This window comes from Euprymna scolopes, chromosome 2 (genome assembly GCF_053919585.1).
Source record: "Euprymna scolopes isolate OS-2025 chromosome 2, ASM5391958v1, whole genome shotgun sequence".
Classification (NCBI taxonomy): domain Eukaryota; kingdom Metazoa; phylum Mollusca; class Cephalopoda; order Sepiida; family Sepiolidae; genus Euprymna; species Euprymna scolopes.
The window spans coordinates 149,367,331-149,626,895 of NC_136483.1; the positions used below are offsets into that span (position 1 = coordinate 149,367,331).

The 259,565-nt window shown below is 34.1% G+C and overlaps 1 protein-coding gene and 1 pseudogene across 3 annotated transcripts; one reads left to right on the forward strand and one right to left on the reverse strand.

Moving 5' to 3' along the window:
- Nucleotides 1-25,661: 25,661 nt before the first annotated feature.
- Nucleotides 25,662-25,798, forward strand: LOC145242418 (U2 spliceosomal RNA; annotated as a pseudogene).
- A 1,339-nt stretch (nt 25,799-27,137) lies between these two features.
- LOC145297559 (cytochrome P450 3A24-like) lies at nt 27,138-219,688 on the reverse strand. Of its 3 annotated transcripts, XM_080143568.1 has the most exons (14): nt 219,226-219,688; nt 167,278-167,377; nt 152,972-153,024; nt 146,396-146,492; nt 139,050-139,166; nt 132,911-133,002; nt 114,485-114,633; nt 109,848-109,978; nt 104,671-104,740; nt 95,545-95,702; nt 80,168-80,256; nt 76,659-76,796; nt 66,037-66,199; nt 27,138-27,303 (listed from the first exon to the last, which is right to left on the reverse strand). In XM_080143568.1, exons 1-14 carry the CDS (start codon nt 219,291-219,293, stop codon nt 27,229-27,231), a joined length of 1,500 nt encoding a protein of 499 aa, XP_079999694.1. In that variant the 5' UTR covers nt 219,294-219,688; the 3' UTR covers nt 27,138-27,228. The 3 variants fall into 3 exon arrangements, with proteins under 3 accessions (XP_079999694.1, XP_079999702.1, XP_079999711.1); XM_080143576.1 differs by lacking the exons at nt 167,278-167,377; nt 219,226-219,688 and adding an exon at nt 153,318-153,357; XM_080143585.1 differs by lacking the exon at nt 27,138-27,303 and having other exon boundaries at nt 66,062-66,199; nt 76,659-76,791; nt 219,226-219,616.
- Nucleotides 219,689-259,565: the final 39,877 nt, after the last annotated feature.

Consider the following 259,565-nt stretch of genomic DNA (forward strand, 5'->3'; position numbering starts at 1 on the left):
GGAGATCGGAGATGCGTTGCTGTACAATCCATGCTCTCTACCGATCCACGTTATGACAACAGGGACATTGCCAGCACCATCGAAATGCATCGCTGGATTGCCACGAATAACAGGGATGTGGCCAGGATAATGAATACAAAGTTTCTGGCCTTGTTTATGGTGTTTGGTGTGGTTTCAAGTGAAAACCACATCATGCCACCTCACATCTTTGAAGTTGGCTTGAAAGTCAACACCAAAGTGTACCTGAATTTGTTGAAGAGTGTGGTGATCTCCTGATGCAATCAGGTGGCCGCTGACAGACCATGGGTGTGGCAACAGGATTCTGCGCCAGCCCACAAGTCCAAAGAGAACCAGGCTTGGCTTCAGAAGCCCTCTCTCACTGGTCCCTCTCCTCCTTCGGCTTAACCCCCGTTAGACTACTTCGTTTGGTCATACGTCGAGAACACAAGAAATACAGCTGCGATGATTTTCTTTTCTTTAAGGCAACACTTTTATTGTTCCACCCTGTATTTTAAAACAGAAATAACTTCTAAATGCATTTTCTGATTAAAGTGTTTCAGTTATCAAGTCTGGGCGATTTTAAATTTCGTGTCTTCAACTCAAAGTTCGAGATTTGTTTTGAAATCGCGTGGAGTCCGGTTGCAAGCAAAATGGAGTTTCTTGTCTACAAAACGCAGTCGATTATATGATGTCGATAATTCAGCGGCGTAATCCGGAATTGTTCGCTCTTTTCCATACTCACCTTCTCTATTAATTCAGGAGAGGAGATTTCCCCCTACACACTAAGCCAAAATATCTCTCTCACTGCTGCCGTTTCTCGGGAGGCGGAGAGGCTCTCCTTCCTCGCTGTACCAATCATTACATTAACTATCTTATCTCTCTCTCTCTCTCTCTCTCTCTCTCTCTATATATATATATATATATATATATATATATATATATATATATATATATATATATATGTATGTGTGTGTGTGTGTGTCTCACACTCACACACATACATACACATACAACCACTGAAACGGAATTCTGGGAAAAAGTGTCAGTCATCGCCATCTTCTCACCTTAGGTGACCTATCCCTGTTGCAAAATTAGCCAGCTCGTTTTAGCAGCCAAATTTGCTATTCACATGATAAGGCGAAATAATTATTTTCTCTTCATTTTGCCTTTCATCAATTAAATTGCGAGTTACTTTTTTTTTTCTTTTAGAAAACCAATATTTCACATTAAGCCTTTTTTTTTTTGAGCTAATAATATTGTCAAATAATGTACAAAATGGTCAGATTCAGTATTAAATCACCCGCAAGGCGTTTATATGCCGTAAAACAAAACACCTAAACCAAACACCATGGATAAACGTTTGAAGATATAAGGAATCTGAAGCATAAAAAGTTTTTGCCAAAATGACTGAACCTAAAAAAAGGGTTGATATGCCGCAAAAACGAAACAACTAAGCCAAACACCATGAATAAATAGTAATTGTCTGTATTTTTAGTAAGTAAAAAAGTAACATTCAAAACAGAGAATCAGCAACTATGTCCCAATGCCTAGCTGGAGTCCGAACACGGTATCCCCGTAATAATAATAAAGGGTTGGGTTCGAGACTCCTAACAAACGGTTCCCCAGTTCGATACAAAACACCTGACGAAGGCCGGAGGGCAAAACGGCCGAAACGTTGTGACAATAACAACCAAGATGAGGAAGTCAGTCCGACAATCTCAACCATGAATAAATATCTGAAAATATAAAGAAGTCGAAATATAAAACTTTTACAAAAATAATATGTTGTTGAACAAAACAACCACATCAAGTATTATTAATAAATATTTAGAGATATAAAGATCTATAAATATTAAAAAAAAAACTTTTGCCAAAATAACTTAATTCGGCATTAAATAATCCGTAAAGATTGATATGCCGTAAGCAAAACAACCAAACTAACCCAACTTAAGACATGACGTCTCGTTCTGTACACTCGTTCTATCATACATTGTTGATTAATATGATGTATATTTGTATTTATTGTATTTCTATCATTTTCAAGTTATACGTAAATATGAATATAAGTCAAATATCGTATTTCCTTATCTCGTAGATCAGCGGTCACCCATTTTTTTTTTTTTTTTTTTTTTTTTTTTCTTACTGCGAGGCGGATAACTGAAAGAATGACGAACGCGGGCTGTATAATCATCATATTATATACTTGCAAGTCAGAACAGAAGCTCTGGGAAAAAAAGACGAAAAGCTAAGTTTAGCATTCCATGTTAATCATGGGTGGTGCTCGTGCAATGAACAAAAACCAAAAAACAAAAGCAACCAACATGTTTTTTACTATAGAAGTTATAAAAAAAATGACAACAGCAAAAAGATAGTTATATCAGACATAATGGGCACATATGTGAATCTTACAAACTAAACAGCAAAAAAGGGTTAGTAAGATTTACGAAACATTTTTAGTAGCCATAGTGAAGGGCGACCCCCACCCCCGAATCTGAAAATGAAAAGGACATTGAATTAGAAACGTAATCCAAATCCTGTTGAAACACAAGAAAAACAGAGGATTTGGTGGTCACTGATAAAGTTACGGCTCACCAAACGTAGGGGGGGGGGCTGGGAGCAATGAAATTTAAAGAACAAAGCAATCAGGTCTCCGGAAGCATCAAAATCTCCTAATATTCTAAACATAATATTCAAATTGAAATTTTATCACAAAGTTTTGTGTTCCATACGTTTTATCAAGCAAATTCGATTACCGTCGGAGAGCCGAATAAACTGACGTCGCGGGCCGTAGTTTGGTGACTCCTGACATAGAGGATGATGTTTATTCCATTTGATAAATATATTTATCCAATATATACTTATCCAAGTACCATGAGCTATGTAATTTCAGAAGATGAGATCAATCTCTAAAACTGTCGAAGGAGTTCATGAACAAAGAAACAAACAAATTATTATTATTATTATTATTATTATTATTATTATTATTATTATTATTATTATTATTATCATCATCATCATCATCATTATCATTATTATTATTATTATTATTATTATTATTATTATTATTAGCAATGATGATGATGATGATGATGATGATGATGATGATGATGATGATGATGATGATGATGATGAAGAAGAAGAAGAAGAAGAAGAAGAAGAACTAAAAAAAAACAGACAGGAACTGCAAGTTTATTTGTATAGATGTTGTCATTAATCCTGAGAAATCTTATGAAATATTTGTTTATGGCCTTTAATTCTTGTACTGGACGCGCGGCGGATTATGAAAGAAAGAAAGAAAGAAAGAAAGAAAGGGAAACAGAAAGAAAGAAAAAAGTTGAGAAAGAGTATGAAATAAAAGAATCAAATAAAAAAGAAAAAAATAAAGAGAGGGGAAAAGAAAGAAGATCAGAAAGAAGATAGAAAGAAAAAGGAAAAGAAATAAAGGATACAAGAAAGAAGTAGAAAATATGTAAAGAAACGAAAATATTTGTTTGCGACTTTTATTTTTACAGTGCACTCGTATCAGATTAAGAATAAAAGAAAGAAAGAAAAAGAAAGAAATGAGGAAAAGAAAGAAAGAAGAGAAAAGAAAAAATGGTTAGTTGGTTGGTTGGTTGTTTTTGTTTTACGGCATATCAACCTTTTCAGGTTATTTAATGCTGAATCCAATGATTTTGAAGAACATTTTAATAGAGTATATTTGTTTTTTGTTTTTTAAATCGGTTTCTATGTAGCCCACAGTTGGGACCCTAACAGTCCGTGTCAGAGTGGACCTAGGAGCAATGGCTAATTGCCAATTGTGGCTCCACACTCCCCAAGCCCGCAAGCTGGGGCCTCACCATTGGACATAGTTTTAGGTCATATCCAGGACCAGAAAATAAAGAAGAAAGAAGGGATGAGGAAAAACGAAGAAATAAGAGAGGAAAAGAAAGAAAGTATGAGATGGGAAAAGAAAGAAAGAAATGGGGAAAGGAATACAGAAAGAGAGGAAAAATAAAGAAGAATGAAAGAAAAGAGGGGGAGGGGCAAAGTAAAGATAGGAAAAAATTGTTTACGACATTTTATTCTTAAAATGAACTTGTAGCGGCTTAAGAAAGAAAGAAAGAAAGAAAAAAGAAAAAACGAAAAAAAAACAAAAAAAAGAGAAAGACAGTAAGTAAGAAAAGATGGAAAGAAAAAAGAAAAATAAGGAAGAAAAGAAACCCAACAAAAGAAAGAAGGAAAAAAAAAGAAAGGCAAGAAAAGAAAGAAAGCGGGGAAGTAAAGAATGGTTTTCCGGGCAAACATGTCGGTTGCTTATTATCAAATGACCTTTACAACGTGAAAGGTCAACTATTACGCAAGCGGGGTCCTTTATACAAGCAAATAGAATTGTCAGAGATCCTATCATGCCACGAGATGCGGATAAACAACACTGCTATTTCCATAGAATACGATTTTGATTCGAATCGTAGCTCCCTTGAAAACTGCCTCACTAAAACTGTGAAGCATTATAAATGGATAAAAAAAATGACATTTGATTGGCTAATCCAGTAAAACCTGTATTCTTAAAGGTGATAGCGTTGATATTTGTAAGATTCGTTTCATTGTCAATACAACGAGTAAATAGCTAAAAGGAAAGGCAGCAACCACATATTCTAATTGTGTTATGCACTACTTTCTATATATTTTATATATATTTATAATGAATCGGAATCGGAATCGGTACTTGTATTGGAATAGGGAAAATATTGAAATTTAAACACTCATGAAAATCCTTTTTAACCACCAAATTCAAACACGCTATATTCATAGAAAGTTCCATCCGATGTCTTGCTGGTTTGACAGGTCGAGGCATACTCAACGATAGGAGAGTGCCCGTAGAGCCAAGTGAATGTAACAGTAGACATCAGTGTGGCTTGTCATTAATAGACCGACCGACTTATCGATCCACTCGCCTCCATACTGGTCGGTTGGAACACAAATTCGTCGAGAAAACGAGCGTATTTTGATTGTTTGTGGTTTTCCGTTAGTACTGCTACTGGGCATTTTCCTTGTTATAAAAGAGAGGTTATTGTAAGTCCATCAGTCTAGACAAAGGAAACATGATACTGAATGCATAGCAGAAAGTTATTCATATACTAATTCATACACACTACCCTACTTTTTTTAAATAAACAATAACCGCTCCCTTATATTCCATTAAATTCCACTTTGCCTACTAATTATATTCGAAAGTAATGGGTTATAAAAACGTAACATTCGGCCGCAGCCGAGATTAAACTCACTACACGAGTTTGTGGTGTAATTCAAATCTTGTCCGTAATTGAATACTTGATGCTTCGCCAGGGCTATCAACCGTATTTTTTATCGTAACGCCATCACTAGATGGGTTGCCTACCACGGCTTATGAGAGACTCATCTACCCTCGAGAGAAGGATAGATCGCGTCAGTTTCCCAACCTCGCGATACAACCCAGCTGGTAGTCAGACTCAACGTTGCTTAACTTCGGTGATCTGGCGAGAACCGGTGTGTCAACGTGATTATGCCGTATTGGGTTTTAAGGATACTTCATTTTCAAGGCTGAACTATGAAATGGAACACGTACATCAAATCTGTTGCCAAGGTCGCTGGAGAAAATGGTGGGGCCCTTCTACTGCTCCATTAGATATCTCACTGCTGATGCGATGCAATTCTTTATCTATATAAAAGTCAGGTATGTCCAAGGATGGAGTAATGTTGCCACATCTGGGCAGGAGCTGCTAGAAAGATTTATCCTGCCTTGACAGAGTTCAAAATAGACTTCGTAGTCTAGTGGCAGATGCCCTTTTCTCTTTCCTGCAACCTCTTTTTCAAAGAAGAGACGTTGCAAGCCTGTCCTTGTTTATCGTAATTTTCATGGCAAGTGCTCGTCTGAGCTCTAATCTATGGTCCCCCTCGCCAAACTTTCACGAAAAACACTCGTCTAGCTGAAACCACTGTCAATAATGTCCTTTGCTCTTCATCTGTGCGTATACCTAAACGTAGGTTCCGTGAACAACGCTTCTTTCTTAGAACTGCACGTTTGTGGAACTCTCTTCCGCTTGCCTGTTTTCCAACTGACTACAATTTGGTAGTCTTCAAGTCCAGCGTAAACAAATTCTTTATGAACCGTCCCCTTAAGCAAACGAATTTCCCAAATTTCCACTACTAACGATTACTACGATATTATCCCATTTACTACTGTACACTCAATAACTCTTATCCACGAGTGGCCTCCAGACCTTGATAAGTGGTGATTCCTATGTAAAAAAAAGTCAGTACTATCAATCATTTTTCAGAATAGTACAATACATTACAGAACACGTAAGATCATATTCAACATGACGCCTTACAACGAATGAAACGCGTGATTTTGTTTCAAATTATTCTCATGATTTAAAAAAAAAACTAGATCGTAACAATTATCGCATTGTCTTTTTCACATTTCATATTTAAATGCAACAAAATTATATTATAATGTGTGTGTGTGTGTGTGTGTGTGTGTGTGTGTTAATAAAATCAATATAACTCCAGAAAACATTTACTTGTTAATTAAATGAGAGTATCATTGAATTAAGCACTGAGATGTATGGATGCTCAGTATTGCAATAAACACACTCATATCTTTTTAATTTGTTTAAATTATTACAAAAAACATTATTCTATATAAAATTATTGCAGTACACAGACACACCATATTTTTATTTTTTATTTTTTTTTTTCATTTTCTATTATGAAGCCATTCTTCTATATGCACTTAAAAAATACTGAACTAAAACATATTATTGAAATTATTGTCACTTGTGGATACCGATAGACAGTCTGTTTACTTCTGCATCGAAAAACCTATTTTACTAACTTGACTCCTCGACTATTCCTAAGTAAATGTTCTTTTTAATAAATACATTTCCGGTTTCATAAAGAAAATACAGATCATAAAAACATTAAAAGAAACGATGTACTAGTTCATTTCTTAAACTTATTTAGACCGAGGAACTTCCGCGTTCTGTGACGCACGAGGCAGCCAAAGTGTACTGTCGTTTTGTCTCTGAAGCCAGACTCACAGCGTCCCTTCTCTCAGTTGTTTGCTTCTATTTCAGTCTTGGTGTCCCTCTTCTTTTTTTATCAAGAGACCATTGGAGCACTCAATTGGCAATTCCCTCTGGGGTCAATCATGGAGTGTCCGAGTCAGCCTGGATACGGATACCACCCGTTGGTTGGTGCTGTCTCTGAACTCCTGATTGGTACTTCATTTGATCCATAGAATCTTTTTAAGGCACTTGGAATTAAACGCGTCCAATTTTCTCTCTTAGTATATTTTGAAATGCAAAGTTTTACTTCCATACAGTGCATGTATGCAGCGGCCCAGCTGTTATTTTTAATTTTTATTTATTTATTTTTAAGCCATGATAATCTCGGGAAGACAACTAAAGACGGTAGTTTTCTGTTGCTTTCCGTCTTGATTCGTGGGTGTATCTCCGCCTCCTCCTACGTGAGTTAAACGCGCCCCCAGATACCAAACTGGAAATTTCTACGACTCGGAGTGATACATACAGGGCCTAGCCTTCCCAAATGGTCACCCACCATTTCTACGACTCGGAGTGATACATACAGGGCCTAGCCTTCCCAAATGGTCACCCAACTGCTACTGACCAGGTTCATCGTTGCTAAACTTCGGTGATCTGGCGAGAACAGGTGTGTCAACGTGATTATGTCGTATAATACCGTGAACAAAGCATTGCTGTTAAAAATCTTGGGGTGACTTTATTTTGTTTTCAAATCTTATAAAACTGATTAAATGCTGCTGAGGAATTACCTCTCTGGTAGTCCATATTGCTTTCCTTGTTTATGGAACTTGCTGGTAGCTGTTGAAAAGCTGCACATAGAACAGCAATGAAAATGAAAAGTTTGAGCCTAGAAAATATATAAAAATTCAGGCTTAGATTTAAGAAGAAATCGAAATTCGAGAAATCATATACACCGATGCCTGATTCCTATGGATCAAATTCAACGTAAGTCTGATATATTTAAATCTTTAAATAAGTTGACTGTGCCCACGTTATGAACCATAAAATACTTTAAATTACTTAAAAGAAACTGAAATTGAAGATTAATTGCTATATAACCCTACGTAGACAGACTGTCTTAGTTCTGAAAAAAAAATATTGCGAACACAGCTGTAAATTGTTTTGAAAAGGGATCACGGGGTCAACATCAGAGATGCTCGAACAGTGCAAAGTACTTGTTGACACATGGCCTGGTTGTCGTCGGATTGTGATGTCACAGAAGCAGGGGCGTGAGAACAAGAGTTGGCGAGATTTGTGACGAGATTCACGTCCGAGAATGAGACTCGAAAGAGAGTAAGGCAGTCTTTTCTGGGGTGGTGACGAAAGCAGATCGGAGTTAGTTTCGCGAAAGCGACGAGATCGGACGGAATTTTCGTTCCGGGAACCGAGGAACAATTCGTGTGTTGAAATGTAGCTAGAATTCAAGACATCCTCTGTTTGCCTAAGATGTAAGGCCAGCGACGGTATTGATAACGTGCGTTCGACTCTATGGAATGCTAAACTAAACTCAATTTATCAACAAAAAAAAAAGCACACGTATTACGTATTATTGGTATTACGAAAGGCTTTTATTTATATGAACCTTACCATTCGTTTTCTTTAATGCAAGTCAAGAACACATTTGCCACACATAAACAAAAAAATACAGCCGTTAAAACTATAATAGTTTCACGTTTATATCAGTATATAAACACAATTCATTCGATTTCACTACACGGGTTCCTGGGATGTAGATTTTAATGTAATCTTCATCAAAACTCGTCCGATTTTGTTTCTATATATGCCAGGTTGGTGCAAAAGATTTTGTTGTTTAGAAAAAGTAATTTTTAAATCGTTTTAATTCATTTAACGCTTATTTTTATTACTTAAACATGTCATCATTTATTTATAACGTTTTCTTTCAGATTATTAGATCATTCATTCTCTTCATTGTGTGCAGAGAACCCATTTGCTATCCTGAACCCATTTTCCATTCAAACATGCACTAGAGGGGACTTCATCAGATGCAAAAAAGAAAGAAAGGAAAAAGAAAAAGAAAACTGACTCAATTCATCTCGGTTCAAATTTTAAAAAGTTCGGTTTGCTTTTTTATTTTTATTGCTTACAAATCAGAATCAACGCTAAACTGTTACATATATTCGAATAATATACTAAATCATTTGAAATTGTGACGTAACTTCCTGACTGAGCTATAATGCGGGAAAACCAGACAGGCAATCCCTCTTTTCTTTTATAAGTACTAGACACCACCCTCCATTCATCCGAAGACCCGCGGTTTAAACCCCAGACGGAAATGACCCAGACAGATAGTCCTACCCATTCCCCTGATACGGTATATCTCTCTCCTCACACACACACACACACACACACACACACACACACACACACACACACACACACACACTCTCTCTCTCTCTCTCTCTCTCTCTCTCTCTCTCTTCCCAAGTGTAAAAAGAAAGGAAGTAATTCCAATAAGGATGTTGAGGCGCGAAAAGAGGCTACGTGCTGCAGAAAACGTTAAAAAAAATCCTATCTATGTCAGCGTTTGAAACAGAAGGGAAGGAGGTACGTCTCGCTAATCAATTTATAATATAAATACACGCCGGATCAAATATGAAATCCGCCGTGCGCCCAAATCAACTCATATGGAGACGACAACAAAGGAAATAGCGAAGCCGCCTACAGATTTTCCTATGTAACAGAAAAGGACAGACATCTGGAAACTATGATTGGTTCAACCGGAAATACACATAAATGTATATGTATATATACGGCGAAGAATTACGAAATCGCCAGGACGAACTGGGATGCAAAGATGTTGCTATATTGCAAATGGATACAGAAAGATGTTGCTGCATTGCACAATGATGAAAAAAAAATGTTGCTACCTCGCACAGGGATGCAAAGATGCTACTGTATTTTGCAAGGATACAAAAGAACTGATTGTATTTTTTTTTTTTTTTTACATTTTCCCCCCAAACAAAGCACAGTGCCACTTTGACGTAGAGGCCTACTACCATGGACATAAATTGCAAGGATACTATGTAGGGAGTTGAGCAGTAAGATGTCTGTTCACATTACACTTAAACTTCTGCATGTCAGTACAGCTGGGGGAGAAGGAACCCGGAAGGGAGTTCCAAAGTCTAGCAGTTCTGGGGAAGAAACTATTAGAGGAGAAGGCTTTCTTACATCTAAGTATCTCTACTGTGTAGGGGTGGGACTTTGCTGCTTGTCGGGTTTGTCGGGGGTATTTACGTCGAGGGGGTAAAAGGGCTTGTATTTTGTGGGAGTATTTACCATTAAAATACTTGTAAAAAAGGCAGGGGGATGCAACATTTCGTCAATGGGACAGAGGTTAAAACTTAGATGACAGTTCATGACCTATCAGCTTGGCGACTCTTTGTAACCCTGTCCAGGAAGGAGAGATTAATAGTAGATGCACCAGCCCAAATGTGACAACAATACTCCATACCTGGGCGAATGGTGGCCTTGTAGAGGTACAGGATACTTTCAGGCCTAAGTAACGTTGTGCAGCGAGTTCTTGTAAACCGTTCGCAATTCTTTTGGACAATTATTTTATCTGAATACCGCATGTATCAACCAGCTAAGTACTTTATGTTTTTCTATCACCCCCCTCCCTTGCCTAATCCCGCCTCATCCCCGGGTGGGCGGCCAAATTAAGCTTGTATGATAGCGATGTTTAAATGTTCTTTTTATTTTGGAACTCGAGAAATCCTTTCTTATAATATTAACAAAGAGAAAAAAATAGATGCCCTTTTCTTGTGTTCACCGTCTCTCTTGAGTATCTTTAGGAAATCAAACCGTATATTCGGCCCTGTCGGTGGGGCATTAGAATACGCCGACTGCCCCCCCCCCCCCTGCAGAGGGTAAAAGTCCCTCAATGGGGGTCCTGGATATGACCTTAAACTATATCCAGTGGTGAGGCCCCAGCGTGTGGGCTTTGGGGAGTGTGGAGCCACCCTTTAATTACCATTGCTCCCAGGTCAACTCTGACCCAGAGTGGTAGTACCTGTTAGGGTCCCAACTATGGGTTAAATAGAAACCGACGTGAAAACAACAAATATATTCTATTTAAAAAAAAAAATCTTCAAAATCTTTGGATTCAGCATTAAATAACCAGAAAAGGGTTGATATGCCGTAAAATAAAAACAACCAACCAACGAACCGTATATTGTAATAAAAATATGCTTACATATAAATCAATGGTTGTCAATGGGTACGCACCATTCGGTTATTGCATGCGAAGGGCTGATCATGAAACAGAAAATGAGTCACAATGGGGCCGTAACTTTTTTTTTTCATTATTGATGAGTTGCGAGCAATGTAAAGAGGAATTGTTATGCCGTAGAGTCACGGTTTCTGAGAACTTTGCCTGTGCAAGGTTACTCTCGGCTCGTAACATAAATGGGGTAGTCATCCGGGAAAGTATAAAACATTATGAAAGTATAATGAAACATATAGTTTTATTGTTAAGTATATAAGAAGGTCGTAGCAATATAACCCTAACCCTAACCCTAACACAGGAATACTGAGGTATTTAAGTATGAACAAAAATAAACAAACGATTTTTCAAACCCAAACACATATATAAATCAGTAAATATGGACAATGTTTAACATAGCCCAGATGGCAAATGTCTTTGATAATTGCGAGAATAACGTCTCTTTTTCAAAAAGCGACAGAGAGAGAGTGGGAGAGAGAGAGATGAGAGAGAGGGAGAGAGAGATTTTATAGATAGAAAGATAGAAAACACATTTTTTGTCTGCTAGAACGTTTCCATTTTAAATTCTACACAATCATGCAGAATGTAGAAACTATGCATTAATAATTCAGCTTAATAGTGAAATGAAACCAATAATCTAATAAGAAACCATAAAAATCAATAAGTATTTTTTCAAAGGAATATGCAAATTAGTTAAGCTTCATGTAGTTGCTCACATATCCATGACTGAGTCCATTAATAAGTTCGTGTTTATAATTTTTAAGTGAAAAAGTAGGCTCTCTATATCACTATCAGAGCAAGAAAATGATTTTTACTATATATATATATATATATATATATATATATATATATATATATTAAAGTAGTAAATATGGTTATAAATATGATTTTATATATATATATATATATATATATATATATATATATATATATATATATATGGTTATAATATGATTGTGTGTATATATATATATATATATAAAATCATATTTATAACCATATGTACTATTTTAGTATATATATATGTGTGTGTGTGTGTGTGTGTGTGTGTGTGTGTGTGTGTGTGTGTGTGTGTGTGTGTGCGTGTGTGTGTGTGTGTGTTTTATTTTATACTAGTCTGAGTGCCCGAGTGTTTGGAGGTGTGTGTTGAGCAAAAAAAAAAAAAAAAGTTGTAGCAGGAAGGCAGGCTCGAACTCGTACCGCGAAGGAGGAAAAGAATGTGAAAAAAAAAATGTGATGTCTTTACTGTTGCATTCATCGCCAAACCGGAAGTGGCAAAGGTTTAAATTAAGACTAGTCAATCGAAAAGAGGGGATGACTTTCGAAAATATCGGCGAAAATAGCGACTCTTCGTTGTAGAAAAGTGCGCAGTCTAGGGTTAAGGAATTAATGTTTTTAGCCAATTTTTCGATATTTGTCGTCCGAAGGGTCGAGCTTCAAAACGATATCGTGTGAAAATCCATCGCCTCTGTCGAAAGTTTTAGGCAGACATACACATATACATACATTTAAACAGACAGGTGATATTTATATAATAGATAAGCAGTAATATGTTTCTATGCTCATGACTGTGTAGCAACATATTACTGCTTATGTAAAAAACAAATCAAAAGTATACTTTGCCTTACTTTGGTATTGAGCACTTCGTTAAACTTGATTGGTTACTTTACCTCTGGAAAATGATAATCTCAGATTAATGACATCTGGGAGAAACGCCAGATAAATCAGCTTGTTTCTATACTGAATATGCCAACTTACATTTATGAAAGTGGTGTTACGGGTTCACCGATTTGTCCGCTCGCGTCCACATCCAGTTCACTTCCGTGTCTGTAAGTATTTCTATGTGTATATAAACGTAGGGAAATAAATCAACATTTTATTCACCGCGCCTTCAAGTAGCGATTCAACGTTCTGTTTGTGTATTTTGTCAGGGAAGTAATGCAGTTAATTACAGTATCAAGAGGCATGGATTTATCAATGATAGATATTTCGACGAGGGACTAAATTCTGAACGGAAACCCCAAAGAAAGAAAGATAGGCTGAACATGTGGCACAGTTCATTGTAGTTGATCTATCATCAATCTGTGCCCTTATAAAACTCTGCGAGTCTTGTTTGTCACCGTGCACACTGAATGACATCATAAAATGGATTGAAGCTACTTCAAACAGAGGACATGGACACGTTGAATGCGTAGAGAAAATCCCGAAATGGTTATTGTAGTCGTGGATGTTGGTGTTTAAATTTATATTACAGGGTGACCCACTTAAAAGTAGCCCAGAAAATGTAGTCGAGAGGAGGAACATTCTTTTATTGTTTAAATTACCTGTAGTGTTATAAAAGATGTTGGAAGTGCTCCTCATTGACATCTGTGCAATTCTGAGCATGTTTAACAACGTTTGCATATATTGCCTGTAGATATTCTCTGGTGATTCTCCTGATAGCGTTGCCAATGTTTTCCTTTAGTTGGTCTAGATTCTGAGGATTATTTGCATAAACATTTTGTTTTAAAGTATTCCGAAGATAAAAAAAAAATCACATGATGACAGGCCGGGGAACGTGGTGGCCATAACCCTTTGTTTGTTCTTCTCTCCTTCGTAAACATGTCATGAACTCGTGTCAGTGATCTGTGAGACGTGTGGCATATAGCGCCATCTTGTTGGACATAGAATTGCATTTTGTCTTGTGGTGTCAGTTGGTCATAAGAAAAAGATTAGAGAGAGTGTGCTACTTTTAAGTGGGCCACCCTGTGTTAATTTGCATAACCAGAGATCAGCGGATTCCGTCAACATCTATTATTCACCAATTTTATTTGTTGCTTAACATTGACTAATCGAACAGATTAAATGCAATTGAATCAAGTTTACAAAATCCGAATACTAAAAATATTTTTTTATTACGGAGTCTCGAGTTTAAAAGTTGGGAGCAGAAGTTTCATGGATTTTTCGTTTTTCTTGGGCAACGCCGGGACGCTATGACTGCTAATATCGAATAAAATAAACCGAAAGAAAAGAAGATAAGCAGGGAGATATACCTTTTTTTATTATTATTATTTGTTTTCCAGTAAGGTAAAAAAAATTGTTAGCTTTTTTTTCTTTTTTTTTTCTTTGCAATTATGTCATTAGTGATTATCCGATATGGAGGTCAGCGATAACACAATATTCTAATCGTTCGTGTGTTTGCGTATTTGCAACTGCTGAATAATTAAAGGATAAAAGCAAACGACTCATGACCTATCATCAAAACATAAGCAATCTAATGTTCGATCTGTAGATCATGTTCGAATCATTTTTTTTTTAGATTTTAATTCACACCAAACAAGGCACACTGTCACTGAGATGTAATGGGTTACTGCGAATTTGGAGCCATATATATTTGGGCATTCTAAGTGAGATGTTTATTCAAATTGCATTTAAATTTCTGGGTTTTGCTACAATCAAGGAAACCGTGAGCGGGGATGGAATTCCAAAGGCCGAGGAAAAAAGGCTATAAGAGTAAAACGCCGTCCGACGTCTGCGAACTTCAACAGTGGAGAGGTGAAATTTGCCTGATTGTCTAGTTGGTTGGGAGTATTTACGCCAAGTTGGCACTAGGGAAACGAGTTTATCTGTTATGGTCCCGTAAGTTTTCGGAAGAAAGACAGAGCACGGTATTCAATAGAAACAAAATATATTATGCAGAACAGTAAATAGAACAAATAAAGAGGGCACTTCTGCATTTATTTACCAACATATCTGCGAAGTTGCCTCGGCATAGTCCGGAAGTTGATGTGAACCGCGGGAATATGCCTAGTGCTGGTCTCATTTAAAACTCTATATATAAAAAAAAAAAGTACATTTATAGTGTAGTAATTACAATCAGTGATCGGATTCAGCCGGTTCGCACCGGTTCATGCAAACCGGTGCTTACAATATTATGAGTTCGGCGAACCGCTTGTTAAAATTACGTGAATCCCCTATTCATAACTACATTATAGTAAATTCTTTATTCGTATTAACATTTTCTTAGAAAATTTGAATCCCACCGCTGATTACAATGAAGAAAAATGGAAATAAAAATAAAACCACAGTTTAATGAATAAATATATTTTTTTTTAATAAATGAAGACATTTTTTGCTAAAATTGAATTCTTTTATATAAGGGAAGTTTCTTTTATAAGATATCTGTGAGAAAAGTTTGTCTTTTTATTTCTGAAAATCAACAAATGAAAACATTTTTTTTTGTCAAAAATTGTTTTTGTAAGGAAATCTTTAGAAAAGATATGTTATATATTTTTTCATATTTCCGTTTGGAGTGGGAGTTGGGAAGTTGGAAGAGATGTTAAATGGAAAGGGCTGTCCCCTTCCTATGTAAATAATAAGAATACTAGATAAGTGAAAATGAGATTAGGATAAGCCTAGAATCCAACTATGTAGGCAAGGTTAAGAAATGGAATGTTAGAAATCAAGTCGATTGTTAATTCTTTTAGAAATCTGAATATTAAATATGTCAGTAAAAGAATGGACAATGCAAATTAAAAATATCTTGTTAAAAAATAGGTTAGAGTTATAATTGAGGATTCTTTTGTTTGCCAAAGGTGTGTTTGGACAAACATATGTAAAGCCACGTGAAAATTAGTCACGTTTGAAAACACACTTTTGACGTCATAGACAAAGGAGATTTATCGATATAGGAATCTGAGGGTTCGAATGTAGAGTCAATTGTCAGTTGATCAGTTGAGAGTTCAGAGTCAACAGTTGATGAGAGATATAGTCAGTCGGAATGGGAGCCCCTTAGAGGTGAAGGGTAGAACATTAGACCATGTAGATACAAGCTGAATTCCTGACGTCATCGACCGGCCGATCAGATGAATAAAGCAATCACCATTAATAATTTGTAAGTGTTTGTCTCGTGTCGTCATTCATCACAATCAGAAAAGCTAAATGTGTTTTATCATTATCTATAACGAACTTTGTGTAAACCCTTCCAAGAATTATGTGTCCCCCCCACCATCTTCATAAGTGAAGTATCCTCCTCTCTATATGTATATAAGAAATGTTGAACATTAATACCGACTGTGAGATATTGATTCAACATTTCTTATATACATATAGAGAGGAGGATACTTCACTTATGAAGATGGTGGGGAGGACACATAATTATAATAATATATATATATATATATATATATATATATATATATATATATATATATATATATATATATATATATATACTTCAGAATAGTTTTTATTTAACAATCAGTTGTTATGGAAACGTGAGATTGTAGGTTTACACAATATTACTGGCAGTAATATTCTATAAGTTATCCCATCTAAACAAAAATTGCTCGATATGCAAGATAGAGCAAATAAATTAAATTGTAATTCAATGAATTTCAAAAAACTCTCATTGAAATGAAATGAAGTGGTTGAGTTTCATATCAAAGATTTTTTATTATTCTAAGCAAGACAAAGAATGCTTGAGAAAATTGGACAAACATATGTAAAGGCACCTGAAAATAATTTTCTAAAGCATTCTTTGTCTTGCTTAGAATGATAAAAAAATTTTGATATGAAACTCAACCACTTCATTTCATTTCAATGAGAGTTTTTTTGAAATTCATTGAATTACAATTTAATATATATATATATATATATATATATATATATATATATATATATATATATATATATATATATATATATGTCTTCGCACGCAACTGAGAGAATATTTTTTGTTTCAAATTTCAATTTTTTTTTCTTTTACTGTTAGGAGACAGTTATTTCTTTAAGAAAAGCAGCTCATGTTTTCAGGACACATTTCCTTAAATATGTCCTGCAATTTACATTGGTTTCTATTAATTTTCACTCTTGACAAACTCTTACGGCGACTGCAACACATTTTGTAAGGTTGCTAAATTCATGCTGACGTCTTCATTTCTTTTTTACTGATAAAAACTATTTTTTTCTTCCAATTTAATTACTATCGTCTGCTGAAATTTTCATTGGCTAAAAGCCACAGCGTGTTTATTGGCTAAAAGCCACAGCGTGTTTGCTATCAATTTTTCATTGGTTAGACGTTTTTCGATTGATCGTCTATTCCGGACTATGGCAGAAATGTGGGTCAGTAAACGCAGAAATATTGCAAGTATATAGTTATACGTCAGTGCGACTGCCATGTGCGCATGACTTGTGCTAATCCTGAGAGACACATTCTCCTAGTCTTTATAAGTGGAAAAGTTCATAATTATCAGTAGGGTGGACACACCATAACACCCTTCCCAAACCTTAAACCTGCAGGGTTACTATAGTTTACTCTTAGGGATAAGGTCTGGAGTTGGAGTTGAGCCACGGACTACGTAGACCATATCTCAAATCCTTTATAATTAGATTTAAGGTCTGCGTTACTTTAGTAATATCATCTATTGATTTCTGAATGACATCCCAATTCCGTTTCACAAGTTCAGTTAATTTGACATTACTGTTTAGGCGTTTATACAAAGAAAGTGAAATGTTAGAAACTGGTTCAGTGGAACCAACTTCGTATTTGCCAATTCTACTTGTGGTTCGGTTTGATATTGGTTCCTGCCTTTTCATCAAAACTTCATCCTCTTGTTTGCGTTTCAAAATATGCTTCCCTGTTTGTAAGACTTTTATTTTCTGTTCACTTTTTAATTATTCTCGTCACAGCTGTGTTATTTCTCGACATCGTTTCGAATCATATGCTTTATTTTTTTCGGTGTCTTTTTTTATTTGCTGTATGCATTTTATTTGATAAGTCTTTAGTTGTTTTTTCATAGAAGACTTGATTTCAAAGGGATTTCGTATATTACTTTTTTCGTTTCTTGAACTTTCTTCAACTTACATATTTTCTGGCAATAAATATCGGCTGATAAATCCCAACATTGATCTGACGTATGCAGTCAATGCTAAATAAATCAGTAACACGAACATTTTCACTTTTTAGTAGTTCTTTTTCTCGTAACGTTGACGATAACTTCACCCTTAAATTTAATTTTCGTATCAACCACCGATCTGGCAATTTTGTTAGATTTTTAACACAGTTGGTTTATTCAACATTTCCAATGTATGCAAATTGATTATAGACAAATCAGACCCAGAATTTAGTTGTAATGTGTCAGTTTTATTCAGGATTTTAACTTATACATACTTTCGTATATTTGCATCGTCCTGTTTGTCCATTCTTGTGAATTTAACCAGAGTTTTATTTCCTTTATTAATTTTGCAATGTTAAATCTTATGTCCAACAAGTCACGCAGGTTTTAAAACGGTATGAGTAATCTCCAAATCAATGAAGGGTTCCACAACAAAAACAGGAACTTTGTGTATGTGTGTGTGAGTTCGTTTCCTATGAACTCGAAAACAGCTGGGTCGATTTTATGAAATTTTATACGAGGATATTTAATGTGCTTGACAATTCTTAGATAGGTTTTGTATCGGAATGTCTTCCATAAATAGCGATAATAGATAATCGAAACAATCCGGTGAAAGAAGGAATAGTCGATTTTAACCAAAATTAATACCTTACACATCTTAACATTACAAGTGCATTTGAGAAGTTTTATTAACACACAAGCCGAAATGGCCGGACAAATAAAATGAATATTAGGGTTTTTAATTTTTTTATCGTTGTTGCATGTTTTTGAAGGAGAGTAAAAAAAATCTTTCTTTTGATTTGTTTTTGACAGAGAGTTAAAATGTGCTTTCTAACATATCTTCCTTATGTGTGCAATGGCCAACTCTTCAATATTTTTAGAGATATGATTAATACTTATAAGTCTTTGACAGTCTTCAGTCACGTTTTCTTACGTTAGATTTGGTTTTACTCCCAACTTGGTTAGCATGCTTTGTATAATTTATGCGTCTCGCGCGGTTTCTAGTTCTTGTACGAATATTAAGCATTTAAAATTTTCCGCGTTAACTTAAGATAGTCATAGTGTTTATTGGCGATTGAGGCGAACGTCGGTAAATCATTGTTATTTTTCTGGTTAAGTTTAGACATTTCCATTTTTGTTGAACATGGCAATTGGTACTTGAAAATTTGTATATTCATATCTTATCAGTGGTCACGTCGTGTGATCGTCTAGTGGTCCAGTCTATTTGTTCATATGGCGTTGTGTGTGTGTGTGTGTGTGTGTGTGTGTGTGTGTGTGTGTGTGTGTGTGTGTGTGTGTGTGTGTGTGATACATGTATTTTTGAGACATACCTTCATACGTTGTCGATGTTGGTCCACCAGAATTCATCTCGTGTCTTGGAGGGAGACTGGTACCTGTTTTAGGACGAAGATCTATTCACTCCAAACGATGAATTGGTTTTATAGATTTTATTCACCTTCCAGATGTCGACCGCGGAAGGATGGAAGTGAATCTCTGGCTTGCGTGGTACACGTCAGCACTCCCCCCTCAGTGAAGGGGAGGGAACGACTGTTAAGCCGTCCGTTGGCTTCTATGTCTAAAACCAATCTCCAATCTCCCCGATTCAGCTAACCTGATCACGGGACTCACACGCATCTGATCAGCTGACCCTCACTTCCTGTCAACGTGTCTACAATATAATTCACACACCTCCCTCTCTTTCTCAATCCATTTTCTAACATTCTCACAATAATTAGTATTGCCTTCTTCATCTTGTCCTATAAGTTGTGAACTATGACTCACGTTTTCTCGCAAATTAGACATCGTATAGATTATCTTCATTTCACTGTTCTGTTGCCTTTCACAACGGCTTTGACGTTAGGTTTTTTTTATTTGCAGGATGCGGCTGTAATCTTCTTACATACAGCATCTGTTATTACCAAATAGTCATCCATTTAGTTCTGACCAGGTCCAATGTCGGCGATCTAACAGAAACAAGTGTGTCAATGTGATTTGACGCAATCGTTACTGATATGGTTAGAATATAATTCCCCGAGTCACTTGCGTTTCGAATTTCCTACATGCTGCATGTTTCTACAATTGTGCCAACATGCAGACATTTAAATGTAATGTGAAAAACATATTGCTAAGCAACTCCCAAACTAGAGTGCCTCTTAATCTGACAATTATCACAGTAGCCTCTTACGCTTCAGTAGTAATATGTCCTGTTTGGGGAGAAAAATATGTAATAAGAAAACTGAACTGACCGACGAATCTATTGTTGTCCATTTTTTTTTTTTTTACTAAATAGGTAGTCAGATATTTTTAGTCGACAACTAATTAACAGTTTTGTTATTCTTAGAAGTAATTCTTAATTAAAATTCTTCCAATTCTTATTACAATCTTCAAATGCTCCATTAAACTCTTCTAATATCTCATTAAACCCTGTAAATACATCATTGAAGTTTTTAAATAGCATATTACTATTTTCAAATATCCCAGTAAACTGATCAGATATTCTATTAAAGTCTTCAAATATCCCATTAAAGTCTTCAAATATCCCATTAAAATAATCAGATATCCCATTACAATAGCCAAACATCCCATTGTAATCTTCCAATATCCCATTACACATATAAAATATATACATTAAAACATTCCAGTATAAAATTAAAATTTCAAAATATCCCATAATAATTTTAAAATATCCACCTAAAATCATGATATATTCTATTAAAATCTTCAAATGTACCATTTTCAAATATCCCATATTGAAGATTGTAATGGAATATTTGAAAATTTTTATTTTCAAATATTCCATTACAATCCTCAATTATCATATTACCATTTTCATATAAAATCAGCAGTACTTCTTAGATAATCTACAAGACGCATTCAAAATGAATGTTTTTTAAAGCACAACTAAATCATGATACTTGATTTTTTTTTAATTTTAAACTTGTAGTGAACCTACTGTTGATTTTATAAAACTATTTTATGCATAATGGCTTGAATTAAAACCATTATGAATAGAATAGATTTATAAAATAAACAGTACGTTCACTACAGTGCAATGTAGACTACAGTATATTTTGGACAAAGTTACTGCGGAGAGGCACGTGAACCGACGTAACTAACGTAACTATTAGTTTTATTGTTGTTATAAGAGCTGCACTTTCTCAATGAACATTTGAACTTATAGATGACGTGATTTGAGGGCAGGGGAGGCATTGTTTTAGTAGTAGATTTTGGGTTTTAAATTTTTTATAGTATATAATAAGTCTAATCTTATTGTTGCCAATGGGAGAAACATATCTATGGATAATATTATGACTCAGCCTTGATCACATAACTGGGAACCTCTCTCTCACACTGAACACTTACAGCTCGAACGCATTCACCGCTGCTACTATACAAAAAAAAAAAGAAAACTCCCAGCCCTCCTCGCACGAATACTCACACGGCCCTCCTGAAGATGTCTTCTTTGAAAGACAAAAAGCAACATTACAGGCAACTTCGAACTACACATGGAACTTATATCAATTCTTTCAATCCACACACTAAAAAGATCATCAGAAAAACTAAAAAACTAAAAAAAAACGGGAGCTTTTTAAGAACGTTTGTTTATATATATATATATATATATATATATATATATATATATATATATATATATATATATATATATATAGGGTGGCCGAAAAGTCCCAGGACACTATACATGTATTTTTAATAAAACACAGTATTTTTTAATGAAACACACAGAAAACATATATATCCAACAAAAAAAGAGAACTTTATTAGAAACAAAGCAGAAAACAACTAGAGTAATTTAGTGGTCTAGGGGATCAGTATGTTGGCCCTCGTTGTTCTTGCACAATTCCATTCGCCTCCAGGTTCTTTGTGCCATATTTTTTAGAGAATTCCTTGATACGCTAGCAAAAGCTGCAATAATCGCATGCTTTAGCTGATCAATGGTTTCGTATCTAATACCAGAAACTTGACCTTTAATTAAACCCCATAATGAGTTGTCTGGACTTTTCGGCCAGTGTTCTGGGACTTTTCGGCCACCCTGTATATATATATATATATATATATATATATATATATATATATATATATATATAGAGAGAGAGAGAGAGAGAGAGAGAGAGAGAGAGAGAAGAAGAAGAAGAAGAAGAAGAAGAAGAAGAAGAAGAAGAAGAAGAAGAAGAAGAAGAAGAAGAAGAAGAAGAAGGGACATGTTTATAAAGGCATTTGAGGTGGGGAGTTATGCAGCGAGATGTTTTTTGTATTTTTCTTTTTTTTTACATTACATCTAAACTCATTCATGTTCATATAGTCAAAGAAACACAGAAGAGGGATTTTGATGACTAGCAGTTTGAAAAAAAGACGTCATTAGAATAAAAGCTTTCCGGCATCTGGGCATCTGTTCTACAATGAAGGGATGGGAGTTTGCATTAAAGTGTTAAAATAAACTCAGTTTAATTAGTATATACTTGCTTTGACTAACCAGCGTTGCTTGGGAGTTTTTGTACTCTATAGTGATACGCCGAGTCCAAAATTCTTCCCCATTCCCTATACGATTACCGATTCTGTTTTAAATTCCCGATTCCAATGCAATTACCGATTCCGATTCTTTTAAATCACTAACTATTTAGCGGTAGAGTTGTTGTTTTTTTCTTTAGATTACTGCAAAAACCCATGTGATATATTTTCGTGAACGTAAAACTGCACTTGTGTGTAGGTGATCTATAGATTTTAATATTGTTTGTAGCTTAAGACGAACGCACATTTACAATTTTATCTTTAGTAACGGTAATGGAAAATTAAGGTTTAAACAAAAACAAATCAAATAATAAATAATTACAAGAATCATTTCTAGCATCGAAAAAAACATGCACAATCTAGATTCCGATAACGATTTCGAAACCTGAAAAGTTCCGATTTTGTCGATTCTCGATTCAGAGACTTAAAAAACTACCGTAGAAACAACAAACGGCGAATTCTTTGCTCCAACAACAACATGGCAAAAAAAAAAAACGATATACTGAAGATGACAGTTTCCGTCGAAATGTATTTATGGACTTTAACATAAATTTATAACAAAATAAACATGTGTTTATTTTGTAACAATGCGTTGAGTCTGGCTTCAAACGTATATAATACGGATCTTATTTAATTCGAACTCAACCAGTGCTTCTAAGGAACAAAATCTTAACAAAGAAGCGGAGAGGTTAACCTTAATACGTAAACAGATAAACGATAAAAACTAAGCAGTAAATTGTCTATGGCATCAGAGCGTAATGGATTAGGGCACCGGGCTGAAATACATAAGGTCCGGGGTTCGAATCCTAACAACAGTCAAGCTACGCTGAAAAGGAGTAAGGCTCCAAAATATGCGTGTCCGTAGATTATCGATCTTTTTTAAATAACACACACACACACACACACACATATATATATATATATATATATATATATATATATATATATATATATATGACTACTTCATTTAATAACATAAATTAATATACGAAAGTATAGATTTATGCGTAAACTTTAATACTTACTTCAACAGTGCTCAATACGTAGGTAGAGCTAGGTAGTAAGTTATAAAATATATATGGCGATTAAGCTACACAGAATATTCCGCGTTTCATCCACGCTACGATCCTATACTTTAAAGAACCCCAACATCTATTTAACTGTAGGAGAGAAATAGCGAACAACTGTGTTCACAGGATAAACTTTACTCTAGGATAACGATACAAAATAATTTTAAAACTAACAATAACAATAGAAAATAAACATACATGTACATAAATTATCATATATGTATATACATATAAGTATATATATGTATGTATATATATAAGTATATATATGTATGTATATATATGCATATACATACATATATAAGTATATATATGTATGTATATATATGCATATGCATATATATATAAGTATATATATGTATGTATATATATAAGTATATATATGTATGTATATATATGCATATACATATATATAAGTATATATATGTATGTATATATATGCATATACATATATATATAAGTATATATATGTATGTATATATATATGCATAAGTATATATATGTATGTATATATATGCATATACATATATATATATAAGTATATATATGTATGTATATATATATGCATATACATATATATATATAAGTATATATATGTATGTATATATATATGCATATACATATATATATATAAGTATATATATGCATGTATATATATGCATATACATATATATATAAGTATATATATGTATGTATATATATATGCATATACATATATATATATAAGTATATATATATATATGTATATATATATGCATATACATATATATATGCATATACATACATATATATATATAAGTATATATATATATGTATATATATGCATATACATATATATATGCATATATATATATATATATATATATATATATATATATATATATATATATACTATACATAAAAAACATTTAACTTAGGTTTAAAATAGGTCAGGACGCTCCCTACTAAAATAGCACACACAAAGGAACCGGAGGTCAGCTGATGAATCCGAACGTGGATGAAACGTGGATGATTCTGTGTAGTTTAATCGCCATATATATTTTATAACACTATATATATATATATATATATATATATATATATATATATATATATATATATATATATATATATATGCTCAATGGGGGAGCAAATAAATACCAGCTTTTCTTGGCCTTTAGGGGGGTCTCACTAACAACCCAGTAGGATTTATTTTTTGTTTTTGATATGAACACTTTTAATTAGTTTTCCCCTCTCCACGAGCAATCCTTTTCTTAATTAAAAAACTTTTTTATTTACCAATGAAATTGAACTTTACTTTTTCACACATGCACACGCACACACACGCAAAATTAATATAAAAAATAAATGCATACATAAACACACAGACAACTGTTTTTTAAATTGTAAATATGGTTTTGATTCTTTAACGCTGGGGATTTATTAGTTAGTTTAAGATCCAGAGAGTGAATGAGGTATTTTGGTAAATGTTGCCAGTCAAGAGTAAGACTCCAAAGTCTACATTTATTACTTTTTAATCACTTTAGTCACAAAGACCCTGAACCTCCCCAATTTCTTGTAGGGCCTTGTGCCTAATTTTGTTGTTTGAAAATGTTTTGTTTTTTTTTACTTAATTATATTTACAAAATTTTAAAAGCAATAAAATTTATAAACAAGATTAAAGTGTAGTATCTGTTCCGGCAGATACTGCAAGCAAAGACCATATGTGGGGGCAGCCCCACATATAAGACCTTGGTCAATGTAGGAGCAACCCTTCATACCAATTGTCACTATCCAGCTCCCCTACTCCCCGGGGAGTTGGTCCCCATTTCCCCTTCACTCCTCACATTAAAAATCGGCCTTGTGCCTAATTTGCTCGGTGGGGGACCAAATAAATACCAGCTTTTCTTGGCCTTTTGGCCAAGATCAAAGTGTAGTATCTGTTCTTACTACATGCTGTACTTATGTTTGTAACTTTGTGATATAAAGTGGGGTATCACTTTTCTGTATTAATTTCGTGTAAAATGATCACCCACTTTATAACCAGTCAGTCTCAAAGCTATTCAAGTCATTCTCCAGATCATTCAAGTTGTTTTTGAAGGATTCCCGTTATTCTTTAAGCATTCAAGTCATTCAATTCATCCTTAAGTTCATTAAAATCATTCTAAGTCATTTACTTTTTATTTATTTAAGTCATTTCAGCCCATTTTTCGGTCATTTTAGTTTATCTTTAAGAATTTCATGTCAATCCTACATTCACGCATTCATTCATTACACGAGAGCACGCGACTAATGGTTATCGGCCTTGTTTCCATCATGTTCGCTGTTTTTGTTTTTGTTTTTGTTTTTGTTTTTCCGATTTTTTGAGAAGTTTAACATTTTTTTTTATTTTATAATATTTAAACAGGGTTATTACTTTGCTTTTGTTTTGATCTATCCCTCCCCCCACACGCACACCTCCAAACACCCGAGCAATGCCGGGCACCCCCGCTAGTTTAATTATAAAAGCATAAAATTATAGAGCGGTTTATAATCAAAACTACTGAAAACCTAGTCTGCTCTCCCATCTTGAAACTTAAGGTACCGTACTTTGGGGTAATTGTGCCAAGTCCGGTGTAATTGTGCCAACTAGTTAAAAGTGCTTTTTTTAGCAACTGTGCATATAAGGAGTACTTTTTTATTTTAATTGGCGCAATTCCCCCCGGATTTGGTGCAATTACACCAAAGTACGGTACCATGTTTAACTGAACTTCTTTAACAGTGTAGTGTAGTGTGTGTGTGTGTGTGTGTGTGTGTGTGTGTGTGTGTGTGTGTGTGTGTGTGTGTGTGTGTGGATTAAACATGGACTTACACAAATTTATTTCTTTATTTCTTTTTAAACGTAAGATATTAAGGTGCTTGGTGGGAAAATAACTTGCTTAAGTAAAATAATGCTCCTTTTTCTTTTCAATGTTTTTTGGGAGGGAGCAATCACCTCTTCTCAAGTCTTAAAGGCCACTCGAGGATAAGAATTAATGAGTGTCAGATGACCAGTGAAACATTACAGTGATGATCCATAATTCTGGAAATTGAGCAGGACTTGGTTCTTCAAGAGGATGGCTCAACAAGAACTTGTTTACATTGGACTTGAAACCTACCATGTCTCAGTCAGCTGGGAAGTTATAGGATATAAACTTTGTTCATGGAATTTTCGTTTAGTTTTATGCACAGATAAAGAGTAAGTGAAATCGTTAATAGTGGTTGTAGCTAGACAAGCGTTTGTTACGAAAGTCAAGTACGCATCATGTTTTTAACAAAAAGGTTTTTCTTTTTAAAGCTATGAAAAGATGAAACGCATTGTCATGCACCGAAAAGAAAAAAAGAACAAATACAAAAATTAAAAAAGGGTTTGTTTCTTTTAATAATTTTTTTCTTTGGGAAATTCAGATATTTCTTAAAGCTGATGCTGTCTAAACTGTTAGTTATTGTCACCGTTTCTCCACACTCAACCAAATTTCATTTGCAGGTGACAGTAGATAATTCTCCATCAGTTTTACTGGAATCTGAAAAATAATAAACACTTATTTGAGATTTGACGTCATAATTGAAGTATTATTGTCATCAGTTTATACTAGCTTGGGTGCTAGTCCATGACACGATTCTCCCATAAAAAAAAACATAACAAGTGAATCATGCAAGGTTCCCTGTTAATGCACAGTGAACAAGGTATAAAAAAAATGACTAAGTTCAGCATTTGCCACCCTCCCCCGATTAAGCCCCCCAAAATCCCCAGGGAACATCAAATCCTGGTGAAAATGAACAAACGGTGCAGTTTTAGGTCTTAACATATGTAAATTTGAGTTCTGCACCATGCAAAGAAAGAAATGATTAAGTCAATCATTTACCCCCCCCACACACACACACACCATTTAGCCTGAAAAGTCCCCAAGGCCTTAACATATTTAAATTTGAGTTCAGCACCATGCAAAACTGCTAAATAGACATACACAGAAAATTTTGGACAAATATGGTAAAATAGTCCCAAAAATGGAGTGTTTTTATTAGCCCTAAAAGTGTCCCTGGGGCACAGAGAAGAGTTATCGTGAAGTATAGACAAACAAACTTATATAGATATCAGTTACAACTTTTCAGAAAGGTTTATAAAAATCCAAAGCATTAATTTTTTTTTTTTTAATAAACAAAAAAGTGTCAATTTTAGCCATTTTAACTCGAAAGGCATCTCTAGGGGGTTCAACCGGAGTTTTCCCGGAAAATCCGTTCTGCTACTTTTTTACTCATATCATGTTTAATGTTTGTGCAAAATTTCAAAAAGTTCCAAGGCATAGTTATTGAGAAAAGTGCGGACAGACGAACTGGCAAAGGCGAATTTACAGGTCCACACTCCTTTTGTCGGGGGACCAAAAAGAAAAGAAAATCTTTATAATGTACATACTCGTGATGGAAAGGAAATATTGTAAACCAAAATTACATGAATTGATCAAATAGTTTTATTTTTAAATAAGAAAATCAACTTTTAACAGAATATCGGCTGTCTTGTCTGTCATTTTGAAAGCTATTTTTGCTGTAACGTTTACGGATTCGCATTAATTGCTTTAAAATGATTTTCTTTATAAAAATAAAACTGCTTGATCAATTTACGTGATTTTTTTGTAAGTGTCCTTACATCATACAGATTTTTCTTTAGTTTTTAATTTGTATTTTTTAAATATTGTGATATTCTGGACAATATCAATAAATCTTTATGATGCATCTACACTAAAAATCATGTAAACTAAACCAGTTGTTGCACTTTTTAAAAAAAAACTAGATTTTTCTATTCTTTAGCAATTAATGGTGTAGATATATATTTTTCAATTAGTTTTTGAAGTGCAACAAAATGCACGTAACATGGATTAAAATTCGTGATTTTTAGATTAAATTTCAATTCAATTTTTATATTTTATTTTGTATTTGTAAAGTGTATAAAAGGGCACTTTGAAAATCGATAAATTTCAAACTCAATTTTGTACCTTAATTTTTGAAGTTTTTAAAAAAATATTTTGTTTAGCCATTTTCATTTTTCTTTTTAGTTTAACCAAATTTGCATACAAGTTAACTTTACTAACTTGTATTAAATATAGCAGCAGTGCTGCTAAGCAGCACCCGTGATGAAGAAAGATGTTAACCACGTTGTCCCTTCCAAACTTTGTTTTCTTTTTTCTTTTCTTTTCTTTTCCTTTTTTTTTTTTTTTTTTTTTTGTATTATTTCGATTGTTCCCATCTTGGATGTTTTTCTCATAACGTTTCGCCCGATGTAACTTCCGACCGTCTTCAGGTGCATTCATACTTGATGTTATTAGTGAATGGTAAAAAGGTTTGTTCGTTTTTGTATTTTTAGAGGGGGGGGTCTAATGAACAAACGGAGTGCCAAGTATTTATATATATATATATATATATTCATTTTTTTTTTTTTTTTTACATGGTAATCACCACTTATCAAGGCCCGGAAGCCACTCGGGGATAAGGGTTGTTGCGTGTACAGTAATCAATGGGATAATAATCAATGGGATAATATCGTCAGTAATGGAGATTTGATAAAGTGTCTTACTTAAGGGGCGGTTTATCAGGAATTTGTTTATGTTGGACTTGAAGACATCCAAGTTGTAGTCAGAGTTCCACAGGCGTGCACTTACGGATTTGTTCCGTTTATTTATTTTTTTTTTTCTGACTATTGTTCCTATCTTGATTGTTTTTCTCACAACGTTCCGGCCGATGTAACTTCCGACCGCTTTCAGGTGCATTTATACTTGATGTTATTCGTGAATGGTGAAAAAATGTTTTTTATTTGTTTGTTTGTTTTTTTCCAATGAACAACGGAGTACCAAATTTTTTTTTTTTTTTTTAATAATAATAATAACGGTGATTATGCAAGCGCCCCGAGCGATCGTCTTTGTTTTGTTGGGACTGATAGTTAAGCTTTAGTCCCTGCATGCGTGCGTGAATTATCGTTGAGGTTTTGCGGGTTAAGTATGCGACGTCGCTGGCTGCACTGTGAGTGGAACAGCATATCTCGGGTGACAAGTGGTTTGACCTTTCTTTTTGACCTTCTATGCAGACAGACTCTCTCCCAGATAATTTGATGTTCCGGTAGCTTTGCCGAGAAGGCGGGGAAAATGGTATCCAAACAAGGTCGATGCATCTTAATCGTGATGCCACCGGATATTTTGAAAATATCTGATATGGTTGCATCGAACTGGATGCTGTCTTGCATATTGTGATGAAAGGACTAAAGGAGGTGGGGTGCTTGTGTAGTATAATGAAATTTCGAACAAATGCATTTCAGGTAAAAAAAAAAAAAACACTATTACTTACTAACGAATCATGTCGAAATTAGTATAAATTCACAAAATTACGAAAAATGATTTAATAGATGTGCTAGATCTATTTTTCACACAAAAAAAATCACAGACACTAGCGATCCGGCATTTTCTATTTTAGCAATGGCGGATTTCAAGGAAAGCAAGGGAGATAAGTCAGTTAGTCGCACAGCTCTTCCACATTAAAACTTACGAGAAAACTTGATAATTAAATAAATTCTATTTTTACTTCTAATTATTATTCTACTGGGGCATTTTTCGTAATCTTTAGGAATTATACTAATTTCGACATGACACGTAAGTACGTAATAAAGTTTGTTTGTTTGTTTGTTTTTTGTTGTTGTTTTTTTTTTGTTTTGTTTTTTAACCTGAAATGCATTTGTTTGAAAGTCTGCAATTTCGCACAAGAACCGGATGTTTCTGTTTTAATACGTGAAAGTTTTGGGTTTCACTCTTAAATGCAAATGCCAACAATTTGAGGATATACTGATACTGAAACATTTAATATATTTTTAACGATTTTTTTTTTTTTTTTACATGGGGGTCACCACTTATCAAGGCCGAAGGCCACTCAGGGATAAGGGTTATTGCGTGTACAGTAATCAATGAGATAGTATTGTAGTAATCATCAGTATTGGGGGTTTTGATAGAGTGTCTTACTTAAGGGGGCGGTTTGTCAGGAGTTTGTTTATGTTGGATTTGAAGATGTCCAAGTTGTAGTCAGGTGGGAGACAGGCAAGCGGCAGAGAATTCCACTGACGTGCAGTTCTAAGAAAGAAGCTTTGCTCATGGAATCTACGTTTGGATTTAGGCACAGATAAAGAGTGGGGAAAATTATTGACAGTAGTTTCAGCCAGACGGGTGTTTCTCATGAAAGATTGGCGAGGGGGGACGAAGGATTGGAGCTCAGACGAGCACCTGCCATGGAAATAACGATAAAACAAAGACAGGCTCGCAAGGTCTCTTCTGTGAGAGAGAGGTTGCAGGGAAGAGAAAAGGGCATCCCCCACTAAACCACGAAGTCTATTTTGTACTCTGTCAAGGCAGGATAGGCTGTTTTTAGCATTGTATACCAGTAGTATGCTTCTAAAATTCCTTGCCCTTAAAAACGGGCAAAAGTTATAGCCCGTTGACTTAAAATGAGTTCTTTATGCCAAAGTGATACTTTAATATGGTTAAATGTGTGCTTATTTTTGCATTAAATACCAATTCATATTAATCCTTATTAATCCCTTACTGTACATCGGAAGAATACCATAATACTTCATTTGTTGCACCTTGTCATAGTAAAAGCTCCTTGCAAAGTTTCGACTACATCCGCTCAGTTGTTTCCGAGAAAAAAATGGAACAAACAAACTAAAAGAAATATAATATAGATGGCCCAAATTTTCGATATTTTTTAATAAAGTATATTTTATAAATCGTGAAATGAAAATAATTCCGTGTAGTTTCGGTCGTATTACTAGGAAGGGCTGAGAAAAAAAATCTCATATTAAATTCTTTTTTTTTTTTTTAAATTTATTTTAAAATATTGAATTTGATAAATACATTTTTTCGCTAAAAAATTGAAAACGCGTCATATAATTCGTATTATTTGTATAATTCGAACTACTTATCTCATTAATTTTTATTTTTATTTCGGACTATTAGTCTCATCTTTATTAGTTGTTGTTTTTTTTTTTATCTTTTTTTATTGGTTCACAACGTTTCAGCCAACTTCCTCTGGCCTTCGTCAGGTGGTAACCGCGACGGAGAATGCAGTTAGGAGATTCGAAGTTCCTATCCGTCGCGGTTACCACCTGACGAAGGCCAGAGGAAGTTGGCCGAAACGTTGTGAACCAATAAAAAAAAGATAAAAAAAAAAACAACAACTAATAAAGATGAGACTAATAGTCCGAAACAAAAATAAAAATTAATATATAATGCTCATCTCAAAAAATGAATTCCAATTAAGGAATAATATATATATATATATATATATATATATATATATATACTTATCTCATCTTGAATAATATATATATACTTATCTCATCTTGAATATTATATATATATATACTTATCTCATCTTGAATAATATATATATATACTTATCTCATCTTGAATATTATATATATATATACTTATCTCATCTTGAATAATATATATATATATACTTATCTCATCTTGAATATTATATATATATACTTATCTCATCTTGAATAATATATATATATACTTATCTCATCTTGAATATTATATATATACTTATCTCATCTTGAATATTATATATATATACTTATCTCATCTTGAATATTATATATATACTTATCTCATCTTGAATATTATATATATATACTTATCTCATCTTGAATATTATATATATATATACTTATCTCATCTTGAATATTATATATATACTTATCTCATCTTGAATAATATATATATACTTATCTCATCTTGAATAATATATATATACTTATCTCATCTTGAATATTATATATATACACTTATCTCATCTTGAATAATATATATATATATACTTATCTCATCTTGAATAATATATATATATATATATACTTATCTCATCTTGAATATTATATATATACTTATCTCATCTTGAATATTATATATATACTTATCTCATCTTGAATATTATATATATATATATATACTTATCTCATCTTGAATATTATATATATATATACTTATCTCATCTTGAATATTATATATATATATACTTATCTCATCTTGAATATTATATATATACTTATCTCATCTTGAATATTATATATATATACTTATCTCATCTTGAATATTATATATATATACTTATCTCATCTTGAATATTATATATAAATACTTATCTCATCTTGAATAATATATATATATATACTTATCTCATCTTGAATAATATATATATATACTTATCTCATCTTGAATATTATATATATATACTTATCTCATCTTGAATATTATATATAAATACTTATCTCATCTTGAATAATATATATATATACTTATCTCATCTTGAATAATATATATATATATACTTATCTCATCTTGAATATTATATATATATACTTATCTCATCTTGAATAATATATATATATACTTATCTCATCTTGAATATTATATATATACTTATCTCATCTTGAATAATATATATATATATATACTTATCTCATCTTGAATATTATATATATATACTTATCTCATCTTGAATAATATATATATATACTTATCTCATCTTGAATATTATATATATACTTATCTCATCTTGAATATTATATATATACTTATCTCATCTTGAATATTATATATATACTTATCTCATCTTGAATAATATATATATATATACTTATCTCATCTTGAATAATATATATATATACTTATCTCATCTTGAATATTATATATATACTTATCTCATCTTGAATAATATATATATATACTTATCTCATCTTGAATATTATATATATATATACTTATCTCATCTTGAATATTATATATATATATATACTTATCTCATCTTGAATATTATATATATATATACTTATCTCATCTTGAACATTATATATATATATATACTTATCTCATCTTGAATATTATATATATATACTTATCTCATCTTGAATATTATATATATATACTTATCTCATCTTGAATATTATATATATATACTTATCTCATCTTGAATATTATATATAAATACTTATCTCATCTTGAATATTATATATATACTTATCTCATCTTGAATATTATATATATACTTATCTCATCTTGAATATTATATATATACTTATCTCATCTTGAATAATATATATATATATACTTATCTCATCTTGAATAATATATATATATATACTTATCTCATCTTGAATATTATATATATACTTATCTCATCTTGAATATTATATATAAATACTTATCTCATCTTGAATATTATATATATACTTATCTCATCTTGAATAATATATATATACTTATCTCATCTTGAATAATATATATATACTTATCTCATCTTGAATATTATATATATACACTTATCTCATCTTGAATAATATATATATATACTTATCTCATCTTGAATAATATATATATATACTTATCTCATCTTGAATAATATATATATATATACTTATCTCATCTTGAATATTATATATATACTTATCTCATCTTGAATAATATATATATATACTTATCTCATCTTGAATAATATATATATATATACTTATCTCATCTTGAATATTATATATATACTTATCTCATCTTGAATAATATATATATATATACTTATCTCATCTTGAATATTATATATATATACTTATCTCATCTTGAATATTATATATATACTTATCTCATCTTGAATATTATATATATATACTTATCTCATCTTGAATATTATATATATATACTTATCTCATCTTGAATATTATATATATATACTTATCTCATCTTGAATATTATATATATACTTATCTCATCTTGAATAATATATATATACTTATCTCATCTTGAATAATATATATATATACTTATCTCATCTTGAATATTATATATATACTTATCTCATCTTGAATAATATATATATATATACTTATCTCATCTTGAATAATATATATATATATACTTATCTCATCTTGAATATTATATATATACTTATCTCATCTTGAATAATATATATATATATACTTATCTCATCTTGAATATTATATATATATACTTATCTCATCTTGAATATTATTCTTACAATGTTTCTGCCGATGTAACTTCCCACCTTCTTTAGGTGCACCCTTTGGAACTAGTGAATATGCACCGAATTTTGAATGGAGCGCTTTATTCAATCCACGAGGGGAGCATATTCTCGTTCCGTCACCTACTACTGAGTAGAAGTCTTAAGTAATTCGCAGTTCTGAAGATTGATCCTTCAACCTCCAGAAGAGTGTCGCTTACAACTGGATGTTTGCTTAGTATTTTATCCGTTTTGTCCTTGTATGAATTTTGGAAGCCTAAAACTTATCTTGTTTTAAATGTCTGCAAGGAGCAATAGAGTAACAGATAAAGTGCTGAGTAATATATTCGCTTGTAAGAGACACCCTTCTGGGGGTTGAAGGTCCAATCCTTATTAGAAGCGATACTAAGAATTCGGTTACGAATTGCTTAAGATTTCTACCCGGTCATGGCCGACAAAACAAAAGCATGCAAGTTCAACAAGAAGAAAGTCGGAGGTTACATCAGCCGAAACGTTGTAAGAATAACACTCAAGCTACAAACAGAAGTCCAAATTATATAAATACAAATTATCATTCTCTATCTAAAAAAAGAAACAATCAAAAACGTGTCATAATGTCGACTTACGTAACTTTACATATTATAGAGATATTCGCCACATGCATGAGAACAAAATTTCGCCTCTTACCACGAGCCTGAACCAGTCTTTAAGCTGTATGCTAGTCTCAACCCTTTATATAGTTAGCTCATCTTCTTGGTGGTTATCGTGTTAATTTTTCTTGAATGAAATCTTCCAGTGGTTTATTTACAAAGCTGGAATCTGATCACCGGAAACGTGTACAAATCACGTGATTCTATTTTTTTGGAACAACATTATTGATGGATCTGTTAACATTAAGCTTCTTTTGATTTTTATATTCATTTTTTTTTTTAATTTTTAATATTTCGCAAGGTTACTCTAAGTATAGTACTTGAACATTTTATTTCAAAGACACTGAGCATCCATTCATGCTTTGCCAGTATAGTCCATGTTTCGGATATTTATCAATGCATTTTAAAGTCTTAATGTGATGCAACGATAAAGATCTATAAATGCCTGATCAGTGTTGATGACACGGGCTTTTATAAAAGGTTAAAATTCAGAACAATCTGTTGTAAGTTAAAAACAAAATACAGGGTGGGACAATGACAGTGTTGCCCTAAAGAAAACAGCATTACAGCTTTATTTTGAAATTGTTATTTAAAAAATCAATTTAGTTAACTTGATTATGTAGTAGAGCTGACATCTATTCAATATAGCCGCCTTCAGCCTCAATCCCTGCTTCGATACGGGTCCGGAACTGGAGCATACCTTTTCCATAAGCACCGGTAGGAGCTCGGCAAATACTCGGCGGATGACGGCGATCAGGCTGGCTTTGGTGTCCTGGAAGGACATGTTGGTGATGTTCTCGGCGTATGATCAAACAAAGTAGTCCAGCGGGTTCAGGCCATGGAAAAGGTGGGGGGGGGCAAGCCAAGCCTGGGTCTCTTTGTACTTGTGGGCCGGCGCCGAGTCCTGCTGCCACACTCAGGGTCTACCAGCAGCACCAGGGGATCACCACACTCTTGAGCATATTCAAGTACATTTTGGTGTTGACTTTCAAGTCGCTTCAAAGATGTGAGGTGGCATGATATAGATCTCACTTGAAACCACACCAAAAACCATAACCGTGACCGGAAACTTGGTTTTCATCACCCTGGGTACGTCCGTGTTATTCATGGTAATTCAGCGATGCATTTTGAGGATGCTGGCAATGGTCCTGTTATCATAATTTGGGTCAGTAGAGAGCATGAGTTGTACAGCGACGCATCTCTGATCTCGTTCGTTGATCATTGTGTCACTTTCAGACATGATACAAGGCTCCTATCGTGCTTGGGATTTGTACACAACTGGCCAACTAGTAGATGGTATGCAACAAGAAAAGGAAACTGGTTTTCTATCAAACGGAAATGGAATCATGTCGTCTTTTCTAGGTCGAAAATTTTATCGTTTCACCCTGTGTATATTCATGTATCTCTTCGCTTCTTTCTCTCTCCATCTTTCTTTCTCCCTTATTTTGTTTCTCTCCCTCTCTTTCTATTTCACTCTATCTCGTGTTTTTCGTCACGAAGAAATAGATTATTCATTTGAAATCGGGACACCGATTGCACCGGCGCCTTAACTCTCTCAGTTAGAATCCGATTATAGAGATAAACACAAAACTTGATACCAATACGCCGTTGCAATCAAGTCGCTAAACGTTGTAATCTCGAGTTCGTTGAAAACGGGTCTTCATTTTTTTTTTTTTTTTTTTTTTTCTTAGTCGTGAAGAGCTACTATTTGGAGCCAGATTTGCAGGGATACTATTGATACAGCGAGATGTCCGTTCACATTACGCTTGAACTTCTGCATGTCAGTACAGTCAGGGAAGCAGGTGGCCAGGAAGAAATTCCAAAGTGCAGTAGCACTGTACTCTCCTATTCGAGTAAAAGACTTTACGGCATCTAGGGATCTCTACAGTGTAGGGGTGGGATTTTGCTGCATGTCTGGTATGTCAAGGGTATTATTGTCATGGGGGGTACTAGTGCTCAGAGTTCGTCAGAGCACTTGCCATTGAAATACTTGTAAAACAGGCACAAGGATTTCACGTTTCAATGATGAGACAGAGGTTGGAGTTTAGTTGATAGTTCAGGGCCTATCAGGTTGGCGACTCTTTTTTTAATTTTGTCTAGGAGCAAGAGACTAGTGGCAGATGCATCAGCCCAGATGTAGTAACAATACTCCATGCATGGGCGAACCGTGGCCTTGTAGAGATACAGGATACTCTCAGGCGTGAGTAGCCTTTTAGCACGTTAGAGAGAACTCCCCTTCCTCGTAGTAGCCTTGGCAATTACTTCAATGTATTTGCTCCAATTCATGTTGTGTATGAATGTTAACACTAGAAGCTTGAGGGAAGTACTTTCAGACAGTGTATCATTAGCCATGGCAATCTGTGGTTGAGAAGGTTTCTTGAAATTATCAAAGGAAATAAGCTTAGTTTTGGAAGCATTGAATGTTACCAACTCTTTACGGCCCCATTCCACTACAGACTGAAGATCTTCCTCTAGAGTTTTTGCAATTTCCTTAGATATGTGCTTGTTAGTTTTACCTTCATGTCTGTTATAGAGCGTGATCTCTTCAGCAAATACCCCCATCTCAAAGAAAATTTTTCAGGGAGGTCATTTATGAATATCATGAATAATAAAGGTCCAAGGATCTAAAGGGAATATTGTTTTATTTTGGGGAACTGGTTGCTGTGCCCAGGACGTTTCTGCAACGGGTCTTTCAGAGTTACCTCCGACAAACCATATTGATAGCAGGCTTAGTGCAGACACCTGATCGCCTTAATTGAACGAAAACTAGGGTTCCTGAACTCAAACCGTCCACACGAACAGTCCCCCCCCCACCTAAGAAGCTGGATTATAAATTTACGTCCACATTCTCCTTTTCACTCCGGCTGCTTTAATTTTTTATCAACAAAGTGTCAGCTTGAGTTAAGTGATAAGTACGGCTATGACAGCAGCATATTCTTTTTCATTGTTTTGACTCTCGAGTATATATCCGATACAGTTAATCAACTGAGAACCACATCACTCTATATAAAAGCATATAAGATATCAAGGGATACACAATCGAGAGTCAAAACAATGAAAAGAATATGCTGTTGTCCTAGCCCTAGTGATAATTTGTTGTATTCATTATGTTTATGATGACACATGTTAAAATATACTTGTCGCCATTCGAGTACAAGGCAAGTCTGGTACAAGGCTCTCAAATTTGGGAAGCTGTTGCTCTCCCAAAAGAGCTCTTTATAACCGTGCTACCTCAGAGGTGTTGATATGTCTTTCTTTCCTTTCTTTCTTCATGACTTTTAATTTAGCTATCAAAATGCAGAAGTTGCAATTTCTATTATTTTCTTATTTTAGATAATGATCTTGGTAGCACTGTGCCAAGAAACAAAACCTTCAAAGGTTTTTGTTGTTTTTTTTTTAGTATGTTTTTTTTTTCTTTTTGTTTTTCGTAATGCATTCAGATTATTATTAGTTAGCTTTACTGGAGTGTAAAGCCTTCTACTCGAATAGCTTTTTCCCTCGGGCTACTGCACTTTGGAATTTCTTCCCGGGGCCCCTGCTTTGCCAAGTTTGCTGCTTCAAATACTTGAAACATTAATCTATGTATCTATAAAAGTGAGAATGTGTATGTATGTAAAAACAATTCTCAACCTATGTACTGAACGAATTTTTGATCTACAGACTTGAAATTTGGTATATAGGATATTCAGACATGTGGAAAGCCTTTTAATCAGTTTTCATCCAAAAAAATGGCTGCTAAAGAGTCGAAATTTAAAAATTGGTACGTGAAGGTCATCGGATTTTTATCTGTGTCAACTGTTTCACGAATCGTTCACATGACAGATTCCTTAAGTTAAGAATAAGTAGGTTTAAAAAAACTTTTTAAAGATTGTGTCAAGCTGGCCTAATGGTTATCATACTTGACTCATTTTCTAAGGTTTGGTTTCGATTTCAGCTCGAGTATTTTATTTTATTTTTTTAGGAAGTAAACTGCTTAGAAAAAAAAACATAATATTTGCATGCACATATCTCAGTTTCTGTATAAATTAAAATATAATATTTATGCATATTTTATGACCGAGCAATGCCGGACAGCCTGCTAGTTTAAAATGATTAGCATTTCATTCGGAACTTTGCTGCAAAAACGATACAAAATCTTTCTCTTTTATTCATATTTAGGTAATTTCGATACAAATTTATTTTTCAAATGTGACCGTAAAAAAAGGAAAAGAAGGAAAAATAGATGATGACATTTAGTGCTACTAAGACAAAGCGCCCATTCCTTTAATAATTAAAAGAAAAAAGTCTTTCTAACCATCAATAGCTATGGCTCACCCGAGAATCTAACATTAAAACTCCTCAACCTAACACCAACATGAACTGGAATAAATACATAGAAGATATTGCCAAGTTTGCTGCAAAGAAGGTAGACTCTCTCTACTGGCCGAAAAGACTGCAAGTATCCTATATCTCTACAAATCTGGAGCTGCTTGCCTTTTGGAATTCTTTTCCTGCTCTCTGTTTCCACTGCTGTAGCAACGTGCATAAATTTAAATGTAATGTGAACAAACATTTCACTGGGAAATTCCCAGCTTTGAATGGCCATTAATTAACAGAAGACCCTTGCGTCTCAGTGAGAGTCTGCCTTGTTTAAGATGAGTATAACAAAAAAAAATGTCTGTTAAATTACATTTTTAATTATAAGTTAGAAATAGATCACGACTTGTTGAAAATCAAGTCTGTCCATCTAAAAAAAAAAAAGAGATTTGAATGCAAATGCTAAATATTTGTACAGGAAATAAAACAATATTGTAAAATGGAATTATTTGTTATGTGGAAAGCAAAACCATTATTAAATTAAAACAAAAAATAATAACTAATTGTTAATTAATAAAATATCATTTATCAAAACCAATATGCAAATTAGTTAAAGATGCGACTGATATTGTATATGCATAAACAGTTTATATATATATATATATATATATATATATATATATATATATATATATATGTGTGTATATGTATAGTGAACGTGTCTGTGTGTGTGTGTGTGTGTGTGTGTGTGTGTGTGTGTACATTTCCCTACGCAATAACTCTGTCAATTTTCAGTCTACAGACTCAAAATTTGATATACATGATACTGAGACTTGGGAAAATCTTTGGAATCCGTTTTCAGCCAGAAATTTGGCTGTTAAGGGGTCAAAGTTCAACGATTTGACCTTTGAGAACTCTACAAAACTCCTTCGACAATTTTGGGTCTAAACAATTGTAATTTATTAGAATTGACAAAAAAAAAATCAGTAGAAACCATTGTTTTTTATCTGAAAGCTCCATTTATCGACTACAAAATCTCATCCCAATAATGTAGAAGCACCTCTAATTTCTTTGAATTTTTTGCTAAGAACAAAGTGTATTTTTTTTTTTACAAGTGAGTCATCATTATCAAGGCCGGAGAGTAACTCGAGGATAAAGGTTAATGAATGTACGGTGGCCATCGGGACAACATCGTAGTAAGTGTTAGTGGTGAATTTCGGGTATAATTCGATTATTTAAAAAATACGTCTCAACAAGAAATTGTTTACATTGGACTTCAAGACGACCATATTATAGTCAGCTGAAAAGCAGGCCAGTGGAACAGAATCCCATAAGCGAGCAGTTCTTTGTTCGTAGAATCTGTGTTAACATTTAGGCATAGATAGAGAGTGAGGGAAAAGTGTAGGTTTTTTTTGGCGGGGGTGGGAGTCGGTCACTGAAGGAGAAATCGCTATAGGAGAGCTGGATTCTTCCTTCACATTAAAAACCGACCTTGTGTTTAACTCTGCCTCCGTGGGGAGGCAAGTAAATAAGAATTGCACATGTACTTTTTGAAAAGCCTTAAGAACAGAAAAAAAAAATTAACGATTCAAGGGAAATAACTCTTATACTACTTAGTAAGAGTTATGACGCTTGTTTTGTGAGAGCAATAAAAATGTACTTTACACATTTGGTCTGCAGCGACATCAAACAAACATTTTGAAAGAAATGATAGAGAGCATAACATAGTATAATATATACTGGTTAGTATTAATAATTATAATGCGTGACTAAACCTTAACAGCGACATCAGCTCGAACATGTGAAATGAACAGGATGAAATAAACAGAACGGAATTTATTATTACTTCGTGTGGAAAATAAATATTTCCTTTTATTATTATTATTATTATTATTATTATTATTATTATTATTATTATTATTATTATTATTAAAAAATCTTATATTAAGGGAGATAACTTGCATCAAGCTGTTTTAGAAATATTTTGATTAGCTAGTTAAAAGAAAACAACTTTTAGGTAAAACCGCAGTTAAATGGCCTAAAAAAAATGCGATGAAAAATTGTTTACAGGTGATGAATATTGTTTTACTTTGTTTTGTTTTTTATTGTTATTTTTTTTGTGTGTGTGTGTGCATGAAAACACTTTTTAAATAAATACAAATATTTCCAATATGTCGGCAATCTGGCGATTATACTAGCGTATTTTACTCATTTAAAATGTGTTTTTCTTCGGATTGCATGCATAACACTAAATTTGTTTTAGCTCTAAAATGTTCACCATGTCATAATCTTTAAAAAAATAAAAACATAAATAATTGTTATTGTATTCTGCTCAGGTCATTAAACTGCATTGGAAGAAAGAAACAAAACAAAAACAGCATTAAAAATTCTGCGTGGTTTTATAGGGGTTCATGTATCGTTTAGTAAATACAAAAGTTAAGTCATGTTAAATTTTTTTTAAAAAACTTTCAAAGGGAAGAAATTCTGAAAGTTAGAAATATTACAATCTATTTTGATTTGAATTTTAAAAAGTAAAATATTTTAGAAATGGACTCGTGTATGGCAATAATAACATTAGTCTAACGGGGATATACATGTGATTGGGGACTGCTTGTGAATTTCATACTCCCACGAAACTTCGTCCTTCGGAAGAAGCTGGTGAAACCCTGGATAGGGTTGGTGCTGACTGCACACATAAGTAAGTGGTAAAAAAATTAGGCTACCTGCCTAAAAAGCTACAACAGGCCGAAAGTGAGAATCATCTTCTATAATATAAATCTCACCTGTCTGGTTAAATGTATATATGTATGTATGTTTGTATGTCTGCCTAAAACTTTCAACAAAGGTGGCGGATTTTCATGAGATCGGTATCGTTTTAAAGCTCAACCTTTCGGGCGACAAATATCGAAAAATTGGCTAAAAAACATTAATTCCTTCACCCTCAACTGAGAGCACTTTTCTACAAGTTTTTTTTTTTTTTTTTCGCCGATATTTTAGAAAGTCACCCCCTCTTTTCGATTGATTATAGCCTTAATTTAAACCTTTGCCACTTCTGGTTTGGCGAAGATGTCACTTTTTTTTTTTTTTTTTTTTCACATTCTTTTCCTCCTTCGTAGTATGGGTTCGAGCCCGCCTGTCTACTACGACTTTTTATTTATTTATTTATTTATTTTTTGCTCAGCGCACACCTCCAAACACCCGGGCAACGTTGGGCACCCATGCTAGTTTAAAATGAACGTATATACGAATCTAATCCCCCCACTCATAATATTTAGGTTCATGAAGGGTATCAATTGGACCGATTTAAGACCGTAAAATAAATATTTGCCTTATTTTCTCCAATACCCTCATTTTATATTTTATTTCTTGATTGTTTCTTGACATGAAAAAAATGTTTGTTAAAATAAAAACTAAGTTGAGAGAAATTATCTCCCTTGACATGACACGTTGCCACCCTAAAGTATAAAAGGCCAATTTTATGTAATCTGCCTTGCCAAAAATATGTATATATATTATAATGAATAAAACTAAAACCGTTTCCATCTTAACATATACACTCAAAATCTCTCGCTCCCCCTATATATATATATATATATATATATATATATATATATATATATATATATATATATAGCGCATAAGCCTGACAAATCCCCCTATATATATATATATATATATATATATATATATATATATATATATATATATATATATATGACAAATCCCCCTATATATATATATATATATATATATAGCGCATAAGCCTGACGCTCCCTCTACATATATATATATATATATATATATATATATATATATATATATATATATATATATATATATATATATATATATATAGCGCATAAGACTGACGAATCCTATAGTTGGATGAAACGCAGAATATTCAGTGTAGCTTAATCGCCATATATATTTTATAAATTACTATATATATATATATATATATATATATATATATATATATATATATATATATATATATATATATATATATATATATATATAGGGGGGCGAGAGAGAGAGAAGGAGAGAGAGAGAGAGAGCACTTATCTCGAGCTAGGGATCGAACCTACGACTAGTTGATAATCTACAGTTCTATACACCCATCATTGGGATTACATGTGTCCATATAGCTGTTATGAGGTGATATTAATATCCTATGTTTCGATTTTCAGCAATGCTCAATATATGAGTAAAATTAGATAATAAGTAGGGCTATGACAATAGAGTATTCTTATTGTTTTGACTCCCGAGTATATATTCGACGCAGTTAATCAATCGAGAACAATATAACTCTATATAAAAGGTCACATTGGTCAGCGAAGCTCTGTATCTTCGCAGCTTTTCTTTACTACAAGGTGTTAAGAAAAAATATAATAAAGAAAAGAAAACTAAGAAAAGAAACCAATCCTGATAGAGAGGTGCACACACACACACACACACACACACACACACACACACATTATATATGTGTGTGTGTGTGTGTGTGTGTGTGTGTGTGTGTGTGTGTGTGTGTGTGTGTGTGTGTGTGTGTGTGTATAAAAGGAACTCTGTCTGTGTGTATGAGTTCTGTCCTTATGGACTCGGAAAAGGCTGGGCCGATTTTTATGAAATTTCACAGCAAATTATAATATATATATATACAGGGTGGGCCAAACTAAGGGTCCTATCTTTAAATTTGAATAACTTCCACAAAATAAAAGTTAAACTCACCAAACTTTATGTGTGTGTAGACTGACCCTTCCGAGATTTTTTTGAAATAAACAAAACAAATTTTGCCCGAAAAACACTTCTTAAAACTTACATGAATTTATGAATTTTTAAAAATAGGACCCTTATTTTGGCCCACCCTGTATATATATATATATATATATATATATATATATATATATATATATATATATGTGTATGTATGTATGTGTGTGTGTGTGTGTGTGTGTGTGTGTGTGTGTGTGTGTGTGCTCCTGGATGTTATTACATAGGTTTTGCAGCAGAATGCATCTAATAAATATTGAAAATCGATAATCGAAATAATACGATTAAAGATGAAGTCTGATTTTGACCTAAGTTAACACTTTTATACAACCTAATACCACAAGTTCATTTGAAAAGTTTTATGACCACACAAGCAGAAAGACCCAGCCTATAAAATCAACTGTAGATTCTCTTATAAGACAGGGGCACTTTCGAAATGATTGTTTCTGTTTAGAAGCTTAATCATGATACATGACTTTTGCATTTTAAACTTTTAGTGAAGCACATTATTTACAGATAATTTTTTTTTAATCAACAGTAGATTCTCTACAGTGCAATGTAGACTACAATGTATTGTGTACTAAGTCACTACGGGAAAGTCTATGAAGCTTCCTCCCAGCACATCACGATGAGTCCTTAAATAGAGCAAACAATCTATCGATTTGATGGGTGGCATTTATGACAATAAAAGTATGAGAGGGTGGAGAATTTGTGATCCTTATTCAATTCCGGACAACGTCTGGTTTCTCTTCTAGAATATATATATATATATATATATATATATATATATATATATATATATATATATATATATATATATATATATATATATATTAGCGTTGGGATGATTAATCAGGATCGGGATTAGGAATTGGAACAATTGGAACCTTTGGAGGTATCAGAATTGGAAAAAATTGTGCCGATTTTCCAATGCCAAAAACGATTCTTTTAATTGTTATTTTTTTTTACTTGATTTTGTTTAAAGCAAAATCTTCCACTGCTGGTAGTAATGATAAAATAATAAATATTTATTGATTTTAAAATACCAGTAAAATTAAAATGTATAGATCATCCTCCACGAGTGTATTTTCACGCTTGCAAAAATATCTGCACATTTAACGTGTGTTTTTACTGTGGTCAAGAAAAAATAGCAATTGTATAGTTAAATATTTAGAGATTTATAAAGAATCAGAACCGGAATCGGGAATTTAGTATGGAATCGGTAATTATATCAGAATCGAGAAGAATATTGAAATTGTCTAGTGTTTAAAGTTGAACTAATTTGAAATAGATCGTTTAGAATTTATCGTTGGTGCTAGACATGAACCCAAATTTCGCTTTTATTCATTTAGGTAGTTGATGAAACCATTTTCTTTTTAACCTATGGTTTGGAGGGATATTGCGGCCTCATGCGTCTTCAAACAATCTAACTACGCATAAGATAATTACACCAAATCCGATATATACTGGTTAGTGTTAATAATTATAATGCGTGACTAAACCTTAACAGCGACATCAGCTCGAACATGTGAAATGAACAGGATGAAATCAATCAATAAACAGAACGGAATTTATTTATTACTTCGTGTGGAAAATAAATATTTCTTACGTCTATTTTACAATCTTTTTATTATGTAATGTAAAATCAAAATAAATCAAAAGTAAAATTCCAATTTACAAAACAATTTCCACATTGATCACAGCTAATTGCTTTCGGACATTTCCGGCGATCGCGACCGGAAAAATACCGCCAGAATTAGTGTCGCTTTTATTATACGAAAAACCCTAATCCATATGCGGCGAGCGAAAAATGTTGCATATTTATCTTTTCAAAGTCGGACAAATTAAATAGACAGGCGACCTCCGTTGTTAATTCGTAGATATTATGATTTACATGTGATATAAAAAGTTTGAAGAAGTTGTGAGCTGACCGACTGCTTCTCGGAAAAAAAACCTTTTACAAACATACACAAAAAGCGAACATACATACATACATACATACATACATACATACATTTTCGCTTTTATATTTATAGATTATTCAAGATGAATTCAAATATAGCGTTTCCAACGATTTGAAACTGGTAATATTATTTTATTTGTATATATCAACATTTTCAACCATTCATAAACTACATTTAACATCCCAATGAATGCATTGACGATGATACTTACGAGCTTTAAAGGCGGGCGATTAAAAGGCATATATATATATATATATATATATATATATATATATATATATATATATATATATATATATATATTGACGATATCCCCTCTTAACCTTACTTTTCCACCCGATTTTATTTTATCTTACTTTGTTTATCAACATCAAAATAAGTAACTGTTTTTCTTTATATTTTAAATATTTTCCAGATATATCTGCCTTACTTAAAAAATGCTAGTTTTATTTTTGGTGTCTTTAAACCCCCACCCACTCTTTTTGCTGATGAGGAGACTTTGTTTTATAAAATCAAATGATAAAATTATTGTCCAATACTTATTGTCTGTCTCAATAAAAACATCGTTTCCGGAACGATCGTACAATTTATTGATTTTGTTTGTTCTTCCTTGTGAAACCGATTTTTAACTTTTAATTTTAATTATAAATTATCAATCATTTTCCTCAATATATATATATATATATATATATATATATATATATATATATATATATATACAGTAGCGTCCAAAAGTTAAGGAACTGTTGCAATATTTTGAGATTAATGGGGTATGATTCCACACAGTCGGAAGATTCTATTTATAAACGATGCTGCTAAGAACTGACGAATCAAATTAATTCACGTTCTGCTACCAACCAATCAGAAACCAGAATTGCTTCATAAATATTAAACCTTTTCTGGAGCAATTTCACATGTTCTTTCCCGGGTTTCGACACGGTAAGAATATTTTGTTCTGTGGAACTGTCTACTACAAACAAGTCACCTCCCAGGACTTGTGTGTAACAGCGAACCATCTGAAACTGTTCTTAAAGTCAAAATGGCTTAAATTCCTAGAGGTTATGGGCCCAGGGTGCGTCTTTATTTCGATGGATCCGAATCAAAATTCGAATTGTGGCAAGTTAAATTTCTGGGATATCTACGAATCCAAAAGCTACACAAAGTACTACAAACACAACCTGAAAACAGAAACGACCCCGACTTCATTGAAAAGAACGCAACTGTCTTTGCGGAATTAATACAGTGTTTAGATGACCGAAGTCTATCACTGGTAATGAGAGAAGCCCTGGACGACGGCTGCAAAGCATTAAACATATTGAGAGAGCATTATTTATCGAAAGGAAAACGTAGAAAAGTATTCTTTACTGTAAATCTGAGAGCACCCCTTAGCAACAAATCTTGCTTTGTACTGTTCTACGCCTGATGCTGTACTCTTTTTTGTAAAGACCCATCTGGTAGAAATAACATGTTTATCTCTTGGGAGAGGCACTACCCTATAGGTATCATTTTCGGTTAAGGCATCTATTTCTTTTTTTATGGCAATTTTCCATTCATCACAATGTTCTGAATTAATTGCTTCGTTGAAGCTTTTTGGCGCATTTTCCATTGAATAGCAATAGTCGATTTGATAATCCTTTATATTGTCGACCACAAAAAAATCTGGTCGTCTTCTATCGATCATTTTTTTAATGGCTTCTAACTTTATCTATGAAAAAGAAAAAAATAATTTTTGGTGAATTTTCCAATGTTTAATAATGGTAGTTAAAGAAAAAAAAAATTTTAATTTTTGATTTTAATACATATTAGTTTTTTTTTTTTTTACATATAAATAAATTTAATTAAATTACAGGCGTCCAAAAGTTAAGGAACGAGGGAAATTCATTATGAAAAAATAAAGAATCCTTTCAGTATTTAGTGAAAAGCCCCTTGTTTTCAATCACACTATGGCATCTTTTGCTGCAAGTCAGAACCAATCGTTCACATGTTATAGGTGAAATATTATTCCAGGATGTTTTTATACATTCCCATAAATCATCAAGATTTTTGGGGGGATTTTCTGTGATCTTATCACCAATAATTTTCCAAACATTTTTAATTGGATTCAGGTTGGCATCTGAGCTGGCCAATCCATAACGCAAATATTGGATCTATTTAGCTCTTCTAAAACTATTTTTGCTTTATGGCACGGTACGTTGTCTTGCATAAAGATATCAGAATTAGAAAGATTAGGTACCACATGTTCTCTAATCAATTCTCTGTACATTCGGGCATTAACTTTTCCATGAATTCTCACAAGGGGGCCAGTTCCTTTTGAAGATATCATGCTCCATACCATTATACTGCCGCCTCCACATTTTACTGTACTTTTAACGCACTTAGGGGACAGTCTTTCTCCATTTTTTCTTCTGACATGTGATCTTTTGTCTTATCCGAAAAGATTAAATTTAGATCATCAGTAAAATGAACCTCTTCCCATTTTTTCTTCCCACTTGTATTTTTTGAATGGCTTCTAACTTTATCTATAAAAAAGGAAAAAACAATTTTGGGTGAATTTTCCAATGTTTAATAATGGTAGTTAAATAAAACATATTTTTTTATGTTTAATGATCTGACAGAATACGACAAAACTTGCCTTATGTTTTTATTTTTTTTAAGATTATGACATGATGAACATTTTAGAGCTAAAACCAATTTGGTGTTATGCATGCAGTCTGAAGAAAAACACATTTTAAATGAGTAAATACGCTAGTATAATCGCTAGATTGGCGACATATTGGAAATATTTGTATTTATTTAAAAAAGTGTTTTCATGCGCAAAAAAATAACAATAAAAAAAACAAGGTAAAACAATTGTCTGTAAACAATTTTTCATCGCATTTTTTTAGGCCATTTAACTGCGGTTTTACCTGAAAATTGTTTTCTTTTAACTAGCTAATCAAAATGTTTCTAAAACAGCTTGATGCAAGTTATCTCCCTTGATATGAGATTTTGCCACCCTATCAGCTAGATTAAGTATGTACTAGGTTTGGTTGTATTTGATTGGTAGATTGGTTACTGGGGTGTTATTGATTAATTGTGTGGTAGAGTTAGATTATGAAAAGGGATTTGTATGGTTGCTATTAACATAATTTGTATTTGGGGTTTGTGACACTGTGAAGCTATAAATCACATTATATATATATATATATATATATATATATATATATATATATATATATATATAAATCACATTATATATATATATATATATATATATATATATATATATATATATATATATGGCCTTTCACATCAATTTCGACGTATGAGGTTCGGTCAGAACAAGTAAATCCACACAGATTATTTGTTTATAGTGGTGAAGACTTTGTGTAGAACCAACATTTCTTTTTGGTGTTACTGCTAACTTATGTCGGTGCAAATGACTGTCACACGACAGAGCAGACAGTAGACCGCAGGTTTTTACATCAGAGTTTCCTTCTCCTCCTAGATGCATATCTTAACGAAGACTGGGGTTGCATCTCTCCCAGTGAATTAATGCCCCTCCAAATACAAATCTGAAAATTTATATGACTCGGTACGTTATATACAGCACAATCACGTTGACACGCCGGTTCTCACCAGATCACAGAAGTTAAGCAATGATGAGCCTGGCCAGTACCAGATGGGCGTGTCCATTTGGGAAGCATATATATATATATATATATATATATATATATATATATATATAATGACAGAATGCTTAACTATGTGTGGGTGCTTATTAGCTATCTACACTGAATGATATTTTTCAAAATAGCTGTCATTTGCTATAGCTATCAGTGAACATCTCTGCGTGTTTTGTGCGCGCACGTGCGTGTGTGTGTGTGTATAGAAAAGAGAAACTTTGTTATATAGACTGTGCGTGTATGTTGTCTGTTATGTGTGTGCGTGTGTGTTGTGTGTGTATGTTGTGTTGTGTGTGTTGTGGTGTATGTGTTGTGTGTGTGTGTGTGTGTGTGTGTGTGTGTGTGTGTGTGTGTGTGTGTGTGTGTGTGTGTGTGCGTGTGTGCTAAATGGATGATGATTTAGAAATGGCAGGTACTCTATACAGGAAGACACTCTGCTTATCCAAACGTTGTTTCCAATCAACCTGGACTTTTCTTTGTCACGGAAATCATGCACTGCTGTTTCAGGAAGGGTGTGTTTGGAGATTTCTACATAATCTTTTGCTTCACAATAGACCCCTCACGTTGACACCCTTACATAGGCTATCCATAGTTTCTTTAGACGAGAGGCCTCACAAGGGTGCGCATTCAGAGAATCAGCTGTATAGAAAAAAAGAAACTTGTTATATATTTGAAACCCTACGAGTGTGGCATTTTGACGAGGGTCACATTAATGCATGTCATAATAACCTGACTGCAAACAGAGCGTACCCAGAGACAGGTGACATGATTTGAAGTGGAGGAAAAAGGTCAGACTCCTTAGATAAAACATACAGTCGAACGATCATGATATGACACGTCACGATTGTGAGCGAGAGAAACAAATGGTTTCTAGTCAGTTTCTCTATGGAAGTCAAGTCACGGAACATGCAAATGATGTAGAGATAATCTAAGCTGAATGCTACCAATGCCTCTGTCTGACTGCCTCTCTCAATCCTCAGGTTATTAAACTAAGTTAAGATATATAATTAGTTAGTTATGTACTCTCTCTCCCTCTCTGTCTGTCTGTCTGTCTGTCTGTCTGTCTGTATCTCTCTCTCTCTCTCTCTCTCTCTCTCTCTCTCTCTCTCTCTCTCTCTCTCTCTCTCTCTCTCTCTCTCTCTCTCTCCATGAGTCAGTTCGTTCTCCAATGAAACCTCAAAAACTCAGCAAAGTCTACTTCTGTTTTCATGCGTGAATAGCCGATCAACAACCGAAGGACGAAACGATCATACATGAAATGGAAACTCATGAAACGACGCCGAGAAGAAATGACTATAAAAAGACGCCGTATGAACACCTCATGCATTTATGTATAAAAGATCATGATTTGATTAAATTGCTTGGCCGCTCAGAACGTAACATGTGCAATTCTCGCTTGATGAAAATATAACAACTTGGCCAGATGAAAGAAAACTGACTGCCATTTTGAAATTTAACAGTTTTAGTCTACATCAAATGATAATATCCTGGGTAAATGAGGTTGAATTATTAAAACGTTATTTTATTTATAAACGTTGAAAGCTCAAAGGTGAGCCTCGGGTGCGTCTGAAGGTCATAATGTTGAACAAACGTTCCGAATGATTGGAAATTGAAGTTATGTTTCTGATTTTTTTAGATGGAGATTGATTGTTTGTATTATTTAGAATATTTAACTACTGCTCTCATCTTAAGTGTTATAATTGCAAGTTTCGGTCGATGTAATCTCCGACCTTCTTTAAGTGTATCTTGTTAGACTCGGTGATCTTTCTGTAAAACTCGAGAATCTGTATGGAATTTCGAACGGAACTCTTTATTTAATTCACATAGGTAGCATACTCTTGTCTTGTCAGCTATAACTCGTGGCGCAACGGATAAAGTACTAAGTTAAATTCAGTTCTAAATGATATTCTTTTCTGAAAATTGGAGTTTCAATTCTCAGTGCAGGCGTTACTAAGAATACAATTTCGAATTGCTTAAAACTGATGGGCGAGAGCATGCTAGCCCTCTGCCATAAATTCAATAAATGTTTCATTCAAAGTTTTGTGTGGATTCTCGAGTTAACCAAAAAAAAAATTACTAAATTTGAAAAAATGCACATGAAGAGGCAGATTATTGTTGATTAGCTCACCAATCCAAAAAACTGTATTAGAGCCTTTGTTACGTGCGAGGCGTGATTAAGTGTTGATACCAGTACGAGAGTTAGTTAAAATGCGTGATGACAAAGATTCCCCCATTTCTTGATTTGATTTTTGTTCAATCGGTGAAAGGCGAGTCATTCATACGCCCACGCTTTAAACATTAGCGGAAGCGAGGCAAACAAGAAGCCCCTTCCAGACCCTTGTTACGTCACATATATCTTTATCCTTTTACTCTCTCCACACCCGTTCTTCCTTCCTAAAGGTAAAGAGAGAGAGAGAGAGGAAGAGGAGGAGGAGGGTAAGTAATGTAAAAAAAAAATAGAAAAAAAATGGAGTTGGTACGCAAATGAGACCACATGGAGAGAGAAAATATTTTTTAAAAAAAGCATTCTGAGTCCTTCAGATGCAGACGCAGAATAACAGAATATGTGGTGGAGAAATTATTAAATTCGCCACGCACCCTAATCAACTCGATGGAGATAAATGCACGAGGAAAGGGCAGATATGCCTATATATATTTCTCAACATAGCAGAAAAGGACAGGCATCCTGAAAAAAAAACACGCTTACCGCAAATTGAGAAATGGACGTGTTACCGCTTATCTCAAAGAACTATTAAAATTCCGGGAAGCTTGGAATTGGACGATGATTTCTCTTGAATATTTTGTTTCCGTTGGATCTTTCATTTTATTCAGATTATACCTTTTGTAAGAGATAAGTATTCTGTGATTATTAATCTCCGCCCCCCCCCTTTTATCCCGATTCTGTACATTTCCATGAATAGCCGAACTAAAATCTTCAGACAATTGTTTTTGTTTGACCATATATTATATAAGATAAAGAAAAGGAAGAAGAGAGAAAAGAAAGACATTGTTTACTTTGCTGACTTCCTTCATTCGCCCCATTTGCCCAGTTGGGACATTGCATTCTATGTTTTGTTTTGTGTTTATTAAATTTTATTGCACAACAAAATAGTTGATGTATATATAGATATATGTATATATAGATATATGTATATATAGATATATGTAAATATAGATATATGTATATATATAGATATATGCATATATAGATATATGTTAATATAGATATATGAATATATAGATATATGTAAATATAGATATATGTAAATATAGATATATGTAAATATAGATATATGTGTATATAGATATATGTAAATATAGATATATGTATATATAGATATATGTATATATAGATATATGTACATTTAGATATATATACATTTCTTCTTGTCTTGATGAATTGTGCTCTAAGTTATTTCATGACGGTACTGATCAAAGAACCTTGAATTACCTTGTCATTTGGGCCGTAACTTTCCACGACCGGCATATTACATTTTTTTCTTTTCTTAACACGATATGTATTCGGGAATAAATTCCAAGTTGAGTGACGCGTATCGTAATACTTATAAATTCGCTTCTAACTTGGAGTTTTTTTGTTACAAGGAAGTCACTACTTATTAAGGCCTAAAGACCATTCGAGGATAAGGGTTAATGAGTGTAAGTGGTCAGCGATACTACGGTATAGTGATCAGTAGTGGTAAAAATTGTGTAGAATTTGATTATTTAAGGTGACGACTCCACAAGAGCTTGTTTACATTGGACTTGAAGACGACCATGTAGGTGGAAAGCAGGTCCATTGTATAAGAGTTCCACAAGTTCTAGGAAAGAAAATTTGTTTTTTGGAATTAGCATTAAGACTTAGACACATATAGAGACTGGGGGAAATTGTTGACAGTAGGTGTAGGTAGACGAGTGTTTGTTGTGAATGTTTTGCAGAGGAGTCTTGTTGAAAGGTCTGATTGGATTGAATTGATATAATGTAAAAGTATTTTGGAATTCTACGGAGATTATGTTCAAAATGGTTCGCCAGCACAGACTATTAATGCGCATGCATCTTAAAATTGGAATGTATAACAGGTGCATACTGTTTATTCCTTGCGCAGATAAGCGAGGAAACCAGTGAATTGTCGCACAACTGATATTAGCTGTGTCCTCGAATCTAAATGTTCGTCCTTAGAGGGGCACTTGCTGCAGATAACGATAACAACACTCGACCTAATTGACGTGGCACACAAGCGGTTTGACCTCTTGGGGATTGCTATCGATTAAATCAACTTGGTACTTTCCTATTTACTCACTCAAGTGGCCATTGAGGTCGGGCGAAAGGTCAACAACTGTTATAGTAACAGTAGTTCTTCTATGTGTATATATATATATATATATATATATATATATATATATATATACATATGTGTGTGTTTGTGTGTGTGTTATGAAAATATATATGGCAATTAAGCTGCACAGAATATTCCGCGTTTCATCCTCGTGAGAATTAGTCAGCCTGATGAATTCTCACGAGGATGAAACGCAGAATATTCTGTGTAGCTTAATTGCCATGTATATTTTCATAACTTACTACCTAGCTCTATCTATGTATTGAGCACTGTTGAAGTAAATACTGAAAATTTACGCATAAAATTATATCTTTGTATATTAATTTATGTGATTAAATAAAGTAGTCGTGTGTGTGTGTGTGTGTGTGTGTGTGTGTGTGTGTGTGTGTGTGTGTGTGTGTGTGTGTGTGTGTGTGTGTGTGTGTGTGTGTGTGACACCTCAATTGTGAATTGCTCATTTCATGGAACGGGTAGCTTGGTGTATGAATCTTAGAAATGTATGCATAACTACTCGGCTCTTATAATTCTTTCCAAATTCTTTTCAGTATTCATGCAAGCTTTAGCCACGGATTAACATATAAAGAATTGTGCTTTCTTGTGGTCTGCTAAATATGAGCAGATGTTAATTACAGTCTTAAAGAAAGGAAACCCCAAAAAAGAGAAGATTACCAAACTTTTCAGATAATTTCTCTCAATGGAAAAGAAAAGGTTAAAAAGAACAATGGAAAATACATAGTAACTAAAGAATCGGTAAAAGAATATTATCCAGGAATCCCATTTGAATACTAGCCATGGTTGTGCGAAGAAAACTTATTTGAAGATTACTGAACTATATGGCAATATTCCACGATCAATTGTTTTACAATATATCCTCAAATCTGAATGGTGTGTTGAAAAATGCCACAGAAAGAAAACTGAAGAAAGAATTATTATCAAATCTCTGTTTGGAAATGATCTAAATGAAAGAGGCCAACTTGATTTAGTAGATATACGGCCTATGAGGGATGGAAGGTACCGCTTTATTATGCACTATATGAATTACCTAAGTAAATTTCACGTTATTCATCAACTGCAATCAAAGAGAGAATCAAAGGTTGCCTGTAATTCTTGGATATAGGTGCACACCATATTCTTCAGTCTTACGATGAATTCACATCTGCATTTATTAAAGAACTTGCCTCACTGTGACCTGAACTTGTTTTAGAGAATATGTGACCAAATCATCCCCAAGGCTAAGGATTGGTTAACAGAACTAATGAGGATATGAAACTAAAACTCATGTAATGTATTCGATAATTGTGCAAAGTGGAATGGTGGTGTCCGTTTCATCCAATGAGTTATTTACCGTTCATATCATAAAGCAATCAAAATGTCTCCTTACCAAGCACTTACCGGCAACAAGCCACAATGTAGTCTTAAGTCGCGTCTATCCTAAGAATTCATCGATAGAATTTCTTTTTGGTATTGAATTGACCCAAACTGATGATAACCTTATGACTTAACCCCCATCTGATAATGACCCAGTTACGCAAACATCAGCTGATGATTACCAAGTTAACCAACGCTCATCTGCTGATGAGGCAATGACCGACTTTTAGCTAAAAATTACACAGTTAACCAAAACCAAGCCCATGATGTCCCAATGGCCCAAACCCCATCTGGTTATGACCCAATGACTCAAACTCCGGCTGATTATTACCAAGTTAACCAAATCCAAGCTGAAAATGAAGCACAGCCAGTTGTAGACCCTCAAATGCACCCAGCAATAGGCACAAGAAAGAAAGCAAAGCTTGCTCTTCAACAACAAACAACACAAATGTTAGTACGAGTCACTAGATCACTGCGAGCAATTGGTTTTAGTGACAGTGTGTCAGTGCCTGTTTTGCAATTGAATTGTAGCAAAAGAGATCCCCTAAACTTGGTAGGCGTGGTATTATCAGTTGAGGATAACAAATATTTGATTGGAACTAAAAGAGGTATATTTATAAAAGGCAGACTGACATATATTATTGTTATTTTTTAATTCATCATGACTGCTCAACTCATGTACTGGACAACAATTATATTTGTTCATTTCATGAAATGAGCACACCACTTCATGAAACGGGGTGTAACACACACACACACACACACACACACACACACACACACACACACACATATATATATATATATATATATATATATATATATATATATATATAAAGAACTTAAAATATTGCAAATTACAATTTACAAAATTTATTTGTCACACAAAGGATACAAATTAAAGATAATTCATTACACATTGAACTTTTCCATCTGCATAAGATTTTCCTATAAATATTAGTATATCAAATTTTTCAAAAATTTTTAAATTACAAATCTATACTCCAAACTGTATTGTATATATATTATATATTATATTGTATATATATTATATATTATATATATATTATATATATTATGTATATAAATTATATACATATTATATATTATATATATTATATATTTTATATATATTATATCTATTTTATATATATTATATATATTATATATATATTATATGCATTATATATTATATATATTTTATATATATTATACATATACATTATATATATTATATATATATTATATTTATATATAATATATACATTATATATAATATATACGATATAATATAATATATATATACATACATACATACATACATACATATATATATATATATATATATATATGTATATATATATATATATAATTGTTGTGGGGTACAAACCACCCCTATTTGAGAACTAAGTAGAATCAACCAGTCCTATGAATACCACTGGTTTCAGAGACTAAATGGAGACATTGTACCATGTTTAACCGCATGCTACGAACACGTTCCTCTCATACCACTTTAGTGGCTCCTGTATTCTTTATGATAAATAGCATTATATTTTATACACTTTACACTACTTGTGGTTTCTTTCATTTGTGACCCATACCATGGGCCTACAACAACTGGCTGACGAGGATGATTCAAGAAATTCCCGGATCAATCTACACTAATTGCTTACAACAACTGAATGACGAATATTCGGGCAAGGACTCATTCTAAAAAAAAAAAACAGAAAACAACATTTGACGACTAAAAGGATTTAAGAAAAAAGAACACTCGCAAAAATTCGAAATAATATTTTCTTACGCTCTGGGGAAATTCGAAACTTCAAATGTATTTATTCTTCAAAAGTTCGGTGAAGGACGGGAAAAATTACTTGTCTATATTGGGAACAAAACCAACATTCGAGCGTAAAAATCCACAAACATGGGATAAAGGACACTTCGAAAAAAGACAACAATTGTTGCCGACAAAAGGATTTTACAAAGACGTCGTCAAAAGCCTTATCTTGCTTATCTTGCTAAAAGCGTAAACTACGAGTTGAAACAGAACTCAAGACAATTGCGAGACCAAATCATAAAATCATCTCTATAAAAACAAATAATGCTGAAAAAAGATTTTGTCGTTCTAAAAAGCATGGCTCGCTAATACGTCGTATAGTTAAAAGGCATTAGCGTTGGGAAAAGAAAAAAACTCCTGCAAAATAAATGACAGTATATTTTATTTTATTGGCTAAAGTGAGTATTCGCATAAATAAAAAAAGACGTCTGGTTTTAATCCGATTAAAATAAATTTTTCACTGGTCGACAGGACCACACTTCGAAGAAGAAAAAAAAACGATTTCGCTAAGCATGACAAATAAAGTGTTAACAAAAAAAGGACTTTCTTTTTCGCACAGAAATGGAAAAGAATTGCCAATATTAAATAAATGCTATAAACTCTCTTCCACAGATCAGTAAATAATTCTCTTTAAGGAAAAAAGAGGAAAAATGTGTAGAGTCAACAAGGAATTGAACCCTGTACCTATACGTTACGAAAATTGAAAATGACAAACGAAATCTATTGCTTTCTATATAAATGCAAACGCCGAGTTATTTTCTCATGAAAATTGCCACACGAAAGAAATATTCATTAAATAACCAGGTACGAATTTTGTAAAGTTTTCTTTTTCTATAGAGTTGGTACTATAGGAAAAGTAAATCAACGAATTGTGTTGTTTCTGAAAAAAAACTCATTTTGTCATATTAAGTAATTCCACACCGTCCCAAAAAGAAAAAAATGGACGATTTTGCAAAACAAATTATAGAAATGGTGAAATTCCACCAAAGTCAACAATTAGAACTTGAAAAAGGTTCCGAGAAGAGCGATTGGCAATAAAAGAGAAACAATTGTCAATACAGAAACAAAACGAAGAGCGAGAGTTAAATTTAAGAAAATATCTCTAGGAAAAACAGGGAAGAGAACAGAAACAAATGAACGAACAAATATTGAAAAAGCAGTTAGATTTAATGAAATACTTCGAGGAAAAACCGGAAATAGAAAATAAAGAAATGAACAAACAAATATTGGAATTGAAAAAATTATATTTAGAGCAACAAAACCAGTCAAATAAAAATGGATTTGATAACGCAAGGGTTAGTGAATAAGGACAGTGGAGAAGAAACCAGCACGGCTTTTTCACAAAATGCGATCTGGTCAGCTATTGATACATTTCACTATGCTCCTGAGGAAGATCTAACGTTTGAGGCATATTTCAGAAGATTTGAAGATCCTTTTGTGGATTGATTGCAGTGCATGGACGGATCAAAAGAAGGTTCGTTTATTGTTACGGAAGTTAGGTACATCCGAACATAACAAATTCGTGGACTATATTTTACCAAGAAAAACCAACGAATTGTCGTTTGACGAGGCATTCAAACTGTTAATGGAGTTATACTGTCCAAAAAGAAGCCTTTTTCATAAAAGATGGAAATGCATGAATCTTACACAAAAGGAGAGTCAGGACTATACGACTTTTGCGTCTATAGTTAATAAGCACTGTGATGATTCTGAATTTTCGTCATTAACGGCGGAAAACTTCAAATGCTTAATATTCATACAAGGTTTGATAGCCACAAAAGATGCCGATATAAGACGTCGTGCTCTAACCAAATTGGAATTAGAACCTGATTTGACACTTCACAAACTGGCTGAAGATTGTTAGCGGTTCGTGGCAATGAAGCAAGATTCCCGAAACATAGAGGAAGCAGGTATAGCTCACATAAAAAATACGCTTTAAAAATAAAGGACACTCGCCCGCCAGCAATTATCAACCAAGACGCAAAAAGAACCCTTCACAAAATTATCAGGAGAGACAACATCCTAGGACCCCTTGTAGCAAATGTGGAGGACCTCAGAGGTACAATGCATATCAGTACCAAAGGAAAATAACATGTGATCTATGCAAGCAAGCATGGCACAAGGTCTCATATTGCAGAGCGAAAGTAGCAAAAAAGAGCTGCGTAAAAACTGCAAAAATGGACCCTTTCTTTTTCGCACAGAAATGGAAAAGAATAACCAATATTAAATAAATGCTATAAACCAGAGAACATAAGGAAATATGTTACGATGAGAATTAGAAATAAAGAAGTGAAACTGTAGCTCGATTCAGAGTCGGATTTATCAGTTATAAATGTTCACGCGTGGAAGAGAATAGGAAAGCCCACGATGAAAAAGACGAATAAAATCGCAAGATCGGTAACTGGTGAAAAAAATAAATTTTGAGAGCGGGGTAGTTATTAATGTGTCACTAAAAAGAACGACAAAAAGCTCAACGTTTTCGTTCTAAGGAACGCAACGAACTTATTCGGGACCGATTAGATTCAGGAATTTGAATTATGGGACTCGCCAGACAGTGATTTTTGTCATAAAGTTGAAAACATAACGGCTGAAGCTGACAAACTCAAAAAAGATTTCAAAAAATCTTTCCCAAGTGTGTTCTCTGAAAAGCTTGGATGCTGCACAAAAATAAAGACGAGATTTGAATTGCTGGATTAAGCAAAACCAATATTCAAAAAGCCACGGAGCGTACCGTTCGCTTCGAGGGAAAAAATTAAAGAAGAATTGAAAAGACTAGTTAACACTGTGATTTTGACACCTATTAACTATAGTGAGTGAGCAGCCCCCACCGTATACGTGAAAAAAAATCTAAAGAGATTAGGGTATGCGCGGACTTCTCGACCGGATTGAATGCGGCGCTCAAGGACCATCACTACCCACTACCAAACCCAGACGAAATATTCGCTAAGTTAAATTACGGAAAAATTTTATCCAAAATAGACTTAAGCGAGGCGTACATACAAATACCACAAGTGTAAGATAGCTCGAAACTTTTGTGTATCTAAACACACAAAGGACTTTATAAATTCAATAGATTAACATTTGGTATAAAAGTAGCACCTACAATTTTCCAACAGGTAATCGATACTTTGCTAAGCTGTTTGGATTTTGCAATAGGCTATCTGGACGATATTCTTATGCGTATTCAAAATGTTGAACTGCATAAAGATCATGTATTTCAAGTGTTTGACAGAATAAAAGAATACGGCTTCACATTGAAAGAAGCAAAATGCGATATTTTTTTTAACGAATTAATACCTGGGTCATATCATGGATAAGGACGGGAGGAAACCCGATCCAGAGAGGTCCACAGCTATAAAAGACATGCCAGAACCTCATAATGTAATTATATTGCAGAGTTTTTTAGGGCTCGCGAACTATTATCAAACGTCCATTAAGAACATGTATGAACTGCGTGCGTCATTGAATGTACTATTAAAAAAGGACAAAAAATTGGACTGGACGTCTTTGTGCCAGGCAGCGTTTAAGAAATTAAAAGATGTATTAACGTCAGATTTATCCCTGACTCATTTCAATCTGAAACAGGAGATTATTGTCGAAACTGATGCAAGTTCTTATGGGATCGGGGCGTGCATTCTACAAAATATGCCTGATGGACCCACTAAACCGATCGCCCATGCGTCAAGAACTTTACTGCCTGCCGAGAAGAATTGCTCTCAAATCGAAAAGGAAACACTGGGGATCATATTCGGTGTTACAAAATTGACACGGTCGTAAATTTAAATTACAAACTGACCATAAGCCGCTTATAACCATCTTTGGCTCTAAAAAAAGTCTGCCAACTTACACAGCCAACATACTGTAAAGATGGGGAACTAGTCTACTGAATTACGATTTCAGTATGGAATTTCTTACATCTGCGAAATTAAGTCACGCAGACGGATTGTCGCGATTGATCCCAAAATCAAGGGAACGGCTGGAAGACACAGTAATAGCGTCACTACAAAGTGAAAATGACTATACACAAATACTATGTAATACGATCAAGGAACTACCAGTCACTTTGGAAGATATAATAAGGGAGGCTGAAGAAGATAGTTTAATCGAAGAAATGAAACAAAAATCCAATCGGATGAATCGGCAGTGGAAGCTTATTCTATGTGCAATGAGCTATTGTTGTATCGAGAAAGAGTAGTAATCCCAGCTACATTACAAAAGAAAATTCTAAATGATTTCCATACGGGGCACCCTGGGGCTACGCGAATGAAGAGCCTCATGAGGTCCTACGTTTACTGGAAGAGATGGACACTGATATAGAAGGTTAAGTCGTGTAAGGGATGCGAATTGGCTTCAAAAGCGCCCCCAATACAATTTAGCCCTTGGCCCAACGCGGACTACCCATGGCAAAAAATACACGTAGATTACGCATGCCCACTGGATAGAAACTTATTTAATAGTGGTAGACAGTTTTTCAAAATGGCCTGAGGTATTTCGATGAAAAGCCCAACGACTGATTTTACAATCAGTGTTCTTCACGAATTGTACGCTAGGTTTGGTGTGGTTGATTGCCTAGTGTCAATGGCACACAATTCACTTCAGCAAATTTTAAAAGCTTCTGCGAGGATTTCCAGCTTAACCGCATAACGACACCAATCTATCATCCCCAATCGAACGGTCAGGCAGAGAGGTTTGTAGACACGCTGAAACGAGTCCTGAAGAAGGCTAAAGGAACGCCCTTAGAAAAGACGCGACAGTAGTTTTTACAAGTTACCGATTTACGCATAATGAAAGCATTCCATCGAAGATGTCGGCAGCAGAGTTAATGTTCGCGAGGAAAATTAGGCCGGTCTTCGAGAAACTTTTGCCAAAACAGGTGAACCCACCAAATACTATAGTTCATAAAAAGATGTATTTACCTGATGAAAAGGTATTTTTCCAAGTACACAAAAATAATAGTACAATGTGGGAACTAGGAAATGTCCAGAAAAGCATCGAGCGGATGGTCTACATAATTGAAGGTTCAAGATTTACTCACAATAAGCATCTAAATCAAATTCGGAAACGTATCACCGATGACGAAAGACATCTGCTGAACAAGAAGAGATAATGGACCAGATATATGACACGTTCGACTTGGTAACACCCCAAGCAGCCAGACAACGTCGATCCTTCAGAAAAAGGTAAAACTACCCTCGAAATATCGAAAATGATAGGAAGGTACCATCAAACTGTGAAGAACTGTGAAGAAGGGACGCTACAAAGGTACGTAAGAGAGCTGATAAAGATAAATCTAGAGTTATTTCACGACGTTCTCTACTCCAAATTAAACGTGAAGTTGTTAAGAGCCCTGGGCAGACAAGTCGAGAAGTCTTTGACAAAGCTGGATCTCAAAAAGTACTCGATGTTGCATTCTGAAAGAAGTGGCAAAGTCTGTTAAAGCAACATCAGATACAAAACCGATTAAAATGAGCAGAGGACAACATGAAAACGGATTTTTCCAAAGTTTTGTTCATGTATGAAGTGCGTGTCACTCTTGATGGCCCAGATGGCTGGAGAAAGGGATGGGTCCTAGATGGACGACATCGTCATCAGCGTTTAAGGCGCCAACAAGGTGGTGGTGGGATAATTATTTGGGCTGGGGTTATTGGAGGTACTTTAGTTGGCCCATGGAGAGTCCCAGAAAGCGTAAAAATGATGTAGAATGCTTACATAGTTTTTCTGAAGGAGCACTTTGTATCATGGCTGAAGAAGCAAAGGTTGACGTTCAGAAGAACCATTATTTTTATGCAGGATAATGCTCCCTCGCATGCAGCAAACAAAAGCAAAGACTATTTGCAACAACTGGGGTTCTCTGGGCTACGGAAGATGGAGTGACCTGCCAATTCACCAGATTTGAACGCCTTTATCCAAGTGGACGCCAATTTAAGAGCAAAGATGAGTTGTGGGGTGCTCTCCAAGAGGTATCGCAAGGAATAACTTTTGACAAAATCACAAATTTGACTAATTCTCTGGACCAAAGTCTTTTACAAGTCATTCATAAAAAGGGATCACATATCCTCTACTAATTATGTCAACGTAGAAGTTGCTATGTAGTTATTGTGTTCTAAGCATTTTTCCTAGTTCATTTTATGTTTGAAAATTACTTCAATAAACAAGTTATGGGTATATTGTGTTTTTTTTCTCTCAACTTCGTTAATAACTTGACACACTGAAATCAACATATATTCCTATCGTCTGCCATAGTTTGGCTAATACTGCTTTAAATACTTTTATTTTCTGACTGGAGTACTTTCTCAAAGTTTCATGGATTTTAAAAAATGTCACCTCGTTAATAATTTGATACGCAGTGTATATATATATATACGCTTGTGAAAATGTACGATTTTGCGTATATTTTCTGTTCTTTATGTATGCAAACAACTCTTTTAAGTCAGAATCTCGATATTTGTTAAGATAACAACAGATCATAAATAGCTAAACATCTTGCTGGATTCCTAAATCCAAAAGTTTATTCATCTAATCGATCATTTTTGTTCAGAAGAAAAACTTCGGTAGATTTACAACCTGCTTCGTTCATGGTGGAGCAACCGGTATTTGTATGTCAATACTGGATGTTTCTTACGTAGACTCATTAGAAAAAAATCTCAAAGAGTAAAATGCATAGCAATGTAATAGGTAAAATTCAGAAGAAACCAAAACATCCCACATCGAATCCATTTCCAGTTTGGAATTTTTTTAGGCGTTTTTTTACTACAGGGTGACCCTAAAAAAACAAAAGCTAAATTGGAGGCCATCTAAAACATATGCTATAGAACGGAGAAAAAGAAAGGCCAATGACCCTAGTGTTTTGATGTGATGTTTTGAATATAATAAACTAGTTATGATCAAAGTTTCATTTCATTCGGACAAAACACTAAGAAACGGGGCCTAATTATAGTTGGGGCCCTTTTTTTTGGGGGGGGGGTCACTCTGTATGAACCGCAATCTTGTCTTATATTAGATGATGAATCCGCAGAGAAAATATTGATTGTTAAAATCAATAAAATCTTGGGCTTTGAAATCTAAAATAAAAGATGAAATGTTGTTTGATTATTTCATCAATAAATATTTTACGTAAATGTCTTTCTGCATAGTGTTCTACTGTGTGTGACAGAATTTCATGATATACTTCGAGGAAAGTCTTTTTTGTTAAATCATATATATATATACATATATATGTATATATGGTATATATATGTTAAATCATATATATATATATATATATATACATATATATATATACATATATACGTCTTTTTTGTTAAATCATATATATATATATATATATATATATATATATATATATATATATATATATATATATGAACAAATGATTAATAAAATATGTTAAAAGACATCTTGAAAAAGAGTTAAAAACATATTTAATTTTAAAATAGGAAGCACAAGATAAGTGGATAGTCCTTAATCCGCGGAGTTTCGAAGAAATACTCTCCTTCTCATCAGAGGGCAGGAATTAGCAAAATGCAGGATCGGATTTTGCATATAAAAGTATTTAATGAAACTACAAGTAAGTCAAAGATCTTACTTGGTTAAAAAAAAAAAGGGGGTGAGGTAAGGGGAATAGGAGGCAAAAGAAAAATGATAAAAAGATTTCACATGAATGGATAGTCCGGTGAAGGGTAAAAATCAAAAAATGGTAAAATCCAAAACGGTCGAATTTAAATATATATATATATATATATATATATATATATATATATATATATATATATATATATATATATATATACACACACACACGAATAATCAGTAAATAGAATAAAGTTATTTATTTTTTCGAAGTTGACTGTGAATTTGCATGTTAGGTACTTTTTATTATGTTATTATTTCATTTTTATAGTCAATATTCTTTATTTCTTATTTATTTATTTTTATTTCAAATAGTTTTGCATTGAATTTTATATATAGTACCTGTTATGGGCTGAGTTAGTATACCTATTTCAAGAGTAATGAACATACCCAAGGACTATAAATATAGTTACATCTAACACTTTATTGGGTAGCGGTTCGTGGCAGTTATGACCCCAGAATAATGACGTGTACTTCTGCAATATACTTTTGCGAATGCAATTTGTTGTTAATTATACCAATGTGTTTATCTTGGTTGTTACCGGCCTGCAATACTACAACAGTATTTTGATTTAACCTCCGGTTAAATATATTCTGTATAGGGAATATATTTAACCGTCCATAGATACGGCTGAAAAAGAAAAAGGGCTTAGTCAAGCAAAAAAAAAACATAAATAAAATAAACAATAGTCACGCACCTCTGTTCGCGTACTTGGAACGAGACGGTAATTTCGAAGGATTTCTACGATAGCCATCTTGATTTCCAACTGGGTAAATCGCGTCCCCATGCACATGCGAGGGCCTGCGCCGAACGGAAGATAAGAGTAGGGCGCGTGTTTAGCTGAGTTCTCCTTTGAAAATCTGAGAAGAAAAATAAAACATTAAAATCGTTATTATGCTAAGAATAGCAGCGGAAGTGAATGTTGTTTTACATATCGACTCTATTGCGACGGCGAAGGGTGTATACTCTTAGTATATATGATTTGAATAACTGGTTCAAACCATTACCTCTCGTTGATCTCATATGTGTCCACTTAAAAATTAACCGATTTCCTGTATTTTTTTTACATGGGGTTCACCACTTATCAAGGCCCGAAGGCCTCTCAGGGATAAGGGTTATTGCGTGTACAGTAATCAATGAGATAGTATTGTAGTAATCATTAGTATTGGGGGTTTTGATAGAGTGTCTTACTTAAGCGGGCGGTTTGTCAGGAGTTTGTTTATGTTGGACTTGAAGATGTCCAAGCTGTAGTCAGGTAGGAAACAGGCAAGCGACAGAGAGTTCCACTGGCGTGCAGTTCTAAGAAAGAAGCTTTGCTCATGGAATCTACGTTTGGATTTAGGCACAGATAAAGTGTGGGGAAAATTATTGATAGTGGTTTCAGTTAGACAGGTATTTCTCGTGAAAGATTGGCGAGGGGGGACGAGGGATTAGAGCTCAGACGAGCACCTGCCATGGAAATAACGATAAAACAAAGACAGGCTCGCAACGTCTCTTCTGTGGGAGAGAGGTTGCAGGGAAGAGAAAAGGGCATCCCCCACTAAACCACGAAATCTATTTTGTACTCTGTCAAGGCAGGATAGGCTGTTTTTAGCAGCTCCTGCCCAGATGTGGCAGCAGTACTCCATCATTGGATGTACTTGGCTTTTATATAGATAGAGAATTGCATCAGTAATGAGATATCTTCTGGAGCGGTAGAAGGATCCCACCATTTTCCCAGCGTCCCTTGCAACAGACTTGATGTACATGTTCCATTTCAGATCAGGAGTAAAGGTCAAAACCAGAAGCTTGTCAAAACATGGAGCCTCCCCAAGACGAGAGCCATCCATTTCAATTGATGCCAGATGGGGATCAGAGCGTTGATGATGTAAAGACAGAAGCTTGGTTTTGGATTCATTAAAAGTGACCAGCCACCTTTTCCCCCATTGTACCACGCGCTCAAGATCAGAGAAGAGATAATTAGAGAAAACTTTGTCATTCACGGCCTTTGATGTGTTGCCATAGATGGTCGTGTCATCAGCATAGATGTCAACGAATGATTTAAGTGTGTGTTTTGGGAGATCATTGATATATATCATGAAGAGAGTTGGGCCCAGGATGGACCCCTGGAGGACTCCAGCATTAATACTGTGGGCCTCTGATTTCTGCTCATCAACCACTACTCTTATGAACCTATCAGAGAGAAATGATTTCATCTCAATTGTATCCTCCCAGTCATGTCATATGAGATCACCTAATATCTCGCTTATTCCTATATGAAATTTATATTTCATCTTGTTTCTCGCGCTTTTTTACCATACGTATCAAAGTTTCATAAAAAAGTAAGGTGGTTAAAAGCATAAGTAATGAGTTAAGAAAAATTAATGTTTCTTACTAAACAAAATTTCAGTAATCTTCTATAACATAAATCTCACCTGTCTGTTTAAATATATGTATGTATTATGTATGTATATGTGTATGCATGCATGTGTGTATATGTATGTCTGCGTATTATGCCTTGTGTATGTATATATGTATGTATGTGTGTATGTTTATAGATATGTATGTGTGTATGTGTATATATGTATCCTTGCGTTTATGTATTTATATGTATCTATGCCAATGACTGTCTTGTGTATGTTTATGTATGTATATGTAAGTCTGGGTATGTGTATTATGTATTGTGTATGTATGTATATCTATCTGTGTGATATGTATGTGTGCATGTGTATGTATGTGTATATATGTATGTATGCGTGCATGTATGTATATGTATGTATACCAGTGACCGTCTTCAGTGTAATGTCTGCTTGAGCGTGTGAATTCGCAGGCAGGACTAAAGTCATTTACGGGCTCATGGACTTTCCGTGTCTGAGGGAGTGGCACTCGTCTGACAAGACGTTGCAATCATCATTATGTATGTATGTATGTATGTATGTATGTGGTGCTAGACTAGGAATAGTTGATTCGTTTGTCTACCTTAGTAGTTCTCTGTCGAGAGATTGCTGTCTCGACACTGAAATCCACAGGCGAATTCAGAAGGCATCTGTAGCTTTTGGAAGTTTGGAGAATAGAATGCAGTCTGATCGTGGCATCACAGACAGGACTAGGATCTGCGTTTACAAGACCTGTGTGCTAACCACACTGTTGTATTCATCGGAGACAAGGGCATTGCATCAAAGGTACATTAAATGGCTTGAACGATTTCACCAAAAATGCTCGAGACGTATCTTAAACATCAAGTGGCAAGCACAAGTACCCGATACTGAAGTCCTTGTGAGAGCATGTTGCTCTCGTGTTGAGACCCTTGTAATCAGATCTCACATGCGTTGGGTGGGCCACCTGGTTCGAATGAAAGATTGTAGGCTGCCAAAACAATTTTTTTACGGGGAGCTGGAAAATTGTAAGCGCCTTCAACACAAGCCCAGGAAGAGATTCAGGGACTCTACAAATAATAATTTGAAAGTCTTATAAATCGACATTTACACATGGGAAGAACTTACTTGGCAAAGGATGAAGTGGCGAAGGCTTGTACGTGAAAGTTGTAATGCTCTAGAGAAAAGAAAGCAGGCGCACAGCAATCTGACGCGAGCGCTTCGCAATTGTTTAATTGATGATCTTAAGCATGACACAAAGAGCTGGAAATGCGACACTTGCGAACGAGTGCTTTTGTCAAAAGCTGGCTACGTCAATTACCTTAAGTCGCACAAAACTCTTGTTCGGGTCAACTTTGCACCTATTAGTCCGATCCAAACGATCTGTTTAATATGCAGCAAAGTTTGCAAGTCTACTGATGGTTTGAGAAGACATGTGATTGTTCATAGGAATACCCTTCAACCTCCAGAGAAAGTCAACTCAGTGGAAATTGCTCAATTTGTATGTCACATCTGCTTCAAGATGTACAAATACGCGACGGGAATGCAGAGTCATCTGAGATGGCATGGACAACGAGATTGGGAGAACTCAATGTGACAGCGATCATCTGGAAAGATGCAGCAATCATCATGTATGTATGTATGTATGTATGTATGTATGTATGTCTAAAAATTTCGACAGAGGCAACGGATTTTCACGAGATCGATATCGTCCTGAACCTCGACCCTTCGTACAACAAATATCAAAGAATTGGCTAAAAACATTAATTCTTTCGTCCTCAACTGGGCACTTTTCTACATGAAGGGGTCACTTTTTTCGCCGATATTTTCGAAAGTCATCCTCTCTTTTCGATTGACTAGTCTTAATTCAAGCATTCGTCATTTCCGGTTTAGCGATAGACGCAACAGTAAACACGTCACTTTTTTTTCATGTTCTTTTCTTCACTCGCGGTACGGGTTCGAGCTTGTCTTCCTACTACCACTGTTTTTTTGCTCAATACACACCTCCAAACACCCGAGCAACGCCGGGCTACTCTATAATATAAATCTCACCTGTCTGTTTTAATATATGTATGTATGTATATATGTATGCATGTATGTCTGCCTAAAACTTTCCATATAGGCGACGGATTTTCACAGGATCGGTATCACTTGGAAGCTCGACATCTCGAACGACAAATATCGAAAAATTGGCCAAAAAGATTAATTCTTTCACCATCAACTAGGCAGTTTTCTACAAGGAGGGGTCGATTTCTTGCGAGCCATTTTTGCAAGTCATCGTATCGGTTGGATTGACTTTGTCTAATTTTAACGTTCCGAACTTCCGGTCGCGTCATGGAGTAACGGTAAGACGTAAGATTTTCTTTCACTTTCTTTTTCACGTCACGGGTTCGAACCTGCCTGCCTACTACCACTTTTGTTTTGCTCAACACACACCTCCAAACACCCGGGAAACGCCGGGCCCCCAGGCTAGTGCTAAATAAAGCCCATAATGGGTATTTAGTTTTCCTCACTGCAAGAACTGTGACACTAGTGTCGGAAAGTGCGATTGAAAAAGTCAGAGCCCTCTGAATCTGCAAAAAAAAAAAAAAAAAAAAGCAACCCCTTCTTAAAGAGAGAAAGCAAAGCCTTGGAGGGTGGACCTCCTAGAACTGCATAGAACTAGCATTACACTTCAATCAACAGGGATCATGTCATTACAGGAATTACCTAATCTCTGTTGACTTTGGAGGCCGAGAATAAAAATCCATACTGTTCATTTGTAATCCTCAATCAGGGAGTTCCATTCGGTTTAGAGTTAAATGTTAACAAAGACGTAATTACATCACGATGCCAAATGGCTCGGTGCCTTGACAGTTTCCCTTTTGAAACAACAAATCGTTGCGACTTTTCGACACTTTTACACTATCATCAGTAATTGAATCAGTAGCAAACTCTCGATATGTAACACCATCAGCGGAGGACCCCAAGCGATTGATATACATTGGTTTTCTTGAGATTTGTATTTTAACCGATTGTGGTTTAAACGAGCGAAGTTATTGGCTCCGCTACGCGGGACTTCGTCAAAAGCATTGGTTTGTTAATGACTCCCCACATCGGGGATCACCGTGAATTGCCACTGCTTTACTAGCACCTCTCTATTACCACTAATGACATGCAATAACGGAGATGATCATCAATTGGCCTGATTCTATGAGACCCTCTCCATGTTTACTATTCGAAGAACGCCTTGAGCCTGCTCCCAGCCTGCCAAGCTAGGGGGACATTTGATGAAGCTTCCTGATATTCAGAATTAGCAATAAATCCTGGACATGTAGCAACGTCAGCAGTAAACCACAATCAATCAAAATACGCCAGTCTTCTTGTATTCTAACCAACCACCGTGGAGACGAGTGGGTCGGTTGGCCCTGTCAAGCAGGATTCCTCACCCACCTAGCTCTATTAATTGATATGACTCACCAAAGATCATTATCAATTGACTTTAGCTCTATAAGTGCTTCTTTATCGCCATTATTCAAAGAAATATCTCTAGTCTACTCTCGGCCTATCAAACCTGAACATCTGATGAAACTTTCTAATGGCTTCTTTTTAATTTGGTGGTTAGAAAAAGATGTTTGTGAACTTTTTTACATTAAAAGTTAATAGTTATATTTTTGTAAAACTGTCGAATTATGTATTTATTTACTAAATCTAGCCACCAAACCACATCTATATTGCAATATTACCAAAACCAAAACTATATTGTGCATATCTTGTTGCATATACGAAATAAAATAAAACATCAACAGTAAAGCTTGCTTGTTCTCACAGAACCCTTTAGAACCTTTTCCGGAACCTTACGGTTTTGGAGAATTTTGTTTTTTGTTTAAAAAAAAAACATGTCCTGCACTCTTATTTTATTTTCATTGTATTTCTGCCAGTTTCTGAGGCCTCTTAAAAATATCATATTTTTAAGAGGCCTCAGAAACTGGCAGAAATAAGACCAAAAAGAACTTTTTTTGTCAGAGAGAGAGAGAGAGAGGGGGGTGCTGATAGCACGCACGCAGAGCGAATACAGTAGCACACACAACAGGTTGTATCATGCACCAAGGAACATTGCTTGACTCTCTCTTTTCCTCACTTTGCCCGCAATACGTCGTCTATTTCTTTTCCTCTCACACTTCCAAATTCCTTACTTTCTTCTTCCCTTCCTTTTTGTGCAGACTGCTGCATTTTGTGCACAAAAATAGTAATTTCTTTCCTTTTGACATAAATAAACAAACGTTTATTTTACGCTATTTTCTAGTGCATTTCTTTTTCATTTATGGTTCGGGAGAATTATACAAATCCCCAACACATGTGATTAGTATTAAATTGTATATTGCTTAAAAATAACGTAATTTTACATAGATGATATTTATATTTTATACTGAATAAAGTTCAGTTCCATTATTAATCGAATTGGGCTCCTTTCTTTTATTTTTTGACATGTTTTAATACTCTTTTTTTTAAATGCCGTCGCATAGTATCGACAGTAACAGTTCGACAAATCTTACCTACATTGCCTGCAGGCATTTTTTAGTTGACGGGCCTTCTATATCTAGGTGGCCATGGTAGCACACACAACAGGCTGTATAACACACACCAAGTAACATTGCTTGACTCTCTCTTTCTCTCATCTCACCCGCAACACGTCATCTATTTCTTTTCCTCTCACACTCCTAATTCTTTACTATCTTTCTCTCTTCCTTTTTGTGTAGACTGCCATATTTGTGCATAAAAAAGTAATTCCTTTCTTTTTAACGTATAAATAAATTATTATTTTACTTTACTTCGTAGTGTATTTCTTTTTCATTTATTGTTCAGGAGAATTATACAAATCCCCAACAAGTTCAAATTTCATAAATATTTCAACTCATTTAAAGAATGATTAGGGTTATCGTCATTATCCAGAAGCCCTGCGATAACGTGCGGATCCATTGTTGTTGAGTTTTTAGGAGTGAACTGCTACCGTGTCAACAGGAGCCGTAAAAACGATTAGGTTTATCGTCATAATCTAATAGTGTGATTTTAATTATCAAGGACCCACTTATCCTAAAAAAAAGTGGATAGAATCGTCATCCCTTCATTGATAAAAAAAAAATAAAATTAACTGTCGTTAGATTATGATTAACGCATAAACATTTACAAATTACAAAGTTCAAAAAAAAAAAACGAACAAAAATGTACCTACACTAATAATTACGTAGAGGTTATTTCGTTAAAACTGTTGAATAATTAAAAAACTGGGGCAACAAGAATTCTCTACCTTCCGCAGTATAAGTAGAGAGTAACGTCTTCAGTCAAACGACTTTCGGTTTCTGGTTTGCTCATACCTACATATGGCTTCGACCAGTCCGGGAACGGAGAAGAGCCTCAAAGCTCTCTTAAGCTAACAAATTGGGACCCTTACTGCGGATGAATTTCGGTGTCATACCAAAGACGGTTAGGGGTAGACAGAGCTTGATTGTAGTAGTAGAGTTTGGAAACAGTATTAGCATAAAAGGTGAAAAGGATTAGGAAATATAGATTTATGGGTTGTTGGGTGGGTTAATGATACATTGACCAATGAGATATATTTAATTCGGATTGGTAGTACCTGTTAGGGTCCCAACTATGAGTTAAATAGAAACCGACTTGAAAAAAAAAACAAATATATTCTCTTAAAATATTGTTAATTTTATTTTTTATTTTTTTTTTTTTTATATTTCGGACTATTAGTCTCATCTTTATTAGTTGTTGGTTTTTTTTTTTTCAATCTTTTTATTGGTTCACAACGTTTCGGCCAACTTCCTCTGGCCTTCGTCAGGTGGTTACAAAAAAAAAAAAAAAAAAAAAAAACAACTAATAAAGATGAGACTAATAGTCCGAAATAAAAAAAATAAAATTAACATAAAAAAAATGCTCATCTCAAAATAAAAAAAAATTCAAATTAAGGAATAATATATATAAAATATTGTTCTTCAAAATCACTGAATTCGGCATTAAATAACCTGAAAAAGGTTGATATGCCGTAAAACAAAATCAACCAACCAACCAAAGGGTTTTGTGGTTCTTTTCAGGCTATTTTTATTATTATTTTTTCACATTTTGTCTCTGGCTGTTGGTATTGACGATTTTATAGTGATAGGCGGATCATAACGAATGACTATAAGCTATCAACATCTTCTCAGTTTTCCAGCACTTTTCACAAGATTCTGACAGTTCCCAACAAGGCAGTTTCTGAAGTATTCCAGCATTGCAATGAATCCTAAGTTTCTCAATCCACTAGTCAAACCCTTTTTATCGCACACCCTAGGGATCCCATCACAACAGGTACAACTTTTGCCTTCTTCAACTTCCAAAATCTTTTTATCTTTATTTTCAATAGTCTTGGTACTTTTCGATATTCTTTTCTTTTTCAACCTCATTCACATCAGCTGGCACTATTAATGACTATTGCCTGTTGTTCCTTTTTTTTCTAACAAGACTAAATCTGCTCACCTTGCTTCAATCACATTATCACATTGGATATTCATATCCCACAATAATTTCACATTATTACTCTCCTCTGTTCCTTCTGGAACATGTTTGTACAATTTTTCACTGCATTTCTACCCTCTTTTCTTGCTTATATCTCAATAGATCTTCTTCGCAATCTTGTCATGACGCCTCTTGTACTCCTTTTGAGCTAACTTCTCACAACTATTTACGAGGTGCTGTACATTCTCACTTTTTTGCTCACACAGTCGACATAGGGAACTTCCAGCCGTTTTATCAATGTGATACTTTACATACAAGGTGGAACGATAAAATTGTCACCCTAAAAAAGACGACATGATTTCATTCCGTTTGATGAAAGTCACTTTTCTTTTTTTTTTTTTTTTTTGTTGCTGGCCATCTGCTAGTTGGCCAGTTGTGTACAAGTCCCAAGAGCGATAGGAGCCTTCTATCATGTCTGAAAGTGACATAATGTTCAACAAGCTCTCTATTGATCCAAGTTATGACAACAGGACCATTGCCAACACCCTCAAAATGCATCGCTGGATTGCCACGAATAACAGAGACGTGCCCAGGATGATGAAAACAAGTTTCCGACCACGGTTATGGTCTTTAGTGTGGTTTCAAGTGAGGGCCACATCATGCCACCCCACATCTTCAAAGTCGTCTTGAAAGTCAACACCAAAGTGTACCTAGATGTGCTGAAGAGTGTGGTGATCCCCTGGTACAATCAGGTGGCCGCTGGCGGACCTTGGATGTGGCAGTAGAACTCGACGCTGGCCTACAAGTCCAAAAAAAAACCAGGCTTGGTTTCAGAAGGAATGCTACGACTTTGTAACCTTCTCTTACTGCTCACCCCTCTTCCCCCCTGAACTCGCTGGACGACTTTCTTTGGTCATACGTCAAGAACATCACCAATATGACCTCCTACAATACCAAAACCAACCCGATCGCCGCCATTTGTCGAGTATTCCCTGAGCTCCCTCCAGTGCTTTTGGAAAAGAAATGCTCTCAGTTGGAGACTCGTATCGAGGCAGTGATTAATGCGAAGGCGGCTACATTGAATAGATGTCAGCTCTACTATATAATCAAGTTAACTGAATTGATTTTTTAAATAAAAATTTTAAAATAAAGATGAAGTGTTTCTATCTTTAGGGGCGACACTTTTATCGTTCCACCCTTTAATTTGTCCAGAGCATTTGCTCCTATGCAGCACATTTTAGGACTTCTGTCCCAACATTCAAGTCACAATTTGACTACCGTCGCACATTTTTTTTCTTGTCCACTGCCTCTGATAAGTCTCTACTGAATTGGACGCGTATGTTCTTTTCAATTCACCTATGTTTCGTTTTTTGTTCATTTATTGCTTTAAATTCCTTGCTTCTTACTAGTTCACCCTCTTGCAATTTTTCATCATCATCATCATCATCATCATCATCATCATCATCAATATTCACTCACTAGTTTTACACAGGTCGTCGTCCGTGATTTCTCACTGGCAATAATCTGTTGGTGTTCCCTGGAGTCTGAGTGACAACTCTTTTGTGATCGTTGCAAATAATTTTGCCTTATTTCAACAACAGTTTACCTTTTAATTCTTGCTGGCAACTACCGTTGGTCCTCACTGAAACTTGTGTATGAATGTGCATGCGTCTTTTTAAGTGGGGATAAGAGAATATAATCCCTGGGAGAGTGACATCCTGACGAACGAACATATACTTCACTAATAGGGGGAATACCTTAGGGGATGATTTAATGGCAACAGAACAGAATATTATGCTATTTCCTAAAGGAGGGAATAATGCCTGTCAGGATAGTATCATGATAATAGAACATATACTGAAACCCTATTAATTAGACATTGAAAGGTAGTATATTAGTCTGGAATAGTTCAAATGAATTCAGCAAAGGTAAAAGATAGCACAATAGTGCACTTCCTACTTATTTGCCTCCCCACGAGAGCAGAGTTAAACACAAGGTCGATTTTAAATGTAGGGGTAAATCCACCAAAACCCATAGCCTTGAGCTCCTGGAGGGGCATAGGCCATCTAAAACTTTGTAGATGCTCCTGTAGCGAGTGAGTTTTTTTTTTCGCCCAACCTTCCCAGAAGGTACATACAGCGTCTAGCCTTCCCAAATGGTCACCCATCTGGTACTGGTTAGGCTCAACGTTGCTTAACTTCAGTGATCTGGCGAGAACCAGTGTGTCAACATGATTGTGCCGTACAGGGGTAAATCCAGTTCCCCAAACAGGGGGAACCCTGGATAGAAACAAAAATAAAAATTGTCTCAGTCATGAATGGTTTCTCCCCCACTGAGCCAGGACAGAAAAGGTGAAGTGTAGCATCAAAGCAGATACTACACTGTGATCTTGGTCCAAAGGCCAAATAATTAATAGAAGTAAAAGTATAGTTTCGGCTTCAGACAGACTAATATCGAATCTCCACTAGTAATAGATAAGTTGTACCTTTCCGGATCGAATTTTTCTGGTTGTGGCCAAATATCTGGATCATGATGAATGCTGTAAATAGGAATGACCAAATTGACTTTCTTTGGAATTGTCCAGCCAAGGATTTCGATGTCTTCGGTTACAGTTCGATCTGTTCTGAATGAGAAACATTAAAAGAGAAAGGGGGAAAAAAGCATTACTGAAAAGCATAACACGAATGAATGCAATTTATAAGAAAACGATTGCTTATTTATAAACACTAATTGGAATAGTCCCAGGACAACTTAACAATGATTAATTATGAGTTTAAATTTAAAATTTATCAATAAAATGTTTTTAAAAAGACACTATAATAAAGAGCAATATATATATATATATACATATATACGCATATATATATGCATATATATATATGTGTGTGTGTGTGTGTGTGTGTGTGTGTGTTTGTGTGTTTGTGTGTGTGTGTGTGTATATATATATACAGTATAACCTCAGATACGGTTGCCCTAGGATACGATTTTTTCAGGTTACGATGTGGAATACGATGTTTTTCCGGACCCTTGTTATGGTATTTGCTCCGCCTTATGGTATTATGTATAATGTTATTTGATTATATACATACTAGCGGGGCTGCCCGGCGTTGCCCGGGTGTTTGGAAAAAAAAGTGATAATAGGCAGGTAGGCTTGAACCCACAGCTGGAAGGCGGAAAAGAAAGTGAAAGAAAAGCAGAGATCTTACCGCTGTGCGACGATGCGAGAGGAAGTGAAAAGCATTCAAATTTATCGATGTCAAATCAAAACGTTGACTTGCTAAGTGGATGAGTTCACACACAGGCGCAAAAATGAACATTGGCTGAAAGCCAGTTCAGCTTTCCGCCGTTTCATTTATTTGTTTCCCCACGATGTTGGGGAAACCAAGCTTCCCTGAATAAGAGGGAACTCTCAAATGAATAGGAACTGTCTGATATGAAGGCTTTTCCCAACATTGATCAAAGCTAATTGCTTTCAAGACGTCCCGGTATGAAAGGCCGCTGACGGCTTTACTTCGATGAGTTTCACGTTATTTATACGAAAAAGACGAATATGTGAAAGGACAGAATATAGAGGGAATTTTAAAAGTCTATCAAAATAAATGTAGAGGCGACGTCCGTTCACAAATCGTAGATATTATAATAATGGGAGTATATAAAAAGTTCTCGAAAATAGTAACCCTCTTGAGAACCCCCCCCCCCACCAAAAAAAAAACTTTCTTCGACATACAAAAATGCGCGCGCTACTTTTGCCGTTTATATATAGAGAGATGTATTATAAACTGTACCGCATTTTGTTACTAATTTTTAATGCTATATCCTAGGGTTCTAATATATACATATATATATATATATATATATATATATATATATATATATATATATATATATATATATATATATATATTAAAAATCATTTAATACCTACGGACACTAGTGTTTCATTAGTGCTCCATGCTTACGCAATCATCACTGTAGGAAATGAGAATTCCTACTTGTAAAGAGATTAAACCCCACGTATGAAGTCAACTTGGACTCTATTTGCTAAGAGGTTATCTCCGGGTCACCAACAATTTCCAAGGGAAATTTAAACACCTATAAATTCCAAATGTCGGCACAACAGTAAGCAGTCGAGTGGGTTCAAGAAATCGGAAGTCGTGAACATAGCATAACGCTTTCTTGAATGTTTTTGTTTTATTTCCCAGGCACTTCTCAACTTTAAGTACTCTTAAAGAAGCTAAATAATTATAAATAAATAGTCATCCACATACAGTACTGTTTATAAATAGTCATCCTCATACAGTACTGTTTCGTTGTATCACAACTCATCAGTGCAGCTAGACTAGCACCTCTCCCAAGCTGACGATTGAACCTAGAACCATCGCGCTGACAGTCAGCGGTTCTACCCATCGACCCACGGGAGCGACGCCCGTAAATAACCTTAACAAATATCCATTTAAAATAAACATTCGTTCACCACTAGTGTTCAAACCTCTTGTTTACAAACAAAAAGCGAGCCTCGCATTTTTCAACCAATTAAGTAGAAGGTAAAATTATTTACAACATTGCTCTATCCAAAGAGGTAGGGGGGCTTAATATATATATATATATATATATATATATATATATATATATATATATATATATATATATATATATATATATATATCGCTTTATCGAGTCAAGCACTTTTGTTAAGCAAGATCGTCTGCTATTCCTTAGCATAATGCAAAGCTCTTTGTAAATAAAAAAAATGGGCGTTGTAAAGTGCGGTCAGTATTTATATAAAACGACATTGTAGACATCATTTACGAGCGCTTCTCTAATGGTAAGAGATGTCAACTAGATGATTAAATGTTCGATCTCTCATTTGGGAGTGGTGCTACTCCAGCCATGCCCCCCCCCTTGCTGAGATAAACAAAATCAGAGTTTAAAAAACTGTGACTGAACACACTCATCTTATCGGTAAAAGAGAAGGACTTATCTCCCCCACCTCTTTCCTACGTGTCATTTCGAACTTCCACCCACGATTCAACTTCCTGGGACACGTATCTCCTTTTTTAGTCCCACTTCTGGTAGAATTTCCCATTCTCTTACAAAATTTTTAACTTGTGTGAAAAATCTGTTTGAAAAATGTCCAATCTCACACTTATTTTTATACGCCTGTATGACAACACATGTTATAATTTCTCATTAAGTACAATCATAACAAAATATTTGGTAATTAGAATTATACTTATTTAAAAATAAATAAATAAAGATAAATTTTTATGATGCACGTACTCGTCACAAAACGAAGAGGCCATATTCCAAGCAAAATTGATCAAGTAGTTTATTTTTAATCAAGAAAATCATATTTTACGATTTTTAGCGATTAATAATAAAATAGCTCGGTCCGTAAATCTCGGAAGTTGAATGGAGTTCTCGCCCTTTGAATTTAAACATATTTTAAAGCAATATGGCCGTTCCCGGCCTTTAATAAACATATTGCTTCTTTTTTCGTGTCTTGAATATCTGACTCCATTCCGTTCGGCTGCGTTACATAATAAACCGTATCCACTTCCGGTAGCTTGATTCTTTCCGAGCACCGAACTTGGACATTACCAAAAACAAACACTTAGAAAATTAATTTTATCTTTTTAAAACAACAGTAAATAAGTAAAAATATATATATTTTTTTTTAATATCATGGGGTGTGTAGTCCCCTTTAAAAAGCAATGTCTCCTTCAAGAACGGCCATAAAATATGTTTTTAATCGATATTTATTCAATAATGTACCAATTTTCCTACCTAGCAAAGATGGACGAGTTTTCCGCGGACGAGTTTTCTGGACATCTTGTCGCTAGTTGTTGTATCAATATTATTACCTTGTAAAGATTTCCAGTTCACTCAAATTCGTAATTCAGCGATAATGTTTTAACAGGCATTGGACAGTGGTCACGTTTGTGTCCATTGCTTTTTACACAGTAATTAATGTCGTTGAGAAGAAATACTTACCTTGGGGAAACTGGATAAATCCTTAACGTTTCTGATAAACACATGTCTAAATATTTTAACTGCTGAATATTTTCGAACGTGGCCGGCTCCTAAAAGAAGCGAACAATAACAACACAATATATAGAGATGAGAAACAATGAAATGGTGTTTCATTCTATATTAACAAACAAACTTTATTTGTTATCTTCGTTAGTAGAGTGTACAAGAGAGAAATGGGTTAGTAAGTTGAAATGTTCTTGTGTAAAGATAAAATTAATATATTGCCGGCTTGTTGAGGAGATAACAGCTGGGTTTACACGTTTTTATAGCTAGTAGTCGTTGAGACGGAGGAAGCCGATTAAAGGAGAAAGAAAGGGCAAAGTTTTCAGTGTGTTAATGTGTTATCGTGGGTGTGTGTCGGTGCATGTTCTTTAGCATGAAAAGGAATGTTCGTTTTGGTACCACACGTGGAAACAAATGGGAGTGTGAAAAGAGCCATTGTTAGCTTGTGGTTCCAGGCTAATGTGTGCTGCCAACTGAAGCCAGGAGAAAAAAAGATTGAGAGTTTCAGATTTCGATTTGACAAGCCAGGGAGAAAATGGATTTCAAATCTCGAGTCGCGAGAAGTAGCTCCTGTCTGTAGTTTATAGTGAGTGTCGGCTGCTACAAATCTGTTGCATTAATATGGGGTGTGTATACTTTTATGATGAAGTTACATATGAAATGTGTTTTCCTAAGTTGTAAATAAAATGTTGTTTTCCATTAGGTCACTACACATGCAATGGCTTTTTTGTTGTTGTTTTTTTTTGTTTTATTTTGTTTTGTTTTGTTTTTTTAGCAATTCTTTTATGAAAACCGCCGCTTTGTACAGTTCTGGGTGCTTATCAACAACAAGAAAAGCGGGGCGAATATTAAACCTTATTGAAACCAAAACGCTCTGTTGGATTTTGGGAACTACATTTCGCGACCTTGTCTTACAAAAAATCTACAGTTGTATTTTGTAGTGTGGGCCGTTCTGCTTGTCCGGTGATAAAACTTCTCAAATGCACTTGTGATGTTAGGTTGTATAAAAGTGTTAACTTTGGTATAAATCGGACTTCTATCTTTGACTGGATTTTTTTCGATTATCGATTTTCGATACTTATCGGATGCATTCCTATACAAATCCTACATGAGAACACTCCCAGACACATCAAGTACATTGGCGTGATATGGAAAAAAATCCGCCCAACCGTTTCCGAGTACTAGGGAATGACCTCACACATACGCACGTAAAGTTTCTTTAATATATATATATATATATATATATATATATATATATATATATATATATATATATATATATATATATATATACTAGCAGAAGTATCTGTCGTTGACTGGGTTCAAAAACAGCCTACAGAAAATGGACTGTGATTGATGAAAGTATGATAGGTTAGGAAAAGGAAGGGGTGTAAAGAGATAGGTTTTAATACTCAAAAATTTTACCTTCAGCAAAATATGATGAAAGTAAAGATAATTTTCGCGAAAATATATATTTTTATATCAACTTTGTTTCCAGTCGTAGCCAAGAGTGACCAACAAAATGATGTTTCCTTACAAAGAGAAAATGTTATATATATAATAATATAAATATACAAGAAATAAATGTTACCATAGTCAATAAAAGTTACTTTTATGGTAGAAAAGTTCATTGGTTTGTATTTTTAAGTAGTCTGCAAAAAAATGTTTTTAATTCACGAACCTGTTTAAAAAAAAAGCAAAATGGCAGCGACTTTGAAATGGAGAGCCACGTTTTCAATTATAAGGAGGGGAACCTGAGCATTCTGTGTTAACAATTTAAGAGAGTTTCGTCAACGTAAGGAATATTTATGAACATATTTTAATGTTTTCCGTTATTTTGTGCTTGAGGAATATTCGATTATGGCATGTGTAGTTTATATAAAAATTCATTTAAGTAGTTATCGCCTCAAATTTCGTTTTAATTTCGGTTCGCTGAAATTATTTCATGTAAAGAGCATTAAAAACTACTTCAAAACAAAAAAAACATGAACTGAACTTTTATTGACAATGGTAATATTTATTTCTTGTATATTTATTTTTTCGGGTAGTAGTTTGTTGGCTTTTCTGCTAAACATTCTTACTAAATAATATCGACAAAATATTGAAAAACAAAGAAAAAAAAACAGTTTTGAAAAATAATGAAGCTTTACTTACTTTAGTAAAATAATCCGAAACAGCAAAATGGGATATTAAAAAAGTAAACACGTAATTACTTTAGTTTTTTAAAGCAAAGAATCGATATAAATATGAATAAGAAGAAAATGGCGCCCTTTTCAAGCAGAAAAACTTCGTTTCAATTTTACAGTATTGAACAGTGTAGTATTGCGCCGTCGGATTCAGGGTTGTATTATTGTAATGTAAAGTACACGCAGAAATGGTTGTAATCATCTGAATTCCTTCTAGTACACTGACAAAAAAATCTTAAACAGATATATAAATAAAAATAAAAAGGTTATGTAAATATTTTTAAAAAGATACGTAATTACGTGAGCAAGATTTTTTCCTTCTTTTGACACGATAACAAGTAACGTTCTTATTTTTTATTATTTATGTTTTTATCTATTTTCAAAAAAGTGCCCCGTGCAAGTGGAGAAGGAAAAAACATAGTTATGCAAAATTTGTGTCGGGAATTGTCTAAAGTTCCAACTTTTTAGGGGGGGGGCTTTCACTTTAATAAGAACGTGAATTTATGAGGTGAATTTATTCGACACAATATGATTCAACTCAAAAAATAAAATAAAAGCTAACGTGAATTAAGATTAAAGTTAAGGTGCTATTGTGGTCTCTCACCCCTTTTAAAAAAACTTTGTTAAATTTTGTGACATATTTCCATTCTATGGAGGTCAGGCGCGAACGAAAACCCAATAATTTTATCATAGCATATTTCTTCAAACTGAAACATAATTATCAAAGTATACTTACGCAGATAGATATGAAAAGTCTTTATTAAAGTTTGTGCCTATTTCCATTCTATGGAGGCCATGCGCGAACGCAGACATAATTATAAAAGTATATTTACGCAAATAGATATGAAAAGTCTTCGTTCAGGTTTGTGCCATATTTCCATGGAGTACAGGCGCGAAGCAGACCCCACAATTTTATTATACCATCCCTATTTAAGTTGAAACATGCTTATCAAAGTATTCATATTTACATCTATATCAAAAACCCTTGCAAACGTTTTTTCTTTCATTTTTTATTTCCATACTTTTGGGGGCCAGGCGCGAACGCAGACCCCACAATTCTTATGAACCACCGTTCTGCCAGATCAAGCATAGCCATTCCTGATCCTCGATACATCTTCTATCATTATGTGTAATCAGTTTTTTAAAATAGTCAACCACATAGGAGCCTATTCGTGGCCACACACACACACACACATACACACACGTTCAGCTTTATATTATATATATATATATATATATATATATTATATATATATATATATATATGAACGTGTATATTTGCCTATGCAATCTCTGTCAATTTTTAGTCTACAGACTCCAAATTTGATATATAGGGTACTGAGATTTGGGAAAATATATGTGATCGGTTTTCGGACAGAAATTTAGCTGTTAAGGGGTCAAAGTTCAACGAGTTGACCTTTGAGAACTCTACCAAACTCCTCCGACAATTTTGAGTTTAAACACTTGAAATTTTAGATATAGGTTCCTTGGACATGGATCTAACTTAATAACTTGATTTGAGCCCAAAACAATACATGTTAAGGGGTCATAATAGGGGTCAAAGTTTAAAAAAAAATGACCTCTGCGGTCTCTACCAAATTACTCAGACAATTTCTGGTCTAAACATTTGAAATTTTACATGAAGGGTATTCAGAGATAGGGCAAGCTTTTTCATCGGTTTGGGTCGAAAATTTTTAGTTACCAATATATAAATGTATGTATGTATGTATGTATGTATGTATGTATGTATGTATGTCTGCCCAACACTTTCAACAAGGCGACGGATTTTCTCAAGATCAGTATCATTTTGATGTCGACCATTCAGACGACAAATATCGAAAAATTGGCTAAAAACATAAATATCTTCACCTTAAACTGGGCACTTTTCTACAAGGGGAGGGGGCGCTTTTTTCGCCGATATTTTCGAAAGTCATCCTCTTCTTTCGATTGTCTAGCCTTAATTTTAAAAAATGTCACTTCCGGTTTGGCGGTGGTCGTAACAGCATAGACGTCAGGATTTTTCCCCGTTCTTTCCCTCCTTTGCGGTACAGATTCGAGCCTGCCTTACTACTACCACATTTTTTTTTTTTTTGCTCAACATACACATCCAAACACCCGGGCTGAAATGCTAGTGTATATATATATATATATATATATATATATATATATATATATATATATATATATATATATATATATATGCATGTATATATATATGTATATATATATGTATATATATATATATATAATATATTTATTTATACAAACATTACTGGCTACACATGTGCATACATCTTTCCGCAGTGACTCTTTTCACGGAAATCACGTCATCAGGTCAACGTCTTCCTTAAGACTAAACTCAAGAATATCTATATTGCCATCATAACGGATTAGTGCTGTTTAACTTAATATAGGATCGTATTTTTGAAACTATCATTGAATAGAAGGAACCCTTAATATTCTTTATTTACATAATTATTTTGAAAAAGTTAATAATAAATTGATGCTTGGTTTCATTCTTTGAGATTGCAATACTTTTTGTCGATATAAGCAGGAGTCACTGAAAGGGATTTAATACGAAAGGCGTAAATGATTAAACTTTTCTGAAAATATTTGCAGATTAATTTTCAGGGGAGGTAATTTAAACTAAATTACGCATTTACAACGCCTCCCCACGGGACAGGGTCGTTTTTCTTTACGCGGAGGAAAGGAACAAAAATAAAAATTGTATCAATTGTAAAGGATTTCTCCTTCTCTGACAGAGAATAAGAAATTGAAGTGCTGCATCCGAAGAGCAGATACTACATTTTGATATATTAAATCTTTTATTCAGGCTAAAATCACAATGTAAACTCAAACTGATGAAAAAAACTTATGCACACGGCCAACTCAAAAGGGGGAAAGTTGGTAGTCGTTGGTCATCCTTGTCACTCCAGAACTAAACAATAGTTTCTCTTAAATAGTATCTTCTTTCACCATGATACCACATTCACCCTTTCGTACAGGGGGGGGGGTTCTACTTAGAGCCTAATTGTTTAAAACGTTTTTTATTTACGTGTAAAAATAAAAAAGATAACAATAATGGTACAATAGTTCATTTGTGTCGAGGGCGTGGAGAAAAAATACAAAAGTGGTTAGTGGGGCCCTCCAACCCCCGTCTAGTAGATAGACCGCCCGTTCTGCTCTGGTTTGTAAAGGAACCTGAGCTCCTGCGGGACAGTCTCTAAGGGGGGTGCCCTCTAGATGCGACGAAATGGAGAAAAGAAAAGTTCTTGGGTGAGGGGGGAGGGTATTAGTGATTATTTTCTTTCTTTCCAAGATGGGTGAAATTTTTTTTTTTTTTACATGGAGGTCACCACTTATCAAGGCCCGGAAGCCACTCGGGGATGAGGGTTATTGCGTGTACAGTAATCAATGGGATAGTATCGTAGTAATCGTTAGTATTGGAGATTTCATAAAGTGTCTTACTTAAGAGGGGGGGGCGTTTCATCAGGAATTTGTTTATGTTGGACCTGAAGACATCCAAGTTGTAGTCAGGTGGGAAACAGGCAAACAGAAGAGAGTTCCACAGTCGTGCACTTCTAAGAAAGAAGCTTTGTTCATGGAATTTACGCTTTGATTTAGGCACAGATAAAGAGTGGGGAAAATTAATGACAGTGGTTTCAGCTACATCAATTTAGAGTGAGGGTGAAAAGAAAAAATGCAGATAGGGGAGGGTGGGGATCTTGGAGGCTTTCTAGTTGGTGAGAGATGGAGCATTCACTCGGCTAGCTAAAAATTGATTACCCTTGACCGAACTGCGCGTTCCGCACCTAGGCGGGGAACACGTATTCCAATTTGGCTCATTTTCGTACACACAGACTTGCAACTTGTATCCATCTTCTGTCAAATGCCGAGCGATGCAGCCTTCTTCTATCACATCTGATCTTCACCCGTAGTCGTGTTTAAAGAAATCGATCAGATCCTGATCAGAAAAAAAGACAACACACCCCGGGCACCTTGCAGACGCGATGCCCAAATCACCGTTCTCGTCGCGGCCAGGATCGTAATGCAGACTATTTGTCTTTCCTGGTCCCACAGCGGCCTCAACGACATTGGATACGGTAATCGGGCGAGGATGCTCGGCATCGATGCGAGCCGTCACCTCGCTGACATACCAGTACCGGCGGAGTTCGCGGCAATCGAAGGATTACACTTTGATCTTGGCCCGAAGGAAATTAAAGTAACTAAAGAGAAAGGATGACTGATCGACATTTTTTTTATTTTATCAGCGATTATTCTTATCTTTCATTCAATAATAAATGATTTAATAAACAAATAACAGATAAACAAATTGAGAACAAATTAACCGCAAACACATTCGCATAAATAGTACAAGGGGCGTTGAAAAAGTAATGCCTTCTATGTTTATCCCGCTCGAATGGATCAGAAGGGAATAGAAAGTCCATTATTTTGATAAAAAAACTTATGCATACATGACCTAGAAGTTTCATCGATCTGTTGCAGATACTGATGGTGTGGGACTCTAAGAAAGTAACTCCTGTCATGCACGTGCGCCAGAGGCAGAGATGCGTCATTGAATTCCTGGCAAAAAAAATGCATCGATAATGATGATTACTATGTAGAAAAATAAATTATCGAGCACAAAAGGTAGCTCGTTTTAACAGTACCACTCTCGTCTTCGTAGCTGTTCAACTTTTTTAGATAAAAAAAAATAGAAGGCATTACTTTTGGAGCGACTCTCTTCCGTTAGCGACGCTATATTGTTTACAGAGATAGATAGGGAAAGAGAGAGAGAGAGAGAGAGAGAGAGAGAGAAGCGAAAGGGGTGGGACGAATTGATTTCCTTTTATTCTTTAAATTTCTGTGTGGTTTTATTTTAAAAATCAAAATTAAGGAAATATAAGTATCTGTTTATATAAACAAATTTATGAATGAATGAAATGTTAAATATTGAACATTTTGTTTTAAAGCATTTCAACAAACAAATCTGGCGAAGCGATAGTGAGCTGTGAAAGACAAATACTGTATATATATATATATATTAATATATATATATAGAGAGAGAGAGATATATATATATATATATATATATATATATATAGTTATACTGTATATATATATGCAGTATAACCGTATATATATATATACAGTATAACTATATATATATATACATATATATATATACATACAGTATAACTATATATATATATATATATATATATATATATATATATATATATACCGTATAACTATATATATATACAGTATATATATACAGTATATATATACACACACACACACACATATATATATATATATATATATATATATATATATATATATATATATATATATATATATATACACAGTATAACTCCTATAATTTGAACATCCGCTTCGTTCAAATTAGAGGCTGCTGTTCAAGTCTCGTGATAAAAAAAAATGTGCTGCAGTTAACTTTAATTTTGTAAGAATTAAGAAATAGTAAATGAAATTCATTGCTATATGATACTTCAAGTATATATTAAGTTGAGTTTACGATATATTGCGAGTAAGAATTGTTAAATATTATTACCAGGAACAAAAACATTGAAAATAAATTAAATCTACTCTTACTTGTTAGGTATTTATTACCTAAGTTATCATCTACAGAAATCATACATTTATGTAAAATACAGTTTTTTTAGTTATTCATTTAATGAGGCTCATTGCCGTTTCTATTTTCATCGATTGAGCTCTCGGGCGCTGCCATTGTATTCCGTAAACGATCACGAAAATCTACAATTTCTTGGTTCTGTAGCTTCTTTATGATTATATCTCTTCGGAGTGACATTGCTTGCAAAACATAGCTGTCACTAAAGTAAGGACTTTTTTCTAGAAATTTTATAACCGTCTCCATAGACTTTTCTGCATCATCCCATGATATTGCTTCATCAGAGTGTTCGTGGTTATTTACATTAGGATCAAGAGAATGGGAACTGTCGCTATTTTCATCACCATTACTGCCTTCAGGATATTGATCAGTAGTTCCCTCATCTTGTTGCACCCACATTTCAACATCATTTGCATTAAGTGATTTAAGAACAGCGTGGTTTGTCGGTAACTGTTTGATTTCAAGAATTTTCTAGACCAGATGTATTCTCTGATTCTTTCAGTTCAGAAGCCTTTGGCGCTGGGCATACTTTACCCCATGCTTTTGTTAATGTGCTTGCTCAAACTTGATCCCATGCACTTGTGAGAGAAAATATGGCATCTTTGATAGTAAAATGGCGCTGCAAATCGCTTATACTCACGGTACTATTTATCATATTCATCATGAAATCATTTCTGTAGAAACATTTTAAGTTCGAAATAATCCCTTGATCACATAGGTTGGATGATAGAAATCACATTAGGTGGTAAGTAGCACACAAAAATATTCCCTCAAGATGACACTAGTTCTGACTCAGGATAATGTGCTCTACAATTGTCCAACAGAAGCAAGCATTTTGAATCGGGTTTACCTAATTCAAGAAAACGCCCCTGGACAACTGACACAAATTCTTGCAAAAAAAACATTTTTTAAACAACTAAGTAAACACTTCATCAAATCTCCACGCTAACGTAATGTACTTGCAATAACCCTTATCCCTGAGTGGCTTCCGGGCCTTGATAAGTGGTGATCACTGTGTAAAAAAAAACTGTTGATTCATCCATCCATTTCGTGAAGAATAATGGGATACTGGCAAAGGCGACACCCCTTTCAATGCTCGGGGACACTTTGATTTTCCCGATGACAAGAAGCTTAAGTTTATGAGTTCCAGAAGTATTAGCGCATACCATCACTGTTAGTTTTTCTTTATTTAATTTGAATCTTTCTGCTCCTCGGATCCGGCTAATGTTTTTGTAGGCAAGCACTTCCAATTTACGCCACATGTATATATACGCACACACACACAGACACACACACAAACACACACACACACACACACATATATATGCGCGTGTGTGTGTGTGTGTGTGTGTGTGTGTGTGTGTGTGTGTGTGTGTGTGTGTGTGTGTGAAAATACAATTTAAGACTGTAAATTATAGTTTACATGAATTTGTTGTTCGACATGATACTCAAATAAAAAATATTAAAATTTCCTTATTCCCTTATTCGCGGAGTTTCAAAAAATGCGTTCCTCTCATCAAGAAAAAGATATGGGCAAACGAATATTATAGCGAAGCTATGAATTTGCTGATATTTGCATGAATTAAAATAGAATTATATGGAAACTAGTCATAAATGAAAAAAAAAGGTTTTAGCGCAAAGAATTCATGAAATACGGAAATGAAATGAAAAATAAAAAGATGAATTAAAAATCAAAGCTTATAAAATACAGATGAAAGGATACGAAGTGGTTAAGTATTTTCAATACGAAATGATCACTTTCAATTTTCACATAAGAAGAAATCTGATTTGTACTGTTGTCAAATTAAAAATTAAAAGTGTGTGCAATAATCCAAAATGTGTGTAACATAGGTCTGCAAAAAATCCGTTTGCCAGCACTCGAGAAATAAAGATTATTTCGAATCGTTAAAGTTTTTTCACTTACATATATTATATATATTATTTTTAATATATATATATATATATATATATATATATATATATATATATATATATATATATATATATATTAAAGATAATATATATACCGCTCTCAATTTAGGGGGTATCAAATTGGTCAAAGGGAAAATTATTTTAGGTAAAATGCACTTTCGTATAAATAATTGAATTGATTCAAAAAGTATCGCTAACAAAAACAAATAAAAACATCTATCGCTAACAAAAGCAAATAAACACACACACACATACACACACACGCACGCACACACGCATATATATATATATATATATATATATATATATATATATATATATATACTATCTGGCAGCCCGGCGTTGCCCGGTCGTACAATACACTTAAACATAATATTTTAATTTTGCAGATTGCGTATGTATTATTATAGGATGCATCCTATATTGATTATTACATATTACCAGTAATAATTTGCCTACTAGACTAATTCGCAAAAAAAAGATAAAATAATAATGATGATAATGTCATTCATCAAATTCTGCTGTGTTTGTTTATAATATCACGCCAGTTGATACTAAGGTTTTCGATGTAATGCCCTGGACAATGACTTCTGATTAATGTTTAGTTTTAGATTATGCAAACGAAGAAACGATTTGTGATGATTTTAAATGGTACCTCTTCTTGAACTCATTAATTAGAAAAAAATTTAATAAAATGGTGAGGCACATCCGGGGATAAACAGAAGATCATTCGATCTGTAGTCGAATGCTCTACCGCTACGTTATATCTCTAGATTATAATAGATTATAATAAATCTGTTTCTTTTAGAAGAAAAGATTTACTGATATTTTGATTGCAGAAATTTCTCTCTGGACCAAAGTATTGTAGGTTTGCAACAACAGATGCCACATACAAATTTAATCTGTTTAGACTATTAGCCACTATCTTATGTAGCTTTAGAACGTCATTTTAAACACATTTAGTCGTTATATTAGAATCTTTCATTTCATCCTAGAAGCAACATCATCACAATCGAGATTTCATCCTTCGAAACTGGATCATAAACTCATTAACATAACATAATCTTTCCCTTTTCTATTACAAAAATAATAAAATCACACCAGACTAATTCCGCTACTTCTGATTGGATGAGCTCTGGCCATTCCTATATTCCGGATTAACGGTATTCGTATGCTAAACGAACGCTAATGTACCATTCAAATATTTTGTCGTATGAGTAAATTGTTCACTCGCTCTCTTTGTATATTTGTTCCAGTTATTGGTTATATTTTTCTTTCAAACATTCTTGGGTACTTTATTTAAATATACTTTATTTTAACCTGCGCAATCTATTGCGATCGACGTCGATTTACAAATAAACGTTTTGGCATTATTATCTACTGGATTCTCTCGCTGGATATATTCTTTCAAACTCTCTCTCTCTCTCTCTCTCTCTCTCTCTCTCTCTCTCTCTCTCTCTCTCTTTCGCTCTCGCTCGCTTATAAATCAAAACAACAAACATTTATTTCCTCCTCTTGCTGACTCTCTTTGTACATTTGTTCTAGTAATTAATTATATTTTTTCAAACATAATTTATTGAAACCTGCGCAATCTATTACGCTCGTCGCCGCTTTTAAAAATAAACGTTTAGGCAATATCATCTACTGAATTCTCTCGCCGTATATATTCTTCCCATTTTATAACTGTTTACATTTTTTATAGTTAAATATATTTTATGTTTATTGTTTTCCAACACCCTTATAATAAAAACATATAAAAATACGTAAACTCTTTTATCACTCGATTTTTTATTTTTTTTATCGCATATCATAACATAAATTGCATTACATAGGGAATTGAATTCGGTGGAGTATTTTATTTAAATTTAGTTTCCGAACTGATTCTCCAGACTGCGCACAAGTCAACTGTTTAGGGAGGGTCAATTCGTACATTAGTTCTGCCTCCACAATTTTCTTTAGAATGACAACTTTTAAACATCTTCTACTATGCTGATTAAGAAAATCTCATTCAAATTTTGTGGAGACAAGTAGTTATAGAGAAATAAAGATCTGTATTATGTATTGTAATTCACTGGCTGCCAATTTTGTACGCACGGGCGATAAACAAATCTACTTCTCTCCTACAATTCCTCACTACCATCCCCTAATTTTGGTTAGCATTTGCGGGTGGGTATGCTGACAACGTTTATCACGGTTACATTTAGGGGAATAATTTTTTCACATCCTTCTCCCAAAATGTGGGTTGTCTGCTCCAAAAGCCGTTCTTTACATGGGAATGTTAGGGGTGTCTTTTCCGAACGTCTTTTCCAAAAATGGGGAGGTTGATAGTGCCTATTCCCAAAGCCGTTCTTAACATGGGGAGTTTGGAATATCGATTTCAAACGACGTTTTAAACATGACAATACTTAAAGAAGTTAAGTGAAAACAGTCGTAATCTTTTTGTTTCACACATTAGAAAAAAAAACGACATAAAACTGGAATTTAATTTAATACGATTGGTGGGCGAGTTGAAAAGAAGGGGAAGACTTGAAAAACAAACGGAAACGGTTAGATTTCGATCACTCTAAACAGTTCATATACAGTGAGAATCCCTAAAACTTATGTTTTTACTTTCAATTATTATTCTAGTAGACCATTTTCGTACTTTTATTAATTCATGCATTTCCTTAATTGCTTCTTCTTTTTTTTTTAATTTAAACAGTACTTGAATGTTATCGCCCCAAACTATCACTAATAGCCAGTGAAAGCCAAATTATTTCATTTCGGCCACGGCCACCAGTGTCCGCAATTGTTCAGAGACATTTTTGCGGGGGGGGGGGGCTTCCAACGGGGAACGCCTGTCAAGGGGTCCTGCCAGTATATATATATATATATATATATATATATATATATATATATATATATATATATATATATATATAACTGAATGTCTGTGTGTGTATGTGTGTGTGTCTGGTCACGAATAGGCTCCTATATGGTTGACTATTTTAAAAACCTGATTACCTATAATGATAAAAGATGTATCGAGAGACATGCATGGGTATGTTTCATCTGGCAGAACAGTGGTTCATTAAAATTATAGGGTCTGCGTACGCGCCTGTCCACAATGTATGGAAATAAAAAATTTAAAAAAAAAAAACGTTTACAAGTGTTTTTGATATAGATGCACATAATAATACTTTGATAAGTACGTTTTAACTTAAATAGGGATGGTATAATAAAATTGTGGGGTCTGCGGTCGCGCCTGGCATCCATAGAATGGAAATAGGCACAAACTTTAATAAAGACTTTTCATATCTATCTGCGTAAGTATACTTTGATAACTATGTTTCAGTTTGAAGAAATATTGTATAATAAAATTATGGGGTGTTCGTTCGCGCCTGACCTCCATAGAATGTAAATATGTCACAAAGTTTAAAAAGGTTTTTTTAATATAGATCCACAGAATATTGTGGTAAGTGTTTCAGTGTGAACAGGTATGATATAATAAATTATGGGGTTTATCTATTTTATTTTTACTTTCATCATATTTTGCTTTGGTTTTGATACCTTCAAATTCGAAGCTATCTCTTTACAACCCTTCTTTTTCATAGCCTATCATACTTTCATAAATCAGAGTCCATTTTATGTAGGCTGTTTTTGAACCCAGTCAACGACGGGTACTTTTGCTAGTGTATATATATATATATATATATATATATATATATATATATATATAATCTCTGAGTTAAAAAAAAACATAAAGCGGGAGACCAGTACCTGCATTAAGCTGGTCTGCAGTTTGACTTGTTGCTTGCTATCTTTCTCTTGCTTGTTGCTGGATGTCAACAGTTTGAACAGAGAGACAGAGATTTAGCTGTCGTACAAAGCTAAAACTCTGTAACACCGTCTTGTATAGATACTCCCTCAGGCATTTGTCTATAAAAAAATTGGTCCTATTGCAATGGAAAAGTTGTGACGCGTGTAGGTCTGAAATGCTGGAAGTATGTAATAATTGATCTGCCATCATTATATGTATGTATGTATGTTTATGTACATGTGTATGTATATGTGTGTATATCTATGTGTATAGATATGTATATATGTATGTGTATATATGTTTGTGTGTGTATGTATGTGTGGGCTTGTGTATATATGCGTGTGTATGTGTATTTATGCATGTATGCAAGTATGTAGATGTATGCATGTGTATGCATGTATATATGTGTGTATGTATGTATGTGTATGTATGTATATGTGCATGAGTGCATATTTATGTACGTGTATGTATATGTAGGTAAGTGTATGTATATATATGTGCATATGTGTACGTATGTGTATATGTATGTATATGTGTGTATGTATTTGTATATGCATGTGTACGTATGTATATCTGTATGTATGCATGTGTGTCTGTATACGTATGTATGTTTATTATTTATTGTGTATGTATATATGTATATATGTGTGTATGTTTACATATATGTATGTGTGTATATATGTATATTTGTGTTTATATATATGTATGTATACCAATGACCGTCTTGTGTATGTTTATGTATGTATGAGTATGTGTATGTGTGCGTATTATGTAATGTGTATGTATGTATGTATGCATATATGTGGGTTATATTCATTTGTGCATGTGTATGCATGTGTATATATGTGTGTATGTTTACATATATGTATGTGTGTATGTGTATATATGTATATTTGTGTTTATATATATATGTATGTATACCAATGACCGTCTTGTGTATGTTTATGTATGTATGAGTATGTGTATGTGTGCGTATTATGTAATTTGTATGTATGTATGCATATATGTGGGTTATATTTATTTGTGCATGTGTATGCATGTGTATATATGTATGTATACGTGCATGTATATATATATATTCATGCATGTATATATATTTATGTATACCAGTGACCGTCTTCAGTGTCATGTCTGCTTGTACGTGTGAATTTTGCCGGCAGGACTAAAGTCATTTTCGGCTCATGGATTTTCAGTGCCTGAGGGAGTGGCACTCGTCTGACAAGACATTGCAATCAATATATATATATATATATATATATATATATATATATATATATATTAGCAGGGCCCTTTGATATATATACTTGTAATTTTCAAGTGATTTTATGCGTTATATGTTGGATATTATAACCATTTAAACGTAATTACAAGAAGGAATTTAAGTTAATTGCTTTTGTTTTATTTTTACATCCTATTTTATTAATCCATTCCCATTCGTGTTTATTGTACGTTGTTCATTAAAGCAAAATGAAAACTAAAAATGAATTTAAAAAATAAATATTAATATAAATACCTCGGAGTTACGTCCTGACTGTTTATAATATAGCCGCCTTCAAGTCCAATGTAAACCAGTTCTTGTTGGGCCGTCATCTTAAATAATCTAATTCCGACCCATTTCTACCATTAACACTCATCACGGTGTTTTCTTGTCCACCACCCGACACTTATTAACCTTTATCCTCGAGTAACCTTTGTGTCTTGATAAAAATAAATGATTACTTTCTACTAAAGAGTACATCTTTATGCATATACAAAAGCTTACCTTTCCTATGACTGTCCGAATCTCTTCATACACTTTGTCCTGTGCGTCTTGGTGCAAAGCCAAATTATAAGACAGAAAAGCCAACGTATTGGCTGTGTTTTCGTAGGCGGCCAGAAGGAACATTGTTGATTGGGCTATTATCTGCTTGTCACTCAAAACTGCAAATAGAAGAAGAAAAGAATGACGTCAATTACTAATACTAGAATGGAGAATGAAAAATAAACTGTGTTTCAACAAAAACAAACCGGAATTTAACGTCAAGAATGAGCGTTACCTGCGCACAGTTCAAACATTTCAACATACAACCGCCAGATACAACGCGCGGCTCTATACAGACTTCTTTCTCCAAATTTACAACACGGCAAGGAAAAAGAAAAGGAAAAAAAAAAGGAAACAAAACAACAAACCGAAGATGGAGTCTACCTCCGAAATATATTTGTGATAAATTTCAAACAAGTAAAATATTTGTTTATTTTCCTAATATTACGTTGTGATTTGGTTTCAAGCGCACTTGATGCGTAATTTATTTTAAACCGGAATTTACTTTAATACGATTGGTGGACGAGTTGAAAAGAAGGGGAAGACTCGAACAATAACGATCTCTGTTCTCTATAACTGGATTGCACCTGTCAACGAGCTTATAAATGTTCTCACTGAAAAAATTCGTTAAGTTTGGGATGTGAAATAAGAATCTAAATCATATTCAATCTCCTCGCATTGTCTTCACCAAGGCTATCTAAATGATTTTGTAATCTTCGAAATAAGTGATACTCCGAGGGGGGGGCGCTAAGTCAATGGAATATGCAGGATTGGGCAATATTTCCGAACCAAATTTCCCATGAGATCTTTGGTTAGTAGCGTTGTACGGCACAATCACGTTGACACACCGGTTCTCGCAAGATCACCGAATTTAAGCAACGTTGAGCCTGGCCTGGATGACCATTTGGGAAAGCTAGGCGCTGTATTTATCTTCTGGGAAGGTTGGGCGTGGGGCCAGTACCTTCACTCCGAAAAAAAATTCCTCGCTGGAAAAACATATACAAAGTTGTGGATAGCCCATTCCCATCCAGGGGCTCAAGGCAATGGTATGATGTGGTGGCTGTGTGAGGTCGACTATTAATATGATGGAAAATTACTCCTTTTCTGTTGATTAAAGAAGGTCGTTTTCGGGTCAACATTAGTGAGAATATTGCAGAAAAATATGAATGATGCTTTAATAATATGAAAGAAAAAATTATATAAATTAATCATAGTGATATGTTTAAATTATAACAATATGCATTAAATAAACTACAGTGATTTAAAATGCCCCTTCTACAAATCGGCAAATACTTTTGCACTAAACTGATAGACTTATGCAAATTATATGGTATTATTTCTTATTTCTTTGTTCATTAACTTATTAATAATAATAGCTGAAGTAGACGTTAGCGCTTTCTTTTTCTAATCTTTCTATCCTGCACGTCAGTTTAAATGAACAATTAAAAAAAAAATACTTTAAATCACAATAATAAAAACATATATTATTGTTATGCATACCAAAAAACTAATAGAGTTATTTCCCTTGAATTGAATAATGTAGAATTATCGCCATTGCAGTTGGGCAAAGTCCGCCGTGATAGTTTGGGAAGTGACCAAGCCTTCGGGTCAAGATCAAAGTGTAGTATCTGCTCCGGCAGATGCTGCAAAGCTAAGACTAGCAAAGACCAGCTATGACTAGCAAATACCATATGTGGGGCCAACCCCACATATCTAAACTTGGTCACTGAAGGGGCAACTCTTCATACCAACCATTTTCTAATCCAGCTCCCATTTCCCACCTATCGGGAGCTGGTACCCCCTTTCCCTCCCCCCTTCCCTCCATCTCCACATTAAAAAACGGCCTTGTGCCTAATTTGCTACGTGGGGAAGCAAATAAATACAAAGATCAAAGTGTAGTATCTGTTCCGGCAGATGCTGCAAGCAGGGACCATATGTGGGGGCGACCCCACATATGGGACCTTGGCCAATGTGGGGGCAGCCCTTCATGCCAATTGTCACTGTCCGGCTCCCCTACTCCCCGGGGAGTTGGTCCCCATTTCCCCGTCACCCCTCACATTAAAAATCGGCCTTGTGCCTAATTTGCTCGGTGGGGGAGCAAATAAATACCATCTGTTCCGGCAGATGCTGCACTTAAGATGGTTTGTGCCAGTCAGTGGAGGGGAAGCCCTCTATACTGGGACAATTATTATTTTTGGTAACCAGAGTGCCCCCCTTTTTGCCTACTTTTAGGGGAGCTGGTTTTTACCTCACATTAAAAACGGCCGTGTGCCTAATTTGCTCAGTGGGGGAGCAAATAAATACCATCTGTTCCGGCAGATGCTGCACTTAAGATAATTTGTACCAGTCAATGGAGGGGAAACCCTCTATACTGGGACAATTATTATTTTTGGTAACCAGAGTGCCCCCTTTTTGCCTACTTTTAGGGGAGCTGGTTTTTACCTCACATTAAAAACGGCCTTGTGCCTAATTTGCTCAGTGGGGGAGCAAATAAATACTATCTGTTCCGGCAGATACTGCAAGCTATGACTAGCTAGAACTAGCTATGACTAGCAAAGACCAGATGTGGGGGCAACCCCACATGCCTGACCTTTAACCAGCTCCCATTTCCCACCTCTCGGGAGCTGGTCCTATTTTTCCCTTCCCCCTCCCTTCACTCCTCACATTAAAAATCGGCCTTGTGCCTAATTTGCTCGGTGGGGGAGCAAATAAATACCATCTGTTCCGGCAGATACTGCAAGCTATGACTAGCTATGACTAGCTATGACTAGCAAAGACCAGATGTGGGGGCAGCCCCACATGTCTGACCTTTAACCAGCTCCCATTTCCCACCTCTCGGGAGCTGGTCCCCTTTTTCCCTTCCCCCTCCCTTCACTCCTCACATTAAAAATCGGCCTTGTGCCTAATTTGCTCGGTGGGGGAGCAAATAAATACCATCTGTTCTTCAGATCTACACTTCAATTTCTTGTTCTCTGTCAGTGGATGAGAAATCCTTCACGACTGAGGCAATTTTTATTTTTGTTCCTTTTCTCCACATTAAAAAAAAAACGACCCTGGTGTCTAACTCTGTCCCGTGGGGAGGCATTGTAAATAGGAACATATCTCGCATCACAGACTTGAATCATGACGCATCCAGTGGCTTCTAGCTTAACATTTTGTTCTGTAAATTGTTGGATAATCTATTTATTTGTCCTCTGTTCATTTTTGAGATGATATTACACCGATAAAGTGTATCATCAGACGTGACAATTAATTAAGTTTATTATGATGATCAATATGAACTAAGAAATAACAGGAACTCTATAGCATAAGACATGTTTAGTCTAAGATTCTAATCCTGAAAGATGTTATGAAGTATTGTCAAATTTTAACTATGATTTGACTTAAATCAAATCTCGGGTTAGTTTTTTTTTTTTGGGGGGGGGTGCATCATTCAATCGTTAGAAATTATTTAATTAGAATAGGAACCTTTAAAATGACGAGACATTTGTGTCTAATGTTAGTTTTACGTACTTTGATGTTTAAGTTGAAACATTGGTTCAAAGCGTTATGACATCGATAAAGGATATCAGATCGAGGGTGATGATAACAAATCCGCTTAACTGTGATGCCGTGACATTATATATATATTATTTATTTATTATATATATATATATATTATTCATTTATTATATATATATATACTCCTATCTTTACATCATCAACGCTCTGATCCCCATCTGGCATCAATTGAAATGGATGGCTCTCGTCTAGGAGAAGCCTCGTGTTTTGACAAGCTTCTGGGTTTGTCCTTTACTCCTGATCTGAAATGGAACACGTACATCAAGTCTGTTGCCAAGGTCGCTGGAAAGATGGTGGGATCCTTCTACCGCTCCAGAAGATATCTCACTACTGATGCAATTCCCTATCTATATAAAAGCCAAGTACGTCCCAGGATGGAGTACTGCTGCCATATTTGGGCAGGAGGTGCTAAAAACAGCCTATCCTGCCTTGACAGAGTACAAAATAGACTTCGTGGTTTAGTGGCGGATGCCCTTTTCTCTACCCTGCAACCTCTCTCCCACAGAAGAGACGTTGCGAGCCTATCCTTGTTTTATCGTTATTCTCATGGCAGGTACTCGTCTGAACTCCAATATCTGGTCCCCCTCGCCAATCTTTCAAGAAAAACACCCGTCTAGCTGAATCCACTGTGAAAATTTCCCCCCACTCTTTATCTGTGCCTAAATCAAAACGTGGATACCATGAATAAAGCTTCTTTCTTAGAACTGCACGCCTGTGGAACTCTGTTCCGTCTGCCTGCTTCCCACCTGACTACAACTTGGATGTCTTCAAGTCCAACGTTAACAAATTCCTAATGAACCGCCCCCTTAAGTAAACACTTCATCAACTTTCCACACTAACGTACTGTACTTGAAATAACCCTTATCCCTGAGTGGCTACCGGGCCTTGATAAGTGGATACTACCGTGTAAAATATATATATATATATATATATATATATATATTATATTATATTATTTAGTTATTATATGTATGTATGTATGCATGTATGTATGTATGTATGTATGTATGCATGTATGTATGTATGTATGTATGTATGTATGTATGTATGCATTCCCTATTTCATTAAAGTCAGTTTTTCATGTTTTAATTTGCTGTTTTTCCTCATTTTTCTTAAGCAATTTTATTCGATCGTCTCTGAAGAGAAGCAAAGTGCGCTAAAGACAGTTTTGTTATTAGTTGCGAAAGACGCGTCAAACAGTAAAGAAGAAAAATAGTCATTCGTCCAAATAAAAAATGAATATATATATATATATATATATATATATATATATATATATATATATATATATATATATATATAACAACAGCCTATAGAAAATGGACTCTGATTTATTAAAGTATGATAGATTATGAAAAGGAAGGGTTGTAAAGAGATAGCTTCGAATTTGGGGGTATCAAAACCAAAGCAAAATATGATGAAAGTAAAATTAAAATAGATAAACCCCATAATTTATTATACCATAACTGTTCACACTGAAACACTTATCACAATATTCTGTGGATCTATATTAAAAAAAACCTTGTTAAACTTTGTGACATATTTACATTCTATGGAGGTCAGGCGCGAGCGAACACCCCATAATTTTATTATACCATATTTCTTCAAACTGAAACATAGTTATCAAAGTATACTTACGCAGATAGATATGAAAAGTCTTTATTAAAGTTTGTACCTATTTCCATTCTATGGAGGCCAGGCACGAACGCAGACATCACAATTTTATTATACCATCCCTATTTAAGTTAAAACATACTTATCAAAGTATTATTATGTACATCTATATCAAAAACACTTGTAAACGTTTTTTTTTGTTGTTGTTTTTTTTTTCATTTTTTATTTCCATACTTTGTGGACCAGGCGCGTACGCAGACCCCACAATTTTAATGAATCATCATTATGCCAGATCAAACATACCCATTCTTGTGTTTCGATACATCTTCTATCATTATATGTGATCAGTTTTCTACAATTGTCAACCATATAGGAGTCTATTCGTGACCAGACTCACACACCGAGATTCACTTTTATATTATATATATATATATATATATATATATATATATATATATATATATATATATATATATATATACAGAGAGAGAGGGAGAGAGAGAGAGATAGAGGTGAAGAGAGAGAATGGGTGGTGAATGATTGAGAGAGATATATAATACACTAGTTGTTCGCATCCAGTGTAAACGGAGAATTAATAAATTTCAAAATGTAAAAGAAATAAATCATGTCTTTATTTTAAAGTAAAAATATGAACTCTTTTTCTTAAATTTTGAGCGTTTTGTAATTATTAGTTAAATTCACTCCATTGTAATAATTTTACCCGCCGGTATAATTACTTTTTAGAACGAAACCGAATTTAGTTATATTTTAGTATAAAGACCCTGCTGCAAGGATTAACAAAAAAAAAATCAGATTCTGATTTGTCAGATGGATTGCTATGTCGTTATTATCTGTAGAATCCGATCAACTTAAAAGTATGCAGGATGGAACGATAAAATTGTCACACTAAAAAGACGGCATGATTTCATTTCCGTTTGATGAAAACCGATTTTCCTTTTTTGTTGCATACCACCTACTAAGTTGAACAGCTGTGTACTAAAACGAAGAGCGATAGGAGCCTCCTATCATGTTTTAAAGTGAGACAACGTTAAATGAGCGAGATCGGAGATGCGCCACTGTACAATTTATGCTCTCCAACGATCCAAGTTATGACAACAGGACGGTTGCCAGCACCATCAAAATGCATCGCTGGATTGATACGAATAGCAGGGACGTAGCCAAGGTGATGAAAACAAAGTTTCTGGCCACAGTTATGGTTTTTGGTGTGGTTTCAAGTGAGGGCCACATCATGCCACCTCACGACTTCGAAGTCGGCTCAGAAAATTAACGCTAAAGTGTACCCGGATATGCTGAAGAGTGTGGTGATCCCCTGGTAAAATCAGGTGGCCGCTGGCAAACCTTGGGAGTGGCATCAGGACTCAACGCCGACCCATAAGTACAAAAAAAAACTAATGTTGGCTTTAGAAGGAGTGCTACGACTTTGTAACCTTCTCTCCCTGTCCCTCTCCTCCACCGAACTAAACCCGCTGGACTACTTTGTTTTGTCATACGTCGAAAACATCACCAACATGACCTCCCATGACATCAAAGCCAGCCAGGTCGCTGCCATCACAGAGTATTTGCCGAGTATTCGCCGAGCTCCCGCCAGCGCTTGTGGAAAAGGAATGCTCCCAACTCCGGACCCGTATCGAGGCGGAGATTACTCTACAGCTCTACTACATAATCAGGTTATTTAAATTGATTTTTTCAATAAAAGTTTTAAAATGAAGCTTTAGTGTTGCTTTCTTTAGGGCGATAACTTTATCGTTCTACCCTGTATATAGATATTAAATGATAGAATTTACTTTATATTGGTTTTCAATACGGCAGATAAATCTGTGGATATTTGCGGAAAATAATTATACCGGTAACTAAAATTATTACAATGAAGATAATTTAAATATCACTTTTCTTATAATAACTAATTCGAGTGCATCTCGTTACAGTTAAGTAAACGTGCGATTAATACTATTTATGTGGTGAGTGTTTTGATTTTTGCAAATGACTTATTTTTTGTCAATCTATTTATCTGTTATGTGCTTGGATAAATGATTATTGAATGAGAGATAAGAATATTAAAAGAGTCAGCGTAGATTATAAACACTGATAAACCTACTCAAATGTACAATCGGTCCTAGATATGACCTTAAACTATATCCAGTGGTGAGGCCCCAGCTTGCGGGCTTTATGTAGTGAGGAGCCAACCTTTACTTGCCATTGCCCCCAGGTCCACTCTGACCCAGAGTGGTAGTATCTGTTAGGGTCCCAACTATGGGTTAAATAGAAACCGACTTGAAAACAACGAATATATTCTATTAAATTTTTTTCTTCAAAATCTTTGGATTCGGCATTAAATAACCTGAAAAGGGTTGATATGCCGTAAAACAAAATCAACCAACTAACCAATCAAATGTACAATAGAAATCAACGCTACGCTGAGCCCTTTGATATAGCAAAATGATGTATAATCTTTACGGCTCTAAAATTGAACGGTGTATGCTATGAGGATTGAAAATATTCACCATGGACAGAAAAAAACAAAACTGGGTTATATCGTAAGATATTATTTTAACTTTTTGCAGAATTCGTAAATAAAACATATATTTATTTACCGTACCGAAGCAGCAGTTAAATTAGACGGATTAAACCAACTTCCTTCCAAGGAGAAAGTTTCATAAGATTATCAAATTCACAAGCAGTTGCTTGTATCCTCTTCAGAGAAGATGGCGGCGTCAAGTTTTTGCAGTTCTTGCAGGGACGTATCGACGTTCCCAAATGGTTATCCATCCGTACTGACCAGGCTCAACGCTGCTTAACTTCGGTGATCTAACAGGAACTAGTGTGTCAACGTGATTATGCCATATTTTATATAATTATATTATAGATGCAAAGTTAGGTGTGGTTTTGAGAAGCCAACGCATCAAGCTAAGTGCACTCTAGCCTAAAAACGTGCATCGGCATTCACGTTAGTAGCGCTTCAAGCGATTAGCAATGCCTTAACATCTTCTTAGAGAGAAGGTGAAGCGTGCGATGATGGACTTCTTAGAACTGAACAGAACCCTGCATCAGCCCGAGAGTGACAAAGCCAATGTCGTACTGTTTGTCAAGGACGTATCTCTGACTTGTACGAACACATACCTAAGCTGTGCCACATAACGTGTACATTTTACAAAGAATAATATAAATAAAATGGTGTGCTAAAATGCATATACGTATAGATATATATGTGCATACGTACACACATATCTATTAGAAAACTCATATATATATATATATATATATATATATATATATATATATAAGGAAACTTAAAAGGAGTCCACGTACGCTTCTAAAGAAATATTTTTAGGGTTATATGTGATGTAAGAAGCAGGAAAACAATATTGTCAACAAATATAGTGCAATGAGTAAAAAAGAAAAAAAAAAGAAAAAGAACGTTTTACACATTTTGCTACATTTTTGACAAAGAGAAAAGGACGCTCGAAATATCAAAATTGATTAAAACAATTTAAAAACAGCAATATCGTTTTTATGCTGCTTACACTATTTATAACTATGAAAAAAATATAGAGAGGGGGAGATGAGGACTGTCTGTCCGTTAGTCAGTCGAAATTTTCTTCAGTCACAATTTCTTTTAATTTAATAAATAAACTCTGAAATTTGTCTCATTTCGAAATACCAGAGAGCTTAACTACTTTAGAAATTCAGAATATTGCGCTAATAATGAATGATAAATTTAGGATCAGCAATCGAAACCAAAATCGTGAGATCTTCAGTCTGAAGTTTTACTAATTGAACTATTTAAATGTTCTTGTGTAGAAAGCTTAAAATGCTGTAAAACCAAAAAAAAAAAAAATGATGGTTTATATTATTTCGGAATATATTGGAATTGACAAAAAAGAGAGTCCCTACTTTTCTCTTTGTTGGTGGTCTCACAATTCTTCTGTGCCTCAAGCATTGTCTGCAAGATATCTTTGGTCGGCTGCAAACAAATTTTTTAAAAAAGAATTTAATTTAAATCAAGGGGTTTTGTACAGTTTAATCAAGACATTAAAAAATGAAAATATCGAAAACAGTTATATTGTACGTATCTGTCATGGAATGAAGTTCTCCGAAAAAATATTCACTTAATTTGATCAAGTATTTTTTTTTTTTTGTTGTTTTTGTTTTTTGTTTGCGAAAAAAAAATTGTTATGATACCGATGAAAAGGTAGCTATGTTTCGATTTTCAATTAAAAAAAATCTAGTATTTAAGATGGGGAGGGGGTGCCGGCGCCTTAGACTAAGTTATGTCCCTGTGGCGTTTTCTAAAAGTCCAAACATAGCTACCTTCAGCGCTCCGTCATAAAAACGTATTTTTCCGCTGTAAAAAAAAAAAAAAAAAAAAAAAAAACTATTCGATCAAATTGAGTGAATTTTTTTCAGATAAATTCAGTCCAAAATAGATACGTACAATATAGCTTCTTCTTTTTTTTTTTCGACATTTTCATTTTTTTAATGTCTTGATTAAACTGTACAAGTACCAAACTAAATATTAACTCGATCTTATACAAGGTTAGCATTAGATGAATATATCGCAAGAAAACAACTCAGCAATGATGATTACTGGAATTAACTAGTCAGCCATTATTCTTAAACGAACGTTTCACATTTTAAGTTTCTATACCTTTTTTACTCCAAGATAAAAAAAAAGGTGGACATCAAATTTACAAAAAACAGTTATGAATCTTTAGATGAGCGCTGATGGTATATATTATTTTCAACGTTTCGGTCGGTTTGGCCTTCGACCGTCTTGTTGTCTTGGAAAAGACAGGAGAAAAATTACTGGCAGTAACTTTTCTCCTTTATTTTTCAAGAGAGCAATCAACATACCTGATACGGTCGAAGGCCAAACCAACCGAAACGTTGCACAAATAACACTCAAGATGAGTAATATAAATTTTTAAAAAGTTCATAAAATTTATAATTTACAAAATAATAAATTCTAAAGAGGCTTCCATTCAGTGTACGCGCTTAACGCTGTAAATGCTATTTCGTACTTAAGCGTTAAAGACCAATGAAAATTCTTAAAAAAAAAAAACGTAAACGTGACAGACGTTCAACGCAACATTTTTGTCTCCATAGTCAATAGTCTTCTTTCTGCTTCCTTCGTTGATAGTCAGCAATCGAAGCCATACAAAGCCTTGGGCTTCATTAGTCTCATGGATTTTGAGAGAGCTTTAGTTTATCACTGGTCCATTGATCTAAGAAAACTCCAGTAGAAGCATTTTTTTTTACATAGGAGTATCTAATTATAAGGGCCCAGAGGCCACTCGAGGATAGGAGTTACAGAGTGTATGGTAGTCAATGTGATAATATTGTAGTAATCGTTAGTAATGGAAATTTGGTAAATTGAATTACTTAAGGGGGTGGCTCATCAAGAATTTGTTTATGTTGGACTTGAAGACAACCAAGTTGTAGTCAGCTGGGAAGCAGACAAATGGAAAAGAGCTCCACAGGCGTGCAGTTCTAAGAAAGAAGCGTTGTTCATGGAATCTACATTTTGGTTTAGACACAGATAAAGAGTGGGGAAGATTATTGACAGTGGTTTCAACTACACAGGTGTTTTGTGACAGATTGGCGAGAGGGGACCAGAGATTGCAGCTCAGACGAGCACTTGCCATGGAAATAACGATAAAACAAAGACAGGCTCGCAATGACTCTTTTGTGGGAAAGGTTGCAGGGAAGAGTAAAGGGCAGTAATCTACGAAGTCTATTTTGAACGCTGTCAAGCTCTGAGCGGTAATTTCGCTTAGGATATTATATGTAACGTTGTCTGTGAACCAATACACGTTATGTGCCTTAGTCGCAAAGTGGACAAAGAATAGTAAAGAACTTCAGCTTATTTTTTTCTTTGTAACAACGACATTTATTTCCTCATTGTTACGGCCGTGGCGTCATCCACGTGATCTCGAACTTATCCCGAGCGGTATTTACGCTTCTCACGAGATTTCGAACGTTATTTCGTTCTGTTGTCCAAGTCTTTCGATCATTCTCTTTTTCCTTTTTATAGTATTTTTTTCTTTACAGGTGACGTCATTTCACAGGCATTTACATATAGTCGTCCGTACTATGTTATATATAGTCACTAATAATAGTCGAACAGAGATATTTGAAACCATTCGCACTGGGAATATACTGACCATCTGCCTGGATGCTCTCGTGCTAATCTTTATTAGTAGTTACGTATTCAGTCTTCTTAGATTTCGGTTTTGGAAGAGGCATATCGGTAGTTTTGATTTCTTCTTCTTCTTCTTCTTCTTCTTCTTCTTCTCCTCCTCCTCCTCTACGATGTCTTTCTCAAAGAAGTAATATTACTAGTCTCAGTGTTTTCTATAAATACTATTATGGTATGTGTTCTTCAGAATTGTCTTATCTATTCCCTGCTTTATTTGTTCGAGCTCGTTTAATTCACTGGTCTACTAGTCTTCTTCAATTCGTTGTTTTGATACCTCATTGTAATACAGACCCCTATTATATTTCTTTACGAGAACTGCAGGCTTGTGGAATTCTCTTTCTGCTGACTGCTTTTCTCCTCATGATAACCTTGGTCTTTTCGTGACTAAGGTCGATAGGCATATCTTGTCTTTGTGGTAATCATCCTTCGTTCTTGTTAACTATTTACATGAAGTGGCTTCACGCATTGTCTAGAGCGATTTCCATAAAATATATGTGTGCATTTGCTAGTATGCATTGATAACACGAAAGACACACTAAAATGTACTTTACTTCTGAGTTTGAGTTCCATCACAACTTGTGAATCTTCGAATGAGAACAAAGTAGTGGTTGTGATCCAACGTACAGTAACGTATATAATGGAATCAACGTAAATCCACCCGACAAACTCGACGAGCAACAAAATCCAAAGCCTACAATAGTAGAGGTACCGAAATACCGGAAAACTTCTTACTCTATCCTCGGACCGCTTGTCATCTGAATTCTCTCCCGAGTCTGTTACCCCGATTGTATTCACATGAAGAAATTTAAATGTGGACAAGCATCTTGTCGCACAAATCCCCACTTAAGATGTCTCCTATAAATTATATCCTAAATCACAATAGACCCCTTAAGTCTCAGTGGTAATACGCCTTGTTTACAGCAGTGGCGGCTCGTGCCTTAGATTAGTGGGGGTGCTGCTTCAAAAATTTTACGTATTTTTTTAATATCGTGTAAAGGAATTCGAATATATAAATAAATATTTAATCAAATAATAAACAAACATTCAAATAAATATTAAAATATATAACAAAGACAAATAATCAATCAGAAATGGATAATACGCAAAAACTTTTTTATTAAAAAGATTTTTTTAAATTATGTACACTTTACAGAATAAAAATTATATATTTATTCCTTTTCAGATTAAATAAAAGTTTGCGGGGTTTTTTGTTTTTTTTGCAAACAAACGAAAAACATTTTTAAAAATAACTTATTTTTTATAAAAACAAAAAAGAAAAACTTTGAAATTTATCTGCCTCCCTACGAGTGTTAATTTAGGAGTTTACTATTTGAAAATAGCGTTTTATTTAATAACAGTTTTATTTACAAAATTTATTTTTAAAGATGTATTTATAACAAAACGTATTTGTAAATAAAATGCAAAATAAAAAAGTTTACATTTTTATATAGTGAGCAAACAAACAAAAATATTTAAAGATACAAAATTTTATTTACAAATCTTTTAACAACTTGCTTTTTATATAAAAAGAACAAATTTGGCTATTTACTGACCTTCCCATGCCGGTAAAGATCGACATAAAGTGGAGAGTTATTATAAGAAAATAGGATGTCATATATAAGCATTATAAAACATTGAATTTTAATGTAGCTTTCTTCCCCAACAAAAAAAAAAAATTTAAATTGTCTCAGTCCAGAAGGATTTCTAATTACTTTTTTTAATGCGTATTATCTGACTCATCTACTAACAAATTCAATGTAAAGTTTAAAAATGCATAATTATTAAAAAAAAAACTGTGTTTTTTTTTTTTTACTTACAAACACATTTTAATTAAAAAAATCTTGTGTAAAAAATCCATTTTTCAAAGTGTAAAACTTCTAACATTGTTCTTGTCGGAGGCAAATAAATGCTAATTTTTTAATATCTAAAACATACACGCTAAAAAGATCTCTAACTAAAATATATTTTCAACATAAACTGTTTCTTCGCTTTTTTGCTTCTAGGAAAAAATGTAAATAGTTGTTTTTGTAAAGTTAAGTTGTTGCAAAATAAATAGCATTTAAAACTACTTTAAAGAAACAAACAAAAAGGCAGGTGGATGGAAAAGTAACTTTATTTTTATGGTAAAATTTATTTATTGTATATTTGGTTTTTACTCTTGGCCGCGTGTTAGCTTCACTGCTAAATTCCCGAATACTTTTAATAAATAAAAATAAACAGTTTCTGCATATTATATATTTCCGTCTGCTACCGACTTAAATCCCAACGCTTAAAGTGTGCGTATTTAAAAAAAAAATAGCACAATATTTTATGTACAAGAACACGTTATGTGCAGATTTTAATAATAATTTTAAAAAATATAAGTAAACCTCCTTTTTTTTTTTTTCAATAACAATGTTATCATATTTATACAGGCGCACACTCTAAGCAAACAACGAATTTCACGACACGGAACTGCGCCAAGCGACAGTTCTTCAAGCAGCTTTCATCGGCTGCCTAAAGCGTCTAATCCGCGCATGCGTACAAGAGAATTTCATTAAGAAAGTGTAACTGTGAATTTAACAGCTCCAAGCAAGTTTTATTTTTGTTATTATATGAATTTGGAGATACCGACATTAAAGTTAATGATTTTATAATGTACACATAGAAAAAATAAAATAATAATAATAATAATAATAATAATAATAATAATAATAATAATAATAAACAAACGTATTATTTTTAATTTTATCATTAATATTGTGTAGAAATAACTTGGGGGTGCTGCAGTCCCACAGTTCCATGCACGAGCCGCCACTGGTTTACAGTGAATAAATGTTGTTTTTTTCTTAAATCATTTTTTTTATTGGTAAATATGACGAAGTGAACTTACCACAATATCAGGATTCTGTCTACGATAGACGATAGTATCTGCGCAGATTTTGGCGAAGAAGTCTCGATGTTTCCGGGCGCCAGTGACAATGATATACGCTTTCACCCACGACCAAAGAAACGGGAAAACAACTATTAGCAAATCAAAATAATAGAAAGAGAAATGTATGAGCATTAGAGCAGTACAATATCACTATGGTTTTTGTTTTTTGGGGGGTTTTTTTCTTTAATAAAACATTTAAAAGTTCTATTTTAAAATCTCGTTTATCTATTTACGTGTATATCATCTTTATCGGAGATTATTTAGGAAAAAAAATAAAATCTTAATCTTGAATACACTAGTGGGGGGCAGCTTTGCCCGATCGTAAAATACGCTTAAATATGATATTTTAATTTATCCATATTTCGTATATATTATTATAGTCGTGATTTCAAAAGTAAAAAACTAAATATTTGGGTGGCATCGGCTAGAATCTAAACCGAAAGCAGAACTCTAGCATTCAAAGCTGGTGACGTTACCACTGCACCAACGTGACACGCATTTGAACTCAGTAAAAATTAACAATTAAAAATAAACTAAGATGAATGTATGCCGATTTTTCCAATATTGATCCATTTTGATCTCTTAAAATGTATTTTAACTAGCTTAAAGACCCATAAAAGAACGGTCCATAAAAACCCCAATCCTTTGCGGTCTCTATCGCCGCTCTTCGACTTTTAGTTTCAGAAAAGATAGAGTTTGAAAATATGGAGACATACATATCGCCTTTTATATATCTATTATATAAAAGAGAACATGTATGTTGGTTTATTTGTGCGCTTATGTGTGTGTCTGTGTGTGTTTATATGTCTGCCAAAAACTTTTGACAGACGCATCGATTCGTGACGAAATCAGTATCGTTAGAAAGATCGATCTCTTGGATGAAAAATATATAAAAAAATTGTCCAAACAGATTAATTCTATACTGGTCAACTGGGCCGTTTTTTGTAAGGAGAGGTTAGTTTTTGTGTCGACATATTTTGCGAGTCATACACCTACCGATCTCAATGTACGTTTATAAAACCTTCTTTCAAAGGCCCGTGACGTCATAAGTCGCCGTGGCGAGACAGCTAACGCGTTAGCTTTTTTTCACCTTCTTTTCCTTTTTCGCGTTACCAGTTCGATCCTGCCTACTGCGACTTTTTTTTTGCGCTTGATTCATTTTTTAGGGGGGGGGATTCCACCTCACGTGCTGCCGAAATATCTGGTGGGGAAGTTGTCATCTACTTCTTTGCTTCTTTTCTGGAGGTTGCTCAATATCCTTAATATAGCAGCTCTGTCCAAAGCGAACTTCATGTCCACTCGGGCAACGCCGAGTATCCATGCTAGTCTATTATATAAAAGGCAGTTGTCAGGGTATATTGATATGTGTGTTTTCATCTAATGTTGCATATTGGGGTTTTATTAAAAGAGAGTCTTAGAGAGAGAGAGCAAGAGTCTTATTACAGTGAGGGATGTTGAAAGACTCAGAGAGAGAGAGAAGTTCATTTTATTGTAAGAGACTTTTAGAGATTGTTCCTGTTATAAGAGATTCTGATATATTAAAATGTTCATTCCTTGTTGTGTAGAAGAAGAAGAAACTCTTGGAGTGAAGGGATAGTGTTCAGACAGTTCGGACATGATGATGTTGAGATGTGTATGTAAATACATATAACACAAATATATAATACAATTCCACTTTACCTTTTTGTAAGAATCATAAACACAAGACGAGCTTTACAAAAAACACTTGATGGTTTATTTCGTCACACGGCTGTGATTCCATCATCAAGAATTCAAAGTTTCACATTTTTTTCTTGAAGTGACGTCTCGCTCCTAAACGACTGAATCTCTCTGAGTTTTCTCACTGACTGACTTACTCTAAAGTTTTTCTCTATTCCTAGAACTTTCTATTTTCCGTGACGTCATACACATGTTAAAACATGTGCCTTCTTTCACGTGTTATGGACATACGTGTCCAAAACTTTTCCTATTTCTACAAAAGGAATTTTAACCTATATTCAATATGTTAAAAACATTATCTTATAAGCTGCATTCTTTCAATTTAAAATTTCATAACAAACTTGATAGTTAACATTCTTTCCTTGAAATATTCATCTATATTCTAAACAAATGTTTGTTTTACATTTTTAAATTCTCACACGTAATCTATTTCTAAACCAAATTACGAGGTTCGAATTTGTCTATTGCTATTTCATTTTCATTTTAAACTAAATTCTCCATTTTTATATATACATGAAAAGGGGACAGCCCTTATCATGTAACACTAAAAGTTAAAAAAGAAAACTACAAACAACACCCACAATGTTAGTATATTCTTGCTCGGCGTTGCTCTAGATAAATAATGTTTAAACAAATTTTTTAAATCATTCTTTGGCCCCAAATTAGCACAGATTTTGTCATGGTAGGTCGGTTTTTCAGCTAATTTAATACAATAAAGAGAAGTAACTCTGATTTTTTATCAATGAGTTATTTTCCTTATGCCGACTCCATGAACCTGTACAAACGAGAGTTGCTAATGTGTATATCCGGCGAGAGGGACGGGTTGACTGAAATGAGGGAAATGACGGAGAGGCAAAGAGAGCAGTACAGAGAGGTAAAGAGATCGAAGTTTTAATATAAATAGGTTACACTTTTTCCACGGGTAATGACAGGTAGCTCTGCTAGTCTCTATAAAATGTTTCGTATGCTTATTTATCTGTTTATATATTTGCACCTGCATGATTCATTCCTAAACTAATTAACCAATCATTTAGGAGACTAAGGCGAAGAATAGGAAATAACTCCAACTCGCTAGATTTAATTTGCAACAATATTTATTTCCTAAGTGCTACAGCTGTCATGTCACCCACGTGATCTAGAACGTTTTTCATGTCTCTCACGACGTCTCAAACGTTATCTCGCCTTTCACAAGATCTCGAATGTTATCTCATTTCTCTCGTGATCGTTCTCTTTCTCTTTTTTTATAGTCCTTTTTCCCCACCCGTGACGTCACTTCGCATGCATTTACATACGCGCATCCGCGTTATGTTACAAAAGTAGGTGTCGTGTTTTCTCATGATCGGTTCAGAACATTGTTTGCAACTGTTTCAACGCAACAAAAAAATGTGTTTTGGCGGCAATACGTGACAATGTATGAAATGTGGATTCACCACTTTTCTCTGGAATCAAATCGGCAGTCAGCTAAGTATACAGTAAAAACCGTTGAAAACGACCAAAGACACAAACATCAGCAGGTAAGGTTTGACTTATTGTTACCGTAAAACGTTCTGTCCTGTTTATTTATTTATTACTATTATTTAATTGTTTACTTTTCTTATCGTTTTCTTTTTACTGTTTCTTTTACGGGTACTTTTAAGTGTCCATGTTCTTATCAACGTTCTTACTTATATGGGTGTGTGTATGCTCTTATTCTTACCCCGCTTCTTGCCTTGGAAGGTCTCGACGTGTACGTGGAATAACATAATCGTACATACCTGCTTGCCTTGTCCAGCGGATATCTTCTTGGACGCTGGTCTGCCATCTCATGGGGAGTGGTCACTGCTGCAGACAGACGCACTGATAACACAAGATGGATTTGAAGCTTCAATTCTTTTATTAAAAGGCACGTCTATATCTGGAATCCATGGTTATCGGAGACCCAATATTTTCCGTCTGCATCATCTGCAGTCCAAAACCAACTCTCAGCCCATGTGTCCGTCAACCGGAAGCCTACGACCGCAATCTCCGTTACCCCTAATTTCCGGTGCACGTCACCCATAATTTCCGGTGCATCTAACCTAGGTCATTAAAGGTGACTGAATTTGATGGGTGTCAAATCTAACCTTTTCTGACCCTGCTAAATTACTGATGGGAGACCCAAAATACTTATATAACTTCTATTTCTAAAAACTACCTATATAGCATTTAAGCTGAGATTCCAAATACTACATTAGGTGCTTGGGGATTCAGAAGACATTGTGTTCAATCGATTACCTTCAGAAAGTAAGAACCATCAACAGCGAATAATATATAGCATTATTAGTGCGTGAATAAATCTAAAAATAAAACGACCACAAATTATTAAGACAAAACGCCATGTTATAAGTCGATCGCAGCGCTGGCAAACCTACATGAACTGCACTTCGTATTGCTTCCGCATCTACTCTTCTCCAAGCCTGACCTCCAGCGACTACTGGTTGTATACAGATCTCAAAATGTTCTAGGAAAAGGCGACGACTTCAATGATTGATATCCAAGTGATATTGGGAGCTGGGCTTATTTTGAGACCAAAGCAAAGCTGTTCTGCAACAAAAACATGAAATTGCTAGAAGGGGATTATGTGAGTGAATAAAGTAGAAACTTACATAAAAACTGCTTTGTTAGGTTTGAGACTTATTGGGTGTTTATCGGTTAAGTTTGTCCCATTAAACTGTATATTTTCAGTAGTTTTGTTTCAAGATTTCTCGACAAATTTCTGTTGCAACAGTCACTATCTGATTTATGAATCGAGACCTAGATACTTGTCCATATGTGTAGTCGCAATTTAGCGACGGGATGGCTTAAAAGTTGTTAAAAAAGAAAGAAAGAAATAAACAAAGAAGAAAGAAAATACTAACATGTAATGCCGATTAGATACTGCAAAACGCCACCTTTAAAAAGTCTTTTAGCGTGAACTGCAAAAGGGTGGTTGGGATTCTTCTGTGAATCAACTTCTATGCCAAAACCGGTGGCTGCAATTACATCCATCGTGTAACTGCTGAAATAACTAAAAGAAAAAAAAAAGAAAAGAATTTATCTTTGGACAGTACTGTATTACGTTTATAGGTACTTATGCACTTATTGAACCGTACTGAAATAATTACGTTGTTATTTAGAAAGCCACTCTTAACATGGTGGGAGGAGGGTGTTTTGTAAGTCTTCTATACTTTTTTACTTAATAATTTAATAAAAAAAATATCGTAAAACTTTAATTTAACTTGAAAATATTATTTTAAAGATAGCACGGTTCAATAAATGCATACGCACCCGTTTACATATACTTTTATGACGTTATACGGACGTATCCAAGTAATCTGTTATCGCATTATATAGTCGTTTATTTTATCGACTTACATAATCTCTACTATTATATTAACGAACTTTGTGAGTGTGTGTTTGCGTATGTGTGAGAGAGAGAGGGAGGGAGAAAGAGTTCCTTATGGACTCGAAAACGGGCAGGCCAATTTTTATTCAAACGAAGGTACTTTGTGTGCCGAGCAGTGTTCTTATGTTTTTTTTTATCGGAATGCCTTCGATAAGTATCGATAATCAATAATCGAAATTAACACCTTACACAACCTAACATCACAAGTGCATTTAATAAGTTTTAATCCCACACAAGCCGAAAGGCTCGGCATATGAAATCAACAGTAGGTTCTTTAATATGACATGGGCGCGTTCGAAATGAGTGTTTCTTTTTAGAGCACTTTAAACTTTAATTTAAGCCGTTATATATAATAAATAATAATTGTACAAAATCAACGGTACCTTCTCTACAGTGCAATGTGAACTACAATGTATTGAGGACTAAGTCACTTCTGTGAGGCATGTGGAGCTATTATATTTCAAGTATCTGCAGTGAATTTAAACATATTTGTTTTTTCTTTATTCATTTGTTTTTCTATTAGTTTGGTGAAAAATAATGGCATTTTTGACGTTCAAACGAACAATGGGCTAAAACTATTTTTTACCAACCTAATATTTCACATCAAATTCAATTTGAAATTTTTATTAAAATATGGTAATACTCCAGTTTTATATTAAAAAAAAAATAGTTCATACAATTTTATTCTACACATTCTTTACGAAACATAACCACGTAAATTGTCAAGTTTTTCTACTTAATAAAAATATACTTTGCAAAAAATTAGTGTCAAATTTGTATTTCTTTTATTTTCAGGGAGTAATTATTTTTAAGCAGTATTTTTCTTCTAAAATTATAGTTTTAAAATCAGATAACACATAAAGATTAATACGAGTAAATAAGGAAACTACTTTAAAAGTTTTCCTTATTTGTTCATCTATGTTATTGTGATAAAATAACTTTATTATTTAGAAAGTCATTCTTAACATGGGGAAGATAGGAAGTTTGTGTTGTAACTATTCTGTACTTTCACCTAAAAATTTAATAAAGAAAAATTTCATAAAAATTAAATTTAACTTGAAAATACTATTAAAAATAGCATGGAAACAGATGTACAAGCACTGGTTTTTCAAACTCTGAACACTCGTTTAAAATGGCACAGCTCCAGCAAGAATGAATCTCTTTATGAGTAAATTCATGTTATCGAAGGAGGAGCTAAAGTCTGCTAAAAACGTCTAAACTAAACACTACTATGCCTCTGATTTGGTTTTTTCCTCTTTCTTCAATACATCTAATGCAACTCTACAAAGTTTTTCATTATTTCTTATAACTAGCACTTTTTCTGCATATGAAACTGGAAGATAGCCTAAAATGGTTTCCTTCAGTTCATTTATTTATTTTACTTTTCAGATTAGAATGTCAGTAAAAGTGCAACGTTCAGTTTTAACTCATGGTTCACAAAATTTGCTATTTCGTGTAGGTCTTTTCTATGTCAAACCCCAACTATCATCACCATTGCCTCATCGGGGTTCCAAAATTGACCTTCCTTAATGAAACAGCACCTCCAACTTCACGGCAAGTCATCCAGTTTAGTTATTTCCTCGAAAACAGTCATCCTCACTTAAAAGATAGTGGGGTTTCTATGTTAATTGCTGAGGAATTAATTAGCATTTGGCAAGTAGTTAATCCACAATTTCCCTTGTTGGGGAACGTTATATAGGACAGAAGGTCAATATATTTTGCTATAAGAGGGCCAAACAGATTGACAGGAAATCTCTTGCAGCAACCAAAATGAAAAAAATGAAGGAACTGCAAGACAGATTGTTTGATATATTTTCTTGTAACTGTAAACTTCCTAACTTGAGTTATGATGAATTTGTAGTAAAGTGCAAGACAGGAAGTTGTCAAAAAGGCACATTGTCTGCACTTGTCCTGCTAACAAGGAGGTAAAATTAATTCTATAGATTCACCTGCAATTATGTTCCTTTTTTGTGGAAAATAAAATAATATATTGGTATTAATGTAATCTGGCTCTATTAATAAATATGCAAATTTTAGGTTCCACTAGAACTGCCATTTAGAGCAATTTTTAAATTAATTGATGGAACCAGAAAAAGCCGAACAACATTTACTGATCCTTTCGGAAACTTTGCATCAATAATTATCAAGATTCGCCTCCAGTAGAATTCTAAAAAAAATAGTGTCCCTCCCGGCCATCCTTATCTGAAGCAGAAGAAGCAAATAATTTAAGTGTGAAGACCAGAGTCTACTTTTTGAGAGTATGCTGTTGGCATTTCTCGAGAAGTTAAACTAAGATATGCAGCTTAGAAAATTGGACCCTTGAATTAAGCAAGATGGCTAACATAAGCCACAAGGTTAATGTGTTTATGGACCAGAGGTGTCTATCCTCAAACATATGATAAATTAAGCATTCTGGTCATATTTATCATCCAAGTGTATGCAGTTAGTTGGTTTGAGATCAAAACCGACAATAATATTTTTAACGAACAGTATATTTTAATATGATTCAGAGAACAAAACAGTTAACTGAAATGCAAATTACTGTTTTAAACAGTTCCAAATATAGTGCTTTTTCACTACTTCCGGAAAATATCATAATGTCGATGATAAACTTCCAATAAATTTTATTAGTTTTCTCCATTTAACCAAACAATAGTCAGTTTTATTCATATTTTATCACAAAAATATAAAAAAATAAGTGTTTTCAAATAATTGTTTTTGTGTTGTTTTTTTTTTTTCAGAAATAGTGAACAACTCCAAAAATAATGACTGATAAACATTACTGCTATCAATTTTGCAGCCAAACACTTGTCAAATTTGATTGATTTTTCTAAAAAAAGTTGTATATGAGCAGGAAGCAAGACACAGATACATTATTATAAAGTCATCGAGCCAGAAAATTAGACATTCATTTTTCTTGAAAAGAAATTATACAGAACAATTTAGTGCTATTATAACAGTTTATATTATTGTGTTTAATAAAAAAAAAATCAAAATACATGGTTCTGTAACTTGTATCAAGTTACAGAATTACAATATTGTGTAATACATCTCCACATACCTTTTTAGATTGTGAAATTTGAAAGACTTAGTTGCTAATTAGCTTTTTTACGATTTTTGTTTAATTAAATTGAGTTGAGATATTTTGCTAGTTGTGATTCATAATTAAAATCATAATTCATGTATTTATTTTTCTTTCAATGTATTTCATATAAATATATCAATTGAATATGTTATAAAAATAGTGTAATTTCAAAGTCAGTATTGTGTAAAATGCTATGAAAATGAAGGATTTCTCAGCATTTTTCTACACGATTTTTAAAATTAAATGCTCAATTTTCTGTTCAAGATAGGAATCTAATTTTTGGTATCTGTTCTTATCACATCAAATCCCAACTGTCATCACCAGTGCCATGTTGATTTTCTGAAAAAAGTTGTAAATCGACCTGCCCTACTCTGCACTAATGATTTCCGAAAGGATGAAACACTAGTGTCAGCAGGTATTTAATTATTATAGTAAATAATTATATATATATATATATATATATATATATATATATAAAATGAACTCTCCCGTATGAGGTCCACACAACAACTAATTATCCGAAATCTACATATCGTGGTGAAGACTTTGTGTAGAAACATCCACACAACTGCTAATCTCAATCTTTGTAATTGATTGCCATTGACAAGTTTTACATCGGAGTTTTCCTAGATGCGTTTCTTAACGAAGACATCTCTCCCAGTGTTTTTTCACGCGCCTCAGATACTAACCAGGAAATTTCCACACCCAGTGCGACACATACAGCGCCTAATATTTCTAAATGGTCGCCCATCTGGTACAAGCCAGGCTCATTGTTGTTCAACTTCCATGATCGACAAGAACCGGTGTGTCAACGTGATTATGCCGAATGTCTCACCGAATGGTGTCTCATCAAGCTCGCGAATCTGTTACGTGGTGTAATGGATAAATTGTGAGCTTGAAATTTCAGTTCCAACTGATATACTTCTAGAGGTTGTACGTTCAATCCTCGGTGATGACGATATTAAGAATACAATTACGAATTGCTTGACACTTCTACTGTTCCATAGTGTATATAAACAAGGTCTATTTAACGGTTGTCTCTTAAACTGTACATATATGTGTTTTAACATTTTGTGATACTCTAGTTTTTGAATGTGCGTCTTGATCGTCTTTAGTGCTCATGTGTGTAGATATTTTTATAACACTGTGTATAGCAATGACAGCTTATGCAGAGAGTTATTACGAAAGCGACGGATAATATTGTCGGTGTGGACACCAACAAAAGACACATATCTTTTCAAAGTTATTTTTGTGATTCCTGCAGCTAAAGATACCTTTCTTTCGAAAAGGGAAACGCCAAGAGATGAATTGTATTTGGATATAATCATTTATTTCCATGTTGGGTCCCTCCATCGGAGTTAAGGACACCTCGGATAAGTCTACATTTTGCTATTATTCGCCCGTTTGTATTCAACGTGTGTCAAGTCCAAATCATGGAACACAAGACCCCTGTCTGGTTACTAATGCGTTGAATACCAAACTAAACTCTACGTGTGGCCTATTTACTTGCCTCCTCAAGGGGGCAGAGTTAGACACAAGGTCGGTTTTTAATGTGGGGAAAATCCAGCTCTCCCAAAATGAGCATTCTGGATAGGAACAAGAATAAAAATTGCCTCATTCAGAAAGATTTCTTCTCCATTGACCGAGAACAGAAAAGGTGAAGTGTAGTATCAGAACAGATACTACGCTTGACTCCTTGTGTCTTTATACTATCTTTTCTTCTCTCTGACCACGTGACCAATAATCAATGTACGTCATAGAAAGAACAATCAACCTTGTTTTTCTTTTTTTTTTTTTACATTTTCACCCCAAACAAGGCACATTGCCACTTTGGTGTAGGGGGCTACTATCAGGTGCAGCAACTACTGGGGCACTATGTTGGGATTTGGGCAGCAAGATGTCGTTCACGTTACACTTGAACTTCTGCATGTCAGTACAGTTAGGGAAGCAGGGACCTGGAATGGAATTCCAGAGTCTAGCGGTTCTGGGGAAGAAACTACTGGAGTAGAAAGATCTTTTACATCTAATGACCTCTACTGTGTGGGGGTGGGATTTAGCTGCCTGTCGGGTTTGCCATACCCTTTAAAAAGTCTTAGATATATCTAGAGCTACCGCTCTGCCCTCCCCCGCTTTGTCCAGTGAATGGTATATACGTTCAGAGATTCCAGTGAGGATGTCTGCTGTGGAACGGGCTTGTCTAAATCCATATTGTTGGTCAGTCAGAAGTTTAACATCTGTAAGGTGCCGGACTAGAGCATGGTTAATTATGGTCTCAAATATTTTGGCGAAAAGTGGAAGGAGGCTAATGGGGCGATAATTTGATGGGTCAGTTCTTTCGCCAGAATTCTTGAATACTGGTAACACAGAAGCAGTTTTCCAACAGCCCGGAAAGCATGATTCATTAAGGCATTTGTTGTAGAGTTTGGAGAGAACTGGAGCTACTTCGGCTGAGTGCTTTTTTAATAGCACAGCTGGGATGAGATCAGGTCCACATGCTTTTGAAATGTCAAGGTTTTTTTGCTTTTATCACGTAATTTTTCTTTATGTTAGTTAATAACACCAACATTTCTTGTCATCAAGTTAACATTCCTGGTACATATTTTAACATATTTTATCTTTAAATAACTAATCTGCTTCGATAACATTCTTTCTGTTATTCAAACATTCCTTTTTGTTATCGAAATATTTCTACAAACCAAACACCGACAATCGCTCACGATCGCTTCCCGGCATTTTCCGGAACCAAGAACACAACACTACCCGGATATGGCTGACGGAACGGGTGCATACTGCCCTCATGGATTAAATAAAGGGTTATGTTCGAAATTCTATTCAGATTCCCGAGTTCGACCGAAAGATTTTCGAGTGCGACACGATACGTATGAAAAAGATCGGAGTTTACATCGGCTGAAAAGTTGTGGAAATAACACTCAAGATGAGAACGGTAGTCTGAGTAATACAAAGGCTCAATCCTTATCTCAAATGTTCAGAAACATTAAAACTAAACTATTGCTATATTTTGGGGAGATTATGTAATACAAGTATTTTATGAAACGAATAGAATATTACGCATTATCGTAATATAAATTAATACTGCAGATTAGTTCCGGCTTAATGGTTTTATGTCAAACAGAACGTATACATATTTCTGTGTGTGTGTGTGTGTGTGTGTGTGTGTGTGTGTGTGTGTGTGTGTGTGTGTGTGTGTGTGTGTGTGTATATATATATATATAACAAGCATTTCATCTTGCGAGTGTACGTATATTTAACAAGCACTCCCCCGTGGCATAAAAGAAAGAGCCGCCTGTCTAAACGTTCTTTAAATGGTGTTATAATTGCCTAAGCGCGCTCATTCCACCTTCTTTTTCTGGAAAATGTCAGGGCAACCTGACTTTGTTCCCAGTTTTTTTTTTTTTTTTTTGTCTTGTTTTTTACTCCATGCACGTGATCGACGTTATTTTTTTTTCTATTTTCTTTCTTTTTCACACTTTTTTTTTTAATGCCGTCTTTCTTCCTTTTTATGGTTTGCTTGGCGTAGCTAATAGTCTGCATGGAAGCACAAAGCGTCTGCTTGAATTTTACTCTTCAAATATAGATTTCAGTCTGCTAACCTACTGAGCTCATTTTGTGTTCTCTCTCCCTCTTCCCCGTCCCTCCCTCCGTGTCTTTCATGCACACACACACACAATTTTATCTCTCTCTCTTCCGCCTTGAACATTATCTGTTATATTACTTTACTACAAGTCTCTCTCTCTCTCTCCCTCAGTCTCTCCCCTCCGTCTCTCTCATACTGTCTCTCTGTCTCTCTTTCTGTCTCTCTCATTCTCTCTCTCTGTCTGTCTGTCTGTCTGTCTGTCTGTCTCTCTCTCTCTCTCTCTCTCTCTCTCTCTCTCTCTCTCTCTCTCTCTCTCTCTGTATATTTCCGATTTTTTTTTCTTTTCTCGCAGATATAAACAGAAGCGGATGAGAGCCTAAAAATAGTCGATTAACTATAGACCTTTTTGTTTGTATTCAAAACCGACGGTACCGATGTTGCTGTGATCTTCTTTAACACATGAATACCTTTTAGATTTTTCTTTAAATTTAGTCGGAGAAACCCCCAGCTGAGTATTCAATTATTAAGAAAAAATCCAAAAATAAATGCATAATATCTCTATGGCTTCTTATATATAAAAGGCACTTCGTGTGTGTGTCTGTGTGTGTTCATTCCTTATGGACTCAGAAACGGCTGGGCAGATTTTTTTTTTTTTAACTTCACATAAATGTATTTTACGTATCTGGGGTGTTTTTAAATAGGTTTTGTGTCGGAATGTTTCCAATAGGTATCGAAAATCGATAATTGAAAAAGTTCGATTAAAGAAGGACGAGTTCGATTTTAACCAAAGTTAACACCCTTATACAGACTAACATCACTAGTTCATTTGAGAAGTTGTATCACTACACATACAATAGTAGTTTTTTGGCAAGTCAGGGACACGTTCGAAATGAATGTTTCTGTTTAGAGTACATTTTTTTTACTCGCGTTCATGCCTAACAAGGCATATCGCAACTTCGATGTAAGCGGCCATGCCTAGGAAAGATTAAGATGTTGATTTACATTACATTTAAATTCCTGCATATCAGTGTAGTGAGGGAATCAGGTAGCAGGAAGGGAATTCCAAAGTTTAGCTGGCCGAGGGAAGAAACTATTAGAGTAGAAAGCTTAGGGACCTCAACAGTGAAGGGGTGAGATTTTATTGCTAAGCAGATTTGTCGGAAATATGTACGTCGAGGAGACACAAGTGCAACGAGTTCATCATTAAAATATTTTTAAAACGGACAGAGAGATGTAACATTGCGGCGATGGGACAGGAGTTGGAGCTTAGTTGAATAAGTGGAACCTATTAGATTAAAAACTCTTTTCTGGGTCCTCTCCAAGAGGGATAGGCTAGTGGTAGACGCAACAGCCCAGATGTGGCAACAATACTCCATGTATAGGGAAAATGATGGCCTTGTTGAGATACAGGATACTTTCAAGTGTAAGTAGTTTTTTATCTCGATACAGGGAACCCACTTTCTTTGCGGCAGCCTTCACAATGTCCTAACTTGAACCTGGATACTTGACTTTTGCGTTTTGAACTTTAATTAAAGCCATTAAATAAAAATGAATTTATAAAAGCAACTGTAGATTATCTACAGTGCCATGTAGACTACAATGTATTGTGGATTAACACTCTGAGGGAAGTCATGTGAAACTTCCTCCTAGTGTACCGCGATGGGTCTCCAACTAGAACAGGCAATAAATTGATTTGATTTAAAAATGGACGATTTCATCGATTTCGTCGACAATAAAAGTACTGGAAGTCTGGAACAACATTCATTGATCCTCATCCAATTCTGGGCAACATCGGGCTTCCTTTCTAGTTTATATATGTGTTACAGATGATGCCAAAATATCGGTTTCATCAGTTTCAAATGGAAACAAAGAGGAACTATAGTTTGTAGTTCATGTTGGACTTTCTTCAGCCTTTGTTTATATAATAAGCGATTAACTATATGTGTCTTTTGTTTGGATTTGAAACCGATAGTACTGATATTGCTATGATATTCTTAACACAGACACACACGCGCGAGCGAACACACACACACACACACACACAAACACACACACACACACACACACACACATATATATATATATATATATATATATATATATATAGGTATGTTGGACAATGTCAAAACATTGTTAATTCACTGTCCGCATAGCAGCAGTCGTATAGCGCAACGGTTAGAAGCTCCAGCTGTCGTTTGGGCGATCGTGTTTCGATCCCGTCTTGAGGTAGTTGCTTGTCTAGCCGCATTGAGGAGCTGTGAAACAGCGAAACAGTACTGTATGCGAATGACTATATATATAATATATATAATATATATGTGTGTGTGTGTTTGTGTGTGTGCACTTGCTTCCCAATTACACGCTCAACCATATATATATATATATATATATATATATATATATATATATATATATATATATATATATAGTAAGTTATAAAATATATATGGCAATTAAGCTAGACAGAATATTCCGCCTGGCGTGAAGCAAGGTTAATGCTCTTAATGTTCATTGCAAAGTATATTTGCTCTCCTCTTAAAATTAAAAATGGTCTTGTACCTTTTTAATTTTTTAATTTTCTTGCCTGATGAGATTTATTATCGAAACGGTCTGAACATTGTAGCAAGATATATATATATATATATATATATATATATATATATATATATATATATATATATATATATATATATATAATATATATATATATATATATATATATATTCATATATATTCTTCGTTATTCATCTATAAACAAACTTGTGTTGTCCTTTATAAACTCATCTCTAGAGATGCAAACAACTGACTTATCCTACTGACTATTCCGCTGGAGTACTGACTTTTTCTTTCTTCTACCTTCCGACCTTATGCCATACAATTTTTTGTCGGAAATATATAAATACTAGCGCTACTTCTCCTTTTTCAATACTCAATTTTATACGAGTAATCAGTGCGTTGGGCAACGATGCGCCTGTTCGGTACTAAAATGGCTGACCAGTTGGGAATTCCAGGTGTGCTCTTCACTTACTTCAGCATTTTTTCAAGTCGTACTGGACTTCTTCTTGCCCATGAACTCAAGTAGTGCCAATTTAGATGTACGATTGAGATTGTGCAACACTTGCTTCCCAATTACACGCTCAATCACTGTTTACAACGGGTATCCATTGTTTTTCGAGATTAAAAGGAGGCGTTGATTTTTTTAAAAAAATATATATATGGCAACTAGCAGGAAACCTTGTCGCTGCTCGGGATTGAACCAGGATCACTACTATGTACATTTTTCATAATGCTCATAACACGATATTACTTTATTGGTTTTTATTGTTCCTTTCTCCGTTTAGCTCCACCCCCTTATGTAGTCGGAAGAAGATGAAATTGGAAAATGCTCTGAATTAGTGTCTTGTGCGTACGATTTAAATTTCATTAAAATCGGATATAGTAATTTAAAGTTTTAAGAGAGTTTTGTCCACGTGGGTTACTTAGAGATGGAGAATAGATATTTAGCACATAGAACATAACACAGGCATTTGGGACCACTTCCATTGTCTTTATTAGTTACTTTGATACATAATATACATCTCATCTGTCTGTTTAAATGTATGTATGTATGTATGTATGTATCTATGTATGTATGTATGTATGTATGCCTAAAACTTGCGACACATGCCACGGATTTTCACGGGATTGGTATCGTTTTGAAGCGTGACCTTTCGGACGACAAATACCAAACAATTGGCTAAAAATATTAATTCCTCAACCCCTCAGCTAGGCACTTTTTTTGCAGGGAAGGGTCGCTTTTTTCGCCAATATTTTCGAAAGTCATCCCTCTTTTCGATTGACTAGCAATCGCCACTTCCGGTTTGGCGATGAACGCAAAAATAAAGACGTCACGTTTTTTTTCACGTTTTTTCTCCTTCGCGGTACAGGTTCGAGCCTACTTGCCTACTACCTTTTTTCTTTTTCCTTTTTTTTTTTTTTTTTTTTTTGCTCAACATACACCTCCAAACATCCGGGCAACGCCGGGCATCCAGGCTAGTATGATATAAAGTCCATCAAAATAGAATATACTATTCTCTCTCTCTCTCTCTCTCTCTCTCTCTCTCTCTCTCTCTCTCTATACTGGGTTCAAAAACAGTCTACAGAAAATGGACTGTGATTGATGAAAGTATGATAGGTTATGAGGGGGTTGTAAAGAGATAGGTTTTGATACTCAAAGATTTTACCTTAAGCAAAATATGATGAAAGTAAAGATAATTTTCGCAAAAATATATTTTTATATCAACTTTGTTTCCATTCGTAGCCAAGAGTGACCAACAAAATGATGTTTCCTTACAGAGAGAAAATGTTATATATATAATAATATAAATATACAAGAAATAAATGTTACCATAGTCAATAAAAGTAACTTTTATGGCAGAAAAGTTCATTGGTTTGTATTTTTAAGTAGTTTGTAAAAAAAAGTTTTTTTTTAATTCACGAACCGGTTTTTAAAAAAATCCAAATGGCAGCGACTTTGAAATAGAGAGCCTCGTTTTCAATTTGAAGGAGAGCCACCTGAGCATCCTGTGTTAACAATTTAAGAAAGTTCCGTCAACGTAAGGAATATTTATAAACATATTTTAATGTTTTCCGTTATTTTGTGATTGAGGAATATTCGATTATGGCATGTGTAGTTTATATAAAAATTCATTTAAGTAGTTATCGCCTCAAATTTCGTTTTAATTTCGGTTCGCTGATATTATTTCAAGTAAAGAGCATTAAAAAAACTATTTCAAAACAAAAAAAAACATGAACTGAACTTTTATTGACTATGGTAACATTTATTTCTTGTATATTTATTTTTTCGGGTAGTCGTTTGCTGGCTTTTCTGCTAAACATTCTTACTAAATAATATCGACGAAATATCGAAAAGCAAAGAAACAAAAACAGTTTTGAAAAATAATGAAGCTTTACTTACTTTAGTAAAATAATCCGAAACAGCAAAATGGGATATTAAAAAAGTAAACACGTAATTACTTTGGTTTTTTAAAACAAAGAATCGATATAAATATGAATAAGAAGAAAATGGCACCCTTTTCAAGCAGAACAGCTTCGTTTCAGTTTTATAGTATTGAACGGTGTAGTATTGCGCCGTCGGATTCAGGGTTGTACTATTGTAATGTAAAGAACACGCAGAAAGGGTTGTAATCAACTGAATTCCTTCTAGTACACTGACAAAAAAAGCTTAAACAGATATATAAATAAAAATAAAAAGGTCATGTAAATGTTTTTAAAAGGACACGTAATCACGTGAGCAGGATTTTTTCCTTCTTTTGACACGATAACAAATAACGTTCTTATTTTTTATTATTTATCTATTTTCGAGTGCCACGTGCAAGAGGAGAAGGAAAAAAGCAGAGTTATGCAAAATTTGTGTCGAGAATTGTCTAAAGTTACGATTTTTTTTTTTTTGCTTTCACGTTAATAAGAACGTGAATTTATGAGGCGAATTTATTCGACACAATATGATTCAACTCAAAATAATAAATAAAAGCTAACGTGAATTAAGACTGAAGTTAACGTGTTATTGTGGACCTTCACCCCTTTTAAAAAAACTTTGTTAAACTTTGTGACATATTTCCATTCTATGGAGGTCAGGCGCGAACGAACACCCAATAATTTTATTATACCATATTTCTTCAAACTGAAATATAATTATCAAAGTATACTTACGCAAATAGATATGAAAAGTCTTTGTTAAAGTTTGTGCCATATTTCCATGGAGTACAGGCGCGAACGCAGACCCCACAATTTTATTATACCATCCCTATTTAAGTTGAAACATACTTATCAAAGTATTCTTATGTATATCTATATCAAAAACCCTTGTAAACGGTTTTTTTTTTTCATTTTTTATTTCCATACTTTGGGGGCCAGGCGCGAAAGCAGACCCCACAATTTTAATGAACCACCGTTCTGCCAGATCAAACATACCCATTTCTGATCCTCGATACATCTTCTATCATTATATGTAATGAGTTTTTTTTTTAAATAGTCAACCATATAGGAGCCTATTCGTGACCAGACACACACACACACACACACACACACACGTTCAGCTAACATTATCTTCTCTTCTCTTCTTCTCTTCTTCTTCTTCTATCTATCTTCTCTTCTATCTATTCTTCTTCTATCTATCTATTCTTCTTCTATCTATATAAATAAAATGAACTCATTTTTCCCGTCTGATTTTGACATTAATAGGATTAAAAATCAAGATATTTCGTGCAAATATAATATGCACAAACGGCATAACAATATCTGAGGTGTGTTATAGGCTTATTATTTCTCAAATTCCTCGATAATATTAGATTTCTATACTTTTTCTGCTGAGAAGTCACGGCCAAAATCGGTTAGGATCAATGGAAGTGGTAAAATATTTTCTCTCTAATAAATTCCTCCTCCCCCTGCCACCACTTAACACCGTTTGGGGATCGTTCACAAGGAACAGTTGAGAAGAGAACACCGGTTTGGCTTCGTAGTTCTTTCATGTGAAGTTATTTAAAATCACTAAACTAAGCTGCAGTGCTCTGTGGCGTAGTGGTTAGCGTGCTGGACAATTCACATTATATTTTAACGTTCGCGCCGACCTACCGTAGTCGTTTTTTTTGTTTTGTTTTTTTCCTTAACAACTGGAATGGACTTTTCTTGGTGGCCGAACTGTTAACGTTGCAGATGTTTTTTTTTGTTTTTTTGTTTTTTTTCACACTTTATTTTCCTAGTTTTACTCATGACTCCGAGTTTGATCCTTCCTACTTACCTACCATAACATTTTTAAACCCCCCCACCCGTCCCGGAAACAAACACTCGGGCAACGCCGGGTACCCCCGCTAGTAGATATATATATCGTACCTTAACTACTATTTAAATAAATCTTCCCATAATTCTTTACCGAGACTAACAAAGACGATTGAAAAAAAGTTAAAACCCGCGGACACTTCGAGAAGAAAAATGCTTGAACCATGCATCCATGTGTTCAATGTATACACAAAAATGATAATACGAAAAATTAAAATAAAAAAAATAGGTATTACTAAAGAGAAGCTTTCTATTATTTTTAACAATGTCTGCCTGAATTAAAAATGATACCTAAATACACGCAATTCAATATATATATATATATATATATATATATATAAAGAGAGAGATAGAGAGACAGAGAGACAGACAGACAGACTGACAGACAGAGAGAGGGGGAGAGAGATAATAACTGTGGACCGGTAAAATTGTTTCATGGTTATACCAAAAATTGGGAGAGAAGTTGCAAAATATAACGTAATAAAAAATCAACGGTAATTCCAATTTTTCTCCCAATTTTCGAATTTTGCAATCATGTCCATACGCATTTTTTTTTTTTTTAATGAATCGATAAGTGCTTTTTCTCCTGAATATATTCATTGATTGATATGATAATTAAATTAATGATTTTGCGCTACGAAACGGGTGATGTAATAAATTGTAAGATGGACAACATCTTGAAATTTAGAATATAGGTTTTTGTCATTTATTTCTTATGTTTCCTGTAATTACATCAAGCTTCATAAATTAAAGGTTGCTTGGTTATTTTTGTTTTACGGCATATCAATTCTTTTCAGGTTATTTAACGCCCAATCCAGTGATTTTGAAGAAAAAAATTTTAGTAGAATATATTTTTTTCAGGTCGGTTTCTATTTAACCCATAGTGTGGACCCTAACAGGTACTACCACTCCAGGTCAGAGTGGACCTGGGAGCAATGGCAATTAAAGAGTGGATCAATACTCTCCAAAGCCTGCAAGCTGGGTCCTCACCATCGAATATAGTTTAAGGTCATATCCAGGACCCGTAAATTAAAGGATTGATATAAATAAAAGGTGAAATATAATTTAAAAAAAAAAACATATTTCCACATATGTGTGTGCGTGTGTGTGTGTGTGTGTGTGTGTGTGTGTGTGTGTGTGTGTGAGAGAGAGAGAGAGAGAGAGAGAGAGACGTTCCAAAAGTAAAGCCTCCTATTTTTAACTCAAAAACTTAAACGTTGAAGAGCTATGATGACGGGAGTGGTACCATTAAAGCTCATTTGCTCCAGAATTGATTTTTCTACATAATCAACTCAATGCACTTGCGATGAACGATCACACTTGCAAATCAATTTTTTTTTTTTTTTTTGCAACAGCTGTTTTTCACTGACTTCTTCGATTTCAATGGCCATTGGCTTTCTCTGGTAATCAGGGAACTTCTTTGTCTCCTCTCCATTATGTTTGACACAAGGCCAAGTGTGGCTTTGATAAAAGTGTTCCTCTGGAATAGACTGGATTCGAACTACGCACACTCATATTTTCAGTCTGTGTCGTTAACCATTTAGCCACCGTCACCCTCATGAATCCCACAGGATTCCAGTACCCTCCAGTTCGTATTATGCTGCTTTTGGTTTTCCTCCACCCTTCCACCCTATCGGTCCACAAACGGATATTTTCTCGGGTAGCACCTAAATTTCAATAGAAGGTCAAAGGTTGAAAACCATTTTAAATATCTATATCGGGATCTCGCCTTTCCACTCAAAGAGGAAACAGCACAAAAGTTCAGGAACTCAATTATCAACTGATACGGGTGCATGTGATCTTGCTGAGAATTGTGAGATAAATCTTGGTCATAAAGGAATTAATATCGAGAGTGATGGATGATATGAAGAAGTCTATAAGCCTCTATGCTGCTGATAGTACTACTACTACTACTACTACTACTATTATTATTACTACTACTAAGCTGTTTGCTATTCATTTCTTGTTGGTAGCAAGCATTGGTCTTCACTGGTATTTGCCACCTAAATCCCAGTGAAGACCAATGGTAGACGGCTATTGCGATAATGCTAACTAATTTGCACATGTTAATTGAAAGAGGTGGCGAGTACTGCAAATCTGGGGAACACTATTGTTTGTTTTCAAAGAGAATTATTTGATGATGACTTGTGTGATAGCTCCTAGTGAATAATAATAATAATAATAAGAAGAAGAAGAAGAAGAAGAAGAAGAAGAAGAAGAAGAATCTTCAGAAACAGGGGCGACTTGTCACTCAAACTTCTAGGAACATCAACGGTTATTATCAGATGGTAACCTCCAATAATAGCTGTGTGAAAACTTCTAGTAAGTACAAATAAAAAAATAATAATGAACCAGACTCCACTGAAAGAGAGCAAAGAATACTGAGACTTTTAAAAAGCATTTTGTTACTCGAATCCCAGAGAAGACCAATGATGATGACCTCTTAATCAATAATAATACTGATAAAAATACACATGAATTAGCCCTTACCCGCTAAACCTGTGTACTAAACGAAGCTTTTATAGACAAAGTTTATTCCCAATGATCTCCCATCTTTGGTATACAATGCCACGGTGTTATTTTCCAGCTGACTACAACGTAGTCGTTTTCAATTTTTTGTACAGTCGTCCATTAAATAATCATTTTCAATCCTCTAAAGGGTTTGTTAATCAACTACTAATAACCTCATCAAACCCTTACCCTCGAGTAATCTTTGGACCTTGATAACTGATGAAATTCTAATAGAAAAAAAACATACTAAGCAAACTACTACAGATTGACAACCATAATTAGCAAATATTAACAAATATCTGCAACTTCGGGCCACATATTTTTGCTATCATGACGAAGAAACATATACTACCATGCCCTTTCCAAAGAGGATATAATACCTGGGAGGATAATATCATGACAAATGAACAGATAATACACTATTCTCAAAAAGAGATGGTAATATCTGGGATAATCAAGTCATGACTACTATCAGCCCCCCAAAAAGAAGGGAAAATGTGCAATGATCAAAGAACATATACTGCCCCACCCCCATCCACCCACCCCCAAAAATAAGAAAAGAGGAGTAATGCCTGAGAGGATGGGCGATGACACGATAGATACTATAATACCCTATCCTTCCCAGAAACGGAGATAGTAATGCTTGGGGAGATAGTATCATGATATAAAAAAAAAACAGATTCTACACTAATCTCCACTCCTTGAATTGAACATTAAACGATAGTACATAAGTCTGGTCATCTCGATATTTCTGTCTATGTGTGCATCGTTGACCTTTATTGTGGACATGGAGAGAAAGATAAGATGCTTTCAGACGATCCGCAAAAAATTTCATACAGGAAAACACATTGCACACGAAGAAGTGAAGAACAGACCCAGACAGGCAGTCGGGCCATATGAAGGACTATTGACCACTTGTGAGGAAGAGGAAAATTAAACGATACGATCCGGTCATGTGAGACGATCACCAGATCTCTCAAAAACAAATGTCCTTTTCTCTTCCCTACCACCTCTTTCTCACAGAAGAGATGTTACGAGTTTGTCTCTGCTTTATCGTTATTTTCACGGCAAGTGCTCGACTGAGCTCCAATTTATGGTCCAAACATTCACGAGAAATACTCGTCTGGCTGAAAACACTATCAACAATTTCCCCCACTCTTTATCCGTGCCTAAACCTAACCGTAAATTCCATTAACAAAGCTTCTTTCTTAGACGTGCACGCCTATGGAGTTGTCTTCCGTTTTCTTGCTTTCCAGCTGACTACAATATGGTTGTTTTCAAGTCTAATTTAAACAAGTTTTTGATAAGCCGTTCCATATAAGTTAACAAATTTACCGAATTTTCATTACTAACGGTTACTTTATTGTCCAATCGTCTACTGTACACTCTTTAACCCTTATCTTCGAGTGGCCTCTTGGCTTTGATAAGTGGTGATGTCTATGTAATAAAAAAAACTGCAGAGAACTGTACAGGAGAGAGAAGGAGAGACAGACAAAGAAAGACGTTAGAAAACAAGATCCGAGAGTAGAGAACTGCAGAAAACCACGAAGGCTTTAAAAAACGCTTTGTCAGGTCATCTTTGGCACCTCAACAATCATCCAGACCACAGGTGGTGATGATCATGATGAAAATGATTATCATGATCACGATAATGATGATATTAGTCTTAAATACAATAATAAACTAAATAGAGCACTTAAAATAGTATAACAGTACGTTAATAGAAGTAATAGTTTCGGCTTCAAACAGACAAATACCATATCTCCACCAATAAATGTTTCATTCACTTTAATGGTGTTCTAGGCGAAGATAACAAGACGAAACAGACAATCAATCGACTAGATAGATAAGTATTCATGCTGTCAACTTACTGGTTCGCTGGAAAGTCTTTATTGGTGGTGGTTGCAATATTAGCCACATTATCCCGCAGTTGCTGGACGCAGCGATTGATGAGAACAGAATTCTGGAAAAACCAAAACAACAACAGCAATAATAATAATAATAATAATAATAATGATAATAATAACAACAACATCAACTAGAATAAAAAATTCCAGTCTCCTCTCATTCCTTAGAAGTATATTTTCTACGTTTATACCTTAACTCAATGTAATTTTAATATTGTGAAATATTCATTTGTTTTAATTTTAGCAGCATATCCACACACACACACACACACACACACACACACACACACACACATATATATATATATATATATATATATATATATATATATATATATATGTATATATGTATTTACGCAGGTATATATATATATATATATATATATATATATATATATATATATGTATATATATATATATATTATTATTATTATTATTATTATTATATTATTATTATTATTACTTCTACTACTATAATAATTCTTTTACTTACAGACACTAGTATTACTCCTTTCGGGATACATCAGTGCATGAATTCACGATTACAGCCGGTTGGGAGATTCGAACCCAGCTACGAAGCCATCTCTAACTACATTAGCAAGGAACAAACCTCACGGACATATAACTTATAAACTTTCAGTGACAAGTGATTATTCTTTTCAAACGTGACTTGGGAACTGACAAAATGGTTTTCTTGGGGGTTTTTTTGTTTGTTTGTTTTTTTTGTTTTTTTACAAGAGAATCACCACTTATCAAGGCCCAGAGGCCACTCGAGGATCAGGGTTAAAGTATGTACAGTGGTCAAAAGGACAATATAGTAATCGGTAGAAGTGTAAATTTGGTAAATTGGATTACTGAAGGGGAACGGCTCATCAAGAACGTGTTTACGTTGGACTTGAAGACGGCCATATAGTTGTCAGCTGAAAAGCAGGTAAACGGAAAAGATTCCATGGGTGCGCTGTTCTAGGAAAAGAAGCTTTGTTCATGGAATCTACATTTAGATTTAGGCACAGATAAAGAGTGGGGGAAATTATTGATAGTGTTTTCAGCAAGACGAGTGTTTCTCGTGAATATTTGACGAGGGGGGGGGGCATAAATTGGAGCTTAGACGAGTACTTGCCATTACTGTGTTACCGATTTTTACGTGCTTTTTTCCCCCTTTTTCAATGATTACAAAACATCAGTTTGAAAATGTGTTTGCAATATTGAAACGAGAAGATCTTGAAGCAATTGTTATTAAGATTAGCTTTTGTAGGAGCATCATTTTATCGTATGAATCTGGTTTCATTCAAACACTACTGTGTTTGAATATATGGTTAAGTGGCAGTTTTAGTCATTTAGAACTGCTTTAAAGCTTCACCGCTCACTCATTTTTCGACCAAATTTCAAACAATTATTACAGTGTATATATATATATATATATATATATATATATATATGTGTGTGTGTGTGTGTGTGTGTGTGTGTGTGTGTGTGTACACATATATATATATATATATATATATATTTCTTCACTTATTTTTTCTCTTCTTCTTCACTGACTTTTCTTAATTACTTTTTTGTCTCGGCAGCCGTGTCAAACGCATATCTTATTTTTCTTTTATTAATATTATTGGAATGTTTTCTCCTTTTTCTTGTACATATTTGTGAATTATTCCATGGATTTCGGCCTTTTGGATTATTTTTGACCATCTTCCAACTACGTGATTTCCTTGGTTTTTACTTGTGTGAATGGAAATTTATTTAACTTTCTTGGAGTTAGAATTTTGGATTTTACCGTCATTGGATAATTTACCTTTCACCAGACTATCAATTCATGTGAAATCACCTTTTTCTTCCCCATATTCCCTTTGCTTCACTTTTTGTTATCAAGTAAGATCTTTGACTTACTTGCAGTTTCATCAAATACTTTTGTATGCAAAATCCGATCCTGCATTTTGCTAAATCCTACCCTCTGATGAGAAGGAAAGTATTTCTTCGAAACTCCGCGGATTAAGGACTATCCACTTATTAAATGTTTCCTTTTCAGATTAAATATGTTTTTAACTCTTTTTTCAAAGTGTTTTTAACATGTTTTATTAACTATTTGCTCGTATTATAAGCTCTATCTCCTATTTGGTTTTATCGAGCTTTTACATCGGGGGGGGGAATACTTTATAAATATTAATTCTTTAATATTTATAATATACTTTAGTTTTACCATCTCGGATCAAATTTGGTAAATTTAATTGTAATTTTTATTTTTATTTTATATATATATATATATATATATATATATATATATATATATATATATATATATATACAGAGAGAGAGAGAGAGAGAGAGATGTAGGTATCAACTTTATGATTATTTACAGTTCCCATTAAATCTCAATTTTAACTGAATACCATATTTTCTCATTATTTCATTATCTATAATGCAAAATATTTATACTTTCAAACAATTTTAAATTAGACTTAATCAATTACTATATTAATACCTTTATTTTACTCCTTACTTATTATATACATTTAAATTTCTCCAATTTTAAATTTTAAGTGACTTTTTTTATTTAATTTTTACTAGCGGGACCTGTGGAAATTCCACGACGGACTCCTTCATATGTAATATATTGGTGTTGACATTCTGTGAATCTTCAGCATAAATGGAGACGTCCTGATATTATTGTAGCTCTTTCGTTAAAACTGCAAAAAGTATTTATCTAAGCAAGCAGGGACACCTGGCGTAAAAATACGCTTAAATATGATATTTTAATTCATGCAGAGTTCGTATATATTATTATAGTATCAATTTTCTATAGATTCTTATATATTATAAAGTTGTGATTTCAAGAATAAATAAATATATACATATGACTTGGGTGCATCAGCTTGAATCAAAACCGAAACTAAAACTTATGAAGAATATATATATATATATATATATATATATATATATATATATATATATATATATATATATATATACACACTTTTAGTTACTTCAGCTCCAATTCAAACCGAAACCAAAACTTATGAAGAATTCTTGGTAAATATTTTTTATAAAAAAATAGATGACTTGAATGCTATCAGCTACAATTCAAACCGAAACCAAAACTTATGAAGAATTCTTGGTAAATATTTTTTATAAAAAAATAGATGACTTGAATGCTATCAGCTACAATTTAAACCGAAACCAAAACTTATGAAGAATTCTTGGCAAATATTTTTTATAAAAAAACAGATGACTTGAATGCTATCAGCTACAATTTAAACCGAAACCAAAACTTATGAAGAATTCTTGGCAAATATTTTTTATAAAAAATAGATGACTTGAATGCTATCAGCTACAATTTAAACCGAAACCAAAACTTATGAAGAATTCTTGGTGAAAGTATTTATTACAAGAAACGAAAGGTCATAACAATTAAACGACAATAATTCGGAAGCAAAAATATGTAAGCGTGACATACACAAAAACACACGCTATCGTATTAATTAATATACAGATAAGGTAACTTGTAAAAAAAATCATGGATATTACATCTTATCTTGAATTATATGCAATAAAATCTGGTTTTTAACACTGAGAAAGCCAGACGATTATTAACTAATCCTTATCACGTCACAAAACGACCCCTCTTTCTCAATGCAGATTATCTGCCGCGTGCATGTCCTTAATTCAGCGATGTTCTGTTAACCAAATTTTCCCCGGACGGGCATTAAGATTGTCTGGTTGACTTTCTGCGAGGTTGCGTATGTAGTTCTTATTACTCTTTCATTTTCCTTCTCTCTCACCTTCTCCCTTACTCTCTCTCTCTCTCTCTCTCTCTCTCTCTCTCTCTTCATTTCTGCTTTTCCTCCCGTTCATGTTCCCCTTTTATTCCTCTTCGTTTTTTGTTTCTACGATTTATAAACACGTGACACTTATTTTTAATTGCAATATTTATGTAATTTGGTTATTCTATGGTAAAATCTTTCAGAGGAATGAACTTGAGTCACTTGATGACGTCATTCATTTCGGTTATTCTCCACTCAATGACCGAAACATTGTCATGTCTGTGTAATGAGCAGGTAAATGTTTATCTGAATATAAATAAAAGTATATATATATATATATATATATATATATATATATATATATATATATATATATATATATATATATATTAGAAGAGATTATTCCAAGGGTTTAATATATTTAAACTCAATTAACCAATGGTAAAAAAATAAGAATTTAAGCCATGTTAATTGACTCAAATATTAAGCAACATGATTAACATTTCGGTAATCGAACGTATATATATATATATATATATACTGGCACATATAGGTGCCATAGGGTTTATGAAGAAGAACCTGAAGTCCTACCTAACTAATACTCCTGGTGAACCAAGTGCAAAAGAGATCCAGAGAATTGCACTTATTGGAACAGCGAGGATACTAAAAAGAGCTCTCGGTTGGTTTCAATAAAAAGCAGGGCAATGTTGGCAGCTGGTTTGGCTGCCCCATACCCAGCATTACAATCTTCAAAGGAAGAAAATAAAAAAAATAAAAAAACAAAAACCAAAAACAAGAAAGAATAACTTCATATTTGTATTTATATGAAGTTATTGTATTTATATGAAGTTATTGTATTTATATGAAGTTATATATATATATATATATATATAGATAGATAGATAGTGTGTGTGTGTGTGTGTGTGTGTGTGTGTGTGTGTGTAATTAAATAATATTCATTCATTTAAACCTGCAGACAGTAGTGTTTCATGCTTATACAATATTTAGTGGAGGATAACAATTCCTGCCGGTCATGGGATTCGAACTTTTTTGCTCCATTTCCGGGCCACCAAACAATTGCCACGAGGATGAAGGGAATTAAGAACTCTTAAAAACCGAATTCGGGCGAGTACATCAGCCAATCTAGAGTATCCGCACGAGTCGTGAACATTGCATAGACGCTAGTTGTTTACCTTAGTAAAAACTGCACAGACAGTTCCCATCCTTAGGTATTCTTAAAGGGGCTTGATAATTATAATTAAATAATTATTCATTTTTACCTACAGGCAGTAGCGTTTCATGCTTACGCAATCATCAGTGTAGGGTAACAATTCCTACCGGTCATGCGATTCGGACCTAGCCACGAAGACTAGCAATTGTTGATTGGTGTCAAGGTTTGAAGGAAGAAGCAACCGTTGTTCTGCCTACTACTCTTTCCTTCTTTCTTTCTTTCTTTCTTTCTTTCGTTCCTTTCTCCATACTTCCTCTTGTCCATCCCGGAAATCGTGCCGGACACACGTACGTTCGCTTTTATTTCCTACATTATCCAAGAAATGAGTTTCTGATTAAGCTGTGGCCCGATTATAAAGTTAATCATGACAGACCGATAGAAATTGGAATTTCAAACTAAAGCATTTAAGTTTCGGAATTTTTTTTTAGATAAGGATTTGATTATTTGCATTATTTGAATTATTCAGACTACTGTTCTCACCGTGAGTGTTATTTTCACAACGTTTTAACCGCTGTAACCTTCGACCTTCCTCACGTGAATCTTGTGGAACTCGGGAATCTTTCTGTTGAACTCTGGAATCCTGAATTTCAAACGGCAACTTTTATTTAATCCACCGTCGTAGCATGCTCTTGTTCCGTCAGTCATGGTCAGGTAGATATTTTAAGTAATCCGCAATTGGACCTGTGGTGCAATGGATAAAGTATTAAATAAAATTCAGTTCTAATCGAAACTCCTCTGGTTATTCATGGTTCAATCTTTAGTGAGGGCGATGCTAAGAATTTAATTTCGAATTAAAACTGCTATCGGGTCATGGCCTGTGGAACCGTTTGAAATTCCGTACAGATTGCCGAGTTTCATAGAAAGATACTGGAGTTCGACAAGATACATCTGAAGAAGGTCGAAGGTTACTTCGGTTGGAAAGTAGTGGGAATAACATTCAAGATAAGAACAGTGGTCCGAATAATCCGATTAAGACGGACTATACCTTTCATTGAGGTGCTTGGTTGCATTTAAAAACGGGGATAGCCGCAGTTCGGCGACATTTTAACAGAGTTTTAAAAAAATATGGCAACAAAATTAAAAAGTAAGAAAAAAGATTTGTTATACTTACGTCTCTGAGTTTCTTGGTGCTAAATGCCGCCATCATTAACGTTCGTAGGAATTTCCATTTGTCATCTTTGGCGTTCATGAGGAAAAGTTCAGTGAAGTCATCTGTTGGCACAACAAACTGGGGAAAAGATGTATGCATGGTTTAGTCTTCACATTTTTAATAATTCCTAGATCATCCCCCAGGAATTATCTCCGCACATTAAAAAAAGCAAAATATAGTAATTTATATTATTTACTATTGGATTATGTCAATTAAAGTTTGAAGATGATAGAAATATTATTTAAAAATAAATGTTTAAATTTCAACAGTATTTCTCGCGGTTAACGGTGGCCGAATTTAGTTGGTCATTGCTAATGGAGTCAGAAATGGCTTCGTTGCCGGGTTGATCGTGACACCCTGCACTGATAATTCCTGAAAGGATGAAACACTAGTGCCTGTAGGTATTTTATTATTATAGTAATTAATTTATATATGTATATGTATATATATGTATGTGTGTGTGTGTGAGCCCCTTTAAAAATCTCGGTTTCTTACTGTTGAGCACTTTAACGTTGAAATAGAAAATTGGTCGCCTAAGCTCCCAGCGACGATCATGATGTTATAATCATTAAATCACTATGATCGGATGTTACGACATTTAAAAAGTAAATGTGAACATTTCAACGATATTTCTTGCGATTGACATTGGCCTTGAGGTTAGTTCCTTGTTAGTGGAGTCAGAGATAGCTTTGTGGACGGGTTCGAATCGAATCTCCCAACCGCTAATAATCGTTTCAACCTGCACTGATGATTCCCTAAAGGATGAAACACATGTAGGTCTGTAGGTATTAAAATTATTATTGGAAAAATTATATATATATATATATATATATATATATATATATATATATATATATATATATATATATATATATATATAGGAAAATGCCTAATTCGGATCATTACATTGTGATGTGGATTACTCAAAATACAGTTTGGATCATTTTACCACACTGCTTTCAAAGACATTTACTTCGGATTTTACCACGCAATTTGGATGTTAACTTTTATATCCTTTTCTTTACCTTCCCTTACTCTATGACTTTTAATTACTCAATCAATTTTTAATTGTGATTTTTCATGTCTCACTGACTTTAGCAAATAAGGTGTAAACCATTATAAACTATTTGCTAATATTTTCTCCTCTGAAGAGATGATAGACATCGAAATCCTATAGGATAAGGAGTTAAAATATTTCAAATGTATTCTTTGTCTTACATAGAATAATAAAAATCTTTGGATCTGACGCTCAAACATTTCACGTCATAAATTTTAAATTCATTGAATGACTAAAATTTATATATATATATATATATATATATATATATATATATATGCATATATATACACATATATATACACATATATATATACATATATATACATATATATACATATATATATACATACATATATATATATATATATATATATACATATATATATATATATATACAGCATGTGTGTGTTTCGTTGAACAGCAGTGATAATTTCTGTATGTTCTTTTGCGATCCGTCTTTTCCATTTGGCGGGACAATGTTTAAACGTTCTGTTCGAATGTAAACATAAATTAGCCATAGCAGCGAACGTTTTCAACTCCCATATGTCGGCTTCAGGCGTGTGATGAATTTAAAAATTGCGCTTAGTGAATTTATTGAAAAAGTCGATTAAAATCGTTTCTAAGCACTTAATGTACGCTTGATTGGTGATCGGTTACTTTATGCGAATGAATAGGCTTCTATGATGGGGAGGCGCAGGTTATAATGTGAGACGGCTAAACTGGCGGTTGTTTTTTATTAATATATGTCTAATTTCATTTTTGAGAGGTGTCATTCTGCTACTAAATGTTGGTCGATGGAGCAATTAGGGGATGACAGGTAACCGGTGAGAAATACTAGTCTTAGTCATGCCGATATATAGATTGTTTTCTGGATTATTTATATATTTTTTTAGAAGAGGAGAACGACGATTAAATTTTATATGCTTTTTAACAATTAAAAATTTTTTTTAGAAATGTTATCTTCATATCGTGATGTATTGTACGATACGTGATCATGTTTAATCGGTATGTAATACAGTATAACTCCTATAATTTGAACATCCTTTCGTTCAAATTAGAGAATGCTGTTCAAGTTTCGTGACAAAAAAATGTGCTGCAGTTAACTTTAATTTTCTAAGAATTAAGAAATAGTAAATGAAATTCATTGCTATATGATACTTCAAGTATATATTAAGTTGAGTTTACGATATATTGCGAGTAAGAATTGTTAAATATTATTACCAGGAACAAAAACATTGAAAATAAATTAAATCTACTCTTACTTGTTAGGTTAGGTATTTATTACCTAAGTTATCATTTTCAGAAATCATACATTTATGCAATATACAGTTTTTTTAGTTATTCATTTAATGAGTCTCATTACAGTTTCTATTTTCATCGATTGAGCTCTCGGGCGCTGCCATTGTATTCTGTAAGCGATCACGAAAATCTACAATTTCTTGGTTCTGTAGCTTCTTTATGATTATATCTCTTCGGTGTGACATTGCTTGCAAAACATAGTTGTCACTAAAGTAAGGACTTTTTTCTAGAAATTTCATAACCGTCTCCATAGACTTTTCGGCATCATCCCATGATATTGCTTCATCAGAGTGTTCTTGGTTATTTACATTAGGGTCAAGAGAATGGGAACTGTCGCTATTTTCATCACCATTACTGCCTTGAGGATATTGAGCAGTAGTTTCCTCATCTTTTTGCACCCACATTTCAACATCATTTGCATTAGGTGATTTAAGAACAGCGTGGTTGATCAGTGACCGTTTGGTTTCAAGAATTTTTCTAGACCAGATGTATTCTCTGATTCTTTTAGTTCAGAAGCCTTTGACGCTGGGCATAATTTACCCCATGCTTTTGTTAATGTGTTTGCTCCAACTTGATTCCATGCACTTGCGAGAGAAAATATGGCATCTTTGATAGTAAAATGGCGCTGAAAATCGCTTATACTCACGGTACTATTTATCATATTCATCATGAAATCATTTCTGTAGAAACATTTTAAGTTCCAAATAATCCCTTGATCCATAGGTTGGATGAGAGAAGTTACATTAGGTGGTAAGTAGCACACAAAAATATTCCTGCAAGATGACACTAGTTCTGATAGGAGGATGTGTTCTACAATTGTCCAACAGAAGCAAGCATTTGAATCAGGTTTACCTAATTCAAGAAAACGCTTCTGGGCAACTGGCAAAAATTCTTGCAAAAACCATTTTTTAAACAACTGTTGATTCATCCATTTCGTGAAGAATACAGGATACTGGCAAAGGCGAAACTCCTTTCAATGCTCGGGGACACTTTGATTTGCCGATGACAAGAAGCTTAAGTTTATGGGTTCCAGAAGCATTAGCGCATACCATCACTGTTAGTCTTTCTTTATTTAATTTGAATCCTTTTATTTTCTCTTCCTCGGACCCGGCTAATGTTTTTGTAGGTAAGCATTTCCAATTTACGCTACTTTCTTCAGCGTTGTAAACATCCCCTGGTGTTAAACCATAATCGGCAATTATCGTCTTGAATTTGTCACAATAATTTGATGCTGCGTGTGATCCTAAGCCAGCCTTCGCTGAATTTCATATCTTCTGCGATATTCAATTCTTCCTTAAGAGATTCTGCTTTAGCAATTAACATGGGCCCAGATATTGCTAGACCTTCATTCCGTTTTGCTACAAACCACTCATGCAATATTCGATCGAATTCAACTTGCTTTCGTCTGCAAAGAGTCCTTCTCTTGACATGTCTTTTATTTGAAGAGAAAGGAGCAGCCTTCAATATTTCCTCCTTTTTCGTTTTGATGTAAAACAGTGTACTTCTTCCAATCTTATAATCTCTCAATATAACGCTATTTTCAACTCAAGCATCTAATTTTTCTATAATTTGACGTTTTTCGAGTAAAGTCAGTGTCACTTGTTTTCTTTTAGAGTTGCAAGCCATTGTGATGGGTTGCTTTACACTATTTTAAATATAGCAATCTGAAAAAAAAAATTTACAGTTAGTGTAAATTAATTATCAATAACTAATCTACATTAATTACATAGTACTAATATTAACATTGTGATAGGTTAAAGATAAAAGGCAGCTTAAAAGATAAAGGGCCAGTGAAATGGCAGAGTTCCTGTGAGAACGGATCCTCGACTGATATGTCGCGGTCAGACATTTCTAAGCAATTGAAGCTGCAGAGAGATCGCTGATATTTATTTCTTTTCCATCGCAGGAAGATGTGACACAAGGTCTGATTGTCCAGAATAGATTCTAATGGAAAGGAGAAAATAACGAAAAAAAAATCAGGCAGGTTATTTCCGGAAAGCCGGCGGCTATCATTGCGACATCTAACTCTAACGAAATAATATATTGAAATAAAAAAAAGTTTCCTAACACTTAACACATACTCAAACACACAATAACCGTATGCAAGTATGTAGAAAAGTATTTTTCTTGCGTTTTGTAACAGTTACCAATATTTGTTTTTGTTTTGTTTTGTTTTTACACTGTTTTCTTGTAAATTATACTGCACAATCGGCAGTTTGTTTATCAACCAAACTCCAACCCCTGTCCCATCGCCTCGCTTTCTGTGTCTGTTTTATATGTATTTTAATGGACAACTAATTCGACTAACAGCAAAATCTCACCTCTTCACTGTTGCGGTTCCTAGATGCTGGAAAGCCTTATATTCTAATAGTTTTTTCCCCTTTGGGCTACTAGACTTTGGAATTATCTCCCTTTCTCCTGTTTCTCTTACTGTACTTACACGCAGAAATTTAAAGGCAATGTGAACAAACATCTCGCTGCTCAACTCCCAAAATAGTGTTCCTGTAGATATGATCCTAAATAATGGTCCATTATGTCCAAGTCGCAATATACCTTGCTTGGGTTGGTTGTTTTTGTTTTACGGCATATCAACCCTTTTCAGGTTATTTAATGCCGAATCCAGTTATTTTGAAGAAAATCTTTTTAATACAATATTTTTTTTTTCAAATCGGTTTCTATTTAACCCATATTTGGGACCCTAACAGGTATTACCACTCCGGGTTAGAGTGGACCTGGTAGTAATGGCAACTAAAGGGAGGATGCACACTTCCCAATGCCCGCAAGCTGGGGCCTCACCATCGGATATAGTTTAAGGTCATATCCAGGACCAGCCTTGTTTGGGGTGAATAAGATATATACATATACATGCATGCATATATATATATATATATATATATATATATATATATATACGAGGGGCGTGCAATAAATAATGCCCCTGACCAACTTCCCATAGAAGTAGAGCAACGAAACTTGGCACAGTTATTAGTCTTTCTCTACATAAGAACCACACAGAGTTATGCATTTCTCCCATCGTTAGATGCAGCTCTGGAGGCCGTTTTTGTAGAACGCGCCAGGTTGGTTCTCCAACCACGACGTGACTTCAGAAATCAAGGCTGCATCATCTGGGAAACGCTTTCCTTTCAAAAACAACTTCATGGCTGGGAAGAGGTGCAAGGTGCAAGGTCAGGAGAGGAGGGAGGATGGGGGAGGATGGAGTAGGATTCCATAATCACACGCCCATGCTTCTGATCTGACGACATGCGAGTTGTGGACCGGAGCGTTGTCCTTCAGGAGGAGGGTACCTTTGCTGATCTTGCCCTGCCTCTTGATTGTGATAGCTTCCCTTAATTTCCTCAAAAGTGAAGCATAATAGGCTCCTGTAATTGTGGTACCCTTTGCCAGGAAATCTGTCATCACTACTCCGTCCTGGTCCCAGAAGACTGTGAGCATGACCTTGCCAGCGGAGGGCTGCACCCTTGTCTTCTTTGGATGTGGTGGGTCCAAGTGTTTCCACTGCATTGACTGGGCTTTGGTCTTTCGATCATAGTGATGGACCCAGGTTTCATCCTGTGTAATCAGTCTTTTGAAAAACTTTGACTCATCTTCTTGGCACATCTCCAAATTCATCCTCGAACACTCGATACGTTCTCGCTTCTGGAATGGTGTGAGCAACCTGGGAATCCATCTGGCAGACACCTTATGCATATGCAAATGACAATGAATGATAGTTTCCACAAACCCTGTACTAATCTTGATATCTTGGACTATTTAGCGAATAGTAATGCGCCGATCTTCCAAAATGGCAGCCTCAACTTGATGGGCAGATGTCTCATCAATGGCAGAAGGGGGGGGGCGACTAGGTCTGGAAGCTGTTTCCACAGACTTCCGGCCATTTTTGAATTCATGATGCAAGCGTTTTACAAGGTCATATGATGGGGCATTATCACCATAAATTTCTTTCATTTCATCAAAAGTCTCCTGTGGTGTGCGTCCTTTCAAATACAAAAACCGGATCACTGTGCGACATTCAAAAGACTCCATTTAACACCTGACTCAGTTCAAACACCTGTAAAACAGAAACCACAATTAGTTTAGAGCTAGATCGGACAACTGGAAGTTGGTCAGGGGCATTACTTATTGCACGTCCCTCGTATATACATATATATACATACACACATATACATACCTACACACACACACACACACACACACACATATATATATATATATATATATATATATATATATATATATACACGACCGGTCGCCACAGTCGATTGAAAATTTCTTGCGACGACTAAAAGTCGATAAAATTTCTTTAAATAAAGAAACGGAAAAAACTCATTTATTTTACGACTCTCAAATATACGTTGACTTAGAATGACGTATCTCTCATCATTTGTGAATACTTTCATCTCTAACTGTGAGACCGTTGGAATATCGCATTGAAAAAAGAGTGGTCACGCTAAAGTCAACAAGAGGTCAAATTTACACATTCAGCGTGTAGTCAAAATGTCGCCATCATTTAGCTCTCTGATTTTGAAATTTATTTGGAAATAAATTCTTCGACACTACAACTACATACACTTCATGCTTACAAAAGTAAAGACGAACATTTGAAAGAGGAAAAAATGTATCGTTCTGTCAAACATCCGAAGAAATGATTCTTATTTCTATGGAACAATAATATGAATGAGGCTATATAAAGAAACTGGTGTTGTATTTTAACGTTTTGTTGAATATTTACTGAAATGTTTGTAGTAATAAAATAGTTGATTTACAAGAGTTAAACAAATATTTTCTTGTTAGATTATACACGCGTTAATTTCTTTTTTTCAATTCTCAAAGGCTGTATGCACACAGACATACATACATACATACATACATACATACATACATACATGTACATATATATATATACATATAAAGAAGGATGAATACTCACTGGACGATTCCGAAAATTAGCAAAGTTGGTTGACATAACATATTTCAGCATCTCTCTGTCCGCTACCATCAAATTTGGAGTTCGTCCGAAGTAATATCTAGAAATGGACAATGGCTGATTTAGTCTACGTTTGAGCATGTATTTCTGCTACAATTTATAAATAAAAACATTCTATTGTTTTTGGTTATACTAGAAGAACAGCTGTTCTATAACGTGCAAAATTGATCCCCTCCTCAAAACATAGTTCTGCATGATATTTATGCACCTTTAAAAAGATTAAAATTAAGATATAATTGATCAAATACAATGCAAATATAAACTTTTCGAATTTTCGAATGGAAGTTGGTTGTGTTGTAGTAGCGTGAACCGTAGCTTCGCTAAGGTATTGGGTTTTGTTGCGTCTTAGAAAGCTGCTAAGATGGGCGCTGACGATTACATTGTTAGTAAAAGTTTGACAAAAGTTAATAAAAAGAGAAAAACATGAATTTTTAATCAAAGAGAAAAAAAATCCCATGTAACAAACGAAATATATTTACATATATTTTACAGTTGGTTGAAAGTTATTTTATGCAATTGTTCATTTGATGAGTAGAGTTCTCATTCTAAAAAGTTAATTGTGAGAAAAGTTACAAGTGTTAGAGCTGAATGTGTGTATACGTTTGTTTCCTAGCAGTGTATGCATATGCACAACACTGTGAAAAAATCAGGCATTGTGTGTGTTGTTTTTGTCAGTGTGCTTATGCCTGTGGCAGTATGTGTGAGCTGAGAATTGTGATTAGCCGAATATAATGTTATATTGAAGCTATCTTGATTTTTCTTCTTCTTTTTTTTTATCAGCCCAAATTCGACAAAAAAATTTTTTTTTGCTCAGCCCAAATTCGACAAAAAAAATTTTTTTTTTGCTCAGCCCAAATTTGACAAAAATTTTTTTTTTTTTTTGCTCAGCCCAAATTCGACAAAAATTTTTTTTTTGCTCAGCCCAAATTCGACAAAAAATTTTTTTTTTTTTTGCTCAGCCCAAATTCGACAAAAATTAATTGTTTTTGTTTTGTTTTTTTGCTCAGCCCAAATTCGACAAAAATTTTTTTTTTTTTTTGCTCAGCCCAAATTCGACAAAATTCATTTTTTTTTTTTGCTCAGCCCAAATGCGACAAAAATTTATTTATTTATTTATTTTTCAGCCCAAACTCGAAAATATTTATTATTATTTTTTTTTTTTTTTTTTGCTCAGCCCAAATTCGACAAAAATGTTATAATTTTTTTTTTTTGCTCAGCCCAAATTCGACAAAAAATTTATTTATTTATTTTTCAGCACAAATTCGACGAAAATTTAATTTTTATTGCTCAGCCCAAATTCAACAAAAACTTTTGCCCTAAGAGATTAGTCATCACCTCGAAACAAGTGTTTTTGTTTTTATTTTTGAATGTCAAAAGATTCCGAACGTAACAGTTCATTTTAACATGCGGAAAACATGGTTGAGAACTAGATCACGTGATCACTATTTTTGCTGCTTTGTAAGTAAATAAGGAAATTTTACATTGTATAATTTTTATTTTGTTTAAATTTTATTTCGTTTAATTTTTATTTTGTTTAATTTTTATTACGTCTGGCGGATTCACTTCGTCGATTTTGAGATGGATTAAGGCAATAGAATATAACTTATTAACTTTCAGTGACAGGTGATCATTCTTTTCAAACGTGAATTGAGAACTGACAAAGTGTTTTTTTTGGGGGGGGTTACAAGGGAATCAAGGCCCAGAGGCCACTCGAGGATAAGGGTTAAAGAGTATACAGTGGTCTAAAGGACAATATAGTAATCGGTAGACGTGTAAATTTGGTGAATTGGATTACTTAAGGGGAACGGCTCATCAAGAACTTGTTTACGTTGGACTTGAAGACGACTATATTGTAGTCAGCTGGAAAGCAGGTAACCGAAAGAGATTCCATGGGTGTGCTGTTCTAGGAAAAGAAGTTTTGTTTATGGAATCTACGTTTAGATTTAGGCACAGATAAAAAGTGAGGCATGGCCTACTATAATAATACGGCCGTATATCTCACATTGAGAGGCAATTTTCTAAGAGACCATTGAAACTAAGACAGAGGGAGGTAACCCAGAAATTGTTTTCTATTCAAACATTATTTCAGATGTTAATGCCTAGATAATTAAATAATTATTTCAGGTTTTAATATTTGAAATAATGCTTAAATGAATTGTACTTACATATTTTACTGCTATCGTGTCCAAAGTAAAATGTTTCCATTAATTAGATGTATTGTTCCCTTTTATTTCTTTATAATACATTACAAAACAAAAACAAAGTCATTTTGAGTTGTCTCCCCTGACCTTTCCAATAATTTTGTTATTTATAAATATGAAAAAAAAACATTGCTTTGACTACAACAGGTTATTTGTTTTTTGAAGATTTTATTAGAATATCTTTTTTTTAAGAATATCAAAATATTTACAAAGCACATGAGTATAAAGATTGGAAAGGAAGTAAATTGTTTTTCACTCTGTTACAAAATTATCAAATCATTAACTGCCATCTTTCTTACAAGAGAAATTTTAAAGTATCTTTACAAAGCATAAGAAATTCAATAAAAATTGTAAATAAAGGTAAATGTTCAACAGTAAATTTCACTTTTATTTTGATCGTTGCCGCTTTTTAAAAAAATTTAGTAAATCTTTTCTAATTTCATCTGAAGAAAGTTTTTGCTTGTTGTTATAGAATATATTTATAACAATTTTTTTTGCAAATTTATGTACTTTTTCAATGTGTTTCTCACATGTAAATACATGCTTTGGCGAATAAGTTTTTTTAATTATTTCTGCAGACTTCCTAGTTGTAGACTGACCATGTTTTTCAATGAATTGAGAAGAAAAATCCAAAGTTGCAAAGCAAGAACAAATAAATTCAGCAATCTGAGTGGATGGAGTTGTCAAACCTCCTCGAGATAACAAATTACGATAATCGTTCTGAGTGATCTCTGTATCATTGCCAACCATAAAATTAGAACAAATATCACAGTTAAAACGCTTCAAAAGTTTGTTGGGTTGTTTTTGCAACATAACCAGTAATTGAATATGCTACTTCTTTGCTGTCAGGTGATAAACATAGTTCATTTATTTCTGACTCATGTTTGGACAAAATATCCAGAAGATTATTATAATTTTCATTCTTTGACAATGGATTGAGGTTTTCCTGACAAATGTTAATATTTTCTTTTAAAAGGGATCTACAGATTAAAATCTTTTCACTGCTATAAATCTCACGAAGACCAACAAAAATCTCCCTCCGCTTATTTGACAATACTGTGAAAATTGCTTTTCAAGAGGATCACTTTGAAATCTACGAGTGAGAATATATTCATACCCATCATTCAGCAGTTCTTTCATAAGCATTACTTGTGCTCTCAAAGTTGTAACAAATGATTTGCTAGTCTGTGCAGTGAGGCAAAAGTCAGAAATTTTTGACCAAAACTCGACCCAGTTAGAAAATATTTGGTAAAAGTTGATTTTATCATCACTTGCAATAACAGCATTATTAAAAAATTTAGGGGTAAATCTTTGATTAGAAATGGCTATAGTCCACCAGCACCATATCAAGTTAAGAAAATTTGCAATGTAGGTTCGTTCTGGAAAGTAGCTTTTACAAGCAGCAATTGTTGTCTCGTCGAATACAGCAATAGACAAATTGACACTTTGCTTATTGTCACCGGGATGTAATGCCTTGAAAGTTAGTTTTGGTGCTTTTCGTAATGTAGCATCCAAAACCCTGTCCTTGTCATATATTTTATGTATATCAGACCAAGATAAAACTCCTGATTGGGAACACAAATGAAGGTCCAAAATATTGAAATCGAAAGAAGGAAACACAAACTTGCTTTTGTTTAGTAAACTGTTTCGAATATTCTTCAACAAATGAACAGTGTCAAAAAGAAAACAATTTTGTTTGGAGACTCTGGATGAATAATAACATGTTTTTTATCTCCTTCAAATTTGTTTAATAAAATTTTAAAGGCATCTACATTTGCAGAATGGTTGTCTGCAACTACAGCCCTTATATTAAATCATGCATTTAAAAGCTGTACGATGCATGCAATTATCTCCTGAGAGAGCCAGTCACCAGTAACAGTCACTTCAGGACAGACTTTAACTACAGTTGGCACTGTCTCCTTCAACCCTGAAATCATAAATATCATGATACCTTTATCAGCACCAGCATACTTCCCACCATGAAACTGAGTTCCCTTTTGAAGGTACATTTCATCCAACATCAAAATACAATCATGAGAAAGTTTACCTTTTCGCAAGAGAGATTTTGCAGCAGTTATAGATTCTACATTACCTTTTTGTATTTTTTTCTAATGAAGACATTGAAGGAAATGGTAATTGCTCAACCAGTAGTTTATATGCTTGAGGAGAAGTATAGCGCAAAAAAATAAAGAGAATCTGATTAGTTCAACAGAAAATGAAGGGTGACCTTTAGGTTTAAAATGTTGAAATTTGTATAGTTCTTTTAGAATGGAATTTGAAGGTTCTGCTACAATGCTTTGAATATAAGAGGGGAAATTTTCCAACATGTAAGTTTTGCATTCTGACTCTTCACAAACCAATGTGGTAATGATATTGGATTTCCATATTACTGAAGTGAACGTGTAAATTGTTGTCAATCCGAATGCACTCTTTCAGTAATGGAAAATTTGTCTCAAAATTTATCCGGAAAATCCATACATATTTTTCATTTTTTTCTTTTTTTTTTAACTGAAACCAGTGGGGCAACACTTTGTTTCTTCCAAATCTTTGAAACTCATAATATCTGCAGAAAGAAAATTTGCTAGTTCATCATCTTGGTAATTTCGATCTTTTGGGGCTTTTCTCATTGTGTTTGATGTAGGTAGAAGAGATGGCTTAATATTCACTAACGGTGAATGAATTGTTAGTATTGGATGTCGGGACCAATTAAACTTATTTCTTTTCCCTTTTAAAATAAATATTTCCTCAAAATGTTTTATACATAAAACTGAATATTTTGTTGCAATCCAATCAGCACGATTTACAAATTTTGTTCATTTTTCAAACAGGTCGGGTTTGCCATGTGGAAAATGAAAAGTTGATAGATTTTCGTGGTTTTTATAACCAGTTTTGCAGCCAAATGCAACGCATTTGTTCACCATTTTGTTAAGCAAATTATAACAAAACTTAAACAATATTTTTAAAAAGATAATATATATTTTTTACAATATTTAAAACGGGTAGAAAAAATTCAACAAGTAGAGATCGCAAAAATGGTTGTAACCATAAAGATCGCTTACATTTTTGAAAAAAAAATCAAGGGAGGTTACTCTATTGTACTTTTGTTCTATAAATTAACATGAATAAAAGCGGTGAAAAACATTTTATATGGATAGAAACATGTATTTGAAGACTGAAATAATATAAAAATATTTAAATAAAAGTTTATTATTCATTATTTCAAGAGTTAATATAAACTACTTTTGAGTTACTTCCTTTTGAAACTTTCAACGTTGTATGCGGCTCAAGCTTACACAGTTTTCCATAATAAAAACAATGGCCTCTTAGAAACGTGGCCTCTCATGTAACATACGGGGCCGTATGTATAGTAGGCTATGAATGGAGGAAATTATTGATAGTGGTTTCAGCCAGACGAGTGTTTCTCGTGAATGTTTGACGAGGGGGGGACCATAGATTGGAGCTCAGACGAGCAATTTCCATTACTGTATTACCGATTTTTACGTTGTTTGTCTTTGTTTTTGTTTTCTTTTTTCAATGATTACAAAACATCAGTTTGAAAATGTGTTTGCAATATTGAAACGAGAAGATCTTGAAGCAATTGTTACTAAGATTAGCTTTTGTAGGAGCATCATTTTATCGTATGAATCTGGTTTCATTCAAACACCTCCGTGTTTGAATATATGGTTAAGTGGCAGTTTTAGTCATTTAGAACTGCTTTAAAGTTTCACCGCTCACTCATTTTTCGACCAAATTTCAAACAATTATTACAGTATACATATATATATATATATATATATATATATATATATATATATATATATATACATATATATATATATATTGAGGCATAGTTTGTGAATTTTTACACACACTGTTGTTCAATTAATATATCATTGGTATGGATGTTAATCCTATAGTGCCCGTGTTATGCTCGCAAAAAAAACCATTAAAATATTGTAAAGAAATTGAAATCTAAGTGTCTGGCACTAAAGAGAACACGTCTGAATTTAAGAAGACGTGCGAATGTTATCAATCCTTTTCTGTTTTTTTTTTTGTTTGTTTGTTTGTTTGTTTGTTTGTTTTGTTTTTTTTTTGTTTTGTTTTTTGTTTGTTTGTTTTTTTGTCATATTAAATTACAGATTATCCTCAGTTGAAGGGTAAACACGAAGAAACAAATATGGAGGAAGTCAAAATGGAAACTGCTAGAATTTGTTGATTCAAACGAAGTGTAGTTTGAGCTTATAGTAAACAGACTGACAAAGAATTAAAAATAGAATTTTTTTTTTTTTTTTTGTATCGATAAGATTATTGGACTTACCCAATGATCTTTCCATATTTCTGGTACCATTCTTGTTCGGCTAAAAACCGAGGCTAGAAAAAAAAAGGAACAAAGAAAAGAATAACAATAAAAGTAGAAGAATGAAAAATCATCGTAGTTAACCGTAGGTTTTCTTCAGCCAGGAAATAATATTTGTTTGTTATTTCTAAATAATGTAAAATATGTTTTAGTAATGATTAGGGCTAGGCCAACAGCATATTCTTTTCATTGCTTTGACTCTCGAGTGTGTATCCGTTGATATCTTATATGGTTTTGTATAGAGTGATGTGGTTATCGGTTGATTAACTGTGTCGGATATATACTTGTAGGGAAACGCGTTACTTACTTAACTAGCACGTGTGCATAGTTCAAAGTGTCGGTCGTGGAACGAAATGAAAGAGAAAGAAAGGAAAAACTAACATGGCGAGACAGTTTGTTTTGTGGTAAATAATCACGTGATTGTGAATGTTTATGAAAATGATACTGGTCTATAAAAGCGGACGTGAAGCGAGCATGAGGCGAGTTGAGAGAAGCCATGTTACGCAGACGTGTGGAAGTCAGCTGGAAAGATCGTTGTGTTTGGAAGTCGGAAGTTTTGACGACAATGTCGAATTTAGCCGAGAGATTGGTGATTTGAAGTGCAGAATAAATAGCACTTGAGTTATTTAATTATAATACTTGAGAGCCAAAGCAATGATAAGAATATTCTGTTGCCATAGCCCTAGTAATGACCCTAATGTGATCGTCGACGGAACCTCACTACATGCTATACAGTTCTCCAACAAAACCGTTTTCAATACTGATCTCTACAGCTTAATGATGTGAGCCCTTACAGTGCTAAAACGCTTTCTTTTGACTTTTATTAAGCTCCTGTTTTTGTGGATAGCAAAGTACACCGATCACACGTGGTCGATATCGTATATAAATATTTTCGTTCCAGCGTGTACTTGTTTCTCATCTCACCCTATGCTCTTTTATAGTGGTGATAATGTAAGTTAAAACTAGTTCTGCCATGCGATCAAGTTAGGGTTAGGGTCTTAGCTCATCACGCCTGTTACAGTTTTAGAACTAGTATTGATAATCGACTTGCTGATACAAAAAAAAACGTCAAAAATCGGTGTGAACGTATCCCAAAAAGCTGATGACCTCATCTCTAAAATTGGTGATCAAAATCCCATTGGGCTGCCGTACGTGGAATTATACCAAAACCATTATAATACGCACTTATTTACAAACCACATATATTTTTTATAGAAATCACTCCAGATAAGGCATGAAGCCACTTGATGTAAAGAGCTAAAAATAGCACTCCAAAGGTAAAATAAATAAAAAAACTAGCCAACGATAAGTTTTATATGGATAAATTCCGGCTCCAAAAATAGCAATTTTTCCCCTGTGTCAGAAATATCGCTTAGCGATAGTAAAAGACAAAATATGGGAAATGAGGCTCTCGAAAGTAAAACAAAGATCGACTTTCCACTCTCCTCAAGCTCTGCCAGCTTTTGAATTAAAACCTTCATACGTGCGAACTGTTAAAAACATAAAAACTAATTGAAAAATAAAAACAATATTTTTGTTGTTACGATGAACATACAATGACAATGTTGGGACTAATAAATAAAAGTACATTCCCAAACGGATGTTAATTCCAGAACTGTTAACTGCCAAATACAAAATGTTTACAAACGTCGATGCGTAGCCAGGCTCCGCGCATTCTTCCGGTCACAAAAAGAACAGTTTTAAAATTAATTCCTAGTTAATAAAAAGTTTCTGCATCCAAAATAATATGGATAGTAAAGTATTCTTTATTTGTTGTTGTTTTTCGAGCCTACGGGTCAATATAGAAACGCGAGCGTTATTTTTTTTAACTAAAAAAGAGAGAAGAAGAACAGAGAAAAACACAGAAATCTGCAAAGACAAAAATCCGCTCTCACAATAAGAACCGAATACACTTTTATTGAATTTACTGCCAAAAACCAGAATCTAAAATTTTATCTAAAAAATAAGTACATAAAACATTTGTTTTTTGGTTCCTTTTTCCTACATTCATTTCCTCAATCAACTATTCAATTTTTCACAGTCTCTTTAAAAGCTAATATTTTGTTTTATATGCGGTTTACTTTATACTTAGAATGCATTTGTCTGTTTGGCCTTCATCTACATGGAAGTTGACCGATTGTTTTAATATTAAACTAGCGGACTGCCTGGCGTTGCCCGGTCGCAAGATAAGCTTAAATATGATAGTATCATTCATGCAGATTACATATTTATTATTATAGAGACAATTCTCTATCGATTATTATATTGAACCTAATATATAGTAGTGAGATCAAAACTAAATATATATATATGACCTAGTGCCATCAGCTAGAATCGAAACCAAAACATACAACTCTCCACACTTATTATTTAGACTCTGAGCCATGTTTATACGCATATATATATATATATGTGTGTGTGTGTGTGTGTGTGTGTGTGTGTGTGTGTGTGTGTGTGTGTGTGTGGGTGTATGTGTGTCTTTCTCTCTCTTTCTCTCTCTCTCCATCTCTCTCTCTCTCTCTCTCTCTCTCTCTCTCTCTATATATATATATATATATATATATATATATATATATATATATATATATATATATATATATATATACTAAGTTTTTAACTTAGTAATAAGGATGATAAAACAAGGTGGGGATAAAAAATAAAATATTTAAACAGTTAAATAAAGCATTTGTTCGATATCCTGATGCTTTTGAATCGTTATAAGATTAACCAGACTATATTAATAAAGGAAATCCAAAACTATATTAGCAATGTATAAAATGTATTTATAATTACATACAATAAAATTATAATAATATTTTTAAAAAAATTGTATATATGTAAAATATTTTTAACCTTTATATATCTAATTTTAAATAAATAAAAATGTAAATATACTAAATACTAATCATAGTGAGGGTGATAAGTAGTTAAATGGATTAATCTGTAATCTTATAAATACAAGACTGAAAAATTAAAAATTAAAAAATATATCCATTTTAAATGTTGAAATTGATGAATCACACAGGTAAGAAATTCATTTTTTTAGTATGAAAAGGTTAGTAACTGCAATTAAGAATAGGCAATTGGATCAAATGTTTGTAACATATCTTCTTCCTAAGATTAAGGGTGGTTGTGTTTGATCAACACTGCTGGGGAGCCATGATGTAATATATTGTTTTGTTTTTAAATCCCCCGAAACAGTGTTTCATGGTAAACAACTGATGATCCCCTGAAAAAAAAATTATCGGTACTATAGTAAATTCGAGAGCGAGTTGATGCAGTGATTGCAGGTGATTAAATAACATACTGACTGGATAGTTTTCTAACGAATGATAAAAAATATTTTTTTGTATAGTTTTAAAGGTTGAAAACTTCAACAACTATATATATATATATATATATATATATATATATATATATATATATATATATATATATATATATAGTGGAGATAATAAGTACTCGATACATTTTTCATTTTTCTTAAAAAACGGAATTCAAAACAAAAATTTAACTGCATAAAGCTATGCATATTACTATTCGTATATCAAAACGAAAATTCTGAAATTGCTAATGTAAAAATTATTCGATACATAGCAACAACTGATCATTTAATACTTCGTTGCATTACCCTTGTTGCTTATCACTGCATGCAAACGTTTCCTACATTTCAATACAAGGTTGTGGCATGTATTTGGAGGAATTTTAGAACATTCCTCCTTACAAATTTGTTCCAATTGTTTCAGATTACTGGATTGACGTTTAATGACCCGTACGTTAAGCTCTCGCCACAAATTCTCGATCGGATTAAGGTTTATATTATGTTCAACAAACAATTTTTGTGTTAATTTTGCACAATGTTTTGGATCATTGTCCTGCTAGAATATCCAGTGTTTACCCAAGTTCAACATTTGAGCAGAGTCGAAAAATATTTTCCTCCAAAATATCCCGATAAATGGCACTGTTCATACGTTCTTTAATGATATGATTTTTTCCAGTGTCGCTGGAAGAAAAGCAGCCCAACACCATTATGTTTCCTCCACCGAATTTAACAGCTGGGGTGGTGTTCTTGGGCTTGAACTCTTCTCCCTTCTTTCGCCAAACGTTGGTGGCTATGATTGAATAAATCTATTTTGGTTTCATTAGACCAAATTACATTATCCCAGTAGCTTGAAGGTTTTGATAAAAAATTATTTTCAAATTCAAGTCTGGCTCTGATTTATCGTTTGGTTAGAAGAGGAGTTTTCCTTGCCGTATAGCACTGAAGTTCACGTTCTCACAATGCATTAGTCACTGTGCGTTTAGTAACATTAATCCCTACAGTTTCCAACTCATTTACCAATTCATTGCGGGTAACTTGAGGATTATCTGAAACAGTTCTGATCATCCTCTCCAATGTTCAATTCGAAAATTTCTTTGGGGCACCAGGCCGAGTAAGATTGACAGTGGCATGGTGCGTTTTCCATTTTCCTATTATTGAACCTACTGTTGAAGGATGCACGTTGAACCGTTTTCTAACCAATTTGTACCCTTCACCACACTTATGAGCATCAATAATCTTGTTTCGCAGATCAACACTGTTTTTTTTACATAGGCATAACCACTTATCAAGGCCCAGAGACCACTCGAGGATAAGGGTTAAGAGTGTACACTAGTCAATTGGACAATATAGTAATCGTTAGTAATGGAAATTCGGTAAATTTGTTAACTTAAGTGGAACGGCTCATCAAGAACTTGTTTACGTTGGACTTGAAGACAACTATATTGTGACTCGATGGGGGCCCGGATAATTCCGGTGGGACCTTGCTAGTTGATTAAGAAACAGCCTGTCGTCGGGGTGGTCCCATTGACAGGAATTCAGGAGAATTCGCACGATTGAATTCTAATGATGATGATGATGATGATCATGATCATGATGATGATGATGATCATGATGATGATGATGAAAAGAATAAATCTGTTTTCTTAATAGATAATCAAAATGATCTCCCCCTCCTCCATAAGAATCGATAGCCGAAAAGTATCTACGCCGGAATGAAAGTCATAAAAATAATTCCTTAGCAGGACAGCCGGACACTTATGTTGATCGACAGACCATCAAAAGTTAATCGTCGTCAAGTGGCTGAGCAAAGAATATGACAGCTAGGCTATAAAAGTCGCTGATCCACGGGGCCTGGTGTTTGGGCATGACCGAAATAATAATTATCTGTTGATAGAAGACCACCATGAAACCTGTCAAGGGGACCCGTTGAGTGGTAATTGACCGAGACAACCCGCCCTTCCTGGCGTGTGGATATTTATTGCCTTTACTGACGTGGTAATTTAGTCTGGGATCGTTGGCAGAAGTGGTAGACAACGGGGGTTAAAACCCTTTTCTCTTCAAATAATTGTAGAGGTCGTTTTGGGGGGGGGTATTATCATTTTCTTCTTTTTCTTTTTTCCCCTGCGACCGGGCGTTCAGAGTTCAGCGAGACATCACTGGACCCCCCGAAACAAAAGCGCGGCCGCTGATTGGTTGACCATCAATCGTGGGTGTATTAGGAGAGAAGGGGTTGCAACCAACCGATATTCATAAAGTATGAAGTAAAGATCGGAACACACACACTTTGCCACACGTCTTGGCGGCACTCACTTTTCCGATACACACGCCTCTGTGAACTTTTTTTTCCTCGTATACTGACGATAGAAAAGTGAAGTACTTTATTAAAAACCGCCAGCCCCTGTTTGTATAACTAAGCCAGTTGTGTATACGCTATTTGTAAAGTTGAAAGCAATAATTATTCTATGTTAAGAAAAGCCAGTTAAGCGTTGACTTCCTTTCTTTGTTTGGAAAAACCGTTGTTGAGTGCAGTCATTTTTCAGACGGCCCAATTGACAGTTTGGAAGCCGGATCAAAGGTGAAACCAGTGAGCGAACCACGGCGGCGGGGCCGAACTCGACCACTAGACGAGAACACAAGTAATGCCACAGGGATCGGCATCGGTTGCATCTCTCACCCAAGCCTGTGCATCTGAGCAGCCCTTTAGGGTTTACATATTGTAGTCGGCTGGAAAGCAGGAAAACGGAAGACAATTCCACAGGCGTGCACTTCTAAGAAAGAAGCTTTGTTCATGGAATCTACCTTTCGGTACCTTTCGGTACCTTTCGACTTTTTACATAAACTACCCGGAAATTTCGACGAGAGTACGATCCTTATGTTACGTAAGTACCAACATTTATTTACGAGGGTCGTTTCAAAAGTAAAGCCTCCTATTCTTTAACTCAAAAACTTAAACATGGAAGAGCTACGAAGACAGGAGCGGTACCATTAAAACAAGCCTCCCTCCAGAATTTATTTTTTTACATAGTCACCACCATTTTCAATACACTTTTGCTAGTCTCTTTTGATGTCTTCATTGTAAAAGTTCGTAGCCTGCTTTGTCACTCACATCTCTGTCGCCATTCATTTCCTGTGCTGACACCGTATACATTTATCAGGCGCCGGTGAATGTTGATCGGTTGAATGTTTTTTTCTTTCTTTTTTTTTTTTTTTTTGCATGGAGGAATTTAATGATGCATCTTTGCTTCCGCCGCCGGTCCATGACAGGGATGGAGTCTTACACTGTCAATATCGGCAACAGAGAGATGAAACTTTCATGTCATGAATGCATAAGTTTAATCATCATAACAATGGAATTTGCAATCCTTTTATGATCCATTCGGGCGAAATAAAAATAGGAGGCATTACTTTTTGAACCTTTCTCGTATTATGGACTCTGAAATCTTTTTTCTTCTTCAGACCCAAGGAATTATCCTCTATTACCAACATCCTACCCATCATTACATGTTTAACGAAGATGGACAATAAAGTTAATATAAAATGTTAGAATGTGGCTGTCTTTTATTCGACATATTTACGCATATTCCTTGTTAACTACCGTCTCATATCAACCATTAAAACTATCAAGCACAATAGTTAGACTATTCATATAATCGACGTCGTGATCTAGTGAGAGATTATCTATTCTTCTCCATACAACCATTTTTCTCACAGAAAAGATGTTGCTACTCTCTCTCTCTCTCTCTCTCTCTCTCTCTCTCTCTCTCTCTCTCTCTCTATCTATCTATCTATCTATTATTATTATTTTCATGGGAGGTGCTCAACTGGATCTTAATCACTGCCCTCCCCCTGTATCAAATCAGCAAATATTTTTTTTTCTTTCTTTCTCTGTATACCTAGGACTAAGCGGCATTTCCATGAACAAAGTTTCTTTCATTGAACTTCCTATCTCTGGAACAAAATACCACGGTGTTGCTTTCCAACAAAATACCACGGTGCTGCTTTCCAACATGTTCGTCTTTAACAAATACTTGCCGAGCCATACTCTTAAATAATCAAACACCGCCCATTTTATCCATCACCACATATGGTGCTGTTCATCTTTCAACAGGCTCTCTTTAATCCTTATCCTCGAGTAGTTTTCTGGCCTCGTTAAATAGTGGCATATTAATAAAAATATATAATAATAATATACAGATACAATTATATTACACTAGATGTCGCTATCCGGCGTTGTCCGGAATGTTGTGGAGTTATTTATCTCCATCACCACGCCGGGAAGATGTGCCACAAAGATCAGAAAGTGGGATTGAAAAGGAAAAGCACTCTGGCCTACAAAAATGCCTGGGCAGCCTTCGGCATTCCCGGTACGGGTGCCCCATGCTATCAACAGCAAACTGACCTCTTTCCAAAGAGAGAACCCAGGATGCAGTGAAGTGATTTTAGTTTGAATGTTTTATTTGTTAAATTTAAGGTAGAAAACTTCTATTATATTCTTCAATTTTACTGATTTTTATTGTCATTACTTTCCAATGATTATTTAAAAATGTTTTATTTTAACGGTCGTCAGGTTTTATTTGTAAGCTTAAATGCTATTTAAGTCTGACTTTAAAAATCTGACAGACTAACTGTATAAGTTTGGTATTTCATTAGATAGCTCCAAACATGCCGCCTTTCTGAATCAATTCTTAAAATATTCTGCACTATTATGATCCTTAATTTGTTCAAGCAACTTATTCCAAAAAATATATTACACTATTAGATAAACTGCTCTCATCCCGCGTCAAGATCAAAGTGTAGTATCTGTTCCGGCAGATGCTGCAATCAAAGATCATTGCCCTCGTGGCAATCTTCTGGTCCATGTAGGGGCGACCCTACATATCAGCTGGCAATCACTATCCAGCTCCCATTTCCCACTTCTCGGGAGATGGCCCCCTTTTCCCTTCCTCTCCCCCCCCCTCTCTCTCTCTCTCTCTCTCTCTCTCTCTCTCTCTCCATATTAATAAACGGCCTGGTACCTAATTTGCTCAGTGGGGAAACAAATAAATACAATCCCACGTATAATGTATATTTAGACGTCTCGTATCAGTTAATGTGAGTGCAATAAGTATCTAATACAAAGCAAAACGTTCATTTATTTTTATTACACGAAAACAAAACTAATAACAAAATGCTATTTTAATGTATTTTTGTATGACTTTTGATACGAAATTTGTATTTATCATACAAAACCACATTAGAATAGCATTTTGTTATTGTTTTGGTGTAATAAAAATACATCAACATTTTGCTTTGTATCGGATACTTATTGCAGCCTTGTATATTTTTCTTTCGATTTCTTCAGTGATGAATGAACTGACAACTTTTTTAAAGAAACTTAGTATATGTCATTCGTAATGGTTCGGGTTATGGGCCGCTTAAATAGTTATATGGAATTCAGGGCGGTTCAAATTATGGACTACCTCAATGGTTATATGTAATTCACAGTTGTGGACCGCTTAAATGGTCATATTGAATACGTAGTGGTTAAACTTATGGACTACTTCAATGGTATATATAATTCTCAGTAATTCAAATTATGGACCGCTTGAATGGTTATATTGAATTTGGGCGAGTTCGAATCATGAACCACCTCAATAGGTATATCTAATTAGCAGTAATTCAAATTATTGACCGCTTAATTGCACAAACATCCTTTATTTCTTTAAAGCATAAAAATGTTTACCAAAATGACCAGAATCGTGTTTAAATAACTTGAAGGGGGTTGGTACCCTGTAAAACATTTTTTTAAAAATTCAACCCAAACCAAAGCAACGTACCATCCTAGGTACCTAAAACCTCGTCCGTTCCGCTACAAAGACCCGAAATGAGCACCGGTCTTTCAAAACTCCAAGAGAGTCCCTACTTTAGCATTGCAAACACTAATGATGCATCATTGAACGCGATAATTACGAAGAAAAGTGGGTTAACATTGAAGTTACATGACGGATTTAGCATGTTAGCAGCAGTAGCGTACAACAGCAGACATATGCAAATGATCAAGCTGCTGCGCGATGTGACGTCACAGCAGAGACAAATCGACACACGTAGTGGTTAAACTTATGGACTACCATGTGTTGAACTTTAATAAATGGACGCAATGCTGAGACTCTCGTAACATGCAGTTAGATAAATAAATATTATATATTAATTGGGTATAAACAAAATTATATATATATATATATATATATATATATATATATATACATACTAGCAAAAGTACCCGTCGTTGACTGTGTTCAAAAACAGCCTACAGAAAATGGACTCTCATTTATGAAAGTATGATAGGTTATGAAAAGGAAGGGTTGTAAAGAGATAGCTTCGAATTTGGGGGTATCAAAACCAAAGCAAAAAATGATGAAAGTAAAAATAAAATAGATAGACCCCATAATTTATTATACCATACCTGTTCACACTGAAACACTTATCACAATATTCTGTGGATCTATATTAAAAAAAATCTTGTTAAACTTTGTGACATATTTCCATTCTATGGAGGTCAGGCGTGAACGAACACCCCATAATTTTATTATACCATATTTCTTCAAACTGAAGCATAATTATCAAAGTATACTTACACAGATAGATATGAAAAGTCTTTATTAAAGTTTGTGCCTATTTCCATTCTATGGAGGCAAGGCGCGAACGCAGACCCCACAATTTTATTATACCATCCCTGTTTAAGTTAAAACATATTTATAAAAGTATTATTATGTACATCTATATCAAAAACACTTGTAAACGGTTTTTTTTAATTTTAAAATATTTTATTTCCATAATTTGTGAACCAGGCGCGAACGCAGACCCCACAATTTTAATGAACCACCGTTCCCCCAGATCAAACATATCAATTCCTGTGTATAGATACATCTTCTATCATTATATGTAATCAGTTTTTTAAAATAGTCAACCATATAGGAGCCTATTCGTGACCAGACACACACACACACACACACACATTCATTTTTATATCATATATATATATATATATATATATATATATATATATAGGAGAGAACTTGCATATATGCATATATATGTATATATGTGTACATATATATACACACATATATATATACATATATATGTATATATATATACATATATATATATATATATATATATATATATATATATATATATATATATATATATATATATATATGAGAGAGAGAGAGAGAGAGAGAAAATTTGAATGCATACTAGACACTATCCCTCGAGTGTCTAAGGTCTCTCTGTACAGGCAAGAGAATGCTTTTCCCTAGAAGTAAACCTGGCTAAATATTCAAAATCACATATTATTCACTGCCCAAGTAAGATATCGCTTCTTGGCCTTCGGGACAAGATCAAAGTCCGACAGATACTGCAAGCTAAGACTAGCAAAGACCAGCTATGACTAGCAAAGACCATATGTGGGGGTAACCCCACATATCTGACCTTGGTCACTGAAGGGGCAACCCTTCATACCAACAGTTTCTAATCCAGCCCCCACTTCCCTCCTCTGGGGAGCTGGATCCCCTCTTTCCCTCCTCCTTCCCCCTATCTCCACATTAAAAACGGCCTCCTGCCTAATTTGCTCAGTGGGGAAGCAAATAAATATTCCCAGATACTGCAAGCAAAGACCATATGTGTGGGCAACCTCACATATAAGACCCTGGTCAATGTAGGGGCAACCCTTCATACCAATTGTCACTATCCAACTCCCCTACTCCCCGGGGAGTTGGTCCCCATTTCCCCTTCACTCCTCACATTAAAAATCGGCCTTGTGCCTAATTTGCTCGGTGGGGGAGCAAATAAATACCATCTGTTCTTTAGATGCTGCACTTCTATTTCTTGTTCTCTTTCGGTGGAGGAGAAATCCTTCGCGACTGAGACAATTTTTATTTTTGTACCTTTTCTCCACGTTAAAAAACGACCCTGGTGTCTAACTCTGTCCCGTGGGGAGGCATAGTAAATAGGTACATTAGCTTTTATGAGGAATGGTGCAACTTCTCCAAGTGATGTTACCTCAAGTAACTGCACGAAGCTGGATACTCCATCAGACTAGATAAATTCTTATCCTGGAAACCATTAAGACCAAGAAACCAAAATGAAAGCTATACTACAACATATGAAAATGGTTAGTTGGGGAGAGGAAAAATATGTTCTCAATTTCTTTACTAACTGAATGTTTCAGAGATAAAGAAGTTTAATGGAACATTCGAATATCTCTGTATCTCATATAGAGTTCAAGTGTTAGCCCCAGGTTGTGGACCCCTTGATTTCTGAGAACTTCGACTGAAGTAAAATAAAACAAAAAATGTTTTTGTTTGATGGCGCCAAGTAAATATTTATTTAAAAAAGATGATTCTATGTCCTTTTTTTTAAATTTTAACTAAATCAAAGTCCTCTTTCCACATAGTCATTTGCACGTGCATAGACCAGAAGAGGATCGGATCTAATTATCTCCCTTTTCGCCACAGTAGCGGGCGATAAGATCGGGAATATAAAATTTGAAACAAAGAGACTATCTCTCTCTTTTCTCATCATTGCCTCGCCCGAAGCACGAAGCACGAAGCAAAATCCAAAGTATGCGAGAAACTTTCCTTAAACTTTGCTACGTCCACCCTCACAAACTCTGTTCAGATGTTCTTGGACCTGTGTACGTATTTTTACGCACAGTTGATGGTATCATTTAATGCTACTAAGACTACAATTCTTTCCTTTAACGATGCAAAAACCTCGACCACCAATTACCATGAAAAATAACACTTTACCTGAGAATTCATCATTCAAACTGCTCGGCTTAACATTCACATGCAACATGAATTGGAACAAATACATTGAGAGAATTATCAAGGCTAATGCATAGAAGTAAGGCTCCCTTTACCGTGCTAGAAAATTACTCACTTCTAAGAATATCCTGTATCTCTACAAAGCTACTAGTCGCTCGTGCAAGGTGTATTGTTACCATATCTGGGCTGGTGTATCTGTTCCTCTATACAGGGTCCAAAAAAGAGTCTCATTGTGCCTGTTTTACAAGTACTTGAATAGATGTTCTCTGATGAACTCTGGGCGCTTGTGCTCCCCCCCCCTCAACGTACGTACTCACGACTAACATGACTAGCAGCAAAGCAAAATTCCATCCCTTCATTGCTGGAGTCCCTAACTGCCAGAAAACCTTCTATTCTAATAGTTTCTTCTCTCGGGTTGCTAGAGTTTAGAATTTCCTCCCTGTTCCTTGCTTTCCTGACTGTACTAACATGCAAAAGTTTAAATGTACTGTGCACAAGCATCTCGGTACTCAACTCCTCTCGATCCCCAGCTAGATACGATCCCAAATCGCAGCTCCTTACTCACAACTGACAATACACCTCGTTTGGCAAGACCTGCAAAAATATTACGTCATCATCTCCTCTGATAGGAATATACGTGCGACTACGGGCCGCTTGTGAATGCGATATTTCCTATATAGGTCCTCCTTGGAGGAAGCTTGTTCATCCCATCTTGGGTGAATGTCGCTGTTTTTAATCCAACCAGAATAAAAACCTTTTGGATTCGCATTAAATAAATGTTTTTTTTTTGTTTTTGTTTTTTTTTTACACAGGAATCACCACTTATTAAGGCCCAGAGGCCACTCGAGGATAAGGGTTAATGAGTATACATTAGTCAATGTGATTGTAGCGTAGTAAACATAAGTAGTGGGAATTTTGTAAATTCATCAAGAACTTGTTTACATTGGACTTGAAGACAATCAGATTGTAGTCAGCTGGAAAGCAGGTAATCGGAAGAGAGTTCCACAGGCGTGCAGTTATAAGAAAGAAGCTTTGCTTGTGGAATCTACATTTAGGTTTAGGCACAGACAAGGAGTGTGGGAAATTATTGATAGTGGTTTCGGCCAGATGAGTGTTTTTCGTGAAAGTTTGGTAAGAGTGGACCATAGATTGAAGCTCAGATGAGCACTTGCCATGAAAATAACGATAAAGCAGAGACAGGCTCGCAACGTCTCTTCTGTGGGAAAGAGGTTGCAGGGAAGAGAAAAAGGCACCCTCCACTAAGCTACGAAGTCTGTTTTGAACTCTGTCAAGGCAGGATAAGCTGCTTCTAGCAGCTCCTGCGCCGATGTGGCAGCAGTACTCCATCGTTGGCCGTGCCTGGCTTTTATATAGGTAGAGAATTGCATCAGGAGTGAGATATCTACTGGAACGGTAGAAGGAGCCCACCATTTTTCCAGCGACCTTGGAAATATGTTCCGTTTCAGGTCAGGAGTAAAGGTCAAGCCCAGAAGCTTGTCAATTCGAAAATATCACTTTCCTTATCTTTTGCTTTTTTTTTGGGGGGGGAGGGGTGTTTTGTTTTTTGTTTTGTTTTGTTTTTTGCAACAAAGTCACCACATATCAAGGCCCGGAAGCCACACGAGGATAAGGGTTAATGTGTGTATGGTAGTCATTGGGACAGTAGCGTAATAATAGTTTGTGGTGGAAATTTGGTATAATTAGATTATTTACGAGGACGGCCCAATAAGAACTTGTTTACGTTGGTCTTGAAGACGACAATATTGTAGTGAGCTTGAAAGCAGACCAACAGAACAGAGTTCTACAGGCGGGCAGTTCTAGAAAAGAAGCTTTGTTCATGGAATCTACGTTTATGTTTAAACACTGATCGAGAGTTGGGGAAATTATTGATAGTGATTTTGGGGGTTTTTGTGCAAGATTGGCGAGGAGGGACCATAGATTGGAGCTCAGTCGAACACTTGACATGAAACGTATAATATCATAATGGATCAACGCTGTCCAAATGTCCATAAACTCCACAGTGTAAGAAAAATGAAGTACAGCAATGTGAAACTATATTTTATTCACATTTCAATGTGCAATCATGTGCTTGTGCATGGCGATGGCATAAAGAGAATAAAAATAGAACTACTCACCTTTGAGAAAGAATCAAGATTCCCAAAGTACATGTGCGGTTTCGGGCCTGGAATTCCATAAGACGTGAATAAGTTAAAAGGTCGGCTACCATAATTGTAACTAGAAGGAAAGAAGAAACCAATAATTACTTTTTATGAAGGTTTTAATTAGCTTTAGGTAGAGTGGCAAATTACAAAGATCAGAGATATTCCTTAAGAGATGGGTTATTGTTGTATATATACATAGTACCGCTTCGCTGTTTCACAGCTCATCAGTGCGGCTAGACAAGCAACTACCTGAAGCCAGGATCGAAACCCGACCGCCCAAACGACAGTCAGAGCTTCTAACCGTTGCGCTATTCGGTTGCTGCTTTATGGGCAGGGAATTCATAATGTTTTGACATTGTCCAAATGCCTAAGCTCATATGTGTGTGTGTGTGTGTGTGTGTGTGTGTGTGTGTGTGTGTGTGTGTGTGTGTGTAAAAAGAAGTTTACAGGGTGGGCCAGAAGTCACTGACCAATTTTAATTTTAAATAACTCTTTTATTTCTAAGTATTTTTTTTAATTTCTTAATATTTTTTTATTTTTTCAGATCCTGAAAATTAATTATGGAAAAATTCAATATCGTCCAACCTACAAAAAGTTGTACAATTTTACTATCAAAATCAAGGCTCAATAATTCAACCCCAAAGAGCCTATCGAAGACATTTCGATGTGAGAGATGAACCTATTGTGGAGATATCTAAAGGAAAAGGTTTTTGTCAACAAACCCAAATCTTTAAAAAAAGCTAAAGGAAAACATCACTAGAGAAATAAGAGAAATAATGCCAGAAACTTTGGAAAACGTTGTGGCAGAAGTAATCAAAAGAACAAAAATTTCTGAAGCAGAAAATGGAAGGCATTTGCAGGATGTTATTTTTCACATTTAAAAATACAAGTTGTTCATGCTTACTAAAGTAAAACAAAGTTTATTGCCTTTATTTTATGACTAGTCTGGGTGCCCAGTATTGCCCGGGGGTTTGAAGGTGTGTGTTGAGCAAAAAGAAAAAAGTGGTAGTAAGCAGGCAGGCTCGAACCCGTATCGCAAAGGAGGAAAAGTACGTGAAAAAAACCTGAAATCTTAGCTGTTGCGCCCATCGCCAAACCGGAAGTGACGTAGGTTTAAATTAAGGCTAGACAATCGAAAAGAGGGGATGACTTTCGAAAATATCGGCGAAAAAAAGCGACCCCTCCCTGTAGAAAAGTGCCCAGTTGAGGGTGCAGGAATTAATATTTTGGCCAATTTTTCGATATTTGGTATCCGAAGGGTCAGCTTCAAAATGATACCGATCTCGTGAAAATCCGTCGCCTCTGTCGAAAGTTTTAGACAGATATACAAACATACATACATTTAAACAGATTTTTCCCCTTTATATTATAGATACTATAATTTCATGCATATAACTGTTAAAATAAAAAAAGTTATTTAAAATTAAAATGGGTCAGTGACTTTTGCCCCACCCTGTATATAATGAAGCTAGTAAAGAAAATATATTTGACAAAGCAAACTTATCAAGATAAAAAAAAAAGCCCAACACGGTTAAAAGGAGCAATTAAATATCTTATTTAAAATATGTGTATGCATGTGTGTGTGTGTGTGTGTGTACGTGTGTGGAGGGGGAGATCATATTATACGCTCTCCCCACTCCCACTGGGATTTTCGGTGTTTCCTGAGACGTGCAGATTTTGCATGACCGTCTCGTCCGTGAGCCTGACCAAAAAGTAAACCTGAAAATGCCTTTCCGGAAATTACATGATATTCTTAATTTCCGCTTATCCAGTGATATCATCTCTTGATCCTTGATCCGTGAATCATTTTCTCCATCAGAAATTTCGACCTGATATATAACTTATTGGCGGCATTATTTATTTGAATTTGGAATTCTACTTTCCTGTCTTTCAGGATATGATCAAACTGTTATATATGTTATGTCGCCAGTCAGAAGAGAAAAAAAAGCCTTCTTGGCTAAAGGAAATGTCCGCGTAATAGAATGCCTTTTTGGAGGAGCCGGATATCCTCCATATAAAAACCGACCTTCTGTCTAACTTTACGCTCCTGCGGAGGTAAATAAAAAAAGAACCAACATTTACCTCCGACCATCAACCTCGATCGGGGTACGTTCGAATGCGATTTTATTTTAGTTTGCTGCTCAAATCATGAATATTTTGTGCCATCAATTAATATAAATATTTTGTATTTATTTACTCATGTAGTAATTTCGATTTCTTTATCTGCTAAAGTTTTTTTTTTTTTTTTAATTTTTATTCAAATAAAACTTGGAATTAGTAAAAGAAAAAATTAACAATGATTTAAATAAAACAAAATGTTTTATAATTTCAGTAGATCTATCTATTATTATACTAAATCTAAATTAATCAACGTTTAATCTATTAAAACTACAGAATAGTTGACAGTTAAGAAATCGTAAACGGAACCCAACTCCACAGCAAATGTCCGATACCAAATACAGTAGAATTTTATTATCTACCAACCTGTATTTTTAACGTTGTGAAACTGTTTTCCGTTTTTTTTTTTTTTGTTTTTTTTTTGTTTGTTTGTTTGTTTTTGTTTTTTGTTTTTTCTAAATTTTATTTTTATATTGTATTTATGAGACACAAGGAAATTTTTATTTATGAAATAATAGTTTTGAAAAATGACTTACACTACCAGTAAACCTAAGTTCGAGAGAATTTTATTTATTATTGGGTTAGCGCACATAATTTTATTTATCATTTATAATTGAAGATATTTTCAAAATTTAAGCCAGTATGAATATTTTCAAAACTCGATTTATCGGACATATACGATTGGAGGATATATGCAAATTAATTATAAACATACGCACATGTTTGCACAAATTCAATAAACTGTTTTGTTGTATGAAAAATATATTTCTATAAACATTTACATTCAAATATAAAAAGGGCTCAATGTATAATATTTGAAATAAATATTTAATAGATTTTTACATGGAAGAAGATTCATTTTGTTGGCAGATAATTGTTCATGATGTCTAAGGCAGACGAATCGTCTGGAAAGATGGAAAATCATTGTTTTAATCTAGAGATTTACAATGGAATTCGTTCATTTAAAGAAAATAGGACGCGCAGACGATTTATCAAGACTACGAGGTGCTTTTAATAAGTTTCCAGACATTTTTGTATGGGCAGTTTCGTTGATAGTACACACACATGAAACTCTAGTCCCATTCAAAGTAATCTCCTCCGGCTGCAATGCACTTGTTGTACCGTTCCAACAACTTTTGGAAGGCCCCACGGAAGTCCTCTTGTGTAAACATGTTAATGGCCCTTGTCACAGTCTCTTTCGTCTCATCGATTGTCTCATAATGACAGCCTCTAAAGTTCCCCTTGATATTAGGAAGTAACTAAAAGTCACGGGGAGTAAGGTCTGGACTATAGATTGGGTGAGGAACTGTCTTGGTGACCATCTTAGTCAAATAATCTGTGATCTTCTTTGAACACTTTTGGGACAAACTTCACGCAAATCTTCCGCATATTCAGTTTCTCGCGAATAATTGTGTGTACAGTTCCCACACTGACATCAAACTGTGCATCTACTGTCTCTATAGACACACGACAGTCCTTGTCATGAAATTCTTTATTTGGCCAATTAACTCTGGTGTTCTGACTTCCTTAATCCTCCCACGCCTCTTAACATATCTCACAGACTCCCTGCCTTCCTTGAATCTCTTATGCCACTCAAAAAGTGACGCTCGATTCGTGCAAGATGGTCCAGAAACAGTCTGAAGCATTCTATACGTTTCTGTGGCAGTTTTTCCCAGTTTAATACAGAATCTTATTGCATATCGTTCTTCTAAAGTGTCTTCACGTCCAGATTGTAATTTTGAAATTCATCAGCTGTGACAATCAGGCTTTAGTAGGGGGAATTCCAATTCCTGCAGAAACTGTTCATTTGAACTTGTAATCATAAAAATTGGTCAGTAATCTCATAAAATGTATAGCAATAACATATTGAATGTTCATGAGTCTACGACAATTTTAAATGGCTGTACAAAAAACGTCTGGAAACTTATTTAAGACACCTCGTATTCCGGCAACTAAGTAAACCTCTATTATGGCACAACCCTATTTGGATTAAACTTGGGGGTGAGGGATATGACAGTTTTCTCAATCAAAATATAGTCATAACCGATTTAAAGAGCCCTTCATGGAATAGAAAGCCGTCAATCAGAACTTTTCTACTCTATTCGAAGATTTAGTCGTACCAAAATAACCTAAGCCATAATATCGGAAAGCTAAGCTAAGGTTCAACCCACATGCTGGCTAGCCAACTTGATGTGACGGCTGATCTCCAGGTGGTAGTGAGGGGGGGGTAAACACGGGTCACTTTCGTTCTTTTCTCTCTTTCACTTTTTTGTACTTCTTTGTGTCAAGAGGAAAAGAAAAAACCCTTTTCTTAAAATCGTCACGAAACAGACATGCTTTGATAGCGTCGACGATTTGGGAATTTTGTTGATTTGGAAAATGCAGTAAGAAAATAAATACGAATTTCATTTCTAAAAAAAAAAAAAAAAAAAAAAAAAAAAAAAAGCAGCAAAGAATTTAGTATTCTATTTTAATCTGCAACAATTCCTCGTTTCCGAAAAAAAGATGATTAAATATTGATCAATGCTTCATGCAACCGATTATTTTCAGTTTGGATACAGACAACTAACCAAAAAATTCTTGAGAAGTTTACATACAACGTGGGCTCAAGACAATGGTTAAACGCTGCCCCGAAAAGAAAACGTGACTATCTATGTCTAATATCTTGTGGGTTCGTGCTAGGATGATAAGATTTCGTCCCAGAGATATCTTCACGATGCAACCACACTAACATACACTCATTGTACAACGATAATACCACACCAGGCATTGTTAAATTCAGTGCGGAAATAAAAGTAAGATACTTTTTGATACGGTAAGGGGGTTACCAGTCGTTCTGAAAAAAACAATATTAAATTAGCTTTAAAACAAAATTTGATTAAATCATTACAAAAAAAAAACAGAAATCATGGACTGGAAAAATAAAAAGTTCCATCACAAAAACATATTTTCCTCTTGAGATTTACTTATTATTAGGGCTAGGACAACAGCATATTCTTTTCATTGTCTTGACTCTCGAGTATTATCCGTTGATATTTTATATGATTTTATATAGAGTGCAGTGGGTCTCAGTTGATTAACTATGTCTAACTGTGTCGGATATATACTCGAGGGTCAAAACAATGAAAATAATATTTTGTTATGATAGCCCTACTTATTATACGTGTGTATTGATACGAGCATCATAGAAAAATATTGAATAGTTTTAATAGGACACATCTTGGAATTACTAGAACAAATGACCTAATGACCTTATTAGTAGCTATAGTCACAGATCAAATGAAACTTTGTAGATGCTGTGAAATGGTCGAAAAAGCACCACCAGTAGTAATTAATCCGTATTCGAAAACGAAAACAAGACTACATTTTGACTGTGCAGAAACAATAAACGGGATTCATTACTGTTATGGGGACTCACCCGTTCAATCATAATAATCTATGCTAACCATTATATAAACGACGAAGTTAATACTCTCGTGGAGGGAAATATCGCGGCATAACGCGAGACTACAGACTGTTTAACTAACAGCGAAATATCGACACCTTTTTTTTTGTATTCACTTTCTTTGTACAATATATTCTTCCTACCTAATCCTGTTGTTCGCGTCTTTCTTCATGACCCTTTTCTAGAGTCACAACAATTATCTGTGCTTATGTATTTTTGTTACCGCGCTATTTTTAAATAGATTTTTCCGGTTAAATTCAAGTTTCACGATATCTTTTTTTTATTATCATTAAATTGTTAAGTGGAAGCACAGAACAGTTACAAAACACCCTCCCTTCCCCATGTTAAGAATGACTTACGAAATAACGCTATTATTTCAGCGCGGTAACAAAAATACATAAGTACCCAGTTATCTTATTGTGGCAGATAGTATCATCATTTTAAATATTACATTCCTTTCAGTGTCTGTGCACAGAGGCAATCACTAAGCCTTTCTCCCCTGCAAAACAAATCATCGCCACTGCGTACTTGCTAGAGGGGATGCTGTTTAACAATTAATATAATACTAACGTTTAAATGTTATTTATAAGCTTCATATTTATAGAACACTATAACTAATATTTATAGCTAAATAAACGATCGAGTTAAAATATTTCTTTAGTTTAGATGTTGGATCTTCAGTTTCCTGCACCCTTCGATTTTTTCGGACAATGCTATGCACATATATCGCTAGTATATATATATATATATATATATAAAATGAATATTTGTAATCTGAAAACTGTTTTAAAATTATTTGAATGATTAATAAATAAAAATGTTTTTAATTTTTGTGATGAGGATTGGTAATTCGTATTATGTTTTATTATTCGGATTACTGTTCTAATCTTGTGTGTTATTTTCACACCGTTTCGGCCGATATAGCATTCGATCTTCTTCAGGTGTATTTTTTTGGAACTCGGGAATCTTTCTGACACGTTCGGGAATCTATACAGAATTTCAAACAAAGGCCTTTATTTAGTCACCGGAAGTAGTATGTTCTTATTCCCTCGGCTATGACAAGGTAGTGCTCTTAAGCCAATCGCAATTGTATTCTTATTATCGCCCACGCTGAAGATCGAACCTTCTACTTTCAGAGCAGTGTCACTTAGAACTGAAATTTACTTAGTATTTTATCCGTTACCCCAAGGGTTCTGTACTTTGTGTAAAAAAAATACTAAAGATGAGAACAGTAGTCCGAATAATCCAAATACTCCAAAGTATCAATTCCCATCTTAAAAAAAAAAAAAAATCAGAAATATTTCATTCTGTTTGTTTCGGGTGGGGGGGTCGCTGCTGCTGCTGCTTTAATTATTATTTATGTTATATTGTGTTCCTTTCTTATTCATCATCAGCAAACGAATATGTTTTTCATTGAAATCTTAATACATATTTTTTATTTCAGCCAATCGAAAGCACAGGAAATATACACTTTCACATCTTTTAAATAATATACGTTGGAATATTGTCGCCATGAACTGGAGTTACCTAATTTATACTTAAATCAAACCTAAGAAATATTCTCGCCAGGAACAAATCCAGATTTTTTTTTAGTTACAGTTAATCTTGCCTTCTGCTTAAACAGCCTCTCCTTTTTCAGCTTATCAAGGTTTCCCTTTTGGCCCCAAAGTCACCAGGGTATAATGCTATTGTTGGGGTGACCTGTTCTCTGTTTGCTTAGATATGGTCCTGCGCAGTTCTAGTGGGTCCACTGTCCCAGAGTTTGAGGAAGATGTTAGTTTGCTGCTAATCGCCTGAGGCGCCTATACCAGGGAATGGACTTTTTTTTCTTTTTTTTTTACAGTCAGGAGTATTTTTTTCTCTGGGGAACTGGCTTTTAAAACCCCATTTTTACGACCTTGTGTCACATTTTGTAGACGTGGGAAGAAGATAATCATCGCAAAAACTCATTTCTTACCAGTGACTGGATATTCGCCTATCGCCTGTGAAATTTGATCTATTTTTATATGGATCGACTTTGTTATTTTTTTTGTTTCATAGATTGCCTTTCTCTGTTGTGTGCGAATTGTGATTGTCACAATTCTGTGTGTGAGATTCCAAAGTCACGGACTAAAAATACACATCTCGTAACGCTTGCGTCAGAACACGAATTATTTTCGATTTATTAAAGAATTTATTTTTGATATCCTCTCTGATGAACTCGCTGGTCAACCATTTATCAGTTAAATGATGACTAAACTAATTTTTTTAATTAATTGCACATCAAGCTTATATTTTTTTATATCGTTTGTCCAGATTATCATCAATCTTTTCTTGTTCGAATTATTTAAGTCTTGCGTTCGACAAATTGACCAGTTTTGTAAATTCACTATTCATACAATATATTTCGATTTGTGCGCAAAGTATAAACAGACGAAGTAACAATCTATCTGTATATTAAGCAGAGAAATAAAAGTAAAAATATTTTCAGTGCCTATATATTTTTTTTTTACATAGGCATCACCACATTATCAAGGCCAAGAGGCCACTCAAGGATAAGGGTTAAAGAGTGTACAGTAGAAATTGGACAATATAGTAATCATTAGTAATGAAAATTTGGTAAATTTGATGTGTGTGTGTGTGTGTGTGTCATGGTTGTATAGATTGGTTTCGTACATATAAATTCAATGAAACCCGCGCGATTGTTAAAGAGTGCTCAATGGAGGACAGAGCTGGTATATAGTTTGTTTAGTATACAAACATTATTGGTTACACATGTGCATACATGTTTCAGTGGAATCTCAATTCAAAGAGATCACTTCAAAAGACCAAAAAAAAAAAAGGAGCGATATTGAAACGAGAGTCAAGATTACATTCGTTTGTGGTGTATGCTCTGGAAGAAAGTGAGATGTATACTTTGTGAATGTGACCAGTAGGGGTTTTGGACGGAAGTGTGATGAAGGAAGAGAGTAGGGGTGGGGTGAAGAAAGAGAGGAAAGTACTATCCCATGTGGTCAAATGTAGCCAATAATGATTGTATAATAAACTCACTATATATATATATGTATATATATATATATATATATATATATATATATATATATATATATATATATATATATATATATAGGCGGCAAAAGGAAAGTCTGCAGTAGTATTTTTTTCAAAAACTGCAAATTTAAGTTAAATTTAATGTAACTGTTTAAACAAACTATACCTCAGTTGATTGGCCTTTTTATTCTTCTATAATGTGTCCTGCTCATATTTAACTTTTAATTGAAATATTCTAGTGTTCACGTCAATTAAAAAAAATAACTTCAAATTAAGGAGGCAAAAAGAAAGTCCGCATAATGGAAAATTGTTATTTAAATGCAACTTTAGGGCATTAATGCAACACAAATACAACAGAAACACAATTTGTTGCCTGTTGGTGGATATTTTAAACTGATTCAGGGGCGATAATTTAAGCTGGTTTTAAGCGAATTTGTTGCTGCGGACTTTCTTTTTGCCTCTTTAATTTGAAGTTATTTTTTTAAATTGACGTGAACACTAGAATATTTCAATTAAAAGTCAAATACGAACAGGTAAAATTCTAGAGGAATAAAAGGCGAATTAAATGAGGTATAGTTTGTTTAAACAGTTACATTAAATTTAGCTTAAATTCGCAGTTTTTGAAAAAATTTAAAGCGCGGACTTTCTTTTTGCCGGCACTATATATATATATATATATATACATATATATGTGTGTGTGTGTGATTGAAACGTCTTGTCATACGAGTGCCACTCTCTCAGACACTTAAAGTCCATGAGCCCAAAAATGACTTACGTCGCCACAGGACCATTTTAATAGACAAATGCCTGAGGGAGTATCTATACATAGATGATGTTACAGAGTCTAAGCTTTCTACGACAGCTAAGTCTCTCTCTCTCTCTCTCTCTCTCTCTCTCTCTCTCTCTCTCTCTCTCTCTCTCTCTCTCTCTCTCGATTCAAAATGTTGAGATCCAGCAACAAGCAAGAGCAAGATAGCCAGCAACAAGTTAAAAAAGAATATATATATATATATATATATATATATATATATATATATATATATATATATATATACAGTGTATCACAAAAGTGAGTACACCTCTCACATTTCTTCCAATATTGAAGTATATCTCTTCACTGAAAAAATGATTTTTTGACACAATGAAAAGTAGTTTGTCTGCAGCATATATAACAGAGTTAATTTATTTTCCTCTTAAAATAACTCAAAATATAGCCATTAAAAACTAAATCCCTGGCAACAAAAGTGAGCCGTCACACATGCTTAAGGCCATCAGAACCAAACAAATTAAATTTCGTCTCATCAGACCATAGGACATGGTTCCAGTAATCCATGGAATTGGTTGACATGTCTTTAACAAACTGTTTGCGGGCTTCTTGTGTATTGCTTTCAGAAGAGGCTTTTTCCTGGGGTGACAGCCATGCACACCAATTTGAGAAGTACAAAGAAAAGTGAGTCATGCCTACAGTCAAGCATGGTGGTGGGATTGTCATGGTCTGGGGCTGCATGAGTGCTGCAGGTATTGGAGTGTTACATTTCATTGAGGGAAACATGAACTCCAACATGTACCCTCAAATACTGTAGCAAAGCATGATTCCCTCCCTCCAGAAACTGGGTCACAGAGCAGTTTTCCAGCATGACAATGACCCAAAACACACATCCAAGACAACCACTGCTTTACTGAAGAGGCTGAGGATAAAGGTGACTGACTGGCCCAGCATGTCTCCAGACTTGAACCCAATAGAACATCTTCGGGGCATCCTCAAACAGAAGATGGATGTGCGCAAAGTCTCAAATATCCGCCAGCTCCGTGACGTCGTAATTGAAGAGTGGAAAAGCATTCTAATGGCTACATGTGAAACTCTGGTAAACTCCATGACCAGGATAATAAAGGCAGTTTTGAATAATGATGGTGGCCACACAAAATATTGAGAGTTAACATATTCTATGTTAATATTGACAACTTTTCGTAAGGGGTGTACTCACTTTTGTTGCCAGGGATTTAGCTTTTAATGGCTATATTTTGAAGGGAAAATGAATTAACTCTGTTATATATGCTCCAGACATACTACCTTTCATTGTGTGAAAAAAAAATCGTTTTTTTAGTGCTGTTCCATGAAGAGGTATACTTAAATATTTGAAGAAATGTGAGGGGTGTACTCACGTTTGTGAAACACTGTATATATATATATATATATATATATATATATATATATATATATATATATATATATATATATATATATATATATATATATATATCATGTATATATATATATATATCATGTATCATAGGTTAGTTAAAAAACAACAAAGTGTTCGATAGTATCTTCTACAAGAGAATATCTATCTATCTATCTGTATGAAAGGCACTTTGTTCCCTATAGACTCGGAAACGGCTGCGCAGATTTTTTTTTAATTTCACACAAAAGTACTTGATGTGTCTGGGAGTATTCTTAGATAGGTTTTGTATTGGAATGTATCTGATAAGTATCGAAAATTGATAATCGAAAAATTCCAATTAAAGATTGAAGTCCGAATTTTGTTCGAATAACCCAAATAATACAATTTACTCCTCATTTTGAAGAGGGGCTAGGTTTATTATTGCACAGCTGTGGGAAAAATACAGAATAGTTAACAATCGAAACCTAAAAAAAACAAAAACATATAATTTATAACAAACAAGATAGAACTAAATTTCCTACCGACCTGTATACATTTAAACGTATAGAAACTGTAAGTGTTTTTATTAGAGAATTTTTATCTCAGTTAACGACACATGAAAAGCAACATGGTGATCGATTTTATTGCTTAACCTTGCTAAAAAGCCGATTAAATGTGGTTTTACAAGTTTTTTTTTATTAGGGGGTAGTTTTACACTTGAACTTAGGGTTAATGGTAAGGAGAATAAACTTTTACAATCTTTTCAGCGTGAAATTAACCGAAGTTAGGCCATTACGTTACTCGCCAGTTTGGTTTTCGTGTGTCGAAATAAAAATCGAAATGAAATTCTGAAATATTAAAAAAAATCTCATAGTTTTCGACACGTTAAAACTATACGAGTCGATAACGAATTTATTTCTACTTCATTTTTGTTAGTTCTTGACTGTTAACTATTCTGGACTTTTATTGGTGTTAATACGGTTTCTGTTCTATACCTGAACACGCATTGTACTTCTATTTTATCTGTTTGCAATTGTTACATTTTTTTTTCTTTTGTTTTATTTTTGGTCATATCTTTGTTAAATGGTATTTGTTTGTTTATTCATTTCCGCTTCTTGGTCTTATTATTAAATCACCATAAATAGTCAAAAAAAAAAGTAGATTATCTGTCTTTCTTATCTTACAAATTATTTTTTTTATCTCTGAATCTTTTTTTTTTTTTAATTTCATTCATTTATTTTTATTTATATACTAGAAGATATACCCGGCGTTGCCCGGTCGTAAGATACGCATAAATATTATATTTTAATTAATGTATAATTTTTATTTATTAGAAACAGAAATACCGTAGGTATTAAACGTAACGTTAAATTCTTTTTAAAAAATGGAAAAAAAAAAAAAACGGACAGAAACTGAAACATGTGCATGCGAGTATCCTAATTTTTTTTCTAAAGAGTTCACTTCTTGTAAGTAAAAAAATACTCGAACTGAGATCGAACTCGAAACCTAAAGAGAGTACGCTAACCATTACACCAGCTTGACGTGACTTTCAAAGAGTGTTTTCAAGATATACCCGATGTTACCTGGTCGTAAAATACGTAAAAAATATTATATTTTAACTAGCAGGATCCGTTAACCGGCGTTACCCGGCGGAAGGCTGCACCACCACCCCTCGCAAAAAAGTAAACTACGGTTGTTGTTGATGGTGGCCACGACCGACGCTGAACAATTGCGGACACTGACGGCCGTGGCTGAAATGAAATAATCTGGCTTCAACTTGCAATTACTGCTGATTTGGAGCGATAACATACAGGTACTGTTTGAATAAAAAAAAAAAAAGCAATTAAGGGAATGCGTAAATCGGTATGAATTAATTAAATTACGAAAAATTGTCCATTAAAATAATAATGAAAAATAAAAACAGAAGTTTTAAAAGTTAGGGATTCTTACTGTATATGGACTGTTTAGAGTGATGGAAATCAGTGGTAGCAGTCCTAGCTGTTTCCGTTTGTTTTTCAAGTCTTCCTATTTTCAACTCTTTCACTAATAGTATTAAATTAAAATCCTGTTTTATGTCATTTTTTTTTTTACATGTAAAACAAAACAATTACATTTTTCACTCACTTCTTTGAATAGTGGCATGTTAAGAACGGCGTTTGAAATAGACATCACAAACTCCCCGTGCTAAGAACGGATTTTCAAGAGATACTACCAACCTTCCCGTCTTAAGAACAGTGTTCAGAATAGACACTCCCAACATCTCCGTGTAAAGAATAGCTTTCGGAGTAGACAACCTCTTTTTTAGGAGGGAGGAATAATTCCCCCGAATTTAACCGTGATAATCGTTGTCAGCATACCCACCCGCAAATGCTTTTTAAAAAATGGGGTATAGTAGTGCCGGTAGGAGAGAAGTAGATTTTTTTATCGTGCAGCATACAAACCTGGCAGCCAATGAATTACAGTGCATAATACAGGTTTTTATATCTCTATAAATACTTTTCTCCGCAAAATTTGAACGAGATTTCATATCAGCATAGTCGAAAGCCTATATAAGTTGTCATTCTAAAGAAAATTGTGGAGGTGGACCTAATGTACAAATTTACCCTCACCCCCCCCAAAAAAAAAAGTTAACGTGCGCGATCTCGAGAATCAGTCCGAAAAAAGAAAATTAAATAAAATACTTCAAAGAATTCAAAATTGGTGAAAACACAAGTATATAATAAATAATTGTTTCTCTATTTAATGAAATTTACGTTAAAACTGTAGTGTAAGTAAATTCGTTTCGCAACTACGGCAGTTGATTAACACACACGTCGAACTTCTAAAGCTTGAATTCGTTTCACAACTACGGCGGTTGATTAACACACACGTCGAACTTCTAAAGCTTGAATTCGTTTCACAACTACGGCGGTTGATTAACACACACGTCGAACTTCTAATCACACTGATGCAGTTGATACACACTGCCCTCGATCTTCTGAACATACTCCTTTTATTGTCCAAGCGTTCGTCATCAGCCAATTGGCGGCCAGAAAAACAGTCACGTGAGGACTGACGTCATCGCTCAATGATCTTACAAAAACCACAGCCGCCATTTTTAATTTCTGCCCTCCCTGTGATCTTCCCAGCAGGTAAGACAACACGCGCAGACACGTGGTCGCTTTCTTCCTTCATTTTGTTCGACTTTACAGTAAGTAATGGTTGTAAATCGGTAATTGCGCATAAAACAAGACCCTATCCTTCAAACACACCGGCAGGTCTGTCAATTGAGGTATGGTAGCACAAAATAGATAAAATACTTCCACCATACTTAAAAAATTGCATATATATTTGGGCAAAATCTTAAGATATTTTTTGTTAATATATTTTTTAAACATATTTACGTTTTGTTTCTTTTTGTTTTGTTTTTATTTTTCAAATATGGTTACGTTTTTCTATACTTTGTTTAAATATACTTTACTTACACCTCTGCAATCTATTACGTCGCCGATTTAAAAATATTTTGGCAATATCTAGATTCGTACTTATTATGTTGTTTGAATTTAATGTTTTTTTTTTTCAACATATGTGAAATATTTACATTTTTAAATTGTTAAAATATTGCACATTCACCTTTTTGAAACTGCTAAAACTGCAAAAAGTGTGGCGCATTCATTGTTTTCTTTTTATATTTCTTTAAATGAATATATTTTTAAAATATCTAAACAGCTTGACAAAATATATAACATATTAACTTAAATGAACATAGTGATTTGAAAAGATATACGATTAAAAAAATTAAAAAATCAATTGATATAAAATGTTTACGTATTTTTATATATATTTATTATAAGGAGATAGTGGAGAAAATTAACACAAACTATATTTAACTAGAAAAATAGTTTAACAGTTTTAAAATGTTAATATTTAACATATGTTAAAAACATTTTAATGCAAACATAATACGTAAGAAATACGTTTATAAGCCAAATTACAACACAATATTATATCAAATAAACAAATATTTATTTGTTTAAAACTGCATTTCGTCGATATACACCATCATCAGAATTTTATGTGTTTCACTTTTGGAACGACCATTGCATCTTCTAAGTAAAGTAAAAACCAGTTATAAGTGTTTAGTGTCTTGTATATATATATATATATATATATATATATATATATATATATATATATATATATATATATATATATATATATATAAATAATAAGAAAGCATTGACATCATTTGTAAAATGCAATCAGTTAGAAAAGTTATCTTTTGCAAGTCTGTCTTCTGAACTAAAATAGTATTATATATACATATATATATATATATATATATATATATATATATATATATATATATATATATATATTGATAATAATGCTTTATTTAATACCATAAAAATCCAATGCGGCATTATTGTAAGTAATTAATATTGACAGTTTAATGTGCTTTCGATATAAAGGTGGTTGGCATGTTAATTTATGTTTGCTTCAGAACAAAAAATATTCACAACAGAATAAAGTATATGACAAAAGACATTATAACACATCACAATTTTTCTTTTTAACAACATGCGCCAACGCTAAAGCGAAGGAAATGTCTATTTAGAATGAAATAGTAACATTTTAGAACGTATTTTATTTAAGCCTAACATGGAGAATCCAACTATTTCCTTTCTTTAAATTTACTCATTAGTAGTTTTCAAATGAGTCAGTATGAGTGAGCGTTCACTGGAAAGGACAGGCTGTGATCCCTGGAGTGCGGGTGACAATAAATCTCCTCTGATTTCCAGTGATCTCCGCTTCTTTCAACCTCGCTTGCAAATCACGTTACGTTATTACGACAGTCGTCTGTCATTAAGCTTATGCTGATAATGACTATTGGCTTTTTCTGAAATCTGACTGACAATAAGCTTTCTCATAATTCCAGTATTATTCATGCCATCCAAATGGAATTATAGCGGTTATATGACTATCATGGATTTTTATTTTTTGTAAGAACTTTTTTTCACACGCGCAGTGATTAATACATTAACCAATCATAACATTCTTTCGTCGGAAGCACTTCCGCTGGACCCTTTCACCCTTCTTCGCATTTTTGACAGTCAGTGATTTCACGTCGAGGTGACGGACGACTCGACCATGTTCCTGTTTCGTCCGAAGCCAAGACTGAGCATTCTAAACAAAGCACATATAAAAGAGGCAGATCGGTTATTTTCACTTCCGGTTACTTGCGCACGCACATTGAAATATTGACCCTGAAAAAAGATTCGCAAGAAAAATCGGCAAAGTGTGTACGATTTCGTTTGTTCATACTTTTTTTGTAAATACAATGATGTATTTGTTTATATATTTTTCTTGCCGTGTTTCATATTCATGTTTAATATTTGTTTTTTTTTATTTATTTTTTTTTGTTTTGTTTTGTTTTTTTTTAATAGGTATGAAAAATAAATAAAACATAAAGGTTTGAATTTAAAAAATAAAAAATAGTGCTGAAGGTTATACGCCTGATTATGAGTTCAATGTGCGTGCGCGCATAACCGGAAGTGAAAACAACCGGTGCTAATCCGAATCTGTCCCTTTCATATGTGCTTTGTTTTGAGGTGCGTGAAATTCATTTGATCCTACTTTTCTTTCGAAATGAATTAAACGCTTTATTTCAAGCTATAAGAAGAAAAAAATCGAACATTGCCGTCCGTGTCAGCTTCAAGAAACACGTTTTGAACTTTCGACGGACCGGATATGTCTAAACTATTTTTATTGGGAAACTAATATCTGTTTTTCACGCTTTTCTTTGTTCTAACACTTTGTTAGTAGCTTTTTTTTTTATCTTAAAAGGCAATGATACATCACCTTAGGTGCACCTGTCATTTTGCTTTTTTGTTTGTTTTTTGTTTTAGTTTTTATTATTGTTTCTTTTTTATTTTTTTGCTTTTGTTTTGTTTTTTTGCTATTGTTGTTATTATTGTTGTTATTGTTTTGGTTTTTTGTAATTTTCTTTTTGGTTTTGTTTTGCTTTGTTTTGATTTTGGTTTTGGTTTACTTAAGGGTTTTTGTTTTTATTATTTTTTTTTTTTGTTTTTGTTTTTTTGTTTTGTTTTGTTTTGTTTTGTTTTTTTTTGTTTTTTTACAACTCTTTTGTCCGTGAAGTCATGACCTAACATAATATGAGGGTTGTCGGTGGAGAGAAATTTTTCGATAAAAATAGCCCGTATGCTATATTAGTAATTTGATTTTAATAAGCAAACTCTACACTGTGTTGTCCGGGAGGGTAATCATCTTTTCATTCATTTATTTATTTATTTATTTATTTATTTATTTATTTTAGTGCAAGTAAACAATTTTTACCGAAAATTATATCCTGTCAGTATTTTTTCTAGCATAAAAATGAAAACTCGATTTTCATTGATGGTAAATCTTATTTTTAAAAAAAACTTATGACTACGTTTCACTGGTGATGTCATGGTTATAAGCTTAAAAATATAATTCCAAATAACTTAGTCTTTTAAAATTATTTTCAGGATCAAAAATTCGTTTTAGTTTTCGCTTATTTAATTTTTGATTTAAATAAATAATTCAGTGACAGTAAAGCCCCATCATTTAAAATAAATAAATTAAAAAAAAAAAAAATTTCAAACTTGACAAGAATTTTCATTTTTCCGAGTAAAAAAAAAAACAACAACAAAAAATTATCTTACAACTCTGTTTTGCTTGCTCGATTCTGTTGTTGGCATTAGGGGTTTTCTGGTTCTTTTTACAACGAATAGGCTACTTTACCGGTCACAGTAAAACAACCAAACTTGCTTTTTAAGCTTATTTTGCCGGTACCGGTGTTTCAATCTATAAAATCTGCAGATATTTGGATCCAGATGGCTAGAAAGCTGTGGAGAATGTGTATGGAGTCGAAAAATTGTAAGCGCAGTGGACCCTGTAGTGAGGATTAAAACAAGATGGAGTCTGTGGTCTGCAACTTTTGTTTTCAATGGGTGCACCTGAAATACATTTGTAAAAGAACCTTCCTCAGGGGTAAATTTTGGATTTGCAGAGACTGTTATGCCTGAATATTCTGATAAATGTTTTTTTTTTAATATTTTATTGTAAATAAATTGTTATACCGTTTCAATGTTTGGTGGTAGTGGTAGTAGTAGTAGTAGTAGTGGTAGTAGTAGTAGTAGTATGAAAAATTCAAAACTGCTGTAAAAATCTATACTACTAATAAAATTCTAAATGTTTATTTATGTGTGTGCCTATGTACCAATATCGAACGGATGCACCGAATTGAAAAAAATTCTTTTTTTTCCCTGAAAGGTGTGAGTCCCTAGATTGTCCTTATCTATATATCGTTTGTAACGAACAACGCCGAGTCACACAAAAAAAAAACGAAATAAAGGTTTTGGGGCAGTTTCGGCAATTGTCAACAGAATTTTGCACTATCTGTATTCAGTCGCGGTACCATCTTTCGACATACGGATAGAACTTGTGGCGCGATGAATAACGCGTCTGACTACGGATTAGAAGATTCCAGGTTCAAATCCTCGCAAGTTCGTAATATATTTTAACCATCATTGTATCCAACGTTTACTCATTATCCTTACCCTTAGTTAGGGTATTTTTGTTTTTTCAGTGATTTTGTTTTGTGCATATGCGAATTTCCCATACTCTAAGTTCACAAGGTAAGCGTTGATGGTAACACGATGTTGAGTGTACTCGATTTTGTGTTTGACTCATCGTTGTATGTGCCGACGCGGCACAGCCGCTAGTTATAAACATAATTAAACTTGTATTAAATCTGTTTTCTAAATCTGCCTTACTAGTATTAATAATGATAAATATTTACCACGAAATAATCTGGAACCTATTTTACCAGAACCGGTAAAACAAGCATAAAATAGATTTGTTTTCCCGGAACTGACAAAATTAACGTAAAATCATATTTGGTCATTTTACCGTAACCGCCAAAATAATATCTTCCTCTTAAAAAAAAACAAAAAAAAAAAAAAACATATACTACCAGGAAACACCACGTGAAGATTTCTAACATCTGCATTGTGGTTTTCAAGATCGCTGGGAAAATGGTTGAATCACTCTACCGCTCCAGTAGGTCTCTCACTGCCGATGTACTTCTCTAGCTGTATAAGAGCCAAGTGCGCCCGAAAATGGAATACTGTTACCACATGTGATTAGGAGCTACTTGGTGTCCCTATCCAGCCTTCATAGAGTTCAAAACCTCTTCAAAACCTAGTAGGGGGTATCCTTTTCTCTTCTCTGCAATTTCTTTTCCATTGAAGAGACATTACGAACTTATCGACCACCATCGAGAGAGAAGGCCTGCTAATTGAAAAAATTTGTCACGCATAGTAGGCAAAACAAGTGAGATCTGTCAAGCAGTCAGACTGTTTATAGTGGGTGACTTTATTTTAATATACTGAAAAAAAAGAAAAATAACGATCACGATTTATACTTAATTAAAAAAACGAAAAATAAGAATTTATTCAAAAAGAAAAGTTGTATGTCCATCCTCTAGATTGGAGTTCAGTGGAACATTTGCCACGAAAATAACGATAGAGTAGAGACAGGCCACGGCCATCTAGATAAAGATGTATTAAACGATCAAAATCGCGGTTTGTCAGGGATTCCAAGGACTAAAATTCGTCTATCATTTTTATCGTGAATAATTTGAAAATAATTTCCACATATTTATTTAAATAAAAACAAACAGAAAAAAAATCAAGTAATGCCAATTATATATGTATAGAGAGTATTTATATTGCTCGGGAAATATTTATTATTCACTTATATTTCCTTTTTATATATACCAATCCTTAGTTAAGAAGCTCAATGAAATTACAGAGCATATAATGAATGACAAAAGTCTATATTCCAAATTTCATGATGTTGACCATCTTACAATTTATTCCTTTAATTCAGCTGACGTAATGTAAGCAAATAATAAGGTAATTGCATCTTCTCTTCCAATTTTCGGATTTTTTAATCATGCCCAAACGGATTTTATTTCCTTTTGGTGGATTGATAGTTTCTATTTCTTCTGATGAGTTAAGGGAAAAATAAATTCATTGATTGATATAATAATTAAGTGAATGTTCTTGTGCTACGAAACAGATACTTTCAATAAGTGTAAATGTTAGCTGAATTAAAGGAATAAATTGCAATATGGTCAACATCATGAAATTTGGAATATAGACTTTTGTCATTAATTACATAGAGCATATATAATATATATATATATATATATGCATACATATAGTATGTATGTATGTATATATATATATACATACATATAATATATATATGCATACATATAGTATATATATGTATACATATTGTATATATATGTGTGTGTGTGTGTGTGTGTGTGTGCGCGCGCGCGTGCGTGTATACATATGCGTAAAAGAGGAGTATAGAGAAATTCTTCTACAATTAATTCCTGTTTTAATCGCGTAATTTCTTTACATTTAACGTATGATAGCACAAAAATAAACAAAAAAATATTTAAAATATTCTTTCTAACTGCATGTATCTACATAGATAATTGCTCTTTCTCTTTCGGAAAAAGAAAGTACGTGCATTTTTCGTCCGTTTTTATCGTCTCCATTGCATCTTGAAACAACGCAATGGAAACCAGTTTACATAAATCAACGAAACACGTGTACGCCAGTACGAGACTTGATAGATGTCTTCTGGTGGTGGATGCCTATTAGCTGCTTCCTATACGTGACGTCATCAACCGGTTATTTTGTCTCCTTATCTAGATGGCCGTTGCCTGCCTCTGCTCTATCGTTATTTTCATGAAGAATGTTCTACTGAACTCCAATCTCTGATTTCCGCTTGTCAAACTTTTCATGAAGAATGTTCTACTGAACTCCAATCTCTGATTTCCGCTTGTCAAACTTTCACAAAAAACACTCTATCTACAACCACTATATACGGTTCCCCCACTCTCTTACTGTGCCTAAATCTGAACGGAAATTCCATGAATAAAGCTTTTTTCTCAGAACAGCCCGTCTGCGGAACAACGTTCCGCTAGCCTGCTTCCTGATTATATACAACATGATAGCCTTCAAATACAATGTAAGCTAGTTCTTGTTGAGCCTCCCCCCCCTAAATAATCAAATTCTACACAATTTACACCATTAGCAATTATGACACTACAATCTTACATTCATTAACCTTTATCATCGAGTGGCCTTGGGGCCTTGGTAAGTGTAAGTAAAAATAAGATACAAATTGACTCAAACACGTCAATCTCAACTTTAAATACTACCACCTCCCCCCTAATTTTCAACACTTCTTAACTGCGGTAAGAGTGGTCACGTGACAATGTCAGAGCCATACATTAAATTTGGAAAAAACGTAAGTTTAAATTCCGTCAAAATTTTGACCTTGAACGAAAATTTTAAGACCAATGCCAAATATTAAGGTCAATGCCATATGCGACATGGGGAATTTATTGGCTACAATATAAACACAACTAACGAAATTCCTCGATAGATTGAACCGAACTTATCGTCAAAAGTGTGGCTTTTCACCTTTTCATTGAGCCTGACCTTTCTGCCCAGATATTCCAAAATGAAACCAGTTTTAAGTTAGTCTATGACAAATATTTTGACCAAGTTTGGTAACGATTTGTCGAGTGATGTGGACGCTAGGTTGTACACGAAAACGTACTGACAATTTCTACTTCAAAAATAACATCTGTCTGGCCGAATAACATGGGCCTAAGATTTGAGATTAATTTTAATACTAAAATAGTCATTTATTCTAGATGTTATTTTCGGCTTTAGAAATCCAATCACGTTCAATCAGTAATTATTTTCATCCAGCATTCACTAAATACAGCGACAGCTTATACACACAATACTAAAACTCACTCACAAGTCCACACACATACAAACAAAACAACTTTGAAATCTTCTTCACTCTTTACTTTGGAAGCTCTGTATGCAGTTCTTAGGAGGTCTGCTTTCCCAGGCTTTACCTTCTTGCTCTTTGAGAATGGTTTATTGCTAATCGGCTGATGTGCCCTTACTGAGAATGCTCATAATGCTACCCAAGCAATTTTTATTCGGCCAGAGTGCTCATTCTCTAGGGCGCTGGCTTTTCAAATCCCACTTTCTTGATCTTGTGTCTCATCTTCCGGCTGTGTGAGGGATATGAATGTAAACCCTTTACTTAATTATTCGGTCTATTGTTCTCATCTTGTTATTTTTACAATGTTTCAGCCGATGGCACCATCGACCTTCTTTGGGAATCTGCTCGGAATTTCGAACGGAAACCTTTCTTTAAACCACATGGTTAGCATGCTCTTTTTTCTGTCAGCCATGACCAGATAGAATTCCTAAGTAATTCGCAATTGTATTCTGAGTGTCGCTCGCACTGAGTGTTGAACCTTTAATCACCAGAAGAGAGCTATTTACAACTGAATTTTACTTAGTACTTTATCCGTTACGCAACGGGCTCAGAATGAAAGCATGCTACCAACGTGGATTGAATAAATAGTTCCGTTCGAAATTCCATGCAGATTTCCGATGTCGACAGAAAGATTTCTGGGTTAGACAGGACGCACCTGAATAAGGTCGGGGGTCGCATCGACCAAAATGTTGTGGAAATTACACTAAAGATGAGAGCAGAAGTCCGAATAATCAATACAAGTTATAAATCCTCATCTACAAAATTCAGATACTTTTAATTTTAGTTGCTTTATCGAGACGTAAAAATTGCTGCTATATTTATGTATAGATACACGTTCTCAGTGATGTTGATAATGTTTTATCGTTCACAAAAAATAATAAAGAAAATCCTACCTGTGACGTGCATAAAAGTTATTAATACCGAAAATCATGTAATCTATTCGGGTAGTATGACTTTTAAATGAGAAATTAGGTGCTTCTTTACTATAGCACTCTGATGTAAAAACAAACAAACTCTTACCTGTGACATACAGAAAAGTTAGCACAACAGAAAATCATGTAAATTATTTTAAGTTTTTTTTTTTTTACACGGTGGTCACCACTTATCAATGCCCAGAAGCCACTCAGGGATAAGGGTTATTGCAAGTACAGTACGTTAGTGTGGAGATTTAATGAAGTGTTTACTTAAGAGGGCGGTTCATTAGGAATTTGTTAACGTTGGATTTAAAGACATCCAAGTTGTAGTCAGGTGGGAAGCAAGCAGACGGGACAGAGTTCCACAGGCGTGCAGTTCTAAGAAAGAAGCTTTGTTCATGGAATCTACGTTTTGATTTAGGCACAGATAAAGAGTGGGGGAAATTTTCACAGTGGATTCAGCTAGACGAGTGTTTTTCGTGAAGGATTGGCGAGGGGGTACCAGAGATTGGAGTTCAGACGAGCACCTGCCATGGAAATAACGATAAAACAAGGACAGGCTCGCAACGTCTCTTCTGTGGGAGAGAGGTTGCAGGGTAGAGAAAAGGGCATCCCCCACTAAGCCATGAAGTCTATTTTGTTAAGGCAGGATAGGCTGTTTTTAGCAGCTCCTGCCCAGATATGGCAGCAGTATTCCATCCTTGGGCGTACTTGGCTTTTATATAGATAGAGAATTGCATCAGTAGTGAGATATCTTTTGGAGCGGTAGAAGGATCCCACTATCTTTCCAGCGACATTGGCAACAGACTTGATGTACGTGTTCCATTTCAGATCATGAATAAAGGACAACCCCAGAAGCTTGTTAAAACATGGGGCTTCTCCTAGACGAGAGCCATCCATTTCAATTGATGCCAGATGGGGATCAGAGCGTTGATGATGTAAAGATAGGAGTTAAGTATGTGTTATACATTACCCGCCCTAGGTAAGGAAATGTTTTTCCATATATGTGCTGTAAATTTCCTGTCCTAGGGAAAGTACAATTATTTCATATATATATATATATATATATATATATATATATATATATATATATATATATATATATATAATACCCATCCTAGGATAGGTAAAATATTCCTTTGTTCAAGATGGCAAATGATACATAGACATAAAAAAATCCTCTATCCTAAGAATAACAGGCATGTTCAAAATTTTTCTCATTGTCTTATACGGCCCCGAGCAACGCCAGAGGGCTTGCTAGTATTTAACAAAAGTACACTAAAGTGTAAAAGAATTGCACTAGGAATCGGTACTTATAACGGATCGGGAACTTGCCGATGTATCTACCATGGTTACTTATGCCTCTAGTACTTTCTTATCTATCTGAATCCATCTTTAGTGGTGATTATCAAGTGAAGAATATATCACTTACATATTCATAGGTATTTTCTCGGAAATCTCGTCATAGTTGCAGTATTAAAAGGTATTTAAAAACAAAATTCATAGATCATTCCCACAAGTATATTTTTCATGTTTGCGAAAATACATGCCCATATTGCATGTGTTCTTACGGTAATCCGACACCCCCCCCAAAAAAAAATATATACAACTCTGTATTTAGAAATTTAAAAGGAATCGGAATCGGTAATTGTATCGGAATCTGCAATCGTATCGGAAACGGGAAAATATTGGAATTGTTCCGATCACTAATATATATATATATATATATATATATATATATATATATATATATATATATATATATATATATATATATATATAATTCTTCGGAATTTGGAATGATGGCAGCCATGTTTTTTGTCGTTGTTTTTTTAAAATGTTGTGATATTCAGCTGGAGTCTGATAGGTGGACGGTTAGTCTTCGTGACAACGTGTTGGTAGTGTGTCTAATGTAGTAAGCAGTGTTGGAGATGCATTATTCTAGCGGGCAATTATATTGATAAATTACATTGCTTTTTTTGTCTTTTTAGCAAGTTATTTGTCTGCGAAGTGCTTTTGTTGATTACAAGTTGTAGTTTATTCTTTATATAATAGATGATAAACTTGACATATTTGTTTTTGTTCGGAGATACGCATCTGCGAATTATATTTTTGAGAACATTTTCATCGGTTTTTTAATTTTTTCATGTAGTTGGTTGCGGTAAAATATGTTAACAGGTTGAGGATTTTTTTCTTGTTTATTATTAGTAGCTTGATTTAAGTTGCTAATAGTTTAATTTGTTTATCGACAAGATGGTTTCGGAACTGGTTGCTGATTAGGACCTGTTTTATATTTTTTAGTTTGCTAAAGAATATTTTTTTTGTTTTAAATTTTTTGGAGATTTTTTTATTATTGCGATTTTGTAACGAAACGGACATTTGCTTTTGTAATTTAAGATGCAGGAATCAACGGATGTAGTTTTTTTTTTAAAACATAGGGGTGATGAATTCATCGTTACTGGAATAGATAAGAACGTCAAAAAACGATTTCGTTATTAGTATTTAGTTCCTAGGTAAAGGTAAGGACTGAATTAGTTTGGAATGTACTTTTTAAATCATCTATTTCTTTAATGTTATCAGCAAACATGAATATATCATCAACATACCTTACGTAAATGGAAGTTTGTTTTTTGTTGAATTGAATATTTTCTTTCCAAGATTGATCATGAAAAAGTTGCTAAATGTTAATCCTAGAACGGAACCCATAGCAACGCCATACCACTTCCGTGTAGATTTTGCCCAGGTGATGATAAAATGGGACCTTGGTTGTGCACATTAATAATAATTTTTTTAAAATTATTGAACCAATAACCACGAAGGAGGAAAAGAAAGTGAAAAAAAAGCTTAACGTCCATTTCATCTAACACTTCTCGTTTGCAAGTTTTTGACCTTAAAGTGGTATTTTTAACCACTTACATCAAGTAGCTTCATGCCTTGTCTAAAACGATTTCCATAAAATAAATACGTAAATGTAATTATCATGATATAAGATTCTGCTATCTTCAAAATTAATACTTTAGTTTACCAAGCAACAATAAATAGCACTGAACAATCCAACACAAAATATCGCGCGCAAACTTAAAAATCAGATTAGATAACAATACGCAAGCTTCACGAATATAAATTTATGTAACTGCATGTCTTTATCTATGTATTCCTGCAATTGAAAAGTTTTATTTTTTAATTCGCACCTGTTATGTTTCTGAATATTTGATATGAGCATTGTTAAATTGTTTTTTTTTTTTGGAGGGGGATATTTTTCAGAGTACATGGTGGAACGATAAAGTTGTCGCCCCAAAGAAAACAAATTTATTGGAAAAATCACTCCAAGTAATATCATTATGTAGTAGAGCTAACATCTATTCAATGTAGCTCATTTCAGCCTCAATGGCCGTCTCGATATATATCCGGAACTGGGAGCATGCCTTTTCCACAACCGTCGATACGAGCTCGATGAATAGTCAGCGGATGGCGGCGATCAGGCTGGCTTTGGTGTAGTGGGAGGTCATGTCGGTGATGTTCTCGACGTATGACCAAACGAAGTAGTTCAGCGGGTTCAGGTCGGTGGAGGAGAGGCAGTGAGAAAAGGGTACAAAGTCGTAGCATTCATTCTGAAGCCAAGCCTGGGTCTCTTTGGACGTGGGCTGGTATCCGGTCCTGCTGCCACACTTAGGGGCTGCCAGGGGCCACCTGATTGCACCAGGGGATCACCACATTCTTCAGCACATCCAGGTACATTTTGGTGTTGACTTTCAAGCCGACTTCGAAGATGTGGGGTGGCATAATGTGGGCCTCACTCGAAACCACACCAAAGACATAACCGTGGCCAGAAAACTTTGTTTTCATCACCCTGGGTATGTCCTTGTTATTCGTGGCAATCCAGCAATGCATTCTGAGGGTGCTGGCAATGGTCCTGTTGTCATAACTTTGATCGGTAGAGAGCATGAGTTGTACTGCGGCACATCTCCGATCTTGCTCGTTGAACATCGTGCCACTTTCAGAGATGAAAGAAGGCTCTTATCGCTCTTGGGATTTGTACACATCTGGCCAATTATTAGATGGTCTGCAACAAAAAAAGAAAACAAGTTTTCACCAAATGGAAATGGAATCATGTCGTCTTTTTTAGGGGGATAATTTTATCGTTCTACCCTGTATTGTTCTCATCTTGAATGTTATTTTCAAAACGTGTCGGCCTATGTGTAATCTAATGCATATGAGCAACAGCGAAGGATGGCTGGCTTACGAAGAGATTAGCAGTAGCAGCAATAGCCAAAAAAGGCACATATGCAAATTAAGAAGTGTGCGTGAGTTGGCGCCACAAGACAAAAAAAAAGAATAAGGACATCATTTGATCGGGAGAAAAAAGTCGACGTCTAAGGAAATGGGCGTGTAAAGTGGAGGGCGAGAATAGTCTGGCTGTGGCCGGCATGCGGTCGGAGGAAAGAGAAACGTGAACCAGGCTAGATGAACATGTTGCAGCGAGAGACTTTTTAACTGGTGTCGAGACGGGAGAGTAACATGCAATAAAAAAAATTTTTTAAAGAAAAAAAATGCCGACCTTGACTTATATTTATTTTTTTTTTTTTATTGTTTGTAGCTGCGAGACATCTAACCATCCGACCTTCTTCGGGTATCTATTGTCGAACTCGGAAACCTTTCTGTCGATCTCAGGAAACTATACGAAATTTCGAATGGAACCATTTATTTAATCAACGTCCCTTCATCCGTGACTGGGTGTAAGTCTTAAATAATTCGAAATTGTTAGTATAGCCTGCATTGGGAATTGAAATTTCGAAATTCAGACAGATTCCCGAGTTCGACAGAAAGAAGGCTGAGCATTACATCGGCCGAAATGCTATGAAACTAACACTCAAAATGAGAATAGTTGTCCAAATAATCCAAAATTGCAAAATGGAAGATATTTTTTAAAGCTAGTAATATTAAGTCCTTAAATAGGTCGCATTGTTTCAGTATTACTGAATAATTAAGTATATTAATGTTTCATTAAAAAATTCCAAATTGTTAAATAGTAGAAGGGGCATTATTTTAATTGTAAAAAAATATGAATATATTATTTCAGTTTTTACTTAAGTCTAGTATTTTTGATTGCATAAATTAGAAGAAATGGATACATTTACTGACTAGGACTTTTACAGATTTCAATTCGATCCCTTTATTTCCGCTTCGAGCACTTTTTCTTTCCCATCACCCTCATATATTTTAGATTGTTGCATAAGTTCCACCCGTTTTTTGTTTGTTTGTTTGTTTGTTTGTTTGTTTTGTTTTGTTTTTGTTTTTGTTTTTTTGTTGTTTTTTTTTTATAAAATCAAAGAATTTTAACAGCAAAAGTAAGTTCGTATGAAACCCAACCTCCAAGTTTTTGTGTGAATCCCATCGACTGAAGTTGGCGCTAAATTGTCGCAAAATCACACTACATCTTTTCACCTAATTCTCTACATGTCTGATGGCCATCTTCCTTTGAAAGGACCCTGAGTTAGTCTCCGTCTATCTTGATTAGTCTTTCAGAACGAGGGGCATCATTGAGGTCAACATTTCCGCGTTTGAATCTGGTAAACCAATCTCGAACAGTTCTATCAGCTATAGCATTTTCTCCATATATGGCATAAATATCCTTAATCACTTCACTCGCTTTTTGACCTGGATTAAAGGTGAAAAGAAGGTGTCGAAAATATGATTTTTTTATCTACTTGACAATCCATTTGACGGTTCTGAAAAACGAGAAAAAATTATGACCAAAAACCAATGATCATTATCTTGTAGAACAGAATACGTGCTTTCTAATAACATATCACACTTTGCCAAATAACATGTTGAAGAAAAAAAATATATGAAACGGCGGGAACTTATGCAACAACCTGATATATATATATATATATATATATATATATATATATATATATGTGTATATGTATATATATATATATGTATATGTATATATATATATATGCAACTTTGTCTCTGTGTGTGAGTTCGTTCCTTATAGCCTCCGAAACGACTGAACAGATTTTCTTTAAAATTTACAGAACTTTAGTGTATACGTCTGGGAATGACTTGGTTAATTTTTGTCTCAGAATACCTCGATAATTACCGATAATCTAAACCGTTTTAATTCATCTATCATCGGTAAAGCCATTTTTCCATGTCGTCACTTAGCAACGATGATAGAACAACGGGTCGTAAATATTCTACTAATAGCGTGTTTTTTTGTTTTGTTTTGTTTTTTTCTTTTTGTTTTGTTTTTGTTTTGTTTTTTGTTTTTTTTTGGGGGGGGGTTCGCATGACGTGATCTATAGATTCATCCTCCGCACGTAAATGTCTTAATTTAAAAAAAAAAAATTTTAATTTTTGCAAAAAATTTTATAAGACTTGAAAATTTACGTGTTTGTTTGTTTGTTTGTTTGGGGTTTTTTGTCTTTTTTTTTTTTTTTTGCATGACGTGGTGTGTAGGTTCAAACCCCACACGTAAATTTCTTAATGTTTTTTTTTTGTTTTGTTAAGTGGAAAAAAGTTGATTTATAAGATTGGAAAATTTACGTGTGTATTTTTTTAAATATCTATATTATTTTTGCAGTATAGAACTGGAATATTACGGTACTTTAATTAAGCTTTATAACTGACAAGCAATTGATCCTGAAGAAATTGCACAACAGTCAACACACATATTTAATGAAAATGTGATTCAGAGGTTTCTTATATGTCGGTCTAACAAAGCAACCAAACACAAGTAGTATGCCCGGCAACATAAGATAAGGAATTTTTTGCCATAATTGACCAATTATAGAACTTTACAGCGAAAACCACATAAATTTTTACAGCGAATCGATAGTCGATGTTAATCCTGTGGTTTCTTTCGCATACGGTGCAAGAAATCATGCCTCCCCCCAAATAAAAACCTCGCCAAAGTAGTTGGTTTTGAGTTGGAAGATTAACTGCTAAGGGGACAAATCAGGGAAATTGGATTGTTCCTGGCACGTTGCATCCATTTTGTGGGGGCTACGTTGGTCAGTAAGGTGTCAATATAACCGAAATTTACTAAAATAACTTTAGGATTACAAAAAGAAAAAAAAAGAAATATTGGAATTACCAAAGATACAGATCCAAATAAGCATAAAACGGGCATTAAGGCAACCCCGAGCAAGTCCGGGTAATATTGCTAGTATATATATATATATATATATATATATATATATATATATATATATATATATATATATATTCGGAATTTTTTTTTTTCAATTATATTTTACATTTTATCCATCCTAATCCTTAATTTATAAAGCTCAATGTAATTACAGAGCATATAACAAATAAATGACAAAAGTCTATATTCCAAATTTCATGATGTTTACCATCTTTCAATTTATTCCTGCGTTGACAATCACAATTCTTGACAGCACCTGTTTGTTTCGTAGCACGAAATCATTCATTTAATTTTTATATCAATCAGTGGATCTATTCTACCCTTAACTCTTCAGAAGAAATAGCATCTATCAATCCATTAAAAGAAAGTAAAATACATACGGGCACGATTACAAAATCCGAAAATTGGAAGAAAAGTTGCAATTGCCTTTTGTTTTGTTTTTTGTTTGTTTGTTTTTTTGGGGGGGGGTTCTTTTATTACGCCATGTTGAATTTACGTCTTGCTATTTCTTCTGAGAAGCGCTGGCGTCAAATATGTGCATGGTTTTAAAAAACCAAGACCAAAAAATGTAGACATAAATTGTCCGTCTGTTTAACGATATATGTTAAAAAAAAAAAAAAGGCTGCCTACATACATATTTAACCTACAAAATTCTGCAGCTCATCAAGATACCAACTCGTGCTATCAGAACGGGTTATGTGAAGCTACAGACTTGCTGACCTAAATGCACCAAACATTTATGTTATTATTTTTCTGTAAAGCCGAAACCAAAATAATATTTTTATTCTACAAAACAACTAAACCAAAGCAAACACTGAAAATAAGTATTTAAAGATATAAAAAAAAATGTTACCAGAATAACCGGATTCAGCATTAAATAATCCGAACTAAGTTTATATGCCGTAAAACCAAAGCAATTATACCAAACCAAACGCCATGAATAAATATTTATACTATATAAATAGTACCTTCAACAAGTTTCCAGACTTTTTCGTATAGGCACTCTTATTGGTAACACGCACATGAAACTAGCCCCCTTCTAAGTAATCTCCTCCGGCTGCAATGCACTTGTACGGTTCCAACAATTTCTGGAAAGCCCATGGAAGTCCTCTTGTGTGAGCGTGTAAATGACCCTTGTCATAGCCTCTTTCATCTCCTAAATTGTACCATAACGACAGCCTCTAATGTTTTCCTTGGGGTTAAGGATGTCATAGCCTCTTTCATCTTCTCAATTGTTTCATAACGACAACTTCTAAGGTTTTCCTTGTAGTTTAAGGATGTCACAGCCTCTTTCATCTCTTTAATTGTATCATAACGACAGCCTCTAAGGTTTTCCTTGAGTTTAAGGATGTCATAGCCTCTTTCATCTCCTAAATTGTATCATAACGACAGCCTCTAAGGTTTTCCTTGTAGTTTAAGGATGTCACAGCCTCTTTCATCTCTTTAATTGTATCATAACGACAGCCTCTAATGTTTTCCTTGGGGTTAATGATTTCATAGCCTCTTTCATCTTCTCAATTGTTTCATAACGACAGCCTCTAAGGTTTTCCTTGTAGTTTAAGGATGTCACAGCCTCTTTCATCTCTTTAATTGTATCATAACGACAGCCTCTAATGTTTTCCTTGGGGTTAAGGATGTCATAGCCTCTTTCATCTTCTCAATTGTTTCATAACGACAGCCTCTAAGGTTTTCCTTGTAGTTTAAGGATGTCACAGCCTCTTTCATCTCTTTAATTGTATCATAACGACAGCCTCTAAGGTTTTCCTTGGGGTTAAGGATGTCATAGCCTCTTTCATCTCCTAAATTGTATCATAACGACAGCCTCTAATGTTTTCCTTGTAGTTTAAGGATGTCACAGCCTCTTTCATCTCTTTAATTGTATCATAACGACAGCCTCTAATGTTTTCCTTGGGGTTAAGGATGTCATAGCCTCTTTCATCTTCTCAATTGTTTCATAACGACAGCCTCTAAGGTTTTCCTTGTAGTTTAAGGATGTCACAGCCTCTTTCATCTCTTTAATTGTATCATAACGACAGCCTCTAATGTTTTCCTTGGGGTTAAGGATGTCATAGCCTCTTTCATCTCCTAAATTGTATCATAACGACAGCCTCTAAGGTTTTCCTTGTAGTTTAAGGATGTCACAGCCTCTTTCATCTCTTTAATTGTATCATAACGACAGCCTCTAATGTTTTCCTTGGGGTTAAGGATGTCATAGCCTCTTTCATCTTCTCAATTGTTTCATAACGACAGCCTCTAAGGTTTTCCTTGTAGTTTAAGGATGTCACAGCCTCTTTCATCTCTTTAATTGTATCATAACGACAGCCTCTAATGTTTTCCTTGGGGTTAAGGATGTCATAGCCTCTTTCATCTCCTCAATTGTTTCATAACGACAGCCTCAAAGGTTTTCCTTGTAGTTTAAGGATGTCACAGCCTCTTTCATCTCTTTAATTGTATCATAACGACAGCCTCTAAGGTTTTCCTTGAGTTTAAGGATGTCATAGCCTCTTTCATCTCCTAAATTGTATCATAACGACAGCCTCTAAGGTTTTCCTTGTAGTTTAAGGATGTCACAGCCTCTTTCATCTCTTTAATTGTATCATAACGACAGCCTCTAAGGTTTTCCTTGGGGTTAATGATTTCATAGCCTCTTTCATCTTCTCAATTGTTTCATAACGACAGCCTCTAAGGTTTTCCTTGTAGTTTAAGGATGTCACAGCCTCTTTCATCTCTTTAATTGTATCATAACGACAGCCTCTAAGGTTTTCCTTGGGGTTAAGGATGTCATAGCCTCTTTCATCTCCTAAATTTTATCATAACGACAGCCTCTAAGGTTTTCCTTGTAGTTTAAGGATGTCACAGCCTCTTTCATCTCTTTAATTGTATCATAACGACAGCCTCTAATGTTTTCCTTGGGGTTAAGGATGTCATAGCCTCTTTCATCTTCTAAATTGTTTCATAACGACAGCCTCTAAGGTTTTCCTTGTAGTTTAAGGATGTCACAGCCTCTTTCATCTCTTTAATTGTATCATAACGACAGCCTCTAATGTTTTCCTTGGGGTTAAGGATGTCACAGCCTCTTTCATCTTCTCAATTGTTTCATAACGACAGCCTCTAAGGTTTTCCTTGTAGTTTAAGGATGTCACAGCCTCTTTCATCTTCTCAATTGTTTCATAACGACAGCCTCTAAGGTTTTCCTTGTAGTTTAAGGATGTCACAGCCTCTTTCATCTCTTTAATTGTATCATAACGACAGCCTCTAAGGTTTTCCTTGGGGTTAAGGATGTCATAGCCTCTTTCATCTCCTAAATTTTATCATAACGACAGCCTCTAAGGTTTTCCTTGTAGTTTAAGGATGTCACAGCCTCTTTCATCTCTTTAATTGTATCATAACGACAGCCTCTAATGTTTTCCTTGGGGTTAAGGATGTCATAGCCTCTTTCATCTTCTCAATTGTTTCATAACGACAGCCTCTAAGGTTTTCCTTGTAGTTTAAGGATGTCACAGCCTCTTTCATCTCTTTAATTGTATCATAACGACAGCCTCTAATGTTTTCCTTGGGGTTAAGGATGTCATAGCCTCTTTCATCTTCTCAATTGTTTCATAACGACAGCCTCTAAGGGTTTCCTTGTAGTTTAAGGATGTCACAGCCTCTTTCATCTCTTTAATTGTATCATAACGACAGCCTCTAAGGTTTTCCTTGGGGTTAAGGATGTCATAGCCTCTTTCATCTCCTAAATTGTATCATAACGACAGCCTCTAATGTTTTCCTTGTAGTTTAAGGATGTCACAGCCTCTTTCATCTCTTTAATTGTATCATAACGACAGCCTCTAATGTTTTCCTTGGGGTTAAGGATGTCACAGCCTCTTTCATCTCTTTAATTGTATCATAACGACAGCCTCTAAGGTTTTCCTTGGGGTTAAGGATGTCATAGCCTCTTTCATCTCCTAAATTGTATCATAACGACAGCCTCTAATGTTTTCCTTGTAGTTTAAGGATGTCACAGCCTCTTTCATCTCTTTAATTGTATCATAACGACAGCCTCTAATGTTTTCCTTGGGGTTAAGGATGTCACAGCCTCTTTCATCTTCTCAATTGTTTCATAACGACAGCCTCTAAGGTTTTCCTTGTAGTTTAAGGATGTCACAGCCTCTTTCATCTCTTTAATTGTATCATAACGACAGCCTCTAATGTTTTCCTTGGGGTTAAGGATGTCATAGCCTCTTTCATCTCCTAAATTGTATCATAACGACAGCCTCTAAGGTATTCCTTGTAGTTTAAGGATGTCACAGCCTCTTTCATCTCTTTAATTGTATCATAACGACAGCCTCTAATGTTTTCCTTGGGGTTAAGGATGTCATAGCCTCTTTCATCTTCTCAATTGTTTCATAACGACAGCCTCTAAGGTTTTCCTTGTAGTTTAAGGATGTCACAGCCTCTTTCATCTCTTTAATTGTATCATAACGACAGCCTCTAAGGTTTTCCTTGGGGTTAAGGATGTCATAGCCTCTTTCATCTCCTCAATTGTTTCATAACGACAGCCTCAAAGGTTTTCCTTGTAGTTTAAGGATGTCACAGCCTCTTTCATCTCTTTAATTGTATCATAACGACAGCTTCTAAGGTTTTCCTTGTAGTTTAAGGATGTCACAGCCTCTTTCATCTCTTTAATTGTATCATAACGACAGCCTCTAAGGTTTTCCTTGGGGTTAAGGATGTCATAGCCTCTTTCATCTCCTAAATTGTATCATAACGACAGCCTCTAAGGTTTTCCTTGTAGTTTAAGGATGTCACAGCCTCTTTCATCTCTTTAATTGTATCATAACGACAGCCTCTAATGTTTTCCTTGGGGTTAAGGATGTCATAGCCTCTTTCATCTCCTAAATTTTATCATAATGACAGCCTCTAAGGTTTTCCTTGTAGTTTAAGGATGTCACAGCCTCTTTCATCTCTTTAATTGTATCATAACGACAGCCTCTAATGTTTTCCATGGGGTTAATGATGTCATAGCCTCTTTCATCTTCTCAATTGTATCATAACGACAGCCTCTAAGGTTTTCCTTGTAGTTTAAGGATGTCACAGCCTCTTTCATCTCTTTAATTGTATCATAACGACAGCCTCTAAGGTTTTCCTTGGGGTTAAGGATGTCACAGCCTCTTTCATCTCTTTAATTGTATCATAACGACAGCCTCTAAGGTTTTCCTTGGGGTTAAGGATGTCATAGCCTCTTTCATCTCCTAAATTGTATCATAACGACAGCCTCTAAGGTTTTCCTTGTAGTTTAAGGATGTCACAGCCTCTTTCATCTCTTTAATTGTATCATAACGACAGCCTCTAAGGTTTTCCTTGGGGTTAAGGATGTCATAGCCTCTTTCATCTCCTAAATTTTATCATAACGACAGCCTCTAAGGTTTTCCTTGTAGTTTAAGGATGTCACAGCCTCTTTCATCTCTTTAATTGTATCATAACGACAGCCTCTAATGTTTTCCTTGGGGTTAAGGATGTCATAGCCTCTTTCATCTTCTAAATTGTTTCATAACGACAGCCTCTAAGGTTTTCCTTGTAGTTTAAGGATGTCACAGCCTCTTTCATCTCTTTAATTGTATCATAACGACAGCCTCTAAGGTTTTCCTTGGGGTTAAGGATGTCATAGCCTCTTTCATCTTCTCAATTGTTTCATAACGACAGCCTCTAAGGGTTTCCTTGTAGTTTAAGGATGTCACAGCCTCTTTCATCTCTTTAATTGTATCATAACGACAGCCTCTAAGGTTTTCCTTGGGGTTAAGGATGTCATAGCCTCTTTCATCTCCTAAATTGTATCATAACGACAGCCTCTAATGTTTTCCTTGTAGTTTAAGGATGTCACAGCCTCTTTCATCTCTTTAATTGTATCATAACGACAGCCTCTAATGTTTTCCTTGGGGTTAAGGATGTCACAGCCTCTTTCATCTCTTTAATTGTATCATAACGACAGCCTCTAAGGTTTTCCTTGGGGTTAAGGATGTCATAGCCTCTTTCATCTCCTAAATTGTATCATAACGACAGCCTCTAATGTTTTCCTTGTAGTTTAAGGATGTCACAGCCTCTTTCATCTCTTTAATTGTATCATAACGACAGCCTCTAATGTTTTCCTTGGGGTTAAGGATGTCACAGCCTCTTTCATCTTCTCAATTGTTTCATAACGACAGCCTCTAAGGTTTTCCTTGTAGTTTAAGGATGTCACAGCCTCTTTCATCTCTTTAATTGTATCATAACGACAGCCTCTAATGTTTTCCTTGGGGTTAAGGATGTCATAGCCTCTTTCATCTCCTAAATTGTATCATAACGACAGCCTCTAAGGTATTCCTTGTAGTTTAAGGATGTCACAGCCTCTTTCATCTCTTTAATTGTATCATAACGACAGCCTCTAATGTTTTCCTTGGGGTTAAGGATGTCATAGCCTCTTTCATCTTCTCAATTGTTTCATAACGACAGCCTCTAAGGTTTTCCTTGTAGTTTAAGGATGTCACAGCCTCTTTCATCTCTTTAATTGTATCATAACGACAGCCTCTAAGGTTTTCCTTGGGGTTAAGGATGTCATAGCCTCTTTCATCTCCTCAATTGTTTCATAACGACAGCCTCAAAGGTTTTCCTTGTAGTTTAAGGATGTCACAGCCTCTTTCATCTCTTTAATTGTATCATAACGACAGCTTCTAATGTTTTACTTGGGGTTAAGGATGTCATAGCCTCTTTCATCTTCTCAATTGTTTCATAACGACAGCCTCAAAGGTTTTCCTTGTAGTTTAAGGATGTCACAGCCTCTTTCATCTCTTTAATTGTATCATAACGACAGCCTCTAATGTTTTCCTTGGGGTTAAGGATGTCATAGCCTCTTTCATCTTCTCAATTGTTTCATAACGACAGCCTCTAAGGTTTTCCTTGTAGTTTAAGGATGTCACAGCCTCTTTCATCTCTTTAATTGTATCATAACGACAGCCTCTAAGGTTTTCCTTGGGGTTAAGGATGTCATAGCCTCTTTCATCTCCTCAATTGTTTCATAACGACAGCCTCAAAGGTTTTCCTTGTAGTTTAAGGATGTCACAGCCTCTTTCATCTCTTTAATTGTATCATAACGACAGCCTCTAAGGTTTTCCTTGGGGTTAAGGATGTCATAGCCTCTTTCATCTCCTAAATTGTATCATAACGACAGCCTCTAAGGTTTTCCTTGTAGTTTAAGGATGTCACAGCCTCTTTCATCTCTTTAATTGTATCATAACGACAGCCTCTAATGTTTTCCTTGGGGTTAAGGATGTCATAGCCTCTTTCATCTCCTAAATTTTATCATAACGACAGCCTCTAAGGTTTTCCTTGTAGTTTAAGGATGTCACAGCCTCTTTCATCTCTTTAATTGTATCATAACGACAGCCTCTAATGTTTTCCATGGGGTTAATGATGTCATAGCCTCTTTCATCTTCTCAATTGTATCATAACGACAGCCTCTAAGGTTTTCCTTGTAGTTTAAGGATGTCACAGCCTCTTTCATCTCTTTAATTGTATCATAACGACAGCCTCTAAGGTTTTCCTTGGGGTTAAGGATGTCACAGCCTCTTTCATCTCTTTAATTGTATCATAACGACAGCCTCTAAGGTTTTCCTTGGGGTTAAGGATGTCATAGCCTCTTTCATCTCCTAAATTGTATCATAACGACAGCCTCTAAGGTTTTCCTTGTAGTTTAAGGATGTCACAGCCTCTTTCATCTCTTTAATTGTATCATAACGACAGCCTCTAATGTTTTCCTTGGGGTTAATGATTTCATAGCCTCTTTCATCTTCTCAATTGTTTCATAACGACAGCCTCTAAGGTTTTCCTTGTAGTTTAAGGATGTCACAGCCTCTTTCATCTCTTTAATTGTATCATAACGACAGCCTCTAATGTTTTCCTTGGGGTTAAGGATGTCATAGCCTCTTTCATCTCCTAAATTGTATCATAACGACAGCCTCTAAGGTTTTCCTTGTAGTTTAAGGATGTCACAGCCTCTTTCATCTCTTTAATTGTATCATAACGACAGCCTCTAATGTTTTCCTTGGGGTTAAGGATGTCATAGCCTCTTTCATCTTCTAAATTGTTTCATAACGACAGCCTCTAAGGTTTTCCTTGTAGTTTAAGGATGTCACAGCCTCTTTCATCTCTTTAATTGTATCATAACGACAGCCTCTAATGTTTTCCTTGGGGTTAAGGATGTCATAGCCTCTTTCATCTTCTCAATTGTTTCATAACGACAGCCTCTAAGGTTTTCCTTGTAGTTTAAGGATGTCACAGCCTCTTTCATCTCTTTAATTGTATCATAACGACAGCCTCTAAGGTTTTCCTTGGGGTTAAGGATGTCATAGCCTCTTTCATCTCCTAAATTGTATCATAACGACAGCCTCTAATGTTTTCCTTGTAGTTTAAGGATGTCACAGCCTCTTTCATCTCTTTAATTGTATCATAACGACAGCCTCTAAGGTTTTCCTTGGGGTTAAGGATGTCATAGCCTCTTTCATCTCCTAAATTGTATCATAACGACAGCCTCTAATGTTTTCCTTGTAGTTTAAGGATGTCACAGCCTCTTTCATCTCTTTAATTGTATCATAACGACAGCCTCTAATGTTTTCCTTGGGGTTAAGGATGTCACAGCCTCTTTCATCTTCTCAATTGTTTCATAACGACAGCCTCTAAGGTTTTCCTTGTAGTTTAAGGATGTCACAGCCTCTTTCATCTCTTTAATTGTATCATAACGACAGCCTCTAATGTTTTCCTTGGGGTTAAGGATGTCATAGCCTCTTTCATCTCCTAAATTGTATCATAACGACAGCCTCTAAGGTATTCCTTGTAGTTTAAGGATGTCACAGCCTCTTTCATCTCTTTAATTGTATCATAACGACAGCCTCTAATGTTTTCCTTGGGGTTAAGGATGTCATAGCCTCTTTCATCTTCTCAATTGTTTCATAACGACAGCCTCTAAGGTTTTCCTTGTAGTTTAAGGATGTCACAGCCTCTTTCATCTCTTTAATTGTATCATAACGACAGCCTCTAAGGTTTTCCTTGGGGTTAAGGATGTCATAGCCTCTTTCATCTCCTCAATTGTTTCATAACGACAGCCTCAAAGGTTTTCCTTGTAGTTTAAGGATGTCACAGCCTCTTTCATCTCTTTAATTGTATCATAACGACAGCTTCTAATGTTTTACTTGGGGTTAAGGATGTCATAGCCTCTTTCATCTTCTCAATTGTTTCATAACGACAGCCTCAAAGGTTTTCCTTGTAGTTTAAGGATGTCACAGCCTCTTTCATCTCTTTAATTGTATCATAACGACAGCCTCTAATGTTTTCCTTGGGGTTAAGGATGTCATAGCCTCTTTCATCTTCTCAATTGTTTCATAACGACAGCCTCTAAGGTTTTCCTTGTAGTTTAAGGATGTCACAGCCTCTTTCATCTCTTTAATTGTATCATAACGACAGCCTCTAAGGTTTTCCTTGGGGTTAAGGATGTCATAGCCTCTTTCATCTCCTCAATTGTTTCATAACGACAGCCTCAAAGGTTTTCCTTGTAGTTTAAGGATGTCACAGCCTCTTTCATCTCTTTAATTGTATCATAACGACAGCTTCTAAGGTTTTCCTTGTAGTTTAAGGATGTCACAGCCTCTTTCATCTCTTTAATTGTATCATAACGACAGCCTCTAAGGTTTTCCTTGGGGTTAAGGATGTCATAGCCTCTTTCATCTCCTAAATTGTATCATAACGACAGCCTCTAAGGTTTTCCTTGTAGTTTAAGGATGTCACAGCCTCTTTCATCTCTTTAATTGTATCATAACGACAGCCTCTAAGGTTTTCCTTGGGGTTAAGGATGTCATAGCCTCTTTCATCTCCTAAATTGTATCATAACGACAGCCTCTAAGGTTTTCCTTGGAGTTAAGGATGTCATAGCCTCTTTCATCTCCTAAATTGTATCATAACGACAGCCTCAAAGGTTTTCCTTGGGGTTAAGGATGTCATAGCCTCTTTCATCTCTTTATCATAACGACAGCCTCTAATGTTTTCCTTGAGTTTAAGGATGTCCTAGCCTCTTTCATCTCCTTAATTGTATCATAACGATAGCCTCTAAGGTTTTCCTTGAGTTTAAGGATGTCATAGCCTCTTTCATCTCCTAAATTGTATCATAACGACAGCCTCTAAGGTTTTCCTTGTAGTTTAAGGATGTCACAGCCTCTTTCATCTCTTTAATTGTATCATAACGACAGCCTCTAAGGTTTTCCTTGTAGTTTAAAGATGTCACAGCCTCTTTCATCTCTTTAATTGTATCATAACGACAGCCTCTAAGGTTTTCCTTGGGGTTAAGGATGTCATAGCCTCTTTCATCTCCTAAATTGTATCATAACGACAGCCTCTAAGGTTTTCCTTGGGGTTAAGGATGTCATAGCCTCTTTCATCTCTTTATCATAACGACAGCCTCTAATGTTTTCCTTGAGTTTAAGGATGTCCTAGCCTCTTTCATCTCCTTAATTGTATCATAACGATAGCCTCTAAGGTTTTCCTTGAGTTTAAGGATGTCATAGCCTCTTTCATCTCCTAAATTGTATCATAACGACAGCCTCTAAGGTTTTCCTTGTAGTTTAAGGATGTCACAGCCTCTTTCATCTCTTTAATTGTATCATAACGACAGCCTCTAAGGTTTTCCTTGTAGTTTAAAGATGTCACAGCCTCTTTCATCTCTTTAATTGTATCATAACGACAGCCTCTAAGGTTTTCCTTGGGGTTAAGGATGTCATAGCCTCTTTCATCTCCTAAATTGTATCATAACGACAGCCTCTAAGGTTTTCCTTGTAGTTTAAGGATGTCACAGCCTCTTTCATCTCTTTAATTGTATCATAACGACAGCCTCTAATGTTTTCCTTGGGGTTAAGGATGTCATAGCCTCTTTCATCTTCTAAATTGTTTCATAACGACAGCCTCTAAGGTTTTCCTTGTAGTTTAAGGATGTCACAGCCTCTTTCATCTCTTTAATTGTATCATAACGACAGCCTCTAAGGTTTTCCTTGGGGTTAAGGATGTCATAGCCTCTTTCATCTCCTCAATTGTTTCATAACGACAGCCTCAAAGGTTTTCCTTGTAGTTTAAGGATGTCACAGCCTCTTTCATCTCTTTAATTGTATCATAACGACAGCTTCTAAGGTTTTCCTTGTAGTTTAAGGATGTCACAGCCTCTTTCATCTCTTTAATTGTATCATAACGACAGCCTCTAAGGTTTTCCTTGGGGTTAAGGATGTCATAGCCTCTTTCATCTCCTAAATTGTATCATAACGACAGCCTCTAAGGTTTTCCTTGTAGTTTAAGGATGTCACAGCCTCTTTCATCTCTTTAATTGTATCATAACGACAGCCTCTAAGGTTTTCCTTGGGGTTAAGGATGTCATAGCCTCTTTCATCTCCTAAATTGTATCATAACGACAGCCTCTAAGGTTTTCCTTGGAGTTAAGGATGTCATAGCCTCTTTCATCTCCTAAATTGTATCATAACGACAGCCTCTAAGGTTTTCCTTGGGGTTAAGGATGTCATAGCCTCTTTCATCTCTTTATCATAACGACAGCCTCTAATGTTTTCCTTGAGTTTAAGGATGTCCTAGCCTCTTTCATCTCCTTAATTGTATCATAACGATAGCCTCTAAGGTTTTCCTTGAGTTTAAGGATGTCATAGCCTCTTTCATCTCCTAAATTGTATCATAACGACAGCCTCTAAGGTTTTCCTTGTAGTTTAAGGATGTCACAGCCTCTTTCATCTCTTTAATTGTATCATAACGACAGCCTCTAAGGTTTTCCTTGGGGTTAAGGATGTCATAGCCTCTTTCATCTCCTAAATTGTATCATAACGACAGCCTCTAAGGTTTTCCTTGGAGTTAAGGATGTCATAGCCTCTTTCATCTCCTAAATTGTATCATAACGACAGCCTCTAAGGTTTTCCTTGGGGTTAAGGATGTCATAGCCTCTTTCATCTCTTTATCATAACGACAGCCTCTAATGTTTTCCTTGAGTTTAAGGATGTCCTAGCCTCTTTCATCTCCTTAATTGTATCATAACGATAGCCTCTAAGGTTTTCCTTGAGTTTAAGGATGTCATAGCCTCTTTTATCTCCTAAATTGTACCATAACGACAGCCTCTTATGTTTTCCTTGAGTTTAAGGATGTCATAGCCTCTTTCATCTCCTTAATTGTATCATAACGACAGCCTCTAATGTTTTCCTTGAGTTTAAGGATGTCATAGCCTCTTTCATCTCCTAAATTGTATCATAACGACAGCCTCTAATGTTTTCCTTGAGTTTAAGGATGTCATAGCCTCTTTCATCTCCTTAATTGTATCATAACAACAGCCTCTAATGTTTTCCTTGAGTTTTAGGATGTCATAGCCTCTTTTATCTCCTAAATTATATAATAACGACAGCCTCTAAGGTTTTCCTTGTAGTTTAAGGATGTCATAGCCTCTTTCATCTTCTAAATTGTATCATAACAACAGCCTCTAATGTTTTCCTTGAGTTTAAGGATGTCATAGCCTCTTTCATCTCCTAAATTGTATCATAACGACAGCCTCTAATGTTTTCCTTGAGTTTAAGGATGTCATAGCCTCTTTCATCTCCTAAATTGTATCATAACGACAGCATCTAATGTTTTCCTTGGGTTTAAGGATGTCATAGCCTCTTTCATCTCCTAAATTGTATCATAACGACAGCCTCTAATGTTTTCCTTGAGTTTAAGGATGTCATAGCCTCTTTCATCTCCTAAATTGTATCATAACAACAGCCTCTAATGTTTTCCTTGAGTTTAAGGATGTCATAGCCTCTTTCATCTCCTAAATTGTATCATAACGACAGCCTCTAAGGTTTTCCTTGAGTTTAAGGATGTCATAGCCTCTTTCATCTCCTAAATTGTATCATAACGACAGCCTCTAATGTTTTCCTTGAGTTTAAGGATGTCATAGCCTCTTTCTTCTTCTAAATTGTATCATAACGACAGCCTCTAATGTTTTCCTTGAGTTTAAGGATGTCATAGCCTCTTTCATCTCCTAAATTGTATCATAACGACAGCCTCTAAGGTTTTCCTTGAGTTTAAGGATGTCATAGCCTCTTTCATCTCCTAAATTGTATCATAACGACAGCCTCTTATGTTTTCCTTGAGTTTAAGGATGTCATAGCCTCTTTCATCTCCTAAATTGTATCATAACGACAGCCTCTAATGTTTTCCTTGAGTTTAAGGATTTCATAGCCTCTTTCATCTCCTAAATTGTATCATAACGACAGCCTCTAATGTTTTCCTTGAGTTTAAGGATGTCATAGCTTCTTTCATCTCCTAAATTGTATCATAACGACAGACTCTAATGTTTTCCTTGAGTTTAAGGATGTCATAGCCTCTTTCATCTCCTAAATTGTACCATAACGACAGCCTCTAATTTTTTCCTTGAGTTTAAGGATGCCATAGCCTCTTTCATCTCCTAAATTGTATCATAACGACAGCCTCTAATGTTTTCCTTGAGTTTAAGGATGTCATAGCCTCTTTCATCTCCTAAATTGTATCATAACGACAGCATCTAATGTTTTCCTTGAGTCTAAGGATGTCATAGCCTATTTCATCTCCCAAATTGTACCATAACGACAGCCTCTAATGTTTTCCTTGAGTTTAAGGATGTCATAGCCTCTTTCATCTCCTAAATTGTATCATAACGACAGCCTCTAAGGTTTTCCTTGTAGTTTAAGGATGTCATAGCCTCTTTTATCTCCTAAATTGTATCATAACGACAGCCTCTAAGGTTTTCCTTGTAGTTTAAGGATGTCATAGCCTCTTTCATCTCCTAAATTGTATCATAACGACAGCCTCTAAGATTTTCCTTGAGTTTAAGGATGTCATAGCCTCTTTCATCTCCTAAATTGTATCATAACGACAGCCTCTAAGGTTTTCCTTGTAGTTTAAGGATGTTAGCCTCTTTTATCTCCTAAATTGTATCATAACGACAGCCTCTAAGGTTTTCCTTGTAGTTTAAGGATGTCATAGCCTCTTTCATCTCCTAAATTGTATCATAACGACAGCCTCTAAGATTTTCCTTGAGTTTAAGGATGTCACAGCCTCTTTCATCTCCTAAATTGTATCATAACGACAGCCTCTAAGGTTTTCCTTGTAGTTTAAGGATGTCATAGCCTCTTTTATCTCCTAAATTGTATCATAACGACAGCCTCTAAGGTTTTCCTTGTAGTTTAAGGATGTCATAGCCTCTTTCATCTCCTAAATTGTATCATAACGACAGCCTCTAAGGTTTTTCTTGTAGTTTAAGGATGTCATAGCCTCTTTCATCTCCTAAATTGTATCATAACGACAGCCTCTAAGGTTTTCCTTGTAGTTTAAGGATGTCATAGCCTCTTTCATCTCTTTAATTGTATCATAACGACTGCCTCTAAGGTTTTCCTTGAGTTTAAGGAATAACCAAAAGGCACGGATAGCAAGGTCTGGACTATAGGGAAGGTGAGGAACTTCCTTGATGCCCATTTTGGTCATGACAACGTCTTTCTTTCCGATCTTCTCTGAGCACCCTTAGGACGAACTTCGCGCAAACCTTCCGCGTCTTCAGTTCCTTTCGAATAATTGTGTGCACACCTCTCACACTGACATAAAACTGCTTCTATAAACACACAACAGTCCTTATCCATCAAATTCTTTATTTGGTCAATCAACTCCTGTGTTCTGACTTCCTTACTTCTCCCACACCTTTCATCATTCCTCACAGACTACCTGGCCTCCTCGAATCTCTTATGTCACCCAAAAACTGGTGTTTGATTCATACAAGATGGTCCAAAAACAGTCTGAAGCATTCCATACGTTTCTGTGGTATTTATTTATTTATTGCATATCATTCTTCTAAAATATTCCCACATCCAGATTGCATTTTTGAAATTTACCAGCTGTAGCAATCAGGCTTTAGTAGGATGTGTTTCAATTACTACTGTACCTGTTCATTTGAACCTGAAATCATAAAAATTAGTCAGTCACACCATAAGATGTATAGCAATAACCTGTTGCATTTTCAAGAGGCTAATTTTTATTTTAATGTCTGTACAAAAAAGTCTGGAAACTTAATGAAGGCACCTCGTAAAGTACTCGAAACACAAAACCGTTCAATAAAATGACCGGATTTGTGTTAAATAACTCGAAAAGTGTTGATATGTCGTAAAACAAAACAAGCAAACCAAGTTAACAGCAATACGGATGCGGTCGCATGAAGAGACACATACTAATACGTAAAAAATCAGCTCAACAATCTGCACACGGATATAGGAAGAACCCTTATAAAACTGAAAAACTTGCTTATTCCAGGAGATCTCCAGAAAGTTGATTACAGACTCTCACAAAGTAAAAGTTATAAAAATGCACAATATAAAATTACATTGAAAAAAAAATGAACCTAGACCAAGGTTCCCTGTTGCTTCTAAATAATGAAGATAAATGTATTAATCTTTCTGATTTTGAAATGAAGCAATTGCAAAAAAAATTCTCAAACTATGGCCTAACTGCCATTTACTCCAAAGATAGCATAACCTGTATAAAAACAAATACAGAAATTGAAATTTTTACTATTATATCAAAGGAACTTTATCACTGTCTGTGTATGCGTGTGTCTGTGTATGCGTGTGTCTAATTTTGTTCCCTATGCACTCAAAAACGGCTGGGTCGAGATTTATGAAATTTCAAATGAAGATACATCATGTGTCTGGCGGTGTTGTTAGATAGGTTTTATATCGAAATGTCTTCGATAAGTGTCGATAATCGATAATCGAAGTAATCCGATGAAAATATGAATAGGCGATTAGGACTAAAGTTAACACCCTACACAGCCAACAAGCCAAGTGCATTTGAGAAGTTTTATTAATACACAAGCCGAAAGGTCTGGCATATAAAATTAACAGTAGGTTCTTTGATATGAATGTTTCGGTCTAGAGCATAGTTGAAGCATAATGATTTACTTATGCATTTTAAACTTTAATTCCAGCTGTTATGTATAAAAAATACTTTTCTAAAATCAACTGTAGGTTCTCTACAGTGCAATGTAAACTACAATGTATTGTGGACTAAGTCACTGCGGAGAGAGATGTGAAGCTTTCTCCCGGTGCGCCGCGATGGGTCCTCAACTAGAGCAGCAATCGATCGATTTGTTTGAAAAAATTTCGATGACAATAAAAATATAGGAATGTAAAACATTCAATCCAGGGCAACGTCGAGTCTCCCTCCTGCTAGTACTATGTAAAATATAGTAAAGCTTGAGAAAAAAAATGAATTCAACATAAAACCTGAACTTTGTGACTTACTAAAAGCCGCTGGTAAAAAATAGATGTAGTAGTAGGCTTCTGTCGTTCAGGGTCGACGATATGTGATGTACCATCTGGATGCTAGCTTTGGCAGTGTAATATGAAAAACAAGTTGTCCTCGTAGCTCGTCTCCCTTCTCCACATCGCTGATGGGTCCAAAGGAACGACAAGTCTGTTACAGTTTGGTAGAATGAAGTTGTAGGTAATGCCGAATTGCCTTGGGGCTCCTCTCAAGATTTTTTCGGGATTTACTCCTGAAGACTATCCCATGTGTGGGTATTCCACAAGGTAACGAAAGTTGGAAATCAGCATTTACCTTCCTTAAAATGAACTACATTCCAAGGCTGACGAACTCCATCTACCTGAAGCAACTTGTTATGGCGTCAGTGATATCCTTTCTCCTGTTAGTAGCGAGAGGTCTACCGGGGTTACATCTAAGATAAATAGATATAACAATAAAGATATAACATTTTTATTTACAAAACATTTTAACCAGGTCGTTCAACATCTAGATATCATTACGAAATACAGTTATAATTAACAAAATTATACTTAACAACCTATCCTGTCTTGACAGCGTACAAAATAGACTTCGTGGCTTAGTGGGAGATGCCCTTTTTTCTTCGCTGCAACTTCTCTCCCACAGAAGAGACGTTGCGAGTCTGTCTTTGTTTATCGTTATTTCCATGGCAAGTGCTCGTCTGGGCTCCAATCTCTGGTCCTTCCCTCCTCAATTTTTTACGGAAAACACCCGTCTAGCTGCAACCACTGTCAGTAATTTTCCCCACTCTTTATCTGTTCCTAAATCAAAACGTAGATTCCATGAACAAAGCTTATTTCTTAAAAGTGCACGCCTGTGGAACTCTCTTCCATTTGCTTGTTTCCCACCTGACTACAACTTGGATGTCTTCAAGTCTAACATAAACAAATTCCTGATGAATCGCCCCCTTAAGTAAGACACTTTATCAAATCTCCAATACTAACGATTACTACGATATTATCCCACTGATTACTGTACACGCAATAACCCTTATCCCCGAGCGGTTTCCGGGCCTTGATAAGTGGTGACCTCCATGTAAAAAAAAAAACAAATAATTTATCTATAATATAAATCTCGCTTGTCTGTTTAAATGTGTGTATGTATGTATATCTCGCAAAAATTTTCGACAGAGGCGACGGATTTTCGCGAGATCGGTATCGTTTTGAAGCTCGACCCTTCGGACGACAAATATCGAAAAATTAGCTAAAAACATTAATTCCTTCACCCTCAACTGGGCACTTTTCTACAGGAAGGAGTCGCTTTTTTCACCGATATTTTCGAAAGTCATCCCTCTTTTCGATTGACTAGCCTTAATTTAAACACGTCACTTCCGGTTTGGCAATGGGCGCAACAGCAAAGAAGTGACATTTTTTGTTGTTTTTTTTTTCACGTTCTTTTCCTCCTTCATGCACAGGTTCGAGCCTGCCTGTCTGCTACAACTTTTTTTTTTTTGCTCAACACATACCTCCAAACACCCGGGCAACGGCAGGCACCGAGCCTAGTCTATTACATAAAGGGATTTCTGTGTTTATGCATGCCTAGCTAGAAGTCCAAAACTACTAAGCAAAGACCCACAAAATTAATATTTGTCCCGGATATATAATACCTAAAATTTAGAAAAATATTTTCGTTTAAAATGACTAGATTTATTAAAACAATTACATTATTTTTGTAACACATAGAAACGTGATAGAGGAATGGGTTGGACAGAGAAGCGAGACAGACAGACAGACAGACAGACAGATAAGGGTTGGAAAAAATGGCGGAACAAATGATGAATAGAAAAGATAAAGAGACAGCTAGAGAGAGGGAGCTAAAGATAGAAGCTATAATCTAAACATGTTATATACAACATTTAATTTCTGCCGTGTATCCTTGCTAGTTTCTATAACATCAAATTTAAAGCCATTTTTGACTGTCATAACAAATTTAATAAAATAATACACCATAATCGCAAACACTTTCTCAAAAGAAAAAATTAATAAATTGATCATTACAAAGATCTGTTATAATGGTATACGAACTAAAATTAAAGGCGGCTTCAAACCAGGATATATTTACGGAACATTTAAAACTCATGAGCCGACCATTATTTATAAAGAGGCAAAAGTTATAGTACGTTATAAATAGACAAAATTTATAGTACGTTATAAATAGAAAAAAGCTATAGCCCGCTATAAATAGACAAAAGTTATAGTACGTTATAAATAGACAAAAGTTATAGCCTGTTATAAATAGACAAAAGTTATAGTCCTTTATAAATAGGCACGATTTATAGCCCGTTATTTAAAACATTCATAGCATGTTATTAAAAAACAAAATTTATAGCCCATTATAAATAGACAAAAGTTATACCTCTTATAAATAGAAAAAAATTATACCCTTTATAAATATTTAAAAAAAATTATAGCTCCTTATTAATATACAAAAGTTATAGCCTATTATAAATAGACAACAGTTATCGTCAGTTTTAAATAAACAAAAGTTATACCCGTTATAAATAGAAAAAAGTTAGTTATAAATAGACAAAAGTTATCATCTGTTATAAATAGACAAAAGTTAAAGCACGTTATAAATAGACAAAAGTTATAGCCCGTTATAAATAGACAAAAGTTATCATCTGTTATAAATAGACAAAAGTTAAAGCCCGTTATAAATAGACAAAGGTTATAGTCCGTTATAAATAGACAAAAGTTATAGCCCGTTATAAATAGACAAAAGTTATAGTCCGTTATAAATAGACAAAAGTTATCATCTGTTATAAATAGACAAAAGTTAAAGCCCGTTATAAATAGACAAAAGTTATAGTCCGTTATAAATAGACAAAAGTTATAGCCCGTTATAAATAGACAAAAGTTATAGTCCGTTATAGATAGACAAAAGTTATCATCTGTTATAAATAGACAAAAGTTATAGCCCGTTATAAATAGACAAAAGTTATAGCCCGTTATAAATAGACAAAAGTTATAGTCCGTTATAAATAGACAAAAGTTATAGTCCGTTATAAATAGACAAAAGTTATAGTCCGTTATAAATAGACAAAAGTTATAGCCCGTTATAAATAGACAAAAGTTATAGCCCGTTATAAATAGACAAAAGTTATAGTCCGTTGACTTAAAATGAAAGCTTTATGCCAAATAGCTGGTTCAATATTATTAAATTTGTGCTAATTTTTGCATTAAATAGTAACTCGTAATAAATCCTAATTGTGCATCGAACGTATACCAAAGTACTGAGTTTGCTGCACTTTTTCATAACAACGGTTCATACAAAATTTCAGCCAGATCGGACTAGTAGTTTCCGAGAAAATATATGGAGTAAATATAGTATTATGGTTACTAATTCCTATAAATCTCTAACTGTGCATCGAACGGATATCATGATATTTAGTTCGCTACACCTTATCATACAACATTTCATCCAGCAGTTTCCGAAAAAAAAAAAGTGGGAATAGACAGACAGAATCAAAGAAATGTCATACAAATAATATTTACAAAACGCCTTTATACCCGCCAGCTCAAAACAAAACCAAACAACCTCTGTAAAATGTTTTTGGCGTGCACTATCGTAAAGTTTCCTGTGTTAAACCTTGTGGCCACGCTAATAGACATAAAAAATATTTTTCGTTGCCTTAGAGAATGACTGTGGTAATTTTATGAAGGTAGTTCAAACGGGCATGCATTTTCTTCTCCTAAAGAGAAAAAAATAATTTTCCTTTTGGATAATTATATAATTGCAATTATTAAATTACACATTGGGATAATTTTAATCTAACAAAATATAAGAGTAAGTAAACTTGTTTCTGAAATTTTATGTCTATCGAAGAAAGTCGAATATTTCATTTTATTTATTTTTGAAAACTGTAAAACAAACAATTTTTGTATGAGAATATTTTTAGTCCGTTCTTTTAATAATAAATAAAAATTGTCATTGAGTATTTCCAAATATTTTAAAATTAAAAGCATTTTTCACGACAGTTTTTTTGTTGTTGTTGTTTTTTGTTTTTGTTTTTAACTGAACGTCCATGTGCCCGAAGATGACTTTTCAGTCCTTACTAGCGACTTGCACACCCTCAAGCAGACATGGCTCTGAAGACGGTCATTAGTTTGGATACAACCAACAGCAACGGAACCCGTATCATCGTGCAGTTTCATATGATTAACGAGACATGCCTTGGACAACAGAGCTTGGTTTTACACCTCACAGATCCAAAGATCTCCATATATATATATATATATATATATATATATATATATATATATATATATATATTCCCCTTGTGAGTGCACAGTGAACGAGGCAGAAAAAAGGAACGCATTTGCCCCCCTCATTTAACCCCAAAAGTCCCCAGGGGACGTCAAATCCTATTGAAAATGAACAAACGGTGCAGTTTTAGGCCTTAACATGTGTAAATTTGAGTTCTGTACCATGCAAAAAAAGAAATGACTAAGTCCATCATTTACCCCCACCATTTAGCCTCAAAAGTCCCCAAGGACCTAATATATTTAAATTTTTCAGCACCATGCTAAATTGCTATACACAGAAAATTTTGGACAAATATATTAAAATAATCCCAAAAATGGAGTGTTCTTATTATTATCCCTAAAAGAGCCCCTGGGACGCAACCAAGAGTTATCGCGAAGTGTAGACAAATAATATAGAAATCAGTTAATTACAACTTTTCAGAAAGTTTTATGAAAATCCAAGGTATCAAGGTATTTTTTTTTTTTTTTTTAATAAGCACAAAAGTGTCAATTTTAACCATTTTAACCCGAAAGGCACCCCCGGGGGGGGGCAACTGGAGTTTTCCTGGAAAATCCGTTTTGTTACTTTTTTACTCTATAATCATGTTTAATGTTTGTGCAAAATTTCCAAAAATTCCAAGGCGTAGTTATTGAGAAAAGTGCGGACAGACGAACGGACGAACGGACAAGGGTGAATTTACAGGCCCACCCACCTTTTGTCGCGGGACCGAAAAGCATTTGAAATTCAAGGAATCTTGCTTAATTGGTGTCTAATGACTATACCAGCGCATAATAGGTGTGTGACCTACCTGGCTGACAATAAATGCCTGATTAGTCCCTTTATCTAACCTTTTTATGAAAAGTCAATATAAAGTCCGGGGGGGGGGGGGCAGCCCAAAATCATGCTTCAGCCCGACAGATGCAAGATCATCCCCGACTCAAAAATGACTCACTCTTTGTTCAACCGATTGTCGAAGACTATCCTGGAGTGGTATTAGCAAAACGTATATAAACAATTCTTTCTCATGGACAACTTTATATGTAATCAAACACACTTCATGTCATTGATCAGTGTTAGTACTCCAATTGTGTTCCCCATCTTTCGCTTAGTAACCACTTCCGTTTCTGTAATCTCAATTAGATCTTGGCCTTGGTAAGTAGTGGTCACAAAAGTAAAACAAAAAGTTGAATGTCAAAAAATGACATTTTTGCACAACCTAATACATTAATTGCGTGTGTGTGTCTGTGTGTGTGCGCGCGCGCGCGCGCGCGTGTGTGTGTGTGTGTGTGTGTGTGTGTGTGTGTGTGTGTGTGTGTGTGTGTGTGTGTGTGTGTGTGTGTTTATTTATTTACCTTTTCTCCAGGGGGCTATACACAAGGTTAGACGTGTTTATGAAAACTCAGCACACTATAGCATACAAAAAATGCCTCAACAACCCCGTCGGCATTCCCCGGTAAGGTGTGCCTCAGGCGATTAACCATAAAATTCTCATTTTCTCAGAGTGCCTTTTGCTTAGAGTTACGAAATAATATAATTACTTACATTTGTACGAAGGCGATGACGATGACCAACACGACTGCAGTAAATAGAAGTATCCCCGAAATATCCATTTTTTTTTTTTTTAGAAGAAAATAAACGATATTTGTGATTTTGGTAGTTGCAGTTTGAATTAAAACGTTTTCATTTATTTGCTTTTTTGTTTGTTTGTTTGTTCGTTTGTTTGTTTGTTTGTATGTTTGTTTGTTTTGTTTTGTTTTGTTTGTTTTGTTTCGTTTTTGTTCTTGTGTGTGTGTGTGTGTCTTTCTACTTTAAGATTTGTTTTTGTTTTGTTTTTTCAAAGCTTTGTTTTGAAATGTTCAAATCTACATTGTCACAATATAATATATAGACAATATAAATATTCTCTCTCTCCCTGTATCTCTCTTTCTCTATCGCTACCGCCTCTCTCTCTCTCTCTCTCTCTCTCTCTCTCTCTCTCTCTCTCTCTCTCTCTCTCTCTGTAGATTTCCTGCTCGCCTTCTCCCTCTCTCTCAATCATTTACTCCTGGCGACTTTCATTTTTTTTAAGTAGTTTGCTTTGTGAGTGTGTGAAGGAGTGTTCGGTGTATAGAGAGAAGCAATTTTATTTTACGAGTGCAGGGAATGTATTTTTTATCTGAAGGCAAGTAGGAAAAGGACCTTGTTTGTCTTTATCCTAAGTCTTGGCACGGAGTCACGGACCGCCTCTAAAACGCAGTTCATACCATATTAATATCCCCATATTGTTCCTCATTTTTCGGATAGAAATTATTCTCGACTCTTAAGCACCCCTCTCGAGTAACTCGAGGCTCGTCACCTCAACAGTAAACAAAAAATGTGAAAGAATGCGAACAAAAAAGAACACTTTTTTTTATTTTCAAATATTATATTATATAATTTGAAAACAAATGTTGTCGTGACATTTATTGGGTGGGTTCTAACAGTATTTTGTTTTATTTTTATTTCTAAATTATTATCAAGGCTTCAAATATGTAGGTATCAATTCACGGATATTTTTCTCGTTCTCACCTAACGCTCGACACTATTTGCTTTCGGACCTAATAAACGTTTTAATGTAAGAAAAAAAACTCTAAAAACTTGGTATTTGTTAAGATATAGTCGACAGGTAGATTTTTTTTTATGTGGTTTTAAGCAAAAACAACGGTACTTTAGTTGTCATGTCGAAAAGAGTAATATAACCCAAAATTACGAAAAATCATCGAGAAAATTATTTATTGTTAAAAGTAATTTTTTTACGAAAAATTGGGGGAAATTGCATTTTTTTCTAGAAGTGAACACCTTGAAGATAACGAATACAGGGGGCATACTTATCTCCATTTTCGCTACTTAAATGGCAGGCGTACTGCTACTGCTTTAAACCATCGCGATAAACTTCTTTTTTTTCTTTTTTTTGTTTTTTTACTAAAAACACAATTGTTCTACTCGACGAATTTTCGTAATTTGGAGATATATTACTATTTTCGACTTGCCAATTAAGTAAGTACTGTTGCTTTTGTTCAAAACCACATATTTATAAAAATCGATCTGTAGACTCTATCTTAACAAGCACCAAAAACTTTTCCAGATAGGTAGAAGAGTAACTTATCTTGCCTTTCATAACATTTATTTGTTATATATTTGTTTGTTTGTTTTTACCAATTTTTCGTACCAGTGTGTATTGTAAAACAAACCTGGATTTAATTATAAATATTTCGTACCGAGGAGGGGTGGTACGATTGCATCCCTTTTTGCCGACTAGTAGACTGAATAATTTGATAATTCCTGTCTTTTATTTTCGTTCTGTATTTTTTTTTTTTCTTTCGTTTTGTGTATTATAAACTACGCAAAAATTCCTTTTTTTTTCGGGGGGGGAGGTTGTTTTTTGTGTGTGTGTGTGTGTGTGTGTGTTTTTTTGTTTGTTTGCTTGCTTTGTTTTTTGCTGTTTGATAGTTTTTAAAATTTCGTCGTCGTCGTCGTCGTCGTCGTCGTCGTCGTCGTCGTTGTCGTTGTTGTTGTTGTTGTTGTTGTTGTTGTTGTTGTTGTTTGTGTGTGTTTATTTTTGTTTTATTTTTTCTTTTTAATTTTTATTATTTCCCAATAGATTTTTAAATATTTCTGGTGCTTTTTAAAACAGAGTTGAACAAATCGATGTTTTGAAATATGTCGTCTTAAGCAAAAACAATATTACTTACTTAATTGTTATGTCGAAAATAATGTATCCAAAATTACGAAAATTCATCCAGTAGAATAACTGCTATTGTGTTTTTAGTAAAAGCAAAGTACAAATATTGTACGCCATTGAATATGTAATCTAAAATATGTGTTCCGCGTTATTTCCTCTGTATGAACTCTTCATCGTCTACTTTATAACATCGAAGAAAAATGCAATTTTACCCAATTTCCCATAAAAAAATTACTTTTAACTACAAATAACTTTCTACTCGGTGAATTTTCGTAATTTTTTTATATATTACTATTTTCGACATGATATTTAAATAAATAATATTACATTTTGCTTAAAATGGCGTATTTTTAAAAATCGATCTGTCGACTTTATCTTAACTGGCGCCATTTTTCTTTTCTTTCTTTCGTTCTTTTATTATTTTCTCTTCTTTCTTTATTCTTCGAATAATACTTTAAATAACAATACTTCTCTGTTTCTTTTAGTTTTTTTTTTCTATATTCTTTCTTTTCTTTTTCTCTTTCTCTTTTACTTTTCATTTATGTGATTTAAGAATTCAAGGGAGAGAACTCACTATAATTGCATACGATAACTTCCCTTTAATCTGTTTCCGTGAGGAAAATAAACTGGTTGTTTTATTTGTTCCCCACGAAACAAAATGTCAGACAAGGTCGGTTTAATGTGAGATATAACCAGCTCTCCTCAAAAGGGGATTCTGCAAAAATAAAATTGCGTTAGTATAGAAGGGTTTCCTAAGGACAATTAATTTGAGTGCAGCATTAGCAGTGTCAGAAATCGGCATTAAAAATGCGTAATAAAAACTTGAATAATTCGATCTCCTATCTTTTGAAGCTTATAACTACTTGAAAAATGCAATTTACCCCTATTTTTATTTTTCAATTAAAGGAGCAAAGACCCAAAAAAAAAAAAAAACAGGTTTAATAGCAAATTATGCAATATTTGTGTTTTTTAATTGGTTTTATTTTAAAAAGATTTAAAGAAAATCAACGAATTTTAACTTACTTCGATAATAATAATAATAATAATAATAATAATAATAATAATAACAATAATGACAATAATAATAATAATAATAATAATAATAATAATAATAATAATATACATTCCAAAAATCACTTACCTATAAAAAATACTAATCAATGGGTAATTCCATTCTTCATTGTTAAGAATTTATCCATATTTATATTTTATATTCCATGTCCTTTTTAAATAAAATACTTTTTTAAACAAGGATTTAAAAAAAAAACTCGACATCAGATGTTTTTCACAGTTGAAATAAAGGGAGACAAATGTCTGCTTTTCTTCGAGGTGACATCTTCGGTGGCTATAGGCGCCAGAATTAATGTCTATTTCTATTGCGTGCTGTAAACAAAAGTTATTATATGGGCCATCCTAACTTGAAAAATGATCCCATTTCAGTTATTAGTTTTTGCTGTTTAAAAAAACACTCTACCGATTTTGGATTTTTTTTTTTTCTCTTAAAGAAATACATGAGTTTTTTATTTAATATATTTTATTTCTCCTTTATGATTTTTTAATATCTAAAAAAAGAAACATTGAATGAAATAGAAAAAATTGTCGTAATTCTATGAAATTTTCTGAACAATATAACAAGATTACAAGGTTTCACTTTAAAAAAAAAAAGAAAATTCAACGTGGTTTTTTAAAAACATTGGACTTTACAGGTAAATTTGCAAATAACTGTTCTTTTTATTTGTTTGTTTGTTTGTTTGTTGTAAATTAGTTTACTTTATTTATTGATCTTTTATCTTCAATTTGTGACATATATAAATTTGGGGTGAGAAAATTAATTATTTTCATTTTATTAGACATTTCAAAATGTGGGGGGTTGAATTTTTAAAAGAAAATGCTCGCCTAGAATATTATATTTGATTCATTGGAAAGAGACTAAAATTTCACATTGAACCTGATAATATATTAAAAATTGAACCAATAGAAAAATTTTGATAGATTTTTTAAGTTTTAAAATTGAAAAAAAAATTTAACTCGTAAAATTCAATTGATTTCATGACGTAAAAAAATGGTTGCATGAACGCGCGCAGGCACTTTGTAAACACTGTTTTTTTGTTTTTTTTAATAATATTTCTATTATTTTTCAAACGACTTTAATAGTTTATTTTGGAAGTATATTCCATAAAGAAAATAAACAACCCACTTTAAAAAAGAAATTACGATTTTTTATATTTTATTCGCAGTTTTGTTTTAGGGATGTCAAAAATCCCCCCAAAAATTCTGATAAACCTAGTGCAGCATCTGTGCAGACACCACACTTCAGTAACCAGCCAGGACAAGTACCGGATAGGAAGATAAACCGTCTCTCCTTTGTCTCATTGTAGAATTTTAAAAAATAGATTAATCCAAATAAAGTATCGATATATCAGGCGGATTGCTATTTAGATCTGACATTAAAAATCCGACAGGATAACTTTATATGTTAGATTATTATACTAAAGCTGAGTTAATTAACGTTATTTTCCTTAAGGATTTTTCCTTAATCATACTAAATACATGTTACAGTATTTGTTAGTTTGAGCGCTCAGTTATGTTTGAAAAAGCTTCCATTTTAATTATTCTTATCAACCATTAATTTGTAAATACCACATTAAGTGATCCATTTGTCATCAACTATTTTCACCCTCTTTCAATATATGCTGCGTGACGAGCTCGTTCTTATTCTTTACATCGACTCTCTCTCTCTCTCTCTCTCTCTCTCTCTCTCTCTCTCTCTCTCTCTCTCTCTCTCTCTCTCTCTCTCTTTCCCCGTATGTGTGTGTGTGTGTGGGGTGGGGTAGCGGTCGAAAGCAATGGGGAAAGCAAAGAATAGAAAGATTTTTGTATAGTCCGTTATTAATAAGATGAAATATAATCACTAGCAGTAATACTATTTAATCCGTAGCAGAGAAAGAAATATCGAGAGAGGGAGAAAAAGAGAGGGGGAAGGGTATGTAGCGTGCAGAAAGAGGCTATTTTTTTTGTTGTTGTTTAGTCTTTATTTGTATATTTATTTCATATTTAACTGGCTTTATAAACTAATTTTTTCGCTCAATGGGCGACAACGTGCCATATTTATTGTATTACACACACACACACACACACACATACACACGCACGCACGCGCACACACACACACACACACACACGCACACACACACACACACATATATATATATATATATATATATATATATATATATATATATATATATATATATATATATATATATATAGTCTCTGGGTAACTATATAAGCCCCACCCCCTCTTCTGAGGTCAATACAGTCGTCTCCTGCTGCTTCTTAGCGCAATGCAGTGCGACACAACGAACTATCTGCGTGTGTATATATATATGTGTGTGTGTGTGTGTGTGTGTGTGTGTGTGTGTGTGTGTGTGTGTGTGTGTGTGTGAAAATATTTTTTTTAAAAATTAATGGCAAAACATTTTTAAATCTTATAGAAAAAATACTTCCCCGTAACAAACCTCTTACACAAAATTTTTAATTAAAAACAATCTAAAACTGCCCTATAGTTGCTGTTAAAACTTTGAGATGATATTAAACGCACATAACAATAAAATATTGAATGGGAACAATAAAATAGAAAATAATATCAAAATTTTTTTTTTTTAAACTGACTAGCATAACAACAACGAAAATATAATTACTAGAAATAGTAATGACGTAAATCACAACAGAAATAAAAACACCAACAATGAACAAAAAAAATGCACATGTAGAATGCATGCATTTTGTCTGCTACAAAATAAATGTCTAACCCAAAGCAACGTTTACAAGGCCACGATATTTGCAAAATAAAATCCGACTAACAGAAATATTACGTAGGAATGACCTGTCCGAATTTTAAAAGTAGATATTGCAGCCACAGAAGTGCCTTGAAAAACGAAAAAACGCCGATTAAAAACAGTCTCAGCGAACCACTACTGGGGGTTCAAGGAAAGTGGACGATGGTCGATAGTGGAATGGAAAATAATACGGCAGCCCAGCACATGTAGAAACTAAGACAACCTGTGTAGACTATGTTTGAATGAGAAATTAGTTATCCTAAACTTTAAAGAACCACAAAATGTATTAAACTGCAGAAGCGAAAAAGCAAATGTATGTATACACAAAATAAATTTTACCTTAGGATAACAACACATAAAAAAAGTACAAAATAAAAAATAAAATAAAATTTAAAAAAAATACCCTAGTATATAATAAAATATCGGTGAAAAACATCCAGATTAGAATTAGGTCATTTCCCAACACAAAGAAAAAAAGTCGATTCCTCGCAAAAAAAAAATAAGGCAGATTAGTATCAGTAGTATTAGTGCCCTTGTATAATAAATGTGCGTCATTTGGCTACGATAAATCGATGTAAGAACAACAAAGCATGTGATTGGCTGTCTAGTAAACCTAGTACCATGGAAACATATAAACACATGTAGCAGCATCAATTCCATGCCATAGCCTGATGAATCCTCACAAGGACGAAACGCAGAAAATTCTGTATAGCTTAACTGCCATATATGTTTACAAACCTTACTATCTTACGCATTGAGCATTGTCGAAGTAAATGCTGTTATATCTCTTTATAATTTTCTGTAGATACATAAAATAATATGAAAATAAGCATATATATGTAGTCATCAACATACAGTACTGTTTCGCTGTATCACAGCTCATCAGTGCGGCTAGACCAGCAACTACCTAAAGCCAGGTTTGAAACTCGACTGCCGAGACGACAGTCGGCGCTCCAAACCGTTACCCATTATTCGGTTGCTGCTAAGATGGGTATATGACAGTCAAAGTTTTTATATATATATATATATATATATATATGTGTGTGTGTGTGTGTGTGTGTGTGTGTGTGTGTGTGTGTGTGTGTTTCTTTTATTTATTTCTCGTTTTTGTTTATTTATTTATTTATTTCTAAATAATATACGTCTACACGATCAAATTAACAACATGTAAACATATATGCAGGCTCATGTATATGATTTAAATAAAGGTGATATCATGAGAGTTACAGTTTTCAGTTTAACGTGTTCAAAGTAATTACACAGGCAAAAGTTTCATATCTATATAAAAACTTACTTTATTTATATATTTATTTATATTATTTATTTATATATTTATTCATATTTATTTATGTATTTGTATATATATATATATATTTATTTATATATTCATTTATAGTTATTTATTTATATATTCATATATATTCATTTATTTATATATTTATTTATATATGTTTATTTATACATTTATATATATATATATATATTTATTATGTATATCTATTTTATTTTATACATTTATGTATATATATTTATTTATATACATTTATTTATATTTATTTATTTATATATATTTATTTATATTTATTTATATATTTATTTATGAATTTATTTAGGTATTTATTTATGTATTTGTAATGTATTTATTTATGTATATATTCATATATTTATTTATCTATATTTATTTGTATTTATATATTTTGTATTTATATATTTATATGATTTAAATACAGAGAGTTACATTTTTCACTTTAACGTGTGCAAAGTAATTACGCAGGCAAAAGTTTTCGTATCTATATAAAAACTTAATTTCAATGGTTGTCATGCTTTCATTTTAGTTGTTTATCTCTTCCTTAATACTAGGGTATATAATATATTTTATATTTATATGCTTCATTATAGAGATAGATTTTCCTGACTATATACATTCAGACATATACATAATAGTATAGATGCATCTATATTCGTATAACATGCCGTTCACATAAACCCCCACCAATGCTTCCGGTCAGTCTTAAAAGAAAAAGGATACCCCTTAGGGGCAGTAACGCGTGTAATTGTGAGGCAAGGGTTGCGCAATCTCCACCCACACCTCTCCTGAATCGGCATTGTTTGAGTCCAGTGGCAAGGAGAAGACCATGACGACTGGAAACAATGCCGAGATAAGCAGAGAGCTAGGTGTATCAGAATTTGGGGGGAATTTTTAACACCCCTAACACGAAACTGTGAATAAAATATAAAAAAAACTCGTAATTTCTCTTTTTAAAGTGAGTTGTTTATTTTCTTTATGGATTATACTTCTCAAATAAACTATTAAAGTTGTATAAAACGTAATAGAAATATTATTTTTTATTTTTTAAAAAACATTTTTTTACGTAATGAAATCAATGTAATTTTACGAGTTAAATAATTTTCAATTTTTTAAATTTAAAAATCTATCAAAATTTTTCTATTGATTTAATTTTTACATTATTTTCAGGATCAATGTGAAATTTTATGCTCTTTCCAATAAATCGAATGCAATATTTTAGACAAACGTTTCTTTTATTCACGCCCCCCCCATTTTGAAATGTCTATTAAAAAGTAAATAATTAATTTACTCACCAAAGTTAATTAAAATTAAAGATAAAAGATCAATAAATAATATATTCAAATTTAAAACAAAAAAAAAGTATTTTTTAGAAATTTACCTGTAAAGTCCGAAGTTTAAAATCTTTTTTTAAAAAAACACGTTGTTTTTTGTTTTTAGTTTTTTGTTTTGTTTTGTTTTTGTTTTGTTTTTTAATGAAACCTTGATCCTTGCTCCTTTAATTGGAAACAAATTAAGGTTTGAATTCCATTTTTCGAGTAGTTATAAGCTCAGAAAGACAGGGGATCGAATTATTCAATATTTTTTCACGCATTCGTAAGGTCAGTTTCTAACACACCTAACGATGCTTTACGATAATACTTCTCGTGGGTATACATCGACACAACATTCCATTTATAAGCACGTTAGCCACATAGATTATTTTGGTTAATCGTTTTGATGTATTTTATTTGTACGTATGCAATACATTCACATTTATCGAGTTAGTGGCATATTGTGTTTTTGTTCGTTTAGTTTAGTATTAAACGGTAACGCTTGAAATGGTGTTGAGAGGAAGCGAGAGAGTGGCTCTCTCTTTCATTTAGCGAAATTATTTATGCTAGCCTATTCTTTTTTTTATTTTGTTTTTACATGGAGTTCACCCCTTATCAAGGCCCAATAGCCACTCGGGGATAAGGGTTATTGTGTGTACAGTAATCAAGTAGCAATAGTATTGGAGAATTGGTAAGGTGTCATTACTTAGGGGGCGGTTCATCAGGAATTTGTTTGTGTTGGACTTGAAGACATCCAGGTTGAAGTCGGGAAGGAAACAGGCAAGCGGAACAAAGTTCCACGGGCGTGCAGTTCTAAGAAAGAAGCTTTGTTCATGGAATCTACGTTTTGATTTAGGCACAGATAGGGAGTGGAGAAAATTATTGACGGTGGTTTCAGCTAGTCGGGTGTTTTTTGAAAAAGATTGGCGAGGGGGGACCAGAGAATGAAGCTCAGACGAGCACCTTCCATGGAAATAATAATAGAACAATGACAGGCTCGCTACGTCTCTTCTGTGGGAAAGAGGTTGCAGGGTAGAGAAAAGGGCATCCCCCACCAAGCCACGAAGTATATTTTGTACTCTGTCAAGGCAGGATAGGCTGTTTTTAGCAGCTCCCGCCCAGATGTGGCAGCAATACTCCATCTTTGGCCGTATTTGGCTCTTATATAGATAGAGAATTGCATCATTAGTGAGATATCTTCTGGAGCGGTAGAAGGATCCCACCATTTTCCCATCGACCTTGGCCACAGACTTGATGTATATGTTCCATTTAAGATCAGGTGTAAAGGTCAAACCCAGGAGCTTATCAAAACCTGGGGCCTCCCTTAGACGAGAACCATCCATTTCAATTGATGCCAGATGGGGATCAGGGCGTTTATGATGTAGAGATAGGAGCTTGGTCTTAGATGCATTAAAGGTAACCAGTCACCTCTTTCCCTACTGTACCACGCGCTCAAGCTCAGAGGAGAGAGAATCATCATTTACGGTCTGATGTGTTGCCATAGATGGTCATGTCATCAACATAGATGTCAACGTGTCATCAGCATAGATGTGTCATCAGCATAGATGTCTTCGGCGTTTTCCGGTAAGTATAGATATTAAGTAGGGGTATACGGGTTTTTTTAGTTAGTATAGTTATCAATTTGTGGTGTACTGGGACCACTTTGCATCATTTCGATTTTCCCCATGGTTCATTTATTAATTAATCAAGGTATTGGGAATGAGAGGCTATGTATTGTAATATTACTACATCTATAATATAAATTTCATCTGTCTGTTTAAATGTATGTATGTATGTATGTATGTATGCCTAAACCTTTCAACAGAGGCGACAGATTTTCACGAGATCGGTACCATTTTGAAGCTCAACCCTTCGGACGCCAAATATCGAAAAATTGGCCAAAGACATTAATTCTTTCGCCCTCAACTGGGCAATTTTCTACGGGGGGGGGTCGCTTTTTTCGCCGATATTTTCGAAAGACATCGCCTCTTTTCGATTGTTTAGCCTTAATTTATACCTACGTCACTTTCGGTTTGGCGATGAGTGCAACAACTAACGCGTCACGTTTCTTGTTGTTGTTTTTTTTTTTTTTCTCCCTTCACTTTCTTGGTACGGGTTCGAGCCTGCCTACTACCAGTTTTTTTTTTGGGAGGGGGGGGGCGCTTGCAATTTTTCTTCTTTTTTTTTTTTTTTGCTGTTGTTTGCTCAACCAACACCCTTATACACACCTCCGCTTTTATTTCGGCCTTCGCGTCACGGGTTTCAACCTACCTGCCTACTACAACGTTTTGGGGGTTTTTTGTTTGTTTTTTTTTTTGCTTAACACGCACCTACAAACTCCCGGGCAACGCCGGGCACCCAAGCTAGTATGTCTATATATATATATATAGTATGTCTATATATATATATATATATATATATATATATATATATATATATATATATATATATATAAGCTAGTATGTCTATATAGTATATATATATACATATATATATATAAGCTAGTATGTCTATATATATATAGTATGTATATATATATATATATATATATATATATATATATATATATATATATATATATCACAGTCAAAATCTATACTAATAAAACAACACATTTTTATCATACTACGATTCTCTTTTATATTTAAGTTTTAATCTTTAGCCTTTTGGTAAAGATTAAAATGTAGTATCTGTTTCCATACTTCACGTCATCTGTTTTGCATTTCATCAGAAGGTGATTGCAGGTGATGGATTTTCCCCATTAACTTACAATTCTACAATTTCAGTTTTCATTATTACATTTGGTGTTTCATCATCATCATCATCATCATCATCATCATCATCATTATTATTATTATTATTATTATTATTATTATTATTATTATTATTATTTAGTGTTTTGTTCCCACCTCTTTGTTGTTTTTTACCTTCTTTTCTTTTACCCCTCCCTCCTTCATAATGATTTTTTTTCTTTCCTTTTTCGTCTGTACTCCTTTCCTCGTTCAATATTAATTGCCTCTGCTATCTTGTGAATTCGAGTTCAGACAAGATGAAAGGTTACAGGACAAAGTAAAGTTCATTAGCGACCCGCCCACTAGGGTCTTGAGGGATCTATGACTCCTCCCTAAATTTACGATAATTGTCACCGCCCATTTTGCACTGGGAGACATCATTTCAATAAGCAAAGCAATGTAGTAATCTTGTTTGATATGATAAAGTTCAACGTGTATTATTTGTATAATATATAAATATCCACCTGATCACGAAAAGGCGAGTAAAAAACTACCGAGTGAAACCATTTCAAGTGTTTAGAGGAAGAGAGAAAGCAAATAGCACATCAGAAAACTTTCCGCTGTCTAAAATAAATTCTTTACTCTACTTCCATAATGAAACGTTTCTTCTTTTTTTCTTCTTTCAATATCGACTGATATGTTTTCTTCTCTTTTTTTCGTTTGATAACTTTCCAGGTTAAGACGTTTTCTTTCTTCTTTATTTTAACTTTAATGATGGATTATTTTACTTAAATATACACTTGTGCCCGATATTATTCATACCCCTCGGATCTTTGAGATTTCTATAAGATTATTGCTCAAACCAGAAGGTAGACAATATTAAAGGGATTTCAAACAATAAATCAAGCATAAGCATTTAATTTAAACTCAACAAATAAATAAATTATGCAAGTTTGAAACAATATACAAAGAAAAACAATAATGGCACTAGTTCAAAATTATTCATACCTCTCTTACTAATAGTCAATAGCATGCCCTTTATTCTTAATAACTGCCTGTAACCGTTTTGGATATTTATCAACAAGGTTTTTACAAGCATCAACACTGATTTTTGACCATTCTTCAATGCAGTAGTTCTCCAAATCCCTCAAATTTCTAGGTTTCCGCTTTTTAACCTCAGTTTTCAATATGTGCCAGAGGTTTTCGATAGGGTTCAGGTCGGGACTCTGGCTAGGCCATTCCAAAACATTAATTTGATTATCCTCAAACCATTTCTTGACTATTTTGGCAGTAAGTTTTGGATCATTATCCTGTTGAAGGACCCAGTTTGGTCCTAAATGGAGCTTCTCCGCATCCTGTCTAATGTTTTTTCTGGAGTATCTCCAAATATTGCTCCTTCTTCATGGTTCCATCTATCTTGACCAAACTACCTGGACCACTAGCCGAAAAGGAGCCCCAAAACATTAGGCTACCACCACCATGTTTCACCGTAGGTATGGTGTTCTTTGGGTTGTAAGCTTCTCCTTTCTTCCTCCAAACGTAAGAAGCATCCATATGGCCAAACAATTCAATTTTTGTTTCGTCAGTCCACAAAATACGTGAGAAAACGGACTCTGGAGAATTCACATGGTTCCTAGTAAACTTTAGACGTGATGCAAGGTGTTTTCCGGTGTGCAATGGAGTCCTTCTTGGTCTTCTTCCTTTCAGACCATTTTCATGCAGAGTCCTTTGCAATGTTTGCCTTGATATTTTTATGCCAGAAGACTCCAGATTTTCTAAAATGTCCTTAGTAGTGGTGGTTGGATTTGCATTAACACTTCTTACAATATTCCTGGTGGCTCTAGCAGACAGTTTCCTTTTCCTTCCTCTACCAATCAAGTTGTTTGTTGTGTGGAAGCTCTGGAATTTTTTGATGATGCTCTGTACTGTTGCTGTAGGGACCTCAAATTTCTTGGAAATTGACTTTTAACCTAAACCATCCTTATGTGAATTCGCAATTTTAGTCCTAAGATCATTACTAAGCTCTTTTTTCGTCCCCATTCTAATAATTTTTATTCTTTTATTGGTTTTCAGTTGATATCATTTTAATTTCTGATAAAATGCAAAAAAACGAAATGAAATTAATCAAAGGTTGTATAAAAGCATTCAAAATAAGAATCAAACAGGAAACAAACAGTCAGAAACTCGATTAATACTGAAAAAATAAGGGGGTATGATTATTTTTGAACATTGCAGATTTTATAAATAGCTGTATATTTCTTTTATTACAAGTATCCCGAGATTTTAAGATGACGAAAATGATCAGAAGAGGTTTATTAAGAATATGTATCAATATGGACGTAAACAATAAATTCTAACAAAGTTACACCTAATAAACTCAATTTTCAAGGGGGGGTATGAATAATATCGGGCACAACTGTATGTACGAACACAGGCGAACGATAATATTTTTTCGTTATTTTTTGATAGCGAATGTACGCTCGTATATTTAATAAATTTTATATTTTACAAGCGGACTTACTTTGGGTTGCTCGGGAATAAATTAATACGCCATCTACTCCTACTAAACTAGTTTTTGTTTAATGTATTATCAAAATTGGAATTTAGGAAAACTCGTCCCCGGAAAACTTGTATCCGGAAAAATCGTACCCGGAAAACTCGTCCATTTTGCTAGATAGGAAAACTGGTCCGTTATTGAATAAATATCGATTAAATACATATTTTATGAACGTTCCTGAAGGAGATATTGTTTTTAAAAGAAGATACACCTCCCATATTTTTTTTTTAAATATTTTTACTTGTTTACTGTTGTTTTAAAAAAAATAGAACTGATTTTTTAAAGTGTTTGTTTTCTATCTAGCTTTGTAAGTTTTTAGTGGTTCAACTTACTTTAAAGAGTTTAGGAAAAAAAAAAGTAATGTCGCGTGTTCTTTCGAACAAAAAATGTCCGACATGAGAGGATCACATCTTAAGAGTCTCGATAATCACTTAAAAGTATAAAAATTAAAGAAAATACGATACTTCTACATTATTGGGACAAGATTTTGTTGTCGATAAATGGAGTTTTCAGATAAAAAAACAATGATTTCGACTGCTTTTTTTTTTGTCAATTCTAATAAGTTGTAATTATGCAGTCGGAATTACTTAAACATTCTTGAATTATTAAACAAAACAAATTTAATCGTGTTAGCAGGTGAAAAATTGTCGTTATCTTTGTTTAATTCGAACAGAAAATTACTTCCCTGTTGAACTCTCCTACGTTTTACGATCGTTATCATCAAATTCTATATTTTTATTTTCTTTAATAAAAAAAAAAAACTACCTTATCAATTTTCGTAATTTTTTGATATAATCATCTGTAAAATACGAGGAATACGTAGATGCCATGTTTTTCATATGAAATTCAGTTTTACGGTTTCCGAAAATCTCGTCCTGAAAATACTGAGGTAGATAAAGTTTTAAAACGAGCCCCCCCCCTCCTCCAAAAGAAAATAAATTTGTATATTTTTAGGTAATGTCCAAAATCACTGCTCGGAAAAAAAAATCAAGCTACCGGAAGTGGATACTGTTGATTATGTAACGAAATCGAACAGAAGACACAAAAAAACGAAACCATATATTTATTTTTAAAAATACTTTAGTTTTAACAATTCTTGTGTTATTACGAAACAAAAAAAAATCACTTCTTTTATTGTCAAATAATAAAACAAATAATTTAGAAAAATTAATTTAGTTTTAACACTTTTTGTTCACCAAACAACTAAAGGTATTCTGCAGTATACGGACGGCGGTCATCTTTTTTTAGTTCGTTTCATTATATCGTCGTCAAGTGGCGCTTCTCGGTCAAAAATAAATTTAATTTTGTTGTTGACCCTTCAAAGTCTCTTTAATTCAAAAATAGGTTTTATTTAAATTATTTATTTGTTCAAAAAAAAGCTATTTTATTTTATAAAAATCCAACGTTGCTTTCATTACAAAAATTGTTTTATTAAAACAATATTTTCTTACGCAGACTTTCAAATAAATGTTTTTTAATTATATATTGATACATTTTTATACAATAAATGTTTTGGTTTTCAAATATTTTTCTGTTCGGAAAAAAATCTTGTTGTTACTTATTTACCGCGTTATTTGACCAAGAAGTAATTGGAGTTATCGCCTCCTAACAATAGCCGTCGTCTGCATACTGACTTAAACAAAAATATCTTTATATCACTACATAATAAAACAAATATTTTATTCAAAATAATTAGTCTCAACACTAATACAATAATTTAATAAATTATTTTATATAATATTTTAATATTTGATAATACAAGAAGTGTTTTTTTTTTTTGTAATAACACAAGAATTGTTAAAACTTAATTAATTCTTCTGAATAAAATATTTGCTTTTTTATAATATATAATACTTTCTTTTTTTTATAATATATAATACTTTCTTTTTTTTTTCTTTTTTTTGTTGAGTAATAACACAAAAAGTGTTAAAACTAAAGTATTTTTTTAAATAAGTACATGGTTTCGTTTTTCGTGTCTCGACTCCGTGACCAAGTTTATTTTTTTAAAACAAGAGTAAACAAGTAAACATTTTTTTTAATGTTATGGAGGTGCGTAGTCGCCTTTAAAAAACAATATTTCCTTTAAGAAAAGTCATAAAATGTGTTTTCAATCAATATTTATTCAATAATGGACCATTTTCCTACCTAGCACAAATGGACGAGTTTTCTGGGCACCTTCAAATTGTACAACAGTTCATGAATTTTTTTTTTTTTTTTTTTTTTTTTTACTGAAACAGTATGTGAAATATTTATTGTAACTTGGGTGCATTATTTTTTTGTAAATGCTACCATGGGTGTTGAGAGAATTCAAACTAACCTCCCACCAATGCACCAATTTTTTTTTTTTTTTTAAATAAGTCAGATACGAAAAGGTTTGGAGTTATATTAAATAATATATTTTAAAGTGTCAGTACGCTCGCATACGCGCTAACGACAAATGTGAGCTTGACAAAATCTTCAACAATTGAACTCATTGTGAATTATGGAATGCATATTCTAAGCAACAGAGTCAGTAACGTGGGCACAGTTTTTAATTGTTTTGTAAACTACCATCTAAATAAATAAAAAATAACTAAATTAAAAGCAATGCTATATGCATTGTTTATACCCGTCTCACTAGTTATATATTTTTTTCAACAATTATTAAAAAAAAAAGAAAATATAAGCTTAAAATTTTATTAATATCTTTAATTAGTATATATTTTAACATTCTACATTATTTTATGCATGAAGGAAATCATGTTATAAAGTCTGACAAAGTGAATTCTAAAAACTCTATTAGAAGTTGTTTTTTTTGTTGTTGTTTATTTCGTGAACAAAAATAATAGTTTAAATAGGGAGACGGACTATTTTATTGTATTAAATAATTCAGTCGATTCTTTTTCAGCAAAAATTCGTATTATTGTATTGCTACTCTATTTGTTTGTCCTTTTAATTATTTTAATGGTTATCATTGTTTTGTTTTTTTTTTGTTTTTGTTTTTTTGGGGATTTTTTTTTTTTTTTTTTTTGGCACATCAACCCTATTCAGGTTATTTAATGCCGAATCCAGTAGTTTTGGAATAAAAAGTTTTATGCTTTAAGAACTTGATATCTCCGAATATTTATTTGTTCATGTAATTCAATTTATTTATTTGCGGACTATTAACCCCATTTTCATAGTTGTTGTTGACCTCCGTCCGGTGGTAAACCGTGACGAGATAGGAATATCAGTGTCTCTTAATTATATCTTCAGTAATTACTGCCTTCCACAGTCGTTGTCGTCTCACCAGGCTTTGGCCAACTATGCCTTTTAGGATAACATGAATAGTTTTGCTTACTACCTACGTCATCACGCGAAACATTATTCACACAAAATATATACACGGAAAAAGTATATATTCGGGAATCTTTCTGTTGAACTATGGAATCTTTTTGCACAGAATTTCGTACTTTTTATTTTATCAACGGGAGTAGAGTAGCATGTTCTCTTTCCATCAGCCATGACTGGGTAGAAGTCCTAAGTAATTCGCAATTGTAATTTGAGTATCGCCTGCACTGAGGATTGAATATTAAACCTCCAGAAAGGTGTAACTTAAAACTGTATTTAACAAAGGCACAAATTATATACGTTAAAAAAAATAGTTTATTTTCATTGGTTGTAATTTGATTGTCTTTGTTTGATAAAAATTTAAAGATAATCTGCGAGAAAAGAAAAGTAATAATATATATGCAGATAAGTGAAACGACTTCTAAAATCTTATCGTAAACTAAAAACAAATCATTTTATATTGCAAAAAAAAAAAAAAGTCAAATAATCTTACGCCTAAAAAAAATTAATTAAAAGCTGAATATCATTTTTCTGAAGATAATTAGAGAACATTAAATATCATGAAACATATTACAAAACTTTCAGACAACCCGTGGGGTACTTTATGGTGTTTTCTGTATTAATCTGAAAGACTGAGACTAGCAACATCACGTCCGTGTGAGCAAGTTGCAAAGGAGAAGAAAGGGTGGCGGCAATAAAATTACAGATACGTTTAAACACTTTATCATGAACCCTCAAATGAGAGATTTGCCAGCCGAAATACGACAATAATACCCGGCGCTGTTTTACAATTTGTCACTGTGCAAAGGGAGATAACTCTCGCTTACTAAGAGAATTTTTTTCATCTCATAATTTAGGACGCGATATTTTTTTTAATCAAAACATTAAAAAAAGAAAGCTGTGACGATTTTTTTATGTAACAATTAATTAATAATACAAGATGTAGTCTTTACGCGACTATTAAGAGAAACCTAACGAACACACGATATTTTCATTAGATGGAAACATTTAAAAAAGAAGTTCTTCAAGTTTGTTTGTTTTTTTTAAATTATGAGATGAAAAAATGAACGAATCTCTTAGTAAACGAGAATTGTCTCCCTCTGCACGGTGACAAATTGTAAAACAGTGCCCAAGACTCCGTACATGGTCTGATGGTAGATTTGTAAAGATATAGAATATCCTTGTATGTGAGAAAGTGTTTAGAGCGATGGAGAGAGTTAACTTTAAGGGAAGCAGAAAGAGCAGTGGATCCAATAAATAAACTAACGGCAGATTTGATGAGAAATAAAGACCAAAATGTTTCGGAGTCGATTTCTCCTCAAAAAGTGTATTCTCGCATTTTCTATCAAAAAATAATCTTTAATTGTTTTGTGACAAAAATTAAATTTATACTCCTATAAATTTAGGATTTTGTGTGTGTGTGTGTGTGTGTGTGTATTGATATTCATATTAAAACCCCTTTCTTTTTTTTAACAAAAAGAAAATACAACTTTTTTTATATGTGGGTCGTGGACTTGCATTCATCTGCAAAAGATCTAACTAATTTGCATATTCTTTTAAACATTCATTTTAATTAATTCCTTAGATTTTTCGGTATTCTTATGGGACGATCATCTTTAGTTAACTATTACGTGTAATTATATTCATGTAGACATTCTACATGATTTATACTTGCGTAATATTTGCGTAAAAAGGTTATAGTAAACACAAACCTCTTTCTATATAAATCCTGTGTATCGCTTTATTGCAGGTCAATATTTTTTTGGTCCCCTGACAAAAGGAAGGTGGATCTGTAAATTCACCCTCGTCCATTCGTCTGTCCGCACTTTTCTCAATAACTACGCCTTGTTTTTTTTTGTTTTTGTTTGTTTTTTGTTTTTTTGAAATTTTGCACAAACATTAAACATGATATGAGTAAAAAAAAGTAACAGCACGGATTTTTCGGGAACACTCCGATTAACCCCCCCCCCCTAGAGATGCCTTTCGAGTTAAAATGGCTAAAATTGACACTGTGCTTATTAAAAAAAATTGATGTCTTGGATTTTTTAAAAACTTTCTGAAAAGTTGTAACTAACTGATTTCTATATTATTTTGTTTGTCTATGCTTCGCGATAACTCTTGGGTGTGCCCCAGGGGCTCTTTTAGGGCTAATAAAAACCCTCCATTTTTTTCCGGTAGGCATCACCACTTATCAAGGCCAAGAGGCTACTCGAGGATAAGGCTTAAAGAGTGTACAGTAGACGATTGGACAATATAGTAATCGTTAGTAATGGAAATTCAGTAAATTTGTTAACTTATATGGAACGGCTCATCAAAAACTTGTTTACGTTAGACTTGAAGACAACCATATTGTAGTCAGCTGGAAAGCAGGAAAACATAAGACAATTCCATAGGCATGCAGTTCTAAGAAAGAAGCTTTGTTCATGGAATCTATGTTTAGGTTTAGGCACAGATAACGAGTGGGGGAAATTATTGATAGTGTTTTCTGCTAGACGGGTGTTTCTTGTGAAAGCTTGGCGAGGGAGGGCCATAGATTAGAGCTCAGTCGAACACTTACCATGAAAATAACGATAAAGCAACATCTCGCAACATCTCTTCTGTGAGATAGAGGTTGCAGAGAAGAGAAAAGGACATCCCCTACGAGGCTACGAAGTCTATTTTGAACTCTATCAATGTAGCATAAGTACTTTCTAGCAGCTCCTGCCCAAATGTGGCAACAGTACTCCATCCTTGGACGTACCTGGCTCTTATATAGATAGATAATTGCATCAGCAGTGAAATATATACTGGATCGATAGAAGCATCAGACCATTTTTCCAGCGGCCTTGGCAACGGATTTAATATATGTGTTCTATTTCAGATCAAGAGTAAAGGTCAAGCCCAGAAGCTTGTCAAAACATAAGGCCTCCCCAAGACGAGAGCCATTCATTTCAATTGATGGGGACCAGAGCATTGATGATATAAAGATAAAGGCTTGGTTTTAGATGCATTAAAAGTAACAAGACACCTTTTTCCCCGTTGTACCACTTGCTCAAGATCAGAAGAAAGAAAATGGGAGAAAACTTTGTCGTTTATGGTCTTAGATGTGCTACCATAGATAGTAGTGTCATCAGCATAAATGTCTACGAATGATGTAAGGATGTGATTTGGAAGATTATTAATGTAGATCAGGACGAGAGTTGGACCCAGAATAGACCTCTCAGGGACTCCAGCATTAATACTGTGAGCTTCTGATTTCTGCCCATCAACAACTACTCTTATAAACCTATCAGAGAAATGATTTAATAATTGAGAAGACATGTCCCGCTATACCGTAGCTGTAGATCTTGTGAAGTAAACCTTTATGCCATACTCTATAAAAGGCCTTTGATATGTCAAGAGCAATTGCCCGTCGAGAGATTCGCTAATCCTATGAGATATAACTGTAAGCACGTCTGCTGTAGATCTAGCATAACAGAAACCATATTACGTGTCACTAAGAAGGTTAGATTTTGCTGAGATGGTTGATTACTTCTCTATTTAACACAGATTCCAGCAACTCATGACGCACAGGAGACTTATTAGCTTGTACTGAGAGGGAAATGAGCGATCGCCTGAATTCTTAAATACAGGGCATACTGATGAGATTTTCCAGGGTGATGGGAAGCAATTCTCCTTAAGACAACGTTTAAACAGATTTGTAAGTATGGGCGCTAGTTCTGGTTGAAGTTTTTTGAGTACTATAATTGGAATAACGTCAGGGCTGGTTGCTTTACTGGAATCAAGGTTTTTGATTAGCTTGGCAACATCACGTACAGATATTTGTATATCACATAGCGTTTTTTCTGATATCGGAGGAAATATTGGGGGTTGGCGGCCTTATAGGTAGAATTAGCTGCAAAGTTCTTGGCAAAGAGTTTGGCTTTGTCTGATGCTGACGAGATTACCTCAGGTCCATTTATGATAGGATAGAGCACACGCTTCTGTTCAGGATTCTGTTTGCTATTTGCCAAAAGTGGTGGGTACCAAGCCGCTGCTCAGCTACTTTGGACTTGACGGACTGAGCATACAACTCTTTTGCGTTCTTCATTACCTTTTTACAGTGGTTGCTGGCAGTCCTGAAAGCGGCTTTAGTCTCAGTACATCTATTACGTTGGAAGCAATGGAAAAAGTTTTCTTTTCAAAAAGGAAACGCTGAAGTTTATTTCAAGCAAAATCAATTCTTATTTGCAGTCACGAAGGACGTATTTTGGCAGTTAAGTTGTGAATTTGTATTTTTTTTTCTTTTCTAGATGCAAGTGCTAATATTATATTTATTTCAGTCCTTAATCTTTATCTTTATTCCATTGTTTTATTAATTGTGTAATAGGTTTTCTCGTGCAAAAATGTGCAGATTTAATTTAAATTAAAGTTCAGCACCATGCAAAACTGCTAATAAATAGACATACACAGAAAACTTTAAACACGGGGCCTCCCCAAGACTAGAGGCATTCATTTCAATTGATGCCAGATGCTATCGATGGTAATTACTCTTGACATATCAAAGGCCTTTGATAGAGTATGGCATAAAGGTTTACTTCACAAGAACACCAGCTACGGTATAAAATTTTTGGGACTATTTTACCAAATTTGTCCAAAATTTTCTGCGTATGTCTATTTAGCAGTTTTGCATGGTGCTGAACTCAAATTTAAATGTTAAGGCCTTAGGGACTTTGGGGGCTAATGGGGGGGGGTAAATGATGAATTTAGTCATTACATTTTTTTTTACTCAAATTTACATATATTAAGGCCTAAAACTGCACAGTGTTTATTTTCACCATGATTTATTTGACGTCCCCTGAGGACTTTTGGGGCTAGATGGGGGAGGGAAAATGCTGAACTTAGTCATTTTGTATGCCTCGTTCACTGTTGACTCACGGGGCACCATGCATGCTTCACTTGTTAATTTCGAAATTGCTATGAAACGCAGAGAAGTGAAACTTGGTACACTGGAAGAGCATAACAAGGTGCCTTATTTCCCTGATTTTTTTTTTTTTTTTTTTTTGAAATTTGAACAAATATTTTGAAAGTTATGCTAACTTTTCTATTTTCTGGTAATTTTACGTGTGTCTCACTTTATTACAAGTGTCTAAAAATCTAGTAGCCTCCAAGTCCAAGTGGCAATATACCTTATTTGGGGTAAATAAGATTAAAAAATATATTCCTTTCAACTTCTGAAGTAAAGACTGGTGGAAAAGAGATTTCATATTTTAACTTATTAATTGGTGTATAAACAGTTACAAACCATCGTCGTCGTCGTCGTCGTCGTCGTCGTCGTCGTGGACCCAGGTTTTTTTCACCCGCTGATAAACCCATCCCAGTATCGGTCTTTATAAAAAATGTTTCTTTTAAAAAGACAGTCGCAGAAACGCATCAGAGAAAAAATTTGTATCTGAATAAGAGAGGAAGACTGGTAGATAGATAGATAGATAGATAGATAGATAGATAGATAGATAGATAGATAGATAGATAGATAAATCCTCTCGCTACACACAGCCACACTGCACGCGATAACTTCCACTTGGGGACAGCATTCAAACATGTCTTTTCTGTTCGAAGTCTCACCAGCCAAAGAGATAAAGAGCCCAAGGTTTGATTTATTTTCGTTGGTGTCACCTCTGACCTTTACGGTCACACTGAAACCTTTTCATTCGAACGTGCCGCTCATTATATGACAAGAGTACTGTGCCAAATCTGCAAATGCCGCTTTCCCAGATGTGCTAACGTATTGCATTTCACACTTGTTTCTTGGGGATTTGAAATGCATTAATTGTGACGCGTTATTATGACCTCAGCCTGAAATGTGAGTTGTCCTTCTTTTTTCTTATGCAAAAGGTGGGGTTAGAAAAAAGAGATCACTTAATTGTATAATGTCTACGAAATGAGGGTGAACGATTAATGAAATAATTATTTCATACATCATTAGGTGTGTATGTACACACGATGTTGTGTGAGTTTTTTTGTTTTTTTTTTTTTTGCTTTTATTGTTATCATTTTTTGCGTTTGTTTCTCTAAATAAAAATGTTTATACTGATGTACATTATATATATATAATAATAGAAGAGTACCCGATCCAGTATTACATAATGAGAACCCTGTTTGAATTGAAGAATTTGAGTGACACTTTTAAAGGTCATTAAAGTAGAAGTCAACGTGACCTCCAACCGAAATTTCACTTCTTTTTTTTTTTTTTTTTTAGCTAGAGAAATTTCAAGGAGGAAGTATACGTCTAGTTAATGTCCTCATACAAAGTATGGCTATCCTTGTATCGATCTATTTGTTCCCCTCTCTCCCTCTCTCCCTCTCTCCCTCTCTCCTTCTCTCTCTTTTTCGTCCTCTTTCTTATTCTCTCTCTCTCTCTTTCTCTCTCTCTCTCATGGTGTTCACTGACCAAAATTCGCATTCCGCGCCAATAATGTTTGAATAAGTTATATGCTTAAACAACAAAAGTGAAAAGAATTGCTCTACATCAAATTTTGAGTTATTTTAAATATCTTTTTAAAAGGATCGATGCGTGCGTTGCGTCGTCAATAGTACATATATGCTCGGTGTGTATTCTACACAACTTAGTGAGTAACATGGGCACATAATAATAAAAATTATTATTATAATTATTTATTATTATTATTATTATTATTATTATTATTATTATTATTATTTATTTATTTATTTATTTATTTATTTAGAGAGTTTCATCGAAGTCATACTATAGACCCAAAGAAAGAAAAACGTTAAAATTAAAAACTAATTTTATATTCATTGCTTATACTCGTCCTGGGACGAGTGTTCTACGAGTATTCTCGACTGGTATATTCCAGTCAAGAGTCTCTTAGCCGAATGTCTCGAGGAGATTTTTTAAGTACACATGTATAGCCACAGTTAAGAGCCGTAATAAACAGATCTCTCCTATCCTACCCCACCGTCTCCGTCTATCTGTCTGTCTGTCTGTGTGTGTCTCTCTCTCTCTCTCTCTCTCTCTCTCTCTCTCTCTCTCTCTCTCTCTCTCTCTCTCTCTCTGTATATATATATATTCAAACAGACACTGTTAAAAACAACAGAACGCTTGTTTAGTAATACCTTTTTTTTATTTATTTATTTTTTTCAGTTTTCCGTATTATCTTTTTTATATATACACCGAAGGTATGGGTATATGGTCCAAGCATTTTATTTTTTGAAGTTTCCGCGGTTTTTACTTTTCGTGTGGGCATCAACACATCGTCAGGAATGTGTGTGTTAGGCTCTGCAGGGAATTGGGGGAATTTTTTTTTAAATAGTAGTTGGGGTGTGAACGAAGATCATTGGAAGTGCTAGTGGCGGTGAGGTATTAGTGTCAATGAGAAAGGGAGCAGGACGTGCCCGTTCTGGGGTCAGTAGCTGGAACGGTTTAAGTGTGGGGAAGAGGGGAGTTATGCAAAGCATTTAGTATATTGATACTGTTTTGAAGTGAAGTTTGATTGAGATTAAGCCTTCGCGTTTTGATATAAATAACTTCAAGAATTTTAAGTTTCTTTACATTCGTTTCGTGGTGTAGTATTTTTGTGTTGTTAACTAAAATTTCTCTTAAATTTGAGGCGGGGTAATGATATTTTGTATGTAAATGTTGGAAGATAGCACTAGATTCAACATTATGGCAGGTGACCTGGCGTGATATTGTGGTGGTTGTATGTCCGGCGTAACTATTAGTTGCATTGTTGTTATAGGAGTTACATTCTACTAAGGGTCATTTGAACTCATAGATGACGTTGGTACGTTCTAGAGATTTAAGCGGAGGAAAGGGATTGTTTTTAATAAGTAAGTTTTGGGTTTTAAATTTTTTATAGTAAATAATGAATCTAATATTGTTGTCTACAAGGGAGACGTATTTATGGATTATGTTTTTATACCGATTTCTTCTAACCTAAAGCCCGGATTCATTATTGCAGTAGAATAGGTTGATTTAATGAAGTTATGGTGCCATCCTCCAATATTTACATAAAAAACAACAATTCTCCCCTCGAATTTCAGAAAATATTTTAGTTTACAACACAAAAATGCTACACCACAAACGAATGTAAAGAAACTTAAAATTCTTGAAGCTATTTATATCAAAACGCAAAGACCTAATCTTAATCGAATCTCATTTCAAAATAGTACCAATATACTTAAATGCGTAGCATAACTCCCTCCCCCACACACCAAACCCGTTCCAGATACCCAACCCAGAACTTTAATATGCTTCCATTACGCCATTGTGAATTTTAAAAATAAAGTCACTAGACCCAACTATTCGTACTAACGTTTTCTATTAATTTAGGAATATTCTGTCAAAATGTTATATTTAATAATTAGAAAATTTATTAATTCTAATTTATGTATGCATACTTATGGAAATAACATCAATAATTATAAACTATTATACATGCTTGCATATACGAAACTAAACTAAACTAAAAAAAACGATTGACCTTTACGGTTATATTAAATAATTTATTGGTTTGAATTGAAACCATACATAATTCAGTTCACTTGACTGTTCTAATCAAGTTCAATACTATTTCAATTATAATTCTTAGTATCAGTGAATTCTAAACACATAATTACGTTTGGTTGATATTAAAAATTTGCTGAATACTCAAATGTTTACCTTAAGCGTAAAAAGTAAAAAATAATTTAATTAAAATTATGATAGAGTTACCTCCCTTAGACCAAATCTATCGATATATTAACTTTTCTTATTTTTTTTATTTTATTAACATTCATACTCAACCCATTTTCATCTATATCCCACTAATAAGTAATGTTTATACAATTCTAATGTCTTTCACTTAATGTTATTAAAAAGTTAAATCAATGTATATTATAAATCAATGCACTAATCAGTTCAATATAAAATATTAGTATTAAAACCATTTCAATCGATAATCATAAGTCATTAAGATATATTTCATTTAAAATAAAGGTAAATATAAGTAAACAATTAATTTACAATTTGATATTAAGCAGAAATGAAGTATATCTTAATGAATCGGGGCATCAATAATCTGCTATTCTGTTCTCCTTTCATTTAAAAATTATAGAATCCACCTCTTTATCTAGGTTTAAAGTGTGGGTGAGTATTCTGTCATCCTAATCCCTGGTACCCTCCTTTATATCTCTGCCTTGTAGAATATGTGAAAAAGTTGGGTGGGGGTCGATTATAGTTGACCACTTTACTTCTACCGGCCCATTTGACATAAATGGTTAGAATGTTCGTTAATGAGCAGCAAGACTTTGGGTTTAATCCTCGGCCAAATCATACCAAAAACTCCAAAAACTGTATTTAATGACACTTTGCTAAACACTATGGTAGGGGATCAAGGATGTGGAGTTATCCTGGGGTCCTTCTTTACAACTTGGAGAAGTAACTATGGGTGACAATTTTTTTATTTGTCTTGTTTTAACCAACTCCATAGTCAACCTCAGTATCCATTGTGCTAATCATAAACCCCTATAAAATTAGGATAAGCGTTCTACGATAATATTGACTTGTGGTGAAGAAATTTAACCCTAGCAGAATTTGCTGATTCATACCAGCTGTGACACAAAACAAAATGGCGACTGGTGTTTCTCACCAATAATCAGAACTACCCGATTTACATTGGTTAAATCTCCCTTTTCTTTGTTATACGGTTAGCATTCATAACACATTCATTCAGACCCCCGTGTGATATTATTCAATTGAATAGCTATCTAGCATGCAGTAAAAGGCAGTGGCGAGTCTATGAGTAATCGCCGGGGGGGGGGGTAGCGGTGTGTGTCCTATAATCTTAAGTAGCCTCTGAGTTCGTCATTACATTTATACTTTTTTATGTAAAGCTGTTGTTTGAGAAACCATTTTTTTTATTGTTGAAGAAAATAAAACTATGCATGTCTCGCACCGATCCAGTATAGGTTTGGTTGGTGCTTTTCCTACCTCGGTCTTTCGATCCTGTTTGACCTTTCACGTCAATGTTATGTGGTATAAGCCGAGGCTAGTGCCGCTGTGCGTGGGTATGTGTGTTTTGTATTATTATTATTATTATTATTATTATTATTATTATTATTATTATTATTATTATTATTATCTACATATTAATACGATAGCGTGTTTGTTATTTTCTGTGTCAGTCGTTTAATTGTTATTGACTTCCATCTCTTGTAATAAATATTTTTTCTACGAATTCTTCATAAGTTTTGATTTCGGTGTCGATTATAGCTGATGATAATCCAGTAATGTATACTTTTTAAAATAATTTTATCAAGAATTCTTTATAAGCTTTGGTTTTTCGGTTTCGGTTATAGCTGATGGCACTCAATTTATATATATATATATGTGTATATATATATATATATATATATATATATATATATATATATATATATATTAAGTAATGTGATTTATAATTTAAAAATTTTAAAAAATTTTAAAATTTAAAAATCAAAATTTAATTAAATTTAAAATCAGTTTCATAAGAAGGAACAACAACAAAGTCAATTATCTGTACGATCGTTTCGGAAATCCGTGCTTTTTATTTGTGGTATACATGAAGTCACGTAGAACAATTATACATAGTTTTTTTGGTAAGCACGGTCTCCTCATCAGCAAATTTAGGAGGATTTCTATTGAATTGAAAAGACACCAAAAATAAACCTAGCATTAAAAGTAAGGCAGATGAATCTGAAAAATTGAAGTAAAAGGTTTTGATTTAAAATTTATAAGAAAATTAATAAGAAAATTGGTATAGGTTAGAGATAGAAATGAGTAGAAAAAATATATATATTTTTTTGAATTTACATAATAAATTTGATTTAAAAATATATAGATATATAATTACCTTTTGGTTTTTCTTTTTTTGAAATCAGGAACTGTATTTAAAGTAGTCATTTAGATGTTTGCTATAGCTTTTTATTTTATTGAATGATGAATTTTAAAAGGGCGACGCTCGTGCAGTAAATTGTTTCCGTTAGCGTATTTTGATTTAAGGTTTAATTAGTTTAAACCAATTACCGCCCTTAGACTCGTAAATCAAATAATAAATAAAGCCATGACAATTATCTCCCCTTAAAAACTTGCAAAATAAATATTCTCTCTCTATAGATATTAACTGTAGCGTCTTTAAATACAGTTCCTGATTTCAAAAAAAGAAAAACCAAAAGGTAATTATATATCTATATATTTTTAAATCAAATTTATTATGTAAATTCAAAAAAATATATTTTTTTTTTCTACTCATTTCTATCTCTAACCTATACCAATTTTCTTATTAATTTTCTTATAAATTTTAAATCAAAACCTTTTACTTCAATTTTTCAGATTCATCTGCCTTACTTTTAATGCTAGGTTTATTTTTGGTGTCTTTTCAATTCAATAGAAATCCTCCTAAATTTGCTGATGAGGAGACCGTGCTTACCAAAAAACCTATGTATAATTGTTCTACGTGACTTCATGTATACCACAAATAAAAAGCACGGATTTCCGAAACGATCGTACAGATAATTGACTTTGTTGTTGTTCCTTCTTATGAAACTGATTTTTAATTTAATTAAATTTTGATTTTTAAATTTTAAAAATTTTTTAAATTTTTAAATTATAAATCACATTACTTAATATTGAATTAGCTCTAGGACATTTAACTATCGAGCTTATTATATATCTAAATTACAACGAGCATTTCCTGTATTTTAATTAAACTAGTAATTTCACTATTACATTAAAATACACTTAGCTCTTTAGACTATTATTCTAATCTCCTTTAAATTATATATATATATATATATATATATATATATAAACTTATGAAATATATATATATATAATATATATATATATATATAATATATATATATATATATATATATAAACTTATGAAATATATATATATAATTTATGAATCTCGCTAGATACAGCCACTCTGATGAGTCGTAGACGACGAAACACGTGTCAGTGGATAATTACATTTTAAATATAATTTATGAAATATATATATGTATATAAACTTATGAAATATATATATAATTTATGAAATATATATATATATATATATATATATATAAACTTATGAAATATATATATATAATTTATGAAATATATATATATATATATATATATATATATATATATATAAACTTATGAATATATATATATATATATATATATATATATATATATATATATATATATATATATATATCGTAAGTTTTTGTTTCGGTTTCAATTAAAGCTGATGCACCCAAGTCATATGGATATATTTTTTGGGGGGGGGGTCGCAACTTATAATATTTAAAAATCGATAGAACATTAACTCTATAATAGTATATTACGGAATCTGCAAAAATTAAAATATCATATTTAAACTACTTTACGACCTGGGCGTCCCTTCTAGCTTAGATAAATACTTTTGCAGTTTTAACAAAAAAGCTACAATAATATCAGAGCGTCTCTGTTTACGCTGAACATCGACAGAATGCCAGCATCAACATAATATATATGAATGAGTTCGCTGTGGAATTTCCACAGGTCCCGCTAATTATTGGCTCACAAGGAGCTTTCACGCAGATCTTTCACTGAAAACAGCATGTGGTGTTCCCTGGAAGCTGAGTGACAGCAAGTCTCCCCGGGTTTTCATTACTCTCCACCTCTTTCGATGACATTTGCAAATAAATTTGCATTATCGGAACAGCTGCTTCCCATTGATTTCTCGTTGGCAGCAGCTATTGGTCTTTGCTCGGATTTGAGTGGCAATAAGCCTCCCCAAGGTCCCAGTTCTCTTCACACTTATTCGACAGAGGCCTGGTCAGTTCATCGGTCTTTCCTTCTTCCTTGACTCTACTTGGTTATTTGATCTCGCTCTTTGGGGGGGGTACAGTGATGTTGCAATGGGGGTAGGGTTGGGAACTTATAGATATGCGGTTTCAGTGTTCTTGGTTCCATGTAGTGTTCCATGTTTTGTCTTTGCAGCAGTTTGTTGCTCCTGTGTATTAGTTTCCACATTCAAGGGTTTTTCTTAATATTTCAACTGTTTTCATGATTGTTGTTCGTTGTATTTTTCCAGTCATTCCTTTGATTCCAATTTCTCACATTCTTTTTTCAAAGATTTTTGGGATTGTTCATAGTACTCCTACTATTATAGGTATTATTTTGATTTTCTTCATCTTCCATATTCCTTCCAACTCTCTGACTAGTTCTGTGTATTTGCTACGTTTATTTGCTCCTTTTCTTTGATGTTCACCCTGTGGTCAGCTGGAATAGCAAAGTCTACGATTTGACAGGATTTTTCTTGTTAATTATTACAACATCTTGTCTTCTTGGTTGGCTGGGTTTATCAGTTTGTGTGTCCATGTCCCATAGGACTTTGGGATTCTCGTTTTCAAGTACTGTTGCCGGCTTATGTTTGTACCACTTGTCTATGCGTTGAAGATGCAGTTGTTTGCATAATTCCCAGTGTACTACCCTTCACACTTGGTCGTGTCTGTTCTTGTATTCCTTTTGGGCCAGTTTGCTGCATTCACTTATTATATGGTTTATCGTCTCGTCTCTTTGTCCACAGAGTCTGCATTGGCTGTTTTCTTGTGTTTTACGATCTTTGCATTGATGTGGTTGGTTCTTATCGAGTTGTCTTGTGCTTCAGTTATTAGGGATTCATTTTCTCGGCTTATGTGTCCTTTTCGCATCCATGTCCAATTGTTTTCGTTGTTTTCACCTTTTGTCATCCTTATGAATATTCCGTGTAGTTGTTTCTCTTCCTACTTTTCTTTTCTTGTCTAATCCTTTGTCTCTGTTTTCTGTTTTATTGATTTTTGTCCGTGTCTCTCGCTGCTATGATTATTCTTTCAGTGTTTTGCATTAAGTATTTTTCTAGTTTTGCTGTCTTTGGACTTTTCTTCTTTTTCTTTCTTTCTTTTTTTATTAATGTGAGATAGATATTATCATGACGCCCAATGTTAATACCATCAAAAACGTTATCAATTAAAAATTAAATTGAAAGATAATAATAATCGTTTACATAAAAAAATAAGAAAAAAAGAAAACGTCTCAAGCTGGAAAGTTAAAAAAGAAAAGAAAAGACGTACACATCAGTACAGAAAGTAGAAAGGAAAAAAGAAAGGAAAATGTTTCACTACAGAAATAGATTTGTGTTCTCCATAAGTCGGACAAACTTTTTTGCGACGAGACGGATATCTGATATAATTGCTCCTATACATGTGTGTGTGTGTGTGTGTGTGTGTGTGTGTGTGTGTGTGTGTGTGTGTGTAACCGTCGCAGAAATAAACAAACTTTACACCAGCTTAAAAATCTCTCGCCACCACCAAGAGACCACATACCCATCTCACCTTGAGCGCGTTTTTCTTTCTTTCTTTTTTTTATTCAATTTTTACCCCAAACAAGGCACAGTGCCACTTTAAAGTATGGGGGCTACTATCAGGGATATAAGTTACAGGGGTATTATGAAGGGAGATGAGCAGCAAGATGTCTGTTCACATTACATTTGAACTTCTGCATGTCAGTACAGTTGGGAAAGCAGAATCTCAGAAGGGAGTTCTAAAGTGTAGCAGTTCTGGGGAAGAAACTCTTGGAGTAGAAAGCTTTCTTACACCTTGGGATCTCTACTGTGAAGCGATGGGATTTAGCTACTTGTCGGGCTTGTCGGGGGTATTCACGTCGAGGGGGTACAAGTGCTTGTAGTTCGTCAGAGCATTCACCATTAAAGTACTTGTAGAACAGGCATAGTGGTGCAACATTTCGTCGATGGGACAGAGACTGAAGCTTAGATGACAGTTCAGGACCTATCAGGTTGGCGACTCTCTTTTGAATCTTGTCAAGGAGTGAGAGACAAGTAGCAGATGCACCAGCCCAAATGTGACAACAGTACTCCATACATGTGCGAATGGTGACCTTATAGAGGTACAGGATACTTTCAGGCGTAAGTAGCTTTCTAGCACGGTAGACAGAACCTATCTTCTTCGCAGCAGCTTTGGCAATACTCTCAATGTATCTATTCCAGTTCATGTTCCCTGTAAACGTTAGGCCGAGGAGTTTAAAGGACGTACTTTCGGGTAATGTGTTCTTGGACATTGCTATTGGTGGTAGTGAAGGTTTCTTGTAGTTATTGAAGGAAACAAGCTTAGTCTTAGCAGCATTGAATGTGACCATCCATTTTTGTCCTCATTCCACTACAGATTAGAGGTCATCCTCTAGTGTTTCTGCCATTTCCTTAGATATGTGTTTATTTGTTTTCCCCTCGTGCCTGTTATAGAGAGTGGTGTTATCAGCAAATATACCCATCTCAGAAACAATTTTATCAGGGAGGTCATTTATGAATATCGGGAATAATAAATTACCTAGGATAGACCTCTGAGGTACTCTTGTATTTATATCATATTGTTTAGATGTACGACCGTCGAGGACAAGCTGGATTTTTCTCTTACTTAAGAAGGATTTAATTACATTATGTATTCTTCCAGTGATACCATATGATCTAATTTTCCTTCGAAGACCATTGTGCCATACTCTGTCAAAAGCCTTAGATATATCGAGGGCTAACGCTCTATCCTCCCCTGTTTTGTCCAGTGAACGGTATATACGTTCAGAGATTACAGTTAGGATATCTGCTGTGGAACGGGCTTGCCTAAATCCATATTGATTGTCGGTCAGGAGTTTAGCATATGTAAGGTGATGGACTAGAGCTGGATTAATTAAGGACTCAAATATTTTGGCGAAAAGTGGCAGAAGGCTGATGGGGCGATAATTTAATGGGTCAATTCTTTCGCCAGAATTCTTGAAAACTGGTACCACAGAAGCGGATGTCCAGCAGTCAGGAAAGCAAGATTCGTTAAGGCATTTGTTGTAAAGTTTGGAGAGAATACTGGAGTAACCTCAACGGAGCATTTTTTTTAATAACACAGCCGGGATGAGGTGCTTTTGAGGTGTCTCACGCCGGCCGTAGCCAACCATTTCTCGTCTTCGACTTAATCCGTCCACCTTTTTTGTCGCGCACTTTGCTTCTTCCAACCATCTGGTGTCATTTCCTTTTTTTCTTCTTTTTCTTCTTTTTCTGCTTTTTTTCTTTTTTTTTTTTTTTCTTGCACACCTCCTAATTTGCATGTGTGCTTTTCGGATATTGTTGCTAATATCTCCGCAAGCCAGCTATCCTACAGCTCCGTACACGGTATAATCACGTTGACACACCTGTTCCCGCTGGATCACCAAAGTTAAGCCACCTTGAGCCTGGTCAGTACTAAATGGGTGACCATTTGGGACTTCCAGGTGCTGTATGTGCTCTCCGCTTATCTCGGCATTGCTTCCAGTCGTCATGGTCTTCTCCTTGCCACTGGACTCAAACAGTGCCGATTCAGGAGAGGTGTGGTTAGAGATTGCTCAACCCTTGCCTCACACTTACACGCGCAACTGCCCCTACAGGGGTATCCTTTGTTTTTTGAGACTGAACGGAGGCATCTATTACAGCTCCTACTGATATTTTCCCATGCGCTCATACGAGTTCTGTTACACACACACACACACACACACACACACACACACATACACAAACTAAATAATAAAAGTTCAAAAACAAGGAATATAATAAATGAAATCACTATTTCTAACATTGCAACTTTAAAGTTTTCAATCGTTTGCAAACTAACAATTCTATCAGCAATTTCTACGTGCTTATTTCGCTATTTTATTCCTCTGAAGAAAGAAAAAAACATTTTTTTTAACTCTAGGGTATAAAGAAAATCTGTCGTTATACTCCATGTTTCTTAATTTTTTTTATGAATTAATAATGTAAATATATTTTTTTCATTTTGTTTTGCTTTATATAATATATATATATATATATATATATATATATATATATATATATATATACGAGCAGTTTCATCCCAGCTTTGCTCGGGTCCTATGTACTGTTCATAACTTGTCCTATGTGAATACACTTTATGTAAAATTTCAAATGTTTAGACCAAAATTTGAGTAATTTTGTAGAGACCGTGGAGGGCAATTTTATTTAAGTTTGATCCCAATTTTGACCCCCCCCCCTGAACATTTATTATTTTGGTCTCAGATCAAAATAAAAGTTTTACCTATGTGCAAGTTACCTACATCTAAAATTTTAAGTCTTTAGACCAAAAATTGGCGGAGGAGTTTGGCATAGTCTGCAATGGTCAACTCTTTCAACTTTGACCTTTTGGCAGCAAAATTTTCGCCGCAAAACTGATTAAAATGCTTGCCGCATGTCTGAATACCCGTTATGTATAAATTTCAAATGTTTAGACCTATAATTGGTTGAGTAGTTTGCTAGACACCGCAAAGGTCCAATCTTTGACCCCTTGGCAGCTAAAATTTTCGACACAAATCGATTAAAAAGCTTTCCCTATCTCTGATTACCCTTTATGTAAAATTTAAAACGTTTAGACCAGAAATTTGCTGAGTAATTTGGTAGAGACCGCAGAGGTCAATTTTTTTTAACTTTGACCCCAATTTTTACCTCTTAACATTTTTTTTTTTTTGGCTCAAATCAAATTAAAAAGTTTGATCCATGTCCAAGTAACCTACATTTAAAATTTCAAGTATTCAGACCCAAAAGACCGAAAATTGTTATTTGGTAGTGAAATGTACACAGACACACACACACACACACAGACATTTTCACTTTTATATAGATATATATAAATACTAGCATGGGTACCCGGCGTTGCCCGTGTGTTTGGAGATGTATGCTGAGAAAAAAATAAAGTCAATTTTTTTAACTTTGACCCCTATTATGACCCCTTAACATTTATTGTTTTGGGCTCAAATCAAGTTATTAAGTTATTAACCTATATCTAAAATTTCAAGTGTTTAGACCAAAACTTTTCGGAGGAGTTTGGTAGAGTTCTCAGAAGTCAAATCGTTGAACTTTGACCCCTTAACAGCCAAATTTCTGGCCAAAAACTGATCATATAGATTTTCCCAAATCTTAGTACCCTGTATATCAAATTTCGAGTCTGTAGGCTAAAAATTGACAGAGTTATTTGGTAGGGAAATGTACACACACAGACACACAGATATACAGATACACAGATACACAGACACGTTCACTTTTATAGATATACTAGCATTTCGGCCCGGCGTTGCTCGGGTGTTTGGAGGTGTATGCTGTGCTAAAAAAACAAAAAAAAACGATCAATTTCTTTAAATTTGACCCCTATTATGACCACTTCACATTTATTGTTTTGGGCTCAAATCAAGTTATTAAGTTAGATCCATTTGCAAGGAACCTATATCTAAAATTTCAAGTGTTTAGACCCAAAATTGTCGGAGGAGTTTGGTAGAGGTCTCAAAGGTTAAATCGTTGAATTTTGATCTCTTAACAGCCAAATTTCTGGCCGAAAACTAATGGCCGAAAAATGCGGGATCGGATTTTGCTTGCAAAAGTATTAAATGAAACTACAAGTAAGTCATAGATCTTATTTGATAACAAAAAGTGAAGCAGAGGGAATAGGGTGAATAAGAAAAGTGATTTCACGTGAATGGACAGTCTGGTGAAAGGTAAAATATCCAATGACGGTAAAATCCAAAGATACAGAATCCAAGAAAGTTGGTTAAATTTCGATTCGCACAAGTAAAATCTAAGGGAATCGCGTAAATGAAAGATGATCCAAATTAATCCAAAAGGTAGAAATCTATGGAATAATTCACAAATAGGTACAAGGAAAAGGGAAAGAATTCCAATATATTATGAAAAGAAAGATAAAATGTGCGTAAAAAAATTATACAGCTCGACTGTCGAGGCAAGGCTGAATTAAGGAAAATGTGTGAAGAAGACGAAGAAAAAGGGAGGGGAAAAAAGTTGAATGGTGATTGGAATAAATTTAAAATAGAAAAACTAATGTAAAAATGACCCAGACAAGATGACGTTAAAGGCGCCAAAATTTAAAGCCAAATAGAGGTCAACTGAAATGTACACGTTATTATTTAAGAATTAAATTATCAGCAGGAGTTTTTGAAGGAAACCAAATGAAATTAGAAGAAATACAAAATAGATATGCACGCATGTAAATACATACATACATACATATATATGAATACATACAATTACACATATACATATATATACACAAGAAACACAACCACCCCCTCACACACACACAGACATACATATAAGTAAATAGATGAATGAATGAATAAATAAATAAATACATGAATTAGAAAAATTCATAAATACATGAATTGCAAAATTCCGTATAAAACAAGTTAATATGTAAGTAAATAAGTATGTAAGTATGTAAGTAGGTATGTAAGTAAATGCATATAGTAAAGTATAAGTAAAGATACATGCAGAATATAGATGTTTAGATTGATATATTTGATAGATATGAATATTAAAACGCTAAAACGGAAATTGCAGATGTAAAACCGGCCAAACAAGGAAGAAATAAAGAATTACAATAAAAAAATATAAAGTTATAAAATATTTAGAAAAAACGATAAAGTTATAGAAAAGAATATAAAAGAATATAAATAAATATATATATATATATATAAACGTGTGGGGGGTCAAGAATAGACTCATATATGGTTGACTATTTTAAAAAACTGATTACATATGATGATAGAAGATGTATCGAGACACAGGAATGGGTATGTTTGATCTGGCAGAACGGTGGTTCATTAAAATTCTTGCGTCTGCGTTCGCACATGGTCCACAAAGTATGGAAATAAAAAATTTAAAAATTAAAAAAAAAACGTTCACAAGTGTTTTTGATATAGATGTACATAATAATACTTTGATAAGTATGTTTTAACTTAAATAGCGATAGTATAATAAAATTGTGGGGTCTGCATTCGCGCCTGGCCTCCATAGAATGGAAATAGGCACAAACTTTAATAAAGACTTTTCATATCTATCTGCGTAAGTATACTTTGATAATTATGGTTCTGTTTGAAGAAATATGGTATAATAAAATTATGGGGTGTTCGTTCGCACCTTGTCTCCATAGAATGGAAATATGTCACAAAGTATAATAAGGTTTTTTAATATAGATCCACAGAATATTGTGATAAGTGTTTCAGTGTGAACAGGTATGGTATAATAAATTATGGGGTTTATCTATTTTATTTTTACTTTCATCATATTTTGCTTTGGTTTTGATACCCCGAAATTCAACCCAAATTTACAACCCTTCCTTTTCATAACCTATCATACTTTCATAAATCAGGGTCCATTTTCTGTAGGCTGTTTTTGAACCCAGTCAACGACGGGTACTTTTGCTAGTATATATATATATATATATATATATATATATATATATATATATATATATATATATGCACATACATATATATATATATATATATATATATATATATATATGCACATACATATATATATATATATATATATATATATATATATATATATATGCACATACATATATATATATATATATATATATATATATATATATATATATATATATATATATATATATATATATATATGTTTTTGGAGGGGAGAATGGGCGTTGTTAGTGTTAGGGTGTCTGTTAGGAGAAATGTTATTATTCTCATTATTATTATTATTATCATCATTATTGTTATTGCTAGTTGTATGATTATAGATGGAGGGGCTGCTCGTGTGGCTTATTGGATTAGTAACTATATCAGATAGAGGATGGGAAGAGGGATAACTAGAAGAAAAAAATATTAGTGTCTGTTATGGGAAGATTGCGTGGGAGCTCTGGAATTGTGCATGAATATATAACATCTTTATGGATGCAATCATTATTGAGTGAGCAAGTTTGTTTGTTATTACAATTACGGTTAGTTTTGGGTTTAATTGGGAAAGAGATTTTTGGGGTTGATTTAATTTTTTTGTAATTAGATGTTAAAATTCTTTGTGCTAAATTAGGCATAGTTGAATAGTCTCTGATGAGAAGGAAAGTGTTTCTTCGAAACTCCGCGAATTAAGGACTATCCACTTATTTAGTGTTTCCTTTTTTAAATTAAATATGTTTTTACCTCTTTTTCAAAGTGTTTTTAACATGTTTTATTAACTACTTGTTCTTATTATAAGCTTTATCTTCTATTTGGTTTTATCGAGCTTTTACATCTGGTTTAAATTACTTTATAAGTATTAATTCTTTAATATTTATAATTTACTTTTGTTTTGCCATCTTGGATCATCTTGGTAAACTTACCTGTAATTTTTATTTTATTATTATATATATATATATATATATATATATATATATATATATATATATATACCTGAACTTAATAAATTAATATATATACATCAATTAATATATATATATATATATATATATATATATATATATATATATATATATATATACTTCATTAAATCATATAAATTGATATATGAAAGTATAATTTTATGCGTAAACAAAGTATTTACTTCGACAGTGCTCGATACATAGGTAGAGCTAGGTAGTAAGTTATAAAAATATATATGGCAATTAAGCTACACAGAATATTCTGCGTTTCATCCTCACTAGAATTCGTCAGGCTTATGCCTGACGAATCCTAGTGTGGATGAAACGTGGAATATTCTGTGTAGCTTAATTGCCATATATATTTTTATAACTTACTATATATATATATATATATATATATATATATATATATAATATATATACCTCTTTTTCAAAGTGTTTTTAACATGTTTTATTAACTATATATATATATATATATATATATATATATATATATATATATATATATATATATTGATTAAGTTGTTCCGGTATATTGGTCAAATATTTTTTCGAAAGTACTCAATACGTGTGTAAGACTTATATAGATATAGATATATGCATATATTGTATACTATATTATTTTATATTATTTTATTCTATTTTTATATATGCGTGTATGTGCATTTGTACATTTTTACATATATATTTGTGTGTAGGGACAATTATTTTTATACATTAAATTATTAAACCATTACTTATGATCAGTAAACCTCCCACCTATTTTAACTTCTTTCCAAATTTGAAATAAAGCAATCTGAATTATCGTCTCCACAATAATCTTCCTTTCTGGGTCAAATTGATCTCAACTGACTTATATTTATTTGTACTAAAAATAGATTCATAAAGATGATTCTCTATCTGTCCCCTTCCCTTTTCTTACTTTCCTTTTCTCTTAACTGTGTCTATCATTTCCCCCCTTCTTTTTTCAGCTACTTACTGTTGTTTCTTCCTCTTCTTTGTTCTTCTTTCTCTTTTTCATTTTTCCTCTCCTTTGCTTATCACCCCTTTTCCAATTTAAATTTCAATCTTTTATTGCTATCTTTGAATCCTCACTTCAACGCTTCTATTTGATTTATTTGTTTACTTAAAAAAAAAAAAGTTTGATAAAAACTGGAACTTCACTTCTCCGTGATCCGATGTTTTTCTTTTTTTTCTGGAAGCTTTAATTTACCCTAGGCATCTATAATTCTGTTTTCCTGTCTCTTGTGGATTACCAATGGATTTTCAATGGACTTATTTTGGATTTATCCTGTTCTAGTTTTTAATTTCTTATTCATTTAATTTTTACCATATCTTTCTCCTTTCTTTTTTCCGTTTCCTGCTTTCTTAATCCCTTTGAATCTATATAAACTGTCACTAACTGTTTAATAACTTTTTTCATGCAAAGATTATTAATTTGATATTTGTAGTTTCTTTTAATGCAGTAACCTTCAAAATTTATTGTATATATTTTCAAACCTCTTTCATCTGACGAGAAGAATTGCATTTATCGAAACTCCGCAAAATAAGGTCTTTATTGTTTATTTGTCGGATACTTAAAATTTATATACCTTTCTTACATTGTTTATAATGCTTGTTTGGTTTTTGTTTGATTTTGGGGGATTTTTTTTAAAATTGAATAAATTTTCAATAATAAGACTTTTTCTATTATATTTAAGCCTTATCTCGTTTTTAGATTTATTGAGCTTTTACGTCTGGTTTGGATTATTATATAAATATTTCTACAAAATTTCTATTCATTTTGAATATATATTTCTTTATTTGTAAACTGAATATTACCCTTTTCTGTTCTAATTTAAACTCCTTCTGAGTTGAGCTTTTTCATCCTTTCCGGATATATTTGGCAAGGA

Excerpts from the sequence above, each read along its gene's own strand:
- LOC145297559 (XM_080143568.1), bottom strand. The coding sequence starts at position 219,293 with ATGGATATTTCGGGGATACTTCTATTTACTGCAGTCGTGTTGGTCATC. Across the intron at positions 104,741-109,847 it reads GACAGAATCCTGATATTGTG|CCGACCAAAGATATCTTGCA; the intron begins GTAAGTTCACTT and ends ATTTGTTTGCAG. Across the intron at positions 95,703-104,670 it reads GACCACCAACAAAGAGAAAA|TTTTGAGTGACAAGCAGATA; the intron begins GTAGGGACTCTC and ends TTCTATTTGCAG.